A 288,358-nucleotide genomic window follows, 5' to 3' on the forward strand; every position below is an offset into this window, starting at 1 on the left:
CACGATCTCCCTCATTGTAGATGATAATCAGTTGTGCATATACAGTATGTGAAATGAGTTACAGAAAGTGCATGAAAGATCAATTCTCAGCAGTAAGCTTTATCTCATGAGAAAGCTGTATCAGTCTAATCCAAGTGGTGGACAAAATATGCAGGACTATATAAGAAACACCCTAGAGATTGTGGAGCATCTCAGGGGTATTGGAGAACAAATTAAAGATTTTCATGTTGCTGCATTGCTATTAAGTGGTCTTCCAGAAAGTTGTGACTGCACTAGATGCACGGCCAGATGATGAGCTGACACTAGAGTGTGTTAAAGGAAAACTTGTGGATGAATTCAAGAGAATAATGCAGCATGTATACAGCAGTAATGAATCCAGAGCAGAAACAGCATTAAACACACAGGATTTACCTAAATATAAGAGCAATCTAAGAGAAACTCATGAATGTTTTGTCTGTAAAATGCCTGGCCACCTTAAAGCAGACTGCAGGATTTTGAAAGCGAGAATGAGTCAGCTTAAAAAGCAGAACAGTCATCGAAGGGTCAGAACAGCTGTAAAGGAAGATTCTGCATGTGTTGAAGCTGCATTTAATGCCGGTACAGGCCCATTTGCAAAGCATATATGGTGTATAGATTCTGGTGCAATATATGACAAATAACAAGGATTTCTTCGCTGACCTTAATGAAAGCAAGTCAGAAAAGGTCATCTTAGCTAATGGTCACTATATGATTTCAGAATGAGTAGGAGACAGCTACCCCCACTGTCCAGTTTCCTCAGCACAAAGCAGAAACATCCCAATAAAGTATGTTCTCTATGTTCCCAGCCTTGAAAGCAATCTTCTGTCAGTAAAGAAGCTCATGCAAAAGAGGAATATAGTTACTTTTAAAGATAACAGCTGCATTATCTCAAAGAAGGGTCACAGAAGGAAAAATCAAAGATGAACTTTATCAGCTAACATGCAAAGAAAGAGTGTACAGTGCTAGGCAAGATCTGTACAAGAACTGTATCCATGTATGGCACAGATGTCTTGGGCATAGAGACCCAGAAGCAGTAAGGAAGCTAGCTCAACTTGCAAATGGTATCAGCCAGTGTAGTCAAATGATGAAGTTCACTAGCTGTCTTAAAGGGAAAATGTCCAGAAAATCCTTTCCAAAAAGAAGCACCACTAGATCTGCACAGCCATTGGATTTGATACATACACATGTATGTGGTCCAATGAGTGTCCAAACTCGTAGCAAGAAGAGATATTTTCCCACATTTATTGATGACTACTCCAGATATACAGTCACCTACCTGCTTCACAGTAAGGATGAAGTTCCACAGAAACTTGAAGAATATCTTGCTGTAGTGTCTAACAAATTTGGAAGAATGCCAAAAGCCCTGTGTGCAGATAATGGAACTGGATATACAAGTGGTAAGTTGCAAACCATTTTGAAAAAGAATGATATTGTGTTCCAATCTACCATTCCATACAACCCAGAACAAAATGGCATTGCAGAGAAAAAGAACCGCACTCTCTGTGAAAGTGAAAGTACTGTATGTTATTTGATGTGAATCTACCTACAACATATTGGGGAGAAGCCATCATGGCAGCTTGCTATCTTCAAAACACAGTGCCAGGTAAAGCCACAAATAAAACTCCATATGAGCTATGGAACTGCGAGAAGCCTAACCTGAAGCACCTCAGGATATTTGGAAGCAAAACATTTATGTATATTCCCAAAGAAAAATGTTCCAAGTGGAAACCACACACAATGCAAGGACTCTTGGTGAGCTATAGCGAAACTCAAAAGGGATACAGAATCCTGTACCCAGAGACCAACACAATAATAATCAGCAGAGATGTAGTGATTGATGAAAACTCTGTATCGCTCAAAATTCCATGAAGTTACACCAGTTATTCAACCTAAGAAGCAAGAACAAGAATCACAATCACCAAACCCAGACATCGAAAAGGAAAACACTGAAGTGTGGATAAGCTCTGAAGCCACCATGGAAGGCACAGAAGAACTAAGACAACCTCCAGTCAGGAGATCAGAAAGGCGAAACAAAGGTATCCCAGCTAGGCACCTTTCTTATATGGTAGAACACTTCCTGAACCAGAGCCACAGTCATGTCAAGAGATGCAAAAACTGCCTGTCCACGAGAAACAGAAGTGGATAAATGCCACTAATGAAGAGATGGAGTCTCTTCACCAACTCCAGACATGGGAGATTACTGAGCTACCACAATGAAAAGGAAATTGCACAGCTTGGTGAAATTCTCAACCAACACTTTGAGACTAAAGACTTTGGAAATGTGACATATTATTTGGGAATCCAAAATCAAGAGAGAGGAAGAAGGGAGTTTTCTTCTCAACCAAAGTTCTAAAATTTCCGCAATCCTAAACCAGTTTGGAATGTCAGAAAGCCAAGGTGTGTCAACACCAATGGATCCATCCTACTTAAAGATGGAAGGACAAGATCTGTTACTCAGCAATGAGAGTTACAGACAAGCAGTGGGGGCACTTCTGTACAGAGCAACCACAACTCGTCCGGATATCACAGCCACAGTTGGAATTCTCTGCGAACATGTAAGCAAGCCATGCAAATGAGACTGGAATGCAATTACGAGAATTCTTCAATAACTTAAAGAAACTCAAATGCTAAATTTTAAGATATCTGCATCAGGGGATCTCACTCTCAGAGGTCAAGTGGATACAGATTGGGCTGGAGATTCAAGTGATCGGAAATCAACAATTGGTTACTTGTTCAATTTTGGAGAAAATTCAATTTCTTGGTCCAGCAGAAAACAAGTGTCAGTCGCATTATCTTCTACAGAAGCAGAATATATGCCTGCTGCTTATGCAAGTCAAGAATTAATTTGGTTGAAGCAACTTTTGGAAGATTTCGGCAAGCCATTAGCTCAACCATCAGTTATCTATGAGGACAACCAAGGATGCATTAAACTTGCCAGCAGTGAGAAGATTAGTGCAAGGACTAAGCACATTGATCTAAAACATTACCACTTACGTGACTTAGTGGAATGTGGTGTACTCGAGTTTGTGTATTGCAAGTCTGACAAGATGATAGCTGATGGTATGCCAAAGCCATTATCAAGAGGCAAGTTTGTGGACTTCAGAACCACAATGAGACTAACAGGATAAGTAGTTGTTGAGTGGGGGTATTGGAATATGTTTGGTGCTACACCTCCATTCATGTCTATGAGTGTTTAGTTGATAGATTTGTATGCTGTTTATAAAGTTAGAACAACAACAACAAAAAAACTCCCAGAGGCTCACACAGGGAGAGCATGTGACTATTTCCTGTTTCTCCTGTGTCTGTGTATGAGAGAAGCAGCCTGCTGTAGATGATGCACAGATAGAGACACACAAATGATTTATTCCTGGTCTATTAAGCTTATCATATATTGATCCTGATTGTTCCTGAATAAAGAAGCTCTGTTGTCACACGCTGGGAGAGTATCGTGAGTAATCAGCTGCCAACAGATACACACCATGTCACCAAACAGCACAGTGAGTATCTGTAGCCCTCTATACAGGCCCTCTCACTGATTCCAAGATTGTAGACACCTGTGATGCTAATTAGTGGACTGGACACACCTTGATATAACATGTCCCTTTCGTCACATTATTTTCAGGGGTACCATTCTGTAGATGTCTATTTCATGAGTTTAATTTTTTTTAAATTCTGTGGAAGGATGGTTGAAAAGCAATGTCTTGAATTTCATTTGTTCATTTTCATAGATTTTTGATTTATTATTATTTTTGTTAGATTCAAGTTATTTCTATCACCATTGTGGGTTTTTCTGTCATTAAACGAGGGGTACCAACAATTTTGACAAAGTGTGTAGGTCAGTGACAGATTTTACTATCAGTGCTTTAGCAGTGATTTCCACTAATGAAAATCTAATATATAAAGCTCAATGTGTATATATGTTTGTATGTACAGTATGTATGTGTGTATGTCTGGGATTGGCATCTGCAACGTCGCAGCTACAGCCACAAAATTTTGCATAGTCACACGTCTGGACCCCGAGAGCGTCATAGGCTATGTTGTAAGGTGAAATTTTAACCCCGCGTGTTCCAATTCACTAAACAATTTGGCCTATTCTTATAATTTCTATGGTGTTATCGTCCTTCTGTAAAGTTGGAAATAACACAATTTATTACCGTGCCAACACAGACCACCCTCTGACACAGACTGCAGGGGGAGCCCAGTATCACACAGGATAGGATTAGATACACGGCTCAGCAATGAGTATCACACAGGATAGGATTAGATACACAGCTCAGCAGTCAGTATCACACAGGAGAGGATTAGACATATGGCTCAGCAGTCAGTATCACACAGGATAGGATTAGATACACAGCTCAGCAGTCAGTATCACACAGGATAGGATTAGATACACAGCTCAGCAGTCAGTATCACACAGGATAGGATTAGATACACAGCTCAGCAGTCAGTATCACACAGGATAGGAATAGATACACGGCTCAGCAGTGAGTATCACACAGGATAGGATTAGATACACGGCTGAGCTGTCAGTAACACACATGATAGGATTAGGTACACGGCTCAGCAGTCAGTATCACACAGGATAGGGTTAGATACACAGCTCAGCAGATGGTATCACACAGGATAGGATTACATACACTGCTCAGCAGTCAGTATCACACAGGATAGGATTAGATACACAGCTCAGCACACAGTATCACACAGAATAGTATTAGATACACTGCTCAGCAGACAGTATCACACAGAATAGGATTAGATACACGGCTCTGCAGTCAGTATCACACAGGATAGGATTAGATACACGGCTCAGCAGTCAGTATCACACAGGATAGGATTAGATACATGGCTGAGCAGTCAGTATCACACAGGATAGGATTAGATACACAGCTCAGCAGTCAGTATCACACAGGATAGGAATAGATACACGGCTCAGCAGACAGTATCACACAGGATAGGATTAGATACACAGCTCAGCAGACAGTATCACACAGGATAGGATTAGATACACAGCTCAGCAGTCAGTATCACACAGGAGAGGATTAGACACATGGCTCAGCAGTCAGTATCACACAGGAGAGGATTAGACACATGGCTCAGCAGTCAGTATCACACAGGATAGGATTAGATACACAGCTCAGCAGTCAGTATCACACAGGATAGGATTAGATACACAGCTCAGCAGTCAGTATCACACAGGATAGGAATAGATACACGGCTCAGCAGTGAGTATCACACAGGATAGGATTAGATACACGGCTGAGCTGTCAGTAACACACATGATAGGATTAGGTACACAGCTCAGCAGTCAGTATTACACAGGATAGGGTTAGATACACAGCTCAGCAGATGGTATCACACAGGATAGGATTACATACACTGCTCAGCAGTCAGTATCACACAGGATAGGATTAGATACACAGCTCAGCACACAGTATCACACAGAATAGTATTAGATACACTGCTCAGCAGACAGTATCACACAGAATAGGATTAGATACACGGCTCTGCAGTCAGTATCACACAGGATAGGATTAGATACACGGCTCAGCAGTCAGTATCACACAGGATAGGATTAGATACATGGCTGAGCAGTCAGTATCACACAGGATAGGATTAGATACACAGCTCAGCAGTCAGTATCACACAGGATAGGATTAGATACGCGGCTCAGCAGTGAGTATCACACAGGATAGGATTAGATACATGGCTGAGCAGTCAATAACACACATGATAGGATTAGGTACACGGCTCAGCAGTCAGTATCACACAGGATAGGGTTAGATACACGTCTCAGCAGTCAGTATCTCACAGGAGAGGATTAGATACACGGCTCAGCACACAGTATCACACAGGATAGGACTAGATACATGGCTCATCAATCAGTATCACACAGGATAGGATTAGATACACAGCTCAGCAGTCACTATCACAAAGGATAGGATTAGATACACAGCTCAGCACACAGTATCACACAGAATAGTATTAGATACACGGCTCAGCAGACAGTATCACACAGAATAGGATTAGATACACGGTTCTGCAGTCAGTATCACACAGGATAGGATTAGATACACGGCTCAGCAGTGAGTATCACACAGGATAGGATTAGATACATGGCTGAGCAGTCAGTATCACAAAGGATAGGATTAGATACACGGCTCAGCAGTCAGTATCACACATGATAGGATTAAGTACATGGCTCAGCAGTCAGTATCTTACAGGATAGGGTTAGATACATGGCTCAGCAGACGGTATCACACAGGATAGGATTAGATATACTGCTCAGCAGTCAGTATCACACAGGATAGGATTAGATACACGGCTGAGCAGTCAGTAACACACGATAGGATTAGATACACAGCTCAGCAGAAAGTATCACACAGGAGAGGATTAGGTACACAGCTTAGCAGACATTATCACATAGGATAGGGTTAGATACACATGTTTATCAAAAGGCTCTTGAATTAGTTGAAAATAAAATGCTATCAATACTTGGGTAATCTTTTAGTTAATTTGTGCTGCAAATCTGTAGTGTTGAATATATGATGTGAAATGTTTTTACGTGCAATATAATCATTATAATTTGTTACTAACCACAGTTGGTTACTATGCCCAGGCAACGCCGGGCTCTTCAGCTAGTAATAAATAAAGTAATAATAAGGTAAAGCTTCTATTATACATTGCAATGCTAATCCTGGATTGCACACTGATGAAATTAGTGCGCCTTCCAGAATTTTCGGCAACCCATAGACTTTTATGGGTGATTTTGATCTGTAATTCGGATTATAAAAAGATGTGTCCATGATTTTTAGGCCGGAGTCACACTAGGTGATATAATATGGATGAGTGCTAGGTGATAAAATATCGCATAGCACTCGTCCCAATGTTAATCTATGGGGCAGATCCCATCATTCGTTTTTAACTGTTCTTCATAGGACATACTTTGCAGTCTGCTCACTATCCTGGTAGCTCTTCTCTGTACTTGCTCCAGTTTTTCAATGTCTTTTTTAAAATTTAGTACCCAGAACTGGACACAGTATTTAATTTGACGCCTGACCAAGGAGGAGTAGAGATATTTAGTTCACGTGATGTAGACTCTATGCTTCTCTTAATACATCCTAGAACTGTGTTTGCCTTTTTTGCTGCTACATCACACTGTTGACTCATGTGCAGTCTGAGATCTATTAGATCTACAAGTCTTTTTCACCCGTGCTGTTGCTTAGTTCTATTCTTCCCATTTTATAGATGTAATTTTCGTTTTTTCTTGCTCAGATGTAGAATCTTGCATTTCTCCCTGTAAAATACAATTCTATTCTGCCCATTGTTCAAGCTTATCTAGATCCTTTTGAATCTTTCTCTGTCTTGTTTAGTGTTAGCTATCCTTCCTAGCTTTGCATTGTCTGAAAATTTAATTAGTTTACCTTCAGTTCTCTTATCTAGATCATTTATAAAAATGTTGAACACACTGGGGTCAGGACAGAACCTTGTGGTACCCCACTTGAAACATTATTCCAATTGGATGTGCAACCATTTATTACCACTCTTTGAGTACGATCACTGAGCAAGTTATGAATACACCTAACCATAGCATTGTCAATCTCATGCTTGGTCATTTTTTCTATAAGGATACTTTATCAAATGCTTTGCTGAAGTCAAGATATACTATATCTATCACATTTCCCTTATCCACCCAGTCAGTGATTCCATCATAGAAGGAAATTAGATTAGTCTGGCATGACTTGTTTGCTACAAACCCATGCTGGCTCTAGTTAATTGCTGTATTTTTATCCAAGTACTTACATACTTGCTCTATTTAATAATTTGTTCAAATATCTTTCTTGGGATAGAAGTAAAGGCCCCTTTACATTTAGCGATGCACCAGCGATCCCGACAACGATACGACCCGGTCAGGATCGCTGGTGCATCCTAAATGGTCGCTAGTGAGCTGCCACACAGGCAGATCTCACAGCGATGCAGCAGCGATACAGCGGTCGTTACTCACCTTTCAGACGCAGTGATCCTGACGTCCTCCCGTCCGCGTCCACGCGTCGCTCGTCGGCGCCAGCAGGAAGCCCAGCAGGAAGCGGCCAACGAGAAATGGAGCTGCGCCATCTCGCACGATCAACGACAGACAGCGGGGGAGCCGGTCGGAGGTAAGTATCCCACATAGCGATATCGCTAGCGATATCGCTGCTGCGTCACCAAATCGGTGATGCTTTAGCAATATTGCTAGCGATATCGCTAAGTGTAAAACCCCCTTAAGGCTCACTGGCATATAATTTCCTGGCTCCGTCTTCTTTCCTTTTTTGAAGATAGCGACAACATTTGCCATTCTCCAATCTTCTGGGACTTCTCCTGTTTCCCAGGATTTTTCAAAGATTCTGGCTAGTGGTTCTGCAATTTCAGTACCCTAGGATGTAATTCATCTGGACCAGAAGATTTAAATGAATTTAAATTAGCTATGTGTTCCCTCACCATCTTTTTCTCTATGGATAGAGTTGATTTTTTTATTCCTTCAATGGCACCGTGAAGATCAGTTGATGTTGCATTTGCTTTCTTAGAGAACACAGATGCAAAATAGGAATTTAAAAGTTCGGTCTTCTAAACATCATTTTTGACCACTTCATCCTTTTCATCCTGTAAAAATCCAACAGCATCTTTGACTTGTCTTTGCTTTTGAGATTCCCCCAAAATTTTTGCTGCTTTTGGTCTCCATTGCAAGGTTTACTTCATTTACTGGATTCAGCTCTTCTAACTCTTGCCCTGCATTCCGTGCAAACAGCATTATAGTCTTCTTTAGATATGCCACCCTTTTCCATTTGATATACATTTCTTTTTTTTTTTTTGTGATTATGCTCTGTATTCATCCATCCTGGTCTCTTAAAATGCTTCCAAATCTTCATTTTTTTAGGGATTGTTACTGATTGTGCGGAGATAATTTCATTTAGCAGAATCTTCTATCCTTCTTGGACATTTCTGTCGTTTAGAACAGGGGTCCCCAACCGCCGGTCCGCGGCCCAGCACCGGGCCGCTGCAGTGCCCTTGCCGGTCCGCGGACACAAGGGGAGCCAGGGGCGGTCAGTGGCGTAGCGGGGGCTGGGGCGGCGAGCAGCAGTTCTTAGCGGCGGCCAGGGAGCGATCCAAGTAGCTCCGCTGCCTGCAAGAGGGAATAGCAGGAGCGGAGCTGCAAGGACCCGTCCAGCTTCCTGCCCGCCGCCCGCGCTTCCTGTCTCTGACAGAGAGGAGCGCGGCCGCTGCTGTGTCAGAGCGAGGAAGTGCGGGCGATGCTGCGGACAGGTGAGAGGAGAGAGGTGGTGTGTGTGTGTATGTCTGTCTGTGTGTGTGTATGTGTAATGTGTGTGTATGTATAATGTGTGTGTACATGTATGTGTGTGTGTGTGTGTGTGTATGTATAATGTGTATGTGTGTGTTGGTCTGTGTTTGTGTAGCCTGGCCCTGGAGGAGATGGGGACATGAGGAGAAGGCCAAGAGGGGAGTGATGGAGAGACGGCAGTGATGGGGTGAAGGCAATGATGGGGAGAAGGGAGTGATGGGGTGAAGGCAATGATGGGGAGAAGGGAGTGATGGGGAGAAGGCAATGATGGGGAGAGGGGAGTGATGGGGTGAAGGCAATGATGGAGAGATGGCAGTGATGGGGTGAAGGCAATGATGGGGAGAGGGGAGTGATGGGGTGAAGGCAATGATGGGGAGAGGGGAGTGATGGGGTGAAGGCAATGATGGAGAGATGGCAGTGATGGGGTGAAGGCAATGATGGGGAGAGGGGAGTGATGGGGTGAAGACAATGATGGAGAGATGGCAGTGATGGGGTGAAGGCAATGATGGAGAGATGGCAGTGATGGGGTGAAGGCAATGATGGGGAGAAGGCAATGATGGGGAGAGGGGAGTGATGGGGTGAAGGCAATGATGGGGAGAAGGGAGTGATGGGGAGAAGGCAATGATGGGGAGAGGGGAGTGATGGGGTGAAGGCAATGATGGAGAGATGGCAGTGATGGGGTGAAGGCAATGATGGGGAGAAGGGAGTGATGGGGAGAAGGCAATAATGGGGAGAGGGGAGTGATGGGGTGAAGGCAATGATGGAGAGATGGCAGTGATGGGGTGAAGGCAATGATGGGGAGAAGGGAGTGATGGGGAGAAGGCAATGATGGAGAGATGGCAGTGATGGGGTGAAGGCAATGATGGAGAGATGGCAGTGATGGGGTGAAGGCAATGATGGAGAGATGGCAGTGATGGGGTGAAGGCAATGATGGGGAGAGGGGAGTGATGGGGTGAAGGCAATGATGGAGAGATGGCAGTGATGGGGTGAAGGCAATGATGGGGAGATGGCAGTGATGGGGTGAAGGCAATGATGGGGAGAGGGGAGTGATGGGGTGAAGGCAATGATGGGGAGAAGGGAGTGATGGGGAGAAGGCAATGATGGGGAGAGGGGAGTGATGGGGTGAAGGCAATGATGGAGAGATGGCAGTGATGGGGTGAAGGCAATGATGGAGAGATGGCAGTGATGGGGTGAAGGCAATGATGGGGAGAAGGGGGTGATGGGGTGAAGGCAATGATGGGGAGAGGGGAGTGATGGGGTGAAGGCAATGATGGAGAGATGGCAGTGATGGGGTGAAGGCAATGATGGAGAGATGGCAGTGATGGGGTGAAGGCAATGATGGGGAGAGGGGAGTGATGGGGTGAAGGCAATGATGGGGAGACAGCAGTGATGGGGTGAAGGCAATGATGGGGAGAAGGGATTGATGGGGTGAAGGCAATGATGGGGAGAAGGGGGTGAAGGAGCACTTATTCAAAACCTATGGTGAGTTGAGTTATAAATGTTATTTAATTATAAGTATGCGCTGCTACACTACAACCACGTCCATAGCCCCGCCCCCTTATGACCAAAGCCCCGCCCCTGCCACACCTCCATCCCCGCCCTGCCGGGCCACGGAAGAATGGTCTTGCTTGAAACCGGTCCCTGGTGCAAAAAAGGTTGGGGACCACTGGTTTAGAATATCCAGCCATTGGACCTTTCCGACCCTCTATCTTTTTTATGAAAATTGTTCTATGTTTTTAATTGGTGTTTTTATCTGTAATTTTTTGTAGATTTTTGTTATACATATGGAGATGTGCTGTCCTCATTATGCATCATCATGATACTTCGTCTATGGGAAGGAAGATCATACACGAATGTTGCCGGAAGTATATTCAGGGTTGATATCCCTGTCATCATTTGAGAGATATCCCCCCCTCACTAATATTGTATTTTTTTGAGAGGAGAAATGACTCTACTAGCAATATTTTTTATATCATGCACTGTATATGCGATATTTATTATCCATGGTATATATATAAAAATGTTTCTCACTTTGTCACTTTTTTGTGATTACAATGTTAATGTATGTCGCGCATGTCACTTTATATATTCTTGCACTGTATGGATACGGCTGCTGTAAAAAAATGTTTTTTATGTTGTCACTGTGTAGTGATGACAATATTGATATGTAATTATAGTATATGCAGCACATGTCACTTTATACATTTTTGCACTATATAATGTGGTTGTTGGAAATAATTATTATAAATTGTTAGGTTTAAATTATGTTTCACTTGTTGTGAGGGTCATAGCAATATGTGATTGTTTAGGATTGTTATGTGATGACCGGGATATGGGAACTTGAGCCTCATACTGTTTTCTGAGCAGCATCGATACATGTGAGCCCCCTTTTTGAACAGCCACTGCTAGTGCGCATGTCTGTGGACGGGACTGGATTGGTGCATCCCATCAGCGCCGCTAGATTACGTGTGCGTGTCACTTACATCATCAGGGCGGCCACGTGACGAGCACGGTCTTCCTGGCACCGGGTGTGATGCAACATCCGGTCTCTGACCTGGAAACACGCGCCGCAATTAGCTTTGTTACCCAACACCTGTGACAGGTTCATTTAATGAGGACTAGGGGACAGTAAGCACCGCATCGGCCCCCAGAAGAAGCCCACGCGAAACGCGCGTCGGGGCGGAGCGTGCAGTGACATGACCAGCTATGGGTAAGGAGTGACTATGGGGTTATTACCTAAGGACTGGCTAGCAAGGGATGACTTTATTGTTTTTTTCTGTAATGCTGTAGATAAACCCCCGATATGACCTGAAAGATAAGAAAAACACATTAGATTATACTCACCAGAGGGGGCGGTCTGGTCCGATGGGTGTCGCGGTCCGGTCCGGCTCCACCCATCTTCATGCGATGCCATCCTCTTCTTCCCTTCCTGTAGTAGCTCTGGCGCATGCGCACTGCTCTGCCCTGTTGAGGGCAGAGCAGAGTCCTGCAGTGCGCAGGCGTTGAGAGAGGTCTGGCGCCTGCACACTGCAGTATTCTGTGCTGCCCTCAACAGGGCAGAGCAGTGCAACTGCGCCGGAGCTACTACAGGAAGGGAAGAAGAGGATGGCATTGTATGAAGATGGGAGGAACCGGACCGGACCTCCCCCTCTGCTGAGTATAATCTAACGTGTTTTTCTTCTCTTTCAGGTTACATCGGGTGCTTATCTACAGCATTACAGAATGCTGTAGATAAGCCCCTGATGTCAATACCGGCAGCTGATAGGGCAAAAAAAGGGTGACAGTTTCCCTTTAAGTTGTTTAACCCCTTTTTGGCTCCCTGCCAGGAGAACCCCTATTGTGTTAATTAAACCACACCCTTGTTAACCCTTGCTCTGTGCCTCTGTGTTACTGCCTCCATTTACCTGTTTACATTTGGCATATTCTGCAGGATGCAGTCTTCGGTCACAGAAGCAGCAGACCAATCCATCATGAGTGCCCCGAGGTCTAGCTTGCCGTTGGGGGCCATGCTCAGCAATCTCACAAAGTTCACGGGGAGTAATATACTGTTGTGCGACTGGACCGAGTGAGTTAAAAGCATGCTGAGGATGCAACCCATGACCCCTGCTATGCAAGCGAAGATTGCTGTAATGGCCCTGGATGATGAGGCTCGGTGCTCTGTTATGTTTTGCCCCCACCATGAGCGGGATACTCTAGACAAAGTGATGCAGATCCAGGAAGAGATGCATGGGGATCCCATCAACGTTGGGGAATTATGGATGCGACTGTTTCACCGTGTCCAGAGGGAAGGCTACATGCTTTCATGATTGATTGATCGTCTGACCAAATCGCCTTGTCCGAACTTCTTGTTATCAAAATGGCTTCATAGCTGTAACTCAACCACTTTCTCTGGAATCTTTCTTTCATCACCGCTAATTTGTCCTTTCCTTATCTTCGACTTGGACTTTACAGATGTTTTTTGCAAACAGAAGGCCAAATTACTACTTCCTTCCTTCAACTGAATCATTCAGAGGGAAATATTATCCCCTATCTCTTCCTGAGACTGAAGCAATGACTTCTTACATTAAAAAGAATTTGGAGAGGGGATTCATTGAAAAGTCTATGTCTCCGTCTGATGTAGGCTTTTTCTTCGCAAAGAAGAAAGACATCATTTGGACCATACTTAGGCAATTGGGGTATAAATAAAATCACTATCAAAGATTGCTACCCACTGCCCCTTATCTCATAACTTTTTTATGGGATCAAGGGTGATTCCATCTTTTCCAAATTAGACCTGCATGGAGCATATAACCTAATCCGCATTTAAGAGTGTGACAAATGGAAGACTATGTTAAGTACCCATGATAGACACCATGAATATCTGATCATGCCACTTGCCTGATACAATGCACCGGCTGGGATCCAGCACTTTATTAAGTAAATCTTTTAAGGTGTAGTGAACCAGTTTGTCTTTGTGTACCTGGATGATATTCTAATACGCTCCAAAGACCTGGATTCACACTATCTTCATGTTAGCTCTGTCTTGAATAGACTGCAACAATATCACCTCTATGGCAAGCTAGAATAATGTCTCTTCACGTGTCAGGAAATGCCATTTTTCAGATACATCATCTCTTCTGGAGGTCTGCATATGGATCTAGAAAAATTTCTGTTATTCGGGATTGACCACTGTCCTTCCGTCTTAAAGCATTACAAAGGTTCCTTGGCTGTTCATTAAAAATGATTCTCAAGTGATAGCTCCTCTTACGGTCCTTATTCAGAAAGGCACTACATTTCGTGACTGGCTCTCCAAACACGACATGATACCCCCAGACCATTCCATCAAAGTCTGCATTCCACTACTACTTCCCTTCCGAGCCCCGATGTGTGCCCATACAACAGTTTTCTCCCAGATATAAGGTATCCGCGTACTCAGGACAAATTGGACAACAACTTTTGGTGTCCAATTTCTCCTGTTACTCTTGAGAAAATAAAAAATTGGTGACTAAAAGATCATGTTTGTGGAAAAAATTTGATTTTTTTTATTTTCACACCCAGGCATTATAAACTTCTGTGAAGCACTTGAGGGTTCAAAGTGCTCACCACACATCTAGATAAGTTCCTTGGGGGGTCTAGTTTCCAGAATGGGGTCACTTATGGGGGGGATTCCACTGCTCAGGCACATCAAGGGCTCTCCAAACGTGACATTGCGTCCAGCCAATTCTGTGTTGAAAAAGTCAAACGGCGCTCCTTCCCTTCTGAGCTCTGCCATGTGCCCAAACAGTGGTTTACCCCCACATATGAGGTATCAGTGTACACAGGACAAATTGCACAATAACTTTTGGTGTTCTGTTTCCCTTGGGAAAATAAAAATTGGGCGTGAAAAGATCATTTTTGTGGAAAAAATTTGTTTTTTTCTAATTTTAAGGCTGTACATTATAAACTTCTGTGAAGCCCTTTGGGGGGTCTAGTTTCCAAACACACATCTAGATAAGTTCCTTGGGGGGTCTAGCTTCCAAAATGGTGTCATTTGTGGGCATGGCATTCCATCTCAATTCCAGCCAATTCTGCGCTGAAAAAGTAAAACGGTGCTCCTTCCCTTCCGAACTGTGCGCTCAGTGATTTACCCCTCCATATGGAGTATTGGCATACTCAGGACAAATTGCACAACAACTTTTGTGGTACAATTTCTCTTGTTACCCTTGTGAAAATAAAAAATTGGGGGCAAAAAGATAATTTTTGTGAAAAAAATATGATTTTTTGTTTTTACGACTCTACGTTATAAACTTTTGTGAAGCACTTGGGGGTTCAAAGTGCTCACCACACATCTAGATAAGTTCCTTGGGGGTCTAGTTTCCAAAATGATGTCACGTGTGGGGGCTTTCCACTGTTTAGGCACATCAGGGGCTTGCCAAACGCATCATGGCATCCGATCTTAATTCCAGCCAGATTTGCATTGAAAAAGTAAAATGGCGCTCCTTCCAAGCTCTACCATGCGCCCAAACAGTGGTTTACCCCCACATATGGGGTATCAGCCTCAGGACAAATTGCACAACAACTTTTGGGGTCCAATTTCTCCTTTTACTCTTGGGGAAAAAAAAACATTGGGGCGAAAAGATCATTTTTGTGAAAAAAATATGATTCTTTATTTTTACGACTCTACATTATAAACTTCTGTGAAGCACTTGGGTTCCTTAGGGGTCTACTTTCCAAAATGGTGTCACTTGTGGGGGCTTCCACTGTTTAGGCACATCAGGGGCTCTCCAAATGCAACATGGCGTCCGATCTCAATTCCAGCCAATTTTGCATTGAAAATCAAGCGGTACTCCTTCCATTCTGAGCTCTGCCATGCACCCAAACAGTGGTTTACCTGCATATATGAGGTATCAGCGTACTCAGGTCCAATTTCTCCTGTTACCCTTAGTAAAATAAAAATTTTTGGATCTGAAGTAAATTTTTTGTAAAAAAAGTTAAATGTTAATTTTTTTTAAACATTCCAAAAATTCCTGTGAAGCACCTGAAGGGTTAATAAACTTCTTGAATGTGATTTTGAGCACATTCAGGGGTGCAGGTTTTAGAATGATGCCACTTTTGGGTATTCTCTATCATATAGACCCCTCAAAGTGAATTCAAATGTGATGTGGTCCCTAATAAAAAATGGTATTGTAAAAATGAGAAATCGCTGTTTAACTTTTAACCCTTATAACTTCCTAACCAAAAAAATTTTGGTTACAATATTGTGCTGATGTAAAGGAAACATGTGGGAAATGTTACTTATTAAGTATTTTATGTGCAGTATCTCTGTGATTTAAGGGCATGAAATTCATAGTTGGAAAATTGCGAACTTTGCAACATTTTCGCCAAATTTTCATTTTCTTCACAAATAAACACAAGTCATATCAAAGAAATGTTACCACGATCATGAAGTACAATTAATAGGATCCACGGAAGCGTTCCAGAGTTATTACCTCATAAAGGGACTGTGGTCAGAATTGTAAAAATTGGCCTGGTCATTAATATGCATACCACCCTTGGAGGTAAAGGGGTTAAAATTCTGTGGAAGCAAGGTTGAAGAGCAATGTCTGACTGTCATTTGTTCATTTTCATAGATTTTTTATTTATTATTACTTTTGCCAGATTCAAGTTATTTCTGTTTTTTTTGTCATTAACCCCTTCCTGACATCCGACGTAGTATCCCGTCCACGGTACCCGGGACCGTATGACCGTGGACGGGATAGTACGTCTACCGCGATCAGCGGCGTCCACATGGTGAGCGCCGCTGATCGCGGCCGGGTGTCAGCTGATTATCACAGCTGACACCCAGCACAATGTGTCAGGGGCGGTCACGGACCGCCCCCGACACGTTAACCCCTTGCACACCGCGATCAAACATGATCGCGGTGTACCGGGAGTTAAAGGGAAGCATCGGCAGGGAGGGGGCTCCCTCCGTGCTTCCCTGAGCCCCCCACGGCAGCGCAATGTGCAGCGCTGCTGCGGGGGGCTCCTTTCCTCCAGGCCCCCGAATCCAAGATGGTGACGGGGGCCTTCGGGGGCCTGCAGGAAGCTGGCTTCCTCAGTGCCTGCAAAGCGCAGGCACGAGGAAGGCTTCGGCACTGCCTGTGACAGATCAGCGATCTGTCACAGGACAGTGATGTCCCACCTGGGACTATGTAATAAAGTAAAAAAAAAATAAAAAAAAAGTGTACAAATAAATTAAAAAAAATCGCCAAATAAATTAGTAAAAAAAAAAAAAAATATTCCCCAATAAATTCATTTTTTGAAAATAATAAAAAAAACAAACAATAAAAGTACACATATTAGGTATCGCCGCGTCCGTAACGACCTGCCCTATAAAAATGTCCCATTAGTTAACCCCTTTAGCGAACCCCTTAAAAAATAAAAATAAAAAACGAAGCAAAAAATAATGATTTATTATCATACCGCCAAACAAAAAGTGTAATAATGCGCGATCAAAAAGACGCATATAAATATCCATGGTACCGCTGAAAACGTCATCTTGTCCCGCAAAAAACGAGATGCCACACAGCATCATCAGCAAAAAAATAAAAAAGTTATAGCTCGCAGAATAAAGCGATGCAAAAATAATTATTTTTAATATAAAATAGTTTTCATTGCATAAAACCGACAAAACATAAAAAACGACCTAAATGAGGTATCGCTGTAACCGTACTGACCCAAAGAATAAAACCGCTTTATCAATTTTACCGCACGCGGAACGGTGTAAACGCACCCCCCCAAAAGAAATTCATGAAACGCTGGTTTTTGTTCATTCTGCGTCCCAAAAATCGGAATAAAAAGCGATCAAAAAATGTCAAGTGCCCGAAAATGGTACCGATAAAAACGTCAACTCGTCCCGCAAAAAATAAGACCTCACATGACTCAGTGGGTCAAAATACGGAAAAATTATAGCTCTCAATATGTGGTGATGCAAAAACTATTTTTACCATAAAAAGCGTCTTTTAGCGTGCGACAGCTGCCAAACATAAAAACTGCCATAAATAGTAAATAAAACCCCCCATTATCACCCCCTTAGTTAGGGAAAAATAATAAAATAAAAAAAATGTATTTATTTCCATTTTTCCATTAGGGTTAGGGTTAGGGCTAGGGTTCGGGCTAGGGTTAGGGTTAGGGTTAGGGCTAGGGTTAGGGCTAGGGTTAGGGTTAGGGTTAGGGCTAGGGTTAGGGTTAGGGCTAGGGTTAGGGCTTGGGTTAGGGCTAGGGTTAGGGTTAGGGCTGAGATTAGGGTTAGGGGTGTGTTAGGGTTCGGGTTGGAGTTAGAATTGGGGGTTTACACTGTTTGGGCACATCAGGGGCTCTCCAAATGCAACATTGCGTCTGATCTCAATTCCAGCCAATTCTGAGTTGAAAAAGTCATATGGTGCTCATTCCCTTCCAAGCTCTGCCATGCGCCCTAACAGTGTTTTACCCCCACATGTAGGGTATCAGCCTACTCAGGACAAATTGCAAAACAATTTTTGGGGTCCAATTTCTCCTGTTACCCTTAGGAAAATAAAAAATTGGGGGCAAAAATATCATTTTTGTGGAAAAAAATGATTTTTTTATTTTCACGTCTGAGCGTTATAAACTTCTGTGAAGCACTTGGGGGTTCAAAGTGCTCACCACACATCTAGATAAGTTCCGTGGGGGGGTCTAGTGTCCAAAATGGGGTCACTTGTGGGGAGTTTCAATAGTTTAGGTACATCAGGGGCTCTCCAAACGCACATGACACTCGCAGACCATTCCATCAAAGTCTGCATTCCAAAACGTCACTGCTTCCCTTCCGAGCTCCGACGTGTGTCCATACAGTAGTTTTCTCCCACATATGGAGTGTCAGCGTACTCATGACAAATTGGACAACAACTTTTGGGGTCCAATTTCTCCTGTTACCCTTGGGAAAATGAAAAAATTGGGGACTAATTGATCATGTTTGTGGAAAAAATACGATTTTTTTTATTTTCATGCCCGGGCATTATAAATTTCTGTGAAGCCCTTGGGGGTTCAAAGTGCTCACCACACATCTAGATAAGTTCCTTAGGGGTTCTCGTTTCCAAAATGGGGTCATTTGTGGGTGTTTCCACTGTTTAGGTACATTAGGGGCTCTCCAAAGGCAACATGACACCCGCAGACCATTCCATCAAAGTCTGCATTCCAAAACGTCACTACTTCCCTTCCGAGCCCCGACGTGTGTCCATACAGTAGTTTTCTCCCACATATGGGGTGTCAGCGTACTCAGGACAAATTGGACAACAACTTTTGGGGTTCAATTTCTCCTGTTACCCTTGGGAAAATAAAAAAATTGGGGACTAATTTATCATGTTTGTGGAAAAAATACGATTTTTTTATTTTCATGCCCTGGCATTATAAACTTCTGTGAAGCCCTTGGGGGTTCAAAGTGCTCACCTCACATCTAGATAAGTTCCTTAGGGGGTCTAGTTTTCAAAATGGGGTCATTTGTGGGGGGTTTCCACTGTTTAGGTACATTAGGGGCTCTCCAAAGGCAACATGACACCCGCAGACCATTCCATCAATGTCTGCATTCCAAAACGTCACTACTTCCCTTCCGAGCCCTGATGTGTGTCCATACAGTAGTTTTCTCCCACATATGGGGTGTCAGCGTACTCAGGACAAATTGGACAACAACTTTTGGGGTTCAATTTCTCCTGTTACCCTTGGGAAAATAAAAAAAAATGGTGACTAAAAGATCATGTTTGTGGAAAAAATACGAATCTTTTATTTTCACGCCCGGGCGTTATAAACTTCTGTGAAGCCCTTGGGGGTTCAAAGTTCTCACCACACATCTAGATAAGTTCCTTATGGGGTCTAGTTTCCAAAATGGTGTCATTTGTGGGGGTTTCCACTGTTTAGGTACATCAGGGGTTTTCCAATCGCGACATGGTGTCCGATCTCAATTCCAGCCAAAAACGTCAAATGGCGCTGCTTCCCTTCCGAGCTCTACCATGCGCCCAAATAGTGGTTTACCCCCACATGTGGGGTATCAGCGTACTCAGGACAAATTGCACAATAACTTTTAGGGTGCTGTTACCCTTGGAAAAATAAGAATTGAGGGTAAAAAGATCATTTTTGCGGAAAAAATATGATTTTTTAATTGTACGGCTTTATGTTATAAACTTCTGTGAAGCCCTTGGGGGTTCAAAGTTCTCACCACACATCTAGATAAGTTCCTTATGGGGTCTAATTTCCAAAATGGTGTCATTTGTGGGGGGTTTCCACTGTTTAGGTACATCAGGGGTTTTCCAATCGCGACATGGTGTCCGATCTCAATTCCAGCCAAAAATGTCAAATGGCGCTGCTTCCCTTCCGAGCTCTGCCATGCGCCCAAATAGTGGTTTACCTCCACATGTGGGGTATCAGCGTACTCAGGACAAATTGCACAATAACTTTTACAGTGCTGTTACCCTTGGAAAAATAAGAATTGAGGGTGAAAAGATCATTTTTGTGGAAAAAATATGATTTTTTAATTGTACGGCTTTATGTTATAAACTTCTGTGAAGCCCTTGGGGGTTCAAAGTTCTCACCACACATCTAGATAAGTTCCTTATGGGGTCTAATTTCCAAAATGGTGTCATTTGTGGGGGGTTTCCACTGTTTAGGTACATCAGGGGTTTTCCAATCGCGACATGGTGTCCGATCTCAATTCCAGCCAAAAACGTCAAATGGCGCTGCTTCCCTTCCGAGCTCTGCCATGCACCCAAATAGTGGTTTACCCCCACATGTGGGGTATCAGCGTACTCAGGACAAATTGCACAATAACTTTTACGGTGCTGTTACCCTTGGAAAAATAAGAATTGAGGGTGAAAAGATCATTTTTGTGGAAAAAATATGATTTTTAATTGTACGGCTTTATGTTATAAACTTCTGTGAAGCCCTTGGGGGTTCAAAGTTCTCACCACACATCTAGATAAGTTCCATAGGGGGTCTAGTTTCCAAAATGGTGTCATTTGTGGGGGGTTTCCACTGTTTTGGTACATCAGGGACTCTCCAAACGTGACATGGCGTCCGATCTGAATTCCAGCCAATTTTGCATTGAAAAAGTCAAACGGCGCTCCTTCCATTCTGAGCTCTGCCATGCGCCGAAACAGTCATTCACCCCCACAAATCAGGTATCAGCGTATTCAGGACAAATTGCACAATAACTTTTGCTGTCCAATTTCTCCTGTTACCCTTGGTAAAATAAAAAAAATTGAACCTGAAGTATTTTTTTTCTGAAAAAAAGTTAGATGTTCATTTCTTTTTAAAAATTCCTGTGACGCACCTAATGGGTTAATAAACTTCTTGAATGTGGTTTTGAGCACCTTAATGGGTTCAGTTTTTAGAATGGTGTCACTTTTGGGTATTTTCTATCATATAGACCCCTCAAAGTGGCTTCAAATGTGATGTGGTCCTAAAAATAAAATGGTGTTGTAAAAATGAGAAATCGCTGGTCAACTTTTAACCCTTATAACTTCCTAACAAAAAAAAATGTTGGTTCCAAAATTGTGCTGATGTAAAGTAAACATGTGGGAAATGTTAGTTATCAAGTTTTTTGTGTGCCGTATCTCTGTGATTTAAGGGCATAAAAATTCAAAGTTGGAAAATTGCGAAATTTTCAAAATTTTTGCCAAATTTCCGTTTTATTCACAAATAAACGCAAGTTATTTGAATAAAATTTTACCACTACCATGAAGTACAATATGTCATGAGAAAACATTGTCAGAATCACCAGGATCCATGGAAGTGTTCCAGAGTTATGACCTCATAAAGGTACGGTGGTCAGAATTGTAAAAATTGGCCCGGTCATGAACGTGCAAACCACCCTTGGGGGTGAAGGGGTTAAACAAGGGATACCAACTATTTTGACCACGTGTGTATATAAGGGGTTGTAAAGTCTCATTAACCCCTTAAGTTATGTCCCGGTTGCTGTATGTATAAAGGTTGTATAACTGTACAGTGGGGCAAAAAAGTATTTAGTCAGTCAGCAATAGTGCAAGTTCCACCACTTAAAAAGATGAGAGGCGTCTGTAATTTACATCATAGGTAGACCTCAACTATGGGAGACAAACTGATAAAAAAAAATCCAGAAAATCACATTGTCTGTTTTTTTTTCATTTTATTTGCATATTATGGTGGAAAATAAGTATTTGGTCAGAAACAAGCAATCAAGATTTCTGGCTCTCACAGACCTGTAACTTCTTCTTTAAGAGTCTCCTCTTTCCTCCACTCATTACCTGTAGTAATGGCACCTGTTTAAACTTGTTATCAGTATAAAAAGACACCTGTGCACACCCTCAAACAGTCTGACTCCAAACTCCACTATGGTGAAGACCAAAGAGCTGTCAAAGGACACCAGAAACAAAATTGTAGCCCTGCACCAGGCTGGGAAGACTGAATCTGCAATAGCCAACCAGCTTGGAGTGAAGAAATCAACTGTGGGAGCAATAATTAGAAAATGGAAGACATACAAGACCACTGATAATCTCCCTCGATCTGGTGCTCCACGCAAAATCCCACCCTGTGGGGTCAGAATGATCACAAGAACGGTGAGCAAAAATCCCAGAACCACGCGGGGGGACCTAGTGAATGAACTGCAGAGAGCTGGGACCAATGTAACTAGGCCTACCATAAGTAACACACTACGTCACCATGGACTCAGATCCTGCAGTGCCAGACGTGTCCCACTGCTTAAGCCTGTACATGTCCGGGCCCGTCTGAAGTTTGCTAGAGAGCATTTGGATGATCCAGAGGAGTTTTGGGAGAATGTCCTATGGTCTGATGAAACCAAACTGGAACTGTTTGGTAGAAACACAACTTGTCGTGTTTGGAGGAAAAAGAATACTGAGTTGCATCCATCAAACACCATACCTACTGTAAAGCATGGTGGTGGAAACATCATGCTTTGGGGCTGTTTCTCTGCAAAGGGGCCAGGACGACTGATCCGGGTACATGAAAGAATGAATGGGGCCATGTATCGTGAGATTTTGAGTGCAAACCTCCTTCCATCAGCAAGGGCATTGATGATGAAACGTGGCTGGGTCTTTCAACATGACAATGATCCAAAGCACACCGCCGGGGCAACGAAGGAGTGGCTTCGTAAGAAGCATTTCAAGGTCCTGGAGTGGCCTAGCCAGTCTCCAGATTTCAACCCTATAGAAAACCTTTGGAGGGAGTTGAAAGTCCGTGTTGCCAAGCGAAAAGCCAAAAACATCACTGCTCTAGAGGAGATCTGCATGGAGGAATGGGCCAACATACCAACAACAGTGTGTGGCAACCTTGTGAAGACTTACAGAAAACGTTTGACCTCTGTCATTGCCAACAAAGGATATATCACAAAGTATTGAGATGAAATTTTGTTTCTGACCAAATACTTATTTTCCACCATAATATGCAAATAAAATGAAAAAAAACAGACAAGGTGATTTTCTGGATTTTTTTTCAGTTTGTCTCCCATAGTTGAGGTCTACCTATGATGTAAATTACAGACGCCTCTCATCTTTTTAAGTGGTGGAACTTGCACTATTGCTGACTGACTAAATACTTTTTTGCCCCACTGTATATATATATATATATATATATATATATATATATATATATATATATATATACAGGGTGGGCCATTTGTATGGATACACCTGGGTGGGTCCTTTATATGGATACACCTGGGTGGGCCATTTATAAAATGGCTGCCATGGTCACCACCCATCTTGAAAAGTTTACCCCCTCCCATATACTAATGTGTCACAAACAGGAGTTGATATCACCAACCATTCCCATTTTATTTAGGTGTATCCATATACATGGCCCACCCAGGTGTATCCATATAAATGGCCTACCCTGTATATTTATGTGTGTATGTTATTGTAGTGGTAGGGTGAGTGTAGTACCCAGGTTTGGCCACAAAATAATGAATAATAATAATGATGATAATGAGAATAGCAATGTAGATAGTTAAGATAGGAGGGGCACGTTGGATAAGGTAGTAAGGACTTCCTTTATAGAAGTTAGTTGGGGCCAAGGCGCCCATGCAGCTCATTTGGGCTAACTAGCCCCTGGCCACATCGTGTCACACAACGTTACCGAAGGTTAATGCCCAGCCATATCGTGAGGGTGGCCATGATTTCACCAGAAGAAGCAACAGCAACAGTGCTTGCGGTGCAGTATTAGTGGGACTGCAGTTGCCGGCAAAGACTAAGCAGTACGGGCAGGTCTCATTATGTGTCAGCTTATTGCGTGGGCTGATGTCCTCAGGACCGGGGAGAAATGGCTGAGGGAGTCCCCTAATGAAGTAAGGCTGAACAGAGAGGACACTGAGGAATCGAAAGGTACGGTCCATCCCAGGAGCGAGCTTAGTGACAGATAGAGAAGGACAGGGACAGAGGAAGAGTTGCACCTGTGAAGTGAGTGAAACTTGATGTTGATGCTGGAAAGAATACGAATATGCTGTGTACCAGAATCAGTAAAGTTACCTGTTTGAAAGTTGAATTGGACTGTGGCAAATTTTGTATTAAACCAGACTGTGGAAGCCTCCAGAAACGGACAGAGGACCCTGACGGTGCTGGTGAAGAAGCCACAGGTATGCAGAGCTATGGCCAGTATGTGTATGTGATGGAAGAGCAGGGTGCGCTAACGCAAATGCTATCAGCCACGACTACCGCCCTGTACCTCCCTCACACGTATACAATGAGAACAAGTCACAAGTGGAAAATGGGTGGAAACTGTATGATTAATTAATGCAGACCTGATATGTGGCATCAATGGTATAGTAAACTTTCTAACTGCGAAAGAAGGAATAAAAAGAAAATATGTATAAAGTGATATACCGTAAATAAATCATAAATATTTAGATAATGAATTATCCAGTATATATATTCCTGCTAGCAATGTAATCAGCTGGTAATGTTTAAAATATATAATAGAAGTCATTCTTATAATTCATACTCTTCGGATACTTAGTATCCAAATGGAGAATCCAGTATGTTTCACGCAAGGTTAATTTCTTTTGCCAGTTGCCCCCACGGATAGAATTAGTAACTTTCTCGATCACAAAAGAGGAGAAACCAGATATATCCCCTTGGTGAAAAATGTTTTACCACACCAGAATAGGTGCTATTAATGTTGGCGATGTGTTCAGCAATTCCTTTTTTCAACTTTCTGATCGTACACCCAATGTATTACATGTCACAAATTTTAATATTTTTCTAGCATTTTACTGAGAAGCTTGTGGAAGGCTATCCAACATGTTTGACCCAAATTAGACAAATTAAAGGGAATCTGTCACCCCATTTTTGGGCTATCAGCTGCCTGCCCCGCCATCAGGGGCTTATCTTGTTGCGATGCCCTGTTGAGGGCAGAGCAGAGTACTGCGGTGCGCAGGCGCCGGAAGAGGTCCAGCGCCTGCACACTGCAGTACTCTGCTCTGCCCTCAACAGGGCAGAGCAGTGTGCCTGCGCCGGAAGCAAAGAAGAGGACGTCATCGCTACAAGATGGGAGTCACCGAGCCGGACCTCGACACCCTCCGGACCCAAACCGGACCCGGACCGCCCCTGGGTGAGTATAATATAACTCATTTTTCTTCTCTTTCAGGTTACATTGGGTGCTTATCTACAGCATTACAGAATGCTGTAGATAAGCTCCTGATGGCGGTTCCGGCAGCTGATAGCCCAAAAAATAGACAGATTCCCTTTAAAGTGAAGACTACCAAGTATTAACCACATGTATGTAAACCTCTGACCCCCTGGAAATGTGATGAAAGAAATAAAAGCTGAATTAAATCACTGTCTCCGGCATTATTCTCACATTTCACATTGTTGAACTATAGTAGTGAACCCAAATGACCTAAGATAGGGAATGTGTACTAGGATTAAATGACAGTAATTGGGAAAAGCTGAGTTTCATTAATTGTGGCTAAGGTGAATGTTAACGTACAGTATGACTTTAACTGTACATTAGATTGCACATGTGGGGATGAAGTACGTTCGCGCCAGTAAGATTATTGGAACTATATATCTTGTTGATATTTGTAAGAATGTGTAACTATCTAGTGTCTTGTTTCCTCATGGGTGAAGCTGTTATTGAACTGTCTTTTATGTACATCTGCATTCCATCTGCCACATCTGAGTGAGGAACCACTCTGCAACTGAGGATCACACCATCATCCACAACCACCCCCTTACAGGCCGTCTGCAGTCTGTGTTGATCACTCTTGCTGCTTAGCAGTATATTAGACTTTTATATTCTCTTTTGCGTCACACCCTGGTTCTGTTGTTTTTCCTATCTCTATTTATAGCACATTGAGACTAAGTTTTTATGGCATTTGTTAAGCCTGTAAACAAAGTAATAAAAAAGTAAAACTATTTCTTGATCTTGCTGGAATTACTTGTAGCATTTCAGCAAAATATACACATTGGTTTCCAAGACAGTAAAAGTGCGGACTGACTGGTTTTATACTAAAAATACATTAAATTGTTTTTAAACAAGAAATATTCCGTGAAGCATGGTGTGAGATGCTGAAGAAACATGACACCAATGTATATATTTGATGTATGCTACCTGTTGGCCATCCGTCACCTATAGGTTACAATGTTAAAAAAATATATTTTAATGTGCACTTTTTTTCTTTTATATATGCCACATGTTGTATTTCCTAATATGGTCTTTTTTAAAGGGAATTTGTCTGTTGGATCATCCCTCCTAAGCCATCTTTATGGGTAATCAGTTCATAGGAAGCTAAATAAAATTATATGCTGATTTCTACAGTCCGATGTCTTATTCCAGAGAAATGCACATTTTTTTAAATACATAAATGAGCTGTTAAGATCTATGGGTCGGACATACAGAAGCTTTCCCCGAGAATCTGCCTCCAAAGCTTATTTTAAATGAAAGATGGTGCAACCAGCTTGAGACATATACAGTAGATCACAACAGCAGACTGTTGTTACAAAATGACAGTGTTCAAGAAGCAGAGCAGGGCTATGTTCAGGCCGACATGGGTACCAGAAGTGACAAGGTGGCGGGCTTGGGCACTCCTGTTGATAATTGCTCATGGCAGTTGCCATTTGAGATGGCCTTTTAATTTTGTGGACGATGGGCTCTGAAATTAAGTGATGTTCACATAAAGGTAGTGGTGTTCACTTAAAAGTTTTTTGACGTACAAGCTATCAACCACACTAAATGTATCTATAGGGCCAGTGGTATAATTTGAAGTTCAGAGACCCCAATGCAAATGTGGCGCCCCTGAGGGTTGAGTTGCCACAGAGGTACTGCACCTCCTCCTGAGGTGTGGTACCCCACCATCCAGGTAAGTTGGGGGCTCCTGACCTCGCTCCAACACCTGCACCCATCATCACAAAGTAGTGTAGCAAAGCCACATTGTGGCTCCCTGCTTGGAGTGTAGCAGAGCACCTTTGGTGGCTCCCTGCTTGGAACACAAAACGTGCTGGGAGGCGGGTGGAGTTAGAATACATAAAGGAGCGGGAAGGTTTAGGATTTCATTCGAGCATTCAGTCAGTCAGTCAGTGAGTCAAAGAGAGGAGATCCCTGAGAGAGGGATGGAGGAAGGAAGTGCTGCAGCAGATCACAGTGATCTGGGTCTGCTGGCACAGGAAAGGAAAGAAAGAGACAGACATTGAAGAGAAACCTGATCTTTCATAAGAAGGAAAGACTAGTACGGAACGTAGTAGTAAAAGGAACAGAGGACGTAGGTTAGAAGAGAACCCTGCCTAGAAGTTCTAAGCGTAAGGCCGGGGCCCAGTCCCCGAGGTTGTATGGATACTAAGGGTCCTACAGCAGACACCGGTGGAGTAGTGGGCTGTAAATGCACTACTCCCATCTAAGACTTGAGGGCACAACAGCAACATTGATAGTGAGCCGGGACTTAGGAGTAAGGAGTCCCCGAAGCAGGCTACAGCTGTCTGCCGTACAAGTATAGTTCTTAGGAACATCTGACAGGAGGAACTCCAGTGTAACTCAGTACTGGGAGTACTTCACTCAAAGGCGCTATAGAGGAGACGTTCAGAAAGGCACATGTTGGCGGAGTGTTGGAAGGTAGCATTCCATCTTGTTTGGAGGTCGACTGAGCCCCTGACCCGGAGGACACAGCACGGAGGCAGGCACCTGTACGTACTACAGACTGTGAGTAAAGCTTTGGAACTACAAGCCCATGTGTCCTCCACTCATTCCGGCGCCAACATCCTCAACACTGCTACATTTCTGCACCATCCACATCTCCCAACTATTACCTCCTTTTACACTTCCCTGGGACTACAGCTCCACCTGTGGAGAGCTTTAACATCTTTGCTGCACCACACCACCAGTCCCAGAGGATCTGCATGCAGCGTCGGCTTAACATCTCAATTGCTGAACACCACAGGTGGCGTCACGAACTATTCATCTAATTCATTGCATTTCCACCATTAAATCTCCCCCTATTACTTGGGCGCCCAGGGCCACGGACCGGGTCACTGCTGCTGTGACACATCCCGCTGACACCGGCCCGGTACCGAGTACCCCACAGCCCTGGTAGGGTGACCCAACTTGGCGTCATGAACAGGATTACCCCCGGGTCCTGTGTGCCAGAGACTGTATTGTGTATTGTGAACTGTTGGCGCCATTGCCGCCATTATCCCGCTGCTTGGCGCGTGTGGGAAAACAAAAGAGGCGGGCCTCTGTGGGTGGAGCCTGCCGGAGAGCGCGAAACAGTGAAGTCCCGCACGGGAAGAGGAAAAAGCATGCGAGAAGTGGGAGGAGCTGAGGCCTACAGCCCGGAGCATCGGGCCTGCGAAGCGGCCGCCGGTAAGCTCACTCAACCCCCGGCCCTGGCTCACGTTAACTAGGGGGGGAAGAGAATGTCTGCGCCACACAACAATGCAGGTACGGACGCCGACGCCGACCGCTCAGCGCCGTAAGATGATGGATCCAATGTGGCTGCAGCTCCGATAGTGCCCACCGCAGTGGTCCCCATAATGCCGCTGTCTATTCCCTACGTACAGGGAGCGACCTGGCTACCGCAGTACTCGGGTGAGTCCCATACCCTGAGTGAATTCAAAGAGAGACTGTGTAGTTTGTTTGAAGTATACCCTTTATCTGAAAGCCAGAAAGTGAACATCCTTATTGGGCAGCTAACAGGTGCAGCACAGAGAGAAGTAAAAGCCTGGCAGGACAGTGACAAAGAGACTGTTGAAAAGATCCTGGCTAAGCTAAGAAGCACTTTTAACACTCGCACCGCAGCAGAGATCAAGATGATATTCTTTGGATGCAAACAGAAAGTGCAGGACAGTATAAGGGACTATGCTCTTAACCTGCAGGAGGCGCTGCGAGCTGTCAAGCAAATTGATCCTGACAGTGTGAAAGAGGAAGACAAACTGTTAATGGAGCAGTTCATTGAAGGGCTCCTATCCAGTACCCACTGGGGACAGCTGAGCATCATAACCCTGCAAAACCCTGATCTGGACTTTGCTGATTTCAAGGACAGGGCTATTCGGGTACTGCAGGAACCCACTGTCAGTCGTCCAGCATTTCCCAGGCACCCAGGGCCACGGACCGGGTCACTGCTGCTGTGACACATCCCACTGACACCGGCCCAGTACTGAGTACCCCACAGCCCTGGGAGGGCAACCCACAAAGTCTACAACAGGGCCCCTAACAATCATGGACCTGTAATAGTATTGTTCCTCTCATATGAGCTTAAAGGACCATTTGGGCCCCTTAGGTTTAGGGCCTGTGTGACGACACAGCATTTTATCTTAATTAACCAGACATCTATTTTCAGTAAGCCAGGAGGAATAGACTGTTATCTATATGATGACATTTGAATTTATGTGTTTCTTTCTGGTTGGTCAAGAAAACACCTACTGCTGTTTGTGTAAGCTTGTATTATTGACAAGCTAGTTGACAATTTGTTGTAACTTATTGTGCTGTTATCTTTGGTGACTAGAGTTGCAGGACATTGTTCAGGCCAGCTAGTTTGTTAACTTTAAAACAAAGGAGGGAAAATTATGCAAATAGATTACATAATCAAGCAATGAGCGTTGATCTTGTCACCATTCTTTCTCTTTACCTGTGAATGCTGGCTTGAAGGACTATAAAGTGGATATATATACCTCTGTAACATCAGACATACATCCAGACATCCAAAGAACTAGAGACTCTCTACAGAACAACAGCCAAAACATCATGGCTCCATCACAGGGGACACAGTTTTGTCATTCTACAAGATGTCAGCTTAAGGGACCATGGCTCCAGCTGAAAGAATACACAACTGCTCTATTGACCATCATTGAATCCATGGATACATTTGGGGTAGTCTGGATTTGGACCCACCGGTCACCTGAGGCCCATGGATACGTTTGGGAAAGTCAGAAATGGGACCCACCGGTCACCTGGCTCCATAGAGATGTCCGTAGAAGTCAGATTATGACCGTCTAGCCAAATGGCTTTGTAACCCAATGGACTGTCATCTTCCTAAGCTTGTCGTTACCCCCTTTCTGTGCGTGCCACAGGTGGAGTAGTCGGCCCTGGAAGCTCTGAAGTCACAGCTGTTCTTATCCCAGCAAATCAACAGAAGGGTGAGACTCTACGATTTCCATTATCTTGGGTATTTTGCTGTGATTGTTCTATGTGTTATTTGTTCTGTGGTTCAATAAAGTATTGCCACACTCTTTTACCCTCACCCTGTGTTGTCTGAGTGGCATTACTCCCAAGGGGAAAGGAGAGCAAATGTTCAATGGGATGATCCCTGGTCCATGCGGTTTCAGCTAGCGGACCAGGGCACACATATAACCTCCCATATCTCCACAGCCTGCTTGAGACTGCAACCCCAGAACCAATTTGAGATACGGCCCTGCCTAGAACTCAATTCACCAAGCATAGGTAAAAAAATTATGCACTTTTGTCCTGCTTTTTCTGGGTCTCTTTATTCTATTTTTTTCTTGTGTTTTGTAATAGCATATTGTACTCTTTTTCATACAAAGAAAAAGGCCCCATTCATTAGGACTGGTGTTTTGTATGCAGCATTTTTCCTGCCAACACTTTTTTTCGTGCAGAAAAAAACGCTGCAAAAAAGCACTGTGTAAAAATCCCCTAAAGGCACACAAATTGTTCAATAGCTCTGCATTCACATACTTATTTTTAGGCCAAAGTCTCATGTTGAGTATTTAGTCAGTATTTTACATCAGTATATATAAGCAAAAACCAGGAGTGGAACAATCAGAGGAAAAGTATAATAGAAACACGTCACCACTTCTGGATTTATCACCCACTCCTGGTTTTGGCTTACGAATACTGATGTAAAAAACTAAATGTGTGAACTTGGCCTCATGGTCATTTTAGCGACGGACCTGTTCAGTGATGAGTCTGGGTTTGGGGTCCTTGCTGATTATGTCAGTTCTATGTGTCGGCAGCTGACGTCTCTTTTTGCAGTAAACTATTACAGGTATACCATGATGGCCGATAACGTTCTGTTTTTTTCTGTCGTTAATGATATTTATTGCTAACAAGTATTTCTTCTTTGATTGTGCTTCATGCATATGATGTACTGTATGATGAATACTTACCACATAATGCCTGTGGACTCAGTGTTGTGCAGTTCCTCTGTTGTTACCCCTTGAAATGTGTGTATAGCACCTGGGGTAAGAAGAGAGACAACAACCTCATCTTACCTATATGGTTTTAGGTGCTGTAAAATGTCATGTACCAGAGTCCAGGTAATTATCAGAACTGCAGCTGTCGCTTGATTGTTAAAATCAATTAGTTGAGCTGCAAACTTTGCACCGCCTCATGCTACTGTACCTCTAGTGGTGAGAGCAATGACAAAATGCAAAAGTGACCAAAACAACAGTCAAAAAGGATAAGAACAGAGAAATGGTCTGTGGTCCACCCCCCCCGCAGAACCACTCCTGTATAGGGGTTGTATCGCTGATTGCCTATTATTTCTACCTGTTTTCTGTTCCATTTGCACAACAGCAGGAGAACTTGATTCATAACTGAACAGGTTGATTTAACAGAAGTGTGATTAACTTGGAGTTAAATTGTGTTGTTTAAGTGTTCCTTTTAATTTTTTTGAGCAGCATTTATAAATATAATCAATATTTTTCAACAATCTGACTAGAAAAAGACCCTAACAAAACCCTAAGGCCTGTTTCACACTTCAGTTTTTCGACGTCAGTCAAAATCCGCCAAGTTTTTAAAAAAACGGATCGGCCAAAAAAGGGGCGGATCCGTTTTTTTTCCCCCATAGACTTACATTAGCGGCGGATCTTGACTGACGGTCGTCCGTTGGATCCGTTTTTTGACGGATCCGTGAAAATTTAACGGTTCCCGAGCAGACTAGACGGACTCTGCAACTTTTTTTGGGTAGACGGACCGCCACTTTTCAGTGCGCATGGCCGGAAGCCTTGCTCCGGGAAACATTTTAACACTGAAATTCCGGCCAGGAAGCGGCGAAAATTCTCTCTCTCTCTCCTCCAGGTAGCGGTTCCTTTAAAATTTCGTCTTCGCCGGATCCATCAAAGCAACGTTCCGGTGACACAACTTAGTTTCAGAACGGAAGCGGATCCGTTTTCCGCCATTTTCGCGGATAGCAACTGACGACAAAAAACGTAAGTGTGAAACAGGCCTTAGAAAACAAACCCTTGTACAAAAAAGAATAACCCTTCAGATCATAAATGGCCGGTCAGTTGACAGTGCAATTAAAACTACAAAACATCCATATATCTCATAGTCACCTTTCTACGGACATGGGCTATCATGCATCCTATATACAGTACAGTGTGATCCCCCATATACCCTCCTGTATACAGTATGAACCCGTACATAGCCTCCTATATACAGTATGAGCCTCCATATATCCTCCTATATACTGTATATCATGAGCTCGCATATAGCCTCCTTTATACAGTTGTGCTCAAAAGTTTACATACCCCGGCAGAATTTTTCCTTTCTTGGCCTTTTTTCAGAGAATATGAATGATAATATCAAAACTTTTTCTCCACTCATGGTTAGTGGTTGGGTGAAGCCATTTATTGTCAAACTACTGTGTTTTCTCTTTTTTAATCATAATGACAACCCAAAACATCCAAATGACTCTGATCAAAAGTTTACATACCTCATTTCTTAAGACAGTGTATTGCCCCCTCTAACATCAATGACAGATTGAAGTCTTTTGTGGTAGTTGTGGATGAGGTTCTTTATTTTCTCAGATGATAAAGCTGCCCACTCTTCTTGGCAAAAAGCCTCCAGTTCCTGCAAATTCCTGGGCTGTCTAGCATGAACTGCGTGCTTGAGATCGCCCCAGAGTGGCTCAATGATATTGAGGTCAGGAGACTGAGATGGCCACTCCAGAACCTTCACTTTGTTCTGCTGTAGCCAATGACGGGTTGACTTGGCCTTGTGTTTTGGATCATTGTCATGTTGGAATGTCCAAGTATGTCCCATACGCAGCTTCCGAGCTTATGATTGCACATTTGCCTCCAGTATTTGCTGATAACGTGCGGCATTCTTCTTTGCTTCAACTTTGACCAAGTTTCCTGTGCCTTTGTAGTTCACACATCCCCAAACATCATCGATCCACCTCCGTGCTTTACAGTAGGAATGGTGTCACTTTCATCATAGGCCTTGATAACCTCTCTCCAAATGTAACATTTATAGTTGTGACCAAAAAAGTTCCATTTTAGCCTCATCACTCCAAATTACCTTGTTCCAGAAATTTTGAGGCTTGTCTCTGTGCTGTTTTGCATATTGTAGGCGAGATGCTTTGTGGCATTTGCACAGTAATGGCTTTCTTCTGGTGATTCAACCATGCAGCCCATTTTTCCTCAAATGCCTCCTTATTGTGCATCTTGAAACAACCTCACCACTAGTTTGCAGAGAGTCCAGTATTTCAACTGTTGTTATTTGTGGGTTTTTATTTGCATCCCGAACAATTTTCATGGCAGTTGTGGGCGAAATTTTTGTTGGCCTACATGACCTTGGTTTTGTTTTTACAGAGCCCCTGATTTTCCATTTGTTAATCACAGTTTGAGCGCTGCTGACTGGCATTATCAATTCCTCGGATATCTTTTGGTTTCCCTTTCCTGTTTTATACAGTTCAACTACCTGTTCCCGTAGCTCCTTTGACAATTCTTTTGTTTTCCCCATGACTCACAATCCAGAAACATCAGTGGCTGGATGAAAGATGCAAGAGTCTGTCTGAATCCCAGAAACTCACTCAGCTTTTATGCACACTTACTGATTATAAGCAAACAGGTCATATTTGAGGATGTTATCTTTAGTAGCCATTCAAACCCATTTGTGCCAACTTCTGTGCATGTTATCAGGCCAAAATCACCAGGGTATGTGAACTTTTGATCAGGGTCATTTGGATGTTTTGGGTTGTCATTATGAATTAAAAGAGAAAGCACAGTAGTTTGACAATAAATGGCTTCACCCAACCATTAATCATGAGTGGAGAAAAAGTTTTGGTGTTATCATTCTCTGAAAAACGGTTAAGAAAACAAGAATTCTGCCGGGGTAGATAAACTTTTGAGCACAACTGTACAGTATGTACAGTATGAGCCCCCAAAATAGCCTCCTCTATACAGTATGAGCCAGCACATAGCCTCCTATATACAATGTGAGCCCCTGTGGAGCCTCCTATTACAGTGAGTGCCCATACATAGCCTCCTGTATACAGTATGAGCCCGCACGCACCCCCTTATATACAGTATGAGCTCCAACATATAGCCTTCTCTATACAGTATGAGCCAACACATAGACTCCTATATACAGTATGAGTCCCTCATATATCCTTACTGTATACAAGATGAGCCCGCACATAGCCCCCTATATACAGTATGAGTCCCAATATATAGCCTCCTCGCTACGGTATGAACCTGCAAATACAGTTGTGGCCAAAAGTATTGACACCCCTGCAATTTTGTCAGATAATACTCAGTTTCTTCCTGAAAATGATTGCAAACACAAATTCTTTGGTATTATTATCTTCATTTAATTTGTCTTAAATGAAAAAATACAAAAAGAATTGTCCTAAAGCCAAATTGGATATAATTCCACACCAAACATACAAAAGAGGGAGGACAAAAGTATTGGCACTATTTGAAAAATCATGTGATGCTTCTCTAATTTGTGTAATTATCAACACCTGTAATTTACCTGTGGCACCTAACAGGTGTTGGCAATAACTAAATCACACTTGCAGCCAGTTGACATGGATTAAAGTTGACTCAACCTCTGTCCTGTGTCCTTGTGTGTACCACATTGAGCATGGAGAAAAGAAAGAAGACCAAAGAACTGTCTGAGGACTTGAGAAACCAAATTGTGAGGAAGTATGAGCAATCTCAAGGCTACAAGTTCATCTCCAAAGACCTGAATGTTCCTGTGTCTACCGTGCGCAGTGTCATCAAGAAGTTTAAAGCCCATGGCACTGTGGCTAACCTCCCTAGATGTGGATGGAAAAGAAAAATTGACAAGAGATTTCAACGCAAGATTGTGCGGATGTTGGATAAAGAACCTCGACTAACATCCAAACAAGTTCAAGCTGCCTTGCAGTCCGAGGGTACAACAGTGTCAACCCGTACTATCCGTCGGCGTCTAAATGAAAAGGGACTATATGGTAGGAGACCCAGGAAGACCCCACTTCTTACCCCGAGACATAAAAAAGCCAGGCTGGAGTTTGCCAAAACTTACCTGAAAAAGCCTAAAACATTTTGAAAGAATGTTCTCTGGTCAGATGAGACAAAAGTACAGCTTTTTTTGCAAAGGCATCAACATAGATTTCACATGAGAAAAAAAGAGGCATTCAAAGAAAAAAACACGGTCCCTACAGTCAAACATGGCGGAGGTTCCCTGATGTTTTGGGGTTGCTTTGCTGCCTCTGGCACTGGACTGCTTGACCGTGTGCAATGCATTATGAAGTCTGAAGACTACCAACAAATTTTGCAGCATAATGTAGGGCCCAGTGTGAGAAAGCTGGGTCTCCCTCAGAGGTCAAGGGTCTTCCAGCAGGACAATGACCCAAAACACACTTCAAAAAGCACTAGAAAATGGTTTGAGAGAAAGCACTGGAGACTTCTAAGGTGGCCAGCAATGAGTCCAGACCTGAATCCCATAGATCACCTGTGGAGAGATCTAAAAATGGCAGTTTGGAGAAGGCACCCTTCTAATATCAGGGACCTGAAGCAGTTTGCCAAAGAAGAATGGTCTAAAATTCCAGCAGAGCATTGTAAGAAACTCATTGATGGCTACCGGAAGCGGTTGGTCGCAGTTATTTTGGCTAAAGGTTGTGCAACCAAGTATTAGGCTGAGGGTGCCAATACTTTTGTCTGGCCCATTTTTGGAGTTTTGTGTGAAATGATCAATGTTTTGCTTTTTGCTTCATTCTCTTTTGTGTTTTTTCATTTAAGACAAATTAAATGAAGATAATAATACCAATGAATTAGTGTTTGCAATCATTTTCAGGAATAAACTGAGTACTATCTGACAATATTGCAGGGGTGTCAATACTTTTGGCCACAACTGTAGCCTCCTATATACAGTGTGAGCCCCTATATAGCCTCCTGTACAAAGTGTGAGACCCTGTATAGCCTCCAGCATACAGTACCAGTCCTCATGTCTCATACACATATTAATAAAAAAAAGACATACAGACATACTCACCTTGTTCCAGTTCCCATGGCACTCTGCTGCGGTCCCCGAGGCTCCACTTCTAGTTTGGCCAGCACGTACATGCTAGTGCGATGGCGTCATCGTGCTGGCACACCAGAAATGACTGGAGTGCCCTTGAAGCTTCACTGCCATTCTGCATAGTTTGTAGCGTAGCGCCATGAAACCTCCTTGTCGGGATATGCCAGGCCCAGATGGTAGCCCAGATTGACATCATTATAGTCCGCCTATAATTCTCCTCCCCTACACAGTTTGGTACTACTAGCAATGATTAGGCAAGGATATACTGTGCAGCGACACATGAATGGTAATAGCTATTTGTCTGTTTATGTTTATTCATATATTTCCAGGAGGAATAACAGAGGAATGAAACAATGCAAAAAAAAAGCAATGCTCCATAATTGTTTTATAGGGACTACAAGTAGTGTTGAGCATTCCGATACCGCAAGTATCGGGTATCGGCCGATACTTGCTGTATCGGAATTCCGATACCGACTTCCGATATTTTTTCAATATCGGAATTCGGCATCGGAATCGGAAGTTCAGTTGATTGACGGCCTGACGTCATCATGATGCGCGGTGTGTGCGCATCATGATGCGCCGTCATTTCGGGCCTTCCGGGGGTCTCTGCCGGCCTGCCGGGGGGCTGTGCCGGCCTGCCGGGGGGCTGTGTGGACTGCCCGGGGTCTGTACCGGCCTGCCGGGGGGCTGTGCCGGCCTGCCGGTGGTCTGTGCACCCTGTGGGGGTCTGTACCGGCCTGCCGGGGGGCTGTGCCGGCCTGCCGGGGGGCTGTGCTGATGTCCGGGGGTCTGTGCAAGCATCGTCCGATGGGACTACAAGTCCCATCGGGCGATGCCTGCTACCATGACAGTGATTGACACATTAGCCAATGATGGGACAGTAGTAGTCCCATCATCCGGCTAATGTGTTAAATGTTAAAAAAAAAAAAAAAAAAAAAAAATACTACATACATACTACATGCATGCTACATACATACTACATACATACTACATACATGCTACATACATACTACATGCATGCTACATACATACTACATGCATGCTACATACATACTACATACATACTGCATGCTACATACATACTACATACATACTACATATATACTACATGCATGCTACATACATACTACATGCTACATACATACCACATACATACTACATATATACTACATGCATGCTACATACATACTACATGCTACATACATACCACATATATACTACATACATACTACATATATACTGCATGCTACATACATACTACATATATACTACATGCATGCTACATACATACTACATGCTACATACATAACACATATATACTACATACATACTACATACATACTACATGCTACATGCATACTACATGCTACATACATACTACATACATACTACATGCATGCTACATACATACTACATACATACTGCATGCTACATACATACTACATACATACTACATATATACTACATGCATGCTACATACATACTACATGCTACATACATACCACATACATACTACATATATACTACATGCATGCTACATACATACTACATGCTACATACATACCACATATATACTACATACATACTACATATATACTGCATGCTACATACATACTACATATATACTACATGCATGCTACATACATACTACATGCTACATACATAACACATATATACTACATACATACTACATACATACTACATGCTACATGCATACTACATGCTACATACATACTACATATATACTACATGCATGCTACATACATACTACATATATACTACATGCATGCTACATACATACTACATGCTACATGCATGCTACATACATACTACATACATACTACATGCTACATACATACCACATATATACTACATACATACAATACATTCATACAATACATACATAGACATACAGTACATATAACATAGAGTAACATACTTACCAATACTTGTCACATTGTTCCCCGAAGCCATTGTCGTCTACGGAATAAATATTAACATAACAAACCACAAAAATACTCACCCACGATCCGAAGCAGTCCACGAGTGTGTCCCACGACGATCTTGGGTAGAGAACTGCAGCATCAGATGATGCTGCCGTTCTCTACGGGCTGCAGGAATCCAATGACGGAAGGTAGGTATCCTTCCGCACTGTATTCCTCCGCCACTTAAAAAAAAAAGTCCCTAGTCTCACTTTATGCCATTGCTGTGTGGGAGATTCCCACACAGCAATGGCATAAAGTGAGACTAGGGACTTTTTTTTTTTAAGTGGCGGAGGAATACAGTGCGGAAGGATACCTACCTTCCGTCATTGGATTCCTGCAGCCCGTAGAGAACGGCAGCATCATCTGATGCTGCAGTTCTCTACCCAAGATCGTCGTGGGACACACTCGTGGACTGCTTCGGATCGTGGGTGAGTATTTTTGTGGTTTGTTATGTTAATATTTATTCCGTAGACGACAATGGCTTCGGGGAACAATGTGACAAGTATTGGTAAGTATGTTACTCTATGTTATATGTACTGTATGTCTATGTATGTATTGTATGAATGTATTGTATGTATGTAGTATATATGTGGTATGTATGTAGCATGTAGTATGTATGTAGTATGTATGTAGCATGCATGTAGCATGTAGTATGTATGTAGCATGCATGTAGTATATATGTAGTATGTATGTAGCATGCATGTAGTATATATGTAGTATGTATGTAGCATGTAGTATGCATGTAGCATGTAGTATGTATGTAGTATATATGTGTTATGTATGTAGCATGTAGTATGTATGTAGCATGCATGTAGTATATATGTAGTATGTATGTAGCATGCATGTAGTATATATGTAGTATGTATGTGGTATGTATGTAGCATGTAGTATGTATGTAGCATGCATGTAGTATATATGTAGTATGTATGTAGTATGTATGTGGTATGTATGTAGCATGCAGTATGTATGTAGCATGCATGTAGTATATATGTAGTATGTATGTAGCATGTATGTAGTATGTAGTATGAATGTAGCATGTATGTAGTATGCATGTTGTATGTATGTAGCATGTAATTTTTTTTTTTTTTTACATTTAACACATTAGCCGGATGATGGGACTACTACTGTCCCATCATTGGCTAATGTGTCAATCACTGTCATGGTAGCAGGCATCGCCCGATGGGACTTGTAGTCCCATCGGACGATGCCTGCACAGACCCCCGGAGCCTGCACAGCCCCCCGGCAGGCCGGCACAGCCCCCCGGCAGGCCGGCACAGCCCCCCGGCAGGCCGGCACAGCCCCCCGGAGCCGGCACAGCCCCCCGGCAGGCCGGCACAGCCCCCCGGCAGGCCGGCACAGCCCCCCGGAGCCTGCACAGACCACCGGCAGGCCGGCACAGACCACCGGAGCCTGCACAGACCCCCTGGCAGGCCGGCACAGCCCCCCGAAAGGCCCGTACAGACCCCAGAGAGGCTGTACAAGGGCAGGAAAGGGTTTTTCTTATTCCGATACCGGAAGTCCCATAGACTTGAATGGGACTTCCGGTATCGGAATCGGCGATACCGATACTTTTTTTAAAGATCGGCCGATACCATCCGATACGATACTTTGAAGTATCGGACGGTATCGCTCAACTCTAACTACAAGTATTCACTATCAAAGACGAGTGAGGAGAACAGAAAGGTCCTTGTTCCTTCTCCCAAGAACTATCTGATCAGTGCTGCACTGTCCAGTATAGACTGGAGCGACTGCATGCACAGAACTGGTATCTGAGCACTATATGGCGACGACATGGGGGTAGAATGGTTGGTATACATTTATCCCTGACTAAAAGTACAAGTGTATGTCTGTCCGAATTGAAGGTCTTGTCCCATATGGGATATTTATGGCATATTGATGGGATATATCACCTGTGTTTGATACATACAGGTTGCGCCAGGCTCGTATTAGACATGAATGGAGCGAGCCGCACATGCACAGCCACCTCTACTTTTCTGGAAGCCACCACTGGGTCCCCATTCTTTCCATTTAGTAGTGGGACCTGCATTTATCAGATTTATACTGTATGGCATATCCTTTGAACTTGCCAAATGGGACAAACTCTGTATCCCACAAGTTCTGTTCTACAAGTGGTGATGATGTGGTTTATATATTTAAGTCGATCACCCTAAAAATGCATATTACACACAGGGAACTGACCCTCTGTTAAAAATCATACTAGCACAACAATACGGTACAGTGCCTGAGAAAATAACCTTTACTTCAAATGCAAATGAGGGGATTTTGGTGCACCCTTGGTGTGGCTAAGTGCTCAGTGCATCAGTACTTCGACAGCAGAGTGGAGGTGAGGGCGAAGAAATTTGACATATGCGGCTCCAGACTTCATTCGCTCAGTCTCTCTTTTCATTCCGTGGCCTCTCTTGCTCCACCTTCGGACGAATCCGCAATCATGACTAATTGAGCAGCTGTAGTGACCCGGTCCAGACTTGGTATGTCCCTTTAAGTAACTCTGGACCGTGAGTAGCTTTTGTACACCACAACCTACCCCTAAGTTATCCTTTTACTGTTATATGGTTTAAATGAATCCATTTCTCACTAATCTCATATATTCATGATTTATATATTAATCTCACAATGTGAAGTCTGACACAAGAATTGAGAGTTATCCTATTGGTCAGTGACCCTGTCACCAAGGTTCAATGGGAGGAGCTACCTCCAGTCTCTGTGGAGACATGACAGGGTTCTGGAAGGTTCCCTGAGGAGTCTGGTTCAAGATGTGAACCAGAGCAGACCTCATGTAAGGGGTCTCTCCACCCCCTCCAGGCTCCAAGCCTGGAGGTTCATCCTTCTCTTCTTCTCATGACTTACAGCCAGGCCTAATGCCTGGGATCTTCCCCTGACTTCTACAACCAAGATGGCTGAAGACTTTTAACCTTTTTTTTTAACCCTGGGTCCCTACTGTCCAGTTTAAGGGATGCTTCTCCAGCATTAGGTTGCACTAAATGTGTACAGAAGAACCTATTGCCCGAAAGGGCAGGGTCCTCTCCGCTCTGTATCAGTCTGTCATTGTAAGTTTGTTTACTGTATGTGATATCTGTAATTTGTATGTAACCCCTTCTCATGTACAGCACCATGGAATCAGTGGTGCTATATAAATAAATAATAATAATATAAGAAAAGTCGGCAATTCAGCAACCACATAGTGTAAAATCACAGCAGGAGCCAACAGGATAGACAAGATGGATTACGTACAGTAAATACACATAGAATAGGTAGATATACAGATGTCAGAGACAAATACAATTAGTACAGCATGTGTGCAGGCTATTGTGCATGTATTTAAGGAATAAAAGATTATTTTTCTGAAAAAAATGGTGTAGGCTATCGCATAATTACACAGCAGATGGAAAGCCAACGGCTGGGGGCTGATGTTTATAGCTTGGAAAAGGGGTAATACACCTGGAGTTTCCCAGGCTATTAATATGAGTTCATAACGGTATACTTTGCCTTTACTGGCTATTAAAATGGGGGACCTTAAAAAATGACGTAGGGTCCCCCTATAATTAATAACCAGCAAAGGCTATACAGACAGCTGCAGGCTGATATTAATAGACTAGGAATGGGCCATGGATACTGCCCCCCAAGCTAAAAGAATCACCTCTCAGCTGCCCAATAAAAGGCGCATCTCTAAGATGTGCCAATTCTGGCACTTAGCCTCACTCTTCCCACTTGCCATGTAGCAGTGGCAAGTGGGTTGATGTTTGGGGGGGTTGATGTCACCTTTGTATTGTCAAGTGACATCAAGACCTGAGGTTAGCAATGGAGAGGCGTCAATAAGACACCCCCATTACTAACCCCATAGTCATATCATATAAAAACGCACACACCCAGAAAAAAGTCCTTTAATTGAAAGAATGACACAGACTCCTTTAATAAATCTTAATTAAACCATACTTACGACCTCACCCATTCCACCGACGCCATTGCCTTCTGCAAAAGAGTTAAAAAAACAAACAACAAAAATCCTCACCTTTCCGCAGAGATGATGTTAATCCATTTGTCCCACGATGTCTACATCTAGATGCCAGGCTGCATGGTGCATGATGTGACCATACAGCCTGTCATCTAGCAGAGAGACTGAGAAGTGCCTCCCTGCGAACTCCTATTCCCTGTCTGATGGCACTGCGAGTGTCAGAAAGCTCTCCTGCTCGCCGTGCCATCAGACAGGTCCTGGGAGTTCATAGCCAATGTACTCACTTCACCTAATTGAAGTCAGTTGAATGCGGTGGGAAAATAACAGAATAGCAGGACCCTCCATAAGTAGCCCCATTTTACAAACTACACCTCTCAATGAATTCATGTATGGATGCAGTGATCATATTGACACCACATGTGTGTCACAGAATTTTATACCATTGAGCAGTAGGGATGAGCCTGCAGCATTGAAGCTGGCACCTGTCTGTGCCAAAACTGTGAGTAAAAGAACGGGAACTGCATTCAGCTTTCTCCTTGCCTTCTTCCTGCGCCAACCCACTCAGCACTGCTACATCCCTGTGCCTAACACTGCACCCTTTCCCTCAACACCTATTACTACTGCCCTGGGACTAGGGATGAGCGATATTGCCCGATATCGTATCGGAATTCCGATTTCCGATAGTGAAAAAATATCGGATATCGGAATTTTCAATTTCCGATATCAATGCAGGTCAATGGGAGAAAAAAATTGGAATTACAAAATGACCACTACAGTGCTATATAATGGATAAAATGAAGGGGAAGCACCTCAGGATAATGGGGAAGGAGCTTGCTGAGGCAGAGGAGCAAAAAAATTCGCTAGAAAAATGCACAGAGCGAAAGCTGTAGCAGGAAAACTGGTCGCCATCTTCTTAACAGCTGTGTTTTTTCTTTGGGTTAGGATTAGTTGGGGTAGGGTTAGGGGTTATGGTTAGTAGGGTAAGGGTTATGGTAACGGTTAGGGTTAGTGATTTTACATTATTAAATTAAAACTGCCGGTGGTGGTGTCAATATGCCCTTTGACTGACATGTGTCCGCATTCAGCTCACCTTGCTTTGCAGGGAGTTTCCAGGAGCACCACGTGGAGGAACGGATACACTCCCTTTAAACCATGCTTAGTCTTCTTCTGCTGATTATATTACTGTTATTCAGTAATTCTGCATATTGATATTCTGCTTTTGGTTCATGTACATCTGCTCCTACTGCTTCCTAAACCTCTGTCTATGGTTATCCTGCTATTGGCTGGTCGCAGAATGTCCCAAACCCAGAGGAAATACGCAGAAGTAACAGTAGGCACAGGAACTTGAGAGAACCAGCTGGAGAGTCTGGAACCCGTATAGGCAGCAGAAATCAGCATAAGAGCCAATGGAACTAACGGGCACCAGCTAACGTTACCGGAGGCCGATAACTAAGCAGGAGGTAACCTGTGCCAGAATGCACTACCAAGGACCAGCAGACGCTACTGGAACTCAGATACCACAAAGGAGGGACCTAAGCCATTGACTCTACTGAGAACCAGCTGACGTTACTGGAACCCATTGTAGGCATTTACTACAGGCCGCCTGTGCAAGCTGAAGCTATGGATGAACTCTTTATGCATCAAATGGCCAAGTTCTCCAAAAAATATGACATAGTTGTCATGGGAGATTTCAACTATCCAGACATTTGTTGGGAATCTCTCTCAGGCAAAACTAACAGGTCAAGGAAATTCTTATCCTCTCTTGCTGACAACTTTATCTTCCAAAAGGTAAGGGAGAAAACAAGGGGAACTGCTACCTTGGATCTAATACTTATAAACAGGGAGGAAATGGTTGAGGAGGTAAAAGTGGCTGGGACCCTAGGAGGTAGCGACCATACTATTTTAGAATTTTGGATAACTAGAGGCGGAAGACCAGTGAAGACTCAGACGTCAAGGTTAGATTTCAGAAAGGCAGATTTTAAGGGATTCAGAAAGAGAATTGGAGGGATCCAATGGCTGGATATCCTTAAAGACAAAAATGTCCAGGAAGGATGGGAAATCTTGAAAAATGAAATTCTCAAAGCACAGTTGTTAACAATTCCGAAAAGAGGGAAGAATAGGAAGCAGTTAAGGAAACCAGGATGGATGAACACAGAACTTAAGCACATGCTAAAAAGGAAGAAAAAAATGTTTGTAAAATGGAAAGAGGGAGGCATATCTAAAGAAGAATATAATGCTGTCTGCAGAACCTGCAGGGCACAAATCAGATTATCTAAAGCTGAAAATGAATTGAGGCTTGCAAGAGATGTCAAAAGCAATAATAAAGGATTTTGGGGATATGTCAAAAGTAAAAGAAAAGTCAAAGATGCTATAGGATTTTTACAGGATGAAAATGATGAAATGGTAAGACAGGATGTTGAGAAGGCTGAACTTTTAAATTCCTATTTTGCATCTGTTTTCTCTCAGAAAGGAAATGTAACATCAACTGTTATTCACTGTCCTATAAAGGGAATAGAAGTATCCAGGATATCTATAAACAGAAAGATAGTGAGGAAACACTTAGCTAGCCTAAATGAATTCAAGTCTCCAGGTCCAGATGAATTACACCCCAGAGTACTGAAGGAGATAGCAGAAGAAATTTTTGAACCCCTCTCTATAATCTTTGAAAATTCTTGGAGAACAGGAGAAGTGCCAGAAGACTGGAGAAGAGCAAATGTTGTTCCTATCTTCAAAAAGGGGAAGAAGGTGGACCCAGGTAACTATAGGCCGGTGAGTCTGACTTCTATACCAGGAAAGATCTTTGAACAAATTATTAAACAACATGTATGTCAATACCTGGATAAGAATGAAGTGATTAAACAGAGTCAGCATGGCTTTGTAACTAATAAGTCATGTCAGACTAACTTAATTTCCTTCTATGATGGTATCACTGATTGGGTGGATCAAGGAAATGCTGTAGATATAGTATATCTTGACTTCAGCAAAGCATTTGACAAAGTCTCTCATACAATCCTTATTGAAAAAATGATTAAGTATGGAATGGACAAGGCAACTGTTAGGTGGATTCATAACTGGCTTAGTGATCGGACCCAAAGAGTGGTCGTAAATGGCTGCACATCCAGTTGGAAGAATGTCTCAAGTGGGGTACCACAGGGCTCTGTCCTGGGCCCTGTATTGTTCAACATCTTTATCAACGATTTAGATGAAGGAATTGAGGGTAAACTGATTAAATTTGCTGATGACACAAAGCTAGGAGGGATAGCTAATACTAGAGAAGAGAGAGAGAGGATTCAAAAAGATTTAAATAAACTGGAGAAGTGGGCAGCAACTAACAGAATGGTTTTTAACAGGGAGAAATGCAAAGTACTACATCTGGGCAATAAAAATGGAAAAAGCATATATAGAATGGGAGGAATAGGGCTAAGTGACAGCACATGTGAAAAAGACTTGGGTATACTAATAGATCACAGACTGAATATGAGTCAACAGTGTGATGCAGCAGCAAAAAAGGCAAATGCAATTCTAGGATGTATTAACAGAAGCATACAGTCTAGATCACGTGAAGTCATTATTTCCCTCTACTCCTCTTTGGTCAGACCTCATCTGGAATATTGTGTCCAGTTTTGGGCACCACATTTTAAAAAAGACATCAACAAAGTGGAGCAAGTTCAGAAAAGAGCGACCAGAATGGTGACCGGTCTGCAAACCCTGTCTTATGAGGAAAGGTTGCAGGATTTGGGAATATTTAGTTTGCAAAAGAGAAGACTGAGAGGAGACTTAATAGCTGTCTACAAATATCTAAAGGGCTGTCACATTGTAGAAGGATCAACTTTATTCTCATTTGCACAAGGAAAGACTAGAAGCAATGGGATGAAACTGAATGGGAGGAGACACAGATTAGATATTAGAAAAAACTTTTTGACAGTTAGAGTGATCAATGAGTGGAACAGGCTGCCACGAGAAGTGGTGAGTTCTCCTTCAATGGAAGTCTTCAAACAGAGGCTGGACAGACATCTGACTGGGATGATTTAGCGAATCCTGCTTTGAGCAGGGGGTTGGACCAGATGGCCCAGGAGGTCCCTTCCAACTCTACGATTCTATGATTCTATGAACCCAGATAAGCAGCAGAAGGTAAAAGTGCCAGTGGCTGTACTGGGCAACAGCTGACATTACTGTAGCCCGGATACCACAATGTAGTAGTGACATAAGCCAAAAGCACTGCTGAGAAGCCCAAAAAAACCCCACAAAGACACAAGTTCAAGAGCAAAAAGACAGGAGTCCGGGGACATCTCCATCTGTCTTCTTGTCTTGGGTCTTCTGCATCTGTCTTCCTGTCTTGGGTCTTCTGCATCTGTCTTCCTGTCTTGGGTCTTCTGCATATGTCTTCCTGTCTTGGGTCTTCTACCGGAGTAATGTCTTCTCGGCAGAAGGTGCAAGAGCCACATTTGCCCCCGCAACCCAGACACAGTCTTCTTTACTCCGCAGTCGCAGCAGGGGAGGAGGAGGGTCTACTGGCACTGTCGAGACCAGCCTTGAGCGCCAGGTCCCAGAGTCCACGTAGGGGGCTCCTACACTGCCGACACCACGGATAACAGCAAACTGAGCCGGAATGATGTACGGCGGGGCGTGGAACAATGCAGCGGACACAACCGTGTAACAGCGAGCGTGGTCGAAACACGGCTTGGAGCAGGAGGTACCCGTGCCCTTGGGCACTCCTGAGAACCAGCTGGCGATGCTGGAACTCGGTTTACCCCTCGGGGGAGGCACCTGTGTCCACTCTTCACTGCCAGGAAACAGCCGGCGTGGCTGGATCCCGTCTCTTGTGCTTCTGCCTATAGGTATTTGGCATCTGTCGTCCTTTTTTTCCACTTTGGTCTAATGAGGTACAGCTGGTGTTACTGTTGCCCAGAAACACGGCATGCTGTGAAAGTGGCAGTCACGGAAATGGGCACTAGCTGGCGGTACTAGAGCCCAGAAACACAGCATGTTGTGAAATCAGCAGTCACGGAAATGGGCACTTGCTGGCGGTACTGGAGCCCAGAAACATGGCATGCTGTGAAAGTGGCAGTCACAGAAATGGGCACTAGCTGGCGGTACTAGAGCCCAGAAACAAGGCATGCTGTGAAATCAGCAGTCACGGAAATGGGCACTAGCTGGCGGTACTAGTGCCCAGGGAAAACAGTATGAGGTGAAAGAGTCAGTCACGGAACCAGGTGCTAGATGTTGGTAGTAGAGGCCAGAGCACTGGCATAACAGATGACGCTGTGTGCAACATAGGCACATGACAGAGCATGCATACTGCTACCAACCATGCATGTAACCTGTCTACTCTGGCCCAGGGCAGCAAAAGTCACCAGAAATCCAGGCCTGGTTCATTTTTGGGAATGTAAGCCGGTCCACATTTGCAGTGGATAGTCTGGTACGTTGGTCTGTTAGTACATTGCCAGCTGCACTAAAGACACGTTCAGAAATCACACTGGCACCAGGACAAGCCAGGACCTCCAAGGCATACTGGCTAAGCTCGGGCCATGTATCCAACTTGTAGACCCAAAACTTGAAAGGGGCAGATCCATCCTGAAGCACACTGACAGGGGTGGAGAGGTATTGTGCCACCATGTCACGGTAACGTTGCCTCCTAGTGCGTTGCACTGTCTGTGCTGATGGTGCCCGAACTGTTTGCGGGTTCAGAAACCGTTGGAACAGGTTGGGTATACTGAACCTGTCAGTAGCAGATGTACTGCTTCTGCTACCGGTTTCTGAACGGATTCCGCTGGGCCCAGGATGCACTGAGGTGCCTGCTAGTGCACGCGGATCACTGCTATGCGGTGGAAAAGAGTACATGAGTGAATTAACCAGTGCATCTTGGTACTCCTGCATTTTACGCGCCCGGTTCAACGGTGTAATTAGGCTTTGAAGGCTTTCCCGGTAACGTGGATCTAAGAGGGTGGCCACCCAGTAGTCATTTGTGTGGAGAATACGAGCCACTCATGGGTCGTTTCTCAGACACTGCAGCATGAAGTCACTCATGTGCTGAAGGCTGCCAACTGGCCATGCATCGCTGTCACCAGCTGGAGGAATGTGCTCTGGCTGCTCTGCATCACCCCATCCACGCTCTATCTGGTGACTACTAGTAGAGCGCTGTGTACTTTCCTCCTCTGGCTCATCCTCCCAGTCCTCCTCATCCTCCTCGCTTGCTGTGTCCTGCCTGGACCTTTGTGAGGCACCCACAGAGCTTTGTACCAACCGGGCCGATGAAGATTGCCTGGTTGGTGCAAGTGTCTCATCATACTCCTCCTCCTCCAGAGAAACCTCATTCCTTAGTCTTTTAAGTGATGATTCTATAAGGCATATAAGGGGAATAGTAAGGCTGAGTAGGGCAACATCCGTGCTCACCATCAGAGTGGAGTCCTCGAAGCACTTCAAAATGGTGCATATGTCCTTCATGGATGCCCACTCTGTGGTTGTAAAGTGGGAGGGCTGAGATGTGTGTCACCTACTTTGCGCCTGCTGCAGCTGTAACTCCATAATGGCAGGTTGCTGCTCACACAACCTCCGCAGCATATGCAAAGTTGAATTCCACCTGGTGGGGAGGTCAATAATGATGAGGTGCTCGGGCAGGCCCAATCTGCGCTGCATGGCTGAAAGGCGCGATGCAGCCATGCTTGAACTCTGCAAATGAGAGCACTCGTATCTGACTTTGTGCAGCAGCTCCTCAAGGTCAGGATAGTTCCTAAGGAATCTCTGCACCACCAAGTTTAGGACATGGGCAAGGCATGGAATGTGAGTCAGACCACCTAGGCCCAGAGCCGCGACCAGGTTTTGGCCGTTGTCACACACCACCATACCTGGCTGGAGGTTGAGTGGCGCAAGCCACATGTCGCTCTGCTCCTTGAGCGTGTTCCACAGCTCGGTTGCAGTGTGGCTAACATCACCCAGATAAACCAATTTCAACACAGCCTGTTGATGTTTGGCCGATGCAGTGCTGAAATCGGTTGTTGTGGTACGTCCGGGTGCAGTCGAATCTAATGAGGAGTATGAGGAGGAGTCAATTTGTACGGAGGAGTGGCCTGCAATTCGTGGAGTTGGCAGGACCCACGCACTTGCACTGTCTACTTCAGTTCCAGGTTCAACTACATTTACCCAATTGGCGGTGATGGAAATGTAGCGTCCCTGGCCATGCTGACAAGTCCACGCGTCGGTGGTCAGGTGGACCATGCTACTAACTGCATTTTGTAGCGTATGCTTAATTTTACGCTCCACATGCTGTTGCAGGGCGGGGACGGCTTGCCTGCTGAAGTAGAAGCGGCTGGGAACGCTGTATTGTGGGATTGCAAACCCCAACATATCGATAAAGGCTGGCTTGCTCACCAGCCAGAATGGTAGCATTTCCACTGCAAGCAGTTTGGCAATGCGAGAATTCATGCCCTGTGCTCGTGGTTGGTTTGCCGAGTATGGGCGCCTTTTCTCCCACACCTGTGTGACAGATGGCTGCACACTGGATTGGGAGTGTGAGGATTCCAGCGATTGGGATGCTGATGCTGACGAACTACAGACAGTGTGCCACTGTACAACACTCCCTGCAGATGCACCCTGGCATTCTGGCGAGGAAGCAGGAGCAGCTGTTTGCGAGCTGGAGTAAGAGGTGGCCGCTGTGGCTGAAGAGGTGGAAGGTGGGGAACCGGCTGCAGGTGCCAAATCATCTTGAGTGTGATGCTGCCACTCCACAGGGTGCCTCTTCCTGACATGCGTCAACATAATGGTGGCATTAAGGTTGCTGACGTTCTTCCCTCTCCGCACAGTTTGTTGACAAAGCTTGCATCTGACTACTGTAACGTCATCTGCAACATGGTCGAAAAAGGCCCATGCACCACAACTCTTGGGCGCACCCCTTATGTTCTTTAAAAGAACCCTGCTCCTAACGGGTGCTGAAGTTGAGGGAGCTGACAACCAATTTTTCCCTTATCCTCTCCCACGTGGACGGCCACGCTGTGCCACTCCTGCAAGCTCTTCCTCTGAGCTATCCCCACTTGCTTGCTGCCCCTCAGCATGCCATGATGGGTCAAGGACCTAGTCATCCAATACACTTTCGTCAGCAGAAATTGGCAGCTGAGTTTCATCATCATCTGCTACCTGGGGTCTGGTCACTGTGGGCACTGGCCCACCCTCCACTTCTTCCTCAGACGGACACAGTGGTTGCGCATTTGTGCACACTACCTCTTCTTCAGCTGCAGGAATGCTGTCTGGATGGCACACAGATTCCAAGCCAACAGATTCTGAGAAGAGGATTAAGGTTGGCTCTTGGCCCTCTGAATGTCTGGGCAATTTAGTGGGTGGTGAAGAAGCAGATGGGTGCTGCTCTTCAGTGGCCTGACCCGATGTGGTGGAGAGGTCCTGGGAGGATGCTGTGCTCATTGAGGTGGATTCCTCAGCTGCCATCCAACCAACAACAGTTTCTACTTGATCCTCTCTTATCAGCCTATGACCCTGTGCTCCTAACAAGCTGCGCATAAATGACTGCTGCCGGTTGAAAGTAGGTGCTGAGTGACTTGGGCCTGCTGCTTGCTCTGGATGTGCACCATGTCTAGCTGCTGATGCACCTCTTCCGCAGCCGCCGCGGGGACGTCCCTTACTCCCTGCCATCTTCATCTCTATCGATGGATTCAGAACGGCAAGAAAGTAATTATTAGGAATTAGTGTGCTTATTCCTGTAGGACTACAAACAGGTATAAGAAACACTAATGGCACTGTATGATGATGGTGTGTCTGCTACACTTTATTTGAATATAGAGTGGCCTACACAAAGAGTAACGTGTGTTTGTGGTATTGGTGTACACGTTACGGTCGGATGTCACAGCGCAGTAAATGACACTGCTGTGATACCAAAAAAAAAGGATTCTCTGGGACTGGGCCAGGTGCTGTGTGGCATCAGCCACAGAGGTTGTTTGGGTCCCTCACAGCACAATCCCTATATAGTGTTTAACTTTTAGGAAAAAATAGAGGAAGGGGATTTAAGGGATGAAAAGAAAAGGCAGTGAGACACACACCACACAGTGCTGCAGCAAGAGGAGCTGCAGAAGCTGCAGTCAATGTGCTCTGCACTGTCTCACTAAGCAGCTCACTGAGAGCCTACACAGCACAAAAAATGAAACTGAGCGGGGTCAGTGAGGAAAAAGACTGCTTCTGTAACACACAGGGGCTGCTACAGTCGCTGAAAAACAATTTCTATCGCTATTAGATCCGAGATCTCTCCCTATCTCCAACAGCAACCTATCCCTATCTGCTTTCACAGTAGAATGAGGCTAAAATGGCAGGCGCAGCCTTTTATACTGCCTGATCACATCATCCAGCCAGCCAATCGCAGTGCAGCCCCTAGCTAGCATGTTTGGACGCCTCCTACCAAGCTTAGGGGAGTTACACAATGTTGTCAGCAATTCTTCAGCTCCTGATTGGCTCCACGGAGCGCTCAGAGGCTGAAGGATTATGGGATTTCCGATTTCCGATGTGAAAAAAATATTGGAATCGGAAATCGGAATTCCGATATCGCAAATATCAGGCTGATTTCCGATATTTCAATAGTGGAAAGCTCATCCCTTCCGAGCAGTGAAGAAAAAATAATGACATTTTTACCACCAAAATTTTGTTTTTGCCCCAGATTTTACATTTTCACACTGGGGAAATGTGCAAAAATAGCAGGAAAATGTGTCCTACCATTTCTGCTGAATGTAGAAATACCCCATATGTGACTGTACAGTACTGCTTAGCCATACTGCGAAACTCAGGAGGGACAGAGTGCAGATTTTGCTAGACTAGTTTGTGGACTCCATATACAGAGCCTTAAGTGCTAGAAAAGCAAAATCCCCCTCAAGGGATCTCATTATGTAAATTATACCCCTTTGGAAATTTATCTACAGGTGTAGTGATGATTTTGACACCATGCATGTTTTCCAGAAACAAGCAGCGTGAAAATTGCACAGTGCCATTGTGGTGCCCATACATTGTAGGCTCTAGTATGTCGCAGTCACCAGTACGTTGTAGTTACCAGAATGTGGTCCTGCCCAGCTCATGCTTCTGGGCACAACCACGTTGCCACCCTTGTCAGAGGTCTTATTAATAACATGCTTGTCCTGTTCCTGCTAGTTAATAATAACCACCTCAGCTGACATTGTCAGTTGAACTGACACTGTACTCCGTGCTCAGACAGATCCATCAGATATTTTGTCACAAGGTTTTCAAACACATCAATTGACAAAACATCCCCAGTGGAAAGTGGCATTTTCGTGCTCTTGTTCTTTAAATCTGTGAATGGATCCTTCCTTATAGCATTCGGGTTAACTTCCCCAATGCTATTTAACAAGTAATAGATCCACCAGTATCCCCATTTCAGAACACATGTGATTATCCTGTTTAAGGAAATACTTTTGCCACCTTATTTTTCGTAGAAAGATTAAGATCCTTAACTGCTCAAAACAAATCAAAGTCAGTACTCGGGACAAAGGTTAAACCTTTTTCAGAACTACCAGTTCTTGACTAGTAAGCTCCTTTCATGACAAGTTAATCACCTGAATACCAGTGCCCACATTACTAGTGAGACTATAGTCCTGTTCTTGTTGCGGTCCAGTAACTCCTATTGATTCTACTAAGACTATTTCCTGATTTGATGCATGTTATTCCTGAGAGGATAAATTTGATCTAAAAAATAGACCCCCTTGGGTATTCTCAGTTCTCTCTATGGGTCCACGGGCACCATGACCTGTTCATCTGCCCCGGTTCCTGCCCCTAGGTGTTCTACCTTTTCCCTCAAAGTCAGAGAGGTCAGTATCCGTTGAGAAGAGGTGCTTCACAAAATCCTGATTAGTCCCCTTGGTCCCGATTACTAGATACTTCTTGTCATCATTGAAATCTTGTGTACCCTTCAGCTATTGCCGATGTTTCCTCTCTTTCTAATGGATATTGAAATCATTCTATATTAGTTTGTAACCTATTCTCTCTAGCTGAGAAATCAGATTCTGAGGAAAATATTTTTGTTATCTCTGCCTGTTCTTTAAGCTTATCAGAACATGTAGCAAATGTTTGTTTTTCTTCTTCAAGAAGAAGTTGCATAAATCGTAAGGAGCTACTGGTCGCAATCTTTTTCCAACTTGGCAACAAAATCAGGATTTTTGAGTCTAGACCCCGAATATGATGTCACTGGCAAGCCGGAATTCCAGATATGGCTGCCTGGAACGCATTGTGTCCGAAATAACAGATGTGAAGTCACCCGATGAACCCGCTACCGAAAGTAGAGGTGCCTTTGTGCATATTGCGTCTCACTAAAGCATAGGAATTGGATTTGAGAAAAACGGTAGAAATATCAAACTAGAGTACATCAAACCGTTAAAAACATATATCTTTATTCTAAATTTAAATAAAATACACCTAATAAACCCCTGTGCACAGAGAAAAATAGAGTTTATGTCTGAGTCAATGTAATTCTTCAGATAAATATCTCAACAATACAGCAGTATTAGAGTCCCTGACATATATAAGCCAATCCTGTTCCCACAGAAATATAGAGTTTTTACATATGTAGATGTGCCAAGTAGATAAATGGATTGATACCCTTCACATACAGTGAAGTGTGTGTATGTATCAAACCATGCCCACTCTACATAGCCCCGCCCTCTCCGCATAACCACACTCACTCCACATGCAAAGCCTCATCCACATAGCCCACGTTGTTAGCGCACATGGGTGGAGACACATTCACCTCAAAAGGCACCCTGCAGAACTCACCAACTGCGATGTCCCAGCCGCGGCGAGCTACAATCAGGGTTGCTGCCTTCAAAGTATAGGTGCGCGACAGGCACAGGTCACATCTAGCTCCATCGTGTCTATACACAGCTCACTGTGTATATGTCATGGTTGTGGACAGGGTTCCTTCCCTGTCCTCTCAGGGTTAATTTTGTATGGCCTCCTTTTGGTTTGGGGAGGGCTATATTTACCCACCTTCGTCTGCGGATCCTTGTCAGTGATACATCTGTCTTGGCTGTGTGTCTGACCCCCTGGTGTGCTTCCATATTGTTTAGTCCGATTGCTTTCTTGTGTATGACCCGGTCTGTTTTCTCGTTCTGTGCATTGCCTTGTGACTCTGTGCTTGTTGTCTGTTTCTGGCTCTGACCTTCGGCTTGGTACTCTAACATCCCACCTGTCTGCCCCGTTTGTTCTGCACCACTATCTCCGGCTTCCCGACATTTTTGCTATGTCCTGACCACTCTTACCGTCTCACCCTTTGGCACTTTATCGGTCTCCCGGCTTGACTTCGTTCAGACTACCCTCCGACTTCGCCGGTCACCGCCGCTACTCGGCATCAGGCTCTGCCTCCGTCCAATCCCCAGGTGGTCACGTGTCTCAGGTCCTGCGCTTCAACAGGTAAGCTCACCGCAGCGTTCCTCACACTTTGTCCTTCTGTAGCACGTGCACAGACTACTGCTATAAGTCTGCAGCAGGGTTCTTGATATTATAAACACTACGGAGAGCTGTCAGTATACCTAGAACTATAAGAGAGGTCCAGCTACCTTACATTATACCACCCGACATCATGATCCCAGGAGGACTATCTTGGCGTTTTTTCTTCATGGCGTTGCCCGTGTGGTATCAAGACAAATATAGAGATATCACTGCATCGGAGACAAGAGACAGATTTGTAATTGAAGAGGATAGACCTTCATTCTAGTCTTCATGGTTGTCTTCCTCAGAATCATGATGGCCTTTGAGAGTGGTGGCATGAGATCTATAGAACACTTTTAGCTGGACATCTGATGGACATAAAAATGCCTTCATACAAGCACATTCTGATGGTTTGTGTAGAGACTGTTTGATGCCTAAGGTCGGAGTCACACTAGAGAGGAATACGGATGAGTGCTATGTGATAAAACATCGCATAGCACTCGAACTGCTGTTAACCTATGGGGCAGCTCCCATAACCGTTTTTTTCTCGGCTGTATTATACGCGTGAGTGAAATCGCAGCATGCTGCGATTGGCAGCGTATATCAGCCGAGTCTCGCCAATGCAAGTCTATGGGTGCAAGAAAAAATCGGACACCACACGGACCATCCGTGTGACTTGCGAGAAATACGCAAGCATGTTCCAGTTGACAGGAAATTGCCTCAACCATTATCAGGAAGCTTTGGCATGCAAATTTCAATGGCAACCTCTAGAAAAATCCCAGAACACGCCTCCACGGAGTCCAGCAGCATGGCCAGACACATCAATGTCGAGATGCTCATAGTTCTGATTCAGGAGAGGCCAGAACTATGGAACCAACGTGCCGCACATTATTTGGACCGCAAACGTAAGGATGCAGCATGGAGGCAAATCTGCACGCAAATGTTCCCGATTTTGAGGAAAGACCTCGTGAGGTCCAGCAAGAAATTTTAAGTACAATCCTAAAAAGTAATATTAAAAGTTCCACATGAAGCAACAAATGAACATAACATCATCATATGTGATGTTGTTTATAATATGTGGCCTATTTCAGACTTTACACTTGCCAAGTAGCAGGCCACTTTACACTGTATCCTACATTTTGCAAGGCAAACACTGTGATTGAAAGGTAAAACAGTCAGGTTGGCCCACAAACTAGGCAAACCTCACATTCTGTCTTCCCGCCATTACCACCCCAAACCTATCATAACTTGTGAGGTAAAGAGTAATTGTCACATATATGTTGTTTATTTTTGGAGTTTTATATAGGCCCAGTTTTATTGGCCCAATATGCTACAAATATGGTTTGTTTGTAATTAAAAAAAAAAACATGGTTTGATTAAAAACACTTACATCAATATGAGTGTTTTGTGATGTTATGACGATATAGATGATGTGTTTTTCATATTTTTACACATTATTAGGCCAACACAACACACACTTCAAACATTAACATTATTTTATTTTTGTCACCCAAAAAAAAACATCCAAACAATATAGAAACTGCATTGTCTTGCCATGGAGTATATCCCTCTTCCTTCTGGTGAAACAAAATAATTTGTAAACACATCCCGCACTTTAAGTCCAGAGGGCTGACGACATGGATGAAGTACATGTGTAGTTGTAAAGTTCGGCCAGGACCATTGTTGTAGCTGAGGACACCGGGGCTCTGGTGTCCTGGCCTCCCCTCACAGAAAATTCACATGCATTCATCAGCATATCTGTGTCTCCTGGTCCAGCTCCTTCTGGGTCCTTACTATGCAGTGGGAGACCGTTCCTAGGTAATTCCTGATTCACTGAGACACAGTCTTTCACAATGTGCAGCATGGTGGCTCAGTGGTTAGCTGAGTCCTAGGTTCGAATCCCACGAAGGACAACATCTGCAAGGAGTTTGTATGTTCTCCCCATGTTTGCGTGGGTTTCCTCCGGTTTCCTCCCACATTCCAAAGACATACTGATAGGGAATTTAGATTGTGAGCCCCATCGGGGACAGTGATGATAATATGTGCAAACTGTAAAGCTCTGCGGAATATGTTAGTGCTATATAAAAAAATAAAGAAAGAAAAATAAAGAACTTTAACAAGAACATCTTTACTTGACTTGTTACACAGCACTTCCAAATTTTCCACAGCATTAACAACAGGTTTCGCATCGCAAGTTTCCTTCACTTTCCTTGTGCTTTCTTTTTGGCTACTCAGCGTGGACCCCGGTCAGACCATTCCTGACGGTTTCTCAACATTCTCTCTATACAGCTCCACTACGGATATGCATCCCTCGGTCTGTTTCGCCCCAGAAACAAGATCATTAATAGCTGCAGTCAGTAGCTTCTGAGAGTTCGATCTGTTCTGATGTTCTGTCCACAGTTCTGTGCCCCGCTTTGTCACTGTCTGCAATCACTGCTTCTGTGGGTTCCCTTGGCCGTTCAGCCACGGTGCCAAAGTAATGAGTTGCCACATCTTAGTACTACTTCTGGCCCCCAGCTGCACTGGTCCGCTGTTTTAAGGTGCTATGCTCTGGTGAGCTGGGTTTCACTCTTAAACGATTTGTGGTTGCTGCAGCATCCTGGGACTATAGCCCATGTGGACCCTTCGGTCGCCTCTGGCCCTCTGACTAAACCTAACACTGTACACTACCTTACTAAGCAGCAGTCCCTCCTACACTTAACCATGTGTTTACTAACTATGAACCCTGTGCACTGGAATGCTTCCTATCTAGTGGCCAAACCTGTGAACTATGCTTACCCTATTCTTACACAATGCAAAACAGTACACATTTGACCATAATAGTAATACACCATATGATGTAGCAGTACCAATTGAATAGCTTTAATACACTATAAGTGCAGCAGTACCAGAATATAATAACATATATACATTAATATATAGTAAAAGAATAACAACATTTCTCTAACCACCTAACATAGTAGCCAAGCCATTTTTTCCATCTGCCACTTCATCACCATCATTTGATGTATAGTCATGGATTCTGGTGAAGTTGTGAAGTATCACATAGGCTTTAATAACCTCATTCACATTTCTTTCACTAAGTTGAATGGTTCACTGTAGTACCCGCCATTTGGCACAGAGAATGCCAAAGGCACACTCCACCAGTCGTCGTGTGCTGGATAGGCGGAAATTAAAGACTCTGCGGCGGTGGTCCAGGGCTCTAAGTGGATAGGGCCTCATGAGGTTGCGTGTTAATTGAAAGGCCTCATCAGCAACCATCACATAAGGCACCGCTTCCAAAGTAGACCCTGGTAGCTGACGTGGTGGTGGGAGGTCCAACTCATTATTGAGCAGCCGCCAACCCATTATGGAAGAAGTGAAGACTCTGGAGTCTCCAGTTCTTCTATAGGCCCCAATATCTACAATTATAAACCTGTAGGTACTGTTGACAAGGGCCAACAGCACTACAGAAAAAACTGTTTATATATTGGGACCCTGAGTTTGGCGGGTTATGCACACGGATGTGCTTCCCGTCCAGGGATCCAATGCAGTTTGGAAACTGGCACGTTTTCTCAAAGTCGCTTGCTATCTTGTTTTTTTAGCTCAGGCATTGCCGACCATATTTCAGAGGATGTAGAACGGACAATGCCAGAGATGGTGGATTTCCCAATTAAAAATTCTAGATGACGAGCTCATAGGAGAGCCCATTGGATAGGAATCTATAAAGGAATAGAAAAAAAAAATTAATTGACATATCCATGCCTCAACTAATCAGTTTAGGCCTACCTAAAAGTTATGGCCAGTGGAAAATAAGCCCTGCCTAAATAAAACAATGCACAATTTATTGCCTTTGGTCATAATACAAAAAGCATATAATGTCAAAGGCAAAATGTGATACAAAACTTGAGGATACAAAAAGCGAACAAACCACTACAACAAAAGGAATAGATGAGTGTACTTCCCCAAAACACAAGTAAAATACATCATCAACCTAGAGGATGAATACATACCGTAAAGTAAGTAAAAGGCGCTCCTGTGCGGAAATACACTCGCGCATCTTGGTGTCCTTGTAGGTGATCCCAGGGCGCACAGTCTCGAGCAGAATGTCAAATGTGGGCATGCTCATCTGACAATACTGGTAGAGCTTGTCAGGATCCCTGCGTAGAGAAGTATACAGACTGTGGAAATCCCTTTAAGTCAGCCATCGCCTCAAAAGCGGATGTACCCACATTCTTCTCCACCTCCTTGGATCCATAATCACTGGGTAAGGCTAACCAAAACGTCGGGACAAAACCCAGTGGAAAAGAAGCCGCTCAGTAGTGTTGAAAGTAAGCCTGTCTGACATGTTTAACACAAAGCAGAAATACCACAAAACAAGCACGGACTGTAATGCAAAGATTGGATGGTGGAACCTGTTGTAGATCCAATAAATAGGGTTGCTGATTAGGATTTAAATTAATTTCAGGCCATGGATTCGTTATATGTCCATTATGCAAGGCTGCGAGAAAATTACAGTATACGCATCACATACGGATGTCACACGGATACTTAGATGCAAGGAAATCGCATCCTCACATTGCAAATGGATTCCACAAAGATCACCTTACGGAGACCATTGGTGCGATTCTCGGCTGTCATAATCGCACCGATTTTTTATACATTGAGTGTGACTCCAGCCTAAGTTTTAGTATGTGATGTCTAATTTCACTTGCACGGTAGAATGGATCAATCATGGAACCAAAGGTACGATCGTTTCTGTAAAGCTTCCCTGGAGCCCTTTTGTATCAGGTGTAAGGTAGCGCTGTCATTCCAGTAGGGGATACTCACTTAGCAGCCACAATAATCACGTCCGGCACGGGTTTTCCATAAAACCATAACAATCCATGCGGTTTAGTCAGGCATCAAAACCCACAGCAGCAACATAAAGTTCATATACACAGCATAGCATCCATGACAGAGCTTCCCTCTGTTATCCCTGTACTCACACAGGTTTTGCAATGTCCATTGCGCAGGCTTTCTAGCCTCACAGTTCTCACCTCGTCAGGGTTTTACCTCATGGCTGCTTCATCCATACTGCAGACGTTCATTCCCTCTCCCTGGGAACAGTCAGATGCTTGCAGCCATTAAACACAGGATTCACGTGCTGTCAGGCAGGAAGTCCCATCTCAAAGCTGGAGCTTCTACAACGGACCAACAAGGTCCAAGCATTCCACTCCTGTGACCTACCCTGGCCACCTTATATGGTCCGTAGCCACGCCCACTGGGTCACATGGCTATGACCTCATCACAGGTCTTTCAACCACTCACACACACTCTACAATAGTGTTCTAAACACACCCCCTGGGTGGGTTTGTAGGTAACTGGGACCGCCCATCTCCCCAGCTACCTGGACACTTCTCCCTGACACACCGAACCAGCACCTCAGCAGTATCACTGCTGATCAATACACACATAAGTCTCCATCTCAAGGCCACCCACCTTGAGATACATAACGGTCCTTCAGGATTCTGCCATTCATTCTCTCTCCTAGAACATCCACACGGCGCCCCCTAGCAGACACAGTGGTCACTACACCACACAGACAATGCCAATTTACATGTTGTTTGTGCTGTTTTGAGTGACCTGCAAGGCCTGAGCATGCCACCATGGTCTGCAGTGTTTCTGGACTGTCTCACAACGAGCACATGTGCGATGTCATTTTTTGATAACTGTAAAGGGAACTGTTAGCAATAGATCTTGATGATTTATTTGCCCAAGTGCATTCAGCATTGCAGAACTTTTCCCAGACAACCAGAAATAGCCTCATTGATAACATACCGTGGTGTGTAAGCGCACAAAGCACTTTAAAGTGTCTTTTATACTGAATAAATCAATAAGTTTGAAAATGTCGCTTTAATGTATTTTATTCATTTTCATATCAATATACATTATTCAGATATAACCTCATTGATAGCACGAGAAGACATGTAATTGCAGGTATTTCTCCACTTTGCTCTTGTTACTGTATAAAATTGTGATATTTTGAAAATTATATTTCCACTTTTTCATCTCACTAACATGTCCACCATCCTGTGATTTCCATAACTCCATGACTTTTCCTTCTTGGTGCTGCAATTGTAATATTGAGGGGGTGTATTATCACATATGGTAGACGTCAAAAAAAGGACCAAAAGTCAAAACGACAGGATTGCTGTTTTTGGTAACGTCACCTTCTTCCCCAAAAACATAGAATAAATAGAGATGGAAAATTTGTATGGATCCCAAAATGGTACTGATAAAACATACAGTTCACACTGCAAAAAAAAGTTCTCAAACATCTTTTGTGATGTAAAAATAAACAAAGTTACAGCTCTCATAAAATGTCGATTGAAGCAAAAAAGTTTTTGTTTATACAGTTTTTCAAAGTAGATAATAAAAAAAAGCTAAATAAATTTTGTAAAGCCATAACTGTCCTGATAACTTCTCCCCATGTGGATTTTTCCTCTTTTTACTGTATGCTATAGTGAACGTAGTGTAATTCAAAGTTACAATTTATCCCACTATCCAGAAACGTGTGACGATTTTGCTCACACTTGTCATCCGTGTGAAGTCCATATACAATCCGTTCTCATTTATAACAGCAGCTATTAATCATTTTCAGTTTCCTATGTTACAGAATTGCAATGTATCTGTAAAAATGCTATACTGTGGCTCCGGACTGCGCCCGATTTTTTTCTCGCACCCATAGGCTTGAATGGGTGAGTCTCATCTGATTTGCAGAGAAAATGATGCATGCTCGGATTAACTTTAGTGTGATCCTTTTTTTTTTTTTTTAACCGATAGCACTTGGACCGAAAATACGTTTGTATTCACAAGACCTTATACTTACCAATGGGAGAGACTTAATCAAAAGCCTCATAGAAGTCACATAATATGAAGGAGAGGAGGAAAGAAAGAAACAGCTCTGGGGTCCTGGGTTCAAATCCCACCAAGGACAACATCTGCAAGGAGTTTGTATGTTTTCCCCGTGTTTGCGTGGGTTTCCTCTGGGTTCCCCGGTTTCCTCCCACACCCCAAAGACATACTGATAGGGAATCTAGATTGTGAGCCCCATCGGGGACCGTGCCGCTAATGTGTGTAAAGTGCTGTGGAATTAATGGCGCTATATAAATGAGTAAAATAAATGAACGAATGGACGGACTAATAAATGTGGCTGTACTGAAGTTGACGGAGAGCACCATTGTGCACGGAGAAACTTAGAAGTGAACACAACTAGAATTCCTAAAATTGGTGGAAGAACCCCACTTATCAGAAAGTGACAGTCTATCTCAGTGCCACCATCTCTTCATGAGATGGGAAAACCTTGTCTGCCATTATCCTTTAGGGTCTATTCATTATGCTTTTTCTAACCTCCATTTATTGTAATAAGTACGACTGGATTCACTTTTTTTCCGGTTCTGACCTTCGAAGGGCATTGGCAGAAAGGGACGGCTATAAGTGCGAAATAAAACTTTGATACTTTAAAACTTGTACAGCAAAATTGATTGCGCTGCCAAGTATGAAAGCAATTTATATCTAGTAGTTTTAATGCGGCAAACTGTCTGTTTAGTGCTGAAATATCACAGGCAGCTGTCAGCTACGGGGAAGGTTTTCCGCTAAATATGACAGGTTCTTATTTCACAGCTACTCATTGTTGAACAACGGGAAATGACATTTTGTCACTACCAATTCTTGGCTCAAATAAGATTTTCTATGGTATTAATGGACTGAATAGCTGTTAATAATGTGTTCTGGTATTCTTAATAAAATAAAGCTTTGCAAACACGTCATTTCCCGGCCTCCCACTCACGGCTGCAAACTGTCATTTTGAACTTTCGTCGTAAGCCAGAATTAGTTAGGAGCTGCATCAGTCTATATTCCTATGTCATTATGGTAATTAGCAGCAAAACTTCTACCAACAATGAAAAAGCGCTCAATAAACATTAAAAATGATGAACATATACACTGAAATGTCAAAACGACTTGCTGAGCGTATGTTCCGTTTTTTTAAACTTCTTTTAACCTATTCAGGCTTCGAAAATTCGCCACTATTTTATATATACTGTACATTACACTATTTATATGTATGCCCCCCCCTTTGAGCCCCACTGTGCCTAAACCGCAGTAAGCTGCCACATGTTTGGCATTATTGTGGTGGGGGGAGAGCACTTATGAGGTGCATATCTCCAGAAGCACAAGCTGGGCACAATGTATGGGGGCTCTACACTGTATGGGGATATAATGTATGGGCACTAAACTGGTATATTTGCAATTCACCAGAATAAAGCCTGGCTTAGATGTTACAAAATAGTCACTGCAGCCGTAGATTAATTCATCGAGAGGTACAATTTATACAATGGGGTCACTTTTTGGGGTTTTACCTTCTGTTCTAGCACCTTAGAGGATCCGCAAATGTCACGCACAAGCTAAAGTTCACCACTATTTTATATACACCCTTAAGAAAAAAAATACCATTGTGGCAAAGCCACCACAAAAAGAGAATAAAAAGGTGTTTCAAGACAAAAACGAGGGTGATTACTTGAAGCATGTTTTGCTACAAAAATTATGCTGGAACACCAGCGTCTAAAAGATGCCATATGCACATACTCTAAGATGAAATCCAAGCCGTAAATCAACAAGTGCTTCATGTTATTTCACGTATATCAACCCTTTAATGGTGATAGACCTTTTTAACGGTGGTCATTAAGGTACCTTATTTCTCAGCGCCACTTTTTGACGAAACTGAGGAATAAGTGAATCGCACCGCAGATGCAATTTCAATCAATGGCAGCTGTACATGACACGGTATTTAAGGTGTTAATTGGTCCCAGACGGTAAAAAAACAGGCAGGACCAATACCGCTGTATGTCAGGTGATTCACGTAGAGCACAAAAACTTCATGCCAATGCTGAAAGCGATCAAAAAATGTTATGTATCACAAAATATTACCAATAAAAACCCTAACTTATCCCACACAAAACCAGCCCTCATTTCATGTCTGTCATCTGTCACTGGAAATATAGAGGTTCCAATGTCACTGGTAGAACAAAGACTCTAGAAAAGTGACATGGCTCCCACCACCTCAAATAAAATCCAATGAAATTTGCGCTCCAAAATCCAAATGCCCCCCGATTCTGAGCCCCACTGTGCCTAAACTGCAGTAAGCCAGGGGTGGACATACCGCCGGTTCTACTGGTGCGGTTGCACAGGGGCCTGGAGGTGGAGGGGGGCCCCTGCAGGACGGCGAATAATGAGGGTAATTTGGCCTGTTTATCCGGCCCCAAGGCTCTGGGGGGCCCCTGGCCAGATTGCCCTCATGTGCGGTGGGCAGGGAGCGATACTCTGCTGCCTGCAAGAGAAAATAGCAGCAGAGCGGAGCTGCAGGGATCCGTCCAGCTTCCTGCCCACGCTTCCTGTCTCACCCAACAGAGGCTGAATGACATCATCATTCAGATCCGCGGCTGTGCGAGACAGGAAGGAAGCTGCCGGCGATGCTGGGGCTGCAGGATACCGTGCGCAGAGGTGAGGTGTGTTGTGTGTTTGTAGGTGTGCAGAGAGGTGAATGGTGCTGTGTGTGTAGGTGGAGATGGCATGTGTGTGTGTGGATGAAGAGAGGTGAATGGTGCTGTGTGTGTGTAGGTGGAGCAGAGGGCAATGATGGGGGTGATGGGGCAGAAAGCAACGACTTGGTTGATGGAGAGGGCAATCATGGGGTGATGGGGCAGAAGGCAATGAGGGCAATGATGGGGGTGATGGGGTAGAAGGCAATGACTGGGTTGACAGAAAGGGCAATGATAGGGGTGGTGGGGGAGGAGGAAATGATGGAGGTGGTGAAATGGGCAATAGTGGGGGTGGTGGGGAAGAAATGATGGCGGTGTGAAGGCAGTGTAATGCGCAATGATGGGGTGGTGGGGAAAAGACAATGATGGTGGTGGAAAGGGCAATGATGTGGATGGTGGAGGAGGAGGAAATGATGGAGGTCGTGGAATGGGCAATGATGGGGGTGGTGGGGGAGAAGACAATGATGATGGTGGTGGAAAGGACAATGATGGGGTGGTGGGGGAGGAGGAAATGATGGAGATGTGGAATGGGTAATGATGGGGTGGTGATGGAGAAGGCAATGATGGTGGCAGCGGAAAAGACAATGATGGGGGTGGTGGGGAAGAGGCAATGATGGAGGTGGTGGAATGGGCAACAATGGGGTGGTGGGGAGAAAGCAATGATGGAGGTGGTGAAGAGGGCAATCTTGGGGGTGGTGGAGAGGACAATAATGGGATGTGGGGGGAGGATAACAATGTGGGGTGTGGGGGATTGGGATGGGAGGAAGGGGATTTATAATGGATTTAGGAACAGGGGAGGTATATAGTATCAGTATATAGTTTAGCCACTTTTTATGTATAGAACAGTCCCTTAGTATATAGTGTACTCACTTATGTATAACACCATCCTTAGTTACATAGTTTTCTCTTTTGCTATGTATAACACCGTCCCTTATTACGTACCATCCTCTCTAGTTATATATGATGCCGTCCCTTATTATATAGCTTCATCTGCTGTTATGTATAGTGCTGTCTCTTACATAGTGTATTCTTGTTATTTTTGTTATTCACCGTGCACTCTTTTATTACATAGTCCCCTCTCTTGTTAGATATAAAATTGCTGCCGGTGACCAGACTACCAGTCCATCAGCTCCTCCTTTAGAAAAGAAGCCTTCCCATGCTCCATCAGCCATCATTGCTAACAAGACAGGACAGTATGTAATAAAAAATAGGGTGCTACATAATCCAATATGTAAGTGGCAGTGCTGTACATAACGAGAGGGCACTGTATAATAAGGGATGGCAATATACATAATAAAGCCGGTATCACACTACCATGTGTGATGCAAGAAACTCGCACAAGTCTCTCGCATTAACACCCGGCGTTGCTGCTGTCACTCAGGCCTGGTCCTCGGGGCTTGACCGGGGTACTCTGGACTACGGAACTTGTTTGGCACAGGTCTTGTCTTTGAGCCTTGACCAGCGTCATCTGGATGCTGGGGCTCATCTAGCGGTGCCTGGGTTTTGCTTCAAGGCACTTCTCAAGCTGCTGGTTCACGCTTACTGTCCCGACCTGGCACCCGGGCCTCAGCATCAACCTTGAGAGACGTCCTGTCCATCCCTCTTCTTGTCGCCAAATCTGCCCAACTTCTCCCTGGCAGTGTGTCCACTAGATGGGCCCAGTCCTTATCAACATGCATGTCACTTGACAAATGGTGAGGTTTATAATATTAGAGTTGGACTGTTCTATTTACGATCACCGTGGAGTTGTGGGATGGCTTTCACATTTGTTTTATCAAAAAATTGGGCCCAGTCCTTTTGTCTGCCCTTATTCACACACTGACGTCAACATTGACACATGGTAAGGTTTTAATATTAGATAGTGTAGGACTGTCCCGATCAGAGTTACCTTGTCGTGGTGTGGGATGGTTTTTATGCTATTTTTTATATAAAAAAAAGTATTACTAAAAACTCTGTATTATTTAAATGCACTTTTTCCTTTTTTCATATTTACTTAGTTACAGCAGGGTTTTAACTCACTTTTTCTTTTCTAGGTTTTATATGTTTTGTGGCCAATATGAACATGCGTTTATGTTCTGCATGTGTACCAACTCAAACCAAGCTCAATTTTTGTTTTTTTTTCTTTGTTTTGTTGCATTCTGTGCAAGCCAGGTTGTGGCCTTCCTCTCCTGAGCTGGAAATTGTATATAAGGCTTCACCAGGCTGGTGTTTCACTGGTTGGGCCCAGTCCTTTTGTCTGCCCATATTCACACACTGATGTCAACCTTGACACATGGTAAGGTTTTAATATTAGACAGTGTAGGACTGTCCTGATCAGAGTTACCTTGTCGTGGTGGGATGGTTTTTATGCTATTTTTTTATATAAAAAACAATATTACTAAAAACTTTGCACTTTTTGCTTTTTAATTTACTTAGTTACAGCAGGGTTTTTGCTCACTTTTTCTTTTGTAAAAAAACACATTACCTCTTGCAAAAGTGAAAATTTGGGGCTAAAGCAACATTTAAGTGAAAAAAAATGAAAATTTTCAATATGACAACCCAATGATATCAAATTCTGTGTAATACCTGTAAGTTCAAAACATTCGCTATACCCCTGGAGACCATCCTCGCGGGGTGTAGTTTCCAAAATGGAGTCACTTGTTTGAGGGTTTTTGCTGTTTTGGCACCTTAGGGGCCCTGCAAATTCAATATGGTACACACAATCTGTTTCAGCCATATTTGAGTTCCAAAATTGAAATTGTGCTCCTTCCCTTCCGAGACCCTGTGATTTGTCCAAATAGAGTTTTCTAACCACATGTGGGGTATCAGAGCACTCATAAAAAGCTAACAGTTTTGAAGTATTTGAGTGGTGCGTTCTTTATAATTGTATCATTTTTGGGGACATTTTCAATGGCCTCTCAAATTCCATATAAATCTACATAGATACCTGAAGAAACAAGTATTGTACATTTCTTGACAAAATGAGAAATTGCTGCTCAACTTTTAACCCTTCTAACATCCTATCAACATAATATGACGTTTCAAAAATTATGCAAATGTAAAGCAGATACATAGGAAATGTAATTTATTTTGTACAGCATGACTAACGGGTTTAAGGATAGAAAAATTGAAAGTTTGAAAATTGTGAAAATTTTCTAGATTTTTGCAGAAAATCTAATATTTTCACAAATAAATGCAAAATATATTAACCTCAATGTACCATTAGTATAAAGTACAATGTGTCATAAAAAAACATTCTTCAAATCAATGGAATATGTTGAAGGGTTTCAACATAAAATCACACTGGTGAGATTTAGAAAAGGTGTGGCATGGTCATTAAAGTCAAAATTGTCTCTTTCACACGACCATGTCTCCGGTACGTGTGGTGACAGCTTTCACACGTACCGGAGACACTGACACACATAAACCCATTCATGTGAATGGGTCTGTGCACATCAGTGTGTTTCCACGGACAGTGTGTCTGTGGGCAAAACACGCTGACATGTCCATTTTTTCCGTCAGCACGGGCTGCAAAACATCCCAAACACATGCGCACAGAGAACACTCATGGATGTCATCCATGTGACACGCACCGGCACCTGAGAAGCAGCGCTACAGTAAGTGCTGTTCCCCGGCGCTGGGTGCTGAAGATGGCTCTCATCATTCTCCATTCTCTTGGTGATCTGCTGTGAAGACACTGAGCTTGAACTGCGGTGACCTCATGATTGGTGCTGAGGTCACCACAGTTCAGCCCTGCTGGGAACGCAGCCTCAGTGACCAGCAGTAACCACGATGATGTCACCGCTGGTCACCTATACTGCGCATGCAGCAGCTCATTCACCAGTGGTTTTCAGCCTGGATGGTCGCATCTTGGCACCATCCAGGTTGAAAACTATTAAGAGGTAAGTAATAGTGCTGTTTTTTATTTTTGTTTTATTACAGGAGAACGAGGGCTTTGGTGGAATTAGGTGTTAGGTGAGTATAACTGTGCTTATTATTTTTAAATAAAAATGGAAAACTGTGTTTTGTTTTATTTCTAATAAAATACTTTTGGCTGTGTCTTTATTTACAATACAACTAAAGGATTAGTAATGGAGAGGTGTCTTATAGACACCTCTCCATTACTAAGCTGTGGGCTTGATGTCACCAGACAATACAAAGGTGACATCAACCCCACAAATATGAACCCCACTTGCCACCGCTACAGGGCAAGTGGGAAGAGCTGGGCAATGGGCTAGAATTGGCGCATCTAGCAGACGTGCCTTTTCTGGGCATCTGCGGGCTGCTATTTTTAGGCTAGGGGGGTATATATCAATGGCCCCTTTCCAGCCTGAGAATATGAGCCCCCAGCTATCTGCTTTAGCAAGGCAGGTTGTAAAAAATGGGGGGATCCCACGCCGTTTTTTAAAAATATTTAAATAAATAATTTTAAAAAAGCGTGGGGACCCCTTTATTCATGATAGCCTTGCTGAAACTGACAGGTGAGGGTTGCAGCCCCCAGCTGTCAGTTTTGCCTGGCTGGTTATAGAAAATACAGGGGAACCCACGCCGGGTTCTTCATTTATTTCTTTATTTATTTATAGCGCAAATGGCAGCTGATGAATACTCCCATCAGCCGCTCCTGATGTCAGTTATTAGTGGCAGCAAGCATAGGTTGATGGGAGTAATAGTCCAATCAGCCACCGCCTGCTGTCATTGTGATCACTTGAATACAATTCTCATCATTCTCTCCTGCTCGTGCTGATTGCCACCAGAGGAGGGGAGAATGATGAGAGCGGTCTTCAGTACCCCGTGCCGGGGAACAACACTTACTGTAGCGCCTCTTCCCTGGCACCCATCTGTGTGTTACTGTACACAGGCAGCACATGGTTGCCACGTGTGTGCCGCAAATATTACACACACGGACACTGTCATCTCCGGTACCATTTTTTCCTGCAATGAAAGTGCAGGTTCTGTGGGGCAATAAAATTGCAGTTCTGTTTTATTTCTGAGACTTGTGCCATCCAAAGAGCTTAGGGTTTAATTTTTATTTCAGTTTGTGACGTCTCCCTGCTGATTAACCCTGGGCAGGGTTGCTTTTATTTAAAGGGAAGGTGAAGCAATTTTTATTTTTGTATTAATATTTATTGATTATATAAGCAATTATTCGAATACAAAATTAAATAATAGATTTATTTATTAATTTTTACTTCAACCACTAGGGGCTTCCATTTGCATATGGGTGTGTCTGTAAGTGTCTGAGCAAGACACACACCTCACCATGCTACCGCATCTTTTGTATTGTGGATACTCCTACTGCCTCTAGCTGTGACCTTGGCATGTCTCCATGGCTGTGCAGGTCACAGCTGTGGGAGAAGATCGCGGCCCTCTTTGTGTAGCCCACAGTGTATGCTGCAGACTGCACATTGCCCCAGTCATCGCCCACACTGCTCAGTGTGTGCGATGATAGGAGCTGCTGGGGAGAGGAGGTGTCTGGGAGCGGAGATCAGGGGTGAGGTCAGTATCGGCGGAGGCGGGGAGAGGTGATCGCAGCTTGTCATCAGTATTACAGTACAGGCTGCAGATCACAGCTCACTGACAACATGTTCAGAGCACAGCAGAAAAATCATCAATCTGCTGTGCTTCGAACAAACTGGCACAGAAGTTGATGCCGCACTGCATGGGGGCGGAGGGAAGGTGAGTGCAAGCATTTATTTTTTTTCCTTAGCATTGCATATATGGGGGATATATACCAAGATGGAGGATATTTACCAGCATGGTGGATATATACCAGAATAGGGAACATATACCAGGATGGGGGACAAATACCGGAAGGGGGAACATATGCCAGGTGGGGCACATATACCAGGATGCCGGACTTATACCAGGATGGCCAACATATACCAGGATGGGGGAACGTTTTCCATTATGGTGGGACATATACCAGTATGAGGGAACATATACCAAGATGGAGGAAAATTTATATCTGGATGGGATGGGGGACATATACCAGGATAACCAATATAGACCAGAATGGGGGGCATACTCCAGGATGGAGGGACATATACAGTACCAGGATGGGTGAACATATACGAGAATGAGGGAACATATACCAGGATGGAGGGACATATTCTGTAATGGGGAACATATACTAGGATGGGGAACATATACCAGGATGGGGGAATATATACCAGGATGTAGGGACATATTCCAAGATGGGGACATATACCAGTATGAGGGACATATACTAGGATGAGAGACAAATACAAGGATGGGGGACATATACCAGGATGGAAGGAAATTTAGCAGGGTGGGGGGCATATACCAGGATGGGGGAACATATATACAAGAATAAGGGAACATATATACCAGGATAGGGCACATACACCAGGATGGAGGGACATTTACCAGGATGGAAAACATATACTACGATGGGGAACATATATAAAAAAGATGGGTACCATGTATACCAGGATGGCGGACATATACCAGGATGGAGTAACATATACCAGGATGGGGGAACATATATACCAATATAGGAGAACATATAGAGTATGTCAATATTTGAGACAAATGCCAAGATGGGGAACATATACTAGGATGGGGGAACATATACCAGGATGAAGGGACATAAACCAGGATGGGGGAAATATACCACGATAGGCAACATATACCAGGATGGAGGGACATATACCAGTATGGGTGCACATATACCAGGGTAGGCGAACATATACCAGGATGGAGTGACATATACCAGGATGGGGGAACATATACCAGCATGGGGAACATATACCAGCATGGAGGGACATCTACTAGGATTGGGGACATATACAAGCATGAGGGAACATATATCAGGATGGGCGAACATATACCAGAATGGAGGGACATCTATCAGGATTGGGGTAACACATACAAGGATGGGGAAACATATACCAGGATGGGCGAACATACAACAGGATGGGGAACATTCCATGATGGGGGAACATATACCAGGGACATGTACCAGGATAGAGGGAGACATACAGTAAGGAGGGACAAGTACCTGGACAGATGGACATATATCAGGATGGAGGGACATATACCAGGATGGGGGACATATACCAGGATGCACTATATGTGGCACATTATACTGCTGGGTACATTATAATGTGGGGCACTATATGGGGCCATTATACTGTGGGGCAATATATGAGGCCATTAAACTGTGGAGCACTATGTGAGGCACATTACAGTATGGTGCACTATATGAAGCCATTACACTGTGGGCCACTACTGAGTGCTGTGCAAACTGTCAGATCAGCGATCTGACACTTTATTGTAATGTCCCACATTGGGACAATATAATAAAGTGAAAAAAAAAAACTAGTTTAAAAATAATTTACAAAAAAAATCCTACATTAAATAAATAATAATAAAAAAATCCCTAATAAATTATTTTTTTTGTGTAAATAAAAAAACAAAAAACAATAAAAATACACATATTTAGTATCGCCACGTCCGTAACGACCCGCCCTATTAAAAAATATCCCACTAGTTAACCCCTTTAGTGAACCCCTTAAAAAAATAAACAAATAAAAAACATTCCAAAAAAAAATGCTTTATCATCATACCGCCGAACAAAAAGTGCATTAACACACAATCAAAAAGACATATATAAATAAACATGGTACCGCTGAAAACGTCATCTTGTCCCACAAAAAACGAGCCACCACAGAGTCATCAGCAAAAAAATAAAAAAGTTATAGCTCGCAGAATAAAGTGATGCAAAAATAATTATTTTTTAATATAAAATTGTTTTTATTGCATAAAAGCGCCAAAACATTAAAAAAAAGACATAAATGAGGTATCGCTGTAATCATACTGACCCGAAAAATAAAACTGCTTTATCAATTTTACCACACCCGGAACGGTGTAAATGCACCCCCCAAAAGAAATTCATGAAATGCTGTTTTTTGTTCATTCTGCGTCCCAAAAATCGGAATAAAAAGCGATCAAAAAAGTCACATGCCCGAAAATGGTACCAATAAAAACGTCAACTCGTCCCGCAAACAGTAAGACCTCACATGACTTGGTGGGTCAAAATATGGAAAAATTATAGCTCTCAAAATGTGGTGATGCAAAACCTATTTTTACAGTAAAAAGCGTCTTTTAGCATATGACAGCTGCCAAACATAAAAACTCACGAAAAATAGTAAATCAAACCCCCCCTTTACCACCCCCTTATTTAGGGAAAAATAATAAAATAAAAAAAAATGTATTTATCTCCATTTTCCTATTAGGGTTAGGGCTAGCGTTAGGGTTAGGGCTGAGATTAGGGTTAGCAGTGTGTTGGGGTTAGGATTGGAGTTAGAATTTGGGGGTTTCCACTGTTTGGGCACATCAGGGGCTCTCAAAACGCAACATGGCGTCTGATCTCAATTCCAGCCAATTATGCATTGAAAAAGTCAAACGGTGCTCCTTCCCTTCCAAGCTCTGCCGTGCGCCCAAACAGTGGTTTACCCCCACATATGGGGTATCAGCCTACTCAGGACAAATTGCACAACAACTTTTGGGGTCCAATTTCTCCTGTTACCATTGAGAAAATAAAAAATTGGGGGCAAAAATATCATTTTTGTGGAAAAAAATTATTTATTTTTATGGCTCTACTTTATAAACTTCTGTGAAGCACTTGGTGGTTAAAAGTGCTAACCACACATCTAGATAAGTTCCTTGGGGGGTCTAGTTTCCAAAATGGGGTCACTTGTGGGGGGTTTCAACAGTTTAGGCACATCAGGGGCTCTCCAAACGCAACATGCACTCGTAGGCCATTCCATCAAAGTCTGCATTCCAAAACGTCACTACTTCCCTTCCAAGCCCCGACGTGTGCCCATACAGTTTTCTCCTACATATGGGGTATCAGCATACTCAGGACAAATTGGACAACATCTTTTGGGGTCCAATTTCTCCTGATACCCTTGGGAAAATAAAAAATTGGGGACTCAAAGATCATGTTTATGGAAAAAATATGATTTTTTTTATTTTCACGCCCGGGTGTTATAAACTTCTGTGAAGCACTTGGGGATGCAAAGTGCTTACTACACATCTAGATAAGTTACTTGGAGGGGTCTAGTTTCCAAAATGGTGTCATTTGTGGGGGGTTTCCACTGTTTAGGCACATCAGGGGCTTTCCAAACGCGACATGGCATCCGATCTCAATTCCAGCCATAAAAGTCAAATGGTGCTGCTTCCCTTCCGAGCTCTGCCATGCCCCCAAATAGTCGTTTACCCCCACATATGGGGTATCAGCGTACTCAGGACAAATTTCACAATAACTTCTGGGGTCCTGTTACCCTTGGGAAAATAAAAATTGGGGATGAAAAGATCATTTTTGTGGAAAAAATATGATTTTTTAATTGTACGGCTGTACGTTATAAACTTCTGTGAAGCCCTTGGGGGTTCAAAGTTCTCACCACATATCTAGATAAGTTCCTTGGGGGGTCTAGTTTACAAAATGGGGTCACTTGTGTGGGGGTTTCCACTGTTTAGGCACATCAGGGGCTCTCCAAACGTGACATGGTGTCTGATCTGAATTCCAGCCAATTTTGCGTTGAAAAAGTCAAACGGTGCTCCTTCCCTTATGAGCTCTGCCATGCGCCGAAACAGTGGTTCCCCCCACATATCAGGTATCAGCGTACTCAGGACAAATTGCACAATAACTTTTGCGGTCCATTTCTCCTGTTACCCTTGCTAAATAAAAAAATTGGATCTGAAGTAATTTTTTGTGAAGAAAAGTTTAATGTTCATTTTTTTTTAAACATTAAAAAAATTCCTGTGAAGCACCTGAAGGGTTAATAAACTTCTTGAATGTAGTTTTGAGCACCTTGAGGGGTGCAGTTTTTAGAATGGTGTCACATTTGGGTATTTTCTATTATATAGACCCCTCAAAGTGACTTCAAATGTGATGTTGTAAAAATGAGAAATCGCTGGTCAACTTTTAACCCTTATAACTTCCTAAAAAAAATTTAAAAAAATTGGTTCCAAAATTGTGCTGATATAAAGTAAACATGTGGGAAATGTCACTTATTAAGCTTTTGGTGTGTGATTTAAGGGCATAAAAATTCAAAGTTGGAAAATTGCGAAATTTTCAAAATTTTCGCCAAATTTCTGTTTTTTTCATAAATAAACAAATAAGTTATATGAATGAAATTTTACCACTAACATGAAGTACAATATGTCACGAGAAAACATTGTCAGAATCACCGGGATCCATGGAAGCGTTTCAGAGTTATTACCTCATAAAGGGACAGTGGTCAGAATTGTAAAAATTGGCCCGGTCATGAAAGTGCAAACCACCCTTGGGGGTAAAGGGGTTAATAGCCTGGGAACCTTTATGGTTATTGGCCCCTTCCCAGAATATTAACATCAGCCCCAGCCGTGGGTTGTCCCTCAGCTGGTTATGTAACTTACGGGGGACCTCACACCATTTTTTAAATTTCTTTACTTCTTTGTTTAAAAAATAAATACAAGTACAAAAAAATAAGCATGCAAGCACCTATCATCTATCATGTTCCTCATTGCTATCTATCATGTTCTTCATCGCTATCTATCTCTATCTTTGAACACCTTTAATACATAAAACTACCGTATATAATTTCTATGCTGTATTTTATCCCACACATGTTACACTGACAGCACATGGACACGGACACACGGATGTCACATACGTACATACAGATGGCACACGGACCACAGATTTCACCAATACAGTTTTTTTCCAGTACAGAAATCACCAGAATGTGCGGGGGCCTTAGACTGTCTTAGGGTGGTTTCACATTAGCGTTTCAGGCTGCAGCGTCGGCCTCCGCCGGTAGCTCCGCCTACGGGTGCATGACGTTGCATGCGTCCTACGTCCCCTATCTTTAGCACTGGGGACGCAGGCTGTGCGAAGGTATGCGTTTGGCAGCGCATGCGTCCTTTTGACGGTGTGCCGAGCGCACCAAATTGCAACAGGTTGCGTTTGGCGCTGGTCGGCGCACCCGTCAAACAGTCAAACATGGCGGAGGTTCCCTGATGTTTTGGGGTTGCTTTGCTGCCTCTGGCACTGGACAGCTTGACCGTGTGCATGGCATTATGAAGTCTGAAGACTACCAACAAATTTTGCAGCATAATGTAGGGCCCAGTGTGAGAAAGCTGGGTCTCTCTCAGAGGTCATGGGTCTTCCAGCAGGATAATGACCCAAAACACACTTCAAAAAGCACTAGAAAATGGTTTGAGGGAAAGCACTGGAGACTTCTAAGGTGGCCAGCAATGAGTCCAGACCTGAATCCCATAGAACACCTGTGGAGAGATCTAAAAATGGCAGTTTGGAGAAGGCACCCTTCTAATATCTGGGACTTGGAGCAGTTTGCCAAAGAAGAATGGTCTAAAATTCCAGCAGAGCATTGTAATAAACTCATTGATGGTTACCGGAAGGGGTTGGTCTCAGTTATTTTGGCTAAAGATTGTGCAACCAAGTATTAGGCTGAGGGTGCCAATACTTTTGTCTGGCCCATTTTTGGAGTTTTGTGTGAAATGATCAATGTTTTGCTTTTTGCTTCATTCTCTTTTGTGCTTTTTCATTTAAGACAAATTAAATGAAGATAATAATACCAAAGAATTTGTGTTTGCAATCATTTTCAGGAAGAAACTGAGTATTATCTGACAGAATTGCAGGGGTGTCAATACTTTTGGCCACAACTGTATGTTATGCAGACAATTTGGGGGCAAGTTTCCATATGAGATCACCATATTTAGAATTAAACGGTGTTCACAAGAGAGGCTACATCTGTATGGCTGGAAGAGGCTGAAATCTGTCTTGGGATAAGGCTGTAGAAAATGCATTGTCCCAACAGGACAAACTTACAATTATTTCTTGGACACTACAAATGGCAGAAAAGCACCAGTTCATTGCCGACTGTAAATATATGGTCAATTAGTGAGCGAAACCTGTCATGTCCAGTCACTGGGAACATAAATCAATAATCAATCTAGATGCAGCTTTATGTGATCCTAGAAAGGTAGAGCGACACATTAATGAGTGGAGAGAGAAATCCCTTATAAATAGTCAGTAGGTCACGTGATATGCCATAGAGGCCTCTTATCTAACACCATTACAGATGACCTTTCAGCAGATTCTCTTATTTATTGCGTTTAGACTCGCAACAAATATATAACGGGCCATTATTTTTCAGAATAGAGAGCAATTATGCAAATAAGTACAGATACAATGCGAACTGCTCAACATGTACTTGTCATATACTAGTGATCAAAGTGAAGTGAACCGACATGGGCTAAAAGGCAAAGATCCAATATATTTTATATAACTAAATCTCAGACTGATGACCCCCAAACACATTAAAGCTGGTGTAAAGGGGTTGTGTGTGCAGAACTAAATTATTTTTTTTTACTTTGAGCCAAAAAAACTAACAGGCAGGTGGAACTACTAGCTGCCACCACCAATCATTTATAAAGGCCGATTGGACACTCGTTACAGGGGTGCGGTTTACAGAGGAAGAGGAGCAGAGCTATTACATTTTATATATTTAATCCAGAAAGCTATGCAGTGCTTATAAAAAATATACAAAGATGATACAAAATGGGAACAAAACAATATGATGTATACAATTACATATAATAAAAAGGAATAACAATAGAAATTTCGGGCCATAGAAAGTAACCACATATGCTGGCGCTTGCGCAATACTGCTTTTCTGCTTTTTCCACAGTTCGGCAAAGCATACTGCACACACGTGAGAGGCCATTTGAATGCGCATGCCCCAAAACTCTATGCAAACGCCGAAATTCCCCGATAGGAATGCATAGAGCAAGCCAGGAGGGGGTGGGTGGAGACAAACAATAAGCAACGCCCATCGGACCAGATCAGGCATATTTACATACAGCGTGGGAGGAAAAAAAAACTATATTTATGGAACATACATGGGGTGTCAAGGGGTATCAAAAGTACTTGTGTAATGCATAGTTGACACTAAATTGAATGATATTTTTACCTGGTAGCCCAAAAAAGTGGTGACAGATTCCCTTTAAAGTCTTAGCTTTCTCTCATTTCCCTTATCTTATTTAGTTTCTCTGTCACTAGGCGTGATATGTTCAATGTGAAGGCCTTCTTCAATGGAGGTTGAAGTGTCAGCTCTTCTCCCTTCTTTGGAGATGTCTTTACGGATTTTAATTTTCTCTATGACAACTTGTAATACTTAGTGACAACAAAAATCTGTGCCATTGGTTGTTCTCCTGTCACAACTCTGTTGTCCGGTGTCCCGGGACCAGTGGCTCCTTTGATGTCCCTAGGGATAGAGGCGTCATAGCTCGCCCTGTTCCCCGGATTACTTGTGATGATGAAGACGCCAAGGTCACGTAACTTGCCTTAGCTCCTGAATCTGCCCTCATTCTGTAGCCTTCCCCCACGCACAGAAGAGGGGAGTAGTAGGGTTCCTTAATACACCAAGCAGGCTAAAATGGTAATATGAACAGGGATATTGAAAATACCAATCAAAGAAATATACTCACACATACAACAGAGGAATGCACCAAGGAGTGGAGGATGGGGTTAAACCAAAGTATGAGAAGAAGAGGAATTATCACACACCCAAAAACTTAGCAACAGACACAGAAAAATCCACCAAACGCCTTCCCAAATAACAACCTTCCAACAACCTCCAGCCATTCAGCAAAAGCTACTCTGACAAGTGAAGTGCTTCTAATCAGTGCAGGAGTAGGAGAAACCTGAAGCTGCGGTCTTCTGGCTCCTCTCTGACATGGTAAACTCATGACACCTCCTCTTCCGATCAGCTCTTTGTTAGGCTCATGCGCATAGCATAAAGGAGCAGGAGCTGCCAGCTATTGCATGCATTATTTTGGCCATAAAGTAGTCTCAACTAGTGCATTTTTCAAATCTGATCTGTACGAAAAATTGCTTGGTCACACAGGTGTTAATGTACTATACCCTTTCAATAAAGTAGATAGAAAGGGTACTGCCATGCGGATGGGTGTGTGGGAGATGGGCGTTACAAGATCATTCAAAGCACTTTTTTTGTTCTAATCTGCCCCTCCCCAACTTATATGCAGAAGCTTTGTCTAGCTAATATCACCAATGTTAAAAAGGTAAGTCATTTGGAAAATGCAGTGCACAACCAGTCAAAACATGAAATAACCAGAGTTTTTAAGTGTTATTGTCATGGTCCTATTTGTGCTCTTTTTGGTCAACACTTCGGACCTAGTGCATGGCTGAGACGGTAGCACAAACTGTGCGCTCTCCCACGCTGCAAGCAGAGTCATCTTTGCCTCGGCAGCACCAGAAGAGTCCAGGGGTTCTGCAGTTGGCTGGATCCAGCGATCCATCCCTCTTCAGAGCATAGCTTGCTAGCTGTATAGCAAAGAGCTTGCAAACATGTGATCCTTGCTTAGGAGAGTTGGCACCTCTGATAAGACTGCAGCGTTGGCCGATTGGACTACCAGCAATAAATCATACTATTCTTCGGAACGGAAGCATTTGCAATTCTAGCCATATAAGATGTAGAGAAAACCCTGTTAATCATTAGCTATCTAAACTGGTTACTTTATATTAAAACTCCAATAAAACATCCAAATGAAGTGGATTTTCAGCCTTAGGAGTTTATTGGTTGAAACAGGCAAACAAATGATATATGGTCTGGGTAACACACATGTGCTTGATGTGCTCTATCAGCAAGTACAGGTTCACATTCTCATCAATCCAGTGCCTAAGAGAAATGGCGTAAAATGACGTTTCTCAGTTACAATGATGTACGATACAAAACAACACAGCAAGTAAAAGAAATAGCAAATTCTACAATGTGCCTTGAATGCCAAATCAGCTGCTGCATCATAAGAAATTGGAGCGTGTCTGGCAAGTGCAAGCATTCCCTATATCACGATGTCCTGGCATTGCTACAGGCAGCCAACATATCGGTGGCGCATACAGAAATAATAGTTTTAGAAAACATGTGAACAGGTGAATTCAGATTGGAACAGTGTCTCAGAAAGGCCCCATAAAATGAACATAATGCCCAGAAATATTAAAACAATGCTGCCGTGCCTATGTTCCATCTTATGTCACTTCTTCTTGTCCTATTCACGCCGTGGCCACCTTCTGTTTTTGTTCCTTTCTTTTCGTCTTCCTAGAGTCATAACATTTTTATTTTTCCATCCTCATACCCACATGAGGACTTATTTTTTGTGGACAAGTGGTACTTTAGAATAACACCATTCATTTTATCATGTGATGCACTGGAAAGCGGGAAAAAAATCCAACCGCGTTGAAATTGCAAGAAAAAGTGCAATTTTACAATTTTTGGGGGCGGGTTTAGCTACCATGTTCACTCTGCGGTAAAACTGACTTGGCAATATGATTCTCCAGGTCAGTAGGAGTACGCAGATACCATACATGTATAGTATAGTTTTGTTTTTTTATGTGGTGAAAAAAATCTGAATTTTGTATAAAAACCCAAGTTTTCTTGTGCTGCCATTTTCTGAGACAGTAACATTTTCATATTTCGGGATCTGGGGCTGGGTGATGGCTTATTTTATGTCACCCTGAGCTGATGTTGTCACCGACACCATTTTGGGGTGGATACAATGTTTTGATTGCCTCTTATTGCATCTTGTTGCAATGTTGCGGCAGCTAAAAAACGTATTTCTGACATTTTGATCTTTTTCTCATTACGCTGTTTAATGTCATATTTTGATAGATCAGACTTTTACAAATGCAGCGACACCAAATGTGTAGTTGTTTTTATAATATATTTTTAAAAGGCAAAAGGGAGGTGATTTTATCTTTTGCCTATTTAAAAAAATATTTTTTTTACTATTTACTGTACTTAGTAGTCCCCGTAGGTGACTTGAAGCTGCAATCGATTGCTTGCACTATACATAGCAGTGCATCCGCTCCTCTCCACCCGCCGCTGCTGTTAGAGGCACATGATGGCTGATTAAATCAGCCATCATGAGTTGGGAAACATGCAGACTCGGCATCAAAGTCAGTTAGCCAGCATATGACGTACCAGTATGTCATATGTCAGTGAGGGGAGAACTGCTACAGGATTCGGAAATATAGAGTGAAAACCAGTGACAGTGGTGCAACCACAAAACGGATGGCAAAACGCTGCCTGTGAAAACCCTAAATGACGCTGTGTTCACCTAACCAAAGACCGGGAGTCTCCCAGTTTTCCTCTCACACTGCCAGCAGCAGCACAGCAGGGCACCTAATATAGAGCACATAGAGGTTGATGGGTATTAATTGATTATAATGGATGACTTAGGGTGGCACCCTCATCAGGCAGCCCATTTATGACCTCATCAGTTGCTAGTAGTCCATTTTATAAGGGAGTGTCCAAAGTATACACCTTCTTCTAGACAATTTCAAATTATTAAAGAGGTCAGCTTTAAGTAATCCATTTTCATTATAAGGTCAAGTATAAGCTAATGATGAAGTTTCCCACAACTCCAATTCACTGACATGTCTATTTAGGAACCTGGTAGCAAGTGTTCTACTTCCCTGCAGTGCCTCCACAGGTAAGAACTAAGCATTACACGGTGTCAATTGAAATCAGTGGTCTGTCTGTGTAATGCATGCTCAGGCTGGCTCCCCCAAAGAACAGAGTTCCTCTCTTTCCCGGCTAATCAGTAGAGATCCTAAATGTAGGTCTCCTGCTATTAACTAAAACCTGATATAATTTCTGATAATACATTTTTTTTAAAACCAGACAACCCATTTTAAGAAAATAATAAAAACATGTTGCTGTTATGTGGATGATCCTTGTGTTCTCTAGCGATCGCTATGTTCTCATGGTATCTCATTAATTTATAACTCTGAATATTCCAAAATACCATTACAGTACAAAACAGGCTTCAGCCCAATCAAAAGGGCACCGCTATAATACCATACGCCACCACCACAGTCTATCTCCGATATCCCTGCTGCCAGCTATTGAGCCCTGGGATTCTTTCTCCAAATGATTCACATTTCTGCAAAAGGGCAGACAGCATAATACTTTGTAATACAATACTTCCAGTGTTTAGTAATGTGCAACAAGTGATTTCATGTAAAACCAGTTTACCAAGTGGTGTGATGAAATGACTGCTATCGTCTATTGAAAGAGAAAATGGCTGGAATTAATTGGAACATGAGATAACAAGAAGATATAATAGTCGTACTTGTATTTGTACTTTATATAGATGATCTATCCTTAGGATAACTCAACAATATCAGATCAGTGGTGGTGTGACACCCGTCACCCCCGCCAATCAGCTGGTCTCAATGGCGGCGGCTGGAATTGATCAGTTGCGGAACGGAACCACACAGCTCCATCAACCGTATAGCTGCCGCAAGGGGTAATGCACATCCACCCCCATGGACACTGTTTCTTCAGTAGACCTTGTTCCATCGCCCTCTTAGTTGGGTAGGATGTAGCATGGCAAGGCAGTATATAGAAGATACTGTTTCGATTCGGCTGGTAGTCACCAAGCCGCAAAGTCAGAATGTTCCTTGGTATCATAAACTCTGACGTTCTGCCCAATATACAAGGTATGTAATACTAGTCAAACAATGTGTATAACGTTCCTACAGGAACGTTAGATTTCAGAGTGCCAGAGAAGAGTAGATGATAAATGATATAACTAAGTACCAAATATCAATTCTGACCACACTTATTTTCATTGTACGCCTAGTTCTGTATGAATGGAGTGGAGGAGACTTGTGTAATGGAACTGATAGAGACGTGGAAGAAGAAATCAGGCAATAGTGATGTGATCGGATAAAACGCCTCTAACACTAAACCTCGTCTGTTATCGGCAGATTACCCCCCCAGTGTATGTCAATCAGTACGAGCATCACATTAACGCTGCGCATTGCTTGATTACTTACTCTCAGCCGACTTTCTGCATAATAAATTAATAACACAAACTGATCTGTAATAATAACCATAAAGATGGACGTGGAGTGTGACACGACGCATTTCTTTGGGTTTCTTACAAAGTGCTTTACAAACGTCTATTCCATACACGAATTGATTACATGCCAGGATCATTTCACGTGTGCAAAACTGCTCTCTCATTAAAAAATATATATATATCTTCATTTCTTAAATAAGGCTATTAGTTACTTGGTTATGGAATCATAATCAATGTGATTTCTATCATCCAGGAGACGGAGCTGTACGATGAATGGCGATTACAGAGGACTCAAATGTAACTTTGGTTTTCGGCCCATGACTTTGTTCATTAACAGCAGGTATACGATGTGACAGGTGATTTCAGCAGGGATGACGATATAAAGGTAATGTGGATCTGTTGCTCTGACCCTGCACAACAATAAGACCATAGAAAATGTTTGTTCTTCTTGAGCGTAGGATCCGTCCTTCATGAGTCATCGTACAGGGGATTGTTGTAGTTTCCTAGCGACCCATAATCTTGGTCTTCTAGTAGTCTTCCATATGAGGAATGCCTACAAAAACAGAACAATCACAAAGTGAGAAAATAATGTTGCTGGATTGGAAATACTTAGCATAATGCAATAAAAATAATATACTGAATTTAAAGCTGAGATCACATTAGTTAATACTAGTTTATTGTAAGGATACATATGTTGAGGTCCAACTCCCGGTACATCCCCTGATCAGCTGATTGATCGGCCTTCTTGGTGCACTAGAAATAGCACTGGTAGTGGCTGTGCCTGGTACTGCAGGTCACGGCAGCTTAGTCCAGTTCTAGGGACTGTGCCCAGTTATGCACCTGAATCCGTATTGAACAAATATAGGGCGCTATGCCTAGTAAAGAGATCAAAATAAATGAAAGGGACACTGCTGATCATCAGGGGTCTGAGAACCAGACACCCACTGGTATGATCCGAGACCATTTAAACCGAAAGATTACTCTTCAGCTGATGAACAAAGAACAAGCATTATAGCAGACTGGTTACAGACTGTCATCCATGGGCTGTATTTATGATTTTTCTTTGATATTTGCTAGTCCTTGATTATTCAAACTGTTTTTAAGAATTCCCAGAAAATTGCTCATTAGTTGCCAAGTATCGGGAAAAATGTATAGCCACCCTGAAGGACTTTAAAGTCAACACAGAGTAAAAGGTGTAATGCTGATTGTAATGATCATCCAACTGTTCAACCATCAAATTACTTATATCAAAAGGGAATCTGTTATTTGTAAACTAATCTGAGAGCAATATGATGTAGAGCGAGAGACCCTGCTTCCAACAATGTGCCACTATCTGGACTGCTTGCTGCAGTTTTATTAAAATCACTGATTTATCAGCAAGAGATCATCACTAGAGGACTAGTAAACCTGCTGCCATGTAGTCCTCCATATTCATAAATTCTGCATAACCACGCCCCCACCACTGATTGGCAGTTTTCTGCCTATGTACAGTGTACACAGAAAACTTCCAATCAGTGGTATGGGCAGGGTTATACAGAGCTCAGCATTCAGATAACTGGTTGATCTGCAGCAGAGAAAATGGGATTTTATTGAATTGACAGAATGCAGCTCCGTAAGTGATACATCACTGGAATATGGATCTCTGTCCTTACAGGACACTGTTCTCAGATAGGGTAGCACAAACAGATTCACTTTAATGATAGGCTATCAATACTGTTATCAATGAAAATAACTTTAAATATGAACCGATTCCATTTAATTCTGGTACCTGGCCATGGTTTCAGTAAGATCAGTTTATAGTATTATTTTTGCCTTTTTCATAAAATTGTTTCTGCTGATGGATCTCATTAATTTCTGCAGAACTTTAATTGAGTACATTAGCGAAACTAGAAGTGTGTGTATATATATATATATATATATATATATAGTAAGAAATGTAAAGTTAGGTAGGTCGGGGTTAAATCCTAACTCTGCAGGTGTTGATCTCATGCACCTGGATAGCTTTGACTAAGACTGCATTCCCACAGGTTTTGGTAAGTTTTTGACGCTGTGTATTTTTGAAAAAAATGCAAATAGCCTATCTTACTTAATGGGTGCAAAAATGCTGCAGAAAATCTGTAACATCAAAACTCACCAAAAAAGCTCACTGTAGGAATCAAGCCTAAGAACCAGCTCATGTGTGCCTCTCTCTCAGTCAGCTGGGGAAGCTGAGAAGAGTGGGTTGTGTTGGAGGTGGTGAGAGACAAACCAGAATCTCTCTGAAGGGAATCTGCACAGGGCCGTGTGCACCAAATTGCAATTATAGTCCCACAAAGTCCTCCATATAGTATAATGGGCCATACATGGCCCTATGAATAATATAATGGCTCCCACATAGCCATCCATATAGTATAATGGCCTCCACATAATCCTCCAAACAATATAATGGCCCCCACATAGTGCTCCATATAGTATAATGGTCTCCACATAGTGCTCCATATAGTATAATGGTCTCCACATAGTGCTCCATACAGTATAATGGTCTCCACATAGTGCTCCATACAGTATAATGGTCTCCACATAGTGCTCCATATAGTATAATGGTCTCCACATAGTGCTCCATACAGTATAATGGTCTCCACATAGTGCTCCATACAGTATAATGGTCTCCACATAGTGCTCCATACAGTATAATAGGCCCCACATCCAGGATGCAGATACAGTTGAAAGTTTGATGCTGGAGAAGGGGGGTACATATTTGTGCTCTGAAGAAAGAACTGAATATGATAGATCAAATTATCAGTCGATAAATGTTCTGAATGATCCATTTTATCCTCTGTTAACTTTTACAATAATTTTTGGGGGGCTGTACAGTTTTGTTTCCATTTTCTGTGTACAAAATGGATGGCAGCTACACATTACATAAACCCATGTAACCATTTCTACTCTTGATCTGGGCATCCCCTTCTCTAACACCACTTCCTTCTCTTCAGCATTTAGTAAAGGTTTCACAGCACAGACTTCCTGCTCTGCAGGTATTGGTGGAGGTTTCACAGCACAGACTTCCTGCTCTGCAGGTATTGGTGGAGGTTTCAATGCACAGACTTCCTTCTCTGCAACTATTGGTGGAAGGTTCACAGTACAGACTTTCTTCTCTGCAGCAAATGGTGAATGTCGCACCTCGCCGACTTCCTGCATGGCACCTATTGGTGGAGGTTTCACTGTACCGACTTCCTGTATGGCACCTATGGGTGGGAGGTTCCACCACACAAACTTCCTGCTCTGCACCTACTGGTTGAGGTTTCACAGCACAGACTTCCTGCTCTGCAGCTATTGGTGGAGGTTTCACAGCACAGACTTCCTGCTCTTCAGCTATTGGTGGAGGTTGCACCTCACCGACTTCCTGCATTGCACCTATTGGTGGAGGTTTTACTGCACCGACTTTCTGCTCTGAACTTGACCAATTCTAAAGTGATAGTATATTCTAGCAATATGTCAATACTTTATGAAAGGGTAAATCTCTTAGTGTACATCCCCTTCAAGTCAAGAACTCATTGATTCTTCCTTTATTTAAGCATCAATCTGTGTCATCCTTTACTGTTGATGTAGTAAATGCAATCATACGTGTGGTAAGTCACAGCCATGTTTTCAGATCAGAAAGCTTTCCCTAACAAACTAACAGATGATCTGATGCCAATTTATTTGCTGACTACATCGTAAAAAGAGCAGACAGGCACTTCTTATTAAAGATACCAGCTGGCTTCTCACAAGCTGACGAACACTGTAATACAACACATGGATTAACATGCATGATACCTCAGGCCCGTGTGATGGCGTGGGTCATAGTGAAGAATAGTAGTGGCAAAGCTTCGGAAAGAAGACGATAGAGGACAAAAGACCACAGACAGAAAAGCCTATTGGAAGAGGCGAGTATGACATTTTTTTTTTCTTAATGAGCATAAGTAGTTAACGATATTTATTGTGGCATGTCAGTTATACACTGTTTAGTGTCCCAAATTTCCCATATTTTTTGGATTTTCATTTTCCTTATTGTGGCTGCCACTTGTAAACATCCTCATGACTAATAAACATTTACAAGGCATCGTAAAAAAACATTAAAAGTAATGAGCATGACATTATATTCTTTTCTATTATGACCAATTGTAACAAAGTGTGGTCGGCGGGCCCCATGTGGCCCACTGGCTATTCCTGTCCGGTCCTCGGAGCAGGATAATCAAAGGGCTACCAACAGAGACAAACTGCTAATAGCGATAGACCATGCGTCAAATATGAGATCCATTAGTTTGGAGTCCAGCACAGAACGGTACTGCAAGACACAAAAGTTCACCCCCCCCCAACTTTTGCCCCATTAAAAATAAGACAATTAAAAAGAAAATACACATATTTGGTATCGCTGTGTTCATAAATGTCAGTTCTGTCAAAATATAAATAATCAAAACGATCAGTAAACAGCATAATGAGAACAAAAAAAATCAAGGCACCAGAATTAAAATGCAATAAAAAGCAATCAAAAAATTCTATCTACCCCAAAATGGTATCCGTAAAAACATCTGCTCATGCCGCAAAAAATAAGCTCTCACCCAGCCCCACAAGATTGTGAAGGGGTTAATACTGAGCATAAAATAATAATATTAGTAATATTGAGCAGAATTAAGTTTGGCCTGTTGGTTCGACTGCTCATAACAGTAACGTTCTCACATGTGGCCCATCAGGAAAATGAATTGCTCACCCATGTCTAAGGTCCCTGTGGAGAGCGCCACGCCGACGTAAGGAGACTAATAGCAATTTTCTGGCACTAAAATTTAAGTCCTTTTCCTCTCTGAAGAGGCAATTTGCATATTTAAAATTCCCAAAGGCACACAGCATGGTCTATAAGTCTCTCTACGCTGATATGGCGCTCCCCACAAGGAGGAACTCTACCCATAAACAGGGAACCTGTCAGGTTGGATAACACTACAGATACAGGGTTAATCTGCAGGTTAATAATGTTAAGAATGTGCCCAGCCGCTATGCTGACGGTGGAGCACCTAGAAAATTAACTTTATTTTTCCTGGGAGCTGCTGGCTTTCAGTCATAGAACACCTGTAAGCACGCCCCGACACTGACAACAGCCGGCTCAGCAGTGCATCTGTGCAGAGACAGCTGTCAGTCAGTGCCGAGGCGTGCATACAGCCGCCACGCTCAATGCTGTGAGTGGTAACTGTTACTAACCTCGGCATGGATGCATGACTGAAAGCCAGAGGCTCCTTAGAAGAGATAAAGTTAATTTTCACTCAGGTGTTCCACATTCAGTATGGCAGCTGGGCACCTTCATAACACTATCAATCTCTTGATTAACCTATATTAGCAGGTTAATAGTGTTATCAGATCCAACAAGATCCCTATAAATGCCCTGTCAGAAGCCTCTCACCCAGTCAAACCAAGTACTCCTGTTTGGCACTGATGAGGGGCAAACAGCGTGAAACATGTGTGCAAACAGAGTGTCTGATTTGGTTTCGTGTCCTAAGTCATGTGACAAGACCCTTTAAGGCGTCGATATTGACTTTTTAGATTGCAACAATTCACTAATTGGTTGCACTAGAGAATTTAATGGCACATATTCTATAAAGTTTTTATTGGGATGTTGATACAGGAAAGATATATATCTTTGCACCGTGTTAGCCAGTAGATAGAAGAATATTTAGAATTGAGAGTCCTCAGTGGTTGATACCTTTTAATGGCTAACTGAAAAGATGGTAACAAATTGCAAGCTTTCGAGACTTCTCAGGTCTCTTCATCAGGCTAGACTAATACAACATCTAAAGAATCACATATTTATGCACAACATAGGACAGAAATATTCCGCTTCACATCACTTGTCTTAGCTTTTGGGTTATTTCTGTGCTCTCTTGTGTATAAATATGTGATTCTTCAGTCTTTGCCTGATGAAGAGACCTGAGAAGTCTCGAAAGCTTGCAATGTGTTACCATCTTTTCAGTTAGCCATTAATAGGTATCAACCACTGAGGACTCTCAATTCTAAATATTCTTCTATTGGGATGTTGGTAATGATCTTATTATTTGGTGCTTTGTAACAATGGCTCGTCAGCTGCATAAACTCCAGAGTACAGACTTTTGGAGAAGTTTCTAACTTACTTACTGATAATCATTTCTAACTGTCTTATGTTTCTCAGATGACCATGAGGGCAGTCGGAACAGACTTTTTACATAAGCTTCTTTCCCGGCCAAGGCAATGAAGGGAGCTAATAATAGTAAGTATCCTTGTCTGTAAAATACCTAAAATAGTCCAAGGAGGAGGAGGATTAATCTTGTGAACCGAAGCGAACCAACTTTCATTTCCCAGCTAGCTCAGGATTTACTATCCGTTGAATTGAAACATGACAGTCCTGCTTCCATCTTAATGTTCAGGAAGAGCTGGAAATATATTTAGCCCCTTCACGATTGGGTCATTTTTCGTTATTTCCTCCTCCACGAAGAGCCATAACTTTTTTATTTTTCAAATTTTTCCATCGACATACACACGAGGGCTTGTTTTTTTGCATGACAAGTTGTAGTTTTAAATGACACCTTTCACCATATAATGTACAGAAAGAAAATTCCAAGTCAGGTGAAATGGAGAACAAAAAAATATGTTTTTTTGTTGGGGGTTTTGTTTTTTATGAATTTTATTACGTGGGAAAAATAACAATATACATTGGGGAGAATAAGTATCTGATGCACTGCCGATTTATCAAATTTTCCCAGAAAACAAAGGTTGGCGTGTGATTGAGTGTGTGGACAGGTGTCTTTTACACAGGTAACGAGTTTAAACAGGTGCAATTAATACAGGTAATGAGTGCGGAGTAGGAGGGCTTAACAGGTCTGTGAGAGCCAGAATTCTTGCCGGTTGGTAGGTGATCAAATACTTATTTCTTGTAATAAAATGCAATTTAATTATTTAAAAATGTGATTTTCTGTTTTTAATTTCAGATTCTGGCTCTCACAGTTGAAGTGAACCTATGCTAAAGATTACAGACCTCTTCAGTCTTTCTAGGTGGGAAAACTTGGAAAATCGGCAGTGTATCAAATACTTATTTTCCCAACTGTATATATTGCTTTTAGCTTTTTTTAAATTTGAACTTAAACCTTCGATGTGATCGCTTATACTACATACTGCAACCCCTCAGTATTGCAATATTTCGAGCAACTGAAGTTGTCCTATGAGGCCCTGGATGAGTTTGACCAGGACCAGGATGAGTTTCATAGTATTACCAATATGACAGCCTTCACCAGGCAACTGGCTGCCATTGTAGCTTCCGGCGTATGTGTTACATGGGGGGAGGAGGGGCCATCAGAGTTTGTTCATGAGGGAACAGCAACCAGACCAATTAAATGCTGATGTCAGAGATTATCAATGGCATCTAAATGGTTAAACAGCAGTGATCGTAGCTCGCTCTGGTTGCTGCTGTTACTGGCAAAAGCCTGCTGTACAACGCATCTGGTGTCTGCTGGGTACGGAGCAGGCTAAGATCCAAATCTACACTTCTCAGAATGCAAATTATTCTATGATTCTCTGTACACATTAAAGTTGGTCATTTTAACTTTAATTTAACAAATGTGTTGGGTACATGATTTTGTCCAAATTACATAAATATATATACATATTATAGGTTCTGCTCCTGCAGACTGGCTGCTGATGGAGAGGCATGCGACCAGACCTGTTCATCAGCCTCCTCCAACTGAAAAACACTGCCCAGGAGAAAGCCGAGCTGCTCCAGCTCTGTCCACCTACAGAAGGACCGGCTAGTAGCTAATCGGTGGGCGCACAGGAATTGGATCTCCTCAAATCTGATATTGATGACTTGTGCGAAGTAGAATAGGACCTTTAAATTACAAAAATGGTTTCTAACAAAGGTGTGACATTGGCATAGACATCCCGTACAAGCATGACAAGACCCTTCACTGATACTCACATCTTCCAGGGGACCCTTATTGACTTCACTGTGTTTGTGCTCATTCTTCTTTTCACCTCATGGTACCGCCTATGTCAAACAGTACTATGTACCAAGTTAAAGAGGTTTTCTCAAGTTTGGAAGTTATTCCCTATCAATGGGATAGGGGATAACTTCTCAATCTCTGAAGGTTCTACTGCTGGGACCCTCATCAATCTAGAGAAGTGGATGGAGCACTGTGAGATCATAGGCACTGCCACTACTTTCATTCTTACGGGAGTGTGAAAAATGAACCGAGCGCAGCTCTTGGCTACCTCCAGCAATCCCATTAAGAATGAATGAAGTGGTAGCGCGCCTGATTGATCAAAGCTCGACTCACACAGGGCACCGATTCTCAGAATCCTAACATTACTCCCACCTGAGTAATTGGGAAGTTATTCGCTATCTCATGGATAAGGAATATCTTGCAAACAAGAGAATACTCCTATAATTGGAAAGGTCACTGTGCGAAAAGTTAGCAGATTGTCTTCTTTTATAGAATCAGTCCAGGCTCATTCGCTACTTCTCGACAGCCTACTGAGTAATGGTCCAAAGTCTCAAAATCTGAACAGCATTCTGCTACATCATGATGGAGGTCTTTGTGCTTCCTACATAATGAATGTAGCCACTACAGCTGTCTTGGCTCTGGTGGAAAGGGTTAGTCTAGGAAATGTAGGAATTTATCATTTTGCATCCAAGTACATACTTATCAGTTCAGAGAACGCAAAAATCCATCATGAAATTATGGAAATTATTATATATTTTTTTACAATTCCACTGGAAATGAATATATGAGCACAAACTAAGCGTTAAATCTTTAACAGTTCATAGTCACTTACCTAATCCTCCAGTATGCTGCTCCTCCAAATATTAACAAGACAAGGACAATTACTATTATTGTAATGGCAGCAACACTTCCTGTATAACAAAAAGAATAACAAAATGTTAAAGGTTAATATTTAATATATACAGGGAAGATGTGATCCTACACATCATGCAAGATATACTTCCTACACGGAATAGGAAACTGCCACCAGAATTATGCAGCCCTATCTGAGGACAGCACAAAGTAGTGGCAGAGACCCTGCTTCTGCGCTGTCCTTTTTTTTCTAGCCAAAAAAGTGATAGCCCCCACACCCGTAAACGCAAAGGTTTTTTCCCATCATTAAAAGTTATCATCTATCCATAGCATAAGTGATAACATTCTGATGGATCCACCAATTCTGAGTATGAGATTTTTAAATGACCTGTCGGAATAAAACAGTGGCTACGGATGCTGCAGAGTACGCTGGTTGTCCTATAGAGAAAGAAAGGAGCAGTGGTGTGCACCTATTACATTTCACGGCTCTTTCCTCGAGATATGATGGGACCCCACTGATCAGAAAGTTAACACCTTTTCTGTGGTTAGGTCATAACTTTTAGTGATAGGAATAAGTAACCCATGAAAGGTAATACATCACCAGGATTTGCATAATGTAGAGACCGAGACATCCTCTATCTCTGCATTATGCAGCTTTCACATTATTCCAGTGATGTGTCACTTACTGGGCTTTGTGCTGTAGATTTGCTGAAATCACTGATTTATCAGCATGACATTATCACTAGAGAACAAGTAAACTTGCCACCAAGTAGTACTTCATGGGCTCTGTGTAACCCGCCCTCACAACTAATTGGCAGCTTTCTGCCTATGCACAGTGCACACAAAAAGCTGCCAATCAGTGGTGTGGGCAGTTACACAGAGCAAAGCATTTAGAGATCTACTAGATCTACAACGGATAAAACAGCTTTTAATCAAAACTACAGCAAGCAGCCAAGTAAGTACAGTGCCTTGCGAAAGTATTCGGCCCCTGGATCTTTTGAACCTTTTCCCACCTATCATGCTTCAAACATAAAGATACCAAATGTAAATTTTTGGTGAAGAATCAACAAGTGGAACACAATTGTGAAGTTGTACGAAATTTATTGGTTATATTAATTTTTTGTGGAAAGTCAAAAACTGAAAATTGGGGCATGCAATATTATTCGGCCCCTCTACTTTCAGTTCATTGTGAATCTCTGAATGATCCAATGTTGTCCTAAATGACTAATGATGATAAATATAATCCACCTGTGTGTAATCAAATCTCTGTATAAATGCACCTGCTCTGTGATAATCTCAGGGTTCTGTTTGAAGCACAGAGCGCATCATGAAGACCAAGGAACACAACAGGCAGGTCCGTGATACTGTTGTGGAGAAGTTTAAAGCCGGATTTGTATAGAAAATGATTTCCAAAACTTAGACTGATCAGAGATGCAGCCAAGAGGCCCATGACCATTCTGGATGAACTGCAGAGATCTACAGCTGAGGAGGGACAGTCATACACTGCACAAATCTGGCCTTTATGGAAGAGTGGCATGAAGAAAGCCATTTCTCAAAGATATCCATAAAAAGTATCGTTTAAAGTTTGCAACAAGCCACCTGGGAGACACACCAACCATGTGGAATAAGGGGCTCTGTTCAGATAAAACCAAAATCAAACTTTTTGGCAACAATGCCAAACGATATGTTTGGCGTAAAGGCAACACAGCTCATCACCCTGAACACACTATCCCCACTGTCAAACATGGTGGTGGCAGCATCATGGTTTGGACCTGCTTTTCTTCAGCAGGGACAGGGAAGATGGTTAAAATTGATGGGAAGATGGATGGATCCAAATACAGAACCATTCTTGAAGAAAACCTATTGGAGTCTGCAAAAGACCTGAGACTGGGACGGAGATTTGTCTTCCAACAAGACAATGATTCTAAACATAAAGTAAAATCTACAATGGAATGGTTCACAAATAAACGTATCCTGGTGTTAGAATGGCCAAGTCAAAGTCCAGACCTGAATCCAAACGAGAATCTGTGGAAAGAGCTGAAAACTGCTGTTCACAAACGATCTCCATCAAACCTCACTGAGCTCAAGCTGTTTGCCAAGGAAGAATGGGCAAGAATTTCAGTCTCTCGATGTACAAAACTGATAGAGACATACCCCAAGTGACTTGCAGCTGTAATTGCAGCAAAGTATTAACAAAGTATTAAGTTAAAGGGGACAAATAATATTGGAGGCCCCACTTTTCAGTTTTTGAATTTCCACAAAAATGTAAAATAACCAATAAATTTCGTTCAACTTCACAATTGTGTCCCTCTTGTTGTTGATTCTTCACCAAAAATTTACATTTGGTATCTTTATGTTTGAAGCATGATATGTGGGAAAAGGTTGAAAAGTTCTAGAGGGCTGAATACTTTCGCAAGGTACTGTATGTATTACTGAAATCGGGGTCTCTGCCCCTATATGATGCTGCTCTCAGATTGAGGCGCAAAACTTGGGGACAGATCGCCTTTAAACTAGGGCTGGAAGTGTAGGATTTTTTCACATATTTTTCGTAATGATGATTTAACATGTATAATTTGTGCTTACTCGGCTTGTATTTGTCTTACATTACATTGTGTTACATCTTAAAACTTTATTTCTGGAAGGGAGCAAATACTTTTTCATGTCCCTGTACCCTAGGAGGAGAATTCTACTAATTATGTGCTGTAACATAAGCGATTCGCCCATGTGTCCTCAACTGAAGGGACGTGCGGATGACTGGACCAAACGATCTGCTCATTTACTTTTGTCTACTCGCAGCAGTTGTGAAGTGTGTGGCCATTCTAATACGCCAGTAATCTATCTAGGCAGCAGGCCAGCTCACGTCTGTCATGGAGGCATGCACTTATCAATAAGACAAGGTATGATATTAACAACCGCCATCATTGCCTCATGCCAAGTTTCGTTTCAGGACCAGTGAATTCTCAACTGCTCTCCGGAAAGTTTCACTGCTGATTCATCCGTCACTGTCACATGCGATAAGAGGTAGAAGCATTTCCTCATCAATAGCTACAGTTGAAACCAGAAGTTTACGTGCACAATATAAAAAGACACATAAGAATGTTTTTCTCAATATCTGACATGAAATCAGAATAAACCTTTCCTGTTTTATGTCAATTAGGATTACCATAATCTCTATATATAAAACTGAATGTGTGTGTGTATCACCAACAAATCACAAAGCATCTTTCATTTCATCAGAAAAAGAAGCTGAGCTGTGATTGGTTGCTATGAGCAAGTTTTCCACTTGACAACACCTCAGCAGACACTGACATGGTGGGAGAAATCTAGCATCCCCGGGAACATAAGCTACCAGCCATTGTCTGCCCCCCAAAAAGGCGCAGAGAGCACATGACAAAAATGAATCCCCCCTCCCGTGCCCATATACCCATCACACATCCTCTATTCTATAGGCACATCTTCCCTCTTAAAGGGATCATTGGTATGGAAGTCAGAGCAAATCCATCCAGCGCTTTGGTTTTGACCCCAGGCCTCTCTTAATGGGATCCTCAGTATGGAAGATAGGACCGTTCCACTCAGCTCTGTGGTTCTGATTCCAGGGTCTCTTAAAGGGATCATTGGTATGGAAGTTAGGGCAAATCCACTCTGCGCATTGTTACTGACCCCAGGCCTTTCTTAAAGGGATCTCCAGTATGGAAGTCAGGGCAAATCCATCCAGCGCTTTGGTTCTGATCCCAGGCCTCTCTTAAAGGGATCCCTGTTATGGAAGTCAGGGCAATTGCCTTCAAATGCTCTGGTACTGACCCCAGGCTCTCTTAAAGGGATCTCCTGTATGGAAGTTAAGGCAAATCCCTCAGCGCTCTGATTCTGACCCCAGGGTTCTATTAAAGGGATCATTGGTATGGAGGTCAGGGCAAATCCACTCAGCGCTCTGGTTCTGATCCCAGGGCCCTCTTAAAGGGATCCCCAGTATGGAAGTGAGGGCAAATCCACGCTGCGCTTTGGTACTGACCCCAGGCCTCTCTTAAAGGGATCCCTGGTATGGAAGTTAGGGTAAATCCCTCAGCGCTCTGATTCTCACCTCAGGCTTCTATTAAAGGGATCATTGGTATAGAAGTCAGGGCAAATCCACTCAGCGCTCTGGTTCTGATCCCAGGCTCTCTTAAAGGGATCCCCGGTATGGAAGTTAGGGTAAATCCCTCAGCGCTCTGATTCTCACCCCAGTCTTCTATTAAAGGGATCATTGTTATGGAAGTCAGGGAATATCCACTCAGCGCTCTGGTTCTGACCCCAGGCCTCTCTTAAAGGGATCCCCGGTATGGAAGTCAGGGCAAATCCACTCAGCGCTCTGGTTCTGATGCCAGGCCTCTCTTAAAGGAATCCCTGGTATGGAAGTTACGACCGTTCCACTCAGCATTCTGGTTCTGACCCCATGCTGATGGGACGATGTGGGATATTAGGGTTAGTAGTCCGGTGGCTCTGGCTGACGGGATGATGTGGGATATTAGAGGAAGTAGTCTGGTGGCTCTGGCTGACGGGATGATGTGGGATATTAGGGGTAGTAGTCCGGCGGCTGTGACGGGATGATGGATGATGTGGGATATTAGTGGTAGTTGTCCGGTGGCTCTGGCTGACGGGATGATGTGGGATATTAGGGGTAGTAGTCCGGCGGCTGTGACGGGATGATGGATGATGTGGGATATTAGTGGTAGTTGTCCGGTGGCTCTGGCTGACAGGATGATGTGGGATATTAAGGGTAGTAGTCCGGAGGCTCTGGCTGACGGGATGATGTGGGATATTGGGGGTAGTAGTCCGGTGGCTCTGGCTGACAGGATGATGTGGGATATTAGGGGTAGTAGTCCGGTGGCTCTGGCTGACGGGATGATGTGGGATATTAGGGGTTGTAGTCCGGTGGTTTTGACGGGATGATGTGGGATATGAGGAGTAGTAGTCCAGTAGCTCTGGCTGATGGGATGATGTGGGATATTATAGTGAATGTGGCTATGCAGAGTGAGCGGGGCTATACACTCAGCTTCATATATATATATATATATATATATATATATATATATATTTAGATATAATCATTATAATTTGTTATAACTAACCATAGTTACTATGTCCGGGCTCTTCAGCTAGTTATTAACATTTCCCAAATGCCAGAATAATGAGAGAGAGAATGTTTTAAGGCATTTTTATTACTTACTGCAAAGTCAAAAGTTTACATACACTAAAGGTACTGTCACACTAAGCGATATCGCTAGCAATATCACTATAACTTGTGACGTTCTAGCGATATCGCTGTGTCTGATACTTACCTCTGACCGGCTCCCCCGCTGGTTATCGCTGATCGCGCGAGAACGTCCTGGACCGCTTCTCGTCGTCAGCTTCCTGCGGCGCTTCCTGTGGAGAGACGAGCAACGAGCATGGAGCCGGGCGGGAGGACGTCAGGATCGCTTAGTGTGACAGGTAAGCAGCGACCCCCGTCCCCAGCGATGTCGCTGGTGAGATCTGCCTGTGTGGCAGCTCACTAGCGACCACTTAGCGATGTACCAGCGATCCTGACCGTGTCATATCGCAGGTCGGTATCGCTGGTACATCGCTAAGTGTGGCAGTACCTACAGATTACTATGCCTTTAAACAATTCTGGACTGCCCATATGATTATGTCCTTGTTTGGAAGCTTCTGATGATAGTTTTTTTTGGCAGCATCTGAGTTAATTAGAGACACATCTGTGGATATATTTTAATGCACACCTGAAACACACTACTTCTTTGTGCAGCATCATGGGAAAGTCTCAAGAAATCAGCCAAGATATCTGGAAGACAATTGTGGACTTGCACAAGTCTTGCTCATCATTGGGTACAATTTCCAGATACCTGAAGGTGCCTTGTTCATCTGTACAAACAATTATACGCAAGTATAAACAAGATGGGAATGTCCAGTCATCATACCGCTCAGGAAGGGGAAGGGTTCTGTGTCGCAGAGATGAACGTGTTTTGGTCCAACATGTGCATATGAACCCAAGGACAAAAGCAAAAGACCTTGTGAAGATGATGGTGGAAGCTGGTAAGATTGTGTCAACATCCAGAAAGAAATTAAGAAGCCATTACTCCAAAAGAAACATAAAAAGCCTGATTAATGTTTACAAATGCACACAGGAACAAGGACCTTAAATTTTGGAGACATGTCATGTGGTCTGATGAAACTAAAATTGAACTTTTTGGACATAATGACCATCAATACGTTTGGATGAAAAAGGGAAAAGCTTGGAAGCCAAAGAACACCATCCCAACTGTAAAACACGGGGTTGGCAGCATCATGTTGTGGGGTTATTTTGCTGTAGGAGGGACTGGTGCACTTCACAAAATAGATGGCATCATGAGAAAAGAAGATTATGTGGCAATACTGAAGCAACATATTAACACATCAGCCAGGAAGTTAAAGCTTGGGCGGAAATGGGTCTTCCAAATTGACAATGACCCAAAGCATACAGCCAAAATGGTAACAAAGTGGCTTAAGGATAACAAAGTCAATGATTTGGAGTGGCCATCACAAAGCCCTGATCTCATTCCTATTGAAAATGTATAGGCAAAGATGAAAAGGCAGGTGTGAGCAAGGAGACCTACAAACCTGGATCAGTGACACTAGTTTTGTCAGGAGGAATGGGCCCGAATTCCGACCAACTATTGTGAGAAGCTTGTGGAAGGATATCCCAAACGTTTCACCCAAGTCATTCAGTTTAAGGGCAATGGTACCAAATACTAATAAAATGTATGTAAACTTTTGACTTTGCAGTAAGTAATAAAAAAACCTTAAAAAATTCTCTCTCAGATATTATTCTGGCATTTGGCAAATATTAATAATTATGGTAATCCTAAATGACCTAAAACAGGAAAGGTTTATTCTGATTTCATGTCAGATATTGAGAAAAACATGCATGTATGTGTCTTTTCATATAGTGTATGTAAACTTCTGGTTTCAAATGTAGTGCATCCTGGGAAGCTGAACAGGAGCCCGTGAGGTAAGGGGGCCACTTCCATCTCCAAAGCAAGTGGAATTGTGCATTATGGTGGGCTATTGGACAGCAAAGGGCCCATATACTGTTCTTGCCCAGGAGCCCTCATCTGACTGTCAAATCCTGGCTATAGAAGGCAATTTACTCTCAGTCCATGATATGTACAATAAAATAATGCATTTACTGCATAAAAATTGCTATTTTTTCGGGTTGGTAAAGTCAGTTGTTGGCATCCATTCATGGCCATGAGCCCCACTTTCTAAAGCCACATGTGACTGTAGATTTCGTTCCACCTGATTAGGACCACGCAGTAGCTCGGATCGCTCAGGAAGGATGAACAACGTCTAACAATTGACTTTCCATTTCAAATCATAGATCAAGAACTTCCCAAAACCACACGTGTCTGCTGACATTCTCCTGCCATGAAAAACTCCTTTGGAAAATAGCGGTACATGAATGACCAGTTCTTTCACGTTGTAGTTGAGACAGAGTCTAAACACTGATTAACCATAGAAAAGCCTCACGAGTCTATGAAAAAGTCATTCAGGAGAGACTCTTTACTATATACTGTTACTAATGTAAAATTAATGGAAGTAGGCTAATTACATCCATATATAAATAGGTACTTAAATGCCATCAGTCAAGTTGAAGGAACCTGTCATCCTCCATTGTAAATTTCTGGATTGTCTACTCGTCAGCAGTAACAATCTGATGCCTGTCAGAATTTATCATTTATTAAAGCTGTTTGCAGCAATTCTCATGAATCATCTGTACTTCCTATCCACGCTGCTTGGAGACAACACTTAATTTGCTCGAGCTGCTAGTAAATTAATTTCCTCCGCATTTCAGAGATGATCAGGTAAAGCTTCTAGCCTGGCTAGATGAAGGATCAGTTTTCATGATGTATTGTGTTACACAGCATGGAAAATAATCCGAGGATCATCTAGATGCTCCTTTGCTTTGTTAAGAAAGTGTGGCGTTAGGCCTTTAAGACAGAAGTAATACCAGGTAGAAATGACTTACAGGAGAGATTATTAGATTTGTGAAAAGTTTTATAGATTTCATGTGTGACATATTTTTATTTGTTCTCCATTAAGTTCCATATTTTGTGCCAACAACTTGACTATGAAAATGGATTCCCAACATAATACATGGACACAAATGTTGGTGAGTGCCAGATGAGGTAGTCCCTACAGGGCCCTAGTTCCAAGGCCTGACCGAATAACAACTGAGAATACAGTAACTTCCACATGTAGATAGATCTTTTTACATTTTTTCAGGAAAAGTTGCTTAAAGCAACCCAAGTACAACTTGAATTTCCTATTCTGTAATTTGGTTCTGAACTCTAAGCCTACAGTGGGTACGGAAAGTATTCAGATCCCTTTAAATTTTTCACTCTTTGTTTCATTGCATCCATTTGGTAAATTCAAAAAAGTTGATTTTTTTTCCTCATTAATGTACACTCTGCACCCCATCTTGACTGAAAAAAACAGAAATGTAGAAATTTTTGCAAATTTATTAAAAAATAAAAACTGAAATATCACATGGTCATAAGTATTCACACCCTTTGCTCACTCATATTTAAGTCGCATGCTGTCCATTTCCTTGTGATCCTCCTTGAGATGGTTCTACTCCTTCATTGGAGTCCAGCTGTGTATAATTAAACTGATAGGACTTGATTTCTATTTAACTGTTTTATTGATTTGGAAGTTTTAATAAGGGGAGGAGGGAAATGTAAGGTTTTAGGAAAAGGGGGAGGGGGGTACAATTAGGAGAGGGGTAGGAAAGGGAAGGGAAGGGAAATGGAGTGACAATAAAAACTAGAAAACTCCAAATATACATTTCCATAGCTTTGCATAATAGGCCTTGATTTGTAAAGGCACACACCTGTCTATATAAGACCTCACAGCTCACAGTGCATGTCCGACCAAATGAGAATCATGAAGCCAAAGGAACTGGCCTAGGAGCTCAGAGACAGAATTGTGGCAAGGCACAGATCTGGCCAAGGTTACAAAAGAATTTCTGCAGTACTCAAGGTTCCTAAGCGCACAGAGGACTCCATAATCCTTAAATGGAAGACGTTTGGGACCACCAGAAGTCTTCCTAGACCTGGCCGTCCAGCCAAAATGAGCAATCGTGGGATAAGAGCCTTGGTGATAGAGGTAAAGATGAACCCCAAGATCACTGTGGCTGAGCTCCAAAGATGCAGTAGGCAGATGGGAGAAAGTTTACTTTGTGGAACTATCACTGCAGCCCTCCATCAATCGAGCCTTTATGGCAGAGTGGCCTGACGGATGCCTCTCCTAAGTGCAAGACATATGAAAGCCCGCATAGAGTTTGCCAAAAACCACATGACAAAACTCCCAGACTATGAGAAATAAGATTCTCTGGTCTGATGAGACGAAGATAGAACTTTTTGGTGATAATTCTAAGCGGTATGTGTGGACAAAACCAGGCGCTGCTCATCACCTGCCCAATACAATCCCAACAGTGAAACATGGTGGTGGTAGCATCATGCTATGGGGGTGTTTTTCAGCTGCAGGGACAGGACGACTGGTTGCAGTTGAAGGAAACATGAATGCGGCCAAGTAAAGAGATATCCTGGATGAAAATCTCTTCCAGAGTGCTCTGGATCTCAGACTTGGCCGAAGGTTCAACTTTCAACAAGACAATGACCCTAAGCACACAGCTAAAATAACAAAGTGGCTTCAGAACAACTCTGTGACCATTGTTAATTTGCCCAGCCAGAGCCCTGACCTAAACCCAATTGAACATCTCTGGAGAGACCTTAAAATGGCTGTCCACCAACGTTCACCATCCAACCTGACAGAACTGGAAAGGATCTGCAAGGAAGAATGGCAGAGGATCCCCAAATTCAGGTGTGAAAAACTTGTTGCATCATTCCCAAGAAGACTCATGGCTGTACTAGCTCAAAAGGGTGCTTCTACTCAATACCGAGCAAAGGGTCTGAATACTTATGACCATGTGATATTTCAGTTTTTTTGTTTAATAAATATGCAAACATTTCTACATTTCAGGTTATTTTTTCAGTCAAGATGGGGTGCAGAGCGTACATTAATTAGAAAAAAAATGAACTTTTTTGAATTTACCAAATGGCTGCAATGAATCAAAGAGTGAAAAATTTAAAGGGGTCTGAATACTTTCCGTACCCACTGTAAGAACTGTATGTAAGCCCAGTCTACATGGTCCATGTGGAAGATCTAGGGAACTTTTTTAAAATTCTTTAAAACTTCAGACACTGATAGGACAGTAGTTCCACGGCCGAACAGTCCGGACACATATACGTATGCTCCATTGACAGGTGCTGATTACTCTTCAGATTTTTTACCGTCATGGGGTGATAATTGATTTCTTGAAGTCTCAAGATTGTTCCAGAAGATGGTGTGAAGTTCTTAGATACAATTTTAAACCATCAAGTTGCATAAAAAATAGCACAATGCTTATGATAAAGTGAAGTAAAAGAATTGCTCACTTACATCTTTACACACATCAGACCTTAGTTCTGAAGACGAAGGAGGGGAGGTCCAAGACAGGCTGAGCATTGGGCACTTCAACTTGAGGCCTTGTGTCCATGAGTATTAGGGTATGTTTCCACGGTCAGTATCAGGCAGCGCTTTGGATGCAGCACATGTCCGCTCCGTCCAAAGCGCTGCCGACTTTTGAACGCAGGTGATTCTGCATGTGTTCATAGAACTGTGCGGAATCACCACGTCCTATACATTGTATGGGTGACTTTATCTTGCGGACACGGAGCGTCTCCGCAAGATAAATAGACATGCTGTGGTCTATAAAGACGCGCCGCATGTCCGGTTACACCGGAGGCGTCCCTGCACGCATAGTGGAGATGGGATTTCACTATGCTGTAACATCTGGCCGGTGTGGGTTGAACGCTGCGGCTGTATGCAGCGTGCAATACGCAGTGTTTACTGACCGTGGAAACATGCCCTTTCTCTTGACCACTCAAGTAAGATGCATGCTTAAATTATTCTGATATGCCACATAGAGGATTTTTGAGGGTCTCATGGTGAAATTGTATCTCTTTTTTTTACTGACAGTGAGAAGACCTGTGCATACTACAAGCTACTGTGTGAATGTACATACGAGAGATTATCAAGTGACTAAGCTTCCCGATCTATTCGCTACTAATGGAGACTTGAAGCACAACTTCTCATAGTCTATCAACCTTTAATAAGGATTTGAAAGAAATCCACTCTGTTCTCAAACTTACATTAGGCAGTGGACAAGCTGGAAAAAAACAAGATGATCTTAAAGGGTGTGAAGAGCTCAACAAAACTTAATGGCAACCTGTCAGATCCCCCATGCCCTCCAACCCAGCAACATTCACTTACTTATGAGTAAATTCCCTGCCTAACCATCCCTGAATAATGTTTTTCTGTATAAATGAGGTTTAAAAAAAGCATTTATAATGTCCCCGCTTCTTATGCTAATTAGGGCATTGACTAGTCGATGGGGTGTTAGTTGCCCCAGACTAGTCAGCACTCTTTCCATGTGATCACGTCCCTGTGTGCGTGATATCATAATGCTGATGACGACAGCTCCTGCAAATCTTGTGCACGCGAGCTGCACATTTCGGCAGCGACACTGCATCTCTGCAGCCGGGCGTACGCTTCCCGAGCTTCAGAGGCGGATTGCGCATGACAGGAAGCCTGAAGCCAGAGAACCGTACAACTGAGTGTGATAAATGGAAAGAGGACTGACTAGTCTGGGGTAAATAACGCCTTATCGACTTGTAAAAGCCCTAATTAGCATAGGAATCGGGGACAACATAAATGCTTTTTTAAACCTAATTTTTACAGAAAAATGTTATACAGTGATGGTTAGGCAGGGAATTTACTCTAAAATAAGTGAACACTGCTGGGTAGCAGGGTATGGGAGACCTAACAGGTTCCCTTTAAGAACTTCCGTTTAGTGGACTACAGACAGTGACGAGAAAACGGGTAACAATGTTTTGAACTTTTAACTTTTCAGGCTCCATATCTCACCATCCACTACAACTATTTAGCATATGATTAGGTATGCAGAGTCCTGTCATGTCACTGCATTGTTACTGTTTTGTTCCTGGTGGTGGAAAAATCTTTTTCTTTCTGTATACTACAATATACAATCTGTTCTGAATTTCCCTAATAGATCAGTGTGTTAAGTGAAAGGTCACTTTATAATAACAAAATACTAAAAAAATTTCTTTAGATTTTTAGGTGCAAAACAGTAACAAATCAGGGCTGTGGAGTCAGAGTTGTGGAGTTGGAGCCCATTTTGGTGGATCCGGAATCAGAGTCGGTGTCATGAAAATTGAGGAGTCGGATGTTTGGCTTACCGACTCCACAGCCATGGTATGAGGGAGTCGGAGTAGAAGTCGTGGAGTCGGAGTTGGAGTCAGTGTCATGGAAATTGAGGAGTCAGAGTAAGAGGTTTGGCTTACCGACTCCACAGCCATGGTATGAGGGAGTCGGAGTAGAAGTCGTGGAGTCGGAGTTGGAGTCGGTGTCATGGAAATTGAGGAGTCAGAGTAAGAGGTTTGGCTTACCGAGTCCACAGCCATGGTATGAGGGAGTCGGAGTAGGAGTCGTGGAGTCGGAGTCGGTGTCATGGAAATTGAGGAGTCAGAGTAAGAGGTTTGGCTTACCGACTCCACAGCCATGGTATGAGGGAGTCGGAGTAAGAGTCGTGGAGTCGGAGTCGGTGTCATGGAAATTGAGGAGTCAGAGTAAGAGGTTTGGCTTACCGACTCCACAGCCATGGTATGAGGGAGTCGGAGTAGGAGTCATGGAGTCGGAGTCATGGAAACTGAGGAGTCTGGAGTCGGAGGTTTGGCTTACCGACTCCAAGGCCCTGGTAACAATGCAGCGACATGACAAGACTAATGTATAACTAATCATATGGTAAATAGTTGCAAGTCATATTTGTGTATGAGATATCCAAGATGATTGTCTATAACATGATGGGAGTCTCACGGTTGAAGCAGAAGTGGATGGTGAGATATGGAGCCTGAAAGTGCAAACATTGCTACCCCTTTGCTCGTCACTGTATGTGGCCACTGGATCGGGATCTTGCTTGTCGATTCGCTCATCTCTACAGTGGATTTTAGATTCCAGCTGAATCTATTCAGGGCTTTACATGTGAATATAGTGGCCTCATTTAATTATGTGAGAATTTAAACTCCCTTAATATTTTTTATTTGTAGCCTTAACTAATGATGTAGTTAAAGATTATACTGCCTTCTCTATTTAAATATGACCCGTCATATTTGTCCAAGTTCACAGCAACTGGCTAATACTGTATATGTGAATCTCTATAGAGTATAAATATAAAAGGTAGAGTTGACGAGAAGTATTAATTTATAGGAAGTGTAAATTATTCTTTTTTGTTTTCTGAAAAAGCATATACTTCATGAAAGGACTGATTTTCTCACACAGGATGAGAAACCTCACTACTCCTCAAGTGGAAAACCAACCTTGTGTAATGTATCTTTCCCTGACACTGAGCCTAGGGAAAATCTTGTGATCACCTATGGTAATGAGAAGATATAGATCTGTAGATGGTAAGATTGTGATGCTATGATATAGTGTAGGGGTTCTTGGTTTTCAGGACTAGATAAACTTTCATTAAGGTAAAGTAAGGTTTCAATAGAACATACATAGCTACATATACTGATGGTTAACGGGAATCTGTCAGTAGGTTTTTGCTATGTAATCTGAGAGCACCATAATGTAATGGAAGAGTCACTGATTACAAGGATGTGTCACTTACTGGGCTGTATTCTGCTGTTTCAATACAATCAGTGTTTTATCAGCAGGAGATTACCACTACAGGACAAGCTGCCTCGTGCATTCTAGTCCAAACACACCCCCCAGCACTGATTAGCAACTCTGTCACTATACAATGTACACAGAAAGCTGGGGTGTGGTCGGGGGTCATACACAGCTTTGCTAGATCTGCAGCAGAGGAAACTGTGTGATTCTATCACAACTGCTGCACCCAGTATACTAAGTGGTACATCACTGGAATCAGAATCTCTATTTCTACCTCATGCTGCTGTTAAATTACAAATCAAAAACCTGCTGACAGATTCTCTTGAACTTGAGTAAAAAAGTAACATTAAAGAGGTTGACCAAACTTGTATTGATGGCCTATCCCTAAGATAGGCCATCAATATCTGATCACTTTGGGGGGGCACATGGCACTTTGGCCAATCAGCTGTTACTAGCGCCAACCGGAAGTTCTTGAATAAAGCTGGAATACAGCAGTTCTGTCAAAACTATAGTGGCCACGACCACGTGCTACGGATTCATCCTCCTATTCGTTTACATACAGGGTGGATCTGCAGAACCCAACCACAGCCACTAAAGAAGTGACGGAGCTGTTGTGTTCTGGCAGCATCCAAGAACTTTTTTGACGGCACTGATGATAGCCAATCAGACGGGAGACAGGTGTCACACCTCCACTGATCAGGTATTCATGGCCTACCCTAAAGATAGGCCACCGATATAAAAGTAGTGGCCAAACCCTCTAAGCATTGGCCTGCAATCTTTTGCGGTCTTTCATTTTCAGAAGCCTTTATGAGCCATTTCCAATCTGCTCCTAGTCTCAAACATTTCTCATATAAGCAGTATACTAATCTTTCCTATTTTCCCCTTACTCCACATGCCCATATTGGCCTTTCTCCAGACTTTTAAGATTGATTTAATGTAGCATGTCGGGCCGATTATTATGGTATGTGAAACATCGGGCACCGATGAGAGCAGCAACCTCATTTTCCCCTTACTTTGATGTAGATCAATCTCCCCCAAGTAGGTTAAACGCCTACATCCATGTCTTAAAGGGGCTATTCACTTTTCTGAAAATCATGTTTATGTTACCCAACTCCTGGACCACTGTCATAATTTCTGCTTGCTATTAGTGAATACAAACCTTTATTCATTCACATCCAAAAAGTTGAAAGCGCACAGAACATTTTAGTTATGTCGTATTAGCACAGGCAAGCCTCGTAGTGAAGACAGCACAGTTTACTCCAGTCCTGCCGAGTCAGCCTCCGAGGATATTAAGGGGCAGAACTCTAGATTATTTCTTTATTATTTGGCTTTATTGTTGTAAGTAGGGAAATCATAGATGAGACGTAATTAAACAGCATCCCTCTTCTCTTTCCGCTGTGACTATGTAAGTGGAGCAAATGTAGTCCTCAGCTTTAGTCCCAAGGTGCCCCATTAATAAGTCATATCGGCAGGACACAGCGTGGGAGAGAAGACATAAGACCGTTATGTGCTGTTATTACACGTGACCCCGTGGCCTCATTATCAGTAACCTGCCTTCTCTGATCTGATGATACTGGAAGCGGATGATCTCAGCTGGTGATCACTGGATCTATAGCTATGAACATCATCTCCTGAAGCATTTCTCCTACTGCATACTAAGGCTTCTGAAACAAAAGCATCTATTTTTCTCCATGGCATCCCAGGATAACATGATACGGGCACATTTCCACGTTGTCTGCTTGTGGAAACAAATCAATATTTCCACAAGCGCCCGTATCGGAGTAGATTAATGCTCATCCAATGTGCAGGGCTATTCAGGAGCAGAACAATGCAAAGCCTGACTGTTTGTTCAGTTAAATATAGGAAAGGCTGCGTAGTGTGCAATCACAGCTTTATTGACACTGGCTAATGTCCTAATCCAGAGACAGATAGGAAACATGGTAGATCTGTCACCAGATTTTACAATACGTACTGCAGACATTAGTAAATCCTCAAAGTTTAAGCTCAAGTTCCGCTCCTCTAGTCTGCTTTTGGACAGTTCCTCAGTGTCCCTCCTCCCTGCTGCTGCTGACACCCCACACAGCTCAGCACAAGCTGCAGCTGTCTGTGTGGGTGGGCAGAAATGGAATACAATTGGGCTCATGTGCTTTCTCACTCTATAGGTTGACTCAAAAAATGCTAATATGGATGTTCAGGAGCAGAACAATGACTGTTTAACTAAATAAAGGAAAGGCTGCATTGCGTACAATCACAGCTTTATAGACACTGGCTTATGTCCTAATCCAGAGACAGAAAAGAAACATATCAAATCTGTCACCAGATTTTACAATACACACTGCAGACACTTGTAAACCCTGAAAGTATAACTTCAAGCTCTGCTCGCCTAGTCTGCTTTTGGACAGTTCCTCAGTGTCCCTCCTCCTTGCTGCTGCTAAGACCTCATACAGCTCAGAACAAGCTGCAGCTGTTAGTCTGGGTGGGCAGAAACTGAATACACTTGGTCTCATACGCATTCTCATTCTGCAGCAGGACTCAAAAAATGCTTATCTGGCATATACAACCATTCTGACATGAATTTTCAAAGTAACTACACCAGTCTCATCGTGTCTAAGAGATCTCGACAATAATGCATTCCTTTAGTATTGAGAAAACTGGTGACCGATCCATTGGTTCTGCTCGTAGAACTAATGTTTACTGTACAAGAAATATCTGGCAATGTATACAATGTTTCCATACGTTCCTATGAGTTGCAGTATGTACTGTATTTCTGCCAGAGAGATACAGCTATGGAACAAAAAACTACTGTGTAACTTACATCAGAAACATTCCAACAACCTGGTCGACAAGGAAATGTCAGTCTAAACTGACCAATTCACCAACACCAGGTTTTAATAGCTAACTTCTTATCAATGTTTGACATTCCAAGCCAGCCTGCTGCATTGGGGATCGGTGACCTCATGACAACACTTGGTGAGACCAGTAGAAGCGCTACTGCAGCGCGAAACGGCTGTCGTCATTTCCACTCCTGCTCCCATCCTCCCTGTGCCGATGTTTTAAAGTATTGGAATAAAGAGGATTTTAACCGGTGAGTGCCATCCGTTTTCTTTTTTGGTACAACACTTGTTGGTCTAAGTTTAACACACAGGAAGAAATTACCCCTCCATTTTTCTTATTGCTTAAAGGGGCTGTCCAAGACTATAGAATTGTTTTACAATGGGACTTAGAACAGGCAGGTAGTTGTTAACTAGCTGCCTGCTGTGTACAGAGATGATCTCTGCCACCACAGAGCAGTTTGACAGAGCAGCAGCTTCTTATCCGTTCTGCTCTGCTGACATCAGTTCCCTGCTGCCTAACTGCGGGGATCAGGATGATGTGGGCAGTCACGCCTCATTGATTGACAGAGCTGCGTAAGAAGAGATGCTCTGTTGACATGGAGCAACTGAATCGCTGGCAGGAGCGGACGGTGATTGCTCTGTGCCGGCATCAGGTAGAACAGGCAGGTAGTTGCCTCGGATAGCAAAAAACTGCCTGTTAGTTTTTAGGCCCATAGTAAAAAAAAAAATAAAATAGTGCTGTAGAACTTTTTAAATTTGGCAGGCGACAAATATAATCTTTACAAAACTGGTGCAAATTGCATAAAAATCCCTCTAACAACCTTTTTAGTCAACTTAACCTCTTCATGACATGCATCTTTCCTACAGTACATGGAGCAAGTCAGAAGCGGGTGTATGGTGTGAGCTCATGGGGTCTTACCACATACCCAGCAGGTAATGGCTGTGTGTTATTGCCAGGACCTGCCTTTAACAATTGCGGGTGCCATTACTGACATCCACCACACATGTACGGCTTAAGTCGATGGTGGTGTAAGAAGTGGGCTCATGGGTGCCTGACACACAGCCAGGATTTGCTTCTAACAGCCGCTAGTGGAGCAGTGATCCATCCACAACTGTTAACCTATTGCGAGGTAATTTTTACTACACTATGTACACTATAAAAACAATTCCCAAAAAACAATGACAATTGTATTTTTTATCCAATTTTCCTATAAACTATGTGGTAAATTGAATGGTGTAATTCAAAAGTACAACTCGTCCTGCAAAAAGCAAGCCCTCACATATCTTTGTGGCCAGAAAAATAAAAAAAAAGATATCTTTTGCATTGACGTATGAAATGCTCAAGAAATTGATGAATAAATGATATTTAATAACTCAAACTCTGACCAATGGGGTACAGATAAGGAACCGACGTTTCAGCCTGTTGAGGCCTTTATCAAGGCAACCTATAGGAATGGTGGAGGCAGTGATAGGCCCCTTTCACACATCAGTTTTTTTGCCATCAGTCACAATCCATTGGCTCGACGGTCCATTGCAGATTGTGATAAACTGATGCGACGGAACCATTTTTTCGTCGGATCAGACTAGCAGATCCTGTGAAAAAACAGATTCGCTGCATCAGTTTTTTCATCTGTTTCTTCCGTTTTTTAAACCATGAATTTTTTCTATTTTAACCAAAGTTTTGTACCTTGTTACCCCAAGTATTGGACCTTGTTACCCCAAGTATTGGTCCTCGTTACCCAAAGTATTGGACCTTGTTATCTAAAGCATTGTACCTTACCCAAAGTATTGTACCTTATCATTAAATAAATGAAAGAGAATAAAGCTTTTTATAAAAAAAATATTTCTATTTATTAAAGAATTATAAATTAAGATAGTTTGGGGTGGAGATAGCACTGGAGGGGCTGGCAGATCGGACCACTTCGATAGTGGGAGTATGGAGAGCGGATTGTGATGGATTGGAAAGTAAAGGTGAAGGGGTGGAGAAACCAAGAGGATGGGTGGAAAAAAAACGGGTGTAGGGATGGGATTTGGTAAGGTCTGAGGGGTGAAGTGGAGGGATTGGGAGACAGAAGAGGTGGTGGGTGGAGAAGAGGGTTGTATTTGGGGCATGATGGGTGTGAAGGAGAATGGTGGTAGTGGGCAGGGAGTACAGGTTGGGCAGGGAGTACAGGTAATAATAAATTGGAGCATGCTCAGTTAAAAAAAAAATGGAAACTGTCGCCAGATTCCGTCATTTGACGGATTACGACGGATCCTACGCCTATAAGCTCCCATTCTAGCAAACGACGGACGGCGACGGATCCGTCGCTGTCCGATTTTTTGACGTAGACAAAAAACGTTACTTTGTCCGTCGCCAACAAACAAACAATTTTCGACGGATCCTGCGAACGACTGATGAAACGTGAGGCCATCCGTCGCTAATACAAGTCGATGAGAAAAAAACGGATCCAGCGGCATCAGTTGCCGGATCCCTTTTTTTCAAAATTTGACGGATTGCAACTGATAGCAAAAAACTGATGGGTGAAAGGGGCCTTAGAGATGTTAGGCGTCCGGGTCTTAGCCGCGCCGTTAACACCACTCACACTTAACATCTCTAACACAGCCTCCACCATCCTCCTTCCATCCTCCCAGTGGATGGCCATGGAACAAGGAGGTGGAATAAGATTCTGCAGGTGAACAACTGGCTACGTCGATGGTGCCGTCAGCAACGATTTGGATTTCTGGATCACGGAGTGAACTACTTATACGATGGACTACTTGCTAGAGATGGGGTGCACCTTACGAAGACTGGAAAGCAGGTATTTGGAAGTCGCCTTGCTACACTTGTAAGGAGAGCTTTAAACTAGAACAACATGGGAAGGGAAGCAAAAGACCAGAAAAAGCCATACACCTGACAAATGCTACTGAGAACTCTGCTATTAGAAGTGGAAAGGAAGAACAAAGACGAAAGAATCTAATTAAAAAAAATATTGGAGAAAGAGAAACCAATCACAAACTAAAATGTTTCTATACTAATGCACAAAGCATGGGCAACAAACAAGGAGAATTGGAACTACTAACACAGGAAAAGAAATATGATGTCATTGGAATCACTGAAACTTGGTGGGACAATACACATGATTGGAATACAAGACTAGAAGGATACAACTTATTTGCAAGAAACAGACTTGATAAACGAGGAGGGGGTGTCGCATTGTATGTTAGAAATGCGTATATCTGCACAGAGATTGAAGCTTCAGAGACTGGGAGTTCTGTGGAAACTGTTTGGGTAAGAATACAAGGACAGAACAATGGAAAGGACACCATTGTAGGCATTTACTACAGGCCGCCTGTGCAAGCTGAAGATATGGATGAACTCTTTATGCATCAAATGGCCAAGTTCTCCAAAAAATATGACATAGTTGTCATGGGAGATTTCAACTATCCAGACATTTGTTGGGAATCTCTCTCAGGCAAAACTAACAGGTCAAGGAAATTCTTATCCTCTCTTGCTGACAACTTTATCTTCCAAAAGGTAAAGGAGAAAACAAGGGGAACTGCTACCTTGGATCTAATCCTTATAAACAGGGAGGAAATGGTTGAGGAGGTAAAAGTGGCTGGGACCCTAGGAGGTAGCGACCATGCTATTTTAGAATTTTGGATAACTAGAGGCGGAAGACCTGTGAAGACTCAGACTTCAAGGTTAGATTTCAGAAAGGCAGATTTTAAGGGATTCAGAAAGAGAATTGGAGGGATCCAATGGCTGGATATCCTTAAAGACAAAAATGTCCAGGAAGGATGGGAAATCTTGAAAAATGAAATTCTCAAAGCACAGTTGTTAACAATTCCGAAAAGAGGGAAGAATAGGAAGCATTTAAGGAAACCAGGATGGATGAACACAGAACTTAAGCACATGCTAAAAAGGAAGCAAAAAATGTTTATAAAATGGAAAGAAGGAGGCATATCTAAAGAAGAATATAATGCTGTCTGCAGAACCTGTAAGGCACAAATCAGATTATCTAAAGCTGAAAATGAATTGAGGCTTGCAAGAGATGTCAAAAGCAATAATAAAGGATTTTGGGGATATGTCAAAAGTAAAAGAAAAGTCAAAGATGCTATAGGATTTTTACAGGATGAAAATGATGAAATTGTAAGACATGATGTTGAGAAGGCTGAACTTTTAAATTCCTATTTTGCATCTGTTTTCTCTCAGAAAGGAAATGTAACATCAACTGTTATTCACTGTCCTATTAAGGGAATAGAAGAATCCAGGATATCTATAAACAGAAAGATAGTGAGGAAACACTTAGCTAACCTAAATGTATTCAAGTCTCCAGGTCCAGATGAATTACACCCCAGAGTACTGAAGGAGATAGCAGAAGAAATTTTTGAACCCCTCTCCATAATCTTTGAAAATTCTTGGAGAACAGGAGAAGTGCCAGAAGACTGGAGAAGAGCAAATGTTGTTCCTATCTTCAAAAAGGGGAAGAAGGTGGACCCAGGCAACTATAGGCCGGTGAGTCTGACTTCTATACCAGGAAAGATCTTTGAACAAATTATTAAACAACATGTATGTCAATACCTGGATAAGAATGAAGTGATTAAACAGAGTCAGCATGGGTTTGTAACTAATAAGTCATGTCAGACTAATTTAATTTCCTTCTATGATGGTATTACTGATTGGGTGGATCAAGGAAATGCTGTAGATATAGTATATCTTGACTTCAGCAAAGCATTTGACAAAGTCTCTCATACAATCCTTATTGAAAAAATGACTAAGTATGGAATGGACAAGGCAACTGTTAGGTGGATTCATAACTGGCTTAGTGATCGGACCCAAAGAGTGGTCGTAAATGGCTGCACATCCAGTTGGAAGAATGTCTCAAGTGGGGTACCACAGGGCTCTGTCCTGGGCCCTGTATTGTTCAACATCTTTATCAACGATTTAGATGAAGGAATTGAGGGTAAACTGATTAAATTTGCTGATGACACAAAGCTAGGAGGGATAGCTAATACTAGAGAAGAGAGAGAGAGGATTCAAAAAGATTTAAATAAACTGGAGAAGTTGGCTGCAACTAACAGAATGGTTTTTAACAGGGAGAAATGCAAAGTACTACATCTGGGCAATAAAAATGAAAAAAGCATATATAGAATGGGAGGAATAGGGCTAAGTGACAGCACATGTGAAAAAGACTTGGGTATACTAATAGATCACAGACTGAATATGAGTCAACAGTGTGATGCAGCAGCAAAAAAGGCAAATGCAATTCTAGGATGTATTAACAGAAGCATACAGTCTAGATCACGTGAAGTAATTATTTCCCTCTACTCCTCTTTGGTCAGACCTCATCTGGAATATTGTGTCCAATTTTGGGCACCACATTTTAAAAAAGACATCAACAAACTGGAGCAAGTTCAGAAAAGAGCGACCAGAATGGTGACCGGTCTGCAAACCCTGTCTTATGAGGAAAGGTTGCAGGATTTGGGAATGTTTAGTTTGCAAAAGAGAAGACTGAGAGGAGACTTAATAGCTGTCTACAAATATCTAAAGGGCTGTCACATTGTAGAAGGATCAACTTTATTCTCATTTGCACAAGGAAAGACTAGAAGCAATGGGATGAAGCTGAATGGGAGGAGACACAGATTAGATATTAGAAAAAACTTTTTGACAGTTAGAGTGATCAATGAGTGGAACAGGCTGCCACGAGAAGTGGTGAGTTCTCCTTCAATGGAAGTCTTCAAACAGAGGCTGGACAGACATCTAACTGGGATGTTTTAGCGAATCCTGCTTTGAGCCAGATGGCCCAGGAGGTCCCTTCCAACTCTACGATTCTATGATTCTATGATTCTATAGATTACCTTGATAAAGGCCTCAACAAACTGAAACGTTGGTTCTTTATCTCTGTCTCATTGGTCGGACTTTGATCTATTAAATATCACTTATTCAGCAATTTCTTGAGTATTTTATTCTTCAGTGCCAAAGATATGTTTCTGTTATTTGGACATATGTCATTCTTCTAGGCACAAAAACTTCACGGTTGAGCAGACCTTCTGCTTTGCCATAGAAAAATAAAAGAGTTATGACTCTGGGAAGGTGAGGAAAAAACAAAAAATGGAAATTGGCTGCATCGTGAAGGGTTAAAATACTAAAAAGGTTCTGCAGCTTCTAATCTCCACTTTTAAGCTTTTCTCCCAGATGTATCAGACACTTCCTAATAGGTGGAGGTATATTTCAATAATGACAAAATTCATGGTGAATGGGAATGAGAAATGATAACATGACAACCTATGTGGGAGCAGCTTTGGCCCTATAGTGTGGTAACCGGCTTTCCTATAAAACAGGAGAAAACGCCTTCCAATTCCCCATAAGTCTGAAGACAAAACTCTTACCAGGACTTAGTGCTCTATGAAGCTCAACGTCATGTCCAGTTGTAGCATCCACGGTTGATGTATCCTTAGGAGGTGAGGCCGGAGTTTTGCTTAAAGGTGGTAATTCAGGGGCAACAGTTGGAATAGTATGTGGAGAAGACTCTATCTCAGAATGCGTTGTGTTTTGTGGAGACCCTGGCTTAGAAGGAGAGGTAACAATAGCGGTACTATTTTTAGTAGGTTCTGTAATTCCCGTTTGATTCGTTGTTCCTGTATCTATGTCTGTCCCATTAGTTATTGTTTCTGTGCTGGATTCTGTTGGCCCACTTTCACTTTTGGATGAACTTGGGGTGGAGGGTGTAGTAGGTGCACTGGTTGTAATTATTGAAATCGTTGTACTAATTGGTACTGTTGCATTGATTGGTACTGATGTATTGGTTGGTACTGTTGCATCGTTTGGTGCTGTTGTATTGGTTGGTACTGTTGTACTGGTTGGTACTGTTGTACTGGTTGATTCTGTTAAATTGGCTGATACTGTTTGGTTTGGCTTCAATGATACCTCGTTTGTATTCGATGATGTTATTGTGGTTGGAACGGAGTCTGATGAAGAGTTTGTTTTTATAGTAGGAGACACCTCTTTGGTAACAGTCTCACTATCGGTGTCATTTTTTGATACAGGAATAACTTCTGGGAGTTCAGCGCCTGTTTTAGCATTTGTTTCTCCTGTAGGAACCTTTGTTGACGCTGTTCCAGAAGGATTTTCAGGTGGTTCTGTTGTTGCATGTTTAGATACTAAAGATGTGTCTGTTGCTGATTGTGTGCTGACTTTTTCTGGTTCAGCTCTAATATGTAGACCTGGAAAAAGGACAAACCATTAGAATAAAGCAAAATCACATATGATAAGCTCCACATTTATTAATACACAGATAGGGTGACAATCACTAAGACTAGCCTTTCCTACAATGGGCTGATACCCATTGAAGTAGACATTATTAAGAAGTGCTCTTTGGTATGTCTGCCTCTGCGTATGCCAAGACGGGAAATCTATGAGCAGAAGTAGATTTGAGCTGTAGTCTACACCGGTAAATGTTGTGCTGCGGAAGGCCCACCGGTCCTGTCCTATCAAACCCAACCCACTAATCTCATCTTCACAGATATCACAGCTGTGATTCACAGATATTACTAGTATTGTGTACAGATACTGCTATCATAATGCATGGAACCTACTACAGTAATTCATATGTGCTGCAGTGGCATTATTATTCTACACTGATGATTCACAGACAAGTCATTAGTAATCAAATGGGGAAGGCAAAATAATAAATAACACAGCCTTTGGGTTTTGGGCATTATTGAAGATTTTTGGGATCATTTTCCACAAAAATAAAAGCATGTTAAAGCATGTTTTAAGTATTGTATTTTGTCTATATAAATGCAAAAGTGGCAGCATAAAGAGTCACAAAATCTAAAACGTGTAAAAAAAAAAGTGTAGGATGATAAAGACACAGACAGGTAAATAGATAGAAAGATAGATGATAGATATGGGATAGCTATATAGATAATAAATAGACAATAGATAGATGATAGGTAGATAGATAATACATAGATATGAGATAGATAGATATGGGATAGATGATAGATGATAGATATTTATAATAGACTAGATGGTGTCCCGATTCTATCACATCGGGTATTCTAGAGTCTCTGTTAAAATAAAAAATAGTGATATACTCACCTCCCGACGGCCCCTGGACTCTTTATCTCCTCTCACCATGCTCCCGGCATCTTCCAGTCCCAGTAATGCTTAGCACGAAACACCACTGATGACGTCGCGCTCTCGCGAGAGTGACGTCATCTCCGGCCCTTCTCGCTAAGCATTACTGGGACCGGAAGATGCTGGGAGCGAGGTGAGAGGAGGGACAGAGTCCGGGGGTCGTCGGAAGGTGAGTATATAACTATTTTTTATTTTAACAGAGACTCTAGAATACCCGATGTGATAGAATCGGGCCACCATCTAGTGTATTATACGCCTGTTACACCCGGAGCTGCTGTCACTGTTCTGCTGTTACCTAATGTATTGTGCTCCAGTTACAGCCAGAGCTGCAGTCACTGTTCTGCTGTTACCTAATGTATTGTACTCCAGTTAAGGGGGTTTTACACATAGCGATATCGCTAGCAATATCGCTAAAGCATCACCGATTTGGTGACGTTATAGCGATATTGCTAGCGATATCGCTATGTGTGATACTTACCTCCAACCGGCTCCCCCGCTGTCTGTCACTGATCGCGCGAGATCGCATAGCTCCATTTCTAGTCGGGCGCTTCCTGCTGGGCTTGCTGCTGGCGCCAACGAGCGACGCGTGGACGCGGACGGGAGGACCGCCGCGTCTGAAAGGTAAGTAACGACCGCTGTATCGCTGTGAGATCTGCCTGTGTGGCAGCTCACTAGCGACCACTTAGCGATGCACCAGCGATCCTGGCCGGGTTGTATTGTGGTCGGGATCGCTGGTGCATCGCTAAATGTAAAGGGGCCTTTACACCCAGAGCTGCTGTCACTGTTCTGCTGTTATCTAATATATTGTACTCCAGTTTATCCCAGAGCTGCAGTCACTGTTCTGCTTTTACCTAATGTATTGTAGTCCAGTTACACCCAGAGCTGAAGTCACCGTTCTGCTATTACCTAATGTATTATACTCCTGTTACAGCCAGAGCTGCAGTCACTGTTCAGATCTTACCAAATGTATTATACTCAAGTTACACCCAGAGCTGCAGCCACTGTTCTTCTGTTACCTAATGTATTGTACTCCAGTTACACCCAGAGCTGCTGTCACTGTTCTTCTGTTATCTAATGTATTGTACTCGCTAATCCCAGAGCTGCAGTCACTGTTCTGCTTTTACCTAATGTATTGTAGTCCAGTTACACCCAGAGCTGCTGTCACTGTTCTGCTGTTATCTAATGTATTGTACTCCAGTTAATCCCAGAGCTGCAGTCACTGTTCTGCTTTTACCTAATGTATTGTAGTCCAGTTACACCCAGATCTGCAATCACTGTTCTGCTGTTACCTAATGTATTGTACTCCAGTTACACCCAGATCTGCAGTCACTGTTCTGCTGTTACCTAATGTACTCCTGATACACCCAGAGCTGCAGTCACTGTTCTGCTGTTACCTAATGTAGTGTACTCCAGTTACACCCAGATCTGCAGTCACTGTTCTGCTGTTATCTAATGTATTGTACTCCAGTTACTCCCAGAGCTGCAGTCACTGTTCTGCTTTTACCTAATGTATTGTAGTCCAGTTACACCCAGAGCTGCAGTCACCTTTCTGCTGTTACCTAATGTATTGTACTCCAGTTACACCCAGATCTGCAGCCACTGTTCCACTGTTACCTAATGTAGTGTACTCCAGTTACTCCCAGAGCTGCAGTCACTGTTCTGCTTTTACCTAATGTATTGTAGTCCAGTTACACCCAGAGCTGCAGTCACCTTTCTGCTGTTACCTAATGTATTGTACTCCAGTTACACCCAGATCTGCAGCCACTGTTCCACTGTTACCTAATGTAGTGTACTCCAGTTACACTCAGATCTGCAGTCACTGTTCTGCTGTTACCTAATGCAGTTTACTCCATTTACACAGAGCTGCAGTCACCGTTCTGCTGTTACCTAATGTAGTGTACTCCAGTTACACCCAGATCTGCAGTCACTGTTCTGCTGTTATCTAATGTATTGTACTTCAGTAACTCCCAGAGCTGCAGTCACTGTTCTGCTTTTACCTAATGTATTGTCCTCCAGTTACAGCCAGAGCTTCAGTCACTGTTTAGATCTTACCTAATGTATTGCACTCCAGTTACACCCAGAGCTGCATTCACTTTTCTGCTGTCACCTAATATATTGTACGCAAGTTACACCCAGAGCTGCAGTCACTGTTCTACTGTTACCTAATTACCTAATGTATTGTACTCCCGAATATGTACAGGACTGTGCCTATGTAATGAGCAACGTAGCAGTGGTGCCTTTAACGGCTGTAATGTGCCTGTACAATAAGCGATGCGGCCGTGTTGCCACGATGACTAAGCAACTGTCGCTGATTGGTCGCGGCCTAACTGCCGCGACCAATCAGCGAGGTGGGATTTCCATTACAGACAAGCAGGCAGACAGACAGAATGAGACAAGTATATAGTAGATAGATGATAGACAGATAGATATGGCTACATAGATATTGTTAGATACTGAGATAGTATTGTAGATATTTAGAAGAAAAAATTGAACAGCACAACATGAATTGCATAGCAGGTACAAGGCCTCTCCAGCAAAACATCCGATTTTTTTGCAAAAGTATATAAAAATGGAAAAAGCCATCAGCACTCCAATATTTATCAAAGAAAGTGTGGACTTTATTCAGCTCATGTGGTGAGGCGATGTTTCGGTTCAACTTGCTTGCACCTCTTCACATTATGTGGAGGTACTGGTCAGGTTTTTGGTTTCTGTAGTTTACTATTGGAGGTGGTGACTGCCTCCTTTCCTGACTCTGCACTCCTCCCATCAGCCCAAGAGTGTTTTTAATTAGTGCTGCTTCCTACCTGCCCATATAAAATGCCCAGGAGAGGCATGTTTGATAAGCAGAGATTTGTGTGCTCAAGTAACTTTGACAAAGGTTTGAAACCTTAATTAGCCTGGGTCATGACTTTGGGCAAAAAATTAAATCAGTATTGCGCATGCACCAGCAAACGCGATTGCTTTCTATGGCTCGGAAGTATACTGTATACTTCCGGTACATAGAAAGCATAGAAAACAAGTGCGTATGTCGGCGCATGCGCAATAATGATTTCATGCTTTGCCCACAGTTGAGCAAAGCATACTGCGCACGCGCAAGAGGCCATTTGAATGCACACACGCCAAATCCCTACGCGAATGCAGAAATTCCCCGAAAGGAATGTGTAGAGCAAGCCAGGAGGGGGGGACGGACAATAAGCCACGCCCATTGGACCGGACCAAGCATATTTACATACAGCACGGGAGGAATAAAAACAGTATTTATGGATCTTACGTGGGGAGTCAGGGGTATCAAAAGTACTTGGGTAATGGATAGGTGACACTAAATTGAATGATTTTTTTTTACCTGATAGCCCAAATAAAAAGGGGTGACAGTTTCCCTTTAAGCAAACATCCATTGTTCAATGACCCTGTATCAATGTCTTACAAATATAGCAGACAATAATCTGTAGGAGATGATATAAGATGCAAACATCAGCTATTAAGAAATATAAAAAATCAGCATTTAAAGGCCCCATCACACTAAGCGATCTCGCTAGCAAGATCGCTGATTTTGTGACACATCAGCGATCTCGCCAGCGAGATCAGTGTGTGACAGGGGATCAGCGACCGGCCCCCCTGCCAGTTATCGCTGATGGTGCTCGAGCGGCCTTGGCCGTTTTTTCATTGCTGGTCTCCCGCTGCCCAGCGCGCATCGCTGCGTGTGGCAGCGAGAGACCAGCAATCAGCGACGCTGGACGCTGGTTGCTAATGTAAACGTCGGGTATCCAGGAGTCGCGCGGCTCCTAGATACCCGATGTTTAATTTGGAAACCAGCGTGTACGCCGGTTTCCAAGGTAAATAGTGGGTATCCAGGAGTCGCGCGGCTCCTGGATACCTGATGTTTACATTAGAAACCAGCGTCGCTGGTGCTGATCGCTGGGGCTGTCTATGCGACAGCTCACCAGCGATCAGCCTAACGATGTCCCAGCGATCCCATCATGTCAGACCGTTGGTGGGATCGCTGGGACATCGTTTAGTGTAACGGGGGCTTAAGACTCATTTGAAAACAATGCATGGTTCTTGACCAACTGAAGAACAAACAAATACATTCAAAAGTTAACATATAGATAACAGTCTTTGCAACCTGGATTACTGAATTTACATCTGGATAATTAAGATTAATTGCTGTGTCATCACACAAGTCTTGTGGAACTCCAAGATTAAAATAGAACTCTTTGACCACAATGATGAAAGATTTGTGTGGAGAAAAAAGGGCACAGAATATCAGGAAAAGAACTTCTCACCAACCATCAAGCATGATGGTGGATCAATAATGCTTTGGGGTTGTGTTGCAGCCAATGGCTCGGAGAACATTTCATGGGTAGAGGAAGTAATGGATTCAATGAAATTTCAACAAATTCTTGATGCAAACATAACACCATCTGTAAAAAAGCTGAAGTTGAAAAGAGGATGGCTACTACAAATGGATAATGATCCTAAACACACAACAAAATCCAACAAAAAAAAATAATAGACTATCTCAAAAGGAGCCAGATGAAGGTTTTACAATGGCCCTCACAGTCCCATAATCGCAACGTCATTGAAAATCTGTGGTTAATCCTCTAAATAGCAGTGCATGCAAGATGAACCTTGAATCTCACAGACCTGGAAGAACTTTTACAGGGAAGAATGGATGAAAATCTCTAAAACAGTTGAAAGACTCTTGGCTGGCTACAAAAAGAGTTTACTAGCTGTATAATTTGCAAAAGGGGGTATTACTAGGTATTAACTATGCAGGGTGCCCAAACTTTTGCATTGGCTCATTTGAGCCGAAACGCTGCCCTGATATCTGGGTCTAATAAATTCAATATCACTTGAAAACTAACCATGGAGTGCTGCCTTTACTTGGAATGAATATTGGACATTGTGGCTGATACTGGACTATTTGCCTGGGGGCCGTGCACCCGAAGCTAAGTACTGTGCTGTTTCTTCTTTTTTGTCTAATTAGATAGATAGATAGATAGATAGATAGATAGATAGATAGAAAAAGAGAAAATGGAACAGCACAATCCAAAATCTTCAGGTGCACAGGCCTCCCAAGCCATTATCCCAAAAGCCAAAATTCACATATGAAAAAACTGAAGGCAGCACTCCTTTTCAAAGAGTAAAAAATGTGGTTTTATTTCAGACCCACATGGTTGGCGACGTTTCGGCTCATGCAGAGCCTTTATTAAGCCTTGATAATGGCTCTGCATGAGCCGAAACGTCGCCAACCATGTGGGTCTGAAATAAAACCACATTTTTTACTCTTTGAAAAGGAGTGCTGCCTTCAGTTTTTTCATAGATAGATAGATGATAGATAGCTAGATATGGGATAGATGATAGATAGATAGATAGATAGATAGATATGGGATAGATAGATAGATGATAGATAGTATTTTTTAGCCTTCTCCACTGTTTTTGGGGCCGGATACAAGACAATCATCCTTACTAATATAATGTGGTGAGATTGTAGATGAATCTCCTGTATTTGGTTGCACATACTGAAGGAGCCATAGAGTGAAGCAATACTTGTAGGTAGAAGAAACTGTTTCCTGTGACTCCCACTTGTGTCAGTAGAAGCTATGAGTCCTCCATACGGCACTATTACAGGAATGTGGCAATGTCTCGCTAAGTGTCCTTGTTCCCAGAGTCACTGGAGAGATTCCCTCCACGGCTGTTACATGCCGTTCATCACTTCCTTCAGTGTACAGTTTATCGCTAGTGTAACTGCATGCCTAATTCATTTATTTTGTTTTTTCAAGAATTAAAAGTACCTACCAAGGAGTAATGTACACTCACTGGCCACTTTATTAGGTACACCATGCTAGTAAGGGGTTGGACCCCCTTTTGCCTTCAGAACTGCCTCAATTCTTCGTGGCAGAGATTCAACAAGGTGCTGGAAGCATTCCTCAGAGATTTTGGACCATATTGACATGATGGCATCACACAGTTGGCGCAGATTTGTCGGCTGCACATCCCTGATGCGAATCTCCCGTTCCACCACATCCCAAAGATGCTCTATTGGATTGAGATCTGGTGACTGAGGAGGCCATTTGAGTACAGTGAACTCATTGTCATGTTCAAGAAACCAATCTGAGATGATTCGAGCTTTATGACATGGCGCATTATCCTGCTGAAAGTAGCCATCAGATGTTGGGTACATTGTGGTCATAAAGGGATGGACATGGTCAGCAACAATACTCAGGTAGGCTGTGGCGTTGCAACGATGCTCAATTAGTACCAAGGGGCCCAAAGAGTGCCAAGAAAAAATTCCCCACACCAAGACACCACCACCACCAGCCTGAACCGTTGATACAAGGCAGGATGGATCCATGCTTTCATGTTGTTTACGCCAAATTCTGACCCTACCATCCGAATGTCGCAGCAGAAATCGAGACTCATCAGACCAGGCAACGTTTTTCCAATCTTCTACTGTCCAATTTCGATGAGCTTGTGCAAATTGTAGCCTCAGTTTCCTGTTCTTAGCTGAGAGGAGTGGTACCCAGTGTGGTCTTCTGCTGCTGTAGCCCATCTGCCTCAAAGTTCGACGCACTGTGCGTTCAGAGATGCTCTTCTGCCTACCTTGGTTGTAACGTGTGGCAATTTGAGTCACTGTTGCCTTTCTATCAGCTCGAACCAGTCTGCCCATTCTCCTCTGACCTCTGGCATCAACAAGGCATTTCCGGCCACAGAACTGCCGCTCACTGGATTTTTTTTCTTTTTCGGACCATTCTCTGTAAACCCTAGAGATGGTTGTGCGTGAAAATCCCAGTAGATCAGCAGTTTCTGAAATTCTCAGACCAGCCCTTCTGGCACCAACAATCATGCCACGTTCAAAGGCACTCAAATCACCTTTCTTCCCCATACTGATGCTCGGTTTGAACTGCAGGAGATTGTCTTGACCATGTCTACATGCCTAAATGCACTGAGTTGCCGCCATGTGATTGGCTGATTAGAAATTAAGTCTTAACACACAGTTGGACAGGTGTACCTAATAAAGTGGCCAGTGAGTGTATATTAAATAATAATAATAATCTTTATTTTTATATAGCGCTAACATATTCCGCAGCGCTTTACAGTTTTGCACACATTTTCATCACTGTCCCCGATGGGGGCTCACAATCTAAATTCCCTATCAGTATGTCTTTGGAGTGTGGGAGGAAACCGGAGTACCCGGAGGAAACCCACGCAAACACGGGGAGAACATACAAACTCCTTGCAGATGTTGTCCTTGGTGGGATTCAAACCCAGGACCACTGAGCCACCGTGCTGGGTTCATCCTGAGCTACCTGATTCAGCAATAGAAAAACAGAACTGTACTTTCAACAAACTTTGCATAAGATGAGATTATACACAAGATTATAAGAAATTTTCTAATATATCTTGACAAAGAAATCAGCTTCCTTTTTCCTTGAAACACTGATTAAAGAACAAAATGGAATCTGTCACCAGGTTTTTGCCACCTAATCTGAGAGCAGCAATGACGTAAAGACAGAGACCCAGATTCCAGCAATGTATCACTTACTGGGTTGCTTGCTGTAGTGTTGCTAAAATCACAGTTTTAGCAGAAGATTATCACTAAAAGACTGGTAAACCTGCTGCCAGGTAGTCCTTCATATTCAGGAGATCTGTATAAATTCGTCCCCACCACTGATTGGTAGCTTTCTGCCTATGCACAGTGTATATAGAAAGTTGTCAATCATTGGTGTTAGTTAGCACATTTTTACAGAGCTCAGCATTCAGAAAACTGCAAGATTTGCAGCCGATAAACAGTGATTTTATCAAAACTGCAGCAAGCAGCTCAGTAAGTGATACATTGCTGGAATAAGGGTCTCTACTACTACATACACACTATCCCAACCTTCCATCGAAATTATCATATGATCAAACTATTTTTCTGTATTTTTTTTTACTATTTTAACCCCTTAAAAACAAAGTCAATTTTCACTTTAAAGACAAAGGACTTTTTATTTCTTCAGGACACCTTGTAAATATTTGTTCTAAGTATCACTTCTGCATACATATTAGTTAGGTTTTAATGGCTAAAAATAATTTTACCATTGTTTTTATCTTCTCTTCCACTGCAGATTTCACAGACAGAGGTGAAAAGAAGACAACAATGCCATATCTCTGCCTCCTATTGTTCCCTTCATCACTTACTGACAGCCGTTTTCTATACATACTGTAATGAGGCTGTCAATGGTTTTCAGGCAGCTCTAAAAAATGGCTATTACTAACACTAGCCTCTCCATGTACCAGATCCCAGGGGTTTTTCTGGCCTCAGTCTTTAACCCCTGTACGGGGATTTGGACTTACATAGGGGCTCCTGAACTGGGGCCATGAGATAGGTTGCTGTCCAGTGGAACAGTCTGGCAAGAGTGGTCTGGTTGCTGGTTCAGAACCAATGGAGCAGTAATAGTATATAATCAAAAGAGTAGTTAGTAAATATGTTGAGGTGAGAACAGGAAACTAATACACGTACATGAAACATTAGCTGTGACGTAGCAGCAAACCAGCGGAATAACAAACTATATCTGGCAGCTCCCTGCAGTAAGCTGGGCGCTTTAATAGGGTGTGATTCTTTCCAACTGAGAAAAACAGGGAGTGCATTACACCAGCTGGACAGCCCACACAGCCATACTGTAAGACTGGACGGTACTACAGGTCCAGGCCACCTTCCCTTCATCCCCAGTCCGCTGAACTCTGTTGTGCTCCATGTCTAGATTTGTAGGTGGCATTGCATTCTTCCATGTGAATGTTTGCATGGGCCTATATAAGGACTACCAAGACACAAACCTTTGTTTTGGTATCAAGACTGACAGTGTTCCTGAGTCCTGTCCGTCTGCAGCCTCCAGAACCTCTGCTACATGCTTCCCGGTCTCCTGTCTGCCTGAAGCCTCCAGCACCTCTGCAATCAGCTTCTTGGTCTCTTGTCTGCCTGCAGCCTCCAGTACCTCTGCAATCTGCTTCTTGGTCTCCTGTCAGCCTGCAGCCTCCAGTACCTCTGCAATCTGCTTCTTGATCTCCTGTCAGCCTGCAGCCTCAAGTACCTCTGCAATCTGCTTCTTGGTCCCCTGTCAGCCTGCAGCCTCAAGTACCTCTGCAATCTGCTTCTTGGTCTCCTGTCTGCCTGCACCCTCCTGTACATCTGCAATCTGTTTCTTGGTCTACTGTCTGCCTGCAGCCTCCAGTACCTCTGCAATCTGTTTCTTGGTCTACTGTCTGCCTGCAGCCTCCAGTACCTCTGCAATCTGTTTCTTGGTCTACTGTCTGCCTGCAGCCTCCAGTACCTCTGCAATCTGTTTCTTGGTCTACTGTCTGCCTGCAGCCTCCAGTACCTCTGCAATCTGTTTCTTGGTCTACTGTCTGCCTGAAGCCTACAGTACCTCTGCAATTTGCTTCTTGGTCTCCTGTCTGCCTGCAGCCTTCAGTACCTCTGCAATCTGTTTCTTGGTCTACTGTCTGCCTGAAGCCTACAGTACCTCTGCAATCTGCTTCTTGGTCTCCTGTCTGCCTGCAGCCTCCAGTACCTCTGCAATCTGTTTCTTGGTCTACTGTCTGCCTGCAGCCTCCAGTACCTCTGCAATCTGTTTCTTGATCTACTGTCTGCCTGAAGCCTACAGTACCTCTGCTATCTGTTTCACGGTCTCCGTTCTGCTTACACTCGAAGTACATATTATCTTGAAGGATTGTATTAAAAGTTACATTTAGTCTCAGGGAGTAAAAATGACCAATCTCTTTTTAATTCATATTTTTAAGACATATGTTTAAAGATACACATCTCAGTGTGAAGATAAAATTTGTCTTACAATTAAAAAAATACATAGTTATAACACAGCTTATCCATAAAAAAAATCTTCAGTGCAATTTCCGCTCATAAAACACAAGAAAGCAAAAGCAAGATAATTGAATGACTACGTATCAAATCTATGGCTCCATGCTGTATGATGCATGCCAATAACCTTTAATCTCAAATTCTATAGTATTTGGAAATACAATTTAGGTGCTATGTATCAGGACTGTATTAAAGTAAAGGAATCCACAGATTTTAAATGAATGACAACCAAATCTAGTTTAGATTGATTAAATGACTACAGGTGCTTCTCACAAAATTAGAATATCATCAAAAAGATAATTTATTTCAGTTCTTCAATACTAAAAGGGCAGGGCAGATAATCACGGCTGTGCAGGTGAGTATAATAAAAGTTATTTTTCTTCTCTTCCAGGTCAGGTTGGGGGCAGAAATGCAGCATTATAGAATCCTGCATATCAGCTCTGAAAGGTGGTGACCTTACTTCATATAGGCCAAACCTGGTGATAGGTTCCTTTTAAGTTTAAATTAAGACGAGGTGGGTGAGGGACCAGTGTAGGTCTGCTGTGCTGGAAACCCTGATACCTCATGCAACAGCTCAAAGTGTTTTTTTTCCCAGCCATACCCAGGTGGCACAAATATCAGCTTGGTAGAGCACTAATGTTAGAAAAACTTAAAGGATAGTAACACAGGTAGTTGACTGATCAATTCACGCAAAGTAGAAATTTGATAATGGCAACAGGTACAGTAACACACATGAAGGAGTCAAAACTTGGAGTCTAAACATGTCAAAAAATTATTGTCCCACCCCAGTAAAGTGGCATCAATTTTCCCAGAGTAGAAGTAGTATAATGGGGCACTGAGACCCCTTCGACTACAGGCAACCCACCAGACAGAGACCCAACTCGGAGTCTCCACATTTCAAAAAATTGTTTGCAACATCAGCAGCAATAGCATGACTTGTTCATCTTGATGAAAGTTAGGCAGTCTATACTTTCAGGGGACAGCTGGCTGCACTTATCCATCAGGAGACCACCAGCAGCACTGAGGACAGGTTCTGAGCTAATAAAAAAAAAAAAGTCAGCTACTGCTCTGACCTCTCCCCAGTGCCCAACCCCTCCCCTCATCAAACACGTCCCCCTGTTACCAACGATCATCATACAGCACTACTAAATTAGTCAAAGTCCTAACAAAAGCATTAGTGGAAATTCAATGATTTATCAAGCGTTGCCAGAATTTTACGGATTTTGCAAGAACATAAATCTGAAAGTGCAACGTTCGTGCTGAATTTGGGTTTGGCCAACGTTTTCTGTACAATATCTCCAGTGACTGCAAATGGACAGAGCAGCAGCCAATGACAAACTGATCTCAACTGGTGCGCTCTGCATAGACGATCAAGGTTGACAATCTGAGCTGCTAATGAATAAAGAAAGTAACGTTCAATATTGTATTCATTCACTAATAGACACTTTTACATTTTTACATACTTTTCTATTCTTTGCTAGTTTTAGGATTAAGATAAGTACTAATATTAGGGCTAGTGTTGAGACTAAGGTTAAAATTAGAGTTAAGGTTTGTACTAGGGCAAGGGATAGTACTAGGGTTAGGAATAGGGTAATAAAATAGTTACATAAAAAATTGCTACAAAATAAAAAGCAAAATAAAATAATGTGCAATTTTATATTTTTAAATGTTTAAAAAAAAATAGAGGGTCAAGGGGAAAAATATAATTACAATTTTGTTAAAATACAATTTATGTTCATTGGGAATAGAGGGTTCAGTAATGCACTGGTGGAATGGACTCAGGGTGTGCTAATGGTCCATGGGTGGGTTTGAGGGTGCAAAATTCTTGTCTGGTCCAAGGCGCTGGCAATCCATGCTACTCAATGGTCAAAGGAAGTTTGGATATGTTACTTTTCAATAAGCCCGATCCTTTTTTCTTAAGGCAGTTAAACTGTTGCCAGGCGCGCCCCCATTTAGAACACTTGAGTTAGCATGCATGTGTAGGAAATCGAGGCAGATCCGTTGGTCGATCGGAAGTTACAAGTCTATGGTCAGCTTCAAAGAAGCTTTTTGCTCATAGTAACAAATAAGGACCTGAATTGCATTTCATGAAGTATTACAGCTGGATTGGAGCAAATAATGGTGAATCATTGTATAATGATCTGTGGTCCAGTTGTTTTGAATATACTTTGTGTTGTGTTTCCATCTCATGAGAAGGACAGATCTTTATCCAATGGGAGTAAACAACGAAGATTCCCACTGATTCACAGCAAATAGAGATCTAGGAAACTAAGAGGAATCGACACAGAAAGTATATGGGAAAGTAACTTTACATTATACAGTAAGTACATTTGAGGTTCCCTCTGCAAGACAATTCACCATTGTCAGCTATTTTTGAGCCTACACACAGCTGTCTCTTGGCCACTCACCCGTCCTTTTCGTATCACCGCTCTCATGATCCATCACACTTATCACATTTATCTTTAATACCTGTATTTTCACAAAACTCTGGGCCTTGATGGATTAGTACCATATTTTCTGGCGTATAAGACGACTGGGCGTATAAGACGACCCCCAACTTTTCCATTTAAAATATAGAGTTTGGGATACACTCGCCGTATAACATAGTAACATAGTTTTGAAGGCTGAAGGAAGACCTTATGTCCATCTAGTTCAGCCTATTTTTAGTGCAGCTGTTCTGCATTGTTGATCCTGGGGAAGGCAAAAAACCCACAGAGTAGAAGCCAATTTTCTCCATAGGGAAAAAAATTCCTTCCCTTAAGCTGGGTCAACCATCTACCTATATTATTCGTAACCTTCTATACTGTTACTCACAAGAAAAGCATCCATTCCTTTCTTAAATTCATTCAGTGAGTTGGCCATCACCACTTCCTCAGGAAGAGAATTCCAGAGCCTCACTGCTCTTACCGTGAAGAACCCTCTTCTATGCTGGTGCAGAAATTGTCTTTCCTCCAAACGAAGAGAATGCTCCCTTGTTCTTGTCACAGTCCTTGGTACAAACAGGTCATTGGAGAGATGTCTGTATTGCCCTCTGATATGCTTGTACATATATATTAGGTCTCCCCTAAGTCTTCTCTTTTCTAGAGTAAATAGACCTAATTTTGATAACCTTTCTGGGTATTGTAGTGAACCAACTCCATTTATCATTTTAGTAGCCTGCCTTTGAACCCTTTCAAGTTCAGTAATGTCTTTCTTGAGCACCGGCGTCCAAAATTGCACACAATACTCCAAGTGTGGTCTGACGAGTGATTTTTACAGAGGGAGAATTATGTTTTCATCTCGTGTCCCCAGACCTCTTCTAATACATCCCATGACCCTATTTGCTTTGGTGGCAGCTGCCTGACACTGGGCACTCCAATTTAGCTTCTTACTGACTAAGATACCTAAGTCTTTTTCCATGTCTGATTTCCCCAGCAGTTTCCCATTTAGTAAGTAATTGTAGCATCTGTTTCTCCTTCCCATGTGCATAACCTTACACTTATCTGTGTTAAACCTCATTTGCCGTTTTTCAGCCCAATTCTCCAATTTACTCAAATCTGTCTGTAGTAGCAAACTGTCCTCCTTTGTGTTAACTACCTTACCTAGTTTTGTATCGTCTGCAAATACTATTTTACTGTGTAAGCCATCCACTAGATCATTAATAAATATATTAAATAGTAGGGGGCCCAATATAGAACCCTGTGGTACCCCACTAGTAACCCTGGCCCAATCTGAGTATTCACCATTAATCACCACTCTTTGTTTTCTATCACTAAGCCAGCTACCTACCCATCTACACACATTTTCCCCTAGCCCAAGCTTTCTCATCTTACTTACCAATCTTTTATGTGGGACAGTGTCAAATGCTTTAGAGAAGTCGAGATAAATGACATCCAATGATTCTCCTTGGTCCATTTGAGAGCTTACATCCTCATAGAAGCTGATCAGGTTAGTTTGACAGGAGCGATCCTTCATAAATCCATGTTGATATGGAGTTAAACATTTATTAACATTGAGATATTCCATAATGATATCCCTTAGAAACCCTTCAAAAATTTTACCCACAACAGATGTTAAGCTATAGTTTCCAGGTTCCCTTTTACACCCCTTTTTGAATATTGGTACCACATTTGCTTTCCGCCAATCAAAAGGAGCAGACCCTGTTTCTATAGAGTCTTTAAATATAAGGAATAGAGGCCTGTCTATCACATTACTTAACTCCCATAATACCCAAGGGTGAATGCCATCAGGCCTGGTGATTTGTCAATTTTAATCTTACTAAGGCGGTTCTGCACTTCTTCCTGGGTTAGGCAGGTAATACTTAATGGGGAGTTTACATTATCACTCTGCATTTCCCCTGGCAAATCCTTATCCTGTGTGAACATTGTAGAGAAAAAAGTATTTAAAACATTTGCTTTTACCACATCTCTCTATGATTTTACCCTCATTGTTGTTTAAAGGGCCGACACCATCAATTTTAATCATTTTACTGTTTATATAATTAAAGAATAGTTTGGGGTTTGTTTTACTTTCCTTAGCAATGAGTCTCTCAGTTTCCACTTTTGCTAAATGTATTTGTTTTTTACACATTTTATTTTTTTCTCTTTAACTTTTTAATGCTTCTTCATTGCCTTCTTGTTTTAGCTTCTTAAAGTCGGGGGTCATCTTATACTCCGGGTGCCGTCTTAAATGACAGGTGCAGAGCTTTGGGAAGGTGTAAGTGAGTCAAGCTGCAGGTGTCTGTGACACCCAGGGTATGGAGAAAAGAGAGAGCAGCGCTGTACCTAGAGAAACACGCCTCACTGATGAGCTGCTCCACCAGGCTGGGTGCAGTGTGCGGTGACGGCGGCCTGGTTGCTGCGGCACCCGCAGGCTTCTCCTGCAGTAGACTCTCGACTGGTCCAGGTATCGGTTCGCCGCTTCGTTCATCTCCGAGTGCAGTGACCCAGGGAGACATCTCCAGGCCACATCTCCTCTCTGGGTGGTTTGGGTTCTGGGCTGGGTGCAGAACGTTGGTGGCTGTATTTTCTCCATGGAGCTCTGCCCTCCAGTGATCGCTGAACTCTTCCAGGGAAGCATCCATCGCCATGATGACTATCAGCCTCACTCCGTCATGTTCGGGAAATGGGGAGCTGGGGGGCAAGGAAGCTGGGTGCAGTCTGGAGAGTCTTCTGGCCAGGAACTGTGACATAAACATTGGTTCCAACCCTGACGTTCGGATCTAGTTAGCGCTTGTACTGTCCGGCCTCACCAGTAATGGCGCCGACAGCTCCATGGCTCTATATGCGATGACCGCAGTGCTCTGCACCCACCGTATAAGACGACCCCTGACTTTTGAGAAGATTTTCAGGGGTTATACGTTAAGATCAGGTACACATAATAATAACAATAATTTTATTTATATAGCGCCAACATATTCCGCAGCACTTGACATTTTAGAGGGGACTTACCATATACAGACCATACACATAGATCCACCCAATAGCCTATGGGAGCTGTTAATACAAAATTCTTCTTTCAGGGTATAGTCACACAGGGTGGATATGTTGCATTGCAGAGTACTGCTGTAGCAACAAAGTGGATCCATCTTATCCACGCATTATGGGAAAATAATCTGTAATCGTAGGATTTTCACTGTGGGTTACATCCTTAATGTGCCCACGATCCAGAAGTAGCGGTGCTTTGATATGCTGCTGTCTGGAGAGACGCGCCGCTTGTCTGTTTCCTCAGGTGAGCCATGGGTGTCTGTGGCTGTATAATGGGCATGGGAGTTCTAGAAATCCCATCCACTGTGCTGTAACATCTGGAAGCTGCAGGTTTGACGCTGAATACAGTGTCAAAACCGCAGCAACTCTTGATCCTGGGCGCGCACCCTTAATCAAAACCCACTGCTACCACCTTGGGGAGAATGCGTAGGAAAATGCACTCTAGCAATGGACAGTATTCCTAACATGCACCAAGTGACCTACCGCTTCCGACGTACGCTTCATTAAAAGACCTAAACCCCTTCACTAATGGACACCAAGGAACTTTTGAATAAGTCAGTAGCCCTGTGGGAACTATAGGAGAAGTAATCCTTAATCCTTTCAATTTATAGCCATTCCAGCAATAGAGCATGTGGACTTCTAGAAGACACATACCCTTTTTTACTAAGGTGCTCTGATTTCCTTCTGTGCCAAGTGGAAACACAGAAAAAAGTAAAAATAAAAGCCCACTGGCAGCCCCCTTCTAGTGCCTTTTGGCTCCCATCCTGGCCTGTGATAAATGTCTCATCACAGCCAACTTCACTGTATGTACTGCTCTAATACCTCTCTCTACTTTCCTCTGTTTAGCAGTAGTATTAGTGCTCAAATTCTCTAAAATAGGTGACATGTATTTGTCACTTGTACCGCTCTATCAATTGTCACACGTAATGAGAAAGTTGCAGTCTCTTATTAAGAAACGCATGTCCTTCTTGTGAAAGAGCACATTAAATCTGGACCATCCAACGAGATATCCTCTGGCTTTCCTCCAATTCCATAAATTATGTTGAACCCCTCAGACATAGGAGATAGGAATGTATCATTATTCGAGCATTGGAAGATTGCTGTAGGCAATTAGGGAAGCACAAAAGTAGAAAGCAGTCTAGGTCAAATAAAAGCCATGAGAGAAGAAGCAGCCAAAACTACAAACAGTTCTTGTGAGAGAATAACGCAAATGATATAAATTATGACAAGCTCGGAAGCAAAATGCAGGAGTCGCTTGCCTGGCAAAGTTCTAAAGCCTTTTATGGGAGATGAAGAATGCTACAAGTGTGACCCTCTCTCTTGTACAGCGCTTTTATTATTCCGTGCTTTCGGGCACTTCTTACTGGAAAACGTTATTTTGGCGGGAAGCAATAAAGTAACTCGTTCTCTGTACCAGACGGCTGTCCATGTACTACAAAAACTGACAGATAAATCCAAAAGCAGATAAAAAGGCCACAATAAAATAAATGAGAAGAAGACACCTACCGTAGAATTGTGTTCTTCTAACCACAGTGTCATGAAATCTACATGATTTGGTTAATTGGTCTTTACCTAGGTAACAGGTTCAGGGATTGTGGATTCTGCGCGTTGCACTTACATTCAGGACACGTCTTCACTATAGATGAAAGTCTTCCACCTGTTGACTGTTTTTATCTCCTTTTCTGAGGACTTCTACGCTATATTGCAACGGATGGTAGCACACGCGAAATAGTCTCCTCTTAGAGGCAAACCTGCCTTTGGTCAGGAGCCCTTTCTCCTTGCACTAGGCACCCCTTTCTCCAAATAATTCCCTATCATTGTCTTCTCAGGTGATAAAATAATAGACCTTGTAGGCAACAGACCACTTCATTGTCTCTTTCAGCTAGACAGATCACACTTCTCCCCATTCCCCACAGGGCTGTCTTTTGTCAGGGCTGTGGAGTCGGAGTCATGGAGTCAGAGTTGAAGCCCATTTCGGTGGAGTTGAAGTTATGGAAATTGAGGTGTCGGAGTCAAAGGTTTGGCTTCCTGACTCTACAGCCCTGGCAGGGCTGTGGAGTCAGAGTCCATTTTGGTGGAGTCGGAGTCGGTGTCATGGAAATTGAGGAGTCGGAGTCAGAGGTTTGGCTTACTGACTCCACAGTCCTGCTTTTGACATTACCTACCAGGCTGTCTATTACATCGTAAAGTGCAGGATTTTTTAATCTGGTGACCGATTCACCTGACTAATTGCATAGACAAATTGATGACCCCTCAATTAGTCGACCTGGTAGAGAGAAGATGCCGACTTGCAATGTATATGATGGTGTGAACGAGCTCTTAGAGCAGAGGTCTAGAACATGAGGCCCCTGAGGCTCAGTTGTGCAGTCCTCGGGCTCCTGAGACAATCGTGCCTAGTGAGCCAGGGCCTCGCCGACGTCATAGCTTCTTTTCAATTGAAATGCATTGTGACGCAGAGACCAGCTCACCGCACCGCAATACCAATACCAGCCACTGGCCAATCAGAGGCCAACAGCAGTGCGGCCGCACATCACGTGATTGTTAAGCGCTCCGGCTGTGAAGAGGGAAGAAGAAGCTGTCCGCTGAGTGAGCAAGGTCAGGTGAGAAGAAATCTTTTTTATATGTGTATGTAAAAAGCAGCAGAATACTCTATGGGGCCGATTGAGGGTCCAAAAAGAAAACATTTAAAAAAAAATGTAAAATAAGGAATGAAAAAATAACGGAATAATATTTGGCCACTAAAAATGCTGTTTTATGTAGTAAAAGACCTGTACCGTAATCCATATGCCCAACACCATTAAAATGAAAAAAAAAGATCAAAAAGTCATAGAAATATGGTATCACTGAAAATGTACGGTAATCTTCTCCCGCTCTTCATATTCTCATTTTTTCTATGTGCGGCCCGGCTGCGTTTGAGACCCCTGCCTTAGACTGAGTAACATGCAGACACTTGTAGCGAGAAGCATGTCCGTATTTCACCCTGCTTCTTGTCCAGAAACCATGAAGCTCCTGACACAGCATGAAATAAATGAATGCTAGAAAATGATATCTTATTGGGAACATGTACAGAATGCTACATTGTCTCATGATGAAAAAGAGCCAAGGAAAATCACAGCAGAAACCATATGCCAAAAGGGGGTGAAAAGGCGCAAAGCACCAGGCTTTGGTAAATGCAGTCTGAGAAGCCACATGGCATAAGGGTCTCCTATATTGTCAATGACAAGGGGCATAGTTTATCAAACTTATCGTATAAATTATTATGGAATTCTGCTATCCTCATTTCTTGGCCAGAGTGGAGGGCGATTACAGAGAGCGCCTCTATCTATAAAGGGTGTGCCCTGTCCTGCATTACACAGAAAATCAAGGTGGTCTATGGCACTGTACAATGCTTTTATGCCGTTTCGATCTTCAGGCAATACGGAGACCTTCCTTCAGGAGGTAGTCATCAAGGCCGTAATGTTTGGCACTCAGGAAGGTGAGGGTCCCAGTACTTCTGAAACTGATGATGCCAGTATTGTACCCAGTGTCAGACTGAAGAACATTGGGCCCACCAGAGGATTTGATTCTGACGGCCTACCTTTCTCCCCCACTCAAGAGCCCCATAACAACTGCAAGGTTTGCACTATGAAGAACTTAAGGCCCACTGGCGGAATCTCCGGTCGTCTGATGGGCCAGTCCAAACATGATTGTACCAGTTCAACATTTTCCCAGTGAGGTTCTCCTAACAGCAAAGAAAGCAAGAACACAAAAATGGTGCAGAGAGTGCTCCCAGAGGGGAATCAGAAAGGATCCAATTTAACATTGTGTAAGCTGCCCTGAGACCCCTGGCCTTTGCATTAAGGATTTCTTTAAAGCATAGCACACGTCCATAAATTAATAAAAATTTGGCTTTATCCTGTTAACACAACACATTTTTATAATGTGATGTACTCCGCACAACGCATACATACCACCACATTAGAAATTCATACACCAGTAAAACCAAAAGCATTATTATCATTACTATAACTATGCCTCTAGATAATTACTTGAGGTGTAGTTTCCAAAAATGGGGTCACTTGTGAGAGGGGTGGGTTTCACATTAGGGGCTCTCCAAATGCGACATGTTGTACGTTATTGATTCCAGCCAATTTTGCATTCTAAAGCTCAAATGACCGTCCTTCCCTTCCAAGAGCTGCCATGCGCCTAAACAGTAATTTTCCAGCACATATGGTGTACCAGCGTACCAAGAAGAAATTGCACAATACATTGCATGGTACGTTTTCTCCTGTTACCCTTGTGAAAATGCAAACTTTGGGGCTAAATTGACATTTTTGTTGGAAAAAGTAAAATTTTTATTTTTTCTTTCCACATCGCTTTAATTCCTGTTTAGCACCTGAAAGGTTAATGTGGTTTTCAGCAGGTTGTCGGGTGCAGTTTTTAGAATTGTGCCACTTTGGGATATTTTCTGTCACAAAGGACTATCAAAGTCACTTCAAATGTGTTTTGTCCCTAAAAAAATGGTTTTGTAAATTTTGTTGGAAAAATGAGAAATTGCTGATAAACTTTTAACCCATCTAACTTCCTGAAAAAAAAAAATACGTATCAAAAATTATTCTGATGTGAAGTAGACATGTGGGAAATGTTATGTAAAAACTATTTCGTGTGACATAACTCTGGTTGAAGGGCATAAAAATTAAACGTTTACAAATTGCTACATTTTTTAAATTTTCCCCAAATTTCCAAGATTTGCACAATTAAATGTCAAAAACATCATCCTAAATTTACCACTAACATGAAGTACAACATGTCACGAAAAACACAGTCTCAGATTCACTGGGATCCATTGAAGCATTCCAGAGTTATAACCTCATAAAGTGATACTGGTCAAAATTGAAACATTTGGCTGGTCAAGAAGGTGAAAACATACACCAATAAAAGACATGTCAATTAAGCCAAGCTAAGCACAGAAAAGATACCAGCAGCCATTTACCATATTTTATGGATTATAAGACATTTCCCAAAAAAATTTGGACGGAGAATGGGGGTGTGTCTTATAATCCGAATGTAGCTTACCTGGCGGGGTGGCTGCAGTAGAGCGGGTCCTAGGAGGCAGGGCTACTGATGCAGGAAGCTGACAGCGGCAGAAGTGGGGCAATGCTGCTGGCCCTGGGCTGGGAGGATGGGGTGTTTGGCAGTGCGAGGCTGCGGCGGGCAGCGGGCTTTCAGGAAATGTCGGCGGAGTCCCTGCACTTCCAATCATTTCCATTACGGTGGTTTTCGGGAAAATGGCCACCGGAGGAGGAGGCTAATACGCAAATTGAGATCTCGACTCCTCCACATTTTCTGAAAGCTAGGAGCCCACCTCAGCTTTGCACTGCCGAACACCTATTCCTCCCAGCCTGGGGCCCGCAGCATCGCCTCACTCCTGCAGCTGCCACCAACTTCCTGCAGTAGCGACCCTGCTTCCTGGGACCCCGTTCCATCACAGCCGCCCCCCCCCAGGTAAGCTGCCGTAAATGCAAACCATAAGATGCACCACCATTTTATTATGCTGCGTCTTATAGACCACAAAATACGGTACATTATTCGTGATGGACATAAAGATTTGCTGGACCCTGTCCCACTTCATCAGTCTGTGTCGCTTACAAGAGTCTTGCTCACTTACTTCTGCCAGAGTCCCCGACACCAATTCAGCGTAATGACATCACGCCGGGCCTACTAATCAGAAGAGGGGGTCAGGAAAGGCAGCAAGCAAGAAAAGGTTCGCAGAGCTCTGGCCGATGGCCATAGATTACTAATGTCGCCGCTAAACCAGGGTCCCATGAATCTATTTGATAATCTCTGTCCTTCTCCCTTTACTGCCATGTGATTGCAGGTTGTCTATGTAGGGGATACTGTACAGTTCAAAGTGAAGGACTGCGTTAAAAATTACAAAAAAAATAAATTTATTTTCTGACAATCACTTCTGGCAGCCATATCTTTCCCCATAGGTATAGCTGGATTTTGCGGGGAGGTGGCTATTCACCGTATGGGGCACCCTAGCCTCAAAAGTTCTGGTTAAGGCTAGTTTCACACTTGCTTTTTTTAGCAGCGCGTTTTTCCCGCAAAAAAACGCATTGAAAAAACGCATACAAAAGCATACAACTGCTGCGTTTTTTTCAAGCATTTTTATAAGCATGCATGAAAAAAACGCAGCGTTTTTATGCGTTTGTATGCGTTTTTAGTGCGTTTTTACCGCGTTTGCGTTTTTTTCCAACATTAGGTGGCCCCTCACACTAACCCAAACCATGACTTTACTAACCCTAACCCTGACCCTAACCCTTAACCCTAACCCTGACCCTAACCCTAACCCTAACCCTGACCCTAACCCTTAACCAAACCATACTTAACCCTAACCCTGACCCTAACCCTGACCCTAACCCTTAACCAAACCATACTTAACCCTAACCCTGACCCTAACCCTGACTCTAACCCTAACCCTAACCCTGACCCTAACCCTTAACCAAACCATACTTAACCCTAACCCTGACCCTAACCCTTAACCAAACCATACTTAACCCTAACCCTGACCCTAACCCTTAACCAAACCATACTTAACCCTAACCCTGACCCTAACCCTTAACCAAACCATACTTAACCCTAACCCTGACCCTAACCCTTAACCAAACCATACTTAACCCTAACCCTGACCCTAACCCTGACCCTAACCCTTAACCAAACCATACTTAACCCTAACCCTGACCCTAACCCTAACCCTGACCCTAACCCTTAACCAAACCATACTTAACCCTAACCCTGACCCTAACCCTAACCCTAAACCCCCTTAACTAACCCTAGCTTTACCCAAACCCCTAAATTCCATTGTCTAAACTAATGGTAAAAAAAAAAACGCATGTGCAAAAAAACGCATACATGAGCATGCCAGTGCGCACATATGCGCATCCATAGGCTATAATGGCCAATTTTAGCGCAAAACGTGCGCATACGTGCGCATGCGCTTTTTTGCAGGGCCAAAAAATGCAACATGCTGCGTCTGGAAAATACAAACGCACACCCCAAAAAAACGCAGCGCATGAAAATCGCATACGTGCGCTTACCAGCGCGCAGGTATGTGCACCCATGTTAAATATAGGGGAAAAAACGTATGCGCAGGTATGCGTTTTTTTCCAGCGCAAAAAAACGCAAATGTGAAACCAGCCTGAGATGGTTTTAAGCCGCTTTTGCTGGTCAAATGACTTGTAACTTTTTTTTTGTTTTAATGTGAATCCAGCATTGAACATTAAGATGACATTTTATGGATGTTTGATATATTTAGACAACAGTTACAGTATTTTGGATGATCTCTTGACATCATTGGCAATGTGCTAGCTTGTAACTTGCCCTCGCAGCATGTTCCCTACGCTCATTATGAATGTTTTTGTGTTATGGCACACAAAGATTTAGAAGTAAAGTGTTTTCTCCTCATTAACTTGTTAGTAAGAAACGCTCTTAAAATACTTCTGAGGAATAATAGCTTTTGTTTTTTTCTCAGTAAAAGCAGAGTAAAGGTTAGGGCGGATGAAACAGAGTGGAGCCAACCATAAGGCCTGGAACTGGCGGGACTCCATATGCCAGCCCGATTAAAAATTCTCCTCATTGTACGTGATTATAACAGTCACCTTCTCATGTACAGATATCAATGTGTGTGCATGTCTAATGCAGGGACCTATGGGCACTGATCTCCTGGACTCCCATGGGCGCCATTCAGTTCCATAGTAGTGATGGCTAATGGGTACACAATGGGACATTATTTATCTCTTTAATCATAGATGGGTCTGACCTCACAGACTCCCACCACTATTTTTCAACATGCCACGGACGCTGAATGACCACTGAATGTGATGGCTTTGTTGGGAAGTCCTTTTGCAGGTCATATAGTTATTTTGGAGGGTGTAGTTTTAGCCACCAACGTTGCAATGCATTTAGACTATCCCTGCAGTGGCAATGTGGGGGAAGTAGAAAGAAGTTATTCTCCATTTAAAGGGGTTGTCCATTAGAAGCATTAATAGCATGCATTACAAAGTTGAAAAATACAACAATACTTAAAGGGGTTGTTCACTACTCGGACAATCCCTTCTTAATCACTATGCTCACCCCTTTCAAAATAACAACACCTACACTCACCTCTGGTGACGGTGTCATTCTAGCACTGTCTCTCCCGAGGATCGCTTGACATTGTTACATCATGCGAGCCCTGCAGCCAATCCAAAGCTGCTTCATTCTCCCCACCTTCTCCTATCTACCTATCTATCTATCTATCTGTCCCCTATCTATCTATTACATATCTATCTATCTATCTCATATCTAGCTATCTGTCTATCTATCCCATATCTATTTATCTATCTATAGATCTATCTATTATCTATCGATCCCATATCCATCTATCTATCTATCTCATATCTATCTCATATCTATCAATCTATATATCTATCTATCTATTATCTATCTATCGATCCCATATCTATCTCATATCTATCTCATATCTATCTATCTAGCTCTTATCTATGTATCTATCCTCTATTTATCTATTATCTAACTACAGTATCTATCCTCTATCTATACCATATCTATCATCTCTCTATCTATGTATCTATTATTTATCTTCTATCTATAATCTCTCTATTATCTATCTATAATATATCTATCCCATATCTATTATATATCATCTATCTCTCTATTTATCTATGCAATATGTATGCATAACTTTTCCACCTAATATTCTGCACTTGAGGACAAGATGAAGAGATAAGCCTAGTTGCTCAAGCTTTTTTCACACATAACAAAATAAACGGAAGGACATCAATACTGCCCCGATTTATAACCTCCAAGCTGCTCTGGGGATTTGACAGCTGTTACTAAGATTAAAAAAGAAATAAAGTAATAAACGTAGGATGCATAAACTTGATATCCAGGACTAATTGCTGACATTTGTTTTCCGTATTTACTTACAAGTGCAGACATCAAAAGAGAAAATAACTGGAAATTAAAGTGCATGTGACTTCAAACCACGACCTACAAGTAAGCCATCAGACTAAACCTGGCACAATAACAGGCACACGGATCATATTATGCCGCAGATAGCAGCATCGTGGGGGCTTATGGGGGGATTCTACTCAGACCAAACACATTCTTCTACAAATCCTTCAACCATTTCCAGAGCTGAAGAAGGTGAAATGTATTCAACTTTGCAATTCAGTTTTTTATAAAAATAAGTTAATAGTTTTTGAAACTTTAAAAAATACACAAACATGATTTTCTAACATTGTTCTTTGTATCATTTTTACAGAACATTAATGGGATTTTCCAAAGTTATAAAAATTGTTTGTCCTTTTTCACACACCTCGTCTCCTTCTGAAAGAACCTAATTGTGTATTTGAGCTTAAAGGGAACGTGTCATCAGGATTGTGTACAGTAACCTACAGACAGTGTCAGGAAGGCGCCGTTATACTGAATAAATGATACCTTGGTTGATGAAATCTTGTTTTGTGGTTGTTGCTTAATCTTTATTTTCAGTTTTGAGTTAATGATATGCTCGTGCTCCGGGGCGGCCTGTGAGGGGTCTGTATGTGGTGATCTGATTAGGTATTCATCTGTATGGCTTCTGACACGTCACTGATCCCTCACTGACCTGCCCCCTATTTTACATAATGAATATTATATTATATATATATATATATATATATATATATACAGCGTCGGACTGGAGCACCTTGGGCCCACCAGAGAAAATCATTCTTGGGGCCCACTATGTGGCTACATAGAAAGAAATACAAGACCACCAATTGTGCGGTAAAACGCGCTAATATCAGGGTATAATATAAGGCAGTACAGGTCTTAGTTATGTAGCAGGAGTTGGGGTAGCCCCCTCATAGAATATAAAGCAGCCCCCTCATAGAATATAATGTAGCCCCCTCATAGGGTATAATGCACCCCCTCTTAGGGTATAATGCTTCCCCCACTCATAGGGTATAATGCACCCCCACATAGGGCATAGCGCACCCCCTCATAGGGTATAATGCTGCCCCCTCATAGGGAATAATGTACCTCCTCATAGAATATAATGCTGCCCCCTCATAGGGTATAACACTAGATAAATAGATAGATCGATAGAAGATAGATAATGGATAAATAGATAGATATAGAGAGAGATATATAGAAATAGATAGCTATAAATAGATACAGATAGATAGATAGATATAGATAGAGATAGATAGGTAGATAGATAGATAGATAGGGGATAAATAGATAGACCGATGGATAGATGGATATGAAGATAATAGAGATATATATAGCTATAGATAGATATAGAGATAGATGGATAGATAGATAAAGGATAAATAGATCTATGGATAGATGATAGATAGATGGATAGATAGATATAAAGATAATATACATATAGATAGATATAGATAGATATACAGATAGAGATAGATAGATATAGAGATATAGATAGAGATAGATATAGAGATAGATAGATATAGAGATATAGAGATAGACAGATATAGAGATAGATAGATATAGAGATAGATACATATAGAGATAGACAGATAGATAGAGAGATAGAGAGATAGATATAGAGATACTGTAGATAGATATAGAGATAGATAGACATATAGAGATAGACAGATATAGAGATAGATAGATAGATAGATAGATGGATATAGAGATAGATAGATGAATATAGAGATAGATGGATATAGAGATAGATAGATAGATAGATAGATAGATAGATAGATAGATAAAAAAAATCACAATACTCACCTCTCCTCCTAACTCCCATGCTGATGCCGGCTTCAGACTCAGGAGCTGTCCCATCTGCCAGACACACAGCGGGTGCACGATGGTGACGTCATCGCGCACCGGCTGTGAGTCAGGAGCAGAGGGGACTGATGGGAGAGAGACGCTCTCTCTTCCACTGCAATTGAGGGCGGGGCCGGCTGCCTAGGCTGGGGGGGCGGGGCCCCGGGGAGTGGAGACCGAGAGTGAAATGATATTCACTGCTTCGCAGTGAATATTCATTTCTCTTTAGTAGCGGGGACAGGGGCTCCTGCCTCCTGACACCCGCTGCTCCTCCGCTGGCACGGGCCCCCATAGCAGCTGTGTGGCACTGGCTGGGAGCCCCTGGAGCAGTGGGGGCCCAAGGCAACTGCTGGCCCTGTATGCCAGCAGGTGCCAGGGGCCAGGGCCCACCAGATGCCAGGGCCCACCGGAGAATCCTCCGGCTCCCCGGTGGGCCAGTCCGACGCTGTATATATATATATATATATATCTTGAAAACAAATCCCCTTCTGCAGGCAGGTGCCAGAGGTGGCGCATGCGCTGCAGCATGATCACATGTATAATGTGCATGTAATCCTTTTCTTTCATGTTATCCATAAATTCATTGAAAAAACTAAAAAAAATTTGAAAAATATGTTTGAAAATGGCGCTGGCCACACCTGCTCAGTAGCAGCTATTGGCTATCTGATAACTGTGCAGGCGCCGACGGTGCCATTTTGCTAGAGAAAAAAAAAAGCCTCTTCCAAGATGGCGACCGCACAGTCGCATCTATTGGATCACTGATCGCTACTACTGCGCAGGTGCCTCCATGTTATTGGAGACATTTCTTTTTTCTAGCAAGATGGAGCAGCCAAGAGCCATTTTCAGACTCAATTTGTTTTTTTTCAGGAATGTAGAAGGGTTTTTGTATTTCAAGATAGATATATATATATATATATATATATATTCATAATGTAAAACAGGGGGCAGGTCAGTGAGGGATCAGTGACCTGTCAGAATCCATACACATCAATACCCAATCAGAGCACCACATGCAGACCCCCCCTGGCACGAGCATATCATTAACTCAAAACCGAAAATAAAGATTAAACAACAACCACAAGACGGATTTCATCAACCAAGGTTTAATTTTAATCAGAAGTACAATACAGAAAAAAAAAGAAATGATAATGTGTAACTAAAATATAACTTTTATTCCATGATCTAAAATAGTATGTATAAAACTGCTATACATACATCATCATTTTAATCGGTATAACGACACTGACCTGACACTGTCTGTAGGTTACCTTGCACAATCCTGCTGACAGGTTCCCTTTAAGCTCTGTGTTAGTTGTGCATGTTGCTGATTTGCCCCTTTTTTAACATTCCTTTCAGTGCCGGCTTCTGGCACTTGGCCAACTACAAGTTCCATAACGGCACATCATCAGTGGTCCAGGCAGAACTTCAGTCACCCTGGTGCTATTTCTCCTGGTCCCAGTGTACTGTAGACACGAAGACATGCAAGTGACCGCATATTAGCCATATCATGCTCCAATCTAGCCAAAGGTGGAATGTCACCAGTGAACTACAGACCGGTCCCCAAAAAGTGACGTCAGAGATGATGACAATTTTGAGAAGGCAAAAGGTATGGGTGAACGTAATGTCATCGGAAGTGGATGGCATCTGAGATCAGGATGTACAGTGGGGCAAAAAAGTATTTAGTCAGTCAGCAATAGTGCAAGTTCCACCACTTAAAAAGATGAGAGGCGTCTGTAATTTACATCATAGGTAGACTTCAACTATGGGAGACAAACTGAGAAAAAAAAATCCAGAAAATCACATTGTCTGTTTTTTTTCATTTTATTTGCATATTATGGTGGAAAATAAGTATTTGGTCAGAAACAAAATTTCATCTCAATACTTTGTGATATATCCTTTGTTGGCAATGACAGAGGTCAAACGTTTTCTGTAAGTCTTCACAAGGTTGCCACACACTGTTGTTGGTATGTTGGCCCATTCCTCCATGCAGATCTCCTCTAGAGCAGTGATGTTTTTGGCTTTTCGCTTGGCAACACGGACTTTCAACTCCCTCCAAAGGTTTTCTATAGGGTTGAGATCTGGAGACTGGCTAGGCCACTCCAGGACCTTGAAATGCTTCTTACGAAGCCACTCCTTCGTTTCCCTGGCGGTGTGCTTTGGATCATTGTCATGTTGAAAGACCCAGCCACGTTTCATCTTCAATGCCCTTGCTGATGGAAGGAGGTTTGCACTCAAAATCTCACGATACATGGCCCCATTCATTCTTTCATGTACCCGGATCAGTCGTCCTGGCCCCTTTGCAGAGAAATAGCCCCAAAGCATGATGTTTCCACCATCATGCTTTACAGTAGGTATGGTGTTTGATGGATGCAACTCAGTATTCTTTTTCCTCCAAACACGACAAGTTGTGTTTCTACCAAACAGTTCCAGTTTGGTTTCATCAGACCATAGGACATTCTCCCAAAACTCCTCTGGATCATCCAAATGCTCTCTAGCAAACTTCAGACGGGCCCGGACATGTACAGGCTTAAGCAGTGGGACACGTCTGGCACTGCAGGATCTGAGTCCATGGTGGCGTAGTGTGTTACTTATGGTAGGCCTTGTTACATGGGTCCCAGCTCTCTGCAGTTCATTCACTAGGTCCCCCCACGTGGTTCTGGGATTTTTGCTCACCGTTCTTGTGATCATTCTGACCCCACGGGGTGGGATTTTGCGTGGAGCACCAGATCGAGGGAGATTATCAGTGGTCTTGTATGTCTTCCATTTTCTAATTATTGCTCCCACAGTTGATTTCTTCACTCCAAACTGGTTGGCTATTGCAGATTCAGTCTTCCCAGCCTGGTGCAGGGCTACAATTTTGTTTCTGGTGTCCTTTGACAGCTCTTTGGTCTTCACCATAGTGGAGTTTGGAGTCAGACTGCTTGAGGGTGTGCACAGGTGTCTTTTTATACTGATAACAAGTTTAAACAGGTGCCATTACTACAGGTAATGAGTGGAGGAAAGAGGAGACTCTTAAAGAAGAAGTTACAGGTCTGTGAGAGCCAGAAATCTTGATTGCTTGTTTCTGACCAAATACTTATTTTCCACCATAATATGCAAATAAAATGAAAAAAAAACAGACAATGTGATTTTCTGGATTTTTTTTTCTCAGTTTGTCTCCCATAGTTGAGGTCTACCTATGATGTAAATTACAGACGCCTCTCATCTTTTTAAGTGGTGGAACTTGCACTATTGCTGACTGACTAAATACTTTTTTGCCCCACTGTTTGTGACCAGGAGAGCGATACACAGAATGGTCTTTTTTTTTTTTTTTACACATATAAGGTAAGTTATAAAAATGCTCATTTATTCAAGATGCGCTTAAAGGAATACATTTTTTTTAATTTCTAAAAACCCCTTTAAAATAGAATAATTCACTGGAAAAATGTACTGTTGAAATGAATGAAAATTTCCCTTTGTATTAAAAGGATCCTGTAGATAGTCAATACACTTGCTTTTCTAGAAGAAATAAACAAAACAATAAGGAATATTTGTGCTCTGTCATACAACCGATGTACAGTAAATGTACTGTATAAGACACATTGGAGAGGGTGCTACCATGCGGAGAGTCCTCCAGCCGCAACCTCTGACTTTATATATTAACATTTACAAGTCTTCTCGTGAGCCAAAGTACAGATCTCTCATGTATTATTGCTAATGTTTGTGGACTTTGACATCTTCCTTCTTCCATCTGCGAAATGTGACGCACCCAAGTCTGAAGCATCCGCCCGAGTTTACATATTAACTTCAGAAAGTCTAAGGGTATGTTCCACAGTCAGGAATGGCTCAGTATTTGCTCAGGATTTGACACAGGTGACATCTGCATCTGAAGTCACTGACAGCTCACCTGCGTTTTTGATGCGTTTTTTCATTGCATGAGTTTTTTATGTCACTTGAAATAAAGCTAATGGAAAGTTGGCTTCTGGGAAGGAAAAAAAAAGTGATTTCCTGTTTTCAAATATATTGGGGGCATGTTCCCATGGTCAGTAAACGCTGCCGGGTGGACGCTGTGTGCATCTGCAGTGTCAAACCCGCAGCGTCCAGCTGTTACAGCATAGTGGATGGGATTTGAAGAAATCCCATACCCACTAAGCGTTCAGAGACGCCTGCGGCACATCTGCAGAGACGGACATGCATCGCGTCTTTACCGACCGCAGCATGTCAATTTATGTAGTGGAGACGCTCCGTCTCCGCTGCGTAAATTACCCATAGACTTTCATTAGATGCGGTAAAACCACATTATCCTGGTCACATGTGTATTAAGTGTGGGAACGCAATGTATTAATTTATATAACAGTAAATCTTGTGACACAGGCGGACGTACACGACACAGGAAGTGGAGGAAAGCACAGAGAGAGGTCCCCTCCTTTTTAATAATTTAAAAAAAAATGGTGTGGGGTCCCCCTATATATGTTAACCAGCCAGAGTAAAGCAGACTACAGGGACTGGTATTTCAGGCTGATAAGGAACCTTACCAGCCTGAGAATACCTGGCCGCAGTAGTCTGCTTACCTTGGATGGTTAGCAAAAATAGTGGGAACCCCTCCAAAAAATAATGGCGTGGGGTCCCCCTATATTAGTTAACAAGCCAAGGAAAAAGCAGACAGCTGGCACACTCATGCTGGATTTTGGCCCTTACCAGCCTAAAAATAGCAGCCCGCAGCCGCCCCACAATTGGCGCATCCAAAGATGCGCCAATTGTGGCACATTACCCGGCTCTTCCCACTTGCCCTGTAGCGGTGGCAAGTGGGGTAATATTTGTGGGATTGATGTCACCTTTGTATTGTGCGGTGACAGCAAGCCCACGGCTTAGTAATGGAGAAGCGTCTATACAGTAAGACACCTATCCATTACTAATCCTATAGCCACATTGTAATAAAACACAGACACCCAGAAAAAAGTCCTTTAATAGAAATAATGACACAGACTCCTTTAACATTCTAAATTAAACCATACTTACTGCAACGCCTAATTCAAGCAAAGCCCTTGATCTCCTGTAATAAAAATAAAATAAAAAAGCAACAGTATACCATACCTGTCTGCAGAGAGGATATACATCCGGTCCCACGACGAATCCAGCTCTGCTACATCTGGATGTCTTTGGCTGAATGGTGGCATTATGCCACGACTCAGCCTGACATCCAGACACAGCAGAGGTCTATGCTGATCACAGGAGACAACTCGGTCCCCGGCGGTCACCTGCACTGCAGTTCTCACAATTAGGTGACCATGAGAACTTGCCTAGGACAAGAGATAACCCCAGCGGTCACGTACATGGCAGCCCCTTCGGTCAGCTCAGCTCATCACGAGAACTGCAGTGAACGTGAACTTCCGGTTGTGGTAGAAGGTAGGACATTATTTAAATTAGTTCACATGCGTAGTAAGCTGCATTCCCGCACTTAATATGCATGTGACTAAGAAGATAATGCGGTTTTACCGCATCTAATGATAGTGAATGGGAAATTTATGCTGCCGAGACAAAGCGTCTCCGCAACATAAATAGACATGCTGTGGTCTGGAAAGACGCACCGCATATCCATTTACACAGGGATGCCGCAGGCGTCTCTGAATGGATAGTAGAGATGGGATTTCTTGAAATCCCCTCCACTATGCTGTAACATCTGGACGCTGCGGATGAACGCAGCGTCAAACCCGCAGCATTTACTGACCGTGGAAACATACCCTTAAACAACAGACACGAGGAATCAGAAGTCAAAAAGTTACTGCTTAAGATCGGAAATGGTAACTTGTCTCTTTGTTCCGGTAAGGGAAGAAGCCTCAGTCTCTCCTCTCATTTTGACATTTAGCCTGTTGTTTTAAGAAAATGAGACTGGGAATACTTTGTATATAGACAGCACGTAAGAGTGGACAGCTACTGCAGTTGGATTTCAGCCATCATGTTTGCACAGAATGTGGAAAAAAAGTTTTACAGCATTCCACAGCTTTGCTTTACTCATCTCCTACATATTCTTGTCCAATTCTTAGACTCCAGTCTCATGATATTTCGGATTTCATTGTGACCAGTGTGGACTCATTAGAAGTAGGCATGTTCACAACACCCCATTATTGTGCAGGTATGTGCAGATACGGTGTCACCTCCTGTTGCAGACGGAAGTAGCACCAAACTACGCTTTTAAGCATACAAAGATAATAGCAACTACAGATAAGTGCCGCAGTCTAAAATTCACATCTTGTGTAATTAGAGGCCCATCTATGTCTCTTCCTTGTGATTTATGCTGGTTGCCGTGCCAAAACACGAGCCCGCAGCTTCATCTCCAATAAGCCTTTGTTCACACTTGTGTCATGGCTGCTGTTTATAGTCTCTTTTCTATGTCTACTTGAAATAATCCTTAGTTCCAAGGTGCATATTGGATTGAACTTGGAAACACTTAGAAATTTCTGGCAGTTCTGTAGACAATGAATGGAGCAGAGGTCGAGCATGTGCACCTCCGCTCCATTCAGGAAGTGCCCATTCTCGACGTTTGGAAGCCCCATTCAGGAAGTCCCAGTGATCAAACCGCCCAGCAATCAGTAAGCTATCCACTATCCTATGGCCTTTAAAGTGAGCATGACAGCTGATACATGCTGCCCGATCTGTAGAGAGCAAGTGTCAGACGCTGGCTGCATGATTTCTGCCACGTATGTTTAACCATGAAATGCTGCGGCATATTTTAAAAGCCTTCTGGGAACGAGCTGCATGGAAGAAAAGTTGGAAAGGAGGGACCCTGGTGGCTTCTCCCAAGCTGTACACCTTGAGTGATATGCGTGTATAGGGTGAGACCGGTAAATCACTGGCAGAGGGTGGGGCGAAACCACCAGTGACCCATCTATCTGACTAGTCTCAAGTGTAGCTCGGTCCCCGTTGACTTTTACAGTATGTTTTTCTCTGAAATGCTGCAGCACTTCAACGTCAAACCTACGAGACTGGGATCATACAGCCAGTGCCGGATACCTGCTGCCTACGGTTCGGGCAGCATTTATCAGCTGTCAAGTTCCTTTTAAGATGTTGTATGACTTCAGCTCCCAGTACAATCTGACACCTGCGGTTGTCAGAGCTTGCTGTGAGTTATAATGTATCTCAGCAGAAGAGATCAGTACAAATATCACTTTCACCACTGCTAACTCTAAAAGTATTTGCTTCAGATGTTCCCATTCCCATGCACACACGGCTGCCCTTCTAGGTATCCAACCACAGTAATCCCGAATGTTCACGGAAGTCTGGTTTTGTACACATAAGGCATACCGTAATGTAACAATGGAGAAGGACAGGTGGACGAGGTACGTCATCTGACCCTTTCCCAGCACTGACGATCTAGCTGAGAATACTCACCTACAACAAAGCAAACTGCTTCTGAAATAGCTCAGTTCGACTTTGGTTAATCCCACTATTTAAGTAGAGACAAGTGTAAATGAGTCCAAGCCTTCAACCACAACACATACAGTTCTATAAGTGTAGTTTATTCCGCTGTTTAGTCATCAAATTCGGATAATGACAGAGCACGAACTCGTCTGCAGATTCAAATATCTCCTACATATTACTATTCTTTCATCCCATATTAAAGTCACTTGGTTATTAGAAACACACACAATGGTACGAGACTAGGCAATAGTGGTGGTGATGGGAAAGTTACTTTACAATCATTTACATTTATTCTACAGTACAACGTTTCACTGATTATCACCATTATCAAGGGGTTCTAATGCTATTTTCTACTTATAATTTTACATGAGGATGCAGTTTGGTGCAATGAATTAGGTTTTTTACTTTGCAGCATATTTACCCATATTCCCGTTGGTAAAATAGGGATGCTTAAGTCCTGTCCCGAGGATGGCCACCATAACGCCCATAATGTCCTCTAAAACGCACACAGCTGGAGGGTTTAGCAATATCCTGAACCCTTTCTAGCCCAAAGATTTTGTTTAAAAATATTTAGGGCTACTGGCAACTATGAAGCAGAGCATAAAAACCACACGCTGAAGAGATGAACGCCACTATACTAGGACTCAAGTATAGTACAGTTCCCGGACCTCAAGTGAAGTGAAGTCAAGGGAACGGGACGGTTTAGTTACCAGCACGGCAAATGTCTAAACTAGCACAGCTAGCCATTCAATCTGAGGGGATCTGAAGCATCAGATCCCCTTTAGATCAGCCAGTAATGGCACATTCTAGCAATATGCAATGGTTTGTATTAATAGAAAGCGCATTAAACCTTCTCGACTGGGTACGTTTTAGTATTTTCCACCCCTTTACGTAAGAGCCACAACTTGGAGGGATTGTCTAACTCTGTAGATCTGTGGTGGCCTCAGTGGTTGGACTTCCACCAGTCGTAAAGTTATAACATATCCCTTCTATTAGGGTAAAAAACCCATGCAAAGAACATAATGAGAACCCTCAAAGGTATTATCTTCCTTTCATAGTTATTATTAAGTCTTATGGACTAGGAGAATGGAGAAACCTTGTGATATTGGTCTAATTTCCCAATTATGTCACATGTGGGAAAGGTTCATCTTACAAAATAAGTCATGATGACCTCGTGTACTATTTTCCATCACCAGAAATTACTAGTAGCAGTCATGGACTCATGGCTCATTTAGATATATTTCTTTGTAAAATGATGATATCAAAGTTTTAATCAGAGATAGGAAATGCTCCTTGTTTGTAGGTCACAACCTAGACGTAGAAGATACTTATCTCTATACAGCGTGTCAGCACATTCTGTGAGATGTCACGGTCTGATATGTGCAGTGCGACAAGCAGGATGTATGTGGGACATGCAACATCTTGGGCGCGACCACAATAAAACCCTTCACCTGCCAACTTTCACATCACATACATGTCAGTTACTCACGCTCCAGCCTGAATGGTACAGTAGCTGCAGGTTCTTCAATCTCTGCACTCAATGTAAAGGTATGGGATGTGAAAAACATTTTCTAGTTGTCCCTTTTCCATTTATTTAACCTTGTAAATGTATTATAACAATTATCCAGGCTGCAAACAACTCCCACCAGACGGTCGCTACAGAGCTTACATAACTAAAGCTGCCATACGGTAAAAATAAATAATACAGCTCTACAGAATGCAAATAGGACACCCATAAACAGTCAGGGACCCATTAAGAGCAAATCAAAGTTCTCCCATAGCTAATAATAATAATAATAAATTTTATTTCTACAGCGCCGACATATTCCGCAGCACTTTACATTTCAGAGGTGATTTGTACAGACAATAGACATTACAGCATAACAATAATCACATAGATCATAACAGATACCAAGAGGAATGAGGGCCCTGCTCGCAAGCTTACAATATTTGAGGAAAGAGGTAGACACGAAAGGTGGGTGGTAACAGTTGCCCTGATTGTTTGGACCAGCCATAATGTTAAGTGTGTAACAGTACAGACACAGAGGGCTAATAGATGCATAAAGCATGTGGGAACATGATGCGGGGAACCTGGTTATGGTAAAACTTTTGACTGTGCCACCCAGGGATAGATTAGGTTAATGTGTTGAGGCGGTAGGCCAGTCTGAATAAATGCGTTTTCAGGGCACGCTTAAAATTGTGGGGATTGGGGACTAATCGTATTGACCTGGGAAGGGCATTCCAAAGAATTGGCGCAGCACGTGTAAAGTCTTGGAGAGTGGGAGGTTCTGATTATTGAGGATGCTAACCTCAGGTCATCAGCAGAACGGAGGGCACGGGTAGGGTGGTATACTGAAACAAGGGAGGAGATGTAGGGTGGTGCTGAGCCATGGAGTGCTTTGTGGGTGAGAGTAATACGTTTGTACTGGATTCTGGAGTGGATGGGTAGCCAGTGTAATGACTGGCACAAGGTAGAGGCATCGGTGTAACGATTGGCGAGGAATATGATCCTGGCTGCAGCATTCAAGACAGATTGGAGAGGGGAGAGTTTGGTAAGAGGGAGACCGATTAGAAGAGAGTTACAATAGTGGAGACGAGAATGAATAAGAAAAACAGTAAGAGTTTTTGCGGAGTCAAAAGTAAGAAAAGGTCGAATTCTAGAAATGTTTTAGAGGTGCAGATAACAAGAGCGAGCCAGTGATCAGATGTGGGGGGCAAAGGAAAGCTCGAAGTCAAGTAAGACCCCAAGATAGCGGGCATGTTGCTGGGGAGTAATAGTGGAACCACACACGGAAATGGCAATGTCGGGTATAGGTACAATTGTAGAGGGAGGAAACACATAGCTAGGACTTCATAGCCGGCAGAGCATCCTAATAAGCAACAGTCCCATATAGAGTCTTGTATAAATGGTTGTGTCCTGTGTTGCCCAACACTCCCAGGTGAGACTTATCTTTCACCTCACATACCATTCCCACTAATACTACACTCTGATTTCTTCCTTAGGAAATCTCCCTTTCTTTATCAATTAAAAATTACATTAAAATATAATTTACTGAAAAATATGTAAAACAAATCCCAGTGGGGTAAAATGGTGAAACAAAATGCAATGCCAATATTGTTTTTTTTTTTGGGGGGGGGGGGGGGGGCCTTTGTTATTACGGTGTTCATTGTGTTGACCAAATTTAAGAGCATAAAAAATTCCAAACTTTGTAAAAAAAAAAAAAAATAGTTTGATTCCTCATTTTGATTTTCAAATTTGCAAGCAGGGCTGTGGAGTCAGTGTCCATTTTGGTAGAGTCAGTATAAAATGGCTCGAATCCGACTCCTAAAATATGTAATATATTGGTACAGTAGTACAATGCAGGATGTGTTGTATATTATTTTCAGAATAATTTAGAAAAGTCATGAAATGTCCTATAAATTGTCTGTTGTGTTCCTGATCTGAGGATCTAGGCTTTTAGTTGAGATGAATCTGTGCTGCACTTTATGTACATGCTCAGTAGTGACCAGTGCTGTGGGGTCATAATTGAGATGAATCTGTGCTGCACTTTATGCACATGCTCAGGAGGGAATCAGTCCTGTGGAGTCAGAGTCAGGGAAATGTTGGAGTCGGAGCTTGTAATCTTTTTTTACTTTTGTGGATGGAGCGCGTAAGAGGTGTTTTTTTGCACACAAAGCCAAGTTTTCATTGTCACCATTTTTGGTCCAAAGATGTTTTGATTGCACTTTATTACATTTAGGGGGAAGTGCTGCAAGAACTCCCTAGCTGCTTCAAAAAATAGCCGCTGTCAAGATGAGAAAGATGAGAGATAAACCGAAAAAGTCAGTACCAGAGAGATAGAGACAAAAAAAAAGAATCAATCAGACCACCTAATGACCCAGATTACTATCCACCATGCCGGTGGCATCTACCAGAGGTTAATATTGTGGGAGCTGGGATTGGTGAGTGTATCACACTGATATAAACTATACAATGTCAAGTGCATGTAGCATTTTCTAGGACTACCTCCGATGACCAATATTTACTATACTCACTATAGACGGTGATGGCACAATGCAGCATCCCATAACGTGATGGGTGTCAACATCAAGACCTAACCTTACTTCAAGCGTGGCCTCCTCATTCTCCCTGAATGAAGGAGATGACAGGTTTACCCTCATAAGCAAATATTGTGTCAAACATTACACATGGCCACCTTTTCCATCACCTCTCAACAACTCCTCTACATTTACCTTCCATACAAGACCCGGGCTTTTGTCACACGGGATCGAATATTGTCAATGAAACAAAAGAAAATTTCCCCCAAAAGTTGTTTGCATGAAAGGATTTCTTCCATTCCCATGAGAGGATCAGATCCTATTGTACACATATAGTTTGCAGATAACCTGTGTAATTCCATTATTTTCCTGGACAAACACAAATTAGATCCCCAGAATTTTCAAACTAGTCACCCTACGGATAGCTTGCATGATGTCTCCCATCAGCCGCATCAATGCTCAATATTGATGACACACCACCTGACTACGGAAGCCTGTAAATGGTGACACCATATAAAGGAGGCGGAAAGACCCCCAATAAAATCACAGATATGGACTTACATATATACAACACATCTAATCCAACCATTACTATTGCTTCTAATCTCAATGAATTCACCAAGAAGAGGACTTTGTACGCCCATCTTGATCTAGAGTCTGCCTAAGTAAGATGTGGCATAATTACTAACAGGGATATGTCTCTTAAAGAATTTAACATAACATTTGGCTACCCATACGCCAATGTCGAAAAATGTACTCCAGTCTGTTATAGTTCACCTGGTGAGATAGATTAGCTAAGCTGCATGTCTGGGTCAGAGCGAGCAGCACAGAACTATGGTGTTGAAGCAGTGGAACTGGACTAGTCGGACGACAAATGGAACAGCAAAGGCCCAAAGTACTTGTAAGTGCTTGATGCACCATAGTCAAGTGTGCCAATAATACCTTGAATCAGTAGAGACGAACAGGCATGCAGGTAACTTGATGTAGCAGAATTCAATGTGCGCACAGCACAATGGAAAAGAAAGACAAGTAGACAAGGCAACAAAGTTAAGTGTATGGACAGAACCTTGAATCAGAAGATACGAGTAGGCAGGTAAGTCATTGGATGGAGCAGAGCTGAGGGTGCAGACAGCACCTTAGATCAGGCAGGCAAGCACCTTATTGCAGCAAAGCTGAATGTGTAGACAGCACTCTGGAACAGCAGAGCTGAGTAAGTAGTCAGGTAGCTTGCAATAGAAGATCTGAGTTTGCAGACAGCGCCCAGGAATAGTAGAGCTAAGTTAGCAATTAAGCACCTTGTTGTACCAAAGCTGAGTGTATGGAGAGCACCATAGGACAGTGGTGTCAGTGATCCATTTATATGGACCTACTGGTGCAACTAAACAATAGCTGATCAGTACGCTTTCACCAATCAGTGGTCGTTTAATAGCCTGATAACACAACAAACCAAAGTAAGCAATGAACAACTGACCAATTTGTAATAGATTGCTCAATGCACATAGGCCGCCATAATTCTTGGCGTTAATACTGCTGCAATACCAATTTTGTGGCATAAATTGTAATAAATGTGTGGCGCTTCACTAGGCCTTGCCCTCCCTCCTGCTGAGCGCCACACACTTTTTACAGAGTTTGTGGAGTTGGGGTCAACACAAACCAGGTGACAAGATTTTTGGTTTGATGAATCCTTTCTTTTGTGTTTCATTTCAAGCTACCGTAATTCTTTGCCAGAAATGGCACAAACCACAGCCATGGCCGCAGCCATTAATAAAGGGATTTTTTCTTCCAAAAGTTTTTTAAATAACTCATGAAGCAACATTTCCAATTTGCAGTAATAATATATGAGAAGCCCAAACCATAAATGAAAGACCTTGATACAATGACTATGCGAGTTTACACATTGCAATATCACATTTCTCAATTCTCCGGGGAGTGGGTGTTTATAGCGCACAAGGGAAGGACGCTTATCTCCACAATGTAATAGCTAACTCTCATGTAATGGTCCACGCAAAAAGAAGAAACGTACGCCGGAAGATCGCAGCCCATTAGTCAGGTAATGGTTATTCCGTAACATGGTAATTACCGCCCTTATTTCTGAACCCAACTAGCAACAAGAGATGACTACCAGCGGCCAGGGTAATGCCAGGTGGCAGAAACGTCAAGAATTACAAGGGTAAACTGCACTATTTTCCCAAAGTTTTCCTTAACCCCTTGTCAACCAGACCAATTTTTGGCACAATTTAACGCTGTAATTTTGGCACAACACTTAAGTTCGGGTGGTTTGTAGAAATCCATGCACATGCAGCAGTTTTTTCCTATCTGCAGACGTTTCTGCAACAAATCTCTTACGTGTTGATACACCCTTAGGCTGGGTTCACACGTTGCGTAATTGGTATGGATTTTCCACACGTAAAATCTGCTGAATTTTAACCTAATCTTATTCACACGCTGTGTTTTTTTTTTTAATTTTGGTGCTGGAACGAAGGAAAAATTGATTCTTTAAGAAGTTTTCATTTTGGCCTTTGCAATTTAAAGGTTGATATCTGCACCTAAATCTGAATATGCGATGGAAAAATCTGCCCCAAATAGGAGATATGTGATATCTGAACCCAGCCTTGAGCTATGTGCGCTTCAGAGATTTTCGAGGTGTTTCTGGAGCAGAATCTGAGCGGAAACTTTCCAAATCCTCCTCCAAATCTCGAAACTCCTCAAAAACTCAAAAATTCAGCAAAAAGATTGTGTGCACATAGGCCGTGAGGTCAAAAAAAGCTTTCAGGTTATTATCCCATATTGTTTGCTGGAACAGACGATTTTTACAAGGCAAAATCGTTTCAGAAAAATGCCGGTGGTCACTTTTTCCTAAGCGTCTTCGCTGGTGGTTTTTCAGTCCTTTGGCAGCTCTGTCGCCCACATCTTTGCTCTTACTTTCCAGTGTCAAGAGCGGGCAGCTTCCAAACAAAGATGCCCGGAGAATGAAGATGTCACTTCTCTTAATATGTTCCCGAACAAGGTTCCCAAATTCTGAAACGGTTAAAAGAGACAACAGATGGGACACGTACACAGCAACGTCGACATGACACTGCTGGACATTAAGAACATTTCTTGCAAAAAAAGACGTCGAGCGCGCATGCCTTAGGGCTAGTTTTATATGTTGTGCATTTTGGGCAAAATAGGGTATGACTAGGGAGGAGAAGCTCAGTGCATGTACACTTTACTGACCAGACACATTCCTCCGGCATGCATGACGTAAGCAGCTATACCACTTTATTTGGTATTCATATTGTTTTCTTCTCATAGGTTTTTGCACCCAGTGAGACATTTTATATCATCTATGTTTTTTCTCCTTAACTATTTTGTTATTACTGATAGAAGGCAAAAATAGTAATTACATGTTCCATATTTTTCCTTTAATTAGTCTACAAAAATGTCCACCTTTGTTTGACTATGTAGCAGGTGAAGATTAGAATATCTGAGGCGGGTTTGTGACAACAGAAGCTGTTCTTTAAAGAGGATCATTCACTGAACTTTTAATTTAAAGAGAGTTTGTCATGTCCCAAAACGTTATTAACCTGCAGATATAGGGTTAATCGGCAGGTTAATAGCGTTCCAAAGCTGCCTGGCAGCCGCACTGAGAGCCTGGCTACTGGGAGAAAATGAACTTTATTTAGTCACTACTCAGTATGTATACAGTGAGTGGCGACTGTAAAGAACACCTTGACACATTGACTGACGGCCGTCAGCACTGATACGCTGTAGAGAAGGCTGTCAGTCAATATGCCGGGTGTGCTTACCACTATCGCTCACTAAGTACTGAGCGTTGACTGAAGCAACACCAGCCTGTGACTGAAAGCCGGAGGCTACTGGGGGGAATAAAGTTAATTTCCTTCTGGTAGTCGGGCTTTCAGTGCTATTTCATCATGCCCACCGCCGTTCGTCCAAATACGGAGGCGACTAACGGGGGTCCCGCTGCCACCAAAATGCGACGGACAGCGGACCCTGTGTCACCACTATGTCACAATCCCACCACTGACACCGGTGTATCAGCGGACGGAGGGATGTGACACAATGCCGGCACACGGCTATCACAGGCGCAGTGGGGCTTATCTTAGTTATCCCACCACTGGCACCATGTGACCAAAAATATCCAGCAAGCTAATCTCGCTCTACAATTTGCCGCAGGGGGAGTTTAATTTGGATGCCCCACCACGTCATCTCCTCTTCCTCTTGCTGTCGGGGTACCTCAGGCCTCAGTCCTTGGCCCCCTTCTTTTCTCTCTCTACACGGCCCCAATTGGACAGACCATCAGCAGATTTGGCTTTCAGTACCATCTTTATGCTGATGACACACAACTATACACGTCTTCCCCCGACCTTACCCCCGCTGTACTACAGAACGCCAGTGACTGTCTGTCCGCAGTCTCCAATATCATGTCCGCTCTCTATCTGAAACTCAACCTCTCCAAAACTGAACTTCTTCTGCTCCCGCCGTCTACTAACCTCCCTAAATCTGACATTTCCCTCTCCGTGGGTGGTACCACAATAACTCCCCGGCAGCAGGCGCGCTGTCTGGGTGTTATGTTTGACACCAATCTCTCCTTCACATCCCATATACAATCCCTTGCCCGCTCTTGCCGCTTACACCTACACCTATTATTATTATTATTATTATTATGTGCAGGCATTGCAGGACCTTAGGTATCCATGGTTACATCCACTAATAAAGTGACAGCTGGTTGCTAGTGGTCATAACCATGGATACCAAAGGTCCTTCAATGCCTGCACATGAGGAAAGAGAATCATAAAAACTATACTACATTTCTAATTGGAGGAATTTGCTAATATTATTATTATTATTATTACACCTACTACATATTGGGATAGGATCTTGAAGATGGGAACACCCCCTTTAAAGCTTCCATCAAATTTCACTGACATCCAGACCCCAAATATATTGTTTTCTATTTGAAACACATACAAGTGGTCATGATGGGGTTAAGCCACTGTGTTAGGAGGCCGTAGTAAATCCTGTTCTTCTGCATTATCCACTAAACACAAGCCCATAACATGCAACCTGTAAAGCGCCTGGTCACTAAAGTCAGCTCTAACAGTCCGGCAGTGACGGGGCTATGCTCAGTAACCGGTGTGAGCATGGCCGCCACTGGAACGACCACGTAGTCATGACGGGAATGGATCATATTTCCTGCTGGATACACAATAATCAGTCTTTTGCTCCAGGCTTTATGGGGAGGGGGGGTTAAATTGAAAGTCTACAGTCAGAGCACAGTGCAAGGAAGAACATGACGATCTTGTTACCGTCCTCACCATAATGATATAGAGTTACCGATGTGGCAGAGCTAAGTGTGTCACGTGTCCAGTAAGACCAGTCCTATGGTGAGAAGTGCCCATATCTGTAAGTGTTATGTGCTAATAACAATATGTAAGTGCATCATTCTGTAAGGGTCAAATATAAAGGTCCATCCTCACCGACCATATCACATAACGACACAGCAAGGGGATCTATTCTCTACGAAGGGCCGTTATTACAAATACGCTGTGTTTGGTATTTAATATGCCGCACATACATGATTAATGAGCGCCCCTGTCTAAAGTTACTGTGAGAACTGCTAAATAATCCAATAAAGATGGCAATTCCCAGGACGGGGTGGGAAAACCCTAGATCATTTCTGTCATTTATCTTCCGAAAGGCTCCAAAGAATTCCTTATCAGGAAAGAAAAGGATGAAGGTTTTACAAAGAGCCACATAGTGATCTCTGCTGCCCCATGTTAGTAATGATCTCCCCACTGATAACTTCATTACGGTAATTTATCCCAAACTATCAGAATTTAGGCAATGCTCATGATTACATTGGAGGCTCCATCAGAAACCAAAACTACAGCAAGACCCATGAAGCTTTCTACTGTGAGTCAATGGGATCAGTACGGCACCGGGGATATCCAACTGTTTTTGACTTTTTGTGACCTGCTTGTCCTGGTACCTTGTGGGTCACAAGGCGACTACATACGCTTGCATTGTGGTGAAATGCAGCAGTGGTGTACAGCGTGCTTCAGCTGCGCAGCCAGTGTCGTGGCCAAGTCTCTGTGCAGTCCTCAGCGTGAAATGGCCACAAAGGTGACATAAAAGTGGCAGTCCATTGTAGATTAGTGCTGCACTGTCACTCCTTTCATTCCAGGTTAAGAAGGGCGGTGTTGTCCATCTCATCAGTTGTTCCACAAATGTCACTTTTGTGTTGTTATAACAGCAATCTTCATACAATGAATATAAATTCTTCACCTTTATAATAGCAACCAAAAAGCAAATAAATAGAAGTTCTTTTTAAGTGTAAAAGCCTCTCCCTGAGTCCAACCTTCCTACAGGGAACTCTACGTATGTGATACGGTCCATAGACCTCACTGCAACATACAATACCGAAATACAAAACATCTACAGCAAACAAGGAAATAACACCCAAACCAAAAGCCGGCACATGTTCATAGCTTACAATGCGCTGTCTCCATGTCACTGGTTTACAAGAGATACTGTACATAGTAGAAATATCGCAAGCTACAACTGATACATAGTGCTCACATCAATCAGCAACTGATACATAGTGCCCTCATCAATCAGCAAATGATACATAGTGCCCACATCAATCAGCAACTGATACATAGTGCCCACATCAATCAGCAACTGATACATAGTGCCCACATCAATCAGCAACTGATGCATAGTGTTCACATCAATCAGCAACTGATACATAGTGCCCACATCAATCAGCAACTGATACATAGTGCCCACGTCAATCAGCAACTGATACATAGCGCCCACGTCAATCAGCAACTGATACATAGCACCCCCGTCAATCAGCAACTGATACATAGAGCTCACATCAATCAGCAACTGATACATAGTGCCCACATCAATCAGCAACTGATACATAGCGCCCACGTCAATCAGCAACTGATACATAGCACCCACGTCAATCAGCAACTGATAAATAGTGCTCACATCAATCAGCAACTGATACATAGTGCCCACATCAATCAGCAACTGATACATAGTGCCCACGTCAATCAGCAACTGATACATAGCACCCACGTCAATCAGCAACTGATACATAGCGCCCACGTCAATTAGCAACTGATACATAGTGGCCACATCAATCAACAACTGATACATAGCGCCCACGTCAATCAGCAACTGATACATAGAGCCCACATCAATCAACAACTGATACATAGTACCCACGTCAATCAGCAACTGATACATAGTGCTCACATCAATCAGCAACTGATACATAGTGCCCACATCAATCAGCAACTGATACATAGTGCCCACGTCAATCAGTAACTGATACATAGTGCCCACGTCAATCAACAACTGATACATAGTGCCCACATCAATCAGCAACTGATACATAGAGCCCACATCAATCAGCAACTGATACACAACGCCCACTTCAATCAGCAACTGATACATAGTGCCCAAATCAATGAGCAACTGATAGATAGTGCCCACATCAATCAGCAACTGATACATAGAGCCCACATCAATCAGCAACTGATACATAGTGCCCACGTCAATCAGCAACTGATACATAGTGTCCACATAAATCAGCAACTGATACATAGTGCCCACGTCAATCAGCAACTGATACATAGTGCCCACATCAATCAACAACTGATACATAGCGCCCAAGTCAATCAGCAACTGATACATAGAGCCCACATCAATCAACAACTGATACATAGTACCCACGTCAATCAGCAACTGATACATAGTGCTCACATCAATCAGCAACTGATACATAGTGCCCACATCAATCAGAAACTGATACATAGTGCCCACGTCAATCAGTAACTGATACATAGTGCCCACGTCAATCAACAACTGATACATAGTGCCCACATCAATGAGCAACTGATACATAGTGCTCACATCAATCAGCAACTGATACATGGAGCCCACATTAATCAGCTACTGATACATAGTGCCCACGTCAATCAGTAACTGATACATAGTGCTCACATCAATCAGCAACTGATACATAGTGCCCACATCAATCAGCAACTGATACATAGTGCTCACATCAATCAGCAACTGATTCATAGAGCCGGCATCAATCAGTAACTGATACATAGTGCTCACATCAATCAGTAACTGATACATAGTGCCCACGTCAATCAACAACTGATACATAGTGCCCACATCAATCAACAACTGATACATAGTACCCACGTCAATCAGCAACTGATACATAGTGCCCACATCAATCAGAAACTGATACATAGTACCCACGTCAATCAGGAACTGATACATAGCGCCCAAGTCAATCAACAACTGATACAAAGTGCCCACGTCAATCAGTAACTGATACATACAGGACATATCAGCAACTGATACATAGAGCCCACATCAATCAGCAACTGATACATAGTGCCCACATCAATCAGCAACTGAGACATAGTGCCCACGTCAATCAGTAACTGATACAAACAGGCCATATCAGCAATTGATACATAGTGCCCACGTCAATCAGTAACTGATACATAGTGCCCACGTCAATCAACAACTGATACATAGTGCCCACATCAATCAGCAACTGATACACAGTGCCCACAACAATCAGCAACTGATACATAGTCCCCACATCAATCAGCAACTGATACATAGTGCCCACGTCAATCAGTAACTGATACATAGTGCCCACGTCAATCAGTAACTGATACATAGTGCCCACGTCAATCAGTAACTGATACATAGAGCCCACATCAATCAGCAACTGATACATAGAGCCCACATCAATCAACAACTGATACATAGTGCCCACATCAATCAGCAACTGATACATAGTGCCCACATCAATCAGCAACTGATACATAGTACCCACGTCAATCAGCAACTGATACATAGAGGCCACATCAGCAACTGATACATAGTGCCCACATCAATCAGCAACTGATACATAGTACCCACGTCAATCAGCAACTGATACTTAGAGGCCATATCAGCAAGTTATACATAGTGCCCACATCAATCAGCAACTGATACATATTGCCCACATCAATCAGCAACTGATACATAGTACCCACGTCAATCAGCAACTGATACATAGAGGCCACATCAGCAACTTATACATAGTACCCACGTCAATCAGCAACTGATACATAGAGGCCATATCAGCAACGTATACATAGTGCCCACGTCAATCAGCAACTGATACATAGAGCCCACATCAATCAGCAACTGATACATAGTGCCCACGCCAATCAGCAACTGATACATAGTGCCCACATCAATCAGCAACTGATACATAGTACCCACGTCAATCAGAAACTGATACATAGAGGCCACATCAGCAACTGATACATAGTGCCCACATCAGCAACTGATACATAGTGCCCACATCAATCAGCAACTTATACATAGTACCCACATCAATCGGCAACTGATACATAGTGCCCACATCAATCAACAACTGATACATAGCGCCCACGTCAATCAGCAACTGATACATAGAGCCCACATCAATCAACAACTGATACTTAGTACCCACGTCAATCAGCAACTGATACATAGTGCTTACATCAATCAGCAACTGATACATAGTGCCCACATCAATCAGCAACTGATACATAGTGCCCACGTCAATCAGTAACTGATACATAGTGCCCACGTCAATCAACAACTGATACATAGTGCCCACATCAATCAGCAACTGATACATATTGCCCACATCAATCAGCAACTGATACATAGTGCCCACATCAATCAGCAACTGATGCATAGTGTTCACATCAATCAGCAACTGATACATAGTGCCCACATCAATCAGCAACTGATACATAGTGCCCACGTCAATCAGCAACTGATACATAGCGCCCACGTCAATCAGCAACTGATACATAGCACCCACGTCAATCAGCAACTGATACATAGTGCTCACATCAATCAGCAACTGATACATAGTGCCCACATCAATCAGCAACTGATACATAGCGCCCACGTCAATCAGCAACTGATACATAGCACCCACGTCAATCAGCAACTGATAAATAGTGCTCACATCAATCAGCAACTGATACATAGTGCCCACATCAATCAGCAACTGATACATAGTACCCACGTCAATCAGCAACTGATACATAGCACCCACGTCAATCAGCAACTGATACATAGCGCCCACGTCAATTAGCAACTGATACATAGTGGCCACATCAATCAACAACTGATACATAGCGCCCATGTCAATCAGCAACTGATACATAGAGCCCACATCAATCAACAACTGATACATAGTACCCACGTCAATCAGCAACTGATACATAGTGCTCACATCAATCAGCAACTGATACATAGTGCCCACATCAATCAGCAACTGATACATAGTGCCCACGTCAATCAGTAACTGATACATAGTGCCCACGTCAATCAACAACTGATACATAGTGCCCACATCAATCAGCAACTGATACATAGAGCCCACATCAATCAGCAACTGATACACAACGCCCACTTCAATCAGCAACTGATACATAGTGCCCAAATCAATGAGCAACTGATACATAGTGCCCACATCAATCAGCAACTGATACATAGAGCCCACATCAATCAGCAACTGATACATAGTGCCCACGTCAATCAGTAACTGATACATAGTGCTCACATCAATCAGCAACTGATACATAGTGTCCACATCAGTCAGCAACTGATACATAGTGCCCACGTCAATCAGCAACTGATACATAGTGCCCACATCAATCAACAACTGATACATAGCGCCCAAGTCAATCAGCAACTGATACATAGAGCCCACATCAATCAACAACTGATACATAGTACCCACGTCAATCAGCAACTGATACATAGTGCTCACATCAATCAGCAACTGATACATAGTGCCCACATCAATCAGAAACTGATACATAGTGCCCACGTCAATCAGTAACTGATACATAGTGCCCACGTCAATCAACAACTGATACATAGTGCCCACATCAATGAGCAACTGATACATAGTGCTCACATCAATCAGCAACTGATACATGGAGCCCACATTAATCAGCTACTGATACATAGTGCCCACGTCAATCAGTAACTGATACATAGTGCTCACATCAATCAGCAACTGATACATAGTGCCCACATCAATCAGCAACTGATACATAGTGCTCACATCAATCAGCAACTGATTCATAGAGCCGGCATCAATCAGTAACTGATACATAGTGCTCACATCAATCAGTAACTGATACATTTTGCCCACGTCAATCAACAACTGATATATAGTGCCCACATCAATCAACAACTGATACATAGTACCCACGTCAATCAGCAACTGATACATAGTGCCCACATCAATCAGCAACTGATACATAGTACCCACGTCAATCAGGAACTGATACATAGCTCCCAAGTCAATCAACAACTGATACAAAGTGCCCACGTCAATCAGTAACTGATACATACAGGACATATCAGCAACTGATACATAGAGCCCACATCAATCAGCAACTGATACATAGTGCCCACATCAATCAGCAACTGAGACATAGTGCCCACGTCAATCAGTAACTGATACAAACAGGCCATATCAGCAATTGATACATAGTGCCCACGTCAATCAGTAACTGATACATAGTGCCCACGTCAATCAACAACTGATACATAGTGCCCACATCAATCAGCAACTGATACACAGTGCCCACAACAATCAGCAACTGATACATAGTCCCCACATCAATCAGCAACTGATACATAGTGCCCACGTCAATCAGTAACTGATACATAGTGCCCACGTCAATCAGTAACTGATACATAGTGCCCACGTCAATCAGTAACTGAGACATAGAGCCCACATCAATCAGCAACTGATACATAGAGCCCACATCAATCAACAACTGATACATAGTGCCCACATCAATCAGCAACTGATACATAGTGCCCACATCAATCAGCAACTGATACATAGTACCCACGTCAATCAGCAACTGATACATAGAGGCCACATCAGCAACTGATACATAGTGCCCACATCAATCAGCAACTGATACATAGTACCCACGTCAATCAGCAACTGATACATAGAGGCCATATCAGCAAGTTATACATAGTGCCCACATCAATCAGCAACTGATACATATTGCCCACATCAATCAGCAACTGATACATAGTACCCACGTCAATCAGCAACTGATACATAGAGGCCACATCAGCAACTTATACATAGTACCCACGTCAATCAGCAACTGATACATAGAGGCCATATCAGCAACGTATACATAGTGCCCACGTCAATCAGCAACTGATACATAGAGCCCACATCAATCAGCAACTGATACATAGTGCCCACGCCAATCAGCAACTGATACATAGTGCCCACATCAATCAGCAACTGATACATAGTACCCACGTCAATCAGAAACTGATACATAGAGGCCACATCAGCAACTGATACATAGTGCCCACATCAGCAACTGATACATAGTGCCCACATCAATCAGCAACTTATACATAGTACCCACATCAATCGGCAACTGATACATAGTGCCCACATCAATCAACAACTGATACATAGCGCCCACGTCAATCAGCAACTGATACATAGAGCCCACATCAATCAACAACTGATACATAGTACCCACGTCAATCAGCAACTGATACATAGTGCTTACATCAATCAGCAACTGATACATAGTGCCCACATCAATCAGCAACTGATACATAGTGCCCACGTCAATCAGTAACTGATACATAGTGCCCACGTCAATCAACAACTGATACATAGTGCCCACATCAATCAGCAACTGATACATAGAGCCCACATCAATCAGCAACTGATACACAACGCCCACTTCAATCAGCAACTGATACATAGTGCCCAAATCAATGAGAAACTGATACATAGTGCCCACATCAATCAGCAACTGATACATAGAGCCCACATCAATCAGCAACTGATACATAGTGCCCACGTCAATCAGTAACTGATACATAGTGCTCACATCAATCAGCAACTGATACATAGTGCCCACATCAATCAGCAACTGATACATAGTGCCCACGTCAATCAGCAACTGATACATAGTGCCCACATCAATCAACAACTGATACATAGCGCCCACATCAATCAGTAACTGATACATAGTGCCCACGTCAATCAGTAACTGATACATAGTGCCCACGTCAATCAACAACTGATACATAGTGCCCACATCAATCAGCAACTGATACATAGAGCCCACATCAATCAGCAACTGATACACAACGCCCACTTCAATCAGCAACTGATACATAGTGCCCAAATCAATGAGCAACTGATACATAGTGCCCACATCAATCAGCAACTGATACATAGAGCCCACATCAATCAGCAACTGATACATACTGCTCACGTCAATCAGTAACTGATACATAGTGCTCACATCAATCAGCAACTGATACATAGTGCCCACATCAATCAGCAACTGATACATAGTGCTCATATCAATCAGCAACTGATTCATAGAGCCGGCATCAATCAGTAACTGATACATAGTGCTCACATCAATCAGTAACTGATACATAGTGCCCACGTCAATCAACAACTGATACATAGTGCCCACATCAATCAACAACTGATACATAGTACCCACGTCAATCAGCAACTGATACATAGTGCCCACATCAATCATCAACTGATACATAGTACCCACGTCAATCAGGAACTGATACATAGCGCCCAAGTCAATCAACAACTGATACAAAGTGCCCACGTCAATCAGTAACTGATACATACAGGACATATCAGCAACTGATACATAGAGCCCACATCAATCAGCAACTGATACATAGTGCCCACATCAATCAGCAACTGAGACATAGTGCCCACGTCAATCAGTAACTGATACAAAGTGCCCACGTCAATCAGTAACTGATACAAACAGGCCATATCAGCAATTGATACACAGTGCCCACGTCAATCAGTAACTGATACATAGTGCCCACGTCAATCAACAACTGATACATAGTGCCCACATCAATCAGCAACTGATACACAGTGCCCACAACAATCAGCAACTGATACATAGTCCCCACATCAATCAGCAACTGATACATAGTGCCCACGTCAATCAGTAACTGATACATAGTGCCCACGTCAATCAGTAACTGATACATAGTGCCCACGTCAATCAGTAACTGATACATAGAGCCCACATCAATCAGCAACTGATACATAGAGCCCACATCAATCAACAACTGATACATAGTGCCCACATCAATCAGCAACTGATACATAGTGCCCACATCAATCAGCAACTGATACATAGTACCCACGTCAATCAGCAACTGATACATAGAGGCCACATCAGCAACTGATACATAGTGCCCACATCAATCAGCAACTGATACATAGTACCCACGTCAATCAGCAACTGATACATAGAGGCCATATCAGCAACTTATACATAGTGCCCACATCAATCAGCAACTGATACATATTGCCCACATCAATCAGCAACTGATACATAGTACCCAAGTCAATCAGCAACTGATACATAGAGGCCACATCAGCAACTTATACATAGTACCCACGTCAATCAGCAACTGATACATAGAGGCCATATCAGCAACGTATACATAGTGCCCACGTCAATCAGCAACTGATACATAGAGCCCACATCAATCAGCAACTGATACATAGTGCCCACGCCAATCAGCAACTGATACATAGTGCCCACATCAATCAGCAACTGATACATAGTACCCACGTCAATCAGAAACTGATACATAGAGGCCACATCAGCAACTGATACATAGTGCCCACATCAGCAACTGATACATAGTCCCCACATCAATCAGCAACTTATACATAGTACCCACATCAATCGGCAACTGATACATAGTGCCCACGTCAATCAGCAACTGATACATAGTGCCCACATCAATCAGCAACTGATACATAGTCCCCACATCAATCAGCAACTGATACATAGTGCCCACGTCAATCAGTAACTGATACATAGTGCCCACGTCAATCAGTAACTGATACATAGTGCCCACGTCAATCAGTAACTGATACATAGAGCCCACATCAATCAGCAACTGATACATAGTGCCCACATCAATCAGCAACTGATACATAGTACCCACGTCAATCAGCAACTGATACATAGGGGCCACATCAGCAACTGATACATAGTGCCCACGTCAATCAACAACTGATACATAGTGCCCACATCAATCAGCAACTGATACATAGAGCACACATCAATCAGCAACTGATACATAGTGCCCACGCCAATCAGCAACTGATACATAGTGCCCACATCAATCAGCAACTGATACATAGTACCCACGTCAATCAGAAACTGATACATAGAGGCCACATCAGCAACTGATACATAGTGCCCACATCAGCAACTGATACATAGTGCCCACATCAATCAGCAACTTATACATAGTACCCACATCAATCGGCAACTGATACATAGTGCCCACATCAATCAACAACTGATACATAGCGCCCACGTCAATCAGCAACTGATACATAGAGCCCACATCAATCAACAACTGATACATAGTACCCACGTCAATCAGCAACTGATACATAGTGCTTACATCAATCAGCAACTGATACATAGTGCCCACATCAATCAGCAACTGATACATAGTGCCCACGTCAATCAGTAACTGATACATAGTGCCCACGTCAATCAACAACTGATACATAGTGCCCACATCAATCAGCAACTGATACATAGTGCCCACATCAATCAGCAACTGATACATAGTGCCCACATCAATCAGCAACTGATGCATAGTGTTCACATCAATCAGCAACTGATACATAGTGCCCACATCAATCAGCAACTGATACATAGTGCCCACGTCAATCAGCAACTGATACATAGCGCCCACGTCAATCAGCAACTGATACATAGCACCCACGTCAATCAGCAACTGATACATAGTGATCACATCAATCAGCAACTGATACATAGTGCCCACATCAATCAGCAACTGATACATAGCGCCCACGTCAATCAGCAACTGATACATAGCACCCACGTCAATCAGCAACTGATAAATAGTGCTCACATCAATCAGCAACTGATACATAGTGCCCACATCAATCAGCAACTGATACATAGTGCCCACGTCAATCAGCAACTGATACATAGCACCCAAGTCAATCAGCAACTGATACATAGCGCCCACGTCAATTAGCAACTGATACATAGTGCCCACATCAATCAACAACTGATACATAGCGCCCACGTCAATCAGCAACTGATACATAGAGGCCATATCAGCAACGTATACATAGTGCCCACGTCAATCAGCAACTGATACATAGAGCCCACATCAATCAGCAACTGATACATAGTGCCCACGCCAATCAGCAACTGATACATAGTGCCCACATCAATCAGCAACTGATACATAGTACCCACGTCAATCAGAAACTGATACATAGAGGCCACATCAGCAACTGATACATAGTGCCCACATCAGCAACTGATACATAGTCCCCACATCAATCAGCAACTGATACATAGAGCCCACATCAATCAACAACTGATACATAGTACCCACGTCAATCAGCAACTGATACATAGTGCTCACATCAATCAGCAACTGATACATAGTGACCACATCAATCAGCAACTGATACATAGTGCCCACGTCAATCAGTAACTGATACATAGTGCCCACGTCAATCAACAACTGATACATAGTGCCCACATCAATCAGCAACTGATACATAGAGCCCACATCAATCAGCAACTGATACACAACGCCCACTTCAATCAGCAACTGATACATAGTGCCCAAATCAATGAGCAACTGATACATAGTGCCCACATCAATCAGCAACTGATACATAGAGCCCACATCAATCAGCAACTGATACATAGTGCCCACGTCAATCAGTAACTGATACATAGTGCTCACATCAATCAGCAACTGATACATAGTGTCCACATCAATCAGCAACTGATACATAGTGCCCACGTCAATCAGCAACTGATACATAGTGCCCACATCAATCAACAACTGATACATAGCGCCCAAGTCAATCAGCAACTGATACATAGAGCCCACATCAATCAACAACTGATACATAGTACCCACGTCAATCAGCAACTGATATATAGTGCTCACATCAATCAGCAACTGATACATAGTGCCCACATCAATCAGAAACTGATACATAGTGCCCACGTCAATCAGTAACTGATACATAGTGCCCACGTCAATCAACAACTGATACATAGTGCCCACATCAATGAGCAACTGATACATAGTGCTCACATCAATCAGCAACTGATACATGGAGCCCACATTAATCAGCTACTGATACATAGTGCCCACGTCAATGAGTAACTGATACATAGTGCTCACATCAATCAGCAACTGATACATAGTGCCCACATCAATCAGCAACTGATACATAGTGCTCACATCAATCAGCAACTGATTCATAGAGCCGGCATCAATCAGTAACTGATACATAGTGCTCACATCAATCAGTAACTGATACATAGTGCCCACGTCAATCAACAACTGATACATAGTGCCCACATCAATCAACAACTGATACATAGTACCCACGTCAATCAGCAACTGATACATAGTGCCCACATCAATCAGCAACTGATACATAGTACCCACGTCAATCAGGAACTGATACATAGCGCCCAAGTCAATCAACAACTGATACAAAGTGCCCACGTCAATCAGTAACTGATACATACAGGACATATCAGCAACTGATACATAGAGCCCACATCAATCAGCAACTGATACATAGTGCCCACATCAATCAGCAACTGAGACATAGAGCCCACGTCAATCAGTAACTGATACAAACAGGCCATATCAGCAATTGATACATAGTGCCCACGTCAATCAGTAACTGATACATAGTGCCCACGTCAATCAACAACTGATACATAGTGCCCACATCAATCAGCAACTGATACACAGTGCCCACAACAATCAGCAACTGATACATAGTCCCCACATCAATCAGCAACTGATACATAGTGCCCACGTCAATCAGTAACTGATACATAGTGCCCACGTCAATCAGTAACTGATACATAGTGCCAACGTCAATCAGTAACTGATACATAGAGCCCACATCAATCAGCAACTGATACATAGAGCCCACATCAATCAACAACTGATACATAGTGCCCACATCTATCAGCAACTGATACATAGTGCCCACATCAATCAGCAACTGATACATAGTACCCACGTCAATCAGCAACTGATACATAGAGGCCACATCAGCAACTGATACATAGTGCCCACATCAATCAGCAACTGATACATAGTACCCACGTCAATCAGCAACTGATACATAGAGGCCATATCAGCAAGTTATACATAGTGCCCACATCAATCAGCAACTGATACATATTGCCCACATCAATCAGCAACTGATACATAGTACCCACGTCAATCAGCAACTGATACATAGAGGCCACATCAGCAACTTATACATAGTACCCACGTCAATCAGCAACTGATACATAGAGGCCATATCAGCAACGTATACATAGTGCCCACGTCAATCAGCAACTGATACATAGAGCCCACATCAATCAGCAACTGATACATAGTGCCCACGCCAATCAGCAACTGATACATAGTGCCCACATCAATCAGCAACTGATACATAGTACCCACGTCAATCAGAAACTGATACATAGAGGCCACATCAGCAACTGATACATAGTGCCCACATCAGCAACTGATACATAGTGCCCACATCAATCAGCAACTTATACATAGTACCCACATCAATCGGCAACTGATACATAGTGCCCACATCAATCAGCAACTGATACATAGTGCTTACATCAATCAGCAACTGATACATAGTACCCACATCAATCAGCAACTGATACATAGTGCCCACGTCAATCAGTAACTGATACATAGTGCCCACGTCAATCAACAACTGATACATAGTGACCACATCAATCAGCAACTGATACATAGAGCCCACATCAATCAGCAACTGATACACAACGCCCACTTCAATCAGCAACTGATACATAGTGCCCAAATCAATGAGCAACTGATACATAGTGCCCACATCAATCAGCAACTGATACATATAGCCCACATCAATCAGCAACTGATACATAGTGCCCACGTCAATCAGCAACTGATACATAGTGCCCACATCAATCAGCAACTGATACATAGTGCCCACGTCAATCAGCAACTGATACATAGTGCCCACATCAATCAACAACTGATACATAGCGCCCACGTCAATCAGCAACTGATACATAGAGCCCACATCAATCAACAACTGATACATAGTACCCACGTCAATCAGCAACTGATGCATAGTGCTCACATCAATCAGCAACTGATACATAGTGCCCACATCAATCAGTAACTGATACATAGTGCCCACGTCAATCAGTAACTGATACATAGTGCCCACGTCAATCAACAACTGATACATAGTGCCCACATCAATCAGCAACTGATACATAGAGCCCACATCAATCAGCAACTGATACACAACGCCCACTTCAATCAGCAACTGATACATAGTGCCCAAATCAATGAGCAACTGATACATAGTGCCCACATCAATCAGCAACTGATACATAGAGCCCACATCAATCAGCAACTGATACATAGTGCCCACGTCAATCAGTAACTGATACATAGTGCTCACATCAATCAGCAACTGATACATAGTGCCCACATCAATCAGCAACTGATACATAGTGCTCATATCAATCAGCAACTGATTCATAGAGCCGGCATCAATCAGTAACTGATACATAGTGCTCACATCAATCAGTAACTGATACATAGTGCCCACGTCAATCAACAACTGATACATAGTGCCCACATCAATCAACAACTGATACATAGTACCCACGTCAATCAGCAACTGATACATAGTGCCCACATCAATCATCAACTGATACATAGTACCCACGTCAATCAGGAACTGATACATAGCGCCCAAGTCAATCAACAACTGATACAAAGTGCCCACGTCAATCAGTAACTGATACATACAGGACATATCAGCAACTGATACATAGAGCCCACATCAATCAGCAACTGAGACATAGTGCCCACGTCAATCAGTAACTGATACAAAGTGCCCACGTCAATCAGTAACTGATACAAACAGGCCATATCAGCAATTGATACATAGTGCCCACGTCAATCAGTAACTGATACATAGTGCCCACGTCAATCAACAACTGATACATAGTGCCCACATCAATCAGCAACTGATACCCAGTGCCCACAACAATCAGCAACTGATACATAGTCCCCACATCAATCAGCAACTGATACATAGTGCCCACGTCAATCAGTAACTGATACTGATTGACGTGGGCACTATGTATCAGTTACTGATTGACGTGGGCACTATGTATCAGTTGCTGATTGATGTGGGCTCTATGTATCAGTTACTGATTGACGTGGGCACTATGTATCAGTTACTGATTGACGTGGGCACTATGTAACTGATACATAGTGCCCACGTCAATCAGTAACTGATACATAGAGCCCACATCAATCAGCAACTGATACATAGAGCCCACATCAATCAACAACTGATACATGGTGCCCACATCAATCAGCAACTGATACATAGTGCCCACATCAATCAGCAACTGATACATAGTACCCACGTCAATCAGCAACTGATACATAGAGGCCACATCAGCAACTGATACATAGTGCCCACATCAATCAGCAACTGATACATAGTACCCACGTCAATCAGCAACTGATACATAGAGGCCATATCAGCAACTTATACATAGTGCCCACATCAATCAGCAACTGATACATATTGCCCACATCAATCAGCAACTGATACATAGTACCCAAGTCAATCAGCAACTGATACATAGAGGCCACATCAGCAACTTATACATAGTACCCACGTCAATCAGCAACTGATACATAGAGGCCATATCAGCAACGTATACATAGTGCCCACGTCAATCAGCAACTGATACATAGAGCCCACATCAATCAGCAACTGATACATAGTGCCCACGCCAATCAGCAACTGATACATAGTGCCCACATCAATCAGCAACTGATACATAGTACCCACGTCAATCAGAAACTGATACATAGAGGCCACATCAGCAACTGATACATAGTGCCCACATCAGCAACTGATACATAGTCCCCACATCAATCAGCAACTTATACATAGTACCCACATCAATCGGCAACTGATACATAGTGCCCACGTCAATCAGCAACTGATACATAGTGCCCACATCAATCAGCAACTGATACATAGTCCCCACATCAATCAGCAACTGATACATAGTGCCCACGTCAATCAGTAACTGATACATAGTGCCCACGTCAATCAGTAACTGATACATAGTGCCCACGTCAATCAGTAACTGATACATAGAGCCCACATCAATCAGCAACTGATACATAGTGCCCACATCAATCAGCAACTGATACATAGTACCCACGTCAATCAGCAACTGATACATAGGGGCCACATCAGCAACTGATACATAGTGCCCACATCAATCAGCAACTGATACATAGAGGCCACATCAGCAACTGATACATAGTGCCCATATCAATCAGCAACTGATACATAGTACCCACGTCAATCAGCAACTGATACATAGAGGCCATATCAGCAACTTATACATAGTGCCCACGTCAATCAGCAACTGATACATAGAGCCCACATCAATCAGCAACTAATACATAGTGCCCACATCAATCAGCAACTGATACATAGTACCCACGTCAATCAGCAACTGATACATAGAGGCCACACCAGCAACTTATACATAGTACCCACGTCAATCAGCAACTGATACAAAGAGGCCATATCAGCAACTTATACATAGTGCCCACGTCAATCAGCAATTGATACATAGAGCCCACATCAATCAGCAACTGATACATAGTGCCCACGCCAATCAGCAACTGATACAGAGTGCCCACATCAATCATCAACTGATACATAGTACCCACATCAATCAGCAACCGATACATAGAGGCCACATCAGCAACTGATACATAGTGCCCACATCAGCAACTGATATAGTGCCCACATCAGCAACTGATACATAGTGCCCACATCAATCAGCAACTGATACATGTTGCACACATCAATCAGCAACTGATACATAGAGCCCACATCAATCAGCAACTGATACATAGTGTCCACATCAATCAGCAACTGATACATAGTGCCCACATCAATCAGCAACTGATACATAGTGCCCACGTCAATCAGTAACTGATACATAGTGCCCACGTCAATGAGTAACTGATATATAGAGGCCATATCAGCAACTTATACATAGTGCCCACGTCAATCAGCAACTGATACATAGAGCCCACATCAATCAGCAACTGATACATAGTGCCCACATCAATCAGCAACTGATACATAGTGCCCACATCAATCAGCAACTGATACATAGTGCCCACATCAATCAGCAACTGATACATAGTGCCCACGTCAATCAGTAACTGATACATAGTGCCCACATCAATCAGCAACTGATACATACAGGCCATATCAGCAACTTATACATAGTGCCCACGTCAATCAGCAACTGATACATAGAGCCCACATCAATCAACAACTGATACATAGTGCCCACATCAATCAACAACTGATACATAGTACCCACATCAATCAGCAACTGATACATAGTACCCACGTTAATCAGCAACTGATACATAGTGCCCACATCAATCAGCAACTGATACATAGTGCCCACATCAATCAGCAACTGATACATAGTGCCCACGTCAATCAGTAACTGATACATAGTGCCCACGTCAATCAGTAACTGATACATAGTGCCCACGTCAATCAGCAACTGATACATAGAGCCCACATCAATCAGCAACTGATACATAGTGCCCACATCAATCAGCAACTGATACATAGTGCCCACGTCAATCAGTAACTGATACATAGTGCCCACGTCAATCAGTAACGATACATAGAGGCCATATCAGCAACTTATACATGGTGCCCACGTCAATCAGCAACTGATACATAGAGCCCACATCAATCAGCAACTGATACATAGTGCCCACATCAATCAGCAACTGATACATAGTGCCCACATCAATCAGCAACTGATACATAGTGCCCACATCAATCAGCAACTGATACATAGTACCCACGTCAATCAGCAACTGATACATAGAGGCCACATCAGCAACTGATACATAGTGCCCACATCAATCAGCAACTGATACATAGTGCCCACATCAATCAGCAACTGATACATAGAGGCCACATCAGCAACTGATACATAGTGCCCATATCAATCAGCACCTGATACATAGTACCCACGTCAATCAGCAACTGATACATAGAGGCCATATCAGCAACTTATACATAGTGCCCACGTCAATCAGCAACTGATACATAGAGCCCACATCAATCAGCAACTGATACATAGTGCCCACGCCAATCAGCAACTGATACATAGTGCCCACATCAATCAGCAACTGATACATAGTACCCACGTCAATCAGCAACCGATACATAGAGGCCACATCAGCAACTGATACATAGTGCCCACATCAGCAACTGATACATAGTGCCCACATCAGCAACTGATACATAGTGCCCACATCAATCAGCAACTGATACATAGTGCCCACATCAATCAGCAACTGATACATAGTGCCCACATCAATCAGCAACTGATACATAGTGCCCACATCAATCAGCAACTGATACATAGTGCCCACGTCAATCAGTAACTGATACATAGTGCCCACGTCAATCAGTAACTGATACATAGAGGCCATATCAGCAACTTATACATAGTGCCCACGTCAATCAGCAACTGATACATAGAGCCCACATCAATCAGCAACTGATACATAGTGCCCACATCAATCAGCAACTGATACATAGTGCCCACATCAATCAGCAACTGATACATAGTACCCACGTCAATCAGCAACTGATACATAGAGGCCACATCAGCAACAGATACATAGTGCCCACATCAATCAGCAACTGATACATAGTGCCCACATCAATCAGCAACTGATACATAGAGCCCACATCAATCAGCAACTGATACATAGTGCTCACATCAATCAGCAACTGATACATAGTGCCCACATCAATCAGCAACTGATACATAGTGCCCACATCAATCAGCAACTGATACATAGTACCCACGTCAATCAGCAACTGATACATAGAGGCCACATCAGCAACAGATACATAGTGCCCACATCAATCAGCAACTGATACATAGTGCCCACATCAATCAGCAACTGATACATAGAGCCCACATCAATCAGCAACTGATACATAGTGCCCACGCCAATCAGCAACTGATACATAGTGCCCACATCAATCAGCAACTGATACATAGTACCCACGTCAATCAGCAACTGATACATAGAGGCCACATCAGCAACAGATACATAGTGCCCACATCAATCAGCAACTGATACATAGTGCCCACATCAATCAGCAACTGATACATAGAGCCCACATCAATCAGCAACTGATACATAGTGCCCACATCAATCAGCAACTGATACATAGTGCCCGCATCAATCAGCAACTGATACATAGAGTCCACATCAATCAGCAACTGATACATAGTGCCCACGTCAAATCAGCAACTGATACATAGTGCCCACGTCAATCAGTAACTGATACATAGTGCCCACATCAATCAGCAACTGATACATACAGGCCATATCAGCAACTTATACATAGTGCCCACGCCAATCAGCAACTGATACATAGAGTCCACATCAATCAGCAACTGATACATAGTGCCCACATCAATCAGTAACTGATACATAGTGCCTACGTCAATAAGTAACTGATACATAGTGCCCACGTCAATCAGCAACTGATACATAGTGCCCACGTCAATCAGCAACTGATACATAGTACCCACGTCAATAAGCAACTGATACATAGTGCCCACGTCAATCAGCAACTGAAACATAGCGCCTACGTCAATCAGCAACTGATACATAGTGCCCACATCAATCAGCAACTGATACATAGTGCCCACATCAATCAGCAACTGATACATAGTGCCCACGTCAATCAGCAACTGATACATAGTGCCCACATCAATCAGTAACTGATACATAGTGCCCAAGTCAATCAGCAACTGATACATAGTGCCCACGTCAATCAGGAACTTATACATAGTGCCCACGTCAATAAGGAACTGATACATAGTGCCCACATCAATCAGCAACTGATACATAGTGCCCACGTCAATCAGCAACTGATACATAGTGCCCACATCAATCAGCAACTGATACATAGTGCTCACATCAATCAGCAACTGATACATAGTGCCCACGTCAATCAGGAACTGATACATAGTGCCCACATCAATCAGCAACTGATACATAGTGCCCACGTCAATCAGCAACTGATACATAGTGCCCACGTCAATCAGCAACTGATACATAGTGCCCACTTCAATCAGCAACTGATACATAGTGCCCACATCATTCAGCAACTGATACATAGTACCCACGTTAATCAGCAACTGATACTTAGCACTTCTGTCAGTAGCTGTCATGCAGTGCCCACGTCTGGAGCTTACAACATATCTGTATATATATCAATGGCTGCCATAAAATATTTAGTGCCCATGTTAATAACTTGCAGTTGATATCATTACGATTCTATCAATGACAATATTTGCAATGTCAATAACTTTCCCAGCATACACAGTGGCCTCATCTGTAGCTTACACTATGTACATTTATATATACATCATAAACATATCTTTGAGGTCAGATTATCGCCTCCTACAGGAGGAAGTTTATGACTTTCTGTGCCAGTTTTTATAATCTGTCATAAAACCTTATCTGCTTTCCATTCACTTTTTAAAGCTTTTGGGAGCAGCCTGAAATTCTTGATGCAATTTTTTTTCCTCAAAGACGCTGTGCACAAACTTTCCAGAACTCCGCAGACAAAAATGTCAGAAATCAGAAGAACTTCCCCATCACACCCGTGTCATCACCTCAGCCACTTCAGGTACGTAACGTCCATGTTAGCGTACTGTTAGGGCTCATTCACACAACTGTATTTTCGACCCAAGTGTGGACTGTGATAAAACCGGACAGCGCTCGGACCACTATTACCCCATGGGGCCGGCGCGCACTTGGACCACTATTACCCCATGGGGCCGGATTGCACTCGGACCACTATTACCCCATGGGGCCGGACCGCACTCGGACCACTATTACCCCATGGGGCAGGACCGCACTCGGACCACTATTACCCCATGGGGCCGGACCGCACTCGGACTACTACTACCCCATGGGGCCGGACCGCACTCGGACCACTATTACCCCATGGGGCCGGACCGCACTCGGACCACTATTACCCCATGGGGCCGGAGCGCACTCGGACCACTATTACCCCATGGGGCCGGACCGCACTCGGACCACTATTACCCCATGGGGCAGGACCGCACTCGGACCACTATTACCCCATGGGGCCGGACCGCACTCGGACTACTACTACCCCATGGGGCCGGACCGCACTCGGACCACTATTACCTCATGGGGCCGGACCGCACTCGGACCACTATTACCCCATGGGGCCGGAGCGCACTCGGACCACTATTACCCCATGGGGCCGGACCGCACTCGGACCACTATTACCCCATGGGGCAGGACCGCACTCGGACCACTATTACCCCATGGGGCCGGACCGCACTTGGACCACTATTACCCCATGGGGCCGGATTGCACTCGGACCACTATTACCCCATGGGGCCGGACCGCACTCGGACCACTATTACCCCATGGGGCAGGACCGCACTCGGACCACTATTACCCCATGGGGCCGGACCGCACTCGGACTACTACTACCCCATGGGGCCGGACCGCACTCGGACCACTATTACCCCATGGGGCCGGACCGCACTCGGACCACTATTACCCCATGGGGCCGGAGCGCACTCGGACCACTATTACCCCATGGGGCCGGACCGCACTCGGACCACTATTACCCCATGGGGCAGGACCGCACTCGGACCACTATTACCCCATGGGGCCGGACCGCACTCGGACCACTACTACCCCATGGGGCCGGACCGCACTCGGACCACTATTACCCCATGGGGCTGGACGGCACTCGGACCACTATGACTACATGGGGCCGGAGCGCACTCGGACCACTATTACCCCATGGGGCAGGAGCGCACTCGGACCACTATTACCCCATGGGGCCGGAGCGCACTCGGACCACTATTACCCCATGGGGCCGGAGCGCACTCGGACCACTATTACCCCATGGGGCAGGAGCGCACTCGGACCACTATTACCCCATGGGGCCGGAGCGCACTCGGACCACTATTACCCCATGGAGCTGGACCGCACTCGGACCACTATTACCCCATGGGGCAGGACCGCACTCGGACCACTATTACCCCATGGGGCCGGACCGCACTCGGACCACTACTACCCCATGGGGCCGGACCGCACTCGGACCACTACTACCCCATGGGGCTGGACCGCACTCGGACCACTACTACCCCATGGGGCCGGACCGCACTCGGACCACTATTACCCCATGGGGCTGGACGGCACTCGGACCACTATGACTACATGGGGCCGGAGCGCACTCGGACCACTATTACCCCATGGGGCAGGAGCGCACTCGGACCACTATTACCCCATGGGGCCGGAGCGCACTCGGACCACTATTACCCCATGGGGCCGGAGCGCACTCGGACCACTATGACTACATGGGGCCGGAGCGCACTCGGACCACTATTACCCCATGGGGCAGGAGCGCACTCGGACCACTATTACCCCATGGGGCCGGAGCGCACTCGCACCACTATTACCCCATGGGGCCGGAGCGCACTCGGACCACTATTACCCCATGGGGCCGGAGCGCACTCGGACCACTATTACCCCATGGGGCAGGAGCGCACTCGGACCACTATTACCCCATGGGGCCGGAGCGCACACGGACCACTATTACCCCATGGGGCCGGAGCGCACTCGGACCACTATTACCCCATGGGGCCGGAGCGCACTCGGACCACTATTACCCCATGGGGCTGGACGGCACTCGGACCACTATTACCCCATGGGGCCGGAGCGCACACGGACCACTATTACCCCATGGGGCAGGAGCGCACTCGGACCACTATTACCCCATAGGGCCGGAGCGCACTCGGACCACTATTACCCCATGGGGCTGGACCGCACTACGACTACTACTACCCCATGGGGCCGGACCGCACTCGGACCACTATTACCCCATGGGGCCGGACTGTACTTGGACTACTACTACCCCATGGGGCCGGACCGCACTCGGACCACTATTACCCCATGGGGCCGGACTGTACTTGGACTACTACTACTACCCCATGGGCCCGGGCAGATGAGAGTTTTCCTCACTGACCGAAGCTGTGTGTGTAAACAATGGCCACGCGCACTAGTTTCTTCTCGAAATGGGATGGGACTCGCCCATTGAAGTCTATGGGAGCGTGGAAACAGCCCACCCCAAACACTAGCTTCTGCCCCTTCTCCATAGCTTGCATTGGATATATAGCTATTACTGGGGATAATCTCCATTTCTAGATATCAGACACCTGGGTGATCTGGGACCCCCAATATTCACACACCCCTCTGCCCCTGGACCTCTCACTGTCTGTAGAGGTGACTTAGTTATCAGTTGTATAGATGCAGCAGAATGTGACAGCACAGTCAGCTCTGCTGCTTCTGGCCATAAGGTCACACTGTAGCGAAGCCCCCAGATCGCACGACCACCTGTGACCCTGACGATCCAGTACATTACCTGGCAGGAGCAGCAAGCAGGCCAGCAAAGAACAGCACAGCAGAGGGGACCCCGCATCTCGCTTTACGGCCATGGTGGACTAACGAGGGCTCAGAGATCGATCAGAGGGGATCGCCCGATATTCTGGCAGGACTAGAGGAGCAGCGGTGCAGAAGCAGTGATCGGCGGCGTGTGACACATCAGGAGCAGGTGCCTGACTAGCTGGGAGCGATGTGACATCTGCAGCCCATGCTTCCTTCTATATCAGACCCGCCCGCACCTTCCCACGCCGCTCCCACAACCCTGAAGTGAAGAGTCACTGTACACAGCGAGTGACAGCGACCGGCCCCGCAGCGCCCTCTGCTGGACGCAGCACAGCGGCTGCCTGCAGCACTACTTTCTCCTGGAGCGCTCTCTGTGGGATCTCATCGGAGCAGATGATAAGGTTTCCTACTATTGACGGAGATCCTGACATCTTCATAATCAGTGCAGCCAATACTTATTATTAATTAGGACCAAAGGAGACATATTACAGATATAACTCACATTCTAGGTGCTAATCTGTAATCCCATGCTAGCACTGCTATTATTAGGCCACATGCACACATTGAGTATTTGGTCAGTATTTTACCTCAGTATTTGTAAGCCAAAACCAGGGGTGGAACAATGAGAGGAAAAGTATAATAGAAACACGTCACCACTTCTGTATTTATCACCATCTCCTGGTTTTGGCTTACAAATACTGAGGTCAGAGGTGTAGCTAGGGTTTCTGTTCAGGGGGGGCGAAACTTCTGAGTGGTCCCCTAACTAGGTAACTTTGATTACAACTCGGTGATGCACCCTAATAGTGGATGTAGGAGATACCAGTCCTACAAAACATATAAGTGATTACTGCACAGTTATAGTTGGTGTCTTACCGCTGACGATCTTTCTGATGGAATCGTTCACTTTTCACGTCTTTTTCATCTGTCCCAGACCAACATGACGACTCCTCCAGCCAGGATTCGGCTAGACACGTTTCACTTCTCATATTCCAGCCCCATCACCATGTATCTCCAACCTGCACAAACCCCTCATCCTGCTGATACCCCAATGCTGAGCCGTTGCTGCCGTATGTGTCCCTATTACTGCACCTGATACCCCAATGCTGAGCCGCTGCTGCCGTATGTGTCCCTATTACTGCACCTGATACCCCAATGCTGAGCCGTTGCTGCCATATGTGTCCCTATTTCTGCACCTGATAACCCAATACTGAGCCACTGCTGCCTTATATGTCCCTATTACTGCACCTGATACCCCAATACTGAGCCTCTGCTGCCATATGTGTCCCTATTACTTCACTTGATACCCCAATACTGAGCCTCTGCTGCTGCTGTATGTGTCCCTATTACTGCACCTGATACCCCAATACTGAGCCTCTGCTGCCATATGTGTCCCTATTACTTCACCTGATACCCCAATGCTGAGCCGCTGCTGCCGTATATGTCCTTATTACTGCACCTGATACCCCAATGCTGAGCCACTGCTGCCTTATATGTCCCTATAACTGCACCTGATACCCCAATACTGAGCCTCTGCTGCCGTATGTGTCCCTATTACTTCACTTGATACCCCAATACTGAGCCTCTGCTGCTGCTGTATGTGTCCCTATTACTGCACCTGATACCCCAATACTGAGCCTCTGCTGCCGTATGTGTCCCTATTACTGCACCTGATACCCCAATACTGAGCCGCTGCTGCCGTATGTGTCCCTATTACTTCACCTGATACCCCAATGCTGAGCCGCTGCTGCCGTATATGTCCCTATTACTGCACCTGATACCCCAATGCTGAGCCACTGCTGCCTTATATGTCCCTATTACTGCACCTGATACCCCAATACTGAGCCTCTGCTGCCGTATGTGTCCCTATTACTTCACTTGATACCCCAATACTGAGCGTCTGCTGCTGCTGTATATGTCCCTATTACTGCACCTGATACCCCAATGCTGAGCCTCTGCTGCCGTATGTGTCCCTATTACTGCACCTGATACCCCAATGCTGAGCCGCTGCTGCCGTATGTGTTCCTATTACTGCACTTGATACCCCAATACTGAGCCGCTGCTGCCGTATGTGTCCCTATTACTGTACTTGATACCCCAATACTGAGCCTCTGCTGCCGTATGTGTTCCTATTACTGCACCTGATACCCCAATACTGAGCCGCTGCTGCCGTATGTGTCCCTATTACTGCACCTGATACCCCAATGCTGAGCCACTGCTGCCGTATGTGTCTCTATTACTGCACCTGATACCCCCTATACACACACGGCTCTGCTCCACACCCCCTATACACACACGGCTCTGCTCCATACACCTTGTACACATGCGGCTCTGTTCCATACACCTTGTACACACGCCTCTGTTCCGTACACCTTGTACACATGCGCCTCTGCTACTTGGACTACTTGCTAGAGATGGGTGCACCTTACGAAGACTGGAAAGCATGTATTTGGAAGTCACCTTGCTACACTTGTAAGAAGAGCTTTAACCTAGAGCAACATGGGAAGGGAAGCAAAAGACCAGAAAAAGCCATACACCTGACAAATGCTATTGAGAACTCTGCTATTAGAATTGGAAAGGAAGAAAAAAGACGAAAGAATCTAATTAATAAAAATATTGGAGAAAGAGAAACCAATCACAAACTAAAATGTTTCTATACTAATGCACAAAGCATGGGCAACAAACAATGAGAACTGGAACTACTAACACAGGAAAAGAAATATGATGTCATTGGAATCACTGAAACTTGGTGGGACAATACACATGATTGGAATACAAGACTAGAAGGATACAACTTATTTGCAAGAAACAGACTTTATAAACGAGGAGGGGGTGTCGCATTGTATGTTAGAAACGCGTATATCTGCACAGATATTGAAGCTTCAGAGACTGGGAGTTCTGTGGAAACTGTTTGGGTAAGAATACAAGGACAGAACAATGGAAAGGACACCATTGTAGGCATTTACTACAGGCCGCCTGTGCAAGCTGAAGATATGGATGAACTCTTTATGCATCAAATGGCCAAGTTCTCCAAAAAATATGACATAGTTGTCATGGGAGATTTCAACAATCCAGACATTTGCTGGGAATCTCTCTCAGGCAAAACTAACAGGTCAAGGAAATTCTTATCCTCTCTTGCTGACAACTTTATCTTCCAAAAGGTAAGGGAGAAAACAAGGGGAACTGCTACCTTGGATCTAATCCTTATAAACAGGGAGGAAATGGTTGAGGAGGTAAAAGTGGCTGGGACCCTAGGAGGTAGCGACCATGCTATTTTAGAATTTTGGATAACTAGAGGCGGAAGACCTGTGAAGACTCAGACGTCAAGGTTAGATTTCAGAAAGGCAGATTTTAAGGGATTCAGAAAGAGAATTGGAGGGATCCAATGGCTGGATATCCTTAAAGACAAAAATGTCCAGGAAGGATGGGAAATCTTGAAAAATGAAATTCTCAAAGCACAGTTGTTAACAATTCCGAAAAGAGGGAATAATAGGAAGCATTTAAGGAAACCAGGATGGATGAACACAGAACTTAAGCACATGCTAAAAAGGAAGAAAAAAATGTTTATAAAATGGAAAGAGGGAGGCATATCTAAAGAAGGATATAATGCTGTCTGCAGAACCTGCAGGGCGCAAATCAGATTAGCTAAAGCTGAAAATGAATTGAGGCTTGCAAGAGATGTCAAAAGCAATAATAAAGGATTTTGGGGATATGTCAAAAGTAAAAGAAAAGTCAAAGATGCTATAGGATTTTTACAGGGTGAAAATGATGAAATGGTAAGACAGGATGTTGAGAAGGCTGAACTTTTAAATTCCTATTTTGCATCTGTTTTCTCTCAGAAAGGAAATGTAACATCAACTGTTATTCACTGTCCTATTAAGGGAATAGAAGAATCCAGGATATCTATAAACAGAAAGATAGTGAGGAAACACTTAGCTAACCTAAATGAATTCAAGTCTCCAGGTCCAGATGAATTACACCCCAGAGGACTGAAGGAGATAGCAGAAGAAATTTTTGAACCCCTCTCCATAATCTTTGAAAATTCTTGGAGAACAGGAGAAGTGCCAGAAGACTGGAGAAGAGCAAATGTTGTTCCTATCTTCAAAAAGGGGAAGAAGGTGGACCCAGGCAACTATAGGCCAGTGAGTCTGACTTCTATACCAGGAAAGATCTTTGAACAAATTATTAAACAACATGTATGTCAATACCTGGATAAGAATGAAGTGATTAAACAGAGTCAGCATGGGTTTGTAACTAATAAGTCATGTCAGACTAACTTAATTTCCTTCTATGATGGTATCACTAATTGGGTGGATCAAGGAAATGCTGTAGATATAGTATATCTTGACTTCAGCAAAGCATTTGACAAAGTCTCTCATACAATCCTTATTGAAAAAATGACTAAGTATGGAATGGACAAGGCAACTGTTAGGTGGATTCATAACTGGCTTAGTGATCGGACCCAAAGAGTGGTCGTAAATGGCTGCACATCCAGTTGGAAGAATGTCTCAAGTGGGGTACCACAGGGCTCTGTCCTGGGCCCTGTATTGTTCAACATCTTTATCAACGATTTAGATGAAGGAATTGAGGGTAAACTGATTAAATTTGCTGATGACACAAAGCTAGGAGGGATAGCTAATACTAGAGAAGAGAGAGAGAGGATTCAAAAAGATTTAAATAAACTGGAGAAGTGGGCAGCAACTAACAGAATGGTTTTTAACAGGGAGAAATGCAAAGTACTACATCTGGGCAATAAAAATGAAAAAAGCAAATATAGAATGGGAGGAATAGGGCTAAGTGACAGCACATGTGAAAAAGACTTGGGTATACTAATAGATCACAGACTGAATATGAGTCAACAGTGTGATGCAGCAGCAAAAAAGGCAAATGCAATTCTAGGATGTATTAACAGAAGCATACAGTCTAGATCACGTGAAGTCATTATTTCCCTCTACTCCTCTTTGGTCAGACCTCATCTGGAATATTGTGTCCAGTTTTGGGCACCACATTTTAAAAAAGACATCAACAAACTGGAGCAAGTTCAGAAAAGAGCGACCAGAATGGTGACCGGTCTGCAAACCCTGTCTTATGAGGAAAGGTTGCAGGATTTGGGAATGTTTAGTTTGCAAAAGAGAAGACTGAGAGGAGACTTAATAGATGTCTACAAATATCTAAAGGGCTGTCACATTGTAGAAGGATCAACTATATTCTCATTTGCACAAGGAAAGACTAGAAGCAATGGGATGAAACTGAATGGGAGGAGACACAGATTAGATATTAGAAAAAACTTTTTGACAGTTAGAGTGATCAATGAGTGGAACAGGCTGGCACGAGAAGTGGTGAGTTCTCCTTCGATGGAAGTCTTCAAACAGAGGCTGGACAGACATCTGACTGGGATGATTTAGCGAATCCTGCTTTGAGCAGGGGGTTGGACCAGATGGCCCAGGAGGTCCCTTCCAACTCTACGATTCTATGATTCTATGATTCTATGATTCTGTATACGCTGTACACACGCGCATCTGCTATGTACACACTGTACACACGCGCCTCTGCTACGTACTCACTGTAAAAACGCGGCTCCGCTCCGTGCACTTGTACACACCTGGCTCCACTCCGTGCACTTGTACACATGCGGCTCTGCTCCGTACACCATGTACACACGCGGCTGTGCTCCGTACACCTCATACACACGCGGTTCTGCTCCGTACATGCTGTACACATGCGGCTCCGCTCCGTACACCTTTTACACACCTGGCTCCGCTCTGTACACCTTGTACACACACAGCTCTGCTACGCACACCCCGTACACACGCGGCTCCACACCATACACCTCGTACACATACGGCTCCAATCCGTACACCTTGCACACACGGCTCCACTCTGTACACCTCGCACACACACGACTCTGCTCTGTACACCCCGTACACAGACGGCTCTGCTCTGTACACCCCGTACATACTTGGCTCCGCTCCTTACACAAACGGCTCCACTCACCCCATATACACGCGGCTCCGCTCCTCTGTACACCTCATACTTGCATATCTCTGCTCCCTACACCTCATACACACAGCTCTGCTACATCCACCCTGTAAACCCCTCCTGACCCCACACAGAAACTTACTTCACCTCATCCAGCACCATGACAACCAGTACAGCAGAGCCCTGCAGCTGTTGAAACCTCTGATCATGTGACCCCCTGACTCCGCCCCTCCCGTGACCTCATCACAGGTCCTGCACGCACAGAATAGCCCAGGACAACATTGCAGGCTGTGAGGTGGGGGGCCCACTGCTGGCACCGGGGCCCCCCACCGCCTTCTCAGGGGCCCATAGCGGCTGGGCGACAGAGTAGGGAGATCGATTCTCCCTGCTCTGCCGCAGAATGTAACTGTATGGGCACGCTGTGCACGCCGAAACAGTTACAGTAGCATAGCTGGGTGGTCTGCCCCCCCCCGGTAGCTACGCTACTGACTGAGGTAAAAAGCACATCAAATACTCAACATGTGCACGTGGCCTTAGGCTGCAGTCATGCAAGCGTATATTTTATCATCCGAAAGAATCGGCACAATTATGCTAATCGATCAGAGTGTGAACATAGTGTGCTCCTATTCTCTCGAATGAGAAAATGGTGCGCTTGGATGACGTCTGAGTCTAGTCTCATTGCCACAGACTGACACAATGAACAAGATGGAGACATTTTTTTCTCCGTCTTCTCCATTGTGTCAGTCTGTGGTAATCGGACTAGACTCAGATGTCATCCAAGTGCATCATTTTCTCATTCGAGAGAATGCAGTCCGATTATTTCCATGGACTCATGGACTTGTGTTATGATTGGGTCACCGAGGAGGAGAGCAAGACCAAGCTAAGCCACAGAAAACCAGAGAGGTTGGTAACTAGGCAGATTGGAGACCCCTGATCCTATCCACACAACTAGCAGTAGCCGTGGAGCGTACCTACGATGATCCTAGATGCCTCGACACAGCCGGAGAGCTAAATAAGCCTAAAGCAAGAAAGGGGAAATCTAAACTGCCCCAGAGCAGACCCCAAAGGAATAGATAGCCCCCAAACATATATTGTCAGTGAGACAAGATGAAAACACAAACGCAGGTAGGAAAATAGACTGAGCAAACGATGGGGCCCACACTAACTAGACAGGACAGGAAAGGAAAGACACAGACTGCAATCACGCAAAAAAACCTGCAAAAAATGTCTAACACATCTGATAGAAAAATACTGAAGTCGCATGACTTCGCCCACTATATCAGCACTCTGGTATATTCTGAAAGCAGAGCAAACAGAGGCCAATCTAATAAGGGACAAAAAAAAACTGGCACAAGCAGTAACATATGGATGGAGATTCAGCACAGCCCCAGCCATAGCTGGCTGACCAAACAAAACTGAAATAGACAAAGCCAGATCAAATGTGAACAATAGCAAAAGAACACTTAGCTGAGCATGCAGGGACTGAGCTGGAAACTAAGACCTCAGGAGGCAGGAAAAAAATCACCAGCAGGGATAGAGGGAGTCGACTGTCTTAAATCCAGTCAGAAACTCCAGATCTCCAATCTTCCTCCTCATTATCAGGTGGCAAGCCTCTGTTAATCAGGTCAACTCCATTACCTCCAGTAACCACCAGAGGGAGCCCAGAAAGAGAACTCGCGACCCCTCTGTCAATATAACCAGCTCCACTACCTTCACAAGTAACCAGAGGTAGGCCAGAAAGCGAATTCACAACAGTACCCCCCCCATTGAGGATGGGTCGCCAAACCCTCATCCACGCCACCAGGCCGATCAGGATGGGCCCGGTGAAAAGCACGAACCAATCTATTGGCATGAATGTCAGAAGCAGAGACCCAAGAATTATCCTCCTGCCCATAACCCTTCCATTTGACCAAGTACTGGAGTCTCCGTCTAGCCAAACGAGAATCCAATATTTTCTCCACCTCATATTCCACATTTCCTTTAACCAATACAGTGTCAGGAGGCGCCGCCATAGGAACTACTGGCTCCACAAATCTCTTCAACAGAGATTTGTGAAACACGTTATGGATCTTAAACGTAACTGGAAGAGCCAATAGAAAAGAAACAGGATTAAGAATCTCCAAAATCTTATAAGGTCCAATGATTCTTGGCTTGAACTTTGGAGACGCAACCTTCATAGGAATATTTTTTGACGACAACTAAACCATATCACCCACTTTAAACCGGAGACCAATGGTCCTATGCCGGTTGGAAAACCGTTGGGCTTTTTCCTGAGAGAGAGACAACTTATCCACCACTTGGTCCCAAATCTGCTGCATTCTCTCTACCACAGTGTCCACACTTGGGCAGGTCGAAGATGTCACTTGCCCTGAAGAAAATTGAGGATGAAACCCAAAGTTACAGAAAAAGGGCGACATCAAACTGGTCAGTGACATACAATTTTCCCATAGGGCAACGTTCAGGTTTGTCCTCCTGAAATTCCTCCAGGGCACGTCTCAAATTGGGTGAGATGGCGGAAAGAACTACCCCCTCATTTAGAATGGTAGTAGGCTCAGTCACAATAAGAGAATCCGCAAAGAAACTCCTAGAAAGGGTGTCTGCCTTAACATTCTTAGGGCCCGGAAGAAAAGAGACCACAAAATTAAAACGCGTGAAAAACATGGCCCACCTAGCCTGTCTAGGATTCAAGCGTTTGGCTGATTCAAGATAAATCAAATTCTTGTGGTCGGTGAGGACCACAACTTGATGTCTAGCTCCCTCCAACCAATGTCTCCACTCTTCAAATGCCCATTTCATGGCCAACAATTCCCGATTCCCCACGTCATAGTTACGTTCAAATGGGGAGAATTTTCGAGAAAAGAAGGCACAGGGATTCATTTTAGAAGTCACCGAATCTTTTTGGGACAAAAACGGCTCCTGCGCCAATCTCAGAAGCATCTACCTCCACCTGAAATGGGAGTGAGACATCAGGTTGCCGTAGAACCGGAGCAGAAGTGAATCTCCGCTTAAGCTCCTGAAATGCCAAGATTGCCTCTGGAGACCAATTCACCACATCAGCGCCCTTTTTGGTCAGATCAGTCAGTGGTTTGACAATACCAGAAAAATTACTTATAAATTTACGATAGAAATTAGCAAAACCCAAAAACTTCTGGAGAGCCTTCAAAAAAGTGGGCTGAACCCAATCATAAATGGCCTGTACCTTGGCCAGGTCCATTTCAATATCCGACGGGGACAAAATGAAGCCCAAAAATGAAATCCTCTGTACACCAAAGAGGCACTTCGATCCCTTAACATACAGTGAATTTTCCCTCAGAATCCGGAACACAGTCCGGACATGTTCCACATGAGAATCCCAATCACTGGAAAAGATCAAAATATCATCCAGCTAAATGATCAAAAACTTATCCACAAAGTCCCGGAAAATATCGTTCATAAAAGATTGGAAGACAGAAGGGGCATTAGTGAGCCCAAAAGGCATCACCAGGTACTCAAAATGTCCCTCCAGAGTGTTAAACGCCGTCTTCCATTCATCCCCGTGCTTAATGCGAATAAGATTATACGCCCCCCCTGAGGTCAAGCTCGGTAAACCAGCAGGCACTTTTAACTCTGGAAAATAAATCAGAAATCAGGGGTAACGGGTACTGATTTTGTTAAGGGAACGATAGTCAATACAAGGCCTTAATGAACCATCTTTCTTGGCCACAAAAAAACCCAGCACCTAAAGGTGAAGAGGATGGTCTAATATGACCCTTCTCCAACGACTCCTTGATATAAGATCGCATAGCATCATGTTCGGGTACCGATAAGTTGAAAAGCCGACCCTTGGGAAATTTACACCCCGGCATTAACTCAATTGCAGTCATAACTCCTATGAGGAGGGAAAGATGCAGACTTACTCTCACTAAATACATCAGAAAAATCAGCCAAATAATCAGGAATATCATGAGACTGGGGTGAGGTGGAGAAAACAGAGGTGTCACTAGGAACACACTGAAAACCCCAACTCAGCACAGACACAGATTTCCAATCCAAAACAGGATTACGAGTTTGCAACCAGGGAAAACCCAGAACAATAGTATCATGCAAATTGTGCAACACCAAAAATTTACAATTTTCTTGGTGGTCCGGGGCGACCCGCATTATCACCTGGGTCCAAAACTGGGGTTTATTCTCCGCCAAAGGAGTAGCATCAATACCCCTCAAAGGGATAGGAGTCCGCAAGGGTATCATGGGAAAACCACAACGTTTAGCAAAGTCTAAATCCATCAGATTCAAAGCTGCTCCTGAATTTACAAAAGCCTTAGCGAAAAATGTAGACAAGGAGCAGATCAGGGTAATTTTCAAAAGGAACTTAGTCTGTACACTGCCCACGGCAAATGTGTGCGCAAAAAGTTTTTCTCGTTTAGGGCAGACAGAAATAGTATGAAAGTCGTCTCCACAGAAAAAACACAGCTTATTACACCTTCTAAACTCCTGACGTTGCGCCCTAGACAAAATCCTATCACATTGCATGGGTTCAGACGTTCGTTCAAAAGGCGGCAATGCCTCTCGTGTAGTTTTCCATTCACGTAAATGCCGATCAACTTGAATGGCTAATGACATAGAATCGTCAAGACCAGAGGGAACAGGAACTCCCACCATAACATCTTTTACGGTTTCTGCCAAACCCTTCTGAAAGAGAACTGCTAGGGCATCGTCACTCCATTTAGTAAGGACTGCCAACTTTTGGAAATTTTGACAGTATAACTCTGCAGAATCCTGACCCTGGTTCAATGCCAATAAGGTTTTCTCAGCTTGACCAATAGCATTTGGTTCATCATACAACAACCCCAAGGCTTGAAAAAATGCATCCACATTAGTCAGAATAGGATCTGCAGGTGTCAGAGAAAAAGCAAAATCATGGAGGTCGCCGCGCAGCAGGGAGATGACAATTTTAACCTGCTGCACAGAGCTCCCCGATGAGTTAGGCTTCAAGGCAAGAAATAGTTTACAATTATTCTTAAAATTCAAAAATTTAGATGGATCCCCAAAAAACACATCAGGAGTAGGGATTTTTGGTTCAACAGCAGATGATTGAGCGAGCTAGGTGGAAATTCCCAGCACTTCAGCAGCGAGCTGCTCAACATGATCAAACAATTGCTTAATCTCCATTAAAGAAAAAATCCTCCTATGGCCCCAGAGAAAACGAGGAAAAAATATATAAAAGAAATAAATTCTGACACTTTTTTTTTTACAATTCTTTCCTGCTTTTGAGTACCCTAGAATCTGCGGTTTAGGCTGGTGATTCTGTTATGATTGGGTCACCGAGGAGAGCAAGACCAAGCTAAGCCACAGAAAACCAGAGAGGTTGGTAACTAAGTGGATTGCAGACCCCTGATACTATCCACACAACTAGCAGTAGCCGTGGAGCGTACCTACGATGATCCTAGATGCCTTGACACAGCCGGAGAGCTAAATAAGCCTAAAGCAAGGAAGGGGAAATCTGAACTGCCCCAGAGCAGACCCCAAAGGAATAGATAGCCCCCAAACATATATTGTTGGTGAGACAAGATGAAAACACAAACGCGGGTAGGAAAATAGACTGAGCAAACGATGGGGCCCACACTAACTAGACAGGACAGGAAAGGAAAGACACTGACTGCAATCATGCAAAAAACCCTGCAAAAAATGTCCAACACGTCTGATAGAAAAATACTGAAGTCGCACGACTTCACCCACTATATCAGCACTCTGGTATATTCTGAAAGCAAAGCAAAAAGAGACCAATCTAATAAGGGACAAAAGCAAACTGGCACAAGCAGTAACATATGGATGGAGATTCAGCACAGCCCCAGCCGAAGCTGGCTGACCACACAAAACTAAAATATTCAAAACCAGATCAAATGTGAACAATAGCAAAAGAACACTTAGCTGAGCATGCAGGGACTGAGCTGGAAACTAAGACCTCAGGAGGCAGGAAAAAATCACCAGCATGGATAGAGGGAGTCGGCTGTCTTAAATCCAGTCAGAAACTCCAGATCTCCAATCGTCCTCCTCATTATCAGGTGGCAAGCCTCTGTTAACCAGATCAGCTCCATTACCTCCAGTAACCACCAGAGGGAGCCCAGAAAGAGAACTCGCGACCCCTCTGTCAATATAATCAGCTCCACTACCTTCACTAGTAACCAGAGGTAGGCCAGAAAGCGAATTCACAACAGACTTGCATGGCAGAGTGCTATCTGAATACTGAATCAAGCTTGGGCATGCTGCAATTTTTTTTCCTCGAAGAGACTGTCTGAAAAAAAACCAGACATGTGCATGACCCCATGGAATAACTATGGTCTGAGTGAGGTCCAATCCGATGGTTTGTAGTATTGCATCTCAGACTGATAATATGGTGATGTGCACCTGCCCTTCATAAGAGATTAGGCAATGGTCAAAAGAAGTAACCTCGAATGGATGTATGAGGGGTCATGTAGAGCGCTACATCTTTTCAGCATGTCACTGTATACAAATCATTGGTAACAGTATTCTAATGGGCTTGTATGCGGGTCAGAATATGCATGTGGCACCTCAGCTCGATGGTGATGCAGACATAGTAGGGAAACAACTTTACCAATAGTGAAATAAGGCAAGTATGGTGCTTAGTCAGTGAAGGCACAAGCTTAATGCTTACACAGCGCTTGGCAGTCAGGAGGTTGAGAGATTGTTGTAGTAGACTAGAGGCACAGAGCTTGGAGGTTAGGAGGTACAAAGATTATTGGTGTAGAGGCACATCACTTGGCGGTTAGGAGGTACAGAGATTGTTAGTGTAGAGGCACAGAGCTTGGCGGTTAGGAGGTACAGAGATTGTTAGTGTAGAGGCACAGCGCTTGGCGGTAAGGAGGTACAGTGATTGTTGGTGTAGAGGCACAGCACTTGGCGGTTAGGAGGTACAGTGATTGTTGGTGTAGAGGCACAGCGCTTGGCGGTAAGGAGGTACAGACATTGTTAGTGTAGAGGCACAGCGCTTAGCGGCAAGGAGGTACAGAGATTGTTGGTGTAGAGACACAGAGCTCGGCAGTTAGGAGGTACAGAGATTATTGGTGTAGAGGCACAGAGCTTGGCGATTAGGAGGTACAGAGATTATTGGTGTAGAGGCACAGAGCTTGGCGGTTAGGAGGTACAAAGCTTGTTGGTATAGAGGCACAGTGCTTGGCAATTAGGAGGTACAGAGATTATTGGTGTAGAGTAACAGAGCTTGGTGGTTACACTGCTAGGAAGCAGAGGTCAGCAGTTATCATTACCATCACAGAGGCACAGAGCTTCGTGGTTATAATACTAGGAGGTAGAAAAATATGTGGTTGACAACAGGAACTGTCTCTTTCTCACTAATATTGAACAAACCACTATGCTGGACCTTTTGTTGAAAAAATAATATTAAATAAAATAAAAACAGGGATGGCAAGATAAAAAAGCCTTTATTTAAAACAATTGGCAAAAAACAGACAATGTGCAAATTTAAAAGAAAAGTGCCAGTATGGCACACCAAGTCATTAAAATCAATTGCAAATATGCATAGGGACTACTAAATCATTTACATAATTAATTAAATATAATCTAATGTAATATGATATATATATATATATATATATATACACTCACTGGCCACTTTATTAGGTACACCATGCTAGTAAGGGGTTGGACCCCCTTTTGCCTTCAGAACTGCCTCAATTCTTCGTGGCAGAGATTCAACAAGGTGCTGGAAGCATTCCTCAGAGATTTTGGACCATATTGACATGATGGCATCACACAGTTGGCGCAGATTTGTCGGCTGCACATCCCTGATGCGAATCTCCCGTTCCACCACATCCCAAAGATGCTCTATTGGATTGAGATCTGGTGACTGAGGAGGCCATTTGAGTACAGTAAACTCATTGTCATGTTCAAGAAACCAATCTGAGATGATTCGAGCTTTATGACATGGCGCATTATCCTGCTGAAAGTAGCCATCAGATGTTGGGTACATTGTGGTCATAAAGGGATGGACATGGTCAGCAACAATACTCAGGTAGGCTGTGGCGTTGCAACGATGCTCAATTGGTACCAAGGGGCCCAAAGAGTGCCCAGAAAAAATTCCCCACACCATGACACCACCACCACCAGCCTGAACCGTTGATACAAGGCAGGATGGATCCATGCTTTCATGTTGTTTACGCCAAATTCTGACCCTACCATCCGAATGTCGCAGCAGAAATCGAGACTCATCAGACCAGGCAACGTTTTTCCAATCTTCTACTGTCCAATTTCGATGAGCTTGTGCAAATTGTAGCCTCAGTTTCCTGTTCTTAGCTGAGAGGAGTGGTACCCAGTGTGATCTTCTGCTGCTGTAGCCCATCTGCCTCAAAGTTCGACGCACTGTGCGTTCAGAGATGCTCTTCTGCCTACCTTGGTTGTAACGGGTGGCAATTTGAGTCACTGTTGCCTTTCTATCAGCTCGAACCAGTCTGCCCATTCTCCTCTGACCTCTGGCATCAACATGGCATTTCCGGCCACAGAACTGCCGCTCACTGGATTTTTTTTCTTTTTCGGACCATTCTCTGTAAACCCTAGAGATGGTTGTGCGTGAAAATCCCAGTAGATCAGCAGTTTCTGAAATTCTCAGACCAGCCCTTCTGGCACCAACAATCATGCCACGTTCAAAGGCACTCAAATCACCTTTCTTCCCCATACTGATGCTCGGTTTGAACTGCAGGAGATTGTCTTGACCATGTCTACATGCCTAAATGCACTGAGTTGCCGCCATGTGATTGGCTGATTAGAAATTAAGTCTTAACACACAGTTGGACAGGTGTACCTAATAAAGTGGCCAGTGAGTGTATATAACACATGTAAAATACTATACCAAAAATCACAGTAAAAATATACTGTATATGTGTAATAGAATTTGCCACAGTATATGAGACTGATTATTATAAGTATCACAATGATATAAATACCCCAATTAATCTCCAAAATTCACACAGTGACCTAATGTGATGTAAAATCACGATATAAATAATATCTATATGAAAAGATGTTTAATATATAATTAATAAGGTGCAAAGATTTAAAAGGTGCCAATCTGTGTATTTATCTAACAAGAGGTAAAAAAACAAATATATAGCTCCACTATAAGATGTGATGGGGAAACAACTGCACTAAAATCGATATTTGCCAATTGATTTAAATAAAGGCTTTTTTATCTTGCCATCCCTGTTTTTACTTTTTTTATTTAATATTATTTTTTCAACAAAAGGTCCAGCATAGTGGTTTGTTCAATATTGTTACCCGAATGGTCTGCCATTCAACCACTGAGACACATCTGCGTTACGTTTAAGGTCATATTTGATGCACAATTAATTATTTTATTGGTATTTTTATGATTATTGTACATTCTAGTATATTCCTTCAGGTGTGCCCCACTATTATTCTTACTCACTAATGACAGGCAGTTTTCACCAGTCAAAAACAAACCTCAGTAACTTTGTGGTCAGGTCAGTTCAGTAACAATGTGGTCAGGTCAGTTGCCACAGCACATTTTGCCCTATCTCACAGTTCCAGGACCCAACTGTTTTCTGTGACCCCCTTTACTGCATGTACACCTTATGGTGTGGGCCATAGTCTACCTTTGCTGTCTCAGGCTTCCCCCATTGTCCCTCTCCCCAGCATGACTCAACGTCCAGGCCACATAACGTCTCTCTGTTTCAGGCCACAGCATCACTTTGCAGAGGACAGTCTCTATCACTGTCTGAAACAATCCCATCTTACCACAAAAAGTCTCAAAGCAGGTGGGCTGCTGTCATCATAATGAATGAAGGTGCCACGTGCGTAAGCATCAGGTGCAGTGCGTATGATATCATAATGTCTTCATTCATTCATTCTCTCGTGCTGCTCCAGCTCTCTGGAATGCACTTCCCCAGGCGATCAGACTGATACCTAGCCCTGACCTATTCAAGCGCGCTTTGAAAACCTATCTCTTCAAACAAGCCTACCACATCAACTACCCAGCAAGCTAACTTTGCCCTGTTCCCTCCTTCCAAATATTATTCTGAATCTGCACCCTACTATTCATCTGTCTCCACACCCTTCATGCACATGATAACTGCACTTGATACTTGTCTATTGCACTTAAACACACGGGCTGATGACCGGATCATGCAGCTTTATATGAAAATCCCTATTATAATTGCCAGACCTGAATTAACAAGCATTTTTCACCTACTGTGTCCCCCCATTTCCTTGTAGATTGTAAGCTTGCGAGCAGGGACCTCACTCCTAATGTCACTGTTTGAATTGTCTTAACTTGTATTGAATTTATTGTCTGTACATGTCCCCGCTTAATTGTAAAGTGCTGCGGAATATGTTGGCGCTATATAAATAAAAATTATTATTATTATTATTATTATTATTATTATTATTATTCAGTACCAAGAGCTTCTATTATACACTCTTCAACACTGAGGTTGCAATAACAAGAAGGAAAGGTCATGAAATTATTGAAATTATAGGATGAATGGACATGTTAATGATATGCAAATGATGAAAAAATGGAAACAACATTTTTGAAACATCTTTATTCAGTATAAAGTATGAGTGGCATGTGCAGAAATACATGCACTTACATGTTTTATCATATTATCAATGAGAAATTATATTACTGAATGCTCTACCAAGCTGAATGAACTTGGGCATGCAAATCATCAATAATCACTGCTGGCAGCGTCTTGAAAATTGCTACCCAGGACATTTCTGTCATACAGGCTGCTCACAATAGCACAAACAACATGAAGACTGGCATTGTCGTCTTCTAAAACGGCTCCTTGGACACTTTGAAGAAATGGCCGTATGACTGGTTCCATGATTGATCTACTCTGTACAGCAAGTGAAATTAAATGTCACTTACAAAAGCTTAAGGTGTCAAAGTAAAACCATCAGAAGGCATGTGCACAACATTGGGCTATGAGCCAGGCATCCCCTACAGATTTTCCAATGATCTCACACCACCTGTCTCAAAGGCTAGAATAAAGGGCTATCCTTTTTAGTAGTAAAGCCCCCGTCACACACAGCGAGATCGCTGCTGAGTCACAAGTTTTGTGACGCAACAGCGATCTCACCAGCGATATCGCTGTGTGTGACAGGTATCAGTGACCGGCCCCCCTGCCGGTATCGCTGATCATGCTCAAAAGCCCTGGACTTTTTTTTGATCGTTGGTCTCCCGCTGGCCAGCACGCATCACATGTGGCAGGCGGGAGAGCAACGATCAGCGAGCTCCCAGCTTGTATCCGCACGGCGCTTAGAAACCCGCTATTTACCCTGGATACGAGCTCCCTGCACCAGCGCACTGGTATCTAAGGTACACAGCGAAGCGCGCTCATCATCGCTGGTCCTGATCATTGGTGAGATCTGCCTGTTTGGCAGGTCACCAGCAATCATGTAGTGATACACCAGCGATTCTGACAAGTTCATACCGTCGTCGGGATCGCTGGTGAGTCGCTATGTGTGACGGGGTCCTAAGTCTTACTTTTTTTGGAAAACATGATAGCTGGAGATTGGTCTGAAGGTCACATGGGCAACGTCATGTAGAGGTCGTCATGATGGAAGGTCACACTGATCCCACTCCTGGGATTACATTGTGAAGTGACACAATGTATGGTAGCCGGACACCTCTAGTCTTCATTAAAGTTACACTAACAGCTCAATGCTACATTAATTTGGTCATGGAACCGGTTGGACAGCCATTTCTCTAAAGTATGTCAGGAGCCATTTCTCAACACGACAACGTCCAGAAGCATGTTGTTCGTGCTGTTTTGAATAGCTTGCATGGACTAATCATGCTGCCATGCATCTTTGGATCTTTGGTGTTGTCATTAATAACCTCATTGATCTCATTGATAGCATGCCAAGCTTGTAGGTGTGAATATTTTTGCACTTCGATACTAAATAAATTGAATTATTATCAATTAAATTCCATTCTTTCATCATTAACATGTCTATCCATCTTGTGATAAACATAATTCCATGACTTTTCCTTCTTGGTGTGCAATTTCAATGTTAACCCGAAACACCGTGTATGCAAATTGAGATTCTGATCGGGCTTTTATACCAAGTCATATGGCAAGGCTCGTTAAAGGGTCAATAGTGACTTGTAGGATTGCTTCCCATAAGTGGCGCTAGAGTTCAAGTCCTCTTCCTTTCTGAAGAGACAATTCACATATTTAATGTTGAGGAGCGCATTTTTACACTACTTCTAACACTAACTAGAGGTTGGTCATGAATAAGGCATAACCTATCAAGACATATAAGCCAGTTAGTGGGTTCCTTTATTTTTTGATAGCATGCTTTAACTATGATGTAATAGATGTTAAGTTTCATGGAATTATCTTTACATTACTAGACTCTTTCTAAATTTAGTATTGAAAAGTCTTTGGATCTAGGAAAATGCCTGTTCAAGATGTCAGTCCTCAACACATTGGGGTAGCGTTAGATATTGGTTTAGAGTTAGGTTTAGGGTTAGACCTAGGGCTATGATCAAGCTTCGAGCTTCAGTTAAGGTTAGGGCTAGAGCTAGGGTAACACTTAGGGCAATGTTTCATGTCATAGATCAATGGAAGTGTGCATTTAAATTAGTCGTCTCTTGCATAACCACTATGTGAAAAGCATTCACTCTTCTACTAAAGCGCCCGTCACACTCAGCGACGCTACAGCGATCCCGACAACGATACGACCTGGTAGGAATCATTGCTGTGTCGCTATGTGGTCTCTGGTGAGATGCCAAACAGTCAGATCTTCCCAACGATGCAGTAACGATACGGTGACCCGTAGCGACCTTTGTAATGATGTTGGCGGTCGTTGGGACCCTGTCACATAGCAGCTACTCTGACGATTCAGACCTCGAATCAATGCAAATCCATGCCTATGTGTCTCGCTTCTGAGTCGCTAACAAGGTCGTTGGCAAGGTGTCAAACATACCGATGCATGCTACCCAGCGGGACCTCAACTATCCAAAAAATGTCCAGGTCATTCTGACATGACCAGTGATCTCACAGCAGGGGCCTGGTCGCTGCTACCTGTCAAACGCAGTGAGATCGCTGCTGAGGTCACTGTTGCGTCACAAAACTTGTGACTCAGCAGCGATCTCGCTTAGTGTGACGGGGGCTTTACTCTTCTTGTAGCGGTCTATTTAGTGACCTGCACCACTGTAAATTATGGAATTGCTCTGAAAGTTGTGTAAGTCGTACAAAGCCACTTTGACAGTCAAGTCTACCTGATAGTGCCATACTGCACTCTGTTTTGTCTGCCTATATCTACATCAGTATTTTTCTTATGTTTAAATCCATGTACTGCACCGTCTGAATGGAATTAATGAGTGAAACAGGCTGCCACGAGAGGTGGGGAGTTCTCATTCAATGGAAGTCTTCAAACAGAGGCTTGACAGACTTCTGTCTGACAGGTTTAGTGAATCCTGCACTGAGTAGGGGATTAGACACAATGACCCAGGAGGTCCCATCCAACTCTAACATTCTATGATTCTACTTGGGGGTTAAGAGGTTTAAGACTTGACTGAGGTAAGGAACACCAGGAGTACTAATGGTTAACAGGTTATGTGTCACAAAATACTTGTCTTTCCCCAGGCGCTGTCCATGCACGCCACACTAATGGGTGTTTCTACACTTCTTCTTCAACATGCAGTTGGGTCGCCCTCCCAGGGCTGTGGGGTACTCGGTACTGGGCCTGATGAGCTTCAATGGGAGATGTCACGGCAGCTGGGTCCCGGCCCGTGGCCCTGGGCGCCCATTGTAAAAAGGGGAAAGTTTATAAGTGATTTGTGACGCCTGTGGTGATCGGCAATGAAGATGTACGCCGACGCTGCAGACAGATCCTCTGGGACAGATGGTGTGGTGCAGCAATGATGTTATAGCCCTCCACAGGCAGGGCTGTGGTCCCAGGGCAGTGTAGGTGAAGTGACACTTAGATGGTGTAGTGTCGGGCGCAAGGGATGTAGCAGTGCTGGGCGGGTTGCCGCAGGAATAAGTGGAGGACACCAGGGCATGTAGTTCCAAAGCTTTACTCACAGTCTGTTGCAGGTACAGGTGTCCGCATCCGTGCCACGTCCTCCGGGTCAGGAGCTCAGCCAACTTTCAGGCAAGATGAAGTACTCCTTTCCAACACTCCGCCAACATATGTGCCTTTTCTGAACGTCTCCTCTTATAGCGTCTTTGAATGAAGTACTCCTAGTACTGAGTTACACTGGAGTTCCTCCCGTCAGATGTTCCTATGAACTCTACTTGTACGGCAGACAGCTGTAGCCTACTTCGGGGACTCCTTCTACCTAGTCCCGGCTCAGACACGTTGCTGTTGTGCCCCCAAGTCTGGTGTGGGAATAAAGTGGTCACTACTTCTATTCCTCCAGTGACTGCTGCAGGACCATTAGTATCCATAGAACCTCGGGGACCAGACCCCGGCCTAGCGCTTAGAACTTGGGAAGGGTTCTCTCTTCCAACCCTAATCCTTAGTCCTTCTATTCTCCTTACGTTCCGTGCTAATCCTTCTTCCCAATGGAGAATCAAGCTTCCTTTCTCTGTCTCTTTCCTGTGCCAGCAGACCCAGATCACTGTGGCCTGCTGCAGCACTTCCTTCTTCCATCCCTCTCCTGGGGATCTTCTCCGTCTCACTCTCTGTCTTTCTACATCCTCACTCACTGACTGAATGAATGACTGAACTGAACGACAGACTCAACTCTTCCCGCTCTTTTATGTAAACTCAGCTCCATCCACCTCCCAGCACGTTTCGTGTTCCAAGCAGGGAGCCACCAAGGGGTGCTATGCTACACTCCAAGCAGGGAGCTGCCGAAGGTGCTTTGCTACACTACTTTGTGGTGTGGGGTGCAGGTGTTGGAGTGTGGTCAGGTGAATAGTGGGGCACCACACCTCAGGAGGAGATGCAGTACCTCTGTGGTGACTGAACCCTCACGGGCGCCACATCCCCCGTTAAACACAGCACGTCCACAGGCTGCAAGAAAACAGAAGTTGACAAATACAGGAACATACATAAATTTTATAATGCTAATAAACAGTTCTTATCTAATCTTCTCAATATGAGAGGCACTGTTTCTTGAACGTTGCAAACAATTTTAACTAACTATCTATATCTAACTACAGTTCCTACTGCAAAGTGCTATTTCAAGTATTATCATTCATCACTTCTTCTTTCACATTTTCTACTTTATTAACCTTAAGTGACAACCGTGGATGCCTGGTTCATCACCTGCATTTTTCAAATCTTCATCTTTATTCCAATTTCTTTATTAAAACAATCCTATTAGTCATTGCTAGTAACTAGATTCTATATAAAAGCTATTCTCTATTAATACTTTCATAAGGCACATTATAAAATACTGTACTTCACATCAAAACTTCAATAATTCTTGTAAGTGCTGGACACCGCTCCCAGCTGGGATCTCTTGCAGTGTCCTATTGGTAGGAGCCATGCTCCACGATGAGGTAGTTCTTATCCATAAAAGGGCTATGTAAAACCAATAAAGTTCTGGATCATTCAGTGTCCATGATCTCCACAGTTCAGTAAAGAAAACGCTGCCAATAAAACTGGGCAACAAAACTGGAAAACATGATGAATAAACAAAATAATTTTAAAGCACAACGGTGCAAATACCCTCCTGGGTAACAGTTAGTTTTTGGTATTTCCTTTAATGTTATGGCTAGTTGTCCCCTCCTGGGGTTCTGGAAGCTGGTTGCTTGGGCTGCTTCCAGGGGAGATGCTCTGGGCGTCTTCATACTGTTGCTGGCGGTCTACAAATTGCAGGTATTCCCTCTCCTGGAGTGAGGTTGGCATCTACTGGTATAGATAGCACATCCACTGTTGCTGGTGGTATCTCAGTTGCCTGTGACTCTGCAGGAGTTGCGAATGGTGCCTCAATCTCAGGCGGCACTACTATCTTGATTTTTGGCCTGACATCTGGTGGTAACGGTGTCTGTGGGCGCTTGTAGGGGTTGAGGCGAGGGTCCTGAATTTGTGGCAAAGGAAACCCGTGATGCATAGTGACACCCATCAGCTGCTCAGACTCTTCTGCTGAGATCAGAAGATGTCGAATGGGACGCGCTTGTTCCAGCCTTACTCTTTTCAGCAGGGACTTCTTCCATTTCCCCATCGCAGTCAGCTTAGTGCTTTTGAATTGAGAACACAGCTCCTCCATTTGTCCCATGCGGAGTACCGGCCCGTTGCACGCTGTGTACGGCAACTCAGGGGGCAACCCGGTTGCAGGGGCGGCGATAGTACCTGATGTTTCCCGGTGGTGTTGCGGCTCCTGTGCAGGCTTGAGATGGTGGGCAGCTGCAGGGGTATCCACAGGGGTAGTCTGTCCGGATGTTGGCGGTGGTGGAGCAGATGGCGGCTCCAAGTCTGCAGGAGTCTCCGGTGGGACCTGCGCAGCCACGCTAGGTCCAGGCAGGAGCAAAGCTTTCTCCGCTTCAGGCCACAGACCCTCAGATAACTCCTCTGGGCAGACAATGCCTAGCGGCGGTTGCAGCGCGGAAATGGTGTTGGGCGCTGCCGGTGGTATTGCAGTGTCCTCCGGCTCCAAGGGTGCTGCCTGGGGTAGACCTTGTGCAGCGGCGACGGGTACCGGTGGTGAAGGCACCGTGGGTGTAGGCCCCTCCTGGGCGCGCTGCAGTTTCAGAGTCCATAAGGCTTCTTGTCTCAGCCGCAGATGGGAGGTCAGCTGGGCTATCTCATCCTCCAGCTGCTGACAGTCCAGATGGGAAGCCAGATAGGAGACTTCAGCCATTGCGCCGGGGAGGTTCAGCTTAACCTCCCTTCGCTCTTCAGGCCTTCTCTCTCCTTCCATCATGGCGTTCTCTCCTCTCTCTTCCTGTCTGGCCTCTTTTCCCGCCACCGGTTCCCGCTCCTCCTTCTGGGGGCGGTGTCTTCTTCCTACTCCTCCATACCATGCCAGTATACGAACCCCTCAGGGGGTGGGCCATGTTGCTGTTGCATAGAAGTTCAGACAGGGGAGGCCCAGGACAGTTCGCGATCTTTTCTTAGGACCACCCTTCTTCTCCGCGCTAGTGGCCATTTTTAGCACTCATTTTACAGTCTATCAAATTGGGTCTTTTGCACATTTCCACAAACTTTTAGGTCTAATAAATCGTAGGCACACAGAACCCGGTGGCACCGGGCTTTGTCATCCTGTTCGTGACGCCAAGTTGGGTCGCCCTCCCAGGGCTGTGGGGTACTCGGTACCGGGCCCGATGAGCTTCAATGGGAGATGTCACGGCAGCTGGGTCCCGGCCTGTGGCCCTGGGCGCCCATTGTAAAAAGGGGAAAGTTTATAAGTGATTTGTGACGCCACCTGTGGTGTTCGGCAATGAAGATGTACGCCAATGCTGCAGACAGATCCTCTGGGACAGATGGTGTGGTGCAGCAATGATGTTATAGCCCTCCACAGGCAGGGCTGTAGTCCCAGGGCAGTGTAGGTGAAGTGACACTTAGATGGTGTAGTGTCGGGCGCAAGGGATGTAGCAGTGCTGGGCGGGTTGCCGCAGGAATAAGTGGAGGACACCAGGGCATGTAGTTCCAAAGCTTTACTCACAGTCTGTTGCAGGTACAGGTGCCCGCATCTGTGCCGCGTCCTCCAGGTCAGGAGCTCAGCCAACTTCCAGGCAAGATGAAGTACTCCTTTCCAACACTCCGCCAACATATGTGCCTTTTCTGAACGTCTCCTTTTATAGCGCCTTTGAATGAAGTACTCCTAGTACTGAGTTAGGCTAGTTTCACACTTGCTTTTTTTTGCAGCGCGTTTTTCCCGCAAAAAAACGCATTAAAAAAACGCATACAAATGCATACAAACGCTGCATTTTTTTCAAGCATTTTTATGCGCATGCAGGAAAAAAACGCAGCGTTTTTGCGCGTTTGTATGCGTTTTTTGTGCGTTTGCGTTTTTTTACAGATTTTGGAAAAACCCCACAAAAATGAAAAAACAACCATTCAACAACACACAAGACCAAAGGGACTTCATTGTGGGTGTGGTATGTTAATATATAGACCCTGTCTACAGTATTCTTCACATTTGCTTGATTCTTCTCGTGACCATGGATCTGCGCTGGAAGAGTTTTCACTTCAACTTGGATTTGGACATCGCGATGGCTCAGGCGTATGCAGTTGCTTGCCATGAACAAAGGAAGAGAGAGAGGCAGCGAAGACGGCGGCGTATGTGGATACATCCGATTGTTGAACTCCGGGAGAGCCGTGGGGCATACCACACCCTCTACAGCGAGCTACAGGCAAACCAGGAGAAATTTACAGATTATATCAGGATGTCCCACGAAAGTTTCATGGATTTGCTTGCTCGTGTCCAACAATCCATCCGGAGACAGGACACACAGCTCCGTCGTGCGATTCCTCCTGAGGAACGGCTACTGGTGACATTACGGTATGTTTTAAAAACCAAGGGGTGCGGTCTGATGTTTTTTTTTTAAATTTAGTATTCAAAACCTTGGGTAATTAGTTTTCGTGAATGTACTAATATTTTATTTTATAGTTTTTTAAAATAATATACATAAATATTAATTTTACTTCTTTGTCTGTTCACAGATTCCTGGCGACTGGAGAAACCCTATCTTCACTACACTTCCAGTACCGTATTGGAATCTCTACCTTGTCTGGAATTGTTGCTGACACCTGCCGGGCTCTCTGGAATGTTCTTTGCCCAGAATTTATGCCCCTGCCCACCGCTGAAAAGTGGATGGAAATTGCTGACAAATTCTGGACAGTATGCAATTTTCCCAACTGTTTGGGAGCTGTTGATGGTAAACACATACGGATCATCAAACCCCAAAGAACGGGATCTGAGTACTATAATTACAAAAAGTACTTTTCAATAGTACTCATTGCGATTGCGGATGCCGGATGTATGTTTGTAGCAGTGGACATTGGAGCATTTGGCCGTGGTAATGACTCACAGGCTTTTAAAAACTCAGACATGGGCCGGAGGTTGTATGGCAACCAATTTAATTTCCCTATGCCACGGCCTCTTCCTCACACCGAAGCTCCGCCACTGCCCTTTGTAATGGTTGGCGATGAGGCTTTTCAAATGTGCGGAAACTTACTGAAACCCTACTCCAGCCGGGACTTGGACCACACCAAAAAAATATTTAATTACAGGCTGACCAGGGCCAGAAGAACTGTCGAGTGTGCTTTTGGGATTCTTGTTTCCAGATGGCGAATTCTGGGCACGGCCATTAATCTTAAACTTGAAACAGTCGATGAGGTGGTGAAGGCCTGTGTGGTTCTACATAACTTTGTGATGGCTAAAGAGCACCCGACCTTTGAACTGGACGATGATGCTCCTAACCCATTGCCTGAATTCACTCAGCACACTCTCAGGTCATCCGTTGAAGTTGGCCAAATGAGGGACCAATTTGCGGCCTACTTTATTTCTGATGTAGGACGGGTGCACTGGCAAGATGAAATGGTGTAATGTTTTTGTTTGTTTATGGTAATAAAAAACCTTATTTGATACCATTACTGAGTGCACTATATTTTTTAAACTCCAATTAAATAAAAAACTTCCCATGTATAACTGAATTTTTTGATGTTCACACACCTGGGCAGGTAAATACACATATGAGTTAAAATGCAGCATTGCTAGTCTGCGTGAAATATATTGGAACGAGCAAAGCTGCAGGCCATGAATCAGGAAACCATTTTTTTTCAAGAGAAAATTGTGCAACTAGTTGAAAACAAAGTATGTGATTTTCTCAAAACACAACCCTCAAAACCCAACCCCAATGAAAGTCCATGGGGAATACAAGTCAGCATTGAGTGGATGAATGTAATCTGCTCCATTCCAACTTAAAAGTTATTACACTAGGCCTTGGAATGACTATACTAGGCCGTGGTATTTCAAATATGAGTATAGTAGGCCTTGGGCCTACTAGTATAGTAATATGTGAAATACCACGGCCTAGTATAGTCATAACAAGGCCTACTCGATTTTTGCCAACTAGGATCTTGTTTCACGAAAAACAAACGGGTGAAACTTGACAAGTTTCAACAGTTTGTTTTTCATGAAACCAGATTCTAGTTGGTAAAAATAGAGTTATTACACTAGGCCTTGTAATGACTACACTAGGCCGTGGTATTTCAAATATGAGTATAGTAGGCCTTGGGGCTTGTAGTATAGTAATATGTGAAATACCACGGCCTAGTATAGTCATACCAAGGCCTACTCGAATTTTAACAACTAGGATCTTGTTTCACGAAAAACAAACTGGTGAAACTTGACAAGTTTCAACCTTTTTTTTTTCATGAAACCAGATTCTAGTTGGTGAAACTAGAGTTATTACACTAGGCCTTGTAATGACTATACTAGGCCGTGGTATTTCAAATATGAGTATAGTAGGCCTTGGGGCTAGTAGTATAGTAATATGTGAAATACCACGGCCTAGTATAGTCATACCAAGGCCTACTCGAATTTTAACAACTAGGATCTTGTTTCACGAAAAACAAACAGGTGAAACTTGACAAGTTTCAACCTTTTTTTTTTCATGAAACCAGATTCTAGTTGGTGAAACTAGAGTTATTACACTAGGCCTTGTAATGACTATACTAGGCCGTGGTATTTCAAATATGAGTATAGTAGGCCTTGGGGCTAGTAGTATAGTAATATGTGAAATACCACGGCCTAGTATAGTCATACCAAGGCCTACTGTAATAACTCGATTTTTAACAACTAGCATCTTGTTTCACAAAAAACAAACTGGTGAAACTAGAAAGAAACTTATTTTTAAGACAAGTTTCAACAGTTTGTTTTTCATGAAACCAGATCCAAGTTGGTAAAACTCGAGTTATTACACTAGGCCTTGGTATGACTATACTAGTCAGTGTTATTTCACATATGACTATACTAGGCCTTGGGTTGGTTTTTAACATGTATTTACCCATCAGTGTGTGTGAGCGGCGCAAACAACATTAATGAAACTTAGTAATGGTGAACCACAAATGTAAATTTATTTTTTATCACAAAAATAAACCAAAAAATTATTTTTTCCGGCGTTTGGGGGCAGATGGTTTCAATTTGGGGGTGTGCAGGGAATATGCAACACTTGCAGTTGAAGACGGTGTTTGAGGGGAAGGGGCAACAAAACTTGTGGGGGAAGGTAGTCCAGTTAAGGGAATTAAACTAGGAACACTTGGAGGAGAGGAAATCTGTTCAGGTACATTAGTTGTAATGGCATGTCGCCGTAGGCTTGTGTGCCTGGACCGACTTTGGCCCAATGCCCGCCTTGATAGATTTCGCCTTGAACTAGGGGCAAATATTGAATGTAGGTTCCCCGTCTGCTGGTATGGCTGCTGCTGCTGCTGAGGTGGCGGCTGCTGCTGCTGAGGTGGCGGCTGCTGCTGAGGTGGCGGCTGCTGCTGAGGTGGCTGCTGCTGCTGAGGTGGTTGCTGCTGCTGAGGTGGTTGCTGCTGCTGCTGAGGTGGCTGCTGCTGCTGCTGAGGTGGCTGCTGCTGAGGTGGCTGCTGCTGCTGAGGTGGCTGCTGCTGCTGCTCTTCGTTGTCAGTGCTCGTCCTTGCAGGAGGACTGGTGGCGGCAGTGATGGTCCAGGTTTGCAGAGTGGTGGTGGCAGGGCTACTACATGTTGTAGCGGCAGGGCTGTTCCATGTTTGCCTAGTGGTGGCTGAGCTCCACGCATGCATGGGAGTGGCGGTGGTGCTCCAGACAGGAGCAGCGCTTGCCATGGTGGTGTCGGTGAAGTGACCAGCTGCACTCAGACTTGTGGTGGTGTAATGGTGGGTGTCCTGGCTTTGAATAGAGGTGTCCGTGCAGTGGTATGCAGCCGAAGTCGGTAGTGAGGTGAAGCGAGTCAATGGTGGCACAGGTGGAAAGGACACCACTGACTGCTGACCGTACCGATTATGCTGCATAGCCTGCAAGAAAGCATTGTTGCAGGCCTGCAGCACATTCAGCTGTTGATCAGGACTAAGGTGTTCCGCCATGCCCTTTTCAATCTTACTAAAAAAATGGTGTGCTGGTCTGTTGAGGTCGGCCTCCAGACGGTCAAGGCGCTGTTCTACAGAATTGAAGCGGTGTTCAAAGTGGTTAAAACCACGTTCCATGAGTGCAAAACCGCTTTCAACTCTGTCGGACAGTGACTTGAGGCTGGAATTAAATGTCTCGCTCAAATGCATAAACTCGGGCAAGACATTCCTGTCCAAGGCCCTCTGCCGCTGGCGGGTAGTGCCCGCATAACCAGTGGCAGAGACCTGGGACAGGGGAACACCTGATGGCCCAGCTTCCTGGTCACCAGCTGTGTGTGTGGTTGACCTGCAAGGTGCTTCCTGGCTGTCGGATGGCTGGGACGGGTCAGAGGACGTCCGAGGAAGGACCGCTCCAGGGCCAGGTTGCAGGGTGCTGCTCCAGGTGCTGTGGAAGAAAGGAAAATCATTACTACCATGCCTTTACAAGAAGCATCAGCTGTGGATTAGAAAAACACAGATTAATAAAAATAAAAACCCAAAATTTATAATACTTACGATCTCGTGGCAAGGACCGGTCTTAGGAACTGCAACGCGTGATAGTGACGGTATCTAGTTCTGGTCCTTGACGCAGATCCACTGCGAACCTGGCCCTCAGCACGAACATCACTGTTGAAGCGGTCCTTGATCGAACGCCAACGTGTTCGGACTTTGTCTACTGTTGATAAAAAAAAAACAGTGCCGTCAAGGACAACAGTCACTGCGGCACAATGTAGCAATACAATACTCAAAGCAGTCACTGTAGACCCCGATGACACTGTTGGGTTTCCTGCTAGAATACACCTAGCACGAAACCCAACAGTGTCGTCAAGGACAACAGTCACTGCGGCACAATGTAGCAATACAATACTCAAAGCAGTCACTGTAGACCCCGATGACACTGTTGGGTTTCCTGCTAGAATACACCTAGCACGAAACCCAACAGTGCCGTCAAGGACAACAGTCACTGCGGCACAATGTAGCAATACAATACTCAAAGCAGTCACTGTAGACCCCGATGACACTGTTGGGTTTCCTGCTAGAATATGCCTAGCACGAAACCCAACAGTGCCGTCAAGGACAACAGTCACTGCGGCACAATGTAGCAATACAATACTCAAAGCAGTCACTGTAGACCCCGATGACACTGTTGGGTTTCCTGCTAGAATATGCCTAGCACGAAACCCAACAGTGCCGTCAAGGACAACAGTCACTGCGGCACAATGTAGCAATACAATACTCAAAGCAGTCACTGTAGACCCCGATGACACTGTTGGGTTTCCTGCTAGAATATGCCTAGCACGAAACCCAACAGTGCCGTCAAGGACAACAGTCACTGCGGCACAATACAGAGCAGGGAAATACTCACTAAACGCCTTTTTGGAGGATGCTGTGGCGCTGTCCCAGCCATCCATCAACGCTGCGGCCACCTCATTCTATAGCCGCCGGGTCACCACAATGTCCTTGTGCAGCCGGTCACGGCTGTCCCACAACGACAAACGCTCCTGGACCAGGCTGATGAGCTGCTCATTATCCAGGTAGACGTCTTCATCCCGTTGTGGAACCTAGACAAAACACATTCATTAGAATAATCCAATTTAAATTGAATAAAAAGTTACAAAAAAATAAACATAAAAAAGAGTAAAAATAGAAGATAAAAAATAAAGAACATTACAAATCATTTGATACTTACATTCCGTATCACCACCGGGACTTGGCTTCGCTGCTCCTGCTCTTCGCCCTCACTAGTCCCGTCCGCAGAAGATGATGATGACGATGTCTTAAAAAAGTTGAAAAAAACGTAAGAGATTTGGAGAAGCAGCAGATATACTTACCAGATGCACGAAAATAATCACCTCACGGTCTGCTTGCGCCAATTCCTGCCGCGATGGGGAATACTCGGATTCTGAAGACATACTGCATGTAAAAATAATAAAAATCATTAGTACATACATAATTTAAAAAGACAGGCATATAATGTAATATACTCACATTCTTCGCTGATATAATGGGTTCTTGGTTGACTGTCTGCTCTTCAATCTGTCAGTGTAGTAGTGGCAGAGTTTTGGCAGGCACCTCCTTTATATAGACTTTTTTTTTTTGACTTTAGAAGATTATAACTAGGACAACAAGTGGACACCACCAAAAAAACGCAGCGCTAAAAAAACGCTTACATGCGCATGCCAGTGCGCACGTATGCGCATCCATAGGCTATAATGGCCATTTTTAGCGCAAAACGTGCGCATACGTGCGCATGCGCTTTTTTCCAGGGCCAAAAAATGCAACATGCTGCGTCTGGAAAATACCAACGCACACCCCAAAAAAACGCAGCGCATGAAAATCGCATACGTGCGCTTACCAGCGCGCAGATATGCGCACCCATGTTAAATATAGGGGAAAAAACGCATGCGCAGGTATGCGTTTTTTTCCTGCGCAAAAAAACGCAAATGTGAAACCAGCCTTACACTGGAGTTCCTCCCGTCAGATGTTCCTATGAACTCTACTTGTACGGCAGACAGCTGTAGCATACTTCGGGGACTCCGGCTCACACACGTTGCTGTTGTGCCCCCAAGTCTGGTGTGGGAATAAAGTGGTCACTACTTCTATTCCTCCGGTGTCTGCTGCAGGACCATTAGTATCCATACAACCTCCGGGACTGGACCCCGGCCTTGCGCTTAGAACTTGGGAAGGGTTCTCTCTTCCAACCCTAATCCTTAGTCCTTCTATTCTCCTTACGTTCCGTGCTAATCCTTCGCAATGTAGAGTCAAGCTTCCTTTCTCTGTCTCTTTACTGTGCCAGCAGACCCAGATCACTGTGGCCTGCTGCAGCACTTCCTTCTTCCATCCCTCTCCCGGGGATCTTCTCCGTCTCACTCTCTGTCCTTATACATCCTTACTCACTGACTGAATGACTGAACTGAACGACTGACTCAACTCTTCCCGCTCTTTTATGTAAACTCAGCTCCACCCACCTCCCAGCACGTTTTGTGTTCCAAGCAGGGAGCCACCAAGGGGTGCTATGCTACACTCCAAGCAGGGAGCCGCCGAAGGTGCTTTGCTACACTACTTTGTGGTGTGGGGTGCAGGTGTTGGAGTGTAGTCAGGTGTCTCCACCTTACCTGAATAGTGGGGCACCACACCTCAGGAGGAGGTGCAGTACCTCGGTGGCGACTGAACCCTCAGGGGCGCCACACAGTCACCAAGTTGTTTCCTCTCTTTCCCTCTATTTGTGTTTCAGGCACATTTGGAAAGAGTCTGGAGCAAATCTCTCTGCCTCTTGGACTAATTCAGTGACCAGAAGACCCCTGGTTGTGATCAGTCACATCACCATTTTATACTCTTGACCTGCCAGGATCAGAACTTATCTGGTGCTATATGTTGGTGTCCTGCGCCAGTGATCTGTGGCCTACACTAAGTGGCTTCCCCACTGCACACGTACATTGTAAAGCTCAGTGCCTGCGTTAAACATATTTACAACATTTACCTACAATGATGTATATATAATCTGCAAGATACAGTTGAAAATGGCGCTGCCACCAGGGATCCTGCTGCCAGGGAACTCCATGAATGTGAAGTATACTTAAATTTTGTGAAAAATGAGAATTCCTATGTGTTCCACAAAAGAGAAGTGAAAAAAACATAAGAAGTACCCATCCAATGATACTAACTTTTAAGACCACCAGTATAATGTAATGATAGAGACAAAAAATCAGTCATTGCTATCGGCAAGGATGCTATCAAGAATATTGAACTCGTCTAGCGTACTAGTAGCTTGTAAAGTGATGCAGTTCGGGGCTTTGCTTTTATCTTTTTTAATAAACATTGAAAACTGAAAAACATTTGCAAACTCCGACCTAAGTGGTAATTATCTCTCAAATTACTAGTCATTTTGATCACTGGTAAGAAACAGCTTTCAATGCAACTGCTGTTTCAGTACCATGAATGGAGAGCAGGGCATGGTCCTCCCAACAGCTTAAAAAGTATGTCAACAGAAAGAGCAACCCATAGCTTGGGTTATGGGATAGCGCACATTGGAAAGCTTCAGCCCTTTCCCTGCTCACCATTATTCTCCATGTCCCCTAGATGTGAAATTCCACTTTGGGGTAAAGGTGTTTTTAAATTCTATAAGCTGATGGCATATTGCTTGAAAATATTGCCGCCCCATTTATATTCATAGCCCACCACAGTTCCCTGCTCCAAGGGTGGCTGGCGCTCGGTTGTGCAAAGGGAAAACAAGTGATTAGGAGAGTGACCCTAAACTAGTATTCTTTTAATGCTGCATAGGACATTGCACAGCACGATATAAATGTTTCACTTCATGACGAAAACTTCTCCTTTTATTCAATGAAAATTGCATTGGATCTTACTATGTACTTATTTCATGCAATTTTTTCAGTCCAATATTGTGCAAGACATCGCATACAAGAAACCAGCATGAAGCATGAGCAAGAAAATCAGTGCACCCAAAGGCGTTTTCTGCATGTGATAATGGCTTCCAACCTGCAGTCAAAAAGCGTACCGTCAAAGCAGTCTGTTTATGCAAAACCACGTCACAACTGCACTGTCTGGGTTTAACCTCAGTTACTACCATATTTATTATCAGAAGAATTGATTCAATTTGAAACTAATATATTGTCTAAATGAAACATAATAGCAAAGCCTAAATTCCATTTAATGTATCATAGCAACTAATAAAAATTAATGAGGAACTTTCACCAAATTCTTCATGTTAAAATGGACCAGCAATATTCAAAGCGGAATAAAACTTTTTTTCTTTTTCACCTCTCTATTGTAGAGATATTAGCTGTTATAGTATTTGGGTCCTAATGACTAAACGTTTGTTATGTTCAAGTTGATGTTATCAGATAGTTTTCATTGCTGGCTGTACTTCTCCCTGTATCATGCTGACCAATCATAACCAGGCAGCAACACACTGGAGAAAAAAGAACACACGCCCACAATAGATTACAACAGCTGGTTGCTCAGTGTCAGATGTGCAATCCCAGAATGTCAGACAGCCCTGATCTCCTGGTCTAACCTCATGCATGATTAGAAAGGACAAATGACTCACACCTTTCAGTTAAGGTCATTTTATAAGCAGAGAAGGCTGTCTCCCACACAAGCAGTCTGCTCAGCTCTCACTGCAGAGTGATTACAAGTTGCTGTGAGCAGAACAGGCAGAATATTGATACTGAGACCTTTGAGTTCATCTACCATCAATCAGTGTGGGGGATCTGCAGTACAGCAGAGGTAACAGGGGTATGAGATGAGGAGAGCTGTTAGAAGTGTTTGTAATCAGACACAGCTAAACTAAGGGCCCCATCACACATAGCGACTCACCAGCGATCCCAACAACTATATGAACTTGTCAGGATCGCTGGTGTGTCGCTACATGATCGCTGGTGAGCTGCCAAACAGGCAGCTTCACCAGCGATCAGGACAGCGACATGAGGGTAACAAGCGACGCACATCGCTTAGTTACCCACTGTGTACCTTAGTTACCAGCACGCTGGTGCAGGGAGCTGGTAGCCAAGGTACACATCGGGTTTCTAAGTGGTGCGCGGCACTTAGAAACCCGATGTGTACCTTGGTAACCAGCTCCCTGCACCAGCACGCTGGTAACAAAGGTACACATCGGGTTTCTAAGCACCGTGCAGCGCATAGAAACCCGATGTTCACCGTTGTTAACAGCTCCAGCTCGCTGATCGCTGGTCTCCCGCCTGCCACACGCAGCGATGCGTGCTGGCCAGCGGGAGACCAGCGATCAAAAAAATGTCCAGGCCATTCCAGCACAATCAGCGATACCCGGCAGGGGGGCCGGTCGCTGGTAAGTGTCACACACAGTGATCTCACTGGTGAGATTGCTGTTGCATCACAAAACTTGTGACTCAGCAGCGATCTCGCTAGAGAGATCGCTGTTTGTGATGGGGCCTTTAGTTTCCTTCCACTGCCCACACATTAATTGACAAGACTTTATCTGAAAATTGTTAGTCATCTGTTCTCTACTCTCAGCAATTTCTAATCATGCAGGAGGTTAGACCAGGAGATCAGAGCTGTATCATTACATCTCACACACTGAGAAACCTGCACTAAGCTATTGTGGGGGCATGCTCTTCTTTATCCTGTGTGTTGCTGTCTGCTTATTATTGGTCAGCAATATACAGTGCACAGCAATAAACAGTACATACCTCCAGGGAAGACTATCTGATGACACTCACTTGGACTTTACAAAAGTTAACAAATTAGGTGCCAGATATTTTGACTGCCAATATCTCCACAACGGAGAGGCAAAAATAAACAAAAACAGAACTGTTTTATTCTACTCTGGTGCCACTATTAAATCGTATATCCAGATCAATATGAAAAATTTGGTTAAAGGTCCTTTAAATCACAAAATAACAGCACATATTTCATTTTCTGGGCCACTGGGAGAGTTGGAGACAAGATCTTTCTCATGAAAGTGAGGACCTGGTGTTGGCCAAGTTACTTCACACGGTACCTTTCAGTTTCTTTTCTCTGAATGTACAAGTTGTAAACTAGAAAAGAAACCAGGCTTTGCTCTATCATTCTCACTGCCACCTACTTGGAATTATAAGATCACTTACCATTTGTTCTGTTTGCAGTTGATGTTATTGGCGGTAATGTAAAGTGTAAAACTTGTCCCACTGGTTTACGCAAGACTTCTTGCAAAGATTAAGAAGTGTGATAAAATCTTACTTGTTAAAGGTGTTGTATTGTTTGATACCATTAATTCTTAATCACTCACTAAATAGCACATTTTCAGCTTTCTGATATACAGTATATTTTTATTTACCACCATATTGAAAGCATAAGTTTTCTATCAGTGAATGAGATGAGAACACTATTCAGAGGCTGTCAGTCAGCCAAGCAGTAAATCAGTATATTATACATACCCCCCCCCAACTTTTGAAGAACACAAAGAGTGAAAAATTATAGTGCGTCATAGCAAATTTGGGGCACCCCTATGGAGACCCCAATCCACACCCATTTACCATTTCTTTCTTACCTGGCAGGAGGAGATGTCAGAGGGAAGGTGGAAGTGAGATAAATTCAGTAGACGCCTGAGACTGCAGGGTGTAGACCCAAATCCGGGACTACCTGCTGTATCCAGGATGGTTGGGACTAGAGATAAGCGGATCGATTTATGGGACTCAGGTCCAGCATCCAGGTCAGTGGTACTTGGAGGCTGAATCGGGGGCTGCCAGTCTCTTACCTTGCGACGCCCTCCACTCGGCTTTTAATTAGCCATGGCTTGTGCAGCGACATCTATGCATCCTTCTCATGTCTGGTTGGGACCAATGTATTTTTTTACTGCTCATTCACAGTCAGAGCCGCCAGAACTTTCTCATCTTTATGTAGCTTCACTATATGACAGATGACTTTTTGGTGCCTGTAAGGCATAAATCCTGTATTTTTGTTTTCTGCAGGTGTCCACATCAGACTACACAATAACAATCCTCTCTGGTTATTACTGCATTTTTTTAGACCTGTTTCACTATAGTTCATTATAGTGCAGAAATGCTTTGGTTCTGCATTTAAAAAAGTAATTGCAGCTTTTTACATGCTCCACATAGAAGCCTTCAGAGAAAAAAAGCACCAAAACGGCATAGTTCAGCCTCATCTTTAGACACACAGGGGGAGCAGCTTTCATGAAATCACATCCACTTTGCTTGGATGGTTCAACAAAGCAGAATTTCTATGCAAAAAAAAGAATATATCTTGCAGTAAACACACAAGTATCATCAGGTGCAAGAGATAAAGCATGAAGAATACAGCATTAAAAATCACAATGCCTTGACTGTTGAACGTGAGAACACTTGTGTGTTTACTGCAAGAATATATCTTGCAGTAAACACAAAGTATCATCAGGTGCAAGAGATAAAGCATGAAGAATACAGCATTAAAAATCACAATGCCTTGACTGTTGAACCTGAGGACACTTGTGTGTTTACTGCAAGAATATATCTTGCAGTAAACACAAAGTATCATCAGGTGCAAGAGATACAGCATGAACAATGCAATATTACAATTCACAATGCATTCAATGTTGATCCTGAGGACACTGTTATGGTCCCTGATAGAATCTATCAGGAAACAAAACAGTATCCTCAGGACAAAGACTCAATGCGGCATCACACAACAGGGAAATACTTGCTAAACGCCTTATTTAAAGTTGCAGAGGCGCTGTCCCAGCCCTCCATCAGCACAGCAGCCAACTCATTCCAGAGCTGCCGGGTCACCACAATGTGCCGGGTAACGGCTGTCCCACAACGGGACACGCTCCTGGACAAGGATGATCAGTTGCTCATTGTCAATGTACAGGTCTTCATCCCGTTGTGGAACCTAGAAAAGAAATACATTAGAATCATGGAAATTGGGGAGAATGGTATAGAGAGAAAAAAATAGAACATGAAAAACAGGACATAAAAACAGGAATAGAAAACAATTTAAAAGAAAAGGTAACTTTAAATAATGGATACTTACATTGCGTCTCCTCCCCGCCGGGCCTTGCGTACGCTGCTCCGGCTGTTCTGGCTCACATGGCTGGTCCGATGCTGAGGTCTGTAAAAAAGAACAGAAATAATTACCGATTTGGAGAGGCAGGTATACTTACACAAAGGCAGCAAAATACTCACCTCACGCTCTGCTTCTTCCAATACTTCCCTGGTAGGACTGGATTGGGATCCAGAAGACATGCTGGAAAAAAAACAAAACATTAGTACATAATGTATTTTAAAGGACAGGCTGACATAAATTGATTTTAGAATGCTCACATTATAGCTGCTGTGTTCTCCAAAGTAGTGGATTGTCTCTGGCTGGGTGGGTGTTGTCTTGTCTTCTTTGTCTTGCAGTGTGTCTGGAGAGTAATGATCTGGCACTACAGACCCCTTGTTTTATCTACCCTCCTCCAAAACAATGTTGCTTGTTTAGGGGGTGTATTAAACAAAAGTCTAGACATTGTTTACTCTGAAATCGCACGCGCTCAAAAAGCACTGACATGTGCACTTCACAGCGCATGTCTGCGACACCATAGACTATAATATAATTTTTTTGCGCATTTTGTGCACTGACGTGCGCATGCGATTTTTTAACGACGTTGGGCGGAACAAAAAATGCAACATGTAGCGTCTGGCGTGTCTGGTCGCACAACTGGAAAATGCGCAGCGCACGCAAACGCTGAGGCCTGCGTGCAATCGCTGAACACTGCGCCTGCCATTTTAAAGATAGGGGACAATTGCACGTGCGACCGATAGCGTGCGATAAAACGCAAGTGTGAAACCAGCCTAAGACACCATGTCCCACAAATCTCACAGGACAAAATCTGCTACATTCGTCTCCTCAAAGACTGTATCTATCAGCAGCGCGGTTGCCATTGCGCGTGCAAACGCTGAAGCCGCCAAAATGCGAGCAAGGTATGCTGAAGAAGAGATGCAATTTAAACTAGAGAAAGCACGGCTAGAAGATAAAAAGAGAAAGTCACGCATAGAAAGAGAGAGGTCACGCTTAGAAAGAGATGAGCAAGAGAGAAAGACGCAGTTAGAGAAGGCACGTGTGGATGCCGCCTTAGAGAGCCTAGCAGTAAAAAGAGAGGCTGCTGCAGCATTGGCTGAGGCAGACGCACTGGAAGCCGCACACAACCCTGAGATGCATAGTCGCAGCAGTACGTCAAGTCTGAAGTTGCCGCTGCAAGATTCACCACAATGCACATCTCAATATGTTAATGAACTTCCTGATCCAAACTATAACCAAGATCACGACACATCCAGTGAAACGAGTGAGAGTCATCATGAGGTTCAGCTCCAGGAAAACGTGAACGTGAAGCAAAGCAAGTCTCCTGTCTTCCTTGCCCCTCACCAGGTAACCAACGTGAATCACCTTGCTGACAAACCGCATGTCAGACCGAAGCAATATGACACTGGCTAGTGCCACCCTGAGGATACTAACAGGTATGAACGCACCTCACATCACTATCAGGGTGACCCATCACCAGTATACTCTGCTGACAACCGGTTAACATCAGAACTTGCTAGGATCTTCACACGACGTGATCTAGTTGCCAAGGGACTCATGAAATTCACTGACCACGCTGGAGGTTAGAGAGCTTGGAAAGCTTCCTTCCAAAATGTTACTAGAGACTTGGGGCTAAAAACAGGGAGGAGATAGACCTCTTGGTCAATTACCTGGGAGAAGAGTCAGTCAAACACGCAGTAAGGATCAAAGACATTAATATAAACCACCCTCAACTAGGCCTTAAAGAGATCTGGAAGTTGGCTAGATGAGTGTTACGGCTCTGCAGAGGTAATGGAGAGAGCCTTGTTCAAAAGAATCGATGACTTTCCTAAAATATCTAACAAAAATGTCTCCCAAAACTTCGAGAGCTAGGTGACCTGCTACGAGAGGTCCTAGTTGCCAAATGTGAAAGTGACCTACCAGGACTTGCATACGTCGACACAGTCAAAGGTGTTAACCCTATAGTCCAAAAGTTGCCCTACAATCTACAGAAAAGGTGGCTCACACGTGACTCCACGTACAAATATAAACACAGTGTTTCATTCCCTCCCTTCTCTGTTTTTGTAGACTTTATACACAAACAGAGACATCCTGCAGGTTTATAAAGTGAGAAGTCATATCAATGGACTCAACAATGCTCCCTATGCCCAAAAGCTAGACCTAGGATGGGTCATAATAGGAAACGTATGCTTGGGACACATGCATGCCCCATCTTCTGTGACAAGCATACTAACAAATACACTGGAGAAAGGGCACCCATCTCTGTTTCAACCTTGCAATAACGAGTTCCATGTCAAGGAACTACCACACAGCAGCCAACTACCCAATCACTTAATAGACTTTACTCATGACAGCAGTATGGTGTCAGGAAGCTATGAGGATCAGCTGGGGGGCAGAGTCTTCCAGAGAACTAAGCAAGACAACCAAGTAGCAATGTCGGTGGAGGATAAGCTGTTCTTAGAGGTAATGGACAAAGGGCTCGTAAAAGATGAGACCAACAGCTGGGTCGCACCTCTTCCCTTCAGAACCCACAGACCACGTCTGCCAAACAACAGAGATCAGGCATTCAAACGTTTCTCCTCTCTCAAACATAATCTGCAAAAGAAGCCAGAGATAAGAGATCCCTTCTTCTCCTTCATGTCAAAGATACTTGAGAACTGCCATGCAGAACTAGCTCCCACTCTCAAAGACTCTGAAGAATGCTGGTTCCTACCCATGTTTGGAGTATACCACCCTAAGAAACCGGGCCAGATTAGAGTGGTGTTCGAATCCAGTGCTAAGTTTGATGATGTCTCCCTGAATGATGTTCTACTGACAGGACCAGATCTCAATAACAAACTACTGGGAGTACTTATGCGCTTCCGTAAGGATTCCATTGCCTTCATCGCTGACATCCAGCAAATGTTCCATTGTTTCCTTGTGGGAGAGCGAGACAGGAACTTCCTAAGATTCTTCTGGTACAGAGACAATGATCCTACTAAAGAGGTCACAGAGTATCGCATGAGAGTGCACATCTTTGGCAATAGTCCTTCACCTGCAGTTGCCTTTTATGGACTCAAAAGGTCAGCTCAAGAAGAAGAAACAGAATATGGATCAGATGTGAGACAATTCATAGAAAAAGACTTTTATGTTGCCGACTGTCTGAAAGCCATGCCTTCAAATGAGACTGCCATGAGTCTTCTCAAGAGAGCCCAAGAGATGCTTGCTTGCTCTAACCTCAGACTTCACAAAATAGCCTCAAACAGCCAAGAACTCATGAAAGCATTCCCTTCACAAGACTTGTGTAACTGTCTCAGAGACCTGGACCTGGGGTCAGACCCCACACCAATGCAACGCAGCCTCAGGCTTCTCTGGAATCTACAGTCAGACACTTTTACCTTTCAGGTCAGCCAGGAAGAAAAGCCTTTCACAAGCAGAGGTGTCCTGTCTATCATCAACAACCTGTACGATCACTTAGGTTTTGCAGCTCCTGTTACTATACAAGGCAAAGCCATACTAAGAGACTTAACCAAGGAGTCTTCTGACTGGGATGCACCTCTGCCACCTGATAAGAGAACCCAGTGGGAAGCATGGAAGAACTCTTTAGCAGCTCTCTCCAACCTAAATGTGCCAAGGCCATACACCCCTGTGCCATCTACAGAGATATAGAGCCAAAGACTGTTTGTATTTGCAGATGTTTCTGTCAAAGCATTTGCTGCTGTTGCTTATCTCAAAACTGTGGACTCCAAATGTCAAAGCCACATTGGATTCGTCATAGGGAAAGCCAAACTTGCTCCACAACCAGAGCACACCATACCAAGGTTAGAACTTTGTGCTGCAGTCTTAGCCGTCGAGTTAGCAGAGTTCATCACATCCGAGATGGATATCGATCTGACACAAGCCAAGTTCTACTCAGACAGCAAGGTAGTCCTGGGATACATCCACAATGAAACCAGGCGATTCTACGTTTATGTCAACAACAGAGTGCTATGAATTAGGAGATCAGTTCATCCAAAACAGTGGCATTACGTCCCCACGGACCAAAACCCTGCAGATCATGCAACTAGAGCAGTTAACGCAAGTCGACTAGAGAGCACAACATGGCTCTCAGGACCAAAACTATTGTACACTGAGGAGCATTGTCCAGACACCTTTGAACTGATAGGAGAGGACTCAGATGCTGAAATCCACCCTCAGGTGTCCACACTTCATACAATGGCTTCTGATATTCAGCTTGGATCCCACAGATTTGACAAATTTTAAAGTTGGAAGTCAATTACTCGAGCCATTACCTGCCTGCCTCATATAGCTCGCTCATTCAAGACCACCAGTGTCTGTGACACAGAAAAATGTAAAGGTAGGCATCTCTGTAAAAACACCTATGTTACCTCCGACTTGAAATCTTCCAGAAACCACATCATCTCTACTACTCTGTGGAAATCCAATGTCTTGTTAACAATGCTTCAATGCCTGCGAGCAGCTCATTGAGAAAACTCGACCCATTCATCGACAACAACGGCCTGCTGAGAGTAGGAGGTTGCCTCAAAGAATCTAAAATAGAGTTTGCGGAGAAATTCCCTCTTATCATTCCTGGAAAATGTCATGTTGCTTACCTAATCGTGCAACACTACCACAATCTGGTCAAACACCAAGGAAGACTATTCACAGAAGGAGCCATCAGAACAGGGCTGGACTGGGACTAAAATTCAGCCCTGGCATTTGAAGTTACACAGGCCCACTAGTCACATGGTGACTATATAATATCTTTGTACACTTGTAGTTTACAAGAAGTGAGAGGAGATTAACACGACTATATAACATGTAGTCATAGCTGTGCCCAGTATTTCAGCTCAGTCCTATTTATTGCTTTTAGGTACAGTACTCCTCCCAAATCTCTGTCCCCTTTTGTATGCATGATTACAGAATTCCTGGCAGAACTGCTCTCTATTGGGCAACCAGACCCCCTGGTCATAGCCGCCCCTATCATACCTCCCAACTTTTGAAGAAGGGAAAGATGGACGTTGCAAATTTTGGCCACGCCCAGCCACACCCATTTCACAACTAGTCACACCCATGTGCACACCTAATCGCACCCATTTAGCACTGCTGATCACACTGACTGGTACTGAGGGCACAGTGGCTGGCATTATGGGCACACTGACTGGCACTAAGGAAGAGAGAAAACAGAGAGAGAGAGAAAAAAGAAAACAGAGAGAGCGAGAAAGAAAGGGGAAAGAAAGAAAGAACAGTGAGAGACAAAGAAAGAACAGAGAGAGACAGAGAAAGAACAGAGAGAGAAAGAAAGAGGGGAAAGAAAGAAAGAACAGAGAGAGACAGAGAAAGAACAGAGAGAGAAAGAAAGAAGTAAAGAAAAGAAAGAAAGAACAGAGAGAAAGAGAGGAAAGAAAAAGAAAGAAAGAGGGGAAGAAAGAACAGAGAGAAAGAAAGAACAGAGAGAGAAAGAAAAAGAGAGAAAGAAATAAAGAAAGATTCTACAAAGATACTATAGCAGCCCGGCTCCCATTGTAGTGCCCACCTGAGCCTCCCGGTGCAGGACCTATCATGATCCGCTCACATGGCCGGCATCCCCGATTCCAAGGCGATCCTGCTGTCTGCGCTGTCGGAGGAGGACACGGTGATGGATCTGAAGCATTCCTAGTTCCGTCACAATCTCCTCAAGAAATTATCTCATTTCCGGAACGTCATGTGTGTGTTTTAAAATGCTCCTCGGGGCTCCGCCGTGTACTCCTGTGTCCGTGGGAAAAGAACGCTTTGTATGCTTTGTACACACTTGGCTCCACTCTGTACATCCCGTACACATATGGCTCCACTCCATACACACGCGGCTCCGCTCCGTACACCTCGCACACACGCGGCTCCGCTCCGTACACCTCGCATACAGGCGCGGCTCCGCTCCGTACACCTCGCACACACGCGGCTCCGCTCCGTACACCTCGTACACACGCGGCTCCGCTCCGTACACCTCGTACACATGCGGCTCCGCTCCGTGCACCTCGTACACACACGGCTCTGCTCCGTACACCTCATACACACGGCTCCTCTCCGTACACCTCATACACGCGCGGCTCCTCTCTGTACACCTCATACACACGGCTCCTCTCCGTACACCTCGTACACACTGCTCTGCTCCATACACCTCGTACACACGGCTCCGCTCCGTACACCTCGTACACACGGCTCCTCTCCGTACACCTCATACACACACGGCTCTGCTCCGTACACCTCGCATACACAGCTCTGCTACATCCACACTGTAAATCCTTACCCCACACATACTTACCTCAACCAGCACCATGACAACAGCAAAGCAGAGTCTTGCAGACGGTAGAGGCAAGGCTGAGCGCACAGGACCTGTGATGAGGTCACAGGAGGGGCGGAGTCAGGGGTGACATGATCGGGGGTCTGGACAAAGGCTCCTGATCATGTGACCCCTGACTCCTCCCCTCCTGTGACCTCATCATAGGTCCTGCGAACAGAGCGAGCAGGCAAGCGAGTGCGACGCTGTGAGTGGCTGCGGGGGGGAGGGGGTCTCATGCTAAGGCGAGGATGGGGTGCGAGGATGGGGTGCGAGGATGGGGTGCGAGGGGGGGCGTGGCGGCTTATCTCCCTGCAGTGCGGGAGGAACTTGGAAACTATCACCGCCGTGCCCGCAGAGGGCCGGCGGCAGGAGCAACAGTGGCCGCAGCAGCTGGCAAGCGGCCAGATGATTGGGCGCTGCCGCCCGCGGCCCACGTGACAGCGGCCCAGCGGGAAAATGCCCGGTTGGTTATATTGCCAATCCGAGCCTGCATCAGAACTGCTGGCCTGTGGATTGTCGGTGCAAAGAAACTCATCTGTAGTGTCATCTACAAATGTATTACCTGCCGTAAGCTTCATGGTTCCACTCAAACCCAAAAGATGGCTGACCAACCAGCAGATAGACTCAGCCCAGACCCTCCTTTTACCAACGTTGGTCTCAATGTGTTTGGACCTTGGTCAGTTGTTACTCATCACACGAGAGGCAGACAAGCCAATAGTAAACGTTGGGCCATCATGTTTACCTGTCTGTCAATCAGAGTCGTCCACATAGAGCTCATTGAGTCACTTGACACCTCAAGCTTCATCAACGCTTTTCATTGCCATCCGTGGTCCTATCAAGCATATACGTTCAGACAGCGGTACCAACTTCATTGGTGCAGCAAGGAATTGGGCATACCTTCAAATTTAGACCATAAGTCTCTAGAGAAGTTCCTCAGTGACCAAAGTTGCACCTGGTCATTCAACCCACCTCACTCCTCACACATGGGTGGATCTTGGGAACGAATGATTGGTCTAGTACGAAGAATTCTTGACTCTACTCTTCTTCAGGATGGAGCAGCGAGACTTACCCAGGAAAGTCTAACCACCTTCATGGCAGAAGCTGCAGCTATAATCACGCATGGCCCTTGGTTCCAGTTCCTAATGACCCTGAGGAGCCCTTGTTATTGACTCCAGCTACTCTTCTAACCCAGAAAACAGGGCTATCCAGTGCCTTTTCAGGAGGATTCAACGCTAAGGACCTCTACAAGCACCAATGGAGGCAGGAACAAAGTCTTGCCAATACATTCTGGGACAGGTGGCGCAAACAATATTTGGCTACCTTGCAGCCACTGACAAAGTGGTAATCTGCCAGGCCTATTCTTCGGCCTATGCTTTTTGTCCCTCATTAGATTGGCCTCTTTTTTGCTCTGTCTCAGAATATTTCAGAGTGCTGATATAGGTTTAGAAGTCTAGTGACTTCAGGGTTAATTTTGCTATCAGAAGGGTTGGACAATATTTTTGTAGGTTTTTTTGGCAGATTGCAGACAGTGTCTTTCCTTTTCTGTCCTTTTTAGTTAGCCGGACCCCATCGTTTGCTCAGCCTATTTTCCTGCCTTTGTTTGTGTTTTCATCTTGTTTCACCGTCAATACATGTGGGGGGCTGTCTTTCCTTTGGGGTCTGCTCTGGGGCAGTTAGTTTTCCTCCTTTCCTGCTTTAGGCTTATGTAGTTCTCCAGTTGTGATGAGGCATCTAGGACCAACATAGGAACGCTCCACGACTGCTGCTAGCTGTGCGGTTAAGATCAGGGATCTGCAATCTGCATAGTTACCAACTTCTCTTGTTTCTGAGACTTAGCTTGTTGTCTTTTTTTCCTCCTCGGTTACCCATTCATAACAGGGGAGTGTTCTGTCTTGAACATAAGAAATGACTTTTAATTACCTGTTTTGATAACATACCATATTGCTGTATGTCCAGGATGTTCAGTTTTTCCTTAGTTAATGTTTATTGCTTCCTTAGCTCCATCTAGTGGCCAAAAGATAGAACTGCATGATGTCATACATTGTACTTCCTGATTCATTCCCTCCAATTCCCAATGTACCCTGGGTAAGTTACAAGGCATCATGGTCTAATACTGCCTCCTTTCTCTCTCCAGTCTGCCATTTTCTGCCAAGCCTCCTTCATGTGGACATATCATTTATCTACCTCCCCTTGTGTCAGCATCGTCGGTACGTAATCACTCTTCTTTCATCTAATTCCTGTCCTATATCACCCCCCTTAGTCAGCTCTTCCCTGGTTAGCTGTTAGCGCAGGTAATGTGTAATGTATATATGTATTTTTATGTAGCTATACTGATTGTATTATGTGCTTATTTGTAGTTTCACTGTGCATCTATATACCATCGCGTTCAATAAACTCAGATTCAACCTACAGTCTTCTTATTGGACCCCCCCGGTATAGTGGTTTAGCTACCCATATAAGCTATATGAACCCCGTGCATTTAGCTGAGGAGGGAATACACAGCATTTACACTACATGTGGACACAGTCTAAATGTGTAAGCATAGTGGATGTGATTTTATGAAATCTTCACCCTTGGCATGTCTAAAGACGCTGAACTCTGCAATTTTGGTGCATTTTTTGTTTATAGGCGTCCGAAAAAAAAGTAACGAAAAATACGCCATTCAGAATCAAAGCTTTTCTGTACTATTTAAAATTGTTCAAAACTCTGCTTCATATCTGCACCCAAAACACATCAAATAAGGGGGAAAATGCATAATATAAGCACAACAAACATGCAACAATCAAAGAAAATTACCGCATTTTTCAGACCATAAGATGCACCTAGGTTTTAGAGGAGGAAATTATGAAAAGAAAAAAAATGTGGTCAATTCTGTACTTAAATTCCCTATCCTGGCAAATATGGTCCCCTCATCCCCAGCCTGATACACATGGCCCCTCATCCCTATCCTGGTATGCATGGCTCCCTCATCCTTATCCTGGTATGCATGGCTCCTTCATCCCTGTCCTGGTATGCATGGCCCTCATCCCCATCATGGTATGCATGCCTCCTCATTCCTGGCCTGGTATGCATGGTCCCCTCATCCCTATCCTGCTAGGAATGGTCCCCTGATCCTTATCCTGACAAGAATGATTGCCCTCATCCCTATACTGGTATACAGGGTTCACATCTCGTTCAAGTAAGCATTGTCCCATCCCTATCCTGGTATGCAGGGCCCCATCCTTAACCTGGTATGATTGGCCCCCATCCCAGTCCAAGTATGCATGGCCCCATCCCTATCCTGGTATGCATGACCCCTTTAGCCCTAACCTGATATGCATGGCCCTCATCCCCTTCCTGGTGTGCATGCCTCCTCATCCCTATTCTGGTAGGAATGGTCCCCTCATCCTTATCCTGGCGGAAATGATCGCCCTCACCCCTATACTGATATGCAGGGTCCCCATCTCGTTCACCATCTCGTTCTCGTTCACTGGTATAATTGGCTCCATCTCGGTCCTTGTATGCATGGCCCCATTCTTATCCTGGTATGATTGGCACAATCCCGTTCCTGGTATGATTGGTCCCATCCCGGTCCAGGTATGATTGGCCCCATCCCTGTCCTGGTATGACTGGCCTCATCCCGATCCTGGTATGATTGGCCCCATCTGTATCCTGGTATCATTGTCCCTATCCCAGTACTGGTATGCATTGCCCCATCCTTATCCTGGTATGATTGGCCCCATCCTGGTCCTGGTATGCATGGACCATCCAGTGTCCTGCTCTTTTGCCAGCAGCTGCTTAATGCATTTAAGCAGCACATGGCAGGGACCTCATGCCCTGCTCACAAGCAGAGCTCAGTGTTGTGAATTCGCTTTCTGGCCTACCTCTAGTTACTGCTGAAGGTGGTGGAGCTGGTCAGGTTGATGGAGGGGTTGCGAGTTCTCTTTCTGGGCTCCCTCTGGTGGTTACTGGAACTAATGGAGCTGATCTGATTAACAGAGGCTTGCCACCTGATAATGAGGATGATGGTTGGAGATCTGGGGTTTCAGACTGGATTTAAGACATCCGACTCCCTCTATCCCTGCTGGTGATTTTTTCCTGCCTCCTGAGATCTTAGTTTCCAGCTCAGTCCCTGCATGCGCAGCTAAGTGTTCTTTTGCTATTCTGTTCACATTTGATCTGGTTTTGTCTATTTCAGTTTTGTGTGGGTCAGCCAGCTCCAGCGGGGGCTGTGCTGAATCACCATCCATATGTTACTGCTTGTGCCAGTTTGTTTTTGTCCCTTATTAGATTGGCCTCTTTTTGCTCTGCTTTCAGAATTTACCAGAGTGCTGATACAGTGGGCGAAGTCATGCGACTTCAGTATTTTTGCATCAGATGTGTTGGACTTTTTTGCAGGGTTTTTTGCGTGATTGCAGACAGTGTCTTTCCTTTCCTTTCCTGTCTAGTCAGTGTGGGCCCCATCATTTGCTCAGTCTATTTTCCTACCTCCGTTTGTGTTTTCACCTTGTCACACCGACAATATATGTTTGGGGGCTATCTATTCCTTTGGGGTCTGCTCTGGGGCAGTTTAGATTTCCCCTTTCTTGCTTTAGGCTCTCCGGCCGTGCCGAGGCGTCTAGGATCATCGTAGGTACGCTTCACGGCTACTGCTAGTTGTGTGGATAGGATCAGGGGTCTCCAATCCACTTAGTTACCAACCTCTCTGGTTTTCTGTGGCTTAGCTTGTGCTTGATCTCATCCTCGGTGACCCAATCATAACAGCTCAGCTGCCAGAATACTCACCGGAACTGTTCATCACAGAGAGCAGTGAGTATTCATTCTTCTTCCATAGAGTGCAATGTCAGCTGCCGGCTTCCTGCTGCTACCAGCGGTCAAGTGTTCTGATACTTAACAGAAAAGAATATTCATTTCTCACCGTGATCTCTGATGAACAGTCCCAGTGAGTATTCCGGCAGTTGCCCTTTGGCTTGCAAGCAGCGCATCACGTCCCTGCCATGCCCTGCTTACAAGCATTAAGCAGCTGTTGGCATCGGAGAAGGACACTGCGAGGGAACGGAGGAAGGTACTGTAGGTGTAATTTTTTTTTTTTTATCTTTTCTGATGGGGCCATGCAAACAGGAACAGGATGGAGCCAATCATACCAGAATAAGGATGGGACCAATCACCAATCATACCAGGATGCCAGAAAGAATTGAATATTCATTTCCCTCCATGCCCATGGGCATAGAATGCAGTGCATATTCATTTCTCTTTAGCAGAGAGCACAGGAGTTAGCCGGAATCGCCGACTCCTGCCCCTGTGACCCACTGCTTCATCGAAACTGCTCCCCAAGCTCCCCACCTCACCCAGAGCTGGTACATCCAGACTATAAAACGCACCCCCCATTTTCCTCCACATTTTGGGAGGAAAAAAGTGCGTCTTGTAGTCCGAAAAATAGGGTACATAGTTACAGTTGTGGCCAAAAGTATTGACACCTCTGCAATTTTGTCAGCTAATACTCAGTTTCTTCCTGAAAATGATTGCAATCACAAATTATTTGGTATTATTATCTTCATTTAATTTGTCTTAAATGAAAAAACACAAAAGAGAATGAAGCAAAAAGCAAAACATTGATCATTTCACACAAACCTCCAAAAATGGGCCAGACAAAAGTATTGGCACCCTCAGCCTAATACTTGGTTGCACAACCTTTAGCCAAAATAACTGCGACCAACCGCTTCCGGTAACCATCAATGAGTTTCTTACAATGCTCTGCTGGAATTTTAGACCATTCTTCTTTGGCAAACTGCTCCAGGTCCCTGATATTAGAAGGGTGCCTTGTCCAAACTGCCATTTTTAGATCTCTCCACAGGTGTTCTATGGGATTCAGGTCTGGACTCATTGCTGGCCACCTTAGAAGTCTCCAGTGCTTTATCTCAAACCATTTTCTAGTGCTTTTTGGAGTGTGTTTTGGGTCATTGTCCTGCTGGAAGACCCATGACCTCTGAGGGAGACCTGTTGTGAGTTCATTTTTCCCTTCACCATTGAGGTCTGATGAACTCCCTCCTCTGGTGAAGGAAGGTAGTGAGACTGATTACCAAACACCTGGGCAGCTAGATGATAACTGGGTGGCTGGAATTGAGGACTGGATATAAGGCTGCCAACGCCCTTCCTCCTGGCTGGTGATTTTCCTGCTGGATTCTTGGAGACCAGTCTGATTCCTGGGTCTCAAAGTTAAGTTTTTCTGCTCTGCTTTGTACTCTTCAGTTTTGTTTTTGTTTTGCTTTGTTTTTTGGGAGTTCTGCCATCCATTTTTGTCTCTGATCTGTTGATCGTTTGCTCTGTCTTCAGAATATACCTGAGTGCTGATATAGTCTTTTGAAGCCTAGCGACTTCAGGGCCTGTTTTTCCTATCAGTCGGTTGGCTCATTTTGATAGGGTTTTTGCGGATGGCAGACAGCAGCTTTCCTATCCTGTCCTATGTAGTTAGCTTGGGCCCCATCATTTGCTCCACCTATCTTTCTATCTGTGTTAGTGTTTTCATCTTGCTTCACCGTCATTATATATTGGGGGCTGCCTATTGCTTTGGGGTCTGCTCTGGGGCAGTTTAGTTTTTCCCCTTTCTGTCTTTAGGCTATGTAGCTCTCCGGCTGTGATCGAGGGGTCTAGGGCACCGTAGGAATCCCCCACGGCTACTGCTAGTTGTTGTGGATAGGTTCAGGGGTCTGCAATCCGATAGCTGCCAACCTCTCTGGTTTTTCTGGACTTAGCTGGTATTTTGTTTTTTCCTCCTTCGGTGACTCATCATAACAGAGACCCAGCTTTCTCACACTGGGCCCTACATTATGCTGCAAAATTTGTTGGTAGTCTTCAGACTTCATAATGCCATGCACACAGTCAAGCAGTCCAGTGCCACAGGCAGCAAAGCAACCTTAAAACATCAGGGAACCTCCGCCATGTTTGACTGTAGGGACCGTGTTTTTTTCTTTGAATGCCTCTTTTTTTCTCCTGTAAACTTTATGTTGATGCCTTTGCCAAAAAAGCTCTACTTTTGTCTCATCTGACCAGAGAACATTCTTCCAAAACGTTTTAGGCTTTTTCAGGTAAGTTTTGGCAAACTCCAGCCTGGCTTTTTTATGTCTCGGGGTAAGAAGTGGGGTCTTCCTGGGTCTCCTACCATACAATCCCTTTTCATTCAGATGCCAACGGATAGTACGGGTTGACACTGTTGTACCCTCAGACTGTAGGGCAACTTGAACTTGTTTGGATGTTAGTCGAGGTTCTTTATCCAACATCCGCACAATCTTGCGTTGAAATCTCTTGTCAATTTTTCTTTTCCGTCCACATCTAGGGAGGCTAGCCACAGTGCCATGGGCTTTAAACTTCTTGATGACACTGCGCACGGTAGACACAGGAACATTCAGGTCTTTGGAGATGGACTTGTAGCCTTGAGATTGCTCATGCTTCCTCACAATTTGGTTTCTCAAGTCCTCAGACAGTTCTTTGGTCTTCTTTCTTTTCTCCATGCTCAATGTGGTACACACAAGGACACAGGACAGAGGTTGAGTCAACTTTAATCCATGTCAACTGGCTGCAAGTGAAGTGTGATTTAGTTATTGCCAACACCTGTTAGGTGCCACAGGTAAGTTACAGGTGCTGTTAATTCCACAAATTATAGAGAAGCATCACATGATTTTTCGAACAGTGCCAATACTTTTGTCCACCCTCTTTTTTATGCTTGGTGTGGAATTATATCCAATTTGGCTTTAGGACAATTCTTTTTGTGTTTTTTCATTTAAGACAAATTAAATGAAGATAACAATACCAAAGAAATTGTGTTTGCAATAATTTTCAGGAAGAAACTGAGTATTAACTGACAAAATTGCAGGGGTGTCAATACTTTTGGTCACAACTGTACATAGGTTGAAAAAAGAACTAGGTCCATCAAATTCAACCGTTCTCCACCAATTATACATTTCATCACTAAATTACCTATAACCCACAATCTTATGTGTATTGAGGAAATCATCCAGCGCTTTTTTACAAGCTGTCATGGCGTCTGCCATTACTATCTCTTGTGGTTGGCATTCCACAGTCTGACTGCTCTAACTGTAAAGAATCCTTTCCTATTTAGCTGGTGGAATCGCCTTTCTTCCACCCATAATGAGTGCCCCTGGTCTTCTGTATGCTCTTTGGAAGGAATAAGTTATGCGCCAATTCTTTGTACTGTTTGCACATATATTTATACATAAAAAAATTAGATCTCCTCTGAGGTGTCTTTTTTAAGCTAATATGTATTATATAGCTAGTACTACTTTGAGCTGATAAAAAGGATTCAGTTGTTTTCTGTCTAGGCCCAATCGGCGTAACGATCAATGGCCCAGAGGAAGCAAACGGGCTTGTGGAGTCAGGGGGCCTGATGATGCCAGTGCAGTTTTCAGTTGAATGTGTGACTCCCTGCACCGCAATCGCTATTGTTAGGAATCTGTGTCCTGCCATACCTATGCAGAGATCCAGATCCTCACATTTGTCTCCAGAGGCTAAGTCCTTTCAGCCAGCTTCTGAGCATGCTCCTGGAAGGAGCTCCCATTGGAGTTCAGGAGTCAGGTCCTGCTCCTGATTCCATTGGCTTAGCTCAGGGCTCTGGAGATTTCTGGCAGGTCCCGTACGCTATAAAAAGTGCGCATGGCCGCTATGCCATGCGCTAATATTTTCTGATACTTGCTGCTGTATGTTTGTTGATGGATGCTTGGTCTGGTGAATGACTTATTATGAAACCCCTTCCCTCGGTTATTACGAGTGTGTGAGTGATTGGGTCAGTCAGTAGCAGCGCTAGCGCCAGCGCGTCAAGCTTCAGCCATTTCAGCAGCAAAGCGTCCTGCATCGCGCTTGCGTTATTGCGGTTGCAGACTTCTGTGGCGCTCGCAGTTGCGACGCCGTGCACACGCTCATTCACGGTAAGTCCGTTTGGTTGTAGTGCCACTCTAACTACTCCTGTGCTCGGCTACCGTACGTGTGCCGCTGTGTCCCTGTGCGTTTAACAGGCTCAGCGTTACCTTTTCTTTATTATTTTTCTGTGCAGCTCTGTGTCCCATAACAGAGACTGCCTCTATTGCACTTGGGTGATTTAGAACCCTGTGCACACTACCGCTGTAGTGCACTGCCTCCCTTAGCAGCGGTTTTGCCATCTGCCGCACGCTGGACCCCGAGTGGCGAAGGCACTTTAATTATTTTTTTTTTTTTAGTGCCTTCCGCCACTCATAACATAATACTAGTGCCAGGGTCTGGCTAGAGATGGCAGATCAGCAGCAGCTGTTACAGCTTGTGCGTCAGCTTGAAGCTCGTCTTGCTACCCTTGAGAAGTCTCTCGCAGCTGCGCAGGCTACAGATGCTGCCGTCCAGGCACTTACGGACGCGGTAGGGCGTATGTCCATGTCCGCCCTTGCGCCGACAGTTACCCGCCTCCCGTTGCCCGATAAATATGCTGGGGATGGCGCCTCCTGTAGGGGTTTTATCAGCCAGTGCTCGATACACCTAGAGCTGCTGGCTGCGCAATTCCCTACGGAGCAGGCTAAGGTGGCTTTTGTTATCTCCCTACTGTCGGGCAAGGTGCTGGAATGGGCTACGCCTCTGTGGGAGCGTGGTGACCCTGAGATTCGGTCCGCGGCTAACTTGCTGACTGCCATCAGGCAAGTTTTTCTCGGTTCTCGGGTCACGCATGATACGTCCCTGCAGCTACTCGCCCTTACTCAGGGGTCACTCTCGGTTAGCCAGTATGCCGTCCGTTTTCGGACACTGGCGTCCGAGTTGGAATGGTCCGATAAGGCCCTAATCCCCGTTTTTTGGCGAGGTCTAGCGGAGCATGTGAAGGATGCTCTCTCTACTAGAGAGATTCCCACTAGCTTGGAAGAGCTAATCTCAGTCTCCTCACGCATCGATCTCCGTTTTTCGGAGCGCGGTGTGGAGCGAGCTCACTCCAAGCGCAAATCTGCTCCCAAATTTTTTGTACCCCTTGAGCTAGACGAGCCGGAGGTTCTACCTCCTGAGCTCATGGAGGTGTCTCGCACTAACTTTAATACAGACTCTGACCAGGAATCCTTCTGCGGTTGTCACCATGTCTGTGCGGTTTCTCTGGAAGCCAGCTCCCCGCAAAGGTCGGAGTCTGAACCGGCTATCAAGACCTTTGTCCCTCCTCATCTCAGGGCTCAGGTGCTCGCCTGGGCACATGCACCTAACACGCACCACCATCAGGGCTATATGCAGGTCTCAAAACTGTTGGCTGATGCGTATTGGTGGCCCCATAGAGCTCGGGACATAAAAAAATTTATTCAGGCTTGCACCCTTTGTGCTCAGCCTAACCGTCCCAGGCAGACTGTGGCGACATCCGCCGACACGCGGCGGCATGCCTCGGTCATTCCCGCTCCTGCCATCTCCCAGGTGTCCCTCTTGAAACCTGGTGACCTCGATTCCACTGATGCCTTCCAGGTGTCGCGGGTTACTGTAACACCTACCTGGACACCTAGCTCGCCCTCGGACGAGTTTCAGCCCTGTGCCACCGTAGGGCACGGGTCAGTTGCCCGGAAGGCTCAGGGAGGAGGGGGCCTTAGGAGGGGGGGTAATGTTAGGAATCTGTGTCCTGCCATACCTATGCAGAGATCCAGATCCTCACATTTGTCTCCAGAGGCTAAGTCCTTTCAGCCAGCTTCTGAGCATGCTCCTGGAAGGAGCTCCCATTGGAGTTCAGGAGTCAGGTGCTCAGGTCCTGCTCCTGATTCCATTGGCTTAGCTCAGGGCTCTGGAGATTTCTGGCAGGTCCCGTACGCTATAAAAAGTGCGCATGGCCGTTATGCCATGCGCTAGTATTTTCTGATACTTGCTGCTGTATGTTTGTTGATGGATGCTTGGTCTGGTGAATGACTTATTATGAAACCCCTTCCCTCGGTTATTACGAGTGTGTGAGTGATTGGGTCAGCCAGTAGCAGTGCTAGCGCCAGCGCGTCAAGCTTCAGCCATTTCAGCAGCAAAGCGTCCTGCATCGCGCTTGCGTTATTGCGGTTGCAGACTTCTGTGGCGCTCGCAGTTGCGACGCCGTGCACACGCTCATTCACGGTAAGTCCGTTTGGTTGTAGTGCCACTCTAACTACTCCTGTGCTCGGCTACCGTACGTGTGCCGCTGTGTCCCTGTGCGTTTAACAGGCTCAGCGTTACCTTGTCTTTATTATTTTTCTGTGCAGCTCTGTGTCCCATAACAGAGACTGCCTCTATTGCACTTGGGTGATTTAGAACCCTGTGCACACTACCGCTGTAGTGCACTGCCTCCCTTAGCAGCGGTTTTGCCATCTGCCGCACGGTGGACCCCGAGTGGCGAAGGCACTTTAATTATTTTTTTTTTATTTAGTGCCTTCCGCCACTCATAACAGCTATACATGCTGCAGTTCAGTGAGAAGTCAGCAGCTGATGTGCACGTGAGTGGTGCATCAGGTTAATGCCATGCGCCGCCTCTCTTCACTGGCTATGGAGGAAAGGACACCACACTTCGTGTGAGCGAGGAGAAGTATGAAGAACCTTAATTTCTTTTCTTTTTAATGTGTTTGAAAAGAGAGCCATGATGGTGGACATTATTACAAAATTGAGTACAGGTCAGGGGACATTATTTAACAAAAAAGACACGATAGGGAACTTTATTATGCCTCCTTCACACGTCCTGGTGATTCCTGTACAGGAATAACAAATACTGGTGAGAAACGTGGTCCGTGTCTGTGTGCCAACCGTATGTATACATGTGGCATCTGATGTGCCCGTGTTTCACATCCTAGTGCCGTCTGTATGTCTATTTGACATGTACCAGCGCCTGTGAACAAGGGGTACAGTTCCCGCTGTTCCCAGGCACCAGCGAGCTGCTGAAGGCAGCTCTAATCATGGTCTTCCGCTCACGCTGAGATCAGCTCAACCTGGAGACAATGGTGGGAATTGTATTCAGTAGCAGCTGTGTAACTCCTGTGTAAAATAAAGAATTAAATAAAAAAAATGGCGTGGGCTCCCGCGCAGTTTTCATAACCAGCAGAGAAGTGTGCATGTGTCCGTATTTTCAGCCCTTATAAAACGGACCACAACTGGACACAAAAAACAGACATGTGAAGAAAGCCTTATACAAATGGGTCAAGATGGATGAATTTATTAAAAGATTGAGACATTAGGAAAGGAAGGGGTATAATACTACAGGATAGGGGCTAGGATAGAGACATTAGTAATAAAAGTGATCAGTATGGGGGACATTATTTACCCCTTCAAAACTTTTGATGTACTCATAGTTGGGAAGGGGTTCCCGACCTTTAAAGTATGAGTACGTCAGGGCGATCATGCGGCCGAGTCTGAAGCCACAGTGATCGCATGAAGGTGCCTGCTGTTTCTGAAACCAGGGCATCTGGACTCGTCGCCATGGGAGGATTCACCCCCCCTTCCAACTACGATTGCTTTGAATGGCTGTTCAATTTTGAACACCCAATCACAGTGATTTCAAAATTTCTATAAATTAAATTGCCTGAAACATTGAAGTCCAGCTATGATCGGTGCTATAACAGCGCAGATCATAGCCTGGAGTTTGCAAAAACAGCATCACCAGCCCTAGCACTGATTAGAGCAATCGGAGGATGAAGTCCGATTGCATCAATCAGTGAGCAGAAACACATTTTCACCTCATAGTGACCACTCTGCACCGCCTCATTCAAGCTTGGAGATGTGTGCAGAGCAGTCACTGTGTCTTCTGCTGCGAATCTGCTGGGCCTTGTGGTGTAACAGATGATTTTAGCCTGTGCCACTGTAGGGTCGGTGGGCCGAGCTGGGGGGGTGGTCCCTCTTTATACCGCGCAGAGATGTAACAGAGGCAATGGAGACAGATGTAGGGTACAGCAGGTCCAAGCTTTATTCTCTGGCCGTCCACTTGACAGCCTCCACAGTACACCGCACTTCAAAGCAATACACTTTACTTCGCTTCCCTTGTCGGCCCTCCGTTTCCAGAGCCGTTTCCTGCGCACCGTACTTTACACTAGGGACGTGTATGCGTACACCGTCCCCTCTTCAGTCGTCGACGCTCCTGACAGGTCAGTCACTGTGGCCGCCTTAGGCCCGTAAACCAACAGCGCTTCTACTGTTCAGTCGTCGTGTCAAATACGGTGTCTTACACCCAGTGCCTCTTCCCTTCTGCGGTTCTGTCAGGACCACCCCCCTGATGTTCTCTCTCCTCAGTCCCCCTGGTCTGGTTCTCTTCAGAGTGCACAGACTGTCGCAGTCCTCCTGTCACTTGAGCTCCCCCTGGGGACTGGAACTTTCTGGAACCCTCCCTCAGTATTTATAGCTCTCCCGGTCCTCTGTCACTGTAACCCCGCCCCCCATGACCAACGGTTTCTAAAGCCCTAAGCTGTTGTCAAGTCCTTTGCTCACACTCCTCCCTGCCATCTAATGGTCAACCTAAGGTACTGAACGTCCACTACACTTTCCTAGCTGTTTCCCCACTGTAATAACTGACACCTACCTACACTGTGCAAACCTTTCCTTCTTCACTCTGACTAGTCCGTCCGTCCGGTCACCTTCCCTACACTCCCCCTTCCTTTGTCGATTGTCGTCCTCAACAATCGTCATCCCTGCCTTCGTCGTTCTGAAGCTACACCTACATTCTGTTGTCGGACCAGTTGTTGAGCCAAACCCACTATCTACGGGGGCCGAACCATACTGGGAGCACTATGCTCTGAGCAGCCTACTGCTACTCACCAGCACGCACGCCACATGACAACGTCTTTCAAATTGGGCTAGGTACACCCATATTCTCTCTATGGCGTGTACCTTCCCCTACTCTCCCCTACTGTCACCTTCCACTATTCGGTACGCCATGATCGAGGTCTCTTACCTTCCAGATCATTACCAGCGCCCGCCTTCCTCCTTCAGGGGTGTCCGTGGTGTTGGGGACCTGACCTAGGACGGCTGTCTCTCTCACGTCTTCCAACTCATTTTCCCTTCTTTCGATTACATGTCATGGTCGGCGTCCCGGTCTCCCAGACCTCCTCAACTCTTAGATCCCTACCGGATCTCACACTTTCCTTTGGTCCCGCAGACCTTCCCTTACCCGGACCTGTTGCATTTTACTTTGGCATATTATACATTAAACAACTTTATAATAGCACAAGTACCCATTTTTATATTTTTTTTTTCATTTTCTTTTGCTCATTTTAAAACCAACATATAACAACATAAACATCACATGTTTTTTTTTCTTCTCCCCCCCTTCCTTGGACATACAGTATGCACTCCCTCGCTTCTTAACACCCGCTTTGCCAGGCTTAATACAAGCAACTGCTTTAACTTCTTATATCAAATTTTCATTAACATATACATCAACTGTCCTTATGCTTTGGCACAACGGTGCAACGAAATTTCGAGAGTTCAAACCACTCCCAGACGGCTGGCAGCGAGGGGCCCCACAGCCGTGGAGCGCCCGGGGTATAGGGAGTGTCCTAAGAGTTCTTACTACGGGGGTTCATGGCCCTCTGGCTCAGCAACCACAGCTACCGCGTAGTAGCCACGGGGGCAGTACTCCTTGTAGTACGACACCCAGTCCCCCTCATGTAGAACCCGGCCGTGACGAATAGATGCCACATTAAGATAGATCTTTTGTCCAGTCTCATCCTGGATAAAACCGCATCCTCTATCGATGTTGGTGTATACCAGCCGTCCCCGTGATCTCTTTACCACCATGCCAGCCTCCCCCTTTTCATGCAGCTGTTTCCAAATCGTTTGCTCCCGAGCCTTCTTCCCCTTAATAACCTCCGCAACCCAAACGGAGGGTGTCGCGCCAGTCTCAGAGTCCGGTGGGCGGGACTTTGCCGAAAAAGCACGTGGGGCAGAGGTGGCCGATGATACCTGCGGCCCAGCAGCCGCTGGAGCCGGATGATGAACGGGGGTAGCCGTGCTTTCTGGGGTCTGCTTATCCAGGCCGGTCACATAGGTTGCTACCGATTCTAGCACCGGCATTCCCACGGCCACAGAACAGGCCTCTTTCAGAACTTTTAACGGGCCGGAGTGACTGCCAGTTCCACTGAAACCGCTGTTGCCGGTAAGGAGAGCACAGCAGCGTCGTCTGTAATCGAGCTCCGCAGTGGTGGCTCCGGGCAGGGTAGCTCAGGAACGAGGGTGGGGGCCTTGCTCAACTCCGCGTACGCCACAGGGCCCGGTATAATTAGGCCTTCCGGGGCGCAGAGGACCACGCGTTGTGGGGGCCGCTTGTGAGGTCGCTGGTGGGGCCGGAGGTACTCTCACCTTCCCGGGCACCGTGACCTCCACCACGTCCTCATGCGGCTCCTTCCGTGGTCTCCGATCCGCTGCTCAGCGTAGTCAGCCTCCAGGATCAGGGACTCCACAGAGAGGCCTTCCATTGGTATTGGTGGCGGCCGTTCTCGCTGGCTCCGCACAGGCTCCGCTTCCCAGCTCAGCACCCCGCTGCCTGTCCGGGGCCCTGGGGGTGACATTTTCTGGCGCAACTCAGTCTCCCGCCGCCACTGCCACTCTAGGCAGCCGATGTCCCGACACCCGCAGCGTCTCATACCGTCCGTTGGGCAGCAATCGAATGGCGCCAGACAGCCGTAGCCAAGCTTTTCCTTGGGGTCACTCCCTCTGTGGGGTGGGGTGTCCGCAGGCTTTTCCACCCATCTGCCAGGGTCCAGTACATGGGAGTGTCGGCCTCCGGGCACATACTGCTGTCCACAGGGGTACGTTGGAGGGGGTCCCAGTCCATTCAACACGACTGCAAACACCCGGACCTCTCCCCTGCGCTGTAGTAATGCCGCCATCTTGCGCAGCACCTGATACCGCCCCGGATCTTCTGTCAGCACCACTGAGTCACCACAGCGCTCCCAATTTGTAATCCACAGGTAAGCCAGTTGTAATCCACAGGTATTTATAATCCAAGCAGCACAGTCCAAGTCCTTCTCCATCCTTTAAGACAGGCCTGCCGCAGAAGATGATGCATTAGCGGCGACGATCCTGCCGACTACGCCAAATGTAGGGTCGGTGGGCCGAGCTGGGGGGGTGGTCCCTCTTTATACCGCGCAGAGATGTAACAGAGGCAATGGAGGCAGGTGTAGGGTACAGCAGGTCCAAGCTTTATTCTCTGGCCGTCCACTTGACAGCCTCCACAGTACACCGCACTTCAAAGCAATACACTTTACTTCGCTTCCCTTGTCGGCCCTCCGTTTCCAGAGCTGTTTCCCTTTACACTAGGGATGTGTATGTGTACACCGTCCCCTCTTCACTCGTCGACGCTCCTGACAGGTCAGTCACTGTGGCCACCTTAGGCCCGTAAACCAACAGCGCTTCTACTGTTCAGTCGTCGTGTCAAATACGGTGTCTCACACCCAGTGCCTCGTCCCTTCTGCGGTTCTTTCTGTCAGGACCACCCCCCTGACGTTCTCTCTCCTCAGTCCCCCTGGTCTGGTTCTCTTCAGAGTGCACAGACTGTCGCAGTCCTCCTGTCACTGGAGCTCCCCCTGGGGACTGGAACCTTCTGGAACCCTCCCTCAGTATTTATAGCTCTCCTGTCACTGTAACCCCGCCCCCCATCTAATGGTCAACCCAAGGTACTGCACGTCCACTACACTTTCCTAGCTGTTTCCCCACTGTAATAACTGACACCTACCTACACTGTGCAAACCTTTCCTTCTTCACTCTCACTAGTCCTTCCGTCCATCAGGTCACCTTCCCTACACCACCACTTCTGCTGTTGCTGCTTCTGATGATTTAAGACTAGAAGAACAGAAGATGAAAGACGTTCCTGATCTGTTCCAGACCTATTCCTATCCACTGCTTTTTCTAATGTACCCAATCCCTCTTTCCCCTTTTTCCCACCTTTACCCCCTCTCCCTAGCCCCTTCCCCAATCCCCCTTCTGCCGCTGAGCGCTGATCAGTACTTGACGGCTGATCAGTCCTTGATAGCTCAATTTTTGGCAGTTTTTTCTTTTCCACCACCTCCATGCTTTAATCCTGCAGTTGCTGAGAGCTGATCTATGGTGCATATCACTGATCAGATTCAGCATCCATGCTCACTTTTGGCTTAAGACTTTCCTGTCCATATTTTTCCCCCTGTGCACAACCTCTGTGCGTGTGTCCGGCAGCCGTTGAGTGCTTATTAATAAAGTAACTTGGCACTCAACTGAATGATCCTTTGCAAATGAAGTTTATTTTTTTGTTTTTTTGCAGTCCTAGAATGACGTTTTGGCCCACAATCGCCCTTCGTCAGTCGGCTATAAACGGTACAAGATATATACAGAAACAAAAATTATAACGAGTCATCATAAACCAAGTCAAATATACATTTTTGTGCAGATATATTGAGAACTGTAAATAAATTTCAAATCATTTCATCCAATATTAACAATAATGATATACAATATGTATAATGACATTGTGCCAGGAGAACCAGGTGAGTGAGAGGAACAAAACTGACAAAGAAAAAGAAAAACATACCCGACTGCTATCACGGTATAATGACCCGGTATCAAACCAAGAGTTCATGTAAGTACCTATGGCAAATCAAGTGGGGAAGTAGGGTGATTTAAATGAATAGGCATCTAATAGTGGTTGTGTCCATAAAGCAGAATAATATTATGGTCATACTTGCTTTAGAAAATAACGTAGATTTATACTGACGCTGACACGACACTTCCAATGGTAAGCACTTACAGGAGGGTTCTCTTTATATTTTGCACAGCGCTGTTGTGGTTATTATACCGCTCAGTGCATATTTTCTCTCTCCCCAGTCTTATATGGACCTAGCTTCCTACCGTACCTCACAGTGACAGTTCCAACAGGTATTCTCAACAGGTATTCTCATACTGAGCACAATATAGGATATTTCTATTACCACATTTTGAATGTTATATACATTTTTTATAGGCCAGCACCCACGGCACTTCTAAGGAGACATACATTTTTCTCCTTATATAAGCATACATTCACTTACCAGGTATATATTTAACCTCATGCTATTTAATCTTAACCCGCTTTTTTGGAGTCACATGAGTTTTTTTATGCACCTTTTTTATATTTATTTTTATTTCTATGTTTTAACACAGCAAGCATACTTACTTTAATGACCATGGGAGGCACAGTATAAATCTACATTATTTTCTAAAGCAGGTATGACCATAATATTATTCTCCTTTATGGACACAACCACTATTAGATGCCTATTCATTTAAATCACCCCACTTGATTTGCCATAGGTACTTACATGAACTCTTGGTTTGATACCGGGTCATTATACCGTGATAACAGTCGGGTATGTTTTTCTTTGTCAATTTTTTCCTCTCACTCACCTGGTTCTCCTGGCACAATGTCATTATACATATTGTATATCATTATTGTTAATATTGGATGATATGATTTGAAATTTATTTACAGTTCTCAACACATCTGCACAAAAATGTATATTTGACTTGGTTTATGAGGTCTTGTTATAATTTTTGTTTCTGTATATATCTTGTACCGTTTATAGCAGACTGACGAAGGCCGATTGTGGGCCGAAACGTCTTTCTAGGACTGCAAAAAAATATAAAAAATAAACTTCATTTGCAAAGGATCATTCAGTTGAGTGCCAAGTTACTTTATTATTTACTTTGGTTTGGGTAACCTATTTGTGCACCTTGTGGTAGTGCTACGCTATATTTGACACAGTTGAGTGCTTATTAGTGACGCACATCACTGCTCGGCATCCGATTGTTGTTCCTTTGCTCAAAAAGTGTAAAAAAAATAAAATAAATTAGATTAGTTGATAGGGCTATATTAGGGCCAGTAAAAATATCAGTCAATTTATACTACAATATTTTTTCCTAAAATATAATCATAATTAGTGTCAGATAGTAAGGGGTAAAAAACTAATAAAATAAAGTTCAGATTAGTTGATAGAGCTAGATTAGGGGCAGTGTAATCTACAGTTATATATACATGTACTACTGTAGTACTCCAATTATACTACAGTATTTTTTATTAAAATATAATCCCAGTAGCATCAGTTTCTGGCATTCAGTGATTGTTTCTACTGATGTACTGATACTAATTGTAGTATCAGAATTTTCATGGAAAATTCTTGTAGTAATTACACTACTTTTTTTTTTTTTTTACTAATATATAGAATCAAAATTAGCGTCAGATACCATAATTGCGGGCACTCAGTAATTTTTTTTTTTAATGACCTCAGTTTATTAATTGTAATTTTTGTGAACATTTCTTGTAGTGCCACAAGTACTACAGTTTTTTTCTACTTGAGAAACTAGGTCTGAGCTGAAAAAGTAAATTAATGTGTATGCAAAATGTAAATGCATATAAACACATGACCTTTACACAGAGAAAAACAAATATCTCTATATATAAAAGTGTATGTATGTATGTATGTATGTGTGTATCACCAACCTATCACGAAGCATCTTTCATTTTACCAGAGCTGTTCATAAGAAGCTGAGCTGTGATTGGTTGCTATGAGCAACAGTTTTCCTTGCAACCAATCACTAATCATCTCTCATTTCACCAGAGCTGGTTAAAAGTAGCTGAACTGTGATTGGTTGCTATGAGCAAGTTTTCCCACTTAACAACACCTCGGCAAACACTGACATGGTGGGAGAAATCTAGCATCTTCGGGAACATAAGCTCACAGCCATTGTCTGCCCCCCTGAAAGGAGCAGAGAGCCCATGACAGAAATGAATCCCCCCCCCTCCCTGCCCATTTCCCCATCACACATCCTTCATCCCATAGGCACATCTTCCCTCTTAAAGGGATCATTGGTATGGAAGTCAGAGCAAATCCATCCAGGGCTTTGGTTTTTACCCCAGGCCTCTCTTAAAGGAATCCCTGGTATGGAAGTTAGGACTGTTCCACTCAGCTCTGTGGTTCTGACCCCAGGGTCTCTTAAAGGGATCATTGGTATGGAAGTTAGGGCAAATCCACTCTGTGCTTTGGTACTGACCCCAGGCCTTTCTTTAAGGGATCTCCGGTATGGAAGTCAGGGCAAATCCATCAAGCACTTTATATATATATATATAGATATAATCATTATAATTTGCAATGAGCAACAGTTCTCCTTGCAACCAATCACTAAACATCTCTCATTTCACCAGAGATGGTTAAAAGTAGCTGAACTGTGATTGGTTGCTATGAGCAAGTTTTCCCACTTGACAACACTTCAGCAGACACTGACATGGTGGGAGAAATCTAGCATCTTCGGGAACATAAGCTCCCAGCCATTGTCTTCCCATTGTTTGTTATAACTAACCAAAGTTAGTTACTATGCCCGGGCTCTTCAGCTAGTCCTAAAATAAAAAAGTAAAAAATAAATTGCAAAAATTGCATGAAGGTAGTAATAATAATAAGGGTATTTAGTAAACATAATTTTGATCAAAAGAATGTACAAGCCATCCCGCCACGTCAAGGCAACCCTTGTGGGACAGTCCTAACTCTAGTATATAAAACCTTTCCACTTGTCAAGTGACGTAAATGTGAACAAGGATGGAGGGACTAAACCACCAGTAAAACAAAGGCCAGACAGGATGGATTTTCCAACTCAGAAACAGGGCGGTCACACCCTAATATGCACAGAATGCACATTGAACTAAATGAGAAACTAGGTCTGAGCTGTAAAAGTAAATTAATGTGTATGCAGAATGTAAATGCATATAAACACATGACCTTTACACAGAGATAAACAAAAAACAAATATCCGTTTATTTATTCATTTTTTACTTTTTTATTTTAGGATATTTGTTTTTTGTTTTCTCTGTGTAAAGGTCATGTGTTTATATGCATTTACAATTTGCATACACATTAATTTACTTTTTCAGCTCAGACCTAGTTTCTCATTTAGTTCAATGTGCATTCTGTGCATATTAGGGTGTGACCGCCCTGTTTCTGAGTTGGAAAATCCATCCTGTCTGGCCTTTGTTTTACTGGTGGTTTAGTCCCTCCATCCTTGTTCACATTTACGTCACTTGACAAGTGGAAAGGTTTTAAATACAAGAGTTACGACTGTCCCACAAGGGTTGCCTTGACGTGGCGGGATGGTTTGTACATTCTTTTGATCAAATTTATGTTTACTAAATACCCTTATTATTATTACTACCTTCATGCAATTTTTGCAAATTTATTTTTTACTTTTTTATTTTAGGATATTTGCTTTTAGTTTTTATCTACTGCATAGAATTACAGTTAGCGTAATTTAGTCTGTTTCGTCTGTTTAGTATTTTTTTTATTTTTATATTCTCCTTTTTATTTTTATCTTTTTTTATCGTTTTATTTCTGGATTATTTTCTTCAATTCTTTCTATTATTTTTTTATCTATTCCAAATTTAATAGATTAATAAAAAAAATTACACCAAAAATGCAACTAAATACAATTTGGTTATCTAACACACATACTGTACACAAACACACACACATATGAAAAACACAACAGACACACAGACCACCCAAGTGAAAAATAAAATTTCCTGCTCTTCCCAAAGACAGTATTCTGTCGAGGAGGCATATGCCTTTCTTGCCTCCGACACTGATAGTGAAGGAGAGGATCCCACTTTCCTCTATTTTTCCTCCTTCCTCTTCTCAATCCCCCCTTGAAGATTATGAACCTAAGGTTACTAATTTTGTGGCCCACCCAGGAATCTAATTTGTCTTTTTCTTTGAGGATTTTGTAAACTTTATTGTGACCCAGACAAATTTATACACCCAACAATTTCTTACAAAAAACCCACTTCATCATTCATCATGTACTAATTGGACCCCTATAGACGCAGTAGAAATTATGAAGTTTCGGAGACTTGTCCTTCATATGGGAATGGTGAAGAAGCCAGAAGTTTGGAAATATTGGAGTTTTTATGTTTTATATAACACTCCAGCTTTCCACATGGCTAAGACCCAGAAATGCTTTGAGACCTTATACAAATTTTTGTATTTCAACAATAATGAACAGTGTCCATTGCATGATGACCCCAATTTTGACCAACTTTTCAAAATTCAGCAACAAATTTGTAATGTGTATATTCTCCAAAGGGACATCTGCGTAAATGAGCCCCTAATACACTTCAAGTGGAGGCTTAAATTCTAGCAATGCCTACTCAGTAAGAGAGCCAGGTACAGAATTAAACTCTACAAACTGTGCATGAGTAGCTCAGGGTACACCCAAAAGTTTAGGGTTCATTAATGGAAGGACACCTAGATTCAACCCACTGAATGCCCCCCTGTCCTGGGAGTGGCTAGGAAAATTGTGTGGAATTTGTGTCTCCACTGCTGTATAAAGGGTTTACAGTTCTTCGTAGGTAACTATTTTACAACAGCATCCCACTCTGCAAAAATTTTTCTGCCAGATCTACTGCGGCGGTACTGTGGGCAAAAATCAAAGAGGACTTCCTAGGTCACTAATTGGGCAGTTGCTCAGGAAGGGTGTGACGTCCGTCCGCGGATCTGGACTGCAGTAGGGACAGCACCCCGAGAAACCCCGGGACCCTTAACCCCTAAACAGGGATCTGGAATTGTAGCAAGGCCCAGGGGGTGGCTGTCTGGTGGAGCAGGGCGCCAGAGCAGGACGGTCGCCAATAGGGAAGAAGGCGGGGAAACAAAAACGTAGTCAGAAACCTGGAGAGCAGCGGAGGTACAGAAACAGCAGGCAGTGGCAGAGTCGACAGTCCAGGCCAAGGTCACAAAACGGGAGAGCGTCAAGGTACAAAAACGGCAGGCAGTAGCAGAGTCGAATATCCAGGCCAAGGTCACAAACCGGTAGATTGGCAGAGGTACAAAATCGTCAAGCAGTAGAGGGGTCAGAAATCCAGGCTGAGGTCAGAGTCAAACAATAGCAAATCACACAGGAGCACATAGGGGAACCAAGAATATATCCGGCGGCTTGCAAGACCAGTCCCAAGGTATTTGAGGGATCAGGTCATCCCTCACAGGCTCCTGGACTGATGATGCCATCAGGACCGCCCCCAGGACCAGGCCAGATGGTGATGCACAAACCCCTTCATGATTGACAGAGGAGCGGAGCCTGCATCCATCAGATGCCTGCGCAGGAACCCCTTCTCTGTCGCCGCCATCACTCGGGGGCGAACCACGGTGCCTCCCAGTGGTCAAGGCAGGCCCCAAGTCTGACGGCGATGTGACAGTCCGGCGCCTCCTAGTGGCCGAGGCCGGGACAGCAGGCTCTGAGTCTGACGGCGATGTGACAGTCCGGCGCCTCCTAGTGGCCGAGGCCGGGACAGCAGGCCCCGAGTCTGACGGCAACGTGACAGTACCCCCCCTAAGAGGGGCCTCCGGACCCTCAAAACCTGGTTTGTCAGGGTGAAGGAGATGAAATCTCCTAATTAATGTTTTGGCATGGATGTTCCCCGAGGGGACTCAGGACCTTTCCTCTGGGCAGTAGCCCTTCCAGTGTACAAGATACTGTATGGAGCCTCTCACAAGGCGGGAGTCAAGGATACCCTGGACTTCATACTCCAAAGTACCCCTGACCAAAACAGGAGGAGGAGGGGACTGGACAGGGTGAATTGTGGAGCGATACAGCTTGAGGAGAGAGTTGTGGAACACGTTGGGCAACTTAAATGACTGAGGAAGTTTTAAATGGAAGGCTACTGGGTTAATCACCTCTATAATTTCGTATGGGCCAATAAATCTGGGACCCAGTTTGGCAGACGACACTTTAAACTTGATGTTTTTGGTAGAGAGCCAAACCTTGTCTCCAACTCCCAGGTGCAGCCCCTTAGATCGCCGTATGTTCGCAGCCGAAGCCTGTCTAACCTGGGCCCCTTTCAAGTTCGAGTTTACCTCAGACCAAATCGTTTTTAAGCGATGTATATTTTTCTTTACCCCAGGGAGCTCCGACATCCTGGCCGAGAATGAACCAAAGCGCGGATGCAGTCCATGGTTGCAGAAAAAGGGGGTAGTCTTAATGGAGTCCTGGTATCGATTATTTAGGGCAAACTCAGCTAATGGCAGATGTTCCACCCAATCGGACTGATGTTCTGACACATAACAGTGGAGGTATTGCTCCAGAGCCTGGTTGGTACGCTCGGTTTGACCATTGGTTTCGGGGTGGTAGGCAGAGGAGAAGGACAACTCAATACCAATGCGTTTGCAGAACGCCCTCCAGAATTTTGAGACAAAATGGGTACCTCTGTCGGACACAATATTCACAGGAGCACCATGAAGACATACAACATGCACAATGAACAGTTTACTCAAGGTTTCGGAGTTAGGTAACCCAGACAGGGGGACAAAATGACATTGTTTGCTGAACCTGTGCACCATCACCCAGATACACGTTTTTCCATCTGAGGGCGGCAGGTCCGTAATGACGTCCATAGAGATGTGGGTCCATGGACTCTCAGGGGTGGGCAAGGACTGGAGCCAGCCGGCAGGGCGATTATGGGGGGACTTGGTGCGGGCACAGACTTCACACTCTAAAACATAGTCTTTACAGTCCTTAACCACCGTCGGCCACCAAAAGTTCCTGGTTACCAATCTGGTGATATTATAGAGACCAGGATGGCCTGCCAGAACAGAGTCATGCGATTCTTTAAGAACTTGTAGGCAAAACGTAACCGGGACGAACAATTTTTGGGGGGCGTAGTGTCAGGAGCTTGTTCTTGGGACCTACGGATCTCCTCCAGAAGGTCCAAAGACACTGCCGACACAACGATCCCATTGGCCAATATCGGGACTGGCTCACAGCCCTCGGCTTGTGAGGGGCAAAAACTGCAAGAGAGGGCAGCGGCCCTCACATTTTTAGTACCAGGGTGAAAGGTGATTAAAAAATGAAACCTAGAGAAGAACAAGGTCCACCTTGCCTGTCTAGGATTTAGTCTTTTAGCTGACTCCAGGTAGGTCAGGTTCTTGTGATCAGTAATTACAGTGATCTTATGTTTGGCGCCTTCGAGAAAGTGGCGCCATTCCTCGAAGGCCCATTTGATTGCCAATAATTCCCGATTACCTATATCATAGTTTTTCTCAGTGGCAGAGAATTTGCAGGAAAAAAAAGCACATGGGCGAAGCTGAGTGAGGGATGCAGTGCCTTGCGATAGCACTGCTCCCACTCTGACTTCAGAGGCATCTACTTCTACAATAAATGGGCGGTCCAGATCAGGCTGAACCAAAACTGGGTTGGCCACAAAGCACTCCTTTAGTGTAGAAAATGCCTGAATTGCCTCAGGGTTCCAATTGGCCACATCTGCCCCTTTCCAGGTCAAATCCGTGAGGGGTTTGGCAATTTCTGAGAAACCCCTGATGAACTTGCGGTAGTAATTAGCAAACCCTAAAAATCGCTGCAGCGCTTTTAGCGATTTGGGTTGTACCCAAGCTTTAATAGGTTGGATCTTGGCAGGATCCATGCGGAACCCTTTGCCTGAGACCATGTACCCTAAAAACTGTACCTCCTCAACAAAAAAAAACATTTCTCCAGTTTAGCAAACAAGGAGTGTTCTCGCAGTCTCTGCAGCACAGAACAGACGTGTTGAGCGTGTGTCACAGGGTCAGCAGAGTAAATCAAAATGTCATCTAAATACACAACGATATACACCCCACAAATGTCTCTGAAAATATCATTAACAAAGTTCTGAAATACGGCAGGTGCGTTACGGAGTCCGAACGGCATTACAAGGTACTCAAAGTGGCCAAGAGGTGTATTAAACGCGGTTTTCCACTCATCGCCGTCTCTTATGCGGACCAGATTATATGCCCCCCGGAGGTCAAGTTTACTAAACCAACGGGCTCCCATTAGCTGATTAAAAAGATCAGGGATGAGTGGAAGCGGTTACTGGTTCTTTATAGTGATTACGTTTAATTCCCGGTAATCAATGCAGAGTCTGAGACCACCATCTTTCTTTTCTGCAAAGAAGAATCCAGCCCCAACTGGTGAAATGGATGGTCTAATAAACCCTTTTTTTAAGCTGTCTGCTATATAGTCATTCATGGCCTGACGCTCTGGACCGGAGAGATTAAATATTCTCCCTTTTGGGAGATGGGCATCCGGAATCAGATCTATAGGGCAATCATACTCATGGGTGGGGGTAATTTCTCAGATTCTACAATAGAAAAAACATCCTCATAGTCTCTTAAAGCAAACGGTATGAGGGGGTTTTTAACCTTAACTTGGTTTACTTCTAATGATATGCAGTTATCCTGACACAGCGTACAACATCAGCCAGGTGCCAGTCAATTACAGGATTGTGCTGGCGTAACCACGGCATTCCCAAAATAACTGCAGAAGATAAATTATCCATCACAAAAAATGACATAAGCTCGGTATGTAATGCTCCCACAGACATAGCAATTTTGTCAGTAACAAATTTAACCCCCTCCTGAATAATGGATGTGCCATTAATAGCCGTGGCTTTAATAGGGGCATTAAGTCTTAGTAGTGGTACACCAAGATTCCTAGCAGCCAAAGAATCCATAAAATTTCCTTCAGATCCACTATCCACATAAGCTTTTAAACACAGAGATTTCTGACCAAATGAAAGAGAGATAGGTAATAAAACTTTAGCCACATCTGCGGGCAGTACCTGAGCCCCTGGACAACCATGGCCAGAGTTGCCCAGGGGTCGATGTCCCAGGAGTATGGATCTCTGACGTTCAGCTTTCTCCCTGAAGTCTCCAGACTGCAGCATGCTTGTGCAGGAAGATGAGAGTGATCCTCCAGGCTGTGCACTGAAGCAAGTAACAGCTCAGGCAGGAGAAGGGAAAAAAAAAGTTCAGGGAGACTGCTTTTGTATATGTTGGATATATACACAAGAAGCAGTTTTTTTATGGCTGGATATAATGTGACGTCCGTCCGCGGATCTGGACTGCAGTAGGGCAGCACCCCGAGAAACCCCGGGACCCTTAACCCCTATACAGGGATCTGGAATTGTAGCAAGGCCCAGGGGGTGGCTGTCTGGTGGAGCAGTGCGCCAGAGCAGGACGGTCGCCAATAGGGAAGAAGGCAGGGAACCAAAATTGTAGTCAGAAACCGGGAGAGCAGCGGAGGTACAGAAACGGCAGGCAGTGGCAGAGTTGACAGTCCAGGCCAAGGTCACAAAACGGGAGAGCGGCAAGGTGCAAGAAAGGCAGGCAGTAGCAGAGTGGAATATCCAGGCCAAGGTCACAAACCGGGAGGGCGGCAAGGTACAAAAACGGCAGGCAGTAGCAGAGTCGCATATCCAGGCCAAGGTCACAAACTGGCAGAATGGCAGAGGTACAAAATCGTCAGGCAGTAGAGGGGTCAGAAATCCAGGCTGAGGTCAGAGTCAAACAATAGCAAATCACACAGTAGCACATAGGGGAACCAAGAATATATCCGGCGGCTTGCAAGACCAGTCCCAAGGTATTTGAGGGATCAGGTCATCCCTCACAGGCTCCCGGACTGATGATGTTATCAGGACCGCCCCCAGGACCAGGCCAGATGGTGATGCACCAACCCCTTCATGATTGACAGAGGAGCGGAGCCTGCGTCCATCAGATGCCTGCGCAGGAGCCCCTTCTCTGTCACCGCCATCACTTGGGGGCGAACCACGGCGCCTCCCAGTGGCCGAGGCAGGAACAGCAGTCCCCGAGTCAGACAGCGACGTGACAGTCCAGCACCTCCTAGTGGCCGAGGCCGGGACAGCAGGCCCCGAGTCTGACGGCGATGTGACAGTCCGGCGCCTCCTAGTGGCCGAGGCCGGGACAGCAGGCCCCGAGTCTGACGGCAACGTGACAAAGGGTGAGAGCAGAGCCCAATGTAGCAACAACATGCTGGTGGTCAAGAGTAAGCACAAGAGAGATGTCCTTCTTTCAGTTTCAGGAGGTATTGATGAAGGCCCTGATATTTTGAAGTCAGGGATGGGCCCAGTACTTCTGGAACTGAAGATGTCCGAGTGCCAGGGCAACATTTCCCAGGTGAGGTCCCTAAAACTGCAAAGAAAGGAAGTTCACAAAAAAGCGCAAAGTGTGTTACAGAAGAGGGATAAGACAGGACACCACTTGGCAATTCGATACTTGCCCCGATTAACTTATCTATCTAATGCACTCTTCCCAACTCACCTATGCTAACCTGATGTACTCTACACAACTCACATAACCCGACCTGATATACTCTACACAACTTACATATTCCAACCCGATGCACACTACACGACTCACATATGCCAACCTGATGCACTCTACACAAGTCACATATGCCACTACATTATAAAATTCACATACCACCTCAAGGTCTCTGCAAATGCGACATGGCGCCTGCAAATAATTCCATCAAAGTCTGTGCCTCAAATCATCACTCCTTCCTTTTGGAGCTTGGTAGCATGCCCAAATAGTAGTTTTCTACCAAATATGGGATACTGTTGTCCTCAGGAGAAAATGAACAAAAAGTTTTGGTGTCAATTTTCTCCTGTTACCCTTGTGAAAATGAAAAAATTGGGTGAAAAGCAACATTTCTGAAGAAAAAAATGTATTTTTTTCATTTTTACAGCTCAACGTTATAAAATTCTGTGAAGCACCTGGGGGTTCAAGGTGCTCACCACACTCCTAGATAAATTTCTTGAGGTGTCTAGTTTCAAAAATCACTTGCAGAAGTTTTTACTGTTTTGGCACCTCGAGGGCTCTGCAAATGCAACATAGCACCTTCAAACAATTCCATCAAAGTGTGCAATCCAAAACTCTGCATCACTCCTTTATTTTGGGGCTTGGCAGTGTGCACATATAGCAGTTTTCCACCACATATGTGGCATCATTGTACTCAGATGAAATTGAACTGCAAATTTTGGTGTCCATTTTCTTATGTTGCCTTTGTGAAAATAAAAAAATTGGGGATAATACAATATTTTTGTGGGAAAATTTTGATTTTTTTTATTTTCACGGCTCAATGTCATAAAAATCTGTGAAGCACCTGGGGGTTGAAGGTGCGCACCCCACATCTAGATGAATTCCTTGAAGGTTCTAATTTCTAAAATGGGGTCACTTATGGGGGGTTTCCACAGTTTAGGCACATCAAGGGCTCTGCAAACATGACATAGCATCCGCTATCTATTCCAGCCAATTTTGCGCTCCAAAACTCAAATGGTGCTTCTTCTCTTCCAAACCCTGCTGTGCACACGAAAAGTAGTTTTCCACCACATATGGGGTACCGGCGTACTCAGGAGAAATTGCACAAAAAATTGTACAATCTATTTCTTCTTTTACCAATGTGAAAATGTTAACTTTGGGACAAAAGCAACATTTTTGTGGGAAAATGTAAAATGTTCATTTTTTCCTCTCACGTTTCTTTAATTGCTGTGAAGCACCTTAAGGGTTAATAAACATATTGAATGTGGTTTTGAAAACTTTGAGTGGTGCAGCTTTTAGAATGGTATCACTTTTGAGTATTTTCTGTAATATAGGCCTCTGAAAGTCACTTCAAATGTGAGGTGGTCCCTAAAAAAATTAGGTTGCAAATTTTGTTGGAAAATTGAGAAATTGCTGAAAAGCTTTTCACCCTTATAACTTCATAACAAAAAAACCACAAAAAATAAACACAAATAAACACAAAAAAATTACCCTTACCATAAAGTACAATGTGTCATGAAAAAACAATTTTAGAATCACTGAGATACGTTGAAGCATTCCAGAGTTATTAACACATAAAGTGACACTGATCAGAATTGTAAAATTTGTCCTGGTCAGTTATGTAAAAAAATACTGGTGGGGTGAAGGGATTAAACAAAGTGGCCAGGATGAAGGACAGTATTACAGGATGGGGACTTTAAACAATGAGGCCAGATTTGGGGACACTGTTACAAGATGGCATACATTATTATCGGATGGGGGACATAATTACTGGATGGAGGCCTGAAAGAGAAAAATACAATAATAGTTTATAGTAGCAAGTGGGGCACATACTGTAATTACTGCATAGTGCCAACTGGGGGTTCATTATTACCATATGGGTCATTGTGTAGCAGTATTTATCCTCCTTTGTGGCTTATTATTGGTACAGTATATTAGCTTTGGTATAGCAGAGTTGTTCAGTAACAGTATGGTGATATTTGTAATCTGCTAACTGTATGCTTGCTAATTAGAAGTATTACTTAGAAAATTATTTTATTGCCATGTGTTTTTATCAGATTTATAAATATATTTTTTATCTCAAGTCTTTTCTTAACCCCTTCATGATCCAGCCTATTTTGACCTGGCCATTTTTTGCAATTCTGACCAGTGTATGAGGTAATAAATCAGGAATGCTTCAACGTATCCTAGCGATGATTCTGAGATTGTTTTTTCGTGACATATTGGGCTTCATGTTAGTGGTAAATTTAGGTCAATAATTTTTGTGTTTAATTGTGAAAAAAACGGAAATTTTGTGAAAATTTTGAAAATTTCGCAATTTTCAAATTTTAAGTTTTTATTCTGTTAAACCAGAGAGTTATGTGACACAAAATAGTTAATAAATAACATTTCCCACATGTCTACTTTACATCAGCACAATTTTGGAAACAAAATTTCTTTTGTTAGGAAGTTATAAGAGTTAAGAGTTGACCAGCGATTTCTCATTTTTGCAACAAAATTTACAAAACCATTTTTTTAGGGACCACCTCACATTTGAAGTCACTTTGAGGGGTCTATATGGCAGAAAATACCCAAAAGTAACACCAGTCTAAAAACTGCACCCCTCAAGCTACTCAAAACTACATTCAAGAAGATTATTAACCCTTCAGGTGCTTCACAGGAACTAAAGCAACGTGGAAGGAAAAAATGGCCATTTTAATTTTTCCTACAAAAATTTTCTTTTAGCATTAATTTTTTCATTTTCACATGGGCAACAGGATAACATGGATCCTAAAATTTGTTGGACAATTTCTCCTGAGTACACTGATACCTCATATGTGGTCATAAACCACTGTTTTGGTGCACGGCAGGGCTCAGAAGGGAAGGAGCACCATTTGACTTTTTGAATGGAAAATATGCTAGAATATTTAGCGGTTGCCATGTCAAGTTTGGAGAGCCCCTGTGTGCCTAAACATTGGAGCTCCCCCACAACTGACCCCATTTTGGAAACTAGACCCCCCAATGAGCTGATCTAGATGCATAGTGAGCACTTTTAGCCCCCAGTTGCTTCAAAAATTGATCAGTTAAAAAAAAAGGACTTATTTTTCACAAAAATTTTCTTTTAGCCTCAGTTTTTTCATTTTCACATGGGCAACAGGATAAAATGGATCCTAAAATTTCTTGGGCAATTTTTCCTGAGTAGACCGATACATCATATATGGTCATAAACCAGTGTTTGGGCACACGGCAGGGCCCGGAAGGAGCGCTATTTGACTTTTTGAAGGGAAAATTAGCTACATTCGTTAGCGGACCCCATGTCGCGTTTGGAGAGCCCCTGTGTGCCTAAACAGTGAAAAACCCCAATAAGTGACACCATTTTGGAAACTAGACCCCTTAAGGAACTTATCTAGATGTATGGTGAGCACTTTGAACCCCCAAGTGCTTCACAGAAGGTTATAACGCAGAGCAGTGAAAATAAAAAATCATTTTTTTCCCTCAAAAATGATTTTTTTAGCCCGCTATTTTTTATTTTCACAAGGCTAACAGGAGAAATTGGACCACAAAAGTTGTTGTGCAATTTGTCCTGAGTACACCGATTCCCCATATGTGGGAGGGGGGACCACTGGGCGCATGGGAGAGCTTGGAAGGGAAGGAGCGCTATTTTGGAATGCAGACTTCACAAAAGTGCTTCACAAAAGTTTATAACCGCAGAGCCATGAAAAAATAAAAAATATTTTTTTCCTCAAAAATGATTTTTTTAGCCCTCTATTTTTTATTTTCCCAAGGGTAACAGGAGAAATTGGACCCCAAAAGTTGTTGTCCAGTTTGTCCTGAGTACAATGGTACCCCATATGTGGGGGGAACCACTGTTTGGGCGCACAGCAGGGCTCAGAAAGGAAGGAGCGCCATTTGACTTTTTGAATGCAAAATTAGCTCCAATCGTTAGCGGATATCATGTCGTGTTTGGAGAGCCCTCGTGTGCCTAAACTTTGGAGCTCCCCCACAAATGACCCCATTTTGGAAACTAGACCCCCTAAGGAACTTATCTAGATGTGTCGTTGAACCCCCAAGTGCTTCACAGAAGTTTATAATGCAGAGCCGTGAAAATTAAAAAATCATTTTTATTCCTCAAAAAATGATTTTTAGCCCACAATTTTTTATTTTCACAAGGGAACAGGAGAAATTGGAACCCAAAAGTTGTTGTACAGTTTGTGCTAAGTATGCTGGTACCCCATATGTTGGGGGGAACCACTGTTCGGGCACACGTCGAGGCTCGGAAGGGAAGTAGTGACGTTTGAAATGCTGACTTTGATGGAATGGTCTGCGGGCATCATGTTAAGTTTACAGAGCCCCTGATGTGCCTAAACAGTAGAAACCCCCCCACAATTGACCCCATTTTGTAAACTAGACCCCCCAAGGAACTCATCTAGATGTATTGTGAGCACTTTGAATCCCCAAGTGCTTCACAGAAGTTTATAACGCAGAGCCGCAAAAATAAAAAAAAATTTTTTTGCCACAAAAATAATTTTTAACCCCAATTTTTTATTTTCAAAAGGGTAACAAGAGAAATTAGACCCCCAAAGTTGATGTTCAATTTTTCCTGAGTACGCTGATACCCCATATGTGGGGGTAAACCACTGTTTGGGCACATGTCGCGACTCGGAATGGAGGCAGCACTGTTTGACTTTTTGAACGCAAAATTGGCTGGAATCAATGGTGGTGCCATGTCACGTTTGGAGACCCCTGATGTGCCTAAATAGTGGAAACTCCTCAATTCTATCTCCTAATCCCAACATATCCCTAACCCTAACCACAACCCTAGCCACAGCCCTAACCCCAACACACCCCTAACTCAAATCTCAACTCTAACCCTAACCACAAGCCTAACCCTAATCCCAACCCCAACCCACCCTAACCCTAATCTTAACCCTAATTTGAACCCTAACCCTAATTCCAACCCCAACCCTAATTCCAACCCTAACCCTAATTCCAACCCTAACCCTAATTCTAACCCTAACCCTAATTCCACCCTAACCCTAACTCCAACCCTAACCCTATTTCCAACCCTAACCCTATTTCCAACCCTAACCCTATTTCCAACCCTAACCCTAATTCCAACCCTAACCCTAATTTTAACCCTAACTCTAATTCCAACCCTAACCCTAATTCTAACCCTAACCCTAATTCTAACCCCAACCCTAATTGAAAAATAAAAATATTTTCTTTATTTTATTTGTCCCTACCTATGGGGGTGATAAAGGGGGGTTTATTTACTTTTTTTTTATTTTGATCACTGTGATAAAGTTTATCACAGTGATCAAAATGTACCTGCAATTAATAAATGAATCTGCAGCCGACATTTTGCAAGATGGCGGCACCCATGAAGGATCCGGGAGGGACACCGGGATGGACACAGGGACATGGGAGGTATCAGGGGGATCGGAAGGCAGGGGAGCGGAGGGGAGCAGATGATGACGGTGGCAGCCGATCGGCGCTGTCAGTCAGTTCATTGGTGAAATATTACAATCGCTCTGATTGGCTGTTTCACTTTTAACAGCCAATCAGAGCGATCGTAGACATGGGGGGCTAAACCACCCCCCTGGAGTGCACAAAGGGTCTTGTACCTGTGGGTTGGGTGACCTTCCAGTGACCCCGGTCACCCGACCCGCAGGGGGCTATCAATTCATGACACAGCATATGCGTCACAGGTTGGATTAGCACTGACTTTCATGACGCATATGCTGTGTCACAGGTTGGGAAGGGGTTAAAATGGAAGGGGGGGGCAACACATACAGTATGTCTTTATAGGATCTAGAAATGCTATGTTTTGGACCAGGGCCCATAAGACTCTAATTACTCCACTGCTAGACACAGCTCTATAGGGCTGCATTCAGACATCTGTTTCAGCATGTATACAGAACATCATGATTGGACCGACCATTGGTCTCCTGACATGAAATAATAGCCTCATAGAAATATATGTGCTGTTACTTTATGTCAGGAGACTTATAGTCAGTCCAGACATTGCAGTCCGTATACAGATTGTGAAATCCAGGCAGTACGGGTGCTCATACTTAAAACTGAGTTCAGATGGGCACACAAATTGTAGAAGTGACTGGCTCTGACTGCCGCTCACTGCACCTGTTTGCATAGCAGATTGACAGATTGGTGCAGGAGCTGACTGCTATTTACATGCATTGGGGAAGAATCATACGGTTGTATAACTCGAACGAGGATCGCAACACAATACTTGGACTATCCGGTGGCTTTCCCAACCTGACCATGGCAGCTTTTTTCATGTAGCTGTCAAGCTCAGGGTAGGAGAGCTGTCGGGCAGTCCAAGCATTACGTCCGAGTTATACGGCCAACTGACTTTTCCCTTAGTCCCGTCTGTAAGCCAGACTTTCTCCTGCTAGGATTTTTTGTCACACAGACCTGAGGAAGATCATTCCCTATACACTAGAATATAGGTTACAATTGATCCATGTGCCGCCAGCCTTCATTCAACCCGGGCTCAGGCAATGGTGTCTCATGGGACTCTAGGTTGAGCATCTCAGAAGACAAGGCAAGGATGTCCCAAAATCTCCACAAGAGGTCAGTATGATTTTAACCTTTTTTGAACTTCTGGGGTATGTGCACATAGTTTTCTTTCACATAGTTTGACCTACCAGTTGGCAGCATGTGAGTGTAACCAAGACTGTTTTCATTCACAGAAACAAACACATCTTGAAAGTGGTGAAGAACTGAAAGACAAAGCTTATCAGAAAGCTTTAGAACTTGACATTTACACATCAATTTAATGGGCTGTATTGCCACTTAAATTGCACAGAATAGTGTAAAATGATAAAAATAATGCTCCCCTTGCCTATCATCACTCTCAGTCTGATACTGGTTCAACTAATGGAGTAGAAAGTAACATTTGATGTCAATCACTGTTGGTGCCTCTCATCACAAGAATGTCCACACCGAGCAGGAGGCACAGAGACAAGTTCTAGAAGCAGCATGTTGGTCACGACTAAGGTTTGTAAAAAAAATACCACCACTGAGCGGATATAAAAAAAAATACAAGGTGGAACAGCCCCTTTAAGTCTTAAAGATTACCTTTCGCCATATGTTTTAATTTCAACTGAGTACCTCCTCTAATTGGTGCTGCAATCACTCTGAAAATAGTTTTGCTTTTTTTTTCTGTGCCCCTCCTTTCCAAAGTTTTACCCCCCGGTAATAAAGATGTTATTTTTTCCTTCAACAAACCACAGAACTTCTCTGTAGGCAAGTGCCTTTTTTTCCCCACTGACGCTGGCCAATCAAAACACAGCCCCGCCCACAGAAAAGTTTTGTGGTGCACGCCCAGTTGGTTAAATGGAAAATTTGCCCCTTTAATTCCAGGGGCATAACTTTGGAATGGAAGGGCACAAAAGAAAAAGAAAAACTTTCCTAGAATCACTGAACCTGCAGCAATTACACCAGGTACATCACTGAAAGGTCCTGTTTAAACATGCAGCATATTAAATGTTCAGTGGATTTTAAGGTCTGCTCCTCAGGGAACTTTTCTCAATGATCATGGTGATCATGGGACTGATCCCAAGGATTGCTTAGATGTAGGTTCTGGACCTAACTAGTAAAAAAAGAGATGGAAGGAACATGCTGCCACCAACACAGGCCCTTGAAAGTAACTAAATAAGAGATGGAACCCTATAACATCATTTGCACTATATTGACAAGAGAATTTGGATATATCTCTTAAGGTTTGTCCTGGCCTGGGGTCATTTTCAGTAAGCACCTTGCGGAACTCAAATTTGATTGGTCGTCACATGAATGCATATGTGTTATGTGTTCTCGGCGTCTGATGCCGGCTAACTTGTCATCTACTCTCCCCCTGTGTGCGTGTATAGAGAGACAGCTGTCAGTCACTGGCAGTGGGCAAGGTGTAGCCCACTTTCCAGCCTTTCCGACTAGTCCGCTGTGCAGATTGGTCCACGGCTGGCTTTTACAGTATGTTTTTCTGTGCGGTTCACTTTTGCATAGCTAAATTATACAGCCAGGGTCTGATGTATGCTGCCCTTGGATCAGGCAGCATGTATCAGCTATCAAGTTCACTTTAACTGTATATATTTAGGTGAAAATATATAACCTAATTCCCCGTTTGACGCCTGATATTCTAACTGCATTCTGTGGATTCACCACTAGATGTCCCTAAAAGCAACTAAATTACAAATATACTGAACATCAAAAACTAAGAAACACAGGAAAATCTTTTTCATGTTTCATGGACATCAGCCATTGTCCCCCTGGCCTGCAACCTGCAAGGTTTCCCGATGAGAGGTCTAAGACTTCAAAGTGGGGAAAGATGTTTGGCAAAGACAGAAAAGCAAAGAGCAATACATCAAACATTAATAAATTACCGTATTCATTCAGTCCCATTGCACTAAGTGTATAAAATACAGCACCCAGCCATGCAGGGGGCCTTACTAACATTTGTGAGAGAATGGGTCATTCAAAGAGGTCACTGAATTCGACTGTGGTTCTGTAATATGATGCCACCACTGTAACAAGTCAGCTAATAACATTTTTTCCCTCCATAATATTCCACAATCAGTTGTGAGTGGTATTATTTAAACATGGAAAGCCCCGATTTATCAAGAATGGTGATGTTCATGCCACTCTTGATGAGGGGGGGGTGTTAGAGTCAGAGGTGCATGCCTCTTAATGAATCCAGTAGATCTGAAAAGTGGCATACGCTTCACCACAAATCTTATTCCATTCAGACACTGGAGTAAAATTTGTGGCTTGGGGAACGCCATAACTTGTCATGAAGTAGAAGACCGGGTGCTGCCATGCCCATTCTCGCTCCAACTCTGCCACTTTTTCTTAAAGCTGCACCAAACCGTTGTGAAAATACTAAGGGTAAACACTTTGCTGAAAAGGGGCTGAAAAGTTTAGTGACCATAACAACTTAACTAAGAAGTGGCAGACCAGGTAGTTGCAGAGCGTGGTCGCCGAGTGCTGAGGTGCATAGTGCTTCAGAGTCACCAACGCCATGCTAACTTGATACCTGCAGATTCCAAACCTCCTCTTGCTTGTATATAAAAAAAAACTTGGCATTGGTTTCCATGGCCAACCAGCCGTATATAAGACCCTGTACACACAGAATGTATTTACTGCATCTCGTCTAGGCACTCCTATCTGAATCAAAGAAAGAAAATTTCAACATTTCACTATAGATTGTGCACAACTCATTTCTTCTTCAGTTTACTCGTAAATCCAACCAAACGACTGGCCATTGTTGCATAGAAATGACTTTGATCTACAAGTGCTTCTCACTAAATTAGAATATCATTAAAAATGTTTGCAATGACTCTATTATATAGAGTCATTACACACAGAGTGATCTATTTCTCGGGTTTATTTCTGTTAATGTTGATGATTATGGCTTACAGCCAATGAAAACCCAAAAGTCGTTATCTCAGTAAATTAGAATACTTTATAACACCAGCTTGAAAAATTATTTTAAAATCCGAAATGTTGGTCTACTGAAATGTATGTTCAGTAAATGCACTCAATACTTGGTCAGGGCTCTAATATAACAGAAGAATGCACCGGAGAGTGGAGGATGGGGAAAAACCAAAATAAGAAGAGGGAAGGGAATTATCACACTTACAAATCCAACAGTCACAGATAAATCCTCCAAATTCCTTCCTGGACAATGATCATATTGAGTTCGTGGAAATCTAGGCTTGGGCGTAACACCCCCCGTCTTTTTTCTTTACAAAAAAGAACCTCGCAGCAATGGGGGATGAGGATGGTCTGATATGACCCTTTGGCAAACTTTCCGTGATATAGTCCTTCATGGGTTGAAGCTCAGGTCCAGAGATATTATAGAGTCTGCTTTTTGGCAGCTTCACCCTAGGAACAAGATTAATGACGCAGTCATAAGGACGATGGGGAGGAAGTTCTCGGCATCCCTGCTCTGAGAACACATCCCCAAACTCAGACAGATATTTTGGCGCAGACTGGGCATCCACTCTAGCAAGACAGGTGCCCAAGCACTCCACTTTACTACTTTCCTGAGTCTGCCAATCTACCACAGGATTGTGCAGAGTGAGCCAAGGAAGTCCAAGAACCACAGGCGAGGGCACACCCTCTAACACATAACTGTCTATTACCTTAGAGTGCATGGCCCCCACCTGAACATGTAAACCTCGAACGACTTGAGTGAAATACCCCTGTCTCAAACATCTACCTTAATCTCACCCAGGTGAATTTCTGCTGGCAGAAAAAATTGTGTCTTACCCACGGAGGTGAGGAGTACACCCAGGTTGCTAGCCTCCCCGCAACCCGGGCCTCTTAGTTTAACGACGGCTGTTTTACTGTGAGGTCGGGAAGGACACGTGCCCACGAAATGGCGCTTTTTACCACAGTAAAAACATGCTCCCCTTTGCGCCAAACAGCAGACAATTTTCCAGAGTGAGTTACCGCACCCACCTGTATAGGATCCTCAGATGACTCAGTCCCGAAATCCCTCCCTATGTGTCTTGTGAAGGCGGCGATCAACCCCCAATTGCCAGAGACAAAGCCGCCTCAAAGGAGACAGGAATCAAATACACGGCTAAGGCATCCTTCACCTTTACTGTAAACCCCTCACAGAACTGGCTACAGAGTGCGGGGTCATTCCACTTAGTGTCCATGGCCCACTTCCGAAACTCAGAGCAATAATCCTTCGCCAGCCAGTCTCGTTGCTGAAGTTTGCGCAGTGTGGACTCAGCCAAGAAGAGGCAGTCGGGGTCATCATATAAAAGACCCAGTAACAGAAAAAATTCCTTTACTGTCTGAAGCGGCTGGGAGTTAGACAGGAAAGAAAACACCCATACATTAGGGTCCCCCTGAAGGAGCGACATTACCGTATTATCCTCACACCTTGCTCCTCTGTACCTGAGAAAACAGGACATAGCCTAAAGTACAGTTTACAGGCCTCTCTGAAAATAACAAACTTGTCAGGCCCCCCAGAGAACCTGTCAGGCAAAGGGACCTTGGGCTCCAGTACAGTTTGCCTGGGAGACATGATTCCTGCACCAGATATATTGGGGTGCTGCAAAACAACAGTGCGTAGCTCTGTCACCTTCAGACTGAGCTGCTGAAGTTGTCCTGTCAGAGCAGTAATAGGATCCATAATGGATCAGAAAATGTTTACGGTCAGAGCTAATGTCAAGACTCGGTTGTCGTATGACCCGGGACTGGAGGCTCTTTACCTGTCTCTAACAATAGGGGGACCCCTAGCTTACACTATTCCCCAGGATATTTCTGAAGGTCGAGATGCCGTGGCCGTCACCCTTGCCTTATTTCCTGAATCAGCAGTCCGTCTGTTCCCTTACAGCACCCAGGGAGGAGGGGAGCTGCCATGCATACACCAACTCAACGAACAAGGCAACACGAACAAGGGCAACTGTAAATACTAGGTATACAAATATTCACTCACATATAAAAGAGGAATGCATCGGGAAGTGGAGGATGGGGAAAAAACAAAATAACAGGAGGGAAGAGAATTCTCACACTTACAAACCAACACAACATTCACAGATAAATCCTGCAAACGCCATCTCATATAAGCACCAAATCCACCTCTTCTCCACACATACGAGTCTAGATGAAAAGATGGACTCAGACTACATGGGGCAGAAGCTATTGCAATCTAGAAATGCTGCTAGAGGTGAGGAAGATCCTCAAGGGCTAGGAAAACCAGAAAGGGGGATATGCCACCTAACCCAAAAACCAGGACTAAAGTTGTATCCGGTACCTGTGGGAAAGATGACAACCCGTTGGGCCTTATCCTTTAAACCTGCTTGTAAATATTGTACAGATTGCCATTCTCTAAGTAAAAGTTTGGTTTTTATTAACCACATGTCTCCTGGACTGTTTGTTGCCCTGGTTCCTGAAGAGGGATTCCTGGACTCAGAAAAGGCCTGCTGGCCAGAAGAAAGTGGAAAACACCACATACACAGCAGCACACCAGGACTGAGACACCCCTTGTCTGTAGGAAGCTAGAGCGAGTGGGGACAGAAGCTTGTCCATGACTACCTCACTTCGGCATCTTACATCTCTTTCACTGCATGGCTACTAGAAGGGAGCAGATCATTTTCAGACTGAGATGGACAGAAACTTTGGTAGAGCATGACAGCTTTTATGTTTTTATTACCAGATCACAGTGTTGCTATGCTGCGGCTGCTCTCTGACTTGCTCTTTATGTTTGATTTGTTCAAAGGCAGGGACAGTGATGCCAGCACTTATTGGGTACATGATTCACATGTCATAATAGCCACACTTGAGACTCGGGAACATGAGCGCCAACACGGCTGAAATGTCGCCAACTCGGTAGCTGAGTATAAGCGTTTTTATTTTATTGGCACCAAACATTCAGATTGAGAAGAGGATATCCTTTTAGTGGACAACCAATTTAATTAATTTTATACTTGATACACTGGATCTTATTATATGCACCAATGCCCAATTTGTTAATTTCTTCTTTTATTTTTTTATTTTTAATGGGTGAAAAGAGGGGTAATTTCAATATTCTAAAGATTTTATAGATCATAGATAGAGCATAGATCTGGTGACAAATTTCCTTGTTATTACATGGCAAAAGGGTTGTCCAGGTTTTGGACAAAAGTTTGCAGTCACTCTATGTGACTGTAGACTGCTAAATCGTAACAGCATGCGGTGCGCACACTGTCATGATTCCCTAGTATTTTTGGTGTAAGTGACCGCATGTATGCAGACCAGTAAGTAACACATCACTGGAATCAGGGTCTCTGCCCCTAAATTATGCTTCTCTCAGATTATGGAGCGCCCCGCGGGGCCTGGGGGTACTCGGTACTGGGCCCATCGACTTCAATGGGGGATGGTGTCACGGCGGCGGCGACCCGGTCCGTGGCCCAGAGGCGTCCAGTAATGAAATAGGGGAAGTTGTGTGGTATTTACGTGGTAGAAATGAAAATAAAGTTTATAGATGGTTAACCCCTTAAGCCCCAAGGGTGGTTTGCACGTTAATGACCAGGCCAATTTTTACAATTCTGACCACTGTCCCTTTATGAGGTAGTAACTCTGAAACACTTCCATGGATCCCGGTGATTCTGACACTGTTTTCTCGTGACATATTGTACTTCATGTTAGTGGTAAAATTTCATTCAAATAACTTGCGTTTATTTGTGAAAAAAACGGAAATTTGGCAAAAATTTTGAACATTTTGCAATTTTCCAACTTTGAATTTTTATGCCCTTAAATCACAGAGATACGGCACACAAAAAACTTGATGTTTACTTTACATCAGCACAATTTTGGAACCAAAAATTTTTTTTGTTAGGAAGTTATAAGGGTTAAAAATTGACCAGCGATTTCTCATTTTTGCAACACCATTTTATTTTTACGGACCACATCACATTTGAAGCCACTTTGAGGGGTCTATATGATAGAAAATACACAAAAGTGACACCATTCTAAAAACTGCACCCATCAAGGTGCTCAAAACCACATTCAAGAAGTTTATTAACCCTTTATGTGAGTCACAGGAATTTTTTGAATATTTAAAAAAAAATGAACATTTAACTTTTTTTCACTAAAAAATACTTCAGGTTCAATTTTTTTTATTTTACCAAGGGTAACAGGAGAAATTGGACTGGAAAAGTTATTGTGCAATTTGTCCTGAGTACGCTGATACCTGATATGTGGGGGGGATCCACTGTTTCGGCGCATGGCAGAGCTCAGGAAAGGAAGGAGCGCCGTTTGACTTTTTCAATGCAAAATTGGCTGGAATTCAGATCTGACGCCATGTCGCGTTTGGAGAGCCCCTGATGTACCTAAACAGTGGAAACCCCCCCAAGTGACCCCATTTTGGAAACTAGGCCCCCCAAGGAACTTATCTAGATATGTGGTGAGAACTTTGAACCCCCAACGGCTTCACAGAAGTTTATAACATACAGCCGTACAATTAAAAAATCATATTTTTTCCACAAAAATGATCTTTTCACCCTCAATTCTTATTTTCCAAGGGTAACAGGACCCTAAAAGTTATTGTGCAATTTGTCCTGAGTGCGCTGATACCCCACATGTGGGGGTAAACCACTATTTGGGCACATGGCAGAGCTCGGAAGGGAAGCAGCGCCATTTGACGTTTTTGGCTGGAATTGAGATCGGACACCATGTCGCGTTTGGAAAACCCCTGATGTACCAAAGCAGTAGAAACACCCCACAAATGACACCATTTTGGAAACTAGACCCCCCAAGGAACTTATCTAGATGTGTGGTGAGCACTTTGAACCCCCCCAGTGCTTCACAGAAGTTTATAATGCCCGGGCGTGAAAATAAAAAAATTGTATTTTTTCCACAAACATGATCTTTTAGTCACCAATTTTTTCATTTTCCCAAGGGTACAAGGAGAGAAAGACACAGAGAGGTGCAGTTTCTTTACCTTTTACTGGTAATGGGTTGCAATCCGGAGTACCACCTACAGGTGATGGAATGAGTCCGGCTCGCCTGGAGGCATTCAGGGGATCCACCTTGCCAGGTGAAGATTTAGGACCTTCCTTCTGCGCTTTGTGTGTGGGTCTCCGCTGTTTACAACTATGCTGCGACCCTCAATTGCATGATGATTTCACTAACCTGTACGGCTGTCAGCATGAGCCTATTGCACGGGTACCGTCCTTTTCACCATCGGCTCCGGGCTCCTTATCCATTGCCGTGCCCTCAGGTGTTCAATGTCGCACAGGAATTTGCAATTCCCTGTACTCTAAGATTCGGCGGCAGGACATACAGTTCCTGTCCACCCAGGACTCTGACGTCCCTTTTCTCTCTATTAGCTCTTCGCTCAGGGGTCTGCTATATGCAGCATTTTAGCTTTCCCAAAGCCGCTCTGTCTCTGCTCGTGTCCTTTTTCTTCTTCACAGATCAGCTGCCCCTCACCAGCTGCTTACAGATCAGCTCCCTGTCGCCAACTGACAGGATCTTCCAGAAAGATCTTTTTACCTCACGTTTCAACTGCCTTGTCATTTCTCTCACAGCTGCTCTCATTTCCATGACAACTCCCTCAGCTGACTTCTAGCTGACTCACCAACCCCCTCTGCTGGACAGAATTTATAAGGCAACTCCCTTTTCTGACCTGCAGCAGGAATTGTGATTTAATCTCTGTTACCTGGCATGGGGGTCCCTTTTCTGCCTCCAAGCATGACTTCATCTCTTAGAGGGAGGCAATGTCACTGTGACAATCGGACTCTGGGGTGTCACAATTAGGTCGCAAAAACCTGGTGACAGATTTCCAGAATAACAGCTGCACTTTTCTTTGTTATAAAAGTGATGGATGATATCACATTTTGGTTTCAACCAGATATATGAAGCTTCTACCATAGTATTTTAAAACATGTCCAGCAGGTGGCTCCAATCTACACAGCACCATAGCATAAACTTTTTGGGAGCTGTTACCCTGCAGAAGCAAGTGATAGATAGTAAATATATCTTGCGAAAATATATACCATCTATAGTTCTAGTTTAGGGGTCCTATCATATGCACCTAGGTCCTGCTGTCTGAGGGTCTCCAAAATACCGACATTTTAAATGGCACATGGCATGTTGGGGGCCTATTACTAATTTAAACAGTGGCCTAGGAGTTTCATGTCTTATATTGGCCCAAAAGTGCTTTGGTAGGTATATGTTAAACCTTTATGGGGCAAAGAACTGCTTGGTAATTTAACCCTTACTCCTTTTCTATTTCACCATTTCATTGGGATTATTTTGCTTAATCTGTTTGGGACATTAACTGTCTTTACAGTTCCTTGTGGTATCCCTATTCAGGCTCTATCAAGGTAAAGACTGAATTGTAATAAGAGGGTCTCACCCTATACCTGTTGTATTTATGCACTGTACATGTACTTTATAAGCCAAATCTGCATTATGCAAAGAACACCACTAGGGGGGCGTAGACTCTGCACATTATCATTAGCATAGATTTATGGGTTGTGGTTATCAACTATTCCATTGGATAACGAGTGCACTGTCTCTAACCAAGTGATTAAATCAATGAATGAACTCCCCACATTATTTTTTCGGGGTCGCTCACTTTAGGGTATAATACGGAGGAGTGCAGTGCGAGAAAAGATCGAATTGCACTCTGACCAATGTTATACAATGAGTCGGTGCTCATCTGCGAGTTTTTCTCACCTAGCATGCTGCGATCGTCTGTGAACTCGTCAATGCAAGTCGATGGGTGCGAGAAAAAAATCTGCACAGAACATGCATGTGCCGTCCTATTTATATGCACACCTCTCAAAGGAAACCCGACATTTCATCAGCCAAGTACAGTAAATTCAATAGAATAGGATAGAATAAAATAGAAAGATGTCAGTGAGATGTATATAATCACTGCTTTGCGTGTGTAGTTTTCTGCACTTGTATCTAGCTAATAATTAAATTAAAAAAATGTCATGGGGTCCCCCTTATTTTTACTAACCAGTTGAGGGAAAGCAGACAGCTGTAAACTAGTGTTATTATTCTGGGAAGGTGCCAATATCCATGGAGCTTCCCTGCTTATTAATAACAGCTCACAGCTGTCTGCATAGCCTTTACTGGTTATCAAAAAGGGGGGACCCAAAAAAAATTATGGTGGGTCACCCCATTTTTTTCTAAAAAAAATAATAATTTATCAATTAAATACAGTCATATGTTAAAGTTTGGGCACCCCTATTAATGTTAACCTTTTTTCTTTATAACAATTTTGGTTTTTGCAACAGCTATTTCAGTTTCATATATCTAATAACTGATGGACTCAGTTATATTTCTGGATTCAAATGAGGTTTATTGTACTAACAGAAAATGTGCAATCTGCATTTAAACAAAATTTGACCGATGCAAAAGTATGGGCACCCTTATCATTTTCTTGATTTGAACACTCCTAACTACTTTTTACTGACTTCCTGAAGCACTAAATTGGCTTTGTAACCTCATTGAGCTTTGAACTTCATAGCCAGGTGTATCAAATCATGAGAAAAGGTATTTAAGGTGGCCACTTGTAAGTAGTTCTATTTGATTCTCCTATGAAGAGTGGCATCATGGGCTCCTCAAAACAACTCTCAAATGATCTGAAAACAAAGATTATTCAACATAGCTTTTCAGGGGAAGGATACAAAAAGTTGTCTCAGAGATTTAACCAGTCAGTTTCCACTGTGAGGAACATAGTAAGGAAAAGGAAGAACACAGGTACAGTTCTTGTTAAGCCCAGAAGTGGCAGGCCAAGAAAAATATCAGAAAGGCTGAGAAGAAGAATGCTGAGAACAGTCAAGGACAATCCACAGACCACCTCCAAAGACCTGCAGCATCATCTTGCTGCAGATGGTGTCACTGTGCATCGGTCAACAATACAGCGCACTTTGCACAAGGAGAAGCTGTATGGGAGAGTGATGCGAAAGAAGCCATTTCTGCAAGCACGCCACAAACAGAGTCGCCTGAGGTATGCAAAAGCACATTTGGACAAGCCAGTTACATTTTGGAAGAAGGTCCTGTGGACTGATGAAACAAAGATTGAGTTTTTTGGTCATACAAAAAGGCGTTATGCATGGAGGCTAAAAAACACAGCATTCCAAGAAAAACACTTGCTACTCACAGTAAAATTTGGTGGAGGTTCCATCATGCTTTGGGGCTGTGTGGCCAATGCCGGCAATGGGAATCTTGTTAGAGTTGAGGGTCGCATGGATTCAACTCAGTATCAGCAGATTCTTGACAATAATGTGCAAGAATCAGTGACGAAGTTGAAGTTACGCAGGGGATGGATATTTCAGCAAGACAATGATCCAAAACACCGCTCCAAATCTACTCAGGCATTCATGCAGAGGAACAATTACAATGTTCTGGAATGGTCATCCCAGTCCCCAGACCTGAATATCATTGAACATCTGTGGGATGATTTGAAGCGGGCTGTCCATGCTCGGCGACCATCAAACTTAACTGAACTGGAATTGTTTTGTAAACAGGAATGGTCACAAATACCTTCATCCAGGATCCAGGAACTCATTAATAGCTACAGGAAGCGACTAGAGGCTGTTATTTTTTAAAAAGGAGGATCTACGAAATATTAATGTCACTTTTATGTTGAGGTGCCCATACTTTTGCACCTGTCAAATTTTGTTAAAATGCAGATTGCACATTTTCTGTTAGTACAATAAACCTCATTTGAATCCAGAAATATAACTGAGTCCATCAGTTTTTAGATATATGAAACTGAAATAGCTGTTGCAAAAACCAAAATTGTTATAAAGAAAAAAGGTTAACATTAATAGGGGTGCCCAAACTTTAACATATGACTGTACATGTACCGTAAGGTACACACACACTGTACTAATTATATGTCACTGACATTTGGATATCTATCAATTCTATTTGTATATATCTATTCTATCTATTATATTTTGTCAGATCACTCTGTGATTTTACTGTATGAGGCAGATGAATTACCGGCTTTTCAAATGACACGAGTGATCTCGTAAAGAAATTTGTTTAGTAAATAAAACATGTTTAATAAACTACTCACACAAAGCACTGATATATCTCACTCACATATTTATATACAGTATATGTTGCTCTATCTCTCTGTCTAACTATCCCATATCTATCTATCTTATCTGTCTCTACATATATATAGTATATGTTGTTCTATCTGTCTGTCTAACTATCTATCTATCTGTCTATGTATCTATCCCATATCTATCTATCTATCTATTTCTCTATATATATATATACAGTGTATATATATATATATATATATATATATATATATATAGTATATATAAGCAGGTGCTTCTCACAAAATTAGAATATCATCAAAAAGTTAATTTATTTCAGTTCTTCAATACAAAAAGTGAAACTCACATATTATATAGTCATTACAGAGTGATCTATTTCAAGTGTTTATTTCTGGTAATGTTGATGATTATGGCATACAGCCAAAGAAAACCCAAAAGTCATTATCTCAGTAAATTAGAATGATTAACAAAAAACACCTGCAAAGGTTTTCTAACCGTTTAATAAGGTCTCTTAGTCTGTCTCAGTAGGTTCCACAATCATGGGGAAGACTGCTGACTAGTGTTGAGCATTCCGATACTGCAAATATCGGGTATCGGCTGATATTCGCTGTATCGGAATTCCGATACCGAGTACTGATATTTTTTCAATATCGGAATCGGAAGTTCCCATAATGCAATGAGCCACTGTTGTGGCTCTGATTGGCTGCCGAAATGACGTCATCATGATGCGCGGTCTGTGCACATCATGATGCGCCATCAGTTCGGGCCTTCCGGGGGGTCTGTGCCGACTGCCCGGGGGTCTGTACCGGCCTGCCCGGGGGTCTGTACCGGCCTGCCGGGGGTCTGTGCCGACTGCCCGGGGGTCTGTGCCGACTGCCCGGGGGTCTGTGCCGACTGCCGGGGGTCTGTACCGGCCTGCCGGGGGGCTGTGCGGACTGCCGGGGGTCTGTGCGGACTGCCGGGGGTCTGTACCGGCCTGCCGGGGGGCTGTGCCGGCCTGCCGGTGGTCTGTGCCGACTGTCTGGGGGTCTGTGCAGGCTGCGGGGGTCTGTGCAGGCATCGTCCGATGGGACTACAAGTCCCATTGGGCAAAGCCTGCTACCATGACGGTGATTGACACATTAGCCAATGATGGGACAGTAGTAGTCCCATCATCCGGCTAATGTGTTGAATGTAAAAAAAAAAAAAAAATACATACTACATACATACTACATGCTACATACATACTACATACATGCTACATACATACTACATATATACTACATGCATGCAACATGCATACTACATATATACTACATGCAACATACATACATACTACATATATACCACATGCATGCATGCAGCATACATACATACTACATATATACCACATATATACTACATGCATGCAACATACATATATACTACATGCAACATGCATACTACATATATACTACATGCATGCAACATACATACATACAACATATATACCACATGCATACTACATATATACCACATATATACTACATGCATGCAACATACATATATAATATATGCAACATGCATACTACATATATACTACATGCATGCAACATGCATACTACATATATACTACATGCATGCAACATACATACTACATATATACCACATGCATGCAACATGCATACTACATATATATCACATATACTACATGCATGCAACATATATACTACATATATATACTACATGCATGCAACATGCATACTACATATATACTACTTGCATGCAACATACATATATACTACATGCAACATGCATACTACATATATATATACTACATATTTACTACATGCTTGCAACATACATACATACTACATATATACCACATGCATGCAACATACATATATACAACATATATACTACATGTAACATATATACTACATATATACTACATGCATGCAACATGCATACTACATGCATGCAACATACATACATATATACCACATGCATGCAACATGCATACTACATATATACCACATATACTACATGCATGCAACATACATACTACATATATACCACATGCATGCAACATGCATACTACATATATACCACATATATATTACATGCATGCAACATACATATATACAACATATATACTACATGCGTGCAACATACATACATACTAAATATATACCACATGCATGCAACATACATATATACAACATATATACTACATGTAACATATATACTACATGCATGCAACATGCATACTACTTATATACTACATGCATGCAACATACATACATACTACATATATACCACATGCATGCAACATGCATACTACATATATGCCACATATACTACATGCATGCAACATACATACTACATGCATGCAACATGCATACTACATATATACCACATATATACTACATGCATGCAACATACATATATACTACATGCAACATGCATACTACACATATACTACATGCATGCAAAATACATACATACTACATATATGCAACATGCATACTACATATATACTACATGCATACTACATATATACCACATGCATGCAACATACATATATACAACATATATACTACATGCAACATACATACTACAAATATACTACATGCATGCAACATACATATATACTACATACTACATATATACTACATGCATGCAACATACATACTACATGCATACTACATATATACCACATGCATACAACATGCATGCTACATATATACCACATATACACTACATGCATGCAACATATATACTACATGCATGCAACATGCATACTACATATATATACTACATACAACATGCATACTACATATATACTACATGCATGCAACATACATACTACATATATACTACATGCATGCAACATGCATACTACATACATACTACATGCTACATACATACTACATATATACTACATGCATGCAACATGCATACTACATATATACCACATATATACTACATGCATGCAACATGCATACTACATATATACAACATATATACTACATGCATGCAACATACATATATACAACATATATACTACATGCAACATACATACTACATATATACTACATGCAACACACATACTACATATATACTACATATATACCACATGTATGCAACATACATATGTACATCATATATACTACATGCATGCAACATGCATACTACATATATACTACATGCATGCAACATACATATATACTGCATATGTACCACATGCAACATACATATTACATATATACTACATGCATGCAACATGCATACTACATATATACTACATGCATGCAACATACATACATACTACACATATACCACATATATACTACATGCATACTACATATATACCACATGCATGCAACATACATATATACAACATATACACTACATGCATGCAACATGCATACTACATATATACCACATATATACTACATGCATGCAACATACATATATACTACATATATACTACATGCAACATACTACATTTATACTACATGTATGCAACATACATACATACTACATATATACTACATGCATACTACATATATACCACATGCATGCAACATACATATATACAACATCTATACTACATGCATGCAACATGCATACTGCATATATACCACATATATACTACATGCATGCAACATACATATATACTACATATATACCACATGCAACATACATACTACATGCATGCAACATGCATACTACATATATACTACATGCATGCAACATACATACAGTACAGACCAAAAGTTTGGACACACCTTCTCATTCAAAGAGTTTTCTTTATTTTCATGACCATGAAAATTGTAGATTCACTCTGAAGGCATCAAAACTATGAAGTAACACATGTGGAATTATATAATTAACAAAAAAGTGTGAAACAACTGAAAATATGTCTTATATTCTAGGTTCTTCAATGTAGCCACCTTTTGCTTTGATTACTGCTTTGCACACTCTTGGCATTCTCTTGATGAGCTTCAAGAGGTAGTCATCGGAAATGGTCTTCCAACAGTCTTGAAGCAGTTCCCAGAGATGCTTAGCACTTGTTCTCCCTTTTGCCTTCACTCTGCGGTCCAGCTCACCCCAAACCATCTCGTTTGGGTTCAGGTTTGCTGACTGTGGAGGCCAGGTCATCTGGTGTAGCACCCCATCACTCTCCTTCTTGGTCAAATAGGCCTTACACAGCCTGGAGGTGTGTTTGGGGTCATTTTCCTGTTGAAAAATAAAAGATGGTCCAACTAAACGCAAACCGGATGGAATAGCATGCCGCGGCAAGATGCTGTGGTAGCCATGCTGGTTCAGTATGCCTGCAATTTTGAATAAATCCCCAACAGTGTCACCAGCAAAGCACCCCCACACCATCACACCTCCTCCTCCATGCTTCACGGTGGGAACCAGGCATGTAGAGTCCATCCGTTCACCTTTTCTGCGTCTCACAAAGACACGGTGGTTGGAGCCAAAGATCTCAAATTTGGACTCATCAGACCAAAGCACAGATTTCCACTGGTCTAATATCCATTCCTTGTGTTCTTTAGCCCAAACAAGTCTCTCCTGCTTGTTGCCTGTCCTTAGCAGTGGTTTCCTAGCAGCTATTTTACCATGAAGGCCTGCTGCACAAAGTCTCCTCTTAACAGTTGTTGTAGAGATGTGTCTGCTGCTAGAACTCTGTATGGCATTGACCTGGTCTCTAATCTGAGCTGCTGTTAACCTGCGATTTCTGAGGCTTGTGACTTGGATGAACTTATCCTCCGCAGCAGAGGTGACTCTTGGTCTTCCTTTCCTGGGGCGGTCCTCATGTGAGCCAGTTTCTTTGTAGCGCTTGATGGTTTTTGCCACTGTAATTGGGGACTCTTTCAAAGTTTACCCAATTTTTCAGACTGACTGACCTTCATTTCTTATAAAGTAATGATGGCCACTCGTTTTTCTTTGCTTAGCTGCTTTTTTCTAGCCATAATACAAATTCTAACAGTCTATTCAGTAGGACTATCAGCTGTGTATCCACCAGACTTCTGCACAACACAACTGATGGTCCCAACCCCATTAATAAGGCAAGAACTCCCACTTATTAAACCTGACAGGGCACACCTGTGAAGTGAAAAACATTTCCGGTGACTACCTCTTGAAGCTCATCAAGAGAATGCCAAGAGTGTGCAAAGCAGTAATCAAAGCAAAAGGTGGCTACTTTGAAGAACCTACTGTAGCATATAAGACATATCAGTTGTCTCACACTTTTTTGTTAATTCTATAATTCCACATGTGTCAATTCATAGTTTTGATGCCTTCAGAGTGAATCTACAATTTACATAGTCATGAAAATAACGAAAACTCTTTGAATGAGAAGGTGTGTCCAAACTTTTGGTCTGTACTGTACATACATACTACATATATACCACATATATACTACATGCATACTACATATATACCACATGCATGCAACATACATATATACAACATATATACTACATGCATGCAACATACATATATACAACATGCATACTACATATATACCACATATATACTGCATGCATGCAACATACATATATACTACATGCAACATACATACTACATACATACTACATATATACCACATGCATGCAACATGCATACTACATGCATGCAACATACATACTACATATATACCACATGCATGCAACATGCATACTACATATATACTACATATATACTACATGCATGCAACATACATATATACTACATACAATACATTCATACAATACATACATATAGACATACAGCACATATAACATAGAGTACATATTCACCATCACTTGTCACTTTGATCCCCGAAGCCATTGTCATCTGTGGAATAAATATTAAAATAGCAAACCACCAATATACTTACCCCTGATCCACAGAAGTCCACGAGTGTCCCACGACGATCTTGCGTGGAGAACAGCAGCATCAGCTGATGCTACCGTTCTCTACAGGCTCCAGGAATCCAATGACGGGAGGTAGGTATCCTTCCGCACTGTATTCCTCCGCCACTGTAAAAATAAAAAAAAGTTCCTAGTCTCACTTTATGGCAAAAGCTGCGTGGGAAATTTCTCACACAGCAATGCCATAAAATGAGACTAGGGACTTTTTTTTTTTTTTTACAGTGGTGGAGGAATACAGTGCGGAAGGATACCTACCTTCCGTCATTGGATTCCTGGAGCCCGTAGAGAACGGTAGCATCAGCTGATGCTGCTGTTCTCCACGCAAGATCGTCGTGGGACACTCGTGGACTTCTGCAGATCAGGGGTAAGTATATTGGTGGTTTTCTATTTTAATATTTATTCTACAGATGACAATGGCTTCGGGGATCAAAGTGACAAGTGATGGTGAGTATGTACTCTATGTTATATGTACTGTATGTCCATATGTATGTATTGTATGAATGTATTGTATGTAGTATATATGTATGTTGCATGCATGTAGTATATATGTAGTATATATGTAGTATGCATGTTGCATGCATGTGGTATATATGTAGTATGTTGCATGCATGTATGTTGCATGCATGTAGTATATATGTAGTATGCATGTTGCATGCATGTGGTATATATGTAGTATGTATGTTGCATGTAGTATATATGTAGTATATATGTATGTTGCATGCATGTGGTATATATGTAGTATGCATGTTGCATGCATGTTGTATATATGCATGTGGTATATATGTAGTATGCATGTAGTATATATGTGGTATATATGGATGTTGCATGCATGTAGTATATATGTAGTATGCATGTTGCATGCATGTAGTATATATGTAGTATATATGTAGTATGTATGTTGCATGTGGTATATATGTAGTATATATGTATGTTGCATGCATGTAGTATATATGTGGTATATATGTAGTATGCATGTTGCATATATTTTGTATATATGTATGTTGCATGCATGTGGTATATATGTAGTATGTATGTTGTTGCATGTAGTATATATGTATGTTGCATGCATGTAGTATATATGTAGTATGTATGTTGCATGTAGTATATATGTTGTATATATGTATGTTGCATGCATGTAGTATATATGTGGTATATATGTAGTATGCATGTTGCATGCATGTGGTATATATGTAGTATGTTGCATGCATGTAGTATATATGTATGTTGCATGCATGTAGTATATATGTAGTATGCATGTTGCATGCATGTGGTATATATGTAGTATGTATGTTGCATGTAGTATATATGTAGTATATATATGTATGTTGCATGCATGTGGTATATATGTAGTATGCATGTTGCATGCATGTTGTATATATGCATGTGGTATATATGTAGTATGCATGTAGTATATATGTGGTATATATGGATGTTGCATGCATGTAGTATATATGTAGTATGCATGTTGCATGCATGTAGTATATATGTAGTATATATGTAGTATGTATGTTGCATGTGGTATATATGTAGTATATATGTATGTTGCATGCATGTAGTGTATATGTGGTATATATGTAGTATGCATGTTGTATATATTTTGTATATATGTATGTTGCATGCATGTGGTATATATGTAGTATGTATGTTGTTGCATGTAGTATATATGTATGTTGCATGCATGTAGTATATATGTAGTATGTATGTTGCATGTAGTATATATGTTGTATATATGTATGTTGCATGCATGTAGTATATATGTAGTATATATGTAGTATGCCTGTTGCATGCATGTGGTATATATGTAGTATGTTGCATGCATGTAGTATATATGTAGTATGCATGTTGCATGCATGTGGTATATATGTAGTATGTATGTTGCATGTAGTATATATGTAGTATATATGTATGTTGCATGCATGTGGTATATATGTAGTATGCATGTTGCATGCATGTTGTATATATGCATGTGGTATATATGTAGTATGCATGTAGTATATATGTGGTATATATGGATGTTGCATGCATGTAGTATATATGTAGTATGCATGTTGCATGCATGTAGTATATATGTAGTATATATGTAGTATGTATGTTGCATGTGGTATATATGTAGTATATATGTATGTTGCATGCATGTAGTGTATATGTGGTATATATGTAGTATGCATGTTGTATATATTTTGTATATATGTATGTTGCATGCATGTAGTATATATGTAGTATGTATGTTGCATGTAGTATATATGTTGTATATATGTATGTTGCATGCATGTAGTATATATGTGGTATATATGTAGTATGCATGTTGCATATATGTAGTATGTATGTATGTTGCATTCATGTAGTATATATGTAGTATGCATGTAGTATATATGTAGTATATATGTATGTTGCATGTATGTAGTATATATGTGGTATATATGTAGTATGCATGTTGCATGCATGTAGTATATATGTTGTATGTATGTTGCATGCATGTAGTATATATGTGGTATATATGTAGTATGCATGTTGCATGCATGTAGTATATATGTTGTATGCATGTGGTATATATGTAGTATGCATGTAGTATATATGTAGTATGTATGTTGCATGCATGTAGTATATATGTAGTATGTATGTTGCATGTAGTATATATGTATGTTGCATGCATGTAGTATATATGTGGAATATATGTAGGATACATGTAGTATATATGTAGCATGTATGTAGTATGTATGTTGCATGCATGTAGTATATATGTAGTATGTATGTTGCATGTAGTATATATGTTGTATATATGTATGTTGCATGCATGTGGTATATATGCAGTATGCATGTAGTATATATGTGGTATATATGTAGTATGTATGTTGCATGCATGTAGTATATATGTAGTATGCATGTTGCATGTAGTATATATGTAGTATATATGTAGCAAGCATGTAGTATATATGTAGTATGCATGTTGCATGTAGTATATATGTATGTTGCATGCATGTAGTATATATGTAGTATGCATGTTGCATGCATGTAGTATGCATGTTGCATGCATGTAGTATATATGTAGTATGTATGTAGCATGTATGTAGTATGTATGTTGCATTTTTTTTTTTTACATTCAACACATTAGCCGGATGATGGGACTACTACTATCCCATCATTGGCTAATGTGTCAATCACCGTCATGGTAGCAGGCATAGCCCGATGGGACTTGTAGTCCCATCGGACGATCCTGCACAGACCCCCGCAGCCTGCACAGACCCGCGGACAGTCGGTACAGACCACCGGCAGGCCGGCACAGCCCGCCGGCAGGCCGGTACAGACCCCCAGCAGTCCGCACAGACCCCCGGGCAGTCAGCACAGACCCCCGGCAGGCCGCACAGACCCCCGGGCAGTCGGCACAGACCCCCAGCAGGCCGGCACAGACCCCCGGAAGGTCCGTACACACCCCCGAGAGGCTGTACAAGGACAGAAAAGGGTTTTTCTTATTCCGATACCGGAAGTCCCATAGACTTGAATGGGACTTCTGGTATCGGAATCGGCGATACCTGATACTTTTTTCGTATCGGGCCGATACCATCCGATCCGATATTTTAGGGTATCGGATGGTATCGCTCAACACTACTGCTGACTTAACAGATGTCCAGAAGGCAGTCATTGACACACTCCACAAGGAGGATAAGCCAGATATGGTCATTGCTAAAGAAGCTGGCTGTTCACAGAGTGCTGTATCCAAGCATATTAATGGAAAGTTGGGTGGAAGGAAAAGGTGTGGCAGAAAAAGGTGCACAAGCAACCGGGATAAACGCAGCCTTGAAAGCACTGTTAAGAAAAGGTCATTCAAAAATTTCATAGAGATCCACAAGGAGTGGACTGCTGCTGGATTCATTGCTTCCAGAGCCACCACACACAGACAAATCCAGGACATGGGCTACAGGAGTCACATTCCTTGTGTTAAGCCACTCATGACCAATAGACAATGCCAGAAGCCTTTTACTTGAGCCAAGGAGAAAAAGAACTGGACTGTTGCTCAGTGGTCCAAGGTGTTGCTTTCAGATTAAAGTAAATTTTGCATTTCATGTGGAAATTAAGGCCCCAGTGTCTGGAGGAAGAGTGGAGAGGCACACAATCCAAGCTGCTTGAGGTCTAGTGTGAAGTTTCCACAATCAGTGATAGTTTCGAGAGCCATGTCATCTGCTGGTGTGGGTCCACTGTGTTTTATCAAGACCAAAGTCAGCGCAGCCATCTACCAGGAAATTTTAGAGCACCTCATGTTTCTCTCTGCCGACAAGCTTTTTGGATAAGGAAAATTAATTTTCTAGCAGAACTTGGCACCTGTCCACACTGCCAAAAGTACGTATATACTCGAGTATAAGCCTACCCTAGTATAAGCTGAGGCACCTACTTTTGCCACAAAAAACTAGGTAAGCTTATTGACTCAAGTATAAGCCGGGTATGCATTGTCCCCTCATCCCTATCATGCTATGCATGGCTCCTTATCACCCTATCCTAGTATGTATGATACCTGTTAAAAAAAGAAAAAAAAGCATCCTAGTTACCTGCATGCGCGCCCTCGGTGGCACTGCATCTCATTCCGGCCATAGGGCACTGACCAAGTATTGAGTGCATTTACTGAACATACATTTCAGTAGGCCAAGATTTCGGATTTTAAAATAATTTGTCAAGCTGGTGTTATAAAACACGAGACAACTGGAGCAGTTTGCGCTTGAGGAGTTTGCTCTGTCGAGAGGTGCAGAAGTCTGATTGACAGTTGCAGGAATCATTTGATAGCAGTGATTGCATGAAAAGGTTGTGCAATAAAATATTAAGTTAAGGGTACCATCATGTCTGTCCAGGCCTATTTCATGAGTTTTATTTTTTTTAAATTCTGTGGAAGTATGGTTGAAAATCAATGTTTGACTTCCATGTGTTCATTTTCATAGATTTTTGATTTTATATTACTTTTGTCAGATTCAAGTTATTTCTGTGACCATTGTGGATTTTTCTGCCATTAAACGAGGGGTACCAAAGATTTTTATCATGTGTGTAAAAGAAAACGTTTAATGTGTTTTGCATCCTCATGAGACAAGTACTGCGTGCCCAAAACTAATGGTGGTTCTGGTAATGTATTCAAGTACTGATGGTGGTTCTGGTGACTCATTCTTGTACTGATGCCTCGTTCTGGAGCTAGCTGGGCTATTTCAGTTCGTCACAGCCTGTTGACCAGTGTTAGTGATAGCTCTAGCTTCCAGTTTAGAGCCTCTGACCCTTGTACTGTACCTTGGTGCTTCTCCTGCCTTTGACTTGTATCCACGTGAATGACCTGGACTGATCTCTGACCCCGTCTCTTGGTATTCGTCTCTGCTGCTACGTTCTCTGTCTGGCTTTTGATTCCCCGGCTTGTACCCCAACCACGTCTTCCGTCTCACGTTTTTGGACCCCGCGCTCGTGTTTGGTTTTTTGACTCTTCGCTTGGTATTTTGACTACGTGTATTGCTGCTACTTCTGGTACGTCTGCTCCTGAGAGTTTCTAACTCGGTTTGTCTGACCATTCTCTCACTACCTGCGCCACCTATGCGGTTGCTCAGTGTTGCTACGCTTAGTGTGTAACCTCTCTTCCCTCACCAGCTGCCCCTGGTAGAGGTTTCACTACAGCTGCCTCATACACTTTGTACGCCCAGGGGCCTTCTTTAACTCCCAGCTGCCATAGGAACATATCACCACCATCCAATCATGAAGCAAGTGCTCTTGCTTTAAAAAGGTGATAGAGGAAACCTTTTCCGATGACTCACCACTTTTCTGCAGTCACTATTGACAGAAGCATTCAGACGTTAATAAGCCATACTCTGAGTTACCTCCAATTCCAGCTGTAGCAGGATGCAGGTGTCAGCTGTAATATGCATCTCTGGTTTTTACTCACTTGTAAAATAGCTAATGTCGCACTTTTCATTTGAATTAGATTATGTTAAAGTGAAACTTGATTCATTTTTATTTCATAAATGAATAGTACACACTAAAATAAGAAACTTTGTAATATAGTGTCAGAGAAGAGAAATCTGCTTTTTTTCTCCTCCTGATCAATAATTTTCCAAATTCTCAATTCACAGGTAAAATCTGTATCCATTGAAAACAGATTTTTACATTAATGATATACAGTAGATTGCTACTGATAAGATTCTAAGATGGATTATTATTCTTTCTAATTCCTGGAGCTACACTGTCAAAAGGAGTATTTGAATAATATGGTACATTGTAGATGCAGTTTTGTTTTGTAGGACCCAGTCCATCCATGTGGGCAATTAATTTTCCCAGAGGGGCTACATGAAAGACTGCGACTGTTGTGGGGGCCCGAACCAATAGGCTGAAATTAATGTACTCAATATTAATTTTGATATATTAGAATTATTATATTATTGCTAATTATATTGATATTAATTGTATCATTTGATATTGAGCAGAATTAAGTATGCTGACATCCCCCTATATATATCATTTGAACTCGAGTCCAGTCCATTCTGTATATCGTATGAGCCTCCCAACAGGCCCTTATATACTGTAAGAGCCCCACACAGCCTCCCTATATACTGCATGAGCCCCACAAAACCTATAAACAGCATGAGCCCCACACAGCCTCCCTATATACAGCCTGAGCCCCAGAGCCTCCCCATATAGAGCATGGACTCCACATAGCCTCTCTATATACACTGCATGACCCCCACACAGCCTCCCTATATACAGCATGAGCCCCACACAGCCTCCCTATATACATCATAAACCCCACAAAGCCACTCCATATGCTGCATGTGCCTCATAGCATCCCCAAGTGCACCATGACACCACCATAGCATCCCCATGTGCAGCATGTCATCCCCATAGCCTCCCCATGTGCTGCATTGTAAGGGGAAGGAACTAACTAGGCATGTCTCCTCCGTGAAGGGTCCGGAACCGTCGGGGCTGTCACCTATATTGCGGGGTAGAAAGCTTGAGATTTCAGACCGTACTCTGTGTATGAGAAAAGGGGGCGTTGCTAAGCGGACAGAGCTGCAGCGCGCGAGGGAGCAGTTTGGGTGGGAACTTCGTGCACGCGGGATGTCTGCGAGGTAAAATCAGCTGAGAGGCATCTGGGCAGAGCAGGTCCTGGGATGGCAGTGCGCTTTGACAGGAGACCGTCGACTGAGAACCGCTCAGACACCGCTGTCCCAGCCGACATCACTGCCCTCGCTGAGACCGCTGACACAGCCGACAACGCTGGCACAGCCGCCCCCGCTGACAGAACTGACCGTGAGAGACAAGGTCTGTGAACGGGACTTAGGCGTGTGTGGATTCGGCACAGCAAACTAGGTTGTCCTTTGTAAACTGTGTTTGGGCAGTGGTGCAAATCTCCATAGTGTTGGGACCCTCACCGCTGAGGATAAGGACGCTCACCTCATCTGCAGGACCCAAGACCCGCTTCAGGATCCCGAGGATTCGCCGCCATCGTCAGGACCACGGAAGGACACCAACAACGTCAAAAGATACTACATCATTTACCTCAGGATTGTGACAGACCCCCACTGCGACGCAATCTAGGCAGCACTAGTTCAACCGTGACTGGCGACTGAGTGATAAGTTATATTTTATAGTATTGTCGGCTTTACTTGTCCCTGTGCTGCTTGATGCCCCCCTAGACTCCCTATGCCCACTCAAACATCCCATACACATGAAAAAAAGAACACCACATACTCACCTCGGTCCCGTTCCCTGGTGCTCTGCATCTCTACCTGCCTCCGGTGCGCTGACTCTCCGCAGTACACAGCTGACGCGATGAAATGGCGTCATCGTGTCAGCTGTTTCACATGCAGATTGGTGGAGGATGTGGCTGGAGGTCCCTCCTCCAACCAAAGATGTTTGCGCAGATGGAGATAAAGAGTGGGAAGGCACGGTGCAGACAGTGGGCCCCACAAATGTCTCGGTTCGCACTGTGCCCAGGTCTGGCCTAGACAGTTCATAGATTTTAATAAGTTAACACCTTACAGTTAGAGTGGTGATCGGTAGGTATCAAGCAACATCACATTTCCAGCAGGGTAGTCCTTTTAATAAATATGGAAAGTCAGAAGCAGAAGAATCATTTACAAGCTGAAAACCCTTTACAATCCTTTACAAGTGGATTTGTCACTAGATTTCACAATACAAATAATAATATAATATCTATTATGAAATACCGTAGGTATCTTAGACCTCATGAGACTCATGTACTTACTCTGTAGAAGCTGCAGCAGATATTGCATACACTTGACTCCTGAGCTGTCTCATCTTTCAGCAGTACTCATAAAATAGTCATTTTAATAATACAATTATACAGTGTTTCTGTCATGGATTTTCAAAGAAAGTAAAACAGCTTCATCAGAACTAAGATCTTTTTAATATTGTATGCAGTTTATAAAATCTGGTGATATATCTGCTTTAAATCATGTATCTCGATCCAAATACAAAATGAAGAAGATAGTTAAATATCACTATTGCAACTGATTCAGTGATATCTGCCACTGTTGATCAGCGCCATCGTAGTCACTCTTTGCTGGTGATGAGAGTGGCAGCTTTGCTGATATCACTTGGCAAGTACAAACACTATTCACCTTGCAGTACCCATGTGGCTTTGTAGTTACAAACACCCAGATGCACTGAATGAGAGAAACGCAGCACAGGTGCAGAGGAGACGGAGAAAGTAATTGGCTTGCTTTGGGGGGCGTCATAGTGTCTATAAAAGCCCTGACCGCCGACCTCCATTTTACTTCTGCCGATCTTAACAGTAGGGAGAGATTGCTGTTTAGCAGTAGGAAGAGAGTTAGGGCTGTAAAGATATAAGAAGTTCTTATGTGCTTGTGCTGATAGAAATTGTGCTGTACAGTTAGTGTGCAGTGACAGGGGAGGATTTTCTTGTGTGCAGCAGCGCTGGTTATTAGGCTGCCTGATAGCTGTATTGTTGTGTGTACACTCCTGTGCAGACTGCTTTTTACACAGCACTAATACTTTTATTCTTTTCTTCTGCACAGTTACAGACCATTTATTTTTTCCCACACCATATAGCGCTGTATGCTCCTCACACACTACCGTGTACCGGCTGGTATCACGGACAAATACATGCTGACTATCTGTGTGTGACTCCGGAAATAAATACGGAGATTTAAATTTTCCCCTACACAGTATGTGTACGCTCCTCATACAGTACCGTATATCTGCTGTTTGTATTACGGTCAAATACATACTGAGTGAGCGTCTGTGTGTGACTCCGGAAATAAATACGGAGATTTAAATTTTCCCCTACACCGTATACAGCTGTACGCTCCTCAAACACTACCGTATATCTGCTGTTTGTATTACGGTGAAATCCATACTGAGAGAGTGTCTGTGTGTGACTCTGTAAATAAATACGGAGATTTAAATTTTCCCCTACACCGTATACAGCTGTACGCTCCTTATACAGTACCATGTATCTGCTGTTTGTATTACGGTCAAATCCATGCTGAGTGAGCGTCTGTGTGTGACTCCGGAAATAAATACAGAGATTTAAATTTTCCCCTACACCGTAAACAGCTGTATGCTCCTCATACAGTACCGTATATCTGCTGTTTGTATCACGGTCAAATCCATACTTACTGAGCGTCTGTTTGACTCTGGAAATATATTCGGAGATTTAAATTTTTCCCTACACTGAATACAGCTGCACGCTCCTCATACAGTACCATATATCTGCTGGTATTTTTGGTACATTTTCCCAAACATGAGGAAGTATGGTGGAAGAGGCCACGGACATGGGCGGGGGGGCCAGCTGGTACTGATGGTGGCTATGGTGCATCTGCTGGTAGTGCCAAAAGCACAATAGCACCTAAGGCAGGAGCTGTTGAGCCTGCATCATCGTCTGGCTCCAGAAGGCCTGGAAGGCTCCCTTTTCTGGGAGTAGGCAAACCGCTTTTAAAGCCAGAGCATCAGGAACAGGTTTTGGCTTACATTGCTGAAACAGCCTCCAGCTCTATCGCCTCCTCTTTTGAAGTTTCAAAAGCTGCAAGCACTGAGTCGTCAGTGCAGGCTTCTGGTCAGGAACAACACCTTTCCTTGTGTCCTTCACCCCCACCAAAAGTGAAGGATGCGGCAGGCCACACTTCAGATTACTCCCTGGAGCTCTTTTCACATACCATGCCTAAGCTATCAAGTGAAATCCTGAATTCCCCAGTCCAAGATGAATATGACATGGAGTGCACTGATGCACAGCCACTGCTATATGATTCTGCTGGTACATTCACCCAGAGCACTGCATTGCCCTCGCAGTCTACTGAGCCAGATTCTGACCCTGATGAAACTCAGGTGCCCCTTCCTGCATACTATACCACCTTACACGGTGACACAGAGGAAGGTGCAGATGAAATTGAAGAGGAGGTGATGGATGACCCAGTTGTTGACCCAGATTGGCATCCATTGGGGGAAGAGGGTGCCGCTGGCAATAGCTCAGAAGAGGAGGAGGATCCGCAGCAGGCATCGACATCGCAGCCGCGGTTATCTGGCAGACCCGCAGCAGTCTAAAAACGTGTAAAAAAACCCAAAAAGAGTTGCAGGACAGCTTGGCCAGAATGTCAAATTAGCACAGCGTGCAAACCCTGAAAATTTTTCCCATAGTAGGAAGAGTGCAGTGTGGCACTTTTTTGACCAAAATCCTATTGAT

At 43.6% G+C, this 288,358-nt stretch overlaps 1 protein-coding gene and 1 long non-coding RNA gene across 2 annotated transcripts; both read right to left on the bottom strand.

Moving 5' to 3' along the window:
- Positions 1-79,048: 79,048 nt before the first annotated feature.
- On the bottom strand, positions 79,049-182,617 carry PARM1 (prostate androgen-regulated mucin-like protein 1). Its single transcript, XM_073590642.1, has 4 exons — positions 182,362-182,617; positions 114,203-115,036; positions 91,171-91,249; positions 79,049-82,915 (listed from the first exon to the last, which is right to left on the bottom strand). The coding sequence occupies exons 1-4, from the start codon at positions 182,432-182,434 to the stop codon at positions 82,831-82,833; spliced, it is 1,071 nt and encodes a 356-aa protein (XP_073446743.1). The 5' UTR covers positions 182,435-182,617; the 3' UTR covers positions 79,049-82,830.
- Positions 182,618-210,359: 27,742 nt separating this feature from the next.
- On the bottom strand, positions 210,360-212,621 carry LOC141099890 (uncharacterized). Its single transcript, XR_012234559.1, has 3 exons — positions 211,762-212,621; positions 210,912-211,071; positions 210,360-210,801 (listed from the first exon to the last, which is right to left on the bottom strand). It is a non-coding gene; the product is annotated as an uncharacterized lncRNA (long non-coding RNA).
- Between the last annotated feature and the right edge of the window lie 75,737 nt (positions 212,622-288,358).

The sequence above is a fragment of the Dendrobates tinctorius genome, unplaced genomic scaffold (assembly GCF_039654945.1).
Source record: "Dendrobates tinctorius isolate UK_male_01 unplaced genomic scaffold, ASM3965494v1 ptg000011l, whole genome shotgun sequence".
NCBI classification, from domain to species: domain Eukaryota; kingdom Metazoa; phylum Chordata; class Amphibia; order Anura; family Dendrobatidae; genus Dendrobates; species Dendrobates tinctorius.

Coding starts and splice junctions, on each gene's coding strand:
- PARM1 (XM_073590642.1), bottom strand. CDS start 182,434: ATGGCCGTAAAGCGAGATGCGGGGTCCCCTCTGCTGTGCTGTTCTTTG. Junction 115,037..182,361: donor CTGCTTGCTGCTCCTGCCAG/GTAATGTACTGG, acceptor TCCTTTTTCCAG/GTCTACATATTAGAGCTGAA. Junction 91,250..114,202: donor TCATAGAGCACTAAGTCCTG/GTAAGAGTTTTG, acceptor TTTGTTATACAG/GAAGTGTTGCTGCCATTACA.